This window comes from Eretmochelys imbricata, chromosome 2 (assembly GCF_965152235.1).
Source record: "Eretmochelys imbricata isolate rEreImb1 chromosome 2, rEreImb1.hap1, whole genome shotgun sequence".
In the NCBI taxonomy this organism is placed as follows: Eukaryota; Metazoa; Chordata; order Testudines; family Cheloniidae; genus Eretmochelys; species Eretmochelys imbricata.
The window spans coordinates 227,178,444-227,466,801 of record NC_135573.1 but is presented as its reverse complement, the minus strand read 5'-3'; the positions used below and the strand labels follow the sequence as shown (position 1 = coordinate 227,466,801).

Sequence of the window (288,358 nt, the reverse complement as noted above, 5' to 3'; positions counted from 1 at the left end):
ACACGCATTGCCCCTTTAAGTACGCTGACTCCACTCTAAGTACACTGCCTTTTTAAGTATATCAGCAAGTTGATACAGCAGCTGCTGCCAGCAAGCTCCCTCTGTTCTGAGCCCTGTCGTGTTGCCCCCCCGCACACTCCCCACTGCTCTGTGGAGATGGGGTACAGGAGCCGGGGGAGGGCGACATCCTGACATCAGCATCCGTCTTTCCCCCATCCCTGATGCACAGCAAGCAGGAGGCTCCCAGGAGAGGGCAGAAGCAACACAGGGCAGTGGGGGAGGGACACCTGAACTGCCCAGCACTTGATAGCCTGCTGGGTGGCTGCCACACAGGGAACTTAGGGGAGCTGATAGGGAGGCTGCCAGCCCACCCTGGTTCCAAGCCCCTACCAGCTAGCTCCAATGGGCTGCTCATCCTGCAAGCAGTAGACAAAGCAGGTGGTTTTCAAACAACGTCATAAGGGAGCATTGCACATGTTCTCTAATAGATCAGCAATGAAATGACGTTAACTGAGACAACATTAAGTGAGGAGTTACTGTATCTGAAACAGAGAGAAAGAGTCTCTGAGATTTTCTGAAAGCTCTTGTTCTGTCCAAATAGAAGGCCAAGGCTCTCCTCATGTCAAGCATATGGAGGATGGTTCCCTATTATCCTGATGAGGTTTGGGATAAAAGGTTGGAAATTGAATAAGCTGATTTATATGAAAAGCGGAAGTCACCTTAGGAGTGAATTTTGGATATGGTCTAAGAGTGACTTTGTTGGGGAACAGATTTCAGAGTAACAGCCGTGTTAGTCTGTATTCGCAAAAAGAAAAGGAGTACTTGTGGCACCTTAGAGACTAACCAATTTATTTGAGCATGAGCTTTCGTGAGCTACAGCTCACTTCCACGGTATGCATCCGATGAAGTGAGCTGTAGCTCACGAAAGCTCATGCTCAAATAAATTGGTTAGTCTCTAAGGTGCCACAAGTACTCCTTTTCTTTTTTGGGGGAAGAACACAATGAAGGGGGGATGTCATAAATATAAAGGGAAGGGTAAACCCCTTTGAAATCCCTCCTGGCCAGGGGAAAGCTCCTCTCACCTGTAAAGGGTTAAGAAGCTAAAGGTAACCTCGCTGGCACCTGACCAAAATGACCAATGAGGGGACAAGATACTTTCAAAAGCTGGGAGGAGGGAGAGAAACAAAGGGTCTGTGTCTGTCTGTATGCTGCTTTTGCCAGGGACAGAACAGGAATGGAGTCTTAGAACTTTTAGTAAGTAATCTAGCTAGGTATGTGTTAGATTATGATTTCTTTAAATGGCTGAGAAAAGAATTGTGCTGAATAGAATAACTATTTCTGTCTGTGTATCTTTTTTGTAACTTAAGGTTTTGCCTAGAGGGGTTCTCTATGTTTTTGAATCTAATTACTCTGTAAGATATCTACCATCCTGATTTTACAGGGGGGATTTCTTTATTTCTATTTACTTCTATTTTCTATTAAAAGTCTTCTTGTAAAAAACTGAATGCTTTTTCATTGTTCTCAGATCCAAGGGTTTGGGTCTGTGGTCACCTATGCAAATTGGTGAGGCTTTTTATCCAACATTTCCCAGGAAAGGGGGGGTGCAAGTGTTGGGAGGATTGTTCATTGTTCTTAAGATCCAAGGGTCTGGGTCTGTAGTCACCTAGGCAAATTGGTGAGGCTTTTTACCAAACCTTGTCCAGGAAGTGGGGTGCAGGGTTTTGGGAAGTATTTTGGGGGGAAGGACGCATCCAAACAGCTCTTCCCCAGTAACCAGTATTAGTTTGGTGGTGGTAGCGGCCATTCCAAGGACCACGGGTGGAATACTTTGTACCTTGGGGAAGTTTTGACCTAAGCTGGTAAAGATAAGCTTAGGAGGTTTTTCATGCAGGTCCCCACATCTGTACCCTAGAGTTCAGAGTGGGGGAGGAACCTTGACATGGTGGCATAGTGGTGGGATTAACCTGAAATCATTTTGAGATCCAGTTGAGATTTTTTGAACTAGAAATACAGATTTTAAAAAGGAATTTTTTTTTTCCTTTGGAAAGCAGTTGAAACTGAAAGCAGATTGTTTTTCTCTGCTTTGTGGCCAAGCAGAGACAAAAGGGGATTATCTTGTGAATTGCAGGTTTTCTTTGCCTGGAGGCAGGGTACTTAACTCCTGCAGGGAAATTCACAGTCTTCCAACCCAGAGGTTTTTTTTTTTTTTTTTCCTTCCTAAAAGTAAATAGGGGGTGTGTGCTCTACCCATTTGCCTGGAGACAAAAGTGGCAGGGGTGTTTTTTTTTGGATTTTGATTTTTTTGTTTTACAAGGAGCACAGGTTTGAAAGGGAATTTTTTTTTTTCTTTGGGCTGGGTAAGCAGGTTTCCAAGTAGCTGGAGGTTTTTTGCTTTAAGTTGGGCCCAGAGCAGAAACAAGGGAATTGTCTTTTTCTGTAGGCTGACAATCACTATCAGAGAATAGGTATTCTATTCCAGCACAGCAAAATTTTACAGCCAAGTTTTGTTTGTTTATTTCTAAACCTCGGGTGTAAAGTTAGTTAAAAACAGAGAGGTTAGAATGACCAAATCCTCAGCTCGACTACAGCTGGAATTAGCCAAATTTCAGGCTGAGGAAAGACAAAGGGAACATGAAAGACAGATAGAACTCATGCAGCTGAAGAAGGAACAAGAAAGGGAGGCAGCGAGAGAAGCAGAACAACACCAAGCGGCTGCTCACAGGAGAGCTATGGAAGCGAGGGACAAAGAACTGGAGGAGAAGGAAAAAGAGAGGAAGTATGTGGAGGAGATGGAGAAGATAAAGGCTCAGCAGAATATCCCAACAAACCCTAGTAATCCTTCTCCAAGTACCACTTCCCATCCCAGAAAGTTCCCCACCTACAAGGCAGGCGATGATACTGAGGCCTTCCTAGAAAACTTCGAAAGGGCCTGCCTTGGGTACAACATCTCTACTGACCAATACATGGTAGAGCTGAGGCCGCAGCTCAGTGGACCCTTAGCTGAGGTGGCAGCTGAAATGCCTAAAGAACACATGAACAAGTATGAACTGTTTAAATCCAAGGCGAGAGTCAGAATGGGGATAACACCCGAGCAGTCTCGTCGGAGGTTCAGAGCCCTAAGGTGGAAACCAGACATGTCATTTACCCGACATGCCTACCACATTGTGAAACATTGGGATGCCTGGATATCAGGAGCAAGTGTTGAATCTCCAGTAAATTTGCCCTTCCTAATGCAAATGGAACAATTCTTAGAGGGTGTTCCTGAGGAAATAGAAAGATACATCCTAGATGGGAAACCCAAAACTGTAATCGAGGCAGGAGAGATTGGAGCCAGATGGGTGGAGGTGGCAGAGAAGAAGAAAACTGGTCGCAGTTGGAGCGGAGACCAGAAGGGACCACCCCAGACCACACCCTATTACCGGGGGCCGCCCAAGGCCCCACCTACCTCCCAAAGAACCCTCCAGACCCCTTATCGTCCTGCCACCCCGTTCTCCAGCAACCCTCCTCGCCCCAGTGACCCGTCAGCTGGACGATGTTTTAAATGTAACGAGCTGGGGCATGTAAAGGCCAACTGCCCCAAGAACCCCAACAGATTACAGTTCATTGCACCGGAATCACACCAGAGGTCCACAGGCCCAGATACCTCCCAGATACCCTTGGAGCGGAGGGAATCTGTGAGTGTGGGCGGGAAGAAGGTCACCGCGTGGAGGGACACCGGAGCACAAGTGTCAGCTATCCATGCTTCCTTAGTGGACCCCAATTTAATCAACCCAGAGATCCAAGTGACGATTCAACCCTTCAAGTCCAACTCTTTCAATTTGCCTACAGCCAAGTTGCCTGTCCAGTACAAGGGCTGGTCAGGAATGTGGACTTTTGCAGTCTATGATGATTATCCCATCCCCATGCTGTTGGGGGAAGACTTGGCCAATCATGTGAAGCAGGCCAAGAGGGTGGGAATGGTCACCCGCAGCCAGGCTAAACAAGCCGTGAGGCCTAGCTCTGTTCCGGAAACTTCTATCAGGACCCAGTCAGAGGTGATGGACCCGGACCCCAGGCCAATGTCTGCAACAGCAGTAGTGGGTCCAGTCCCAGAGACCCAGACGGAACCAGTCCCAGAACCGGAACCAGCCGAACAACCAACACCAGACCCCGTGCCAGCACTGAATCCAGTACTTGCAACCTCAACACCAGAGGGCCCCACCGAACCTGAACTGGCAGCAGCCGATAACCCTACACAAGAGGCTCAGCCAGAGCCTGAATCCCAACCTAGTGCACCAGCGGAGAGCGGTTCACAGTCAACAGAAACAGCTCCATCCCCTATATCGCTTCCAGAGGGACCAAGCCTAGGTCCACAATCCAATGAGGAACTGATGTCCCCAGCATCAAGGGAACAGTTCCAGACCGAACAAGAAGCAGATGAAAGCCTCCAGAGAGCTTGGACGGTGGCACGGAGCAACCCACCGCCTCTCAGCTCTTCTAATCGATCCAGGTTTGTTGTAGAAAGAGGACTTTTATACAAGGAAACTCTTTCTGGTGGACACCAGGAAGACTGGCATCCTCAGAGACAGTTGGTAGTTCCAACTAAATACCGGGCCAAGCTCTTGAGCTTAGCCCACGATCACCCTAGTGGCCATGCTGGGGTGAACAGGACCAAAGACCGTTTGGGGGGGTCATTCCACTGGGAGGGAATGGGCAAGGATGTTTCTACCTATGTCCAGTCTTGTGAGGTGTGCCAAAGAGTGGGAAAACCCCAAGACCAGGTCAAAGCCCCTCTACAACCACTCCCCATCATTGAAGTTCCATTTCAGCGAGTAGCTGTGGATATTCTGGGTCCTTTTCCGAAAAAGACAGCCAGAGGAAAGCAGTACATACTGACTTTCATGGATTTTGCCACCCGATGGCCGGAAGCAGTAGCTCTAAGCAACACCAGGGCTAAAGGTGTATGCCAGGCACTAGCAGACATTTTTGCCAGGGTAGGTTGGCCCTCCAACATCCTCACAGATGCAGGGACTAATTTCCTGGCAGGAACTATGAAAAACCTTTGGGAAGCTCATGGGGTAAATCACTTGGTTGCCACTCCTTACCACCATCAAACAAATGGCATGGTGGAGAAGTTTAATGGAACTTTGGGGGCCATGATACGTAAATTCGTAAATGAGCACTCCAATGATTGGGACCTAGTGTTGCAGCAGTTGCTCTTTGCCTACAGAGCTGTACCACATCCCAGTTTAGGGTTTTCCCCATTTGAACTTGTATATGGCCGTGAGGTTAAGGGGCCATTGCAGTTGGTGAAGCAGCAATGGGAGGGATTTACACCTTCTCCAGGAACTAACATTCTGGACTTTGTAACCAACCTACAAAACACCCTCCGAACCTCTTTAGCCCTTGCTAAAGAAAACTTACAGGATGCTCAAAAAGAGCAAAAAGCCTGGTATGATAAACATGCCAGAGAGCGTTCCTTCAAAGTAGGAGACCAGGTCATGGTCTTAAGGGCGCTCCAGGCCCATAAAATGGAAGCATCGTGGGAAGGACCATTCATGGTCCAGGAGCGCCTGGGAGCTGTTAATTATCTCATAGCATTCCCCACCTCCAACCGAAAGCCTAAGGTGTACCATATTAATTCTCTAAAGCCCTTTTATTCCAGAGAATTAAAGGTTTGTCAGTTTACAGCCCAGGGAGAAGATGATGCTGAGTGGCCTGAAGGTGTCTACTATGAAGGGAAATGTGCTGGTGGTGTGGAAGAGGTGAACCTCTCCATGACCCTTGGGCGTATGCAGCGACAGCAGATCCAGGAGCTGTGCACTAGCTACGCGCCAACGTTCTCAGCCACCCCAGGACTGACTGAACGGGCATACCACTCCATTGACACAGGTAATGCTCACCCAATTAGGGTCCAACCTTACCGGGTGTCTCCTCAAGCTAAAACTGCTATAGAACGGGAGATCCAGGATATGTTACAGATGGGTGTAATCCGCCCCTCTGAAAGTGCATGGGCATCTCCAGTGGTTCTAGTTCCCAAACCAGATGGGGAAATACGTTTTTGCGTGGACTACCGTAAGCTAAATGCTGTAACTCGCCCAGACAACTATCCAATGCCACGCACAGATGAACTGTTAGAGAAACTGGGACGGGCCCAGTTCATCTCTACCTTGGACTTAACAAAGGGGTACTGGCAGGTACCGCTAGATGAATCTGCCAAGGAAAGGTCAGCCTTCATCACACATCTCGGGCTGTATGAATTTAATGTACTCCCTTTCGGGCTGCGAAATGCACCCGCCACTTTCCAAAGACTTGTAGATGGTCTCCTAGCGGGATTAGGAGAATATGCAGTCGCCTACCTTGACGACGTGGCCATATTTTCGGATTCCTGGGCAGACCACCTGGAACATCTACACAAAGTCCTTGAGCGCATAAGGGAGGCAGGACTAACTGTTAAGGCTAAGAAGTGTCAAATAGGCCTAAACAGAGTGACTTACCTTGGACACCAGGTGGGTCAAGGAACTATCAGCCCCCTACAGGCCAAAGTGGATGCTATCCAAAAGTGGCCTGTCCCAAAGTCAAAGAAACAGGTTCAATCCTTCTTAGGCTTGGCTGGTTATTACAGACGATTTGTACCGTACTACAGCCAAATCGCTGCCCCACTGACGGACCTAACCAAAAAGAAACAGCCAAATGCTGTTCAGTGGACCGGAAAGTGTCAGAAGGCCTTTAACAAGCTTAAAGCGACCCTCATGTCTGACCCTGTACTAAGGGCCCCAGACTTTGACAAACCGTTCCTAGTAACCACAGATGCATCCGAGCGTGGTGTGGGAGCAGTTTTAATGCAGAAAGGACCTGATCAAGAATTCCACCCTGTAGTGTTTCTCAGCAAAAAACTGTCTGAGAGGGAAAGCAACTGGTCAGTCACTGAAAAAGAATGTTATGCCATTGTCTACGCTCTGGAAAAGCTACGCCCATATGTTTGGGGACGGCGTTTCCACCTGCAAACCGACCATGCTGCACTGAAGTGGCTTCACACCGTCAAGGAAACTAACAAAAAACTTCTTCGGTGGAGTTTAGCTCTCCAAGATTTTGATTTCGACATCCAACACATCTCAGGAGCTTCTAACAAAGTGGCTGATGCACTCTCCCGTGAAAGTTTCCCAGAGTCAACTGGTTAAAATCGTCCTTGAGATGTGGAAAATATTGTTAGTCTTTATGTACTTGGTAGTATATTTAGAGATGCATGTGTCTTATTAACTCTGTTTTTCCTAGAGCTCCAGGAAGAAATCCCAGCCAGTGTTTCACCCTAGCTGAGATTTGGGGGGCGTGTCATAAATATAAAGGGAAGGGTAAACCCCTTTGAAATCCCTCCTGGCCAGGGGAAAGCTCCTCTCACCTGTAAAGGGTTAAGAAGCTAAAGGTAACCTCGCTGGCACCTGACCAAAATGACCAATGAGGGGACAAGATACTTTCAAAAGCTGGGAGGAGGGAGAGAAACAAAGGGTCTGTGTCTGTCTGTATGCTGCTTTTGCCAGGGACAGAACAGGAATGGAGTCTTAGAACTTTTAGTAAGTAATCTAGCTAGGTATGTGTTAGATTATGATTTCTTTAAATGGCTGAGAAAAGAATTGTGCTGAATAGAATAACTATTTCTGTCTGTGTATCTTTTTTGTAACTTAAGGTTTTGCCTAGAGGGGTTCTCTATGTTTTTGAATCTAATTACCCTGTAAGATATCTACCATCCTGATTTTACAGGGGGGATTTCTTTATTTCTATTTACTTCTATTTTCTATTAAAAGTCTTCTTGTAAAAAACTGAATGCTTTTTCATTGTTCTCAGATCCAAGGGTTTGGGTCTGTGGTCACCTATGCAAATTGGTGAGGCTTTTTATCCAACATTTCCCAGGAAAGGGGGGGTGCAAGTGTTGGGAGGATTGTTCATTGTTCTTAAGATCCAAGGGTCTGGGTCTGTAGTCACCTAGGCAAATTGGTGAGGCTTTTTACCAAACCTTGTCCAGGAAGTGGGGTGCAGGGTTTTGGGAAGTATTTTGGGGGGAAGGACGCGTCCAAACAGCTCTTCCCCAGTAACCAGTATTAGTTTGGTGGTGGTAGCAGCCATTCCAAGGACCACGGGTGGAATACTTTGTACCTTGGGGAAGTTTTGACCTAAGCTGGTAAAGATAAGCTTAGGAGGTTTTTCATGCAGGTCCCCACATCTGTACCCTAGAGTTCAGAGTGGGGGAGGAACCTTGACAGGGGACGTGCCAGCAGGGCCGCTATCTCCACCATTACCTCCGCAAGAAGGATAGGGATCAGGAACACCATCTTCACTGAAAGGTGAGTTAATGAACAAGTAGCCATAGGTTCAAATGGTGGTCTAGTCAGTCCTTTGAACACTAGGTTGAGATCCCATTGAGGAGTGAGAAGTCTGGGTTGGGGAAGGAGGATCGCTATGCCTTTCAAACTTCTCATCTGACCATGAAGAGGTAAGATTGAATATCCTTCTACTTCCTGGTGGAAGGTTGCAATTGCTGCTAGGTGAACCTTTAGCGAGCAGATAGAGAGACCCGATTTCTTGAGAATCAATAGGTAGTCCAGGACTACTGGTCGGGTGATGCTTTTGGGCCGATACCAGACTTGAAATCTTTTCCATTTTTGTAGGTAGGTAAGACGAGTAGCTCCTTTTCTACTGTGTAATAACACCTCCTGTACAAGATTTCTCTATGTGCTGGAACCACTAGGGAGCCAGGCTTTGAGTCGAAGAATCCACAGGTTAGGAAGGAGTGTGTGTCTCTTGTTCTGCGATAGCAGGTATGGAGTGATCAGAAGAGTAATCGGTGGACATAGTGTCAGTTGTGACAGGTTAGGGTGCCACATCTGCCTGGGCCAGGTGGGAACAAGGTGGGATGTTTGCTTTCTCTCTTTTCACTTTCAATAGGACTTTCAGTATTAGAGGGAATGGGGGGAAAGGTGTAAAGAAGACCCTTGTCCCATGGGAAGAGGAAAGCATCCCCCATGGAGCATTGTCCAATCCCCACTCTGGAGCAGTACTGAAGACAGTTTTTGTTCTTGTGACACTCCTTTTCTTTTTGCGAATACAGACTAACACGGCTGTTACTCTGAAACCAGTTTTTGTTCTGGTAAGTAACCATCAGGTCTACTGTCGGTGTCCCTCATTGCTGGAATATGTCATGTAGGACATCGAATTTATTTCCCATTCGTGGTAGAGTGGGAACTTTCAGCTGAGGTTGTCCACTGTTGTGTTGTGTACGCCCAGCAGGTAGGCTGCTGATATTATCACATTGTGGGAAATGTACCAGTTCTTCTTTACGTGCTTGTTCACATTGATTCCAATCAGGTGTGCACGCATCACGTGCATGGTCATCAGAAACTTTTTCCCTTAGCAGCTCCTGTCGGGATGGCTAGGGAGCCCCCTGGAGTGGTACCTTTATGGCGCTCAATATATGAACCTGCCGACTTGACCCCCCTTCAGTTCCTTCTTACCATCCACGGCAGCCTCTTGCTTGCTTCACAAGTGCTCCCTTAGCCTAGATACTTGTTCTTCTTGGTTTATTGTTTTGTAGTTGTAGTATTAGCGTAGTTATAGTTAGTTATTATAGAGGGTGTGAGCAGGATAGTTCCCATCTCCTCACCCCTTTCGGGGCTCTGGGGCATGCCACAAGCCCAAGGCTTTAAGGCTTGCAGCACATGCCACAAGCCTATGCCAAATAGCGACCCAACAACTCGTCTGAGGTGTCTGGGGAAAGTACATTGGTCCGAGCGCTGCAAGATCTGCAGGGCGTTTAAACCCAGGACCAACAAGGAGCGGGATTTCTGTTTGAGGCAGCTGCTCAGGGAATCCGCACTTTGCCCAGTGCCTGCGAACCACCATGGCTTGGGACTGAGTGCCTCAGTGCGGAGCACTCCACTGTCGGTTCACAATTCGGTGCTGAGGAAGGACTCTACTGCAGGAGACCCTTGGCACCAGCAATTCTCAGCACCTCAACAAGGCGCAGCGCCCTGGCAATGCTCCATTTCTCCAGTGCCTCACAAGTGCAAAAAGCCTGAGAGCGGATGCTCCCCTCACAGAGCTCCCAGACTGCCAGGGGAACCCATACAACGATCCAGCTCCAAGGCAGCAAGAGTCGGCGCTGTCGACTCCGGCACCACAGAAGGCACTGTCAAAGGCAGTGCCAGATGGAGGTATTGGAGCCACCCTCCAGCCCGGACGCTTTTGAGGCCGCAAGGGAGCTCCTAGAGATGACTGCAGCCCAGCCCCCGGTCATCAGGGACAAGTCTCCAGTTCCGGTGAGACCAGCACCATCCAGAGGCAAGCCCACAATGATGTGGTGCTCTCAGCTGCCGGACCAGCATCGTGCCCGGCACTGCTCCCGATCGTCACCACCACATCATTCCCCAGCATTGTGCTCAGCGGGAACATGCCTGGCACCGGCAGCGCCATGCTCCATCTCCCTGGCATTGAGCACACATCGGCACCAGAGCGCCGAAGCCTATAGCCGGCACTGGTCTCCTTCACCAAACGGTCGGCGCCGGTCATCAGCAAGATCGTTGCGGCACCAGTCCCCTGCTGCTTCTTTGAGGCACCGATGGCCAATCCATGGCACCTTGGCACTGTCATGGTCTTCGCCCTCAGGCTCTTTAGAGTCCGATAGAGACTCCTACTATTCAAGGTGCAGTCAGCACAGGTCAAGCAGGCACCAAAGGGATGTGCATGCAGCTTGGCAGCCACAGTAGCAACCCCCTGCGCAATGGCCTTTTTGGACCCCTGGGCTTACCATTAGGCCCAGGGTACCCCTTCTAAAGGATCTAGATTGGTGACCTTGGGATGCTTTCCTTCCCAGTCACCTACGGATAGACCTGCTCTGCAGGGAGCTGAAGTGGCCCTCTCTAGGCTGCCCCCACAGACTGAGGAGGTGGGCACGAAACCTGCCCAAGACCTGCCGGCACCTCACGAGACAAACTAATATTCAGGTGTCAGGGCCACATTCAGAGTGTAACCAAAAACAACAGAGTCCTTGTAGCACCTTAGAGACTAACAAATTTATTTGGGCATAAGCTTTTGTGGGCTAGAACCCACTTTATCGGATGCATGGAGTGAAAATACAGGAGCAGGTATAAATACATGAAAGGATGGGGGGTTGCTTTACTAAGTGTGAAGTCAGTCTAATGAGATAAATCAATTAACAGCAGGATACCAAGGGAGGAAAAATAACTTTTGAAGTGGTAAGAGAGTGGCCCATTACAGACAGTTGACAAGAAGGTGTGAGTAACAGTAGGGAGAAATTAGTATTGGGGAAATTAAGTTGAGGTTTTCTAATGACCCAACCACTCCCAGTCTCTATTCAGGCCGAATCTGATTGTACCCAGTTTGCAAATTAATTTCAATTCTGCAGCTTCAAGTTGGAGTCTGTTTTTGAAGTTTTGTTGTTGAAGAATTACCACTTTTAGGTCTGTTATTGAGTGACTGGAGAGATTAAAGTGTTCTTCTACTGGTTTTTGAATGTTATAATTCCTGATGTCAGCTTTGTGTGCATTTATTCTTTCACGTAGAGACTGTCCGGTTTGGCCAATGTACATGGCAAAGGGGCATTGCTGGCACAATGTGAGTTAGGAGCCTGACTGTGAGGTCCCCACCTCTCTGCGTCCCTCAGCCCATGCTGGCCATTCAGGCCCCATACATATTTCCAGAATGGCAGCTATTTCAACCAAGCCGTCAGTCTCTGTCTTTTGCTAAAGCCCTGATTATCAGCTTTTTTAGACCCGTGCCACAGAGGGCACACACCCATCTAACTATTTTCCTTTCCCTTCCCCATGTGTCTGTTGCAGGGCTGGTACACTCCGTCACCTTTTGAGGAAGGGGTGAAGGGGCATTATGGCCCCATGGCTGAGTTTGAATGACTGCCCCTAGTCTCGGGGTAGTATGACCTAATGTTTGGGGATCCGTCAAGATAGTCCTCCTATGCCGGACTACGTGGTCTAAAGGCCAGAGTCCATAATACTATCCTCTCTACCAGGGCGGCGTGGCCTAATGGCCAGAGTCTATAGAACAGCCCTCTTGGGGAGGGGCGGGGGGGCGGCCAGCCTGGGACTCCTGGGCGGGGGAGGGGTTGCAGCTGGGCCAGGGGACCCCTGGGGCTTTGGTGTAGCGTGAGAAACTGCTATCTGTAGGAATTTGCTACCTGTAGCAGTTACTCATATGTAGAAGATTGTGAAAAACTGCTATTTGATGAAACAAATTCCTACAGATAGTTTCTCACACTACACCAGCCGTGCGGGGAGGGGAGGGGTGGAGAAGAGGGGGACAAAGGGGTCTCAGGGCTCCAGCCACATGGGTGGGGGGCAAGGTGGTCCTCTGGCCATGGGAGGGTTGGGGAGGGGGTCTTGGGGCTCCGGCTGCAAGGGGCAAGTGGGTCTCAGGGCTCTGGCCGCGGGGGTTGTTGTGGCCTGATGGCCAGAGTCCATAAATCTGCCCTCTCGGTTAGGACTGCGTGGCCTACTAAACACATCAGGCTAAGCCCCAGTTCTATGACCAATTCCCCATTAAGTTCCCCTGGATTACTTCCTACTTGACTTGTGTCTCGGGGTTCCCACAGCCTCTCCTCCCTCTGCAGTGTTGGGTGCCTGGGGGTTGTAGGTAGTCATCGTCTGGCTGGTCTCCTCATCCTGAAGTGCTAGCAGTCCTTCCACAGGAACCTTGAGAACATCTCCATTCCCTTTGGCAGTTAGCCCTGAATGAGATGAGCTGCTCCCTTTCAGATCTATGTTCCAACAGGAGCATGCCCAGCAGAACCTCCTCAGCCCACAAAGTAAGATTAATCCCTCTTGAACCACTGTGCGGCTGGTACACCCTGTCACGTGGTCTTGCCCATGAACACCCCTCCCACCACCCCCCGAAACACACACTGCTTCTCAGCTCAAAATGGTACATCTACCCCACCACCTTCATGTGGCAGATTTGAAAAATAAAACATACATTTTGTGCAAAACACAAAAGTTTATTGAGAAAATGGTTACAGGAAAAGAAGTTTAGTTAGTATTCTGTTTACATGAAATAGACATGAAAATTGCATGGCCGGAAAGTTAGAGACTATACACTCCCCATTGTGGTAAAAGTGTCCTGTAATAATGCATTGTTACAGGAAAAGAGCTTTACCGTTGGGATTGCCAAGCTCCTAATGGCTTTTGGCAGGCTTACATAGAGAAAGACTGGGAAGAGCGAATGCTTCACAAAATCATTGCAGAACCCTATCTTTCCCCCCGCTACTGCTCTTTCACTATGTCTGTAGGGGAGATAAAGCAGAATCTAAAACTGAAAAATTGCTCAATTATGGTCATTCCTCCCAGTGTAGCATGCAACTCCCTTCAACTCTTGCAGCACTTCTGGGTGACCATCTTGATGAGTAGCTTCATAGCATATCTCACTGGTCTGCCTTTTGCCTTTTTGAATAAGGCCATTCTCTTCCTCCTAGTTCTTTGCCTCAATGTAATATCACTGAGAGTCAGGACAGCCTAAAGGGGATGTAGAGGGGATTACTACCCAGCTCGCCCCCAGATTCCCTCTGCTAACTCTTCCAACAATATTTAAACACTTCCAAAGCAAAGCCAGACTAGGAACACTCCACCCCCAGCCTCCAAAGTACCACAGCAAAGTCAAACATTATATACTGCATATACAAAAATCCCAGTGCATCCTTCCTCATGCACACACCACTTATCTCTGAGGTTTCTCCAAAACTGGGAAGAATCTTAGGAAGGCAAAGTCAGAAATGCTGGAATATGAACAATCACCACTTTGTAGGAATAGGGAAAAAAACCCAGCCACACCACCTGACCAGCCAGCCAGACCCTCAAGGACCAGGCCTGTTATCTATGGTTGAGCAGCTAGCTAACTTGAGGGGGAGAAGAGAGAAAATTCATGATGAAATGTTTGCGGATATCACTGCAGAGTCCCCAAACCCCTCAAAAATAGTGGGCAGGGGGAGGCTGTATTAGAGGACAGAGACAGAAACAGACAGGGAGCTCTCCAGAGCAATTGTGGGATTGGCCAAGGATAGCATGGCAGTTGCCAGCAACAGCATGGCACATACTAATCTAATTTAACCCTCACATCATGTTATCTAGTAGGCATCTAATTGAGTATAGTCTGCAAATTTTGCCACTGCACTGTTTACCCCTTCTTCCAGATCATTTATGAATATGTTGAACACCACTGGTCCCAGTACAGATCCCCACTATTTACCTTTCTCCACTGTGAAAACTGACCATTTATTCCTACCCTTTGTTTCCTATCTTTTAACCAGTTACTGATCCATGTGAGGACTTTCCCTCTTATCCCATGACTGCTTATTTTGTGTGGGAGAGGCCTGGCTTGACAAAGCCCTGGCTGGGTTGATGTAGTTGGGGTTGATCCTTCTTTGAACAGGGGGTTGAACTAGATGACCTCCTGAGGTCTCTTCCAAACCTAATCTTCTATGATTCTATGACTCTGTCAAGGACTTTCTGAAAGTCCAAGTACAGTATATCCACATGCTTGTTGACACCCTAAAGAATTCTAATAGATTGGTGAGGCATGATTTCCCTTTACAAAAGTTGTGTTGACTGTTTTCCAACATATTGTGTTCATCTCTGTGTCTGTAATTCAGTTCTCTACTATAATTTCAACCAATTTGCCTGATACCAAAGTTAGGCTTGCCAGGATCAACTCTGGAGCCTGTTTTAAAAAATCTGCATTACATCAGCAATCTTCCAGTCATCTGGTATAGAGGATGATTTAAGCAATAGGTTATATACCAGTTAGTAGCAGGCCAGATTAACCTTTTGTGGGCCTGATGCCAAACATTTGTGGGCCCCCATGGAGGCAATGTAGCATGGCACGGGGAAGTCAGTCCCCAGAGCAAGGGGCCAGCCAGGGGCAATGGGGCATGGCATGGGCAGCCCCACTATGCCCAGCCCAGTACGAGGGCACTATTTACAACCCGGCAGTTGCCAGACGCACAGTGGCCCGCCTGGCCCTGTGCTGCCAGCATACCCCTTCCCCTCGGGGGGTGGGCCCATGTTGCACCACACAGACCCCAACACTCCCCCGACTCCCTATGGCCAGAGCCCCCCGGACCCACTATGCCCAGCACCCACCCCAGACCCCTCCACAAATGCACACACACACCCCGCACCGTTGTCCTGCCCCACTGGCTGAGACCGACCAGGCTTCTGCACCAGTCCCAGGTGGCTCAGCTCCGGAAAGGCCCCACAGGTGGTGGGGAGCAGAGACTGCTCGGAGCCGGAGGTGCACTGGGGTCTGTCCAGGGGGCAGAGAGAAGCAGGGGGGTGGGGATGGGGACAGAGACAGAGAGGAGCCCTCAGCCAGCCGGCGGCCAGGCTGAGAGGAGCAAGTGGTGGACAGGGGAGCCAGCAGGGTCTCGGGGTGCAGTACAAGTGGAGTAGGCTAGGCCCCCTTCTGAGCATGGGCCCGGCTCCATGGCAATACTGGTGCCATTGTAAACCCAGCACTGGTTAGTAGTTCTAAACTTTTATGTCTAAATTCCTTCAGAACACTTGGGGGATTACCACCTGGTCCTGGTGACTTAGTCTTGATAAATTTACCCATTTGCACTAACACCTCCTTTATTGACACCTCAGTCTGAGACAGTTCTTCAAATTTGTCACCTAAAAAGACTGGCTCAAGCGTGGGGACCTCCCTCACATCCTCTGGAGTGGAGATCAATGCAAAGAATTCATTTAGCTTCTTCACAATGGTATTGTCTTCCTTGAGTGTTAGTCTGTATTCACAAAAAGAAAAGGAGTACTTGTGACACCTTAGAGACTAACCAATTTATTTGAGCATAAGCTTTCGTGAGCTACAGCTTGCATCCGATGAAGTGAGCTGTAGCTCACGAAAGCTTATGCTCAAATAAATTGGTTAGTCTCTAAGGTGCCACAAGTACTCCTTTTCTTCTTCCTTGAGTGTTCAGCAGCGCCACTGAGCGTTTGGCAGGCTTCCTGCTTCTGATATAGTTAAAAAATGTGCTATTTTTGTGTGTTCTGCAGTTGCTCTTCAAATTCTTTTTTTTGCCTGCTTAATTATACGTTTACACTTTACTTGCCACAGTTTATGCTCATTTCAATTTTCCTCAACAGGACTGACTTCCAATTTTGTAATGATTTGTTTTGTCTCTAATTGCCCTTTTCACTCTGTTGTTTATCCTTAGGGACATTGTTTTGGTCTTCTGTTTTTTGTTTTTAATTTGGCATATACATGGAGAAACTAAATTATATCTTAAGTTGCAAGATGCTACATGCTTGAATGAAGAAAAAAAGACTTTAATTAAACATCCTCAAGAGTTTAAAAACCATCTTAGTTCTTGCTTCAACTGTTGTGAACATACATAGAACTGACAAATATTCACATTGTACAGCAAAATCTCTAACAAGTACATTTTGCCAAAAAACAAACCTCTTGTCTCAAGCTACCAGTCTGAACTAGTCCCAATATTTTGTTTAAATAGCGTTAACTTTATAGTCAGGTAAATACACACACCGCCTTGTCAAAGCCAAGAAGAAGAAAGCCAGCAAGCAATTTAGGCCGGGTCCTTGGGAGGCTGCTAAACAGCCATTTTTTAAAGGCGCTGAGTCAGGAGGGAGACTCCCATCCTTCGTTTTTAATCCTACTGCAGCCCCAAAGCCAGGCAACCCCCCCCCACCCCCCGTACCGAGGGCGGGCGCACAGCCTGCCGTGCTGCCAGGGGCCACCATGGGTCAGGCCACGCGCAGAGTCCCCCTCTCAGCCCGGCGGACACGCTGCCCAGGGCGACGGGGACCAGCCAGCTGCGCGCCCAGGGGCTGGGATCCAGAGGGCGGAGCAGGGGCTTCACCTGCCCAAGGCGGGGCGCGGGGGTGGAAAGCGATTTCAGCCGCGCCGACGGAGGCGGGCACAGCCCGGCGCTGGGGGCAGCGAAGGAGGGGAACTCGCCTCCCCAGAGGGCGGGCACGAGACAGAGGCGGAGCGGGGAGGAGCCGCGGGGCTGGGGAGTCACCTGCAGACGGTGATCAGGTTCCTCCTCTCCACCGCCGCGTTGCGGGACTGGACGCTCTTCCTCCGGGCCGAGACGTTCAGCCCCCCCAGGCTGAGGGAAGCCATCGCCGCGGGCGGCAGGTGGAGCCACAGGGGCTGGCGCGGAGCCTTTGTTCCCGGCCTCCTGCTCTCCGGGCTGCCACCGCCGCCACCCCAGGGGAGGACGAGGCCCCCGTGTCTCCCCCTCCTGGTGCCGCTGTCTGAGCGGCAGGTGCTGCTGCGCATCCGGCCGGCACAGGCAGGGAGGGAGCCGGGGTCCCCCGCCCTCGGCAGCCGGAGCAACCGCGGCGCCTTTGAGTCGCAGCTGCCAGGACCGCAGAGCACCGGCTCCGCCAGCCAATCAAAAAGCGGGAGGGGGTGGAGCACAGGGCGGCAGATGCTTTAAAGGGCGCGTGCTCTTAAGAGAGCCAACTGTCAAGTGCCTGAAGATGCGGCTTGGGGCGCGTGGGGAATTAGGCGAGGAGGCGGGGCCGGGATGCCGCGGGGGCGGGGCGTCGGTAGGAGGGAGGTGTGGGCTATGAAGGTCACGTGCCAGCAGAGAGTAGGGTGGAGTGCCCCTGAGGCACTCTGACATGGTGTTCCTAGGACCCTGGTTGGTCCTGGGGAATTACCTGCCCAGACAAAGCTTGGTGGGCCAATATCCCTTGGAGTCATTTTGAATTTTAATGCTATCCTCCAAAGCACTTGCAACCGCTCCCAGCTTGGTATCATCTGCAAACTTTATAAGTGTACTCTCTATGCCATTATTTTAGTCATTGAAGATATTGAACAGACCCTGACTCAGAACTGATCCTTGTGGGACCCCACTTGATATGCCCTTCCTGCTTGACTGTGAACCATTGATAAGTACTCTCTGGGAATGGTTTTCCAACCAGGTATGCACCCACCTTATAGTAGCTCCATCTAGGTTGTATTTTCCTAGTTTGTTTATGAGAAGGTCATGCGTTCATGGAGTATCAAAGCCTTACGAAAGTCAAGATATACCACATCTACCACTTCCCCACTATTCACAAGGCTTGTTTCCCTGTCAAAGAAAGCTATTAGGTTGGCCTGACAGAATTTGTTCTTGACAAATCCATGCTGACCATTACTTATCACCTTATTATCTTCTAGGTGTTTGAAACTGATTGCTTAATTACTTGCTCCATTATCTTTCCAGGTACTGAAATTAAGCTGACTCGTCTAATTCCCCAGATTGTCCTTATTTCCTTTTTTTATATATCGGCATTATATTTGCCCTTTTACAGTCTTCAGGAATCTCTCCAGTCTTTCATTACTTTTCAAAGATGATCACTAATGGCTCAGATATTTCTTCTGTCAGCTTCTTGAGTATTCTAGGATTATTCATGGGGGGGGGAGAGGGATAGCTCAGTGGTTTGAGCGTTGGCCTGCTAAACCCAGGGTTGTGAGCCCAATCCTTGAGGGGGCCATTTAGGGATCTGGGGCAAAAAAATTGGGGATTGTGCCTGCTTTGAGCAGGGGGTTGGACTAGATGATCTCCTGAGGTCCCTTCCAACTCTGATAGTCTATGAGTCCAATCAGGTGGTTGCTACTTTAGATGTAGTAGTTGGCGACCAGTCCAGACTTTAGTTCATAGATGATTACTCAGAGAAAGCTATAGTCCTATGATACAAACAGGTTCACACACTCTTCTATACACCCATTACATCATATTAATCAATTCTGGTTTATTGGAAAATGTTATCCAAGTTTGTTGGGCTGCAGGTTTACTTTATCATGGAGTAGTTGAACATCATATACCATCTCTTTAGCTGATAGTTCAATGCTCATATTTGAACCCTTTCATCTCCATCATCTTAAAACAAATCTATGTGATCTAACTAGTTGAAGGAAAATCTGTGAGTTCAGTTTTTTCCATGTGGGAGTTCAACTGATCAGTACCTGGATTGTACATCCCTGAATAGTGTTGGATCTACTGATTAATCTATCTTGTAACTGGTAACGGATGCTGAAAATTATATCAAGATTACTCTTGCAATTCTTTATCAATGAAGTTGCCCTTAGAACATCTCTAGAATTCCATACAAAAATTAAAGGGAAAATGGAATTCAATCAGGAAATTTCTCTTCTATTATTCTCTCCTAAACTATCCTGCCCATTAGAGTTTATTCTCCATTCTCTTCATGTCACCAAACCATCAAGATTTATTTAAATGGATGGTTTCTTTTGAAAATAGGATGCCTTTTTATTTATATATAAGATAGAATAGGTGGCAAGGGCTTTTAAAGCTAGTATTTTGTCATCCATTTAAGCAGCTTACAGGGAATCATTTCCTAATTTTAAGATTTCCTTTTCAGGTATGTGGGCAGCTAACAACTTTTATCCACAAAGAAATGAGGCTTTGCTCTCCCACTGTTACAAAGTAAATGTGGACACAATAGTCCAATGGTTGGCAGCCCAGGAACACCAGATATTCAGTATGCTGGGGTATGTCATCTCTATACTGGGTCTGAAGGAGTTATTGAGGCTGATTGCATACACAGGTCTTCAAGTATCAGAGTAACAGCCGTGTAGTTTGGATCCCCTTTGTTTTGAGTCCTGCAGAAAAGTCAGCTGGGGAAGAGACTGTGATAGTGGCCTAGCTGCAGGTCATGGTAGGAAGTAGCCCAGGGAACAGACCTCATCTGCTTCATGCAGGGTCCTTCGGCTTGAACCCAGAGTAAAAGCTGGGCCTGGGTTCCCCTACCAGCTCACATGGGGTAGGGGCATAAAGACCCCAGAGCCAAGGACTGATGTTGGGACAAACCTCCCGCATGATACTGCCAGACCAGTGGCGTGCTGAACTCAGGTTTCCTCAGAAGGGGCAGCATAAACATAGATTGAGATGAGTAATTAGACATGGGTGAGTTCTCATTTATTGGGAGGCAGGATTAGGGAGGTAAATAGATTAGCAACTGAAAACAGAATGGCTGTGCTAAGTGAGATAGGTAAATGGGGCAGTAAGCTAAGAGACACAATATCTGTACTAGCTAAGATAAGGGGCGGGAACATCCAGGGAACTATTTACAATGAACGAGATAACTATGGACCAGAGAGGTTAGGAACATAAAGATGAGGTAAAGAGTAGATCATACATGGACAGTGCGTGGCCAGAGGATGCTGTACAGGTATTGATTCCTACAAAGTAACCAAACTATTCCAAACTCATGTGATGCAATATATAGTAAATTCAATGTGACATGTAAAGGTATATAAAGGAAGAAAGTTTCTGTGTAACTTTGGATCTGTGATGTACCCTGCAATCACTCCCAGCATTTGCGTCTGATCAACTCAGCGGAGCCTTGCTGCATGCCAAATAAAGATATCTGAGTGACAAAATCTGAAGTCGATCTGAATGTTTGGGAAGCGGTCTCAGAGGAAATCCCAACAGGTAGGACTAAAGATCTCCCAGACATAGGGCTGAGTTACAGGACGAAGCAGACCACCACAGAGCTATTCTTGGTACTTTATTCAGGGCTACCAATTCTTGGTATTTCTCTTTGTAAATCTTGGTATTACACTTCGGAAATGCTCTCTGAAGCCAGATTTAGGCACCAACACAGAAATGTTTTTAGGTGGATTGCCTCTGAGACAGGAGTTGGTTTGATAGAGTCCTAGAATTGGCAGATGTTCACTCTCAAGAAAACCAATATACAGGTAAAGAAAAATTATCCTTTTTCCAGGTAGCTAATTAAAGCACATGCAGAAGTAATATTACAAAAGGAATAAAGGCAAGAAGAGTGCAGAATCAGGGAAGAACAGAACAGAAAATGAAATATGAAAAACGGGAAGGCAAGAGAATAAGAACGTGAAAGAGTAACAGAAAAAGAATGAATGACTGAAAGATGATAAATTAGAGATGAAAGATAATAGATTACGGAAATATGGTAGAAGTATATTCAGTTGTGTTTTCTTTTTTAAACCAAAGAGAAGGGGGAAAGAGTTTGAACAATGCCTGTTGTCAGTTCACCTTTCATCTTTCTTTTCCTATCTCTTTCTAACTTCTCTTTTCCTGTGGTTTTTTTCAGCATCCCCTTTTTCTCTGGAAGTGAATAGGATGTGGCCGCTCTGTGCCTAGCGTGTAAGACATCTGGACTTTGTATCAATGACTTTAGATCATCTTATCATATATTAGAGTTTCTTTAAGCCTTTCCTCTTCTCCTGTTCTTGTTAAGTCTGTCTTGTTGTACATATTTGACTACAGCACTCAATCTTAGCCTAGACATCTCCAGATCAAATGACAGAAGATACATAACCTGAATTTTGAGAATCAGGCGATTTTGAAGTTGAAACTAGCTGTTATATATGAACCATATAAAACCAGTCAATTGAAGTGGGGGATAAAAAAGTTCAATCTAAGAGTTCTAAAAGTTTACAATTTCAAATTGCAGTTTGAAGTTGTTTGTTTAAAAGGAATGGAGAAGGAATATTTACACATTTTCAAGTACCATGACAAACTGGCTGAAGTATTTTCTTGCAGACAGCTCTTGAATACCATGCTTACATACCATGGGAGTGATTCAAATCCACACAGTAATGGAAAAGTAAAAATATGTTAGTTTTACTGAGTTGTCTGTGCTGCTGCAGTAAATATTTTTCTGTGAATTTCTAGTTAGTTTTATGGTTAGTTACCATGAGAATCTACAGGCAGGACCCCAATTTTGTGTTATGTTCCTATTCTGTTTTCCTTTAAAATGTTGTATCTTTCTAAAAGCTATTTTAGTAGTTCATCTTCAGTCATTGTTCCTTAACTTGATTAAAATCACACTAATAGAAAGTGTAAACTTAATATTTTTTTAGTGCAAAACCATGGTTTTGATTTTCTTAGTTGAATAAATTAACTTAAACTATTGAGCATATTCTGTTGTAATTAGTTAGATTATGAAAAGCCACCCGTATATTTTCCCTTTGTGGCATATGTCTTTAAATTGCCACATGGTGGCCCCATTTGACAGGCAATGTCTGAGCTAATCTCTATTTTTTTTAGTAACCTCTTTTTTTTTTTTTCCTTAACAGATGTTCAAGTTTAAATCTTAAAAATACACAGTTCTCGAGTTCCTATCAACCAGGAACAGCATATCCATATAACCTTTCAGTTATTTACTCAGATCATCTCTTTTTTCTGCCAAACAATTTGTAGTCCTAATGGGCAGAGGTGCCATGCACATTAAAGGCAATACTCACTATCACTAACTGCTCTCATAAATTTAGTACTATGTTAAGCAAACCTATTTTAAAATGCCCTGTAACTAATGTTTATGATAGAAATTAGGTTAAAGGCAGAGGTGAAAGTAAGCTGGTACAGTCCGGTACAGCGTACTGGCAAGAGCCAGTACACAGCCGACCGTACCAGCAGGGCTGCTGAGGGGGGCCAAAAGGAGCAGCTTCCCCATGGCCCAGCAATTTAAAATGTCCTGAGGCTCCCAGCAGTGGCCAGAGCCCTGGGGATCCCAGCCACCGCTACCCTTACCATGGGGCTCTGGCAGTGATTTAAAGGGCCTGGAGCACCCACCTGCCGCTACCGCAGCCAGAGCCCCGGGCCCTTTAAATCACCGCTGGAGCCTTGGGGTAGCACTAGCGGCGGCCAGGAGCCCCGGGCCCTTTAAATCGCTGCCGGCCCACTGGCGGGCTGTGCTGAAGGGCTGGGTGGGGGAATCAGCCCCCTGCCCCGCCCCTTCCACCCAAGGCCCTGCCCCTTCCGGTTGAGCCCTCTGCCCCCCACGCAGGACCTTGGCCACCCTGCACACCAAGAACTCCCTTAAGTTACTTTCACCCCTAGTTAAAGGCCATTAGTCTTATAATTTCTCTACCTAACTTATCATAAGCAAGTAAAAAGTTAAAGAAGTAAAAAAATTGTAGCTGCAGCCAAGACTCAAAAATTATTATTGCTTGTACACATTATTTACTGTAGACAAGATTTTTGGCAGGATGGTCAGGTTTAGGATGCTAACCTGGGACTTGAATGACTCCGGTTCAATTCCCTTGTTCCACTACGGACTTTCTATGTGACGCTGAGCAGGTCATATGGGTCCATATCCCCAAAAGTTTTTAAGTATCTAATTGCCATTGTAATCAGTGGGAGCTAGGTGCCTAAATACCTTTAAGGATCTGGGCCTTAGGGCTTGTCTTCACTACGGGGGTAAATCGACCTAAGTTACACTACTCCAGCTACTTGAACAACATAGCTGGAGTCAACGTAGCTTAGGTCGACTTCCCTGGTGTCTTCACTGTTCTGTGTCAACGGGAGACGCTCTCCGGTTGACTTCCCTTACTCTTGTTGAAGAGCTGGAGTACCGGGATCGACTGGAGAGCGCTCTGCCATCAATTTAGCGGGTCTTCACTAGACTCGCTAACCTGATTCTTGCTGCATTGATTACAGCAGAGTCAATCTCCCCATAGTGAAGACCAGCCCTCAGTTTCTTCATGCCTCAGTTCTGCATCTGTAAAATGGAGATAATAGCACTCCCCTACTTCACAGGGGAGTTATGAGGATATATATATTAAAGAATGTGAGGTGCTAAGATACTGCCATAATGGAGGCCATAAAAGTATCCAAGATTGATTTTAAAAAATGGGTGCCTAAAATTAGACTCCTAAATCCATATTTGGGTACCCAAATTAAAAAAAAATAGCTTCAAGGGAAGTTGTTGGACACTCAGTACATTTGTGGGGGGAAAAAGGCCACTTATTTTGGTACCTAAATAATATAGATTTAAGAGCCTAGAATCTCTTTTCTAGACTCACTAGAAAAAAAACGAGGAGTACTTGTGGCACCTTAGAAACTAACAAATTTATCTGGGCATAAGCTAAAACCCACTTCATCAAATGCATGCAGTGGAAAATACAGAAGGAAGATATATATACACACACAGAAAACATGAAAAAATGGGTGTTGCCATACTAACTGTAATGAGACTAATCAATTAAGGTAGGCTATTATCATCAGGAGAAAAAAAACTTTTGTAGTGATAATCAGGGTGGCCCCTTTCAAACAATTGACAAGAAGGTATGAGTAATGGTAGGGGAAAAATTAATATGGGGAAATAGCTTTTACTTTGTGTAATGACCCATCCACCTCCAATCTTTATTCAAGCCTAATTTAATGGTGTCCAGTTTGCAAATTAATTCCAATTCTGCAGACGTCAAGAATTATAACATTCAAAAACCAGTTGGAGACCACTTCAACCTTCCTGGTCACTCCATTTCAGACAGAAAAGTCGCAATTCTCCAACAAAAAAGACTCCAACGAGAAACTGCAGAATTGGTGCTCCAGGCAGTGCGGTAAGGGGGTACGGAGCATGGGGGGTCAGATAGAAGGCAGGGGAGTTCGGGGTGGTGGTCAGAGGGCAGGGTTGTGGATAGGGGTAGGGGTGGGAACAGGGGGTTGAATGGGGGCAGGGTTCCCTGGGAAAGAAGTTCAGATAACAATTTTACAGTTTACTTCTGAGTGATGCCAGGCCCAAGAAAATGAAAATATATCCTTATCTGTCATCTCTGATTATATAGAAAAAACCCCTAGCCTAGACTAGTAGTTACCCTCTAGTGAGTGCATGATCTATGAAGAGTTCGGGCACAGAAATTCCTTGCTCTTTTGCTATGAGTAGGAAAAGATGATGAAACCAAAGAAACAAAAAACCTCATCAAGAGAAATTTCGAGCTCTTCCTAGTCTGGACAGTGGGAATTTCAAATGCTGGCTCCAGAACAGATATATGGGTGAGCACTAAAAAGAAAGAGAGGTATCCAGACTGCAGTACATGGAACCCATCATCTAAACGTGGTGTCCAAAGAGGCCGTGCATTCAGCCTACAATGGAGATAAAATAAAGCACTGCTGTATCCTTGATTATTTGAGTCCATTCTAGTAAGGTGCTGGTTACCTTTTGGTCTGAAGGGGGAGATGTTTCTCACTGAAGCTGCAAAGAGTTACCTTCAGTGAGAAACATCTCCTGCTTCAGGCCAGAAGGTAACCTGCACCCTGTGCACAAAAGCCAGCGAACTGAGTGGGGAGCTGCCCAAACTAGCCAATAGGAAACAACAAGGACAGTGTGGCTTTAGCCACACCCCTCAAAGGGACTTTAGGTACATAAATCTGAGTTGGAGGGAGGTGCCTCATCTCTATTTGGGACTTACAGCTGTGAATCCTCTCCTGGAGTTTGGCACTTAATCTGTTCTTCACACACACACCCCCAAAACAAAACACACACACACCCACACCCACACACGGAAGTAGTGGTGGTGGTGGTGCCCCTGGTCCCCTTATAAACTTTAGCCCACTGGTTAGAGCCCTAACCCAGGATGTGGGAGACCCAGCTTCAAATCCCCCATCTGCCTGATTTAGAGCAGTGATTTGAGACTTTTCTGAAATTGCATTAGATTGTTGGCTCAAATTCAATTTGTGATCAACTATAACCCACGGATCCTTTTCAGCAATACTATTGCCTCGCCATTTATTCCCCGTTGTGCATATTTTTCCTTCCTAAGTGTAGTTTTTTGCATTCATCTTTATTGAATTTCATCTTGTTGATTTCAGACTAAGGGCATGTCTACACTTACCACCAGAGCAATTGATCCAGCAGTGAAGATATGATAAATCAACCGCTGAGCGCTCTCCCGTTGACTCCGGTACTCCACCGGAGTGAGAGGCACAGGCAGAGTTGATGTGGGAGCGTCAGCAGTTGACTTACCGCAGTGAAGACACTGCAGTAAGTAGATCTAAGTACGTAGACTTCAGCTACGTTATTCACGTAGCTGAAGTTGTGTAACTTCTATTGATTCCTCCCCCCCACCCCCCCACAGTGTATACCAGGCCTCATTCTCCAATTTATCAAGGTTATTTTTAAGTGCTTGTAGCCCCTCTCAGGCTAGTGTCATGTGCAAATTTTATAAGTATACTCTTCACTCCATCCAAGTCATTAATCAAACTGACAACTAGTACTGGACCCAGGATGAACCCCTGTGGGATCCCACTAGATACATCCTCACATTTTGACAGTAAACCATTGATAACTACTAGGGCTGTCAATTAATCGCAGTTAACTCAAACGATTAACTCAAAACAAATTAATTAAAAAAAATTATAATTAAGCACAGTTTTTATTGCACTGTTAATCAATGATAGAATAGCAACTGAAATTTTTTATAAATATTTTTGGATGTTTTTCTACATTTTCAAAATAGTGATTTCGATTACAACACAAAATACAAAAAGAGTACAGCGCTCACTTTATATTATTTTTTTACAAAGATTCGCACTGTGAAAAAAAAACAAAAGAAATAGTATTTTTCAATTCACCTCATACAGGCAGGGTAGTGCAATCTCTTTATTGTGAAAGTGCAACTTACAAATGTAGATTTTTTTTTTGTTACATAACCACACTCAGAAATAAAACAAATGTAAAACCTTAAAGCCTACAAGTTGACTCAGTCCTACTTCTTGTTCAGCGAATTGCTAAGACAAACAAGCCTGTTTACATTTATAGGAGATAAGACTGTCCACTTCTTATTTATAATGTCACCTGAAAGTGAGAACAGGCGTTCACCTGGTACTTTTGTAGCCGGCATTGCAAGGTATTTATGTGCCAGATATAAAATTTTTTATTAAAGCTAATGTTAAAAAACAGTATATAATACATAGGTTGGGAAAAGAGTGTCTATACATCTGGGTATAGTGCTTAGATTATCCACAAATATAAAGTTTGTTTTTAAAAGTCATATGATACATAGAGTACATAATCAGCAATAACTCACATTTAGGTGAATAGATGTAACAATACAGTTTAGATATTAGATCAGGGGCAGGCAAACTTTTTGGCCTGAGGGCCGCATTGGATTTCAGAAATTGTATGGAGGACCGGTTAGGGGAGGGGGTCGCGGCCCGGCCCCCATCTCCTATCCGCCCACCCCCCCATCTCCTGACCACCCCCAGACCCTGCCCCTAACTGACCCCCGCCACCCTATCCAACCCCTCCTCTCATTCCTGACTGCCCTTCTGGGACCCATGCCCCATCCAACCACCCCTTCTCCCTGTTCCCTGACTGCCCCCGGCACCCGTATCCCTGACTACCCCATCCAACCCCCCACCCCCTTCCTGACTGCCCCGTTTATTTCCTGATTGTATCAATATCACAAAGGTAAAGGCAGGTGTCAAGGCTGAATCCCACCTCTGTCACTGTGTGAAGGAAGTAGGGGCCTGCAAGGATTTTAAAAATTAATACTTGCTACTCCAGGGTTGTATTAACCTCCCGAGGTTACAGCTTTTCTCTGACCTTGGCTTGGTAAACGCTGCCACCACCCAAATGCAAAAACCCTTTGAACCCAGGAAGGAGCACTTAGGAATTCCTCCCTTTGGGGTACTCTCAAGCTCTTTCACCACCCCCCCAGGGAAGAACTAAGAAAGAAAACAAAGGAAATTAGCTGTGGCTATCAGCTAATCAACCAACATGCAAAAACCTTTTAGGACACCAAAAATCCAATCCTGTTCTTAAAAAAAATGAATTTTATAAAAACAAAAAGAAAGAAAATACTTCTGGAACTTAGGCATTTGCTAGATTTTAAAAGAGCAATTCCAAAAATTAAGCACCAAAAATAGCCTTCTAGGGTTTAAAGATTTAAACCCCAGATCTTCAGTTTAAAGATTACAAGCAAACAAAAGCATCTGGGATTAGCACAGAGGAAATCCACAAGCCAATGAGAAATAAAAAATAACCCTAATCACATCCTTTTAGATATTCCCTAATTTTACTTACACTTCTGAGACTCCAGATAAGTAGGTTCGAGTTTTGAATTGATAATCTGTAATCATACCTGACTTAAAGCTACTTACAGCATTACTGCCCTGTGTCCCTCCAGCCCAGAGAGAACAACAAACAAAAGGAAAAAGAAAAGGAGTACTTGTGGCACCTTAGAGACTAACCAATTTATTTGAGCATAAGCTTTCGTGAGCTATAGCTCACTTCATGCATCCGATGAAGTGAGCTGTAGCTCACGAAAGCTTATGCTCAAATAAATTGGATAGTCTCTAAGGTGCCACAAGTACTCCTTTTCTTTTTGCGAATACAGACTAACACGGCTGTTACTCTGAAACAAAAGGAAAGTTTCTTTCCCCATTTTAAAAAGTTCTAGCCTTCCCATTGGCTCTTTTGGTCAGGTGCCCACCTTTTTTTTTTTTCTTTACCTAGGGGACTTTTTAACCCTTTACAGGTAAAGCAAATAAAGAACAACTACCAAGACGGATTTTACAGCTAACTGGCTGGCTAGGTGTCCATCAAAGGGAGTTATCTCCCCCCTCCCCTTTATTTATCACAGCAGGGAGAAGGGGAAAAGAGGTTGAAAGGAATGGTTTGGGGAAAATGCATAAAAAGTTGGACAGATGAGATAGAAGGAAAGACAGAAACATTGTATGTTTGAAGGGGGTAACAAAAGGAGGGAGTGAAAGAAGCACTAGGATACACAGTGAACTGACAGAAAGGAGGAATAAAGAGAAGGAGAAGGAGGGACAGATAAAGGCGACAAGTATTTTAAAATAAATGTTACATAATAGCAAGCTTAAAGGTAAAATGTTCAATTAAATCAATCTATTTATCTGAAAAAGTAAAATGGGTTATGAGAAACTAAATGGGGATACACATACTGCAATTGCCTTAGGAAGGCAACATAGAATCATAGAATATCAGGGTTGGAAGGGACCCCTGAAGGTCATCTAGTCCAACCCCCTGCTCGAAGCAGGACCAATTCCCAGTTAAATCATCCCAGCCAGGGCTTTGTCAAGCCTGACCTTAAAAACCTCTAAGGAAGGAGATTCTACCACCTCCCTAGGTAACGCATTCCAGTGTTTCACCACCCTCTTAGTGGAAAAGTTTTTCCTAATATCCAATCTAAACCTCCCCCACTGCAACTTGAGACCATTACTCCTCGTTCTGTCATCTGCTACCATTGAGAACAGTCTAGAGCCATCCTCTTTGGAACCCCCTTTCAGGTAGTTGAAAGCAGCTATCAAATCCCCCCTCATTCTTCTCTTCTGCAGGCTAAACAATCCCAGCTCCCTCAGCCTCTCCTCATAAGTCATGTGTTCTAGACCCCTAATCATTTTTGTTGCCCTTCGCTGGACTCTCTCCAATTTATCCACATCCTTCTTGTAGTGTGGGGCCCAAAACTGGACACAGTACTCCAGATGAGGCCTCACCAATGTCGAATAGAGGGGAACGATCACGTCCCTCGATCTGCTTGCTATGCCCCTACTTAATACATCCCAAAATGCCATTGGCCTTCTTGGCAACAAGGGCACACTGCTGACTCGTATCCAGCTTCTCGTCCACTGTCACCCCTAGGTCCTTTTCCGCAGAACTGCTGCCTAGCCATTCGGTCCCTAGTCTGTAGCGGTGCATTGGATTTTTCCATCCTAAGTGCAGGACCCTGCACTTATCCTTATTGAACCGCATCAGATTTCTTTTGGCCCAATCCTCCAATTTGTCTAGGTCCTTCTTTATCCTATCCCTCCCCTCCAGCGTTATCTACCACTCCTCCCAGTTTAGTATCATCTGCAAATTTGCTGAGAGTGCAATCCACACCATCCTCCAGATCATTTATGAAGATATTGAACAAAACCGGCCCCAGGACCGACCCTTGGGGAACTCCACTTGATACCGGATGCCAACTAGACATGGAGCCATTGATCACTACCCGTTGAGCCTGACAATCTAGCCAGCTTTCTACCCACCTTATAGTGCATTCATCCAGCCCATACTTCCTTAACTTGCTGACAAGAATACTGTGGGAGACCGTGTCAAAAGCTTTGCTAAAGTCAAGAAACATACTGGGTCTGGCCCGGCTTAGTACTAAAGCTAAAAGATTTGTCTTCTTTGCAATAAAACACTGTACCCTGAAAAAAATCAGGCTTATTTTCATTACTAGTATTGACATAAATACTTCCTAGTCAAATGTATTAAACAAACAAATGTACATGGACGTGTTCTTATTATGTTTATACTGCATTGATATTTCACCATTTGATAATTTGGGTTGTAGTCATTTAACACAGCTAACCCATTTATGAAAAAATTGATAACTGAATATGGATTTTTGTACAGTTTCCATTCCATTTTGAAAGTACAAACTGTATTTTTTCCTTAGATCATTGTATCTGTTTGCTTCTTTTATGGCTCCAGTTCATAAGAGAAAATCCAAAATCTTAAAGCTAGTTGCAGTGAAAGAGGACGCTGGACCACACTTTCAAATGTAAATGACTGAAGTTAGGTACCTAAACCCCACAGTGCATAGGTGCTGGAGCATGTACATGTCCTACTGAAGTCAATGAGACGACTTGGTGCTTGATCAGGACAATTTTATTTAGGTGTCTAACTTCGATGCCACATTTCAAAATCTGGCCCAACATCATCATATTTCATGACAATGTGTATGTGTTAATTAATCATGATCTAAAATAAATTAATTAGCCTTTTATACTGATAGGATAGCTGTGGCCAACATTGTCTGGAAATCATGCCAGTGATAGATGCAAAAACGCTGTGTAAGAACTTGTTACAGGTTCTTCAGGACGTCATACAATTAATGACCATATCCCAGCTTTAGAGCTGACGGTGACATTTCCATATTGTTCATTATTGTATATAGCATTTGCTGAATGAAATGCTAGTCGCAAGGAGGGGTTAAATTCTATGTATAACCCTTAATGATAGTTCAGCATGGACATTTAACACAACTAATGCAAAACCTGTCCATTTGTTATGGGATTTACTGCAACAACAATGCAAATTTCTTTTAAGAATAATACATCCATTTGCTCTAACACTGCAAACTATGGCAAATGATCAGCGTTGAACTATGTACTATTACACTGTGCCTCAACACCACAAACGTATCAGACTACCAGGATTTTGGAAAATGAAGAATTTGTAATGGCTATTTTTAACAACTTCCTAGGGGTAGCTGATAGAGTATGTATGTTTATTTCAGTGGAGCACTTATTCTGCACCCGACAGTAACTGTTCCAGTGCTAATAGGATATGGTGTTTTTAAAATGGGCATTGGTAACAGTTTTTAATTTTCATTTGTGGAAGAACCAAGGTGAAATTAGAATAACAGGCTGTCTTCAAGTTATAAATAATTGTTATTAATAGCTATCTTCCATTTTCATCATTGGGATTATTTCAAATCACCGGTTTATGCATGAATAGGGAATTTCTCAGGTGAAGGGTGAGGAAGGTAAAATTTTAAAATATAGTTTTAAATTCAGTGATCTTTTTCCTCAAAATAAAGAGAGGAAGCTAGAATGTTACTTGCAAGTTTCTAAGGGATGACATACTTGTGATGAATTAACTACAAATATCATTTCTGCTCCACAGAAATAAAGTGCACTTTTAAAGCTGACACGAAGTATAAATTTTGATGAGATTCTCAGGATTTGAAGCTGTCTTTGTATTTTAAAGACGACTTTTGTTTGATGAACTTGGTCATTTCATCTTACAAATAAAGCCTATATCATGTTGGTTGATTGGTTTAAAGATATACTGCTTTATGCATAGTAACCAGACCTTCTAAAAGGGGAGATCTAGTGTACAGATGATTAAACTAACTCAGCAAATATTCTAAAATCACCACTGTTTACCCTTCTTAGAAGTGTGGGAGCTCCTGGAGACATCAGGGATTGTGTATTACTAGCAGTAGTAGTATAAAAGCACCTAGAGCCCGCAATTGTGATCAAAATCCCACTGTGCTAGGTGCCATACGATAGTGGGGCAGTAATGTAATGTAGATGCTTGCTACAGTGTCAGAAGGGGTTTTTCCCATTGCTATACTAAATCCACCACCTTAAGAGGCAGTAGCAACGTCGATGGAAGAATTCTTCTGTCAACCAAGATGTCTACACCAGGGTTTATGTCAGCTTAACAGTGGAGGAGTGAGGAACGAAGCTGGGAACCTCACAAGCCAAAACACATGGATAGAAATGGAATAGAGGCCATTTTGAAAAAGGTGGCTGCTTTGCTAACAGAACCTGTAAGCAGAACTTACCTGCTGGAGAGTATCTGCCTGAGGACGCTGACAAGAACCAGGACTCCCAGACAGGGTGAGATTGGATCAGGGGGATTGCATTCAGGACTGTGACTTCCATAGATCTGTAACTTCCTTGTGCTTTAATAATAAAGTGGTTGTGGTTAAGAATTCCTTTGCTAAGCCTGTGTTCATTGCTTTGCTGCCAGGTTGTCCCTGAAGGGTATAACTAGAAAACCAGAGCTGTGACAACTAAGAGGACTCTGGGGGAACCTGTCTAAACCACTGGTCTTGGGATAGCTAGGGCACTGGTTCTGGGGTTTAGGTGACCAGATTCTGGGGCATCCCTGCCCAAGGGTGACACATATCAGGTCTGCACCTGGCAGTGTACCTGAGAGATCACTGTTACTAGCTCTGGATCAGTCACTACTCAAACTCAGGGAGGCTTAGAAGCACATGGGATTTAGGGTTTGGATCCATTCACAACAAACTTGTATCCATCCAGATTAGAAGGAAACGGGGCCAGGTTGTGGTAACAGGTTAAGACAGTGACAGAACCAGTAACAGAACTCTTAGTGGCTGGAGCTGCAGGCCTAAGTGTTTAGATTATGAAATAATTGAGGACATTGATATATGTTTGGTTCAGTGTTTCTTGGCTTTCCAGGGTTTAACAGGACCTCTTCTCTTTGCAGGGTTTCCAGAAAACAAAAGGTACTAAGACTGGTTGGTAATACTGTCTTTTGCAAAATATTAAAACAATTGCACGATAACACTTCAGAAATATGTTTTTAATTTAATTTAATATGTTTTAAACTGCTTTTAATTCATGTTTCATGGTCCAGCTTGAACATTAACTAGAGAATAGTAGATGCCCCTTTCAGCCAAGAGTTGCTGATGTGTTCCTTGTTCAACGACCTTTCCATTCTGGATTACTGCTATCTTGTCAGCATTCTGCACGGTGGACAGGCGATGAGCTATTACAATACAGGTGCGACCTTGTCTTGCTTTATCCAGTGCTTCTTGGACAACCTGTTCAATTACCAAAGCAGAAGATACATTTTTAACTTATTTGGCAAGTAATGCAGAGAAACCCCTTCCAGCTGTTAGTAAGTGAGGTATCTGATCTGATATCTTTTAATTTAAATTGTAAATTACCAGTGAGAGAGATGAGGCTGAATGGCTCAAGGGAATAGTAATGGGATGAATGTCTAGCTTCCTGTTTTAAATCTAGCTTGTGTTCACAATGAGCAAGAGCTCTTACTATTGACAAATGGTTGGATACCTATTTGAACTAAGGTGGTGAACATCTCAGGAGAATTGCTAAAGGACCTGTGTCCACATCACCAAAATCACCACAGCTGGCAGCCTTGTTGGCAATCTCAGCAGAAAGATCAAGTATTGTACAGGCACAGAGCTGGTTCATTTTAGGCCAGTTTTAAGAAGTGGTGGAATGCTTGTATTGCTGCTGTTGTAAGGAAGTCATTCCAGTATTTCATGAGCACTAAGTTCACTTTAAAACTACAGAGAAACCTGTTTTTGAAGCAGTGGGCCACCTATCAGTACTGTCAACTTCAAGTTGTCAAAAATCAGGAGACAGGCCACAATTTCTCATTAAATAAATCTTGAGATTTTTGAAGAAATACTATTTGGGGTTGGTTTTATTTGTCTTCTGGTTTCTGCACATTTAGGATGCACTTGGGTCATGTTTTCAAGCTTTTCTCACAAACCAAGAAAATATTTAAATGACAGCTGAATTTCTCACACAATCACATGATTGCAGGAGCTGGGACTAAGATCAACAACAAATACCGAGAGATTTGCAATAAAGTTGTGAGCATTGGCAACACTGAATCAGTATTCTTGCAAATCTCATAACTTTATAGCAAGTCTTGTGATAAGTATTTTTCTTAAAGGCCCAGCTCCTGGAGAAAAGTGATCATGTGAGGATCTCAGCTTCCATTTTTATAAAGGAAGCAAGTCTCTGGCTGTCATGGTTGCAGGGGAAAGCTTGAAAATGCCACCCAAGTGCACCCTAAAAGCACAAAAAGAAGAAAGCAAACAAAAAGCCATGAGGTTCTTTCCTTTCAGAAATGACCACATGAGGAAGAATGGGGGAGGGAGAGGGGGAAAGCAAAGAGTATAGTAAAAAATAATTGACTAAACCAAGACTTAAAATTGGAGAATATGTTTCCCAGAAATATTTCTCAGAGCTGCCAAGTCTCCCAGATCACACAGGAGACTCCTGATTTCTGGTATCCTCCCCAAGATCCAGAGCAGCTGTTTGAACCTGCTGTCTCAACTCAGAGCTACTACTCTATGGTTCGAATCCTGGAGGACTCCAATCAAAGATGTTTTTTACAGTACTGCCTCCAACCAGCCTACTGCCATAGAGATATATCCTGTGTAGTGTGTCACTCTAGCTGTTCTTCTATGGGAGAGAAGACTTGGGGATGAAGCTCTAGGGCCCAGCTGAATGATTGGAGGAGAGTTGTGTGCTGATTAGAGTGTTGCTGTAGATGGGGTCTGTGTTCCAGAAGGCCTGCCCTAACTGGAGTGAGGGCCTAGACGTGCCAGCGTCCTTGGGGAGAGGGAGATTTAGCCAAGTGTGTTTATGGGGGAGAAAGAGGAAGAAGCAGGATCTAGCCTTTTAAATTCTTCTGACATCTGTAGGCAATAGAAGAGTAATTGAAGACAGTTTCATAGTAAGACATTTGGATCTGGGTAATCTAGATTTAGACAGTTGCTGTCATTTATACAAATGAGATAATGCCTCAATGTATATGCATCTCACTTGTAGAAAAGTTCCAGATTTCCAGACTTTGGACTTTTACAGGCATTTATGAAAATCAAAGTAGTAATTGCAATTTTTGCGTTAACAGCCATGGTTTTAGATTCCCCCTGTGTACACAAACAAGATACCTTTTCACTTTCTGTATCTAGAGCAGATGTGGCTTCATCCAGTAGCAGAATTTGAGGATGACGTACAAGAGCCCGAGCAATAGCAATACGCTGCTTCTGACCACCCGAGAGCTGAGTTCCTTTGTCTCCCACACAGGTATTATATTTCTAAATACAATAAATACAAGTTTAGAAGGTGCATCCCACCAGCAATTTAGCCTGGATTTGGACTTAAATCACAGAGTCCAATAGAGCATGTGCTTTCTACTCTTGGCCATTTTATTTCAGCAGTTCTTTGAAAGCAGATGACCACAATTATTGAAGGCCACAAACATCTGTCCATCTTAGGTACTTATATGACCTCCATTACCATACTACCTGAACATCCCAATCTTTAATGTATTTATCCTCAAAACACTCCTGTGAGGTAGGAAAGTGTATTATCCCAATTTTACAGAAGGGAACTGAGAGGCTCACACAGGAGTCTGTGGCAAGTCAAGAAATTGAACTACCCCTTTATTGTCTCCCAAGTCCCAGGCTAGCATCCTAACCACTGGACGATCTTTCCCCTCGTGATTTCACCTTGAAGGGAAAATCATAACTTAAAAAATATTACAGTTTTAATCTAAATTATGTACATATCTAATTGAGTGTCACATCTGACTTGTGGCATCCAAAAATGTTAGCTTTTAAAATATGCATGCTGTTTACTAATGAACTGGTCGGTGCTCCCTCAAAGTCTGCACTAGCTTTTATTTGTTACACTGTAAGGATTGCATATGATTTGTTGTATGATTCAGTTTGGCAATGTTCTCAGCCCCTAACTGAACCTTTAACAAAGATAAATTCTACAAAGTGTTTTAGATAACTAAGGGCTAACAAAACGTTTTAAACAATCTTTAATTAAAAGCACTTCTCTCTCTCAATCTCTCAAGGTTTCACATGCTTGTTTTCATAAGCCTAGTTCTCCACTGGCCCATGGAGTCTTCCCGAAAAAAATGTTGTAGAGAAGACTTGAATTTCTAATGTAACAAACAGGCATGGAAAAAACAAATCCTTTTAGATTCCCTATACATCCCAGAGAAGCATAAAAGGGCATAAAAGGGCATCCTTTTTATTTTTCTTTGTAAGTCACCTTTCTTTTTGAGTAAGAAACAAAAAAGGTTTAACTTACATTTGGCAGAGAGTCAATGAAGGAATGTATGTTGGCTGCTCTTGCTGCATTTACAATCTCTTCAGATGACACCTCTCTACTGTTATCTCCATATGCAATATTCTCAGCAACACTGCAGTCAAACAGGATTGGTTCTTGTGAGACAATACCAATGTGAGCTCTAAGCCATTGGATATTTAATGACTTTGCATTTTGGCCATCCAGCAGCTAAAAAGCAAGAATACTTAAATGTCAGAGATAGGGAAGCTTTGACTTACACGAAAAACGTTACATTAATTTTCCCATTCTGTATAGCTAATATCAACAATTCTTTGCAAAATACTTTATACAATGATTTTACTAGCTTCAGTTTATTTGTAAGGAAATCTCAAAGGAGGTAATTCAAGCCTCCAATCTCAGTTCCTTAGACTAGCTTTCTAACCTTGAGCCTTATTCCTTCTAACATTGTACATATTTATAAAAAATAAATAAAGTAATACACAAAGCAAACACTGCAGAATTGAGTAAAATTATTTGTCTACAAGGCAATGTTTTACTGGTATAAGTAAAGTTCTGAATTTAAACTGCTACAATTATACTGGTATAACTGGCAAGACTTTCCCATGTAGTCAAGCCCTTAGATTGTGAGTGCTTTCCAGTCTGAAGAAATTTCCCTTCAAACACAGGATTATAATCATCCTTGTAAGATGTAGACTTTGATACCTGGAAAGATACTGGAACAAATTATTTAACTATCAATTTGTAAGCACCTAGAGCAGCGGTGAGCAACCACGTAGCCCATCAGGGTAATCCGCTGGCGGGCTGCCAGACAGTTTGTTTACATTTGCACAGCCGCCCACAGCTCCCAGTGGCTGCAGTTCACAGCAGAGGCAGAATCAAAGGGGACCCTGCTACATGGTTGGAACCAGAAAGCGATTCATCTCCTGATCTCCATGTGGAAGTAACAACGGCATCTCCTCCTTCGGGCAATGCAATTCACTTTCACAAATTAGTGGACAGAATGGCATCCACTTTAAAATTACCTTAGGTGGCTTTGAAGGAGGCCACACATACAGTTTTTGACATTCTGGGTCTGCGTCTGCAGTTTTATTGCCCATGTAAAGGCAAAAATTCCTTTGTCTCTAATCCAGCACCATGCCAACTGATTTCAAAAAAGGCTGACAAGTTCTACCAAATTCCACCAGAGAGAGTCTCTTGTTATAGCAGCAATGTTTGAAGACCTGACCTAGGTTTTTGAACACTCTCTACTCCTTATGATAAAGGAGGAAAAAGTTGGACTATCTCGGGAAAAAATTGTTTTCTTCAGCTTCCTTCAACATGCAAGTGGCAAATTGTCAAGCAGTAATGGCCAGGTATTAGTTTCAACTGTGGGAGAACATGTCAATCTTCACCAAACATCTGAGATTCAGAAAACATTATCAACTTTCATCAAAGAGGATCAAAATGCGATCAGGAATGCCTTTAGGGCATCTTTGATGTATCTGACACAACTCTGAGATCTGTGACATTGGCAATAGCTCTACGTAGGCATTCATGGTTATGATAGTCTTCTCTTCCTATGGAAATGAGATCTACAGTATAGGACTTACCCTTGGAAGGGGGTGGACTATATAGTACAAAAACTGATGAGATATTGGAGAAGATAGAGCCTTGCTCCACAACTATATCTCTGGGACTACTGCCTCCTTGTAGAGGGAGAACACCTAAACCTGTGTTCAGATATCATAGGCAATGTTTCACCTTCTTCCTCTTCATTGTTCTTTAATCAAAGGAGACAACCATACTATCACAATAGCAGCAACTGCAGCAAGCATCCTCTCAAACACTGGAAAGGAAGAAATCCTACAAATCCCAGATAAGGACAAAGAATTCCTTGGCCACATCCTCCCTGCAAAATGTCAGGCCACAGGTTTGACATGATAATCAAGAGCTTTGAACCAATTTCAGAAAATCCTGTCTATCCGAATTTTATGATACATTGACAACTATCACATCAGACAGGTGATTTTTCAACACAGTAAAGGAAGGTTATACTGTCCAATTCAAAGCCCTTCCTCCATGCAAACTCCTGCCCCTTCCTTATCAGGGACTCTTCCCATGAGAGATTATTAAGAATGGAAATACAAGCTCTACTGCATGCAGGGGCTGTAGAAGTACCACCATTAATTCACAGATGCAAAGGGTTTTACTCCCATTTCTTTGTAATCCCAAAAAAGAATGGAGGTCTCTGACCAATTTTAGATCTCAGAGACCTAAAACAATACATCAGATTGTTTCAGTTCATAATGTAGTTATCTTTTGTGCCAATCATTCCCTCCCTGTCCACTCTGGATTGGTTCATAGATCTTGAACTCAAGGATACATATTTCCATATCCCCATAAGACAATCTCACTGCAAATATCTACTTTTATATTCTGGGTTCAGACCATTTCTAATACAAAGTCTTACTCTGGTCTCTCCAGGGTTTTTAGCAAATGCCTGGCTCCAGTAGCAGTGGATTTGAGAAGACAAGGGATTTTCTTCCTGAGTTAAATGATAGGTGGCTAAAGGCTCTGTCAGAAAAGGAATTAGTACAGCCATTCAGATAACCTGTTCTTTGTTCGAAACTTATAAACAAAGAGAAGTCTCTTCTGATTCCATCTTGAAGTACTCCCTTCATTGGGGCGATCCTTGACTCCATAAAGGAAAGGATGTTTTCTGGAACAGAGGTTTTTGAAACTAAACCACCACTATACTGAAACTACTTCTACAACCATCTCAGCTTTCTGGTGTTATAGGTCTTATGGCATTCACAACATACATGACTCCATAGGTCAGGCTCAGAATGAGGCCACTTCAGCAGTGGCTATGAAAACTTCAAACCTAGTGTGGACAGTGTGCTAAAAATACAAATTTTCCTTGGAATTATGAGACTCTCTCTAAAGTGGTGACTGAAACCACAAAATGTCAAAGGAGTATAGTTTAAACCACTTCCTCCTTTATTAATAGTCACCACAGATGCGTCTAAGACAGGCTGGGGTGGGAACGTCTCTTCAACCTTTTCAACTGAGATATATGGTATTTTTAGAGAATCCTTGTTACACATGAGCATCTTAAAACTCAGGGCCATCCATCTGGCTCTCAAAGCATTTCTTCTGCAGATACAGGATGCAGTAATTCAGGTGACTATGGATGACATGTCCACAGTATATTTGAACAAACAAGGAGGAACTTGATTGTCACCGCTAGGCAACAAGGCAATAAAGCTTCGGGACTGGTGCGTCCTATACAACATTTACCCAATTGCTTTGCATATTGTGGAAGAACAGCGAGATCATGGATAGTCTGGACAGGGACTCCTTGCAGATGCATGAATGGTCTGTAAAAGATGCAGTTTTTCCAAACTTTTTCAGGCTTTGGGGATTTCCAGACAGATTTGCTTGCCACCAGATTCAATACAAAATGTCCCTCTTTTTGCTCAAGAGAAGGCTTGGACAGTCTATCATTGATGGATGCATTTTTCTTACACTGGGGAATGGTGTTGATGTATGCATTTCTCCTATTGCCTCTAATCCTCAAAGTTTTTTTTAAAAAAAGATAATAAAACAAGATTTGGCCAGGATAATTTTAATTGCTCCAGCATGTCTGTGGCAACAATGATACATGGAGTGACTCCATTTATCCAATGGCAAATACAAGATGCTCCTGCTATCAACAGATTTACTGTCCAGAGTGGGGAGGATTTGTACCCAGATCATCGGTCATTACATCTAACAGCGTGGGCAATAGGACTTCAACAGATTCAGAAAGACCATGCTCTGTTGAGGTGCAGCAAGTTCGTATTAATGCTTGAAAAGCACCTACCAGGAGACGCTACAATTATAAATGGAAAAAATTTGTTATCTGGCAACCGATAGGGATGTTGACCCAGTCTCAGTTCCCATACAACTTGTTTCGGAATATTTGTACTTAAAAACCGGGGTGAGAGGAGGTTGTCTCTCTCCTCCATTAAAGTCCATTTAGCAGTAATAGCAGCATTCCATACTCATGCTAATGGAAAATCCATCTTCTTGCACAAGTTGGTGAAACTTTGTTTAAGAGGTGTATTGAATTTGTATCCCCCAGTATGGGAGTTGGCCCCCTCCATGGAATTTAAACTTAGTTTTAACACAACTTATGTCCCTCCCATTTAAGCCTCAAGCGAGCTGTTCTTTGATTCATCTTTCTAGACAGACCGCTTGTATGGTAGCCTTCACTTCTGCTAGAAGAATTAACGAGTTACATACATTGATGGCAGAACCCTGTTATACTACTTTTCAAAAAGATAAAGTGTTTTTTGAGCACACCCTAAATTCTTTCAGAGTGGTTTCCAAGTTTCATGTTAATCAAAGTATTAATTTACCTGTATTTTTTTCCCCCTAAATCTCATACAAGTAAAGGGGAATCTAGAGTACACTCCTTGGATAGGACTAGAACAGTCTTATATTACTTGGACAGAATGTATTTAACTCGTATGCTGGTACTTTTAAGGGTTGGACCATTTCAGCACATTGCCTGTCCAGATGGGTCAGACTGTGTATTCAAGTGTTATAATGGAGCTTCACTTTCTCCTCCTGTTCCACTTAGAGCCCATTCTACTAGAGCGGTTGCTACAACTGCAGCATTCACTAAACATATTCCTCTTATTGAGATATGCAAGGCTGGCATGTGGAATTCAGTTCATACTTTTACAAGACATTATGCTTTGGATGTGGTAACAAGGTCTGGTGCACAATTTGTCAGAGTGATGCTCCAACTGCTGTTTAATTAGGACTCCACTCCCTTCTTCCAGTTTACAGTACTGCTTGCCAAACTATCCCCAGAGCAGGAATATGCAGAGGGCACTTGAAGAGGAAATGAAGGTTATTTACTTGTAACCAGAGTTCAAGATAGATTCTGCATATTCACACTCCCCACCAACCTTCCCCACTTCTGTAGAGTCCTACTTTTAGGGTTAATCAATATTCTGCTTTAGTATTTGAAGGGAACTGAGGCAGCAACAGGTGCCACTCCCCTTTTCATAAGCATGCTCTCAGGACGCACTCAAACACTAAGGGCAAGGGAAAGGGGGTGGGGCGCCATAACTGGCACTGCTACTAGAAGGTTCCACTATCCTGGCTGCATCCAGTCAGAGCATCCCAAGAGTGGGAATATGCAGAGTCCATCTTGAAGAACTCTGGTCACAAGTAACGAACCTTTATTTGCTATGTCATAAAAATTGACATGAAAGTGCTTTTTAAATATTAATTATGTAGTGGGGAGGTTTTATATGCACTTTACACACATTTGAAACCTAGATTATTGTAAGCATTTAGGAAATATTCATTACGATGGTGTCTGGATGCGCTTTAAATTGCATAAATTTGGTATTTAACATTAAAAATAAGGAGCAAAGGTCCCATACTTCCCTGCTGCTCATAGTTTTAAGATACAGGAGGGAGGGGCATTTATATTAGTACACTATATAAGTATCTGCATCTAATACATTTTATGGGTTTATAATAATTAGCCATCATAGGGCCCAATCCAAATCCCATTGAATTCAGTGGAAGTCTTTCCACTGACTTCAGTATGTTCTGGATCAGGCCCATGTAGCAATTTTCATCCATGAATCATTTCCCTTAACTCAGAATGACAGGAGAAGTGTGGAAAATTTTGCATTCTTCCTACCTTCGCTATGGCTACACACAGAACCCTAAAAGTCCGCTAGTACCTCCACTTAATCTTCACAAAGAATACAAAAATATCAAAAGTACCTATTGCATTCTATTATAGTAACAAGAATGAGATAGGCAAGTTCTCATTTAACCAGGTTCTTGCAAGGAATCACTCACCATTTCTCCACCAAGAGGATCATAGAACCTCTCAAGCAACTGAACAACAGTGCTCTTTCCACAGCCGCTGCTGCCTACGAGCGCCAGGGTCTGTCCCTTTTCTACCTTAATATTCAAGCCTTGAAGCACTTGGACATCTGGTCGAGTTGGATAGTTAAATGTCACTTCTTTGAATACTATGTTGCCTTCGAATATATCCTATAATTGAAATGGTAACATCTGATCAATTTTTAGGAAAATTCTGATACATCGTAAAACAATATACAGAGAACTAGAACCATCCTGTTCCTACTGGTTTCCATGGGAGTTTTGCCATTCAACTTCAATACAGCCAGGATCTGGTCCTTATTGTGACGTTTCAAAAATTAACAGTGTAAAATTATTTTGAAGACAGAGATTCTGCTAGTTCTGCTTCACACCAGTTTTAATGTAAGCCCAAATTTTCAAAAATGATGCTAATTTTGGATCACCAGCTTCATCTAATGCTTTCTGTAAATCAGGCCCCTTTCAGAATCTCAAGGTAAGCACTGAACAATAGCCACTTCTGATATTCTTGGCCTGTGTATCAAAGCAATCCTACTTTAGAGTTTTTTGGTTTTTTTTCAAATTAAATTACAGTACAATTATCATTACCATATATGCACCCAAATGCTTACTGTCAAACTTATGATTCCTGGTAAGTGTTAACAGCATTTTCTTAGACCTTGTTGCTATTATTTTAAAAATTAGAAGTGTTAGTCAGATGGTAAATTCCTTGGAGCAAAGTCCTGCCATCTTTATTTGTGTGCAATACCACAATAAAAATAATATACTGAACTGCTATTGTCCTGTCTGCCTCTTTGAGTGATGCCCACCTAGATTCACCAACTTCTTAGCTCCTATAGCACACTAACATTTATTATTAGCGTCTTGTATATAAATTGAATCCCAAAACATTTTACAACGTTAATATAAAGCCTGATTATATTTTCATTGTCAGTGCATGGATATGCTCCTCCTGCATAGAGGAGAAATTGGCTGCCTCTGCAGCATTGTTCCCATTTTCACTGGCCCTTGCAGGGGGCTCTCCACAAAGAAATGCAAGGAAGGACCAGGCAGAAGCAGAATTTGTCCCACATAGTTTCTGGATGAAACACAAAGTTAATGGCCCCAAGGATCAGTTAATCTAAACACTTAACTTGTGAGTGGGGGAAGAAAACCTCAGTGTTGACATTAGTTAGTGTAGTAGGTGATATTGTCCATAATACAATGATCAACTTACAGGCTTCAGTCCTTCATCACTGTAACTGTCTATTAAGGGGGCTCTTTCAAACAGCGTGAACAAGTGTGCTGCTGACATCTTGGCTTTGGCATAGTCTGGAGTAAATGAACTGGTCTGTCCTAGTGCCATTGCACCAAATACAATAGCTGAAAATACCCTGCGAGAACAAGACAAGAGAGAAAATAAAATAATGAGGTTGTAGAGGAAGGGGTGTAAACTATTGGGAGGGGGATGGTTAGAGTAAAAAAAAAAAGTTGTTAAATATCATTGTAATGAATAGTCTTGTACCATGAGTAAATGTATCCACTTTTAATAAAGTGAGAAACAAGCTTCTGTTCCAAACTCAGTGTTTCCTTTATTTATTAATGCAATTGCTAATTTTTGGCAGGATCCCAAATTTTAGCAGCAGGGAGACAGGACTTAAGTGAGATTCTGAATATTGGGAAGAAGGCAAAAGGAGCATCTGCAGAAGCAGCTAAAACATGGATTGCTGCGTATGGGTGAGGGAGTACAATGGGGCTAAGCTAGAGTGATCCCTCCCCACCAGTGTGCTGCCCCTGGATCTAAAACTGTGCAGGGGAGAGATAGACACTCACTCACTCTCTGCAGGAAGGAACCAATCAGAGATTCCAGCCAGTAGGAGCAGCTGGAGTAGCTTTGACTGGACTTTCTCTGCTCTGATTGGCTGTCTGCTCCAACCCTTGTCCTCTCTCACAGTCTCTTCACCTCAACGTCACTCCGAACTTTCCCATTTTGCCCACTACTCCCCTACTCTGCCTCTCTCACGCTCTCTTCAATGCCCCCTCTTCCTTCACTTTAATTTCCATTTAACAAATTGCCTCCTAATTCACCCTTCCCCCTCCCAACCTGCAAAAAATTGTGGAATTCATATGACATTGCTGCCATTACAGTGTTCACATGCTTGTGTGCTCTACCTCTTCCCCCATCCTCTCTCATCTATTTAGACTAAGCTCTTTGTGGCAAGGACTGTCCGCTACTGTGTTCATACAGTGCCTAGAAGAATGGGGCCTCATTCTTGGTTGGCCCCTAGGCATTACCGTAATAAATATGATTAATAATTTAAAAATTGGTGCTATTTGGCATATCCAAGTATGTAAGAGGGATTAACTTTCAACAGTGGTTAGCCAATTATCCCAGCCACAAGGACAGTTGTACTGGGATGTTTTGGAAACATGTAATTGTAAATTATATCCAAATACTTCAGTGTAGTAACCACAAGAAGGCTATTCATTATCTTACTTAAAAAAGGTATCTATTTTTCTAGACTAGGGGTAGGTCTAGAAAGACAACATATTAATTGTAATCCACCTCCAGGGGTAAAATGCTGGTCCCACTGCCATCTTTGGCAAACTTCCCATTGGATTTCACCCAATAGATGTGGATTCAATTAAGGGCTCTACCACAGATCTCTTGGGTGACTGTTGGCAAGTGTGATGGGGCATCCACCCACACTGGCCTGTGAGGGGTTAATGGATCCCTAGGGAAGCTGTGTGAAAAGCAGCCAATAGGAGTAGAGCTATGAGGCACAGTCAATCAGGGCCTGGCAGGCCCATATAAGAAGAGCTGCAGAGTCAGTTGCTCCCTGGAGCTCAAGGAGGGAGGATTGGCTGCTGTGCAGGTGGAAGAAAGCTAGCACTCTTGACAAAGCAGTGCTTGGCAGGAACAGAGGAGTGTGAGAGAGCTCCTGGCTGACTGGCATATTGAAGCCCTGCAGTAAGGGTGAAGAAGATGCTGGGGTCATGGGGAAGTTTCCCAGGGAAATGTATTGAGAGGTTGGAAGGGTCACAGCTGGGCCGGGACCTGGAGTAATGGGCAGGCCCAGGTTCCTCCCTCCCCCTTGCCATTGAGAAAGTGGCTGGATTGCAGTACTGGCCCCCTGAAGGAGGGAGTGCAGAGTATGCCATGGCTGGAGGGCTGTGTCCTGAAGAGGATGCCATGGTTCTTAGAGTGACAAGAGTCCAGGAGGAGAAATGATGGCAGGCGAGACACCACTGGGAGTCGGTGTACCGACCTGTGGAGATGAACCGCAAGATTACCAGCAGGAGGCGCTAGCATGGTAAGTCCCACCCTGTCACACATGGTAGAAAATGTGGGCACATGGTTGCCTCTGAGGGGAGGGGACTGAGTGAAAGACTAAGATAATGTTGGACAGCCACCCCTGATACAAGGGAAGTGGGAAAGGCTATAGCAGAGACACTTGGGTCAAAAGGACAATGGAGCTGCATGTGTGGAGGCCTTTTTGGTGGAAGGCAGGTGTACCTTCCCAGGCTGGACTTCAGAGTTGCTGCTCCCACTAAAGGGGGGCGATAAGTAACCCAGGGGCATCCAGGCCCTAATGAGCCAGATCCTGGAGAACCAGCAACAGTGGAAGGCACAGAGACACTTGCAGGAATGCCTGAAAGAGCAGCGTTATTTGCTCAAGATCCTCCAGAGGGCCTGGGGCAAGAAGCGAGGCTCCAGGTCAGGAGGCTAGAAGCCTGAACAGAACAGTCTTACACTTGTGAACGGAGGGGACACTTTAAGAGAAATTGCCCCTATTGGGATGGGAGAGAGAAGCCTTATGCAGAGAGTGAGAAAGAGCAACAGTCCAGGAGAGTCCCACCTTTGAAGTGAACAGGGAGGGGATGGGCATGTTGGACCTGTGGGCAACAGAGGTACCTGCAGAGGGAGTGCCCAGACCTGAGTGGTAGGGTCAAGGCTAACCCAGGGGAAGGGCCTGAGCAATGGAAGGACCATGGGAGGCCTCTGACCAAAGGGAAGCAAAGAATTTCTTATTGGTGCCATGAGAGGGCCATATAAGAAGGTATTACCCCTTTAGGAGAAGGCAGGATAGAAAAGGGATGCCTGGGAACCAGGCGTGACACTGTATGGAATTTGCAGGAGACTTTAGGATATTATGAATGTATTATAATTGTAATATTGTAAAATTGCAATGGGTTATGCCAGATATACCATGTAAAGTATCTACAAAAATATTATAATTTGCCAGGTATGATAATCTCATTTGTGTTTGTATCACCCTTGTATTGTAAATTATATGTATGGTATGTCTGTAGTTCCAAACTTGTGCTGTGACACACCCAGGCAGATTGGCATTAGCACTGCTTTGCCTGCTTGACAGCCCATCAAGGGACATCAGCTATACAATTGACCTATTGACAGAAAGCAAGGGATACACCTTATGACTCAGCAAGGCATGCAGGGGCATACCTATGGACAGAACACTAAGGCTTCCAGGCCATGTGCTGGGCAGCTTGTGTTTGGACCAAAGGAAACCAAGCTGTATGGCAAGGACTATAAAAGGCAGCTGCATCTTCTCCATTTTGTCTTCAGTCCTCTTCTTGTCTTCATTCTTGCTTATTAGCTCTGGAGTAACCTTTCTACAAACGAAGCTCTGAACAAAGGACTGAATGACCCATCCAAGCTGTCCCATTCCAGAGGGACTTTCAAGCCAGCAAACTCACCAGTACTGCTAGGAACCTGATGGACTTTGAAGTTTCTGTATGTATGTGACTTTTACCATTTAACCTCTCTTCTTGTTCTTGCTTTTTTCAATAAACCTTTAGTTTTAGACACTAAAGGATTGGCTGGCAGCATGGTATTTTGGTAAGATCCAAACCCATAGTGACCTGGTAACAGCTAACCCTCTGGGGTCAGAAGAACATTTTGTATATGTGAGCAAAGTTGTTTAAATAACTTCTCACTGTACTGGACGTAGGTGCTGATTGGAAGCCAGAGAACTGGAATGCAATAAAGGGGGCTGTGCGATTTCTTTTTTTGCTTCTTGATAACCAGTGTGGGGGATCAGAAGCACAGTTGATGACAGGTTGGGCAGTTTGACTTCAGTGTTACCCACCAGTCTTGGGAATATCTGCTCTCCCTTTTGCAGCCAGTCCTGACCTTGGCATTTCCAGGGAGGGCTTCCCTAGGCACCCTAGGTCACACCAGGCTAGATCAGGTGGTGGTGGTGGTGATTGGGCAGGGAGCAATCTCCCATGCCCAGCAGGAGGTGCTAAGGAGAGGGTGGATAAGATGACTGGGACGGAGAGGACCCAGACAGACAAGGGAACCCACACTTAAGCAGGACAAGCTGTAGTAGGGACTTAGACCTTGGAAGAAGTTGTGCTGGGAGAGCGTGCAGAGCCAGGGCTAGGTGTTATGGGAGAAACTGAAAGCCACCGAACAGGCCTTGCGGATAGCACAAAACAAGGCAGAGGGAAAGTCAGAGACATCATGGAGCAGAATGGCAAGTTGCTCCTCCTGGTAGGAAATCTGAGGCAGGAGAGGCATGTCCTATGGACACAGCTGTGGGGAAAGCAAGGAAGGTAATTCTCCTGCCCAAGGCAGTTTGTCTTAAGGGGAAGGGTGTCTGATGGGGCATTCCCCCCCACACACACACACACAAACACTGACCTGTAAGGGGTTAATGGAGTGAGGGGCAGTCAATCAGGACCTGGCAGCCCATATAAGAAAAGCTGTAGGGCATAACAGGGTCAGTTGCTCCCTGGAGCTCAAGGAGAGAAAACTGACTGCTTTACAGGTGGAAGAAAGCTAGCACCCTGGACAGAGAAGTGAGAGAGAGCTCCTGGCTGACTGCTAAGACTGGCACGCAGAGGCCCTGAGATAAGGGTGAAGACGGTGCTGGGGAAGTAGCCCAGGGACATGTACTGAGTGGTTGGAGGGGACGCAGCACATGGCTGCCATCTACGGTGTCCCTGGGCCAGGACCTGGAGTAGTGGGCAGGCCTGGGTTCCCCCGCCCCTGACCACTGAGGAAGTGGCTGGACAGTTGGATTGCAGAACTGGCCCCTGGAAAGGGGAGGTGCAGAGTATGGCACAGTCAGAAGGCTGTGACCTGAAAAGGATGCTGTGGTCCTTGGAGCAATACGGGTCCAGGAGGAGAAGTGACAGCAGGTGAGACACCACTGAGAGTTGGTGTACTGACCTGTGGAGCTGATCCACAAGATGATCAGCAGGAGACACTAGCATGGTGAGTCCCACCCTGTCACACCAAGTCACTCAGACCCTGATCTTGCATGTAGGTGTGCACTGCAGCAACCAAGAGCAGGGGCACTTGCAGAATCTACACCATATGAGCTCTCAGTGCCCCACCTGTAAAATGGGGATACTGATAATACTTTCCTCACATGCCTTTTTTGTCTTTTCTATTTTTTGACTACAAACACTCTGATAGAGACTCTAGCTAGCCACGTATAGCATCTAGCATAATAGGGCTCCAATCTCATTTGGGGCCTGTAGGCACTTCACTGACATCAGAAAGGCTGACTACTGAAGCCAAAATTATAACATGTTAAGTATTAGCCATAATTTCAAAATACTCCCTGAACTATTTCTATTTAGTCCTTCCTTAAAAGCCAGTACACAACATTTGAGACAAGGCAAATTGAGAGCTATACCAATGTCTACCAGCATTCCATATATAATTAAATGAAGGGCCCAGTTGACATGTTTACTAGGAGCATTGCAACTTGGAAAGATAACACAAGTTATCGATCCTAATTCAAGATGAAGGCCAGTGCTGCAGGTCAGTATGTAGACTAACAATGGTCTATGTATTGTTCTTCTAGTCCTCCTGCTTTTACCTTCATAAGATTATCCCCCAATATATAAACACCTTCCCCTGTATGGACAAAAAGAAATTGCAAAAAGACACTTACAAAAACACACTTTTAAACTCCATGTATCCATTTCCCACTAGATAGGCACCAAACCGAAAACATCCAGCATAAGTAAAATACATAATTGCTTGTGTAAGGCCAAAACTAAATCCAAAGATATGTGCCTTCTTCACAGAATTTCTGTAACAAAGAATGAGTAGTGTTATAATATATACATAAATACTAAAAGTAAAATACAGTTATGTCTGAGAAGATGCTGAGAGCCCTTCACTTTCATTACTTTGGGATGAGGTCATTCCCCAACCTCCTGCAGGACTGGGCCCTAAAAAGAGAATTCTTGTATGTTTTAGGATCCCATCTACCTGCAAAAAAAAAAAAAAATCAAAAGATGAGGGTAGGGGAAGAAATCACGTTACCTGTGATCCCAAACACATCTGACAGGAGCAATTGTTGTCCTATCCTATAGAGTCTGAACGCTATTGTGTTAAAATTATTTTACAATTCATGGTATGATTACCAGTTTCAAGGCTTTTAATTAAACATATTTTTGAAATTGTACAACCTCGCAGCACACGAAGAAAATCATTAACAAGTCCTGATTCTGCAGAGAGCAAAACTAATCCTAGTAGAGCAATATACTGTTCTTTGTTTTGCCTTGAGCACCAACCAAACCTTTATGTCAAACGTAATATGATGCTTTATATCGCCTGTATTGTTAGGCTGATGAAATAACTTAACTGCTCAGTGATCTACTATTGAAATTACTATACAATTTTGGAACTTGCTCCTTCAGTCCTTACCAATGCAAAATTCCACTGGCTTTAATAAGAGTTTTGCCTACGAATACAATGTAGAAGTGCACAAACGCACACAAAAAACAGGACTCCTAATTGCAAGAATTGCTAAATGAAATGCTCAATTTCCAGAACATAGTTTCAAGAGAAGTAAAACTGATGAGGACATACCAGGTACTGCAACAGCAAACACCAATACCACCATAGAGAGTGTAAAAAGAAAAATCTCATTTAAAGTAAAGAACAGAAACAACTATGGTTACGATTGCTTGTGTTTGTTTGAAGCGAAATATATTGTATATTGTTAACTAGGTTTGACATAGGAGATTTTGTGATACACCAGCAGAGAATAAATTGTTTTAGTCTATTAGTGAAAATTTACATTCAATTCTAAAACAAAAAGTATGATTTTTTAAAAAAAATTATATCTATTACCTATATGGTCCTTGCAAATTTTGTCCATACATAAATTCAAATTTTCTTTCCTGGCTCAAAGTAACAACAGTTCGAATATTTTCAATGGCTTCAGTAGCAATCTGTAATAGAGAGCATATGCTCATTAACAGAAAAATAAGGTCACACTGCAATTTCTAATTCTGACCTGGTAAAAAGAGCTTGGGATAAATGCTATAAAAATCACAGAATTAAATTCTCGATAGTAACTAGTGAGTATGAGTGCTCTCTTCTACACAGCCTGATTTTCAGAAGGTAGATGCTCAGAATTTTCTGAAAAATCAACCTTGTTGAAAGAGTCCCAAATTGGATATCCAATATTACTACTCACTTTCAAAAAATTAGGGAAGCTTTTCAAAGGCACAAATGGCAGTTTGGCACCTAACTCCTATTGACTTTGTGCCTTTGAAAATCTTCTCTGGAGGCTAATAAATAAAACCGGGTGGGATTTTCGTAAGTGGCTAAAGGACTTAGGCACCCAACATCTATTGAAAGGGGACTTGGCTGATTAGTCCCCTAGACGCTTTTGAAAATCCCACCAGGAATCTATAGTTTATTAAGGGAAATTTAATATGAACACGACTTCTTGTATCAAAAGTCGAAATATAAGAATGGCCATACTGGGTCAGACCAAAGGTCCATCTATTCCTGTCTTCTGACAGTGGCCAATGCCAGATGCTTCAGAAGGAATGAACAGAACAGGTTATCATCAAGTGATTCATTCCCTGTTGCCCATTCCCAGCTTCTGGCAAACCGAGGCTAGGGACACCATCCCTACCCATCCTGGCTAATAGTCATTGATGGACCTATCCTCCATGAACTTATCTAGTTCTTTTTTGAACGCTGTTATAGTCTTGGCCTTCACAACATCCTCTGGCAAAGAGTTCCACAGGTTGACTGTGGGTTGTGTGAAGAAATACTTCCTTTTGTTTGTTTTAAACCTGCTGCCTACTAATTTCATTTGGGGACACTTAGTTCATGTGTTATGCGAAGGAGTAAATAACACTTCTTTATTTACTTTCTCCACACCAGTCATGATTTTATAGACCTCTATCATATCCCCCCCAAGTAGTCTTTTTCAAGCTGAAAAGTTCCAGTTTAATTAATCTCTCCTCATATGGAAGCTGTTCCATACTCCTAATAATTTTTGTTGCCCTTTTCTGTACTTTTTCCAATTCCAATATATGTTTTTTGAGATGGGATGACCACATCCCATCACATTCAGTGACAAATGCTTAGTAACCCACTGAAGACTTCAGGGCTCATATCATAGGCCTCCTACAGTAAACAAAAGATAACTGAAATGTGTGTATTTAACTTTCATCCTTCAGCTGGATAAGACAATGGACGATAAAAGCTACAGTTTAACTGGTACATTCCATCATTGGAGTCTTTTTCCCTAAACAAAAGCATAATTGCCTAGATCAACTAGACATAAGAATATGTAGTGACAAATAGTTTAACAGTAAGGGCTAGAAACTGAAAGTGTTACACAACAGGCTCATATCTAAAACAAAAATTTAGGCAGCCAAGTCCAATATCAGTATCCTATGCAAAGGGGCCTATTGGAAATTTGCACCTCTTTGAAGGGCTTCTCTGAGAAGTCACTCTAAAAAAATGCATTAATGGGGCTTTATCTTTCAAACACTCCCGGTCAAATTTGGTCAGCTTAGAAGTAAAAATATATATATTTTTTCTACCTGCCAACCCTGTAAACTCATCTTCAGTTCTGAGTTTTCTTTCTGGTTTATGCATTTGTAAGCAGGGTCTGAATGAGCTCTCCCCTGACATCTAGTGATGAGCTGGGGAAGAGGACTCTCGGAGCTGACCTTGTTTGCATGGACTTATCTACTCTGTGTAGGTGAGCAGCAGGATAAAGCTGCTTTGCCCAAATGACCACTTTTGGTGGGTGTTGGATTGCAAGTCACTTTGTTATTGGGTGCAGGGGTAATAAAGGCTTGTTATCCTTGTTGTGTGAATCAAAGGCAGCAGAACTGTACTTGGCATGCCCTGATTGCGGGGTTCATCCTCAACTGAACTGCACTTACTAAGCTGGGAGTGCCAAAATCTAGTAGATATGAGAGAGGGTGTGGTCAGATTTTTGTACATTGTGGTGTGGGCTCTGCTTAAGGGTCCTGGACACCATTTGACCCTCCCCTTCTCCATTGTGTAATGACAGAGCTGATTAAGACTCAATTTAGAGTCTTTTGTTGCAGATCAGTAGAGCTGAAATCACTGAAAACCAGGTCTAAGCATTAGACCTGCTATGGGGCAGTGTCTCCGAGTAGCTGCAATCACTGAGAGCTGAAATCACTGAAAGATGTGTTAGGTGGGACCTCAAAACATCTTGAGCCGAGTGGCCGGTGGAGTGGCATTACAAGTGGTGGCTCATTCGGGATATCAACTGGGAAGTCTCTGAAGCTCGGGACACACTTCCTCAGCTAGGGGAAAATATGTAACCCATGCCTGCTTGGTGTGGCACTTTGTGCCTCTCTGGTGGCAGCTAGATCAGCTACAGATTGATGAGCCTGCTACAGCCTTGGCTAAGATCGATGTGTCTTTTAGCTTATGCAGTGGCTGCCCTGTTCCCAAAGGAGTTTTGGCATGAAGTTACTCCCACCTCTTTCAACTTTTCCTTTCAAATATTTCTTTAAACCCTTTCTTCAATTTTTGTTTTCCTTTTCCACCCAGGAAAAGACAGAATGAAAAGAGGAACCGGTGGGCAGTATTAGTTACACTGTCACTATCATATATTCTTGCTTGGTGAAGATGTACATACAGTTTCACAGAGGTAAGATGGAAAAAAGGGGAGATATGTGGCAAGCTGAAGAGAGATGAAACTAAAAAAGCAAGAGGCTAGAAAAGAAAGGAAGCACAAAAAATAAAGAAAAGAAAGAAGAGGTATGTGCTCCTAAGAGCTTAACATATTCTGGGTGTTACCACAATGTAAATAATATCAATAGTAGATGTTTTCAGCTCCATATCTAGCAGATACATCAACATATAAAAAGGATAGAATACAACAATGCAGAGTTCAACTTCCCTAAGAATGAATATATTCTTGATCCATTACTAAGCCCTGTTAAACATGACTGTACAGTAGAATATAAAAAGAGATGAACTTCACTGGAACCCACCTTTCCTGCAGCTTCCAGTTCTTCTTTATCCTTTTTTGCATGTCCAGAAAATATTTTCATTTCAATGATTCCTGCTATGGCAATGACTGGCACAATGGCTAAAATCAAAAGGGTCAGCTGCCAGCCATAGACGAATGATATAACAATTCCAGTTCCAAGGTTAGCTATGTTTTGGGTAATTAAAGCCAGTCTGGCACCTGTAGCCTGGAACAACAAAACCCAAATAAAACAACTGTATTCCATAATTTTTTATAAAGCAACAACATAGAAATTAGACATGAAAAATACTTTTGAACTAGACCATCTCTATAAACCAGGATTATTCCCCAAAGTATTATCTAGGCTAGTTCTACATTTCTCCAAAGTTGGAGTTTCTGCATATCCTTTGGAAGATCACTCCACCGTCTAGATCGCCTTCTTCCATTGTCTTCTGCTGCTGATCCATTTCTTTCTCCAGTTTCCATGATCACTTCAGATTCTAAACTGTAATTTATAAACTCCGCTAAAAAGGCTGAACAGGGAGTTTATAAATCTCATATTTTTGCATTTACAACTATAACTTCAAATCTGCCAGGAACATGCAATTGCCTAACTGATGGAGAGGAAATTTGGACTAACCATTTTTTCCAATCACTTAAATCCCAATACAGCAAAACACTTAAACATATGCTTAACTTTTAAGCATGTGAGTAGTTCCACTGAAAACACTGACTACTAAAATCCTTAAAGTCAAGCACAACCTTAAATGTTTTGTTGGATTGGAGCCTTAGATGCTATGGTCATAGGTGCTACATACCCAAACACACAATGAGATTAGATAGATAACTTTAAACAGACTCATTGAATAAATAAATTCATGATTAATTGGATTCATAGGGGAGATAACAGCACAGAACAGTAATAAGACTATAAGCACTAATAGTTTACTAGAATATTATATTGTAAATATATATCATGTTATCTATCATTATAAAATACATTGGTGTGACACCCAAAACCTTTCAATAAATAATAAGTTTTCAGTTGTCACCAAATTAGGATTGCCATGAAGCAAATAAAAATCCATAGTGCAACATTACTATATGTCAACCCAAACTTGAAAAATGCCAAAACAAAGTATATTACATACTCCTTTCACTTGTGAGGCATCATTAGCAAGTCTTGTAGTTAATGCCCCAGTGCTGTTTTTAGGGTCATCAAACCAGCTGATGTCCTACAAAATGACATGAAAACATGTTTACTAGGATCTGAAAAACTATAGTTTACTTTCCATAAACTGCAAATAAAACAAATGAAAAATTTGGGCTGCAAAAAGATCATTAATTTCAATTTGGATTATAAGAGGAGTGTATGGAGTTTTCGTTCTTTGGATTTAATCAGTTTCTTAGCCCTGATTGTGTAATAAACGTGTCAGAGTGCAAATATTTTATAACTCAAGATGAGTAAATTAATTGAAGCTGTAAATGCCAGTAATTTACACTGACAATAGCATTGTGTTTTCTCATGCAAACTGCAATTTCAGCAGGTATCATCTATGTAAATGGATTGGGCATGATTTATTTTTGGTAATCAGGTCAACACAGAATATTAAGTTATGAAATTTGCCACCTTGATGAGTATAGTTTGAAATTGACAGTCTCACTGAATGTAAAGACTATTAAAAAGATTATTAACTCAGATTAATGTGGCATTTCTTCTCTGAAGTAGCTAAGACAAGTCTGTTAGGTGGTTTACCATATAATAAACTGCTGTGACATCTACAAAACACAAGATGAGTCTGCCCTGAAAAGTCTCTGAATTTTGAATGCTGCTGGCAAGTCTTTGTGGTGTCAGAACATCTGTAATAGGTCTATGCGGAGCTAGAAAATTAATTAGAACACCTGTACCAAAACTTGAAAACAGTACCCTACTACATTCTGCAGAAAGGGCTAATCAATCATATTCTTTTATATCTCTGAAGCAATATGGGTTAATGTGTTTAGGGTATTAATTAGGTAATGATTTTAAAGCACTTTGAAGGTGATCGCTCCTGAGTTAACTGGAAAAACATACTAATGCAAGATTAAGGTGATACTTAAACACCAGAAAAGTCAGAAAATGTAAAAGTTAAATTTTCATAGGAACATTTCATCCACATTACATATTAATTAATTGAAAACAAATTCCTGATCTTGAATCACTTGAAGCACGTGCATAACTGTAGTCATATGATTGCACTATTTGCAAGATGTGGTGCATTTGTGTAATGATTACAGTTGGAAGAAAATTTTCAGTCAAATAGTAAATTCACCAAAAACTACAGTTACAATACAGGTCGGTAACCAGGTTTTTTTAGGGTGATGGACACTATTCACTAATACAAGTCAAATTCATTGAATAGTTTCAGATGAATAAACAATGGGAGAGGAATGAAAATGTCAAAAACTATTTCATTTTGAAATGTCATTTTGAAACAATGTATGAAAGGTTTTGTTCAACCTGAATGAAAATTCAGTTTTGGCCAGAAAAATCATTATTCATTCAGCTCTAGTAATAATGTGTATGAGCTAAAATTACTGTGAGAAGCTTAACTTTTACATTTCCTGACTTTTTTGTTTAAAAGTATATAACCCTGTATAGAACAAACATTAGCTTTACATTGCTTTTGCTTTAAAAAAAATTAAATTAAATTTAAAAAAAGAGATAAAAATAAACTGCCTACGCAAGTTACAATTTAATACGGTTCCAGGTAGCCCTTGAAGTTCACTGCACATTCAGATGAGTGGGGTGCTGTGGAAAAAGCTTGCTGAAGTGACTGGGATGAGGAAGGGGTGAGCTTAAAGGGAAGCAACTATGAGAAAAAACAACAGATGAAGGTGGCAGCAACAGAAAAAAAAAAAAATATATAGGTCCAAATTTTGGCTGCCTTTGAGCAGATGCATTAGAATAGGGAGAGCTTACAGGGAATCCCTTACCTCCAGTACATCTGTGTTCAAAGCTGTCAGAAAGCTGCAGGCAGTGCCTTCTGAATACAAAGGGTGAAACTAGCAGAACCCAACACAATCAAAAAGGGCTGGCATGGCAGATAAAGGGCATAGGCAGGGTCCTTCTCCTTGCTGCTCATTGGCTAGGAACTGGAGGCTGGTACAGTGGGAGTGCATGCTTTCCGTTTTTAAAAAGTCCTGCTGCTCAGCATGCTATCACCAGTATCTCCAGATGGCATTAGGCCTCCTGCTATTCTATGAACTGATACAATGACTTCTGTAATATGGGAGTTCCATAGGATTTCTCCACTTATTGGGCCTAACTTTTAAGAAGGCCTTGACTCAGTCTCTACTTTTGTGAGTGCAGTCAGATGTGTACATTTTATCATCTGTGACAATAATTAATTGTGGATCCTAATATGTAGGTGCATTTATCTGGAGTTGCAAAACTTCATACTTAGAACAAGAGTCTGAATTTCAGAATCAGGCTCCTAGAGTGCACATTATGCTCTGAGTAGAGTGACCAAATGTCCCTATAAAATAGGGACAGTCCCAATATTTGGGGCTTTGTCTTATATAGGTGCCTACTACCCCACACTTCTTGTCCTGATTTTTCACAGTTACTATCTGGTCACCCTAGCTCTGAGTCATACCGTTAGGCCATGTCAACACTCAAAAGCTGCTCTGATTTAACTAAATAAGCCAGACCCCTTGTGCAGACACTCTTAAATTGGTTCAAAAGTGCCTCATATGACCTGAGCTAAAAATCAATGCAAGTCTTTCTTAAACTTATTTGAGTATCCACACAAGGGGATTGCACTTAATTATTTAAATCAGTTTCTAAAAATAATTTAAATAAATCAGTGCAATTGTTTGTGCAAACAAGGTCATAGGATGACTTGAAACTTTAAAGGTATTTTAAACACCTAAACACGGATATATAAAACTCTGGAAAGCTAAATACATATTAACCTTACCTGTCTAAGCATTGCTTTAAATGCCATGAATCGAAGCCTCATTGTAAGGATCTCTCCAGCTTTGCCAAACGTGAAACCCTTTGAGAAGAAACAGAGTGATTATTACATAATTACAACTATTTTGACGTTATCAGATAAGCACACGAATATCTGTATCTACATAGGCAAAAACACATTTTATAGATGACAATATTTTAGCTATAAACAATTAAAAAAACTTTTAAAAGACAGTTACTAATTGTGAAAGATAGCAGATTTAGAGCACAGGGATTGAACTTCATTTCTAAATTTAAGAAGTGCAAAGCAAAGGCACATTTTCCTACATTGCTCCACTAATGTGCTTGAAGGAGCAATTTTTTATCACAGCTTCATGGGTCAGTGACTTCAAGGTAAAAGGCTCAGGGTGAAATCGTGGTTCATTGAAGTCAATGGCAAAGTTCCCATCAACTTCAGTGGAGTCAGGATTTCACTCTCAGTGCTCCATTACAAGTCACTTAAGCCATCTAGCTCTAAAACATCAGTGCTTGGTAATCAGCTAAACTTATTTTTAGTCACAAGCATGAATCAGTGTAATGTCATAGGAAGGAGGTGATAAATGGGACCATGCGAATTAAAATGATGGGGACAGAGGTTATTGCCACTTTTTCTGTCATGATATTAACTATTGTCAGTAGTATTATTGTCATAATTTTGCTTATCACCACACTTTCTACAACTGCAGCCAAGAAACATCTCTACAAATCTACTGCAAATATTTGTTCTCAGAATCTACTGAAAACATTTCTACAGCTGAGAAATTTTATAGTATTTCAGTATAAAACCTGGACACAACTATATATCAGTTCCTCTATATGATATAAAGCAAAAATTACTATGGCACTTTTATAGTGAACAAATTAATTTTTCTAGTTTTAATTGTTGGAAACTATACAGTAATGAAGTAAAAAAATACCACAATTATGTAACTTTAATAAAAGAACTGGACACATTTAAATGTACATCTTAGCATGCATACTGTATAAACATCTTATGAAATAGATACATCTTTGTATTAATTTCTTCTCACTTGTTTGGGAGTGCCAGATCACAATACACTTCTACCATTCATACGTTTAATTTATAACATCATCCCCACATTTATAAAAATGATAACTAATGCAGGTCAAACATATATATATATATATATATACATACATACACATACACACACACACACAGAGTTAAATTTTCAAGACTCAGGCTCTATGCTGCATCCATATATAAAGACATTTTTATAAACAAAATGGGCAATTGCACCAACAGATACCTGCTTGTGCTTGCATATACCTGTTTTCTAAACATACACGTGCTAACATGTTCACATACTTTGTAGGTGAAACTTTAGTGTCATGTTTTGAAAATGTAGCCCATTCTCTATTTAAAAAAAAATCTTGATGAAGGGCCAAATTTCAAAATATCATCTCTTAATTTACACCCATATAATTTCTACCATGGTTGCAGTCAAATACTCCAGTCAGGACTGGGGACCTATCATGCTAGGCACTGTACAAATATCAAGGAAGAGGGAGTCCCCGTCCCAAAAAGTTTAGACTCTAAGGCCCTCCTCATGCAAGTTGTTCTTTTTGGGGAGACCCCTGAATCTCCACACAACCCCATTGACTTCAATTAGTGCTCAAGATGGGCAAAGAGGTTCACCTTTGCAATCCATACTAATGGATCAGGGACTAAAAGTAAACAATTTAGGAATGGTGAGAGTTTCAGGTGAGAAATATGTAGATTTTTTAGATACGTTTGTCATGGGATGCATCGACCCCAGGCAGGCTTGGCAACCAAGGGGTTAATGTAGGAACTGCCAGCTGATGCTGATTGGCAGCCTCAGAGCAGCTGGGAAAATAAAAGCTGCAAAGCAGAGGAACCAACAGGTCAGAGAATGAGGGTTCTATCACTAAGCTGGTGAGACGCTGCCCCAGAGTGACAATGACCCAGAGAAGGGATGACCAGAGCCACAGGCTGTAGAAGCCTAAAGAACCAAGGAGGTAGTAAGCTCAGGACACAGAGGAAGACTTGTGGCAGAATGAGGGCCCTGAACCGGAACCCAGTGGAGTGGGTGGGCAGGCGGGCGGGCCTGGATTCCCCTACCTATACCTTAAGGAGACTAAAGAGCCAAAGGAGTTTCAGGCTCCTTGAGGGTGAGGGCCAGATAATCCCTGCCAAACAAAGGGAAGCTCAGTGGGACAGAAATTAAGGTCCTTGCCTCCAGAACAGGACTATAAAGACTCAGATGAGAAAGGGAAACTGACCACCCCTCTGATCTGAGCAGACTCTTCACCGTGCCCTGTCTGTCCAAAGGGGGGCACTGACATGCTGGGGTGCCAGCTCACAACATTATATACATTTTAATAGAGAAAGTTCATTTCATCTGTGCAAGGCTGTGACAGGGTGCTGGCTAAGGAGCCCTGAGCCAGGCCTCTGTCACACCAGCTCCAATCAAGAAAGGGGAATTGGAGCTGGCTGAGTAAGCTCAGGCCTGATTGGCAAAGGGGGAACAGCCGCTGGCCTTCTTAGCAAGGGGCTATGTCAAGGTTCCTCCCCCACTCTGAACTCTAGGGTACAGATGTGGGGATCTGCATGAAAACCTCCTAAGCTTACTTTTACCAGCTTCGGTTAAAACTTCCCCAAGGTACAAATTAATTTTATCCTTTGTCCTTGGAATATCCACTGCCACCACCAAACTCTAACTGGGTTTACTGGGAAACGTAGTTTGGACATGTCTTTCCCCCCCAAAATCCTTCCAACACTTGCACCCCACTTCCTGGGAAAGGTTTGTTAAAAATCCTCACCAATTTGTATAGGTGACCACAGACCCAAACCCTTGGATTTGAGAACAATGAAAAAGCATTCAGTTTTCTTACAAGAAGACTTTTAATAGAAATAGAAGTAAATAGAAGTAAAGGAATTACCCCTCTAAAATCAGGATGGTAGATACCTTACAGGGTAATTAGATTCAAAACAGAGAATCCCTCTAGGCAAAACCTTAAGTTACAAAAAAGACACAGACAGAAATAGTCATTCTATTCAGCACAATTTTTTTCTCAGCCATTTAAAGAAATCATAATCTAACACATACCTAGCTAGATTACTTACTAAAGTTCTAAGACTCCATTCCTGGTCTATCCCCGGCAAAAGCAGCATATAGACAGACCCAGACCCTTTGTTTCTCTCTCTCCTCCCAGCTTTTGAAAGTATCTTGTCTCCCCATTGGTCATTTCGGTCAGGTGCCAGCGAGGTTACCTTTAGCTTCTTAACCCTTTACAGGTGAGAGGATTTTTCCTCCGGCCAGGAGGGATTTTAAAGGGCTTTACCCTTCCCTTTATATTTATGACAGGCTACATAAATGCTGGCAGGAAAGAAGCAAGGGGGAGAAGGAAAGGGAGGAGTTAGAGAGAGCACGCCTCTCTGCTCGCTGCACGAGTTATTAGTTCCTGGGGCTGTGACACTGAAGCTGTCTGTAGCTAGAAGGTTGTGGGAAAGTAAACTGTAAGAGCATGGCTGATTGCACCAATGCAGAGGTCTCTGGCTAGTTTGTGGGTGCAGCATGGGCAGAAGCCAGTGGGGCCCAACTGCACCCTCTTACAAAGGCCACCCCTCAACCTCTCCTTTCTTGCAGGTGCCACAGAAGAGTGGGACTTGAGGTTGGATTTGAAAAAAGGGAGTAGAGGCCCTGCAGATCCTTTTAGAAAAGGCACTCCATGTGTAAGTTTCAGCCTGGAAGAAGGTGCAATGGTGGATGTGTGGAAGTGGACAGGTGATTTGACAAAGCTGGTATCTGTAATTGAAGTCTGTGTTGCACCTTAATAAAGAGTTTTGTGCAAATCAGGTGTACACACACACCTGACTTGTACATGAACATGGCAGTGTCCAGACAGGTGGGAAAATGTGTGTGCGCACAATTTTGCATATGGAAGTTTAGAGACTATTTTTGAAAATGTGGCCAAAAGAGTTTAACTCATTACAATGAGGGAACCATCCTGTGGTGAAAAAAAGTATTACATTACAATATTGTTAGATTAACATCTGAGGAATTTACCTCTATATAGTCTTATACTAAGTGCACAATATAACCTCCACATGCACTTTAAGTCCACTTGGTACTAGAAGTGTACCATCAATTATTTTTCTCTTGTTATGTGATTCAAATACATTGAATGCTTAATATCTTTAGATCTAGTTTCTGAAATAATGTGAACAATTATATGAAGGGCAAAGTAATAAAGCCTACCTGCAGAAAAAAAGTAACAAAAGAAATGATCCCAATTGCTAAAAATAGCAGTGAATACAAGTTGCTCTTGTTTCTTATAACAGTCTTGTCTGGTTCTGCAAAAACCTATTAGAGAGAATTCAAAGTTCATTTTATTTAATTAAATTATGTAAAAATCTTCCCATATTACATTGCTGTATTTACACATACCCATAGAGTGCTTGAACTAGGGGTACTGGGTCAGCACCCCCTGACTTGAAGTAGTAATAACAACCAAATACATGGTTTCTGCTTTCAGCACCCCCCACTATAAAAAAAATGTTCCATGTACAATTAAATATGATTAAAGGGATAACAAGTACATTTGATGTTGGACCAAGATTTTTTTCTAGATGTTTGCAAATTTCATCTAATTCTTTAGATTTCTTCCAAATGAATTATTCATTGCTACTTTCCAAAATAACCACTCAATCAGCAACCTAATACAAAGGAGCAAGCCCTGCATTAACAAACAATAGGTGAAAGTGACATCTGCACAAGGTTTGTGCACCACTTAACTCATTCATATTCTTCTTGGTCACTGAGACCTTGATTCTTTATAGCTTAAAGGTGAAGCTGGTAGGGGAGAAATGTGGAAACTTATGAATACAATTTATTAAACTTGTGTGGACATGTGAATTTATTAAGATAATGTTCATAAGGATAAACATCTGTGTAATTTGAATTTTTTTTCAGTTATTCTATGTTAATGACAAAATAATTTTTAAAAATGGGCTTAAATGGTGCATAAACCTTGTTTGGACACTTTGCACAGTGATGAATTTTACCATATATGCATTTGTGGCTTAGACACAACTTCTTATTAAATAGATTTCTATGTTAAGTTTCCAGGCATTTATTAAACTCAACAGCAAATTAACAAAATGAGTTAAATTTTGAACAATACTTTAGCAGTATCCTTTCAAGCCCCACAGGTACCTTATTGAAAACTATGAACCTAGTTTTTAAATATAATTCTGTTTATGTAGCATGTATTTTTTGCATTTTTCTCATTTTAAAAAAAATTCTTTAGATGGATGTAAGCAGATGCTATATTGCTCAGAATTTCAACTGCTTCTACTACATATTCCTCATTTGAAATCATAATCCTTTGTGACAGTTATCGCTACAGCAGCAAGCTGATGTCAGCCAAGAGGAATACAATATCCAGTGAGGAATAAGAATTCATTCATCTGCTATTAGGATTAAAAATACAAAGAAATTTTAAAAAATCCCAGAAAATATAGAATATGTCAGCAGGATTGTTTTTTTTTTTTTTGTTTTGTTTCTTTTTAAAAAGGAGTTCCAGGAGGCATCACTGGCTTTAAAATTAGTTAAATAAGAAGTATAAATTATTTTCAGAAATAAAGAACATACCCCAAAAAAGGAAGCAAAACACCAGGATAGTTAGGATAGGCTAAACAAGTATAAGTTATTGCAAACGGGGTTGGTATTTGTGGTTTGGAATTCAGACATACAATGGATGAGAGCAGTGATTGTGAGGACGATGAGGGAAATTCATTCCAGAGCATATAGCCAGCACAAGCAGTTGACTACTCAGGCTTTACATGGATTAAGTGAATTTCACTGAAAGAAAGCAAATCCACACTCTCAGATAGTCATATTTGGAGGCCTATAACCCTTACGTGCATTAACACTTATCTGCTCTTGACTTTCATGAGCAGAATCTGGATAAATCAGTATACCGTGCTTGTATTATCATCAATCATCATCATGCATTTGCCTTGTCCCAAGACATTGGCCAATATTTAAAATGTTTGCCTTTAGTAAAACAATAGGCCTGTATGATCCCCAACAGTGTTGGGTTCTTGCCAGGCTTGCAGAGTAATGAAATTTAACACTTCCAGAAGTGTATCTTCTGGAAAAATACTTAGGTATTTCTAGCAATGGAAGTCTGAGGTCATCGTTAAATCTTCTTTATAAAGAACTATAGGGGGCCTGCCTGCATTTTGTTGTTGAGTCAGGTAATGTATCACTCTGGCCATTTTCTCACTTTTTTGTGCATCTATCTCAGCCAGAAATTCTCTCATATTTATTCAGAAAAGCTCCAGTTTGCCATGCTTTATTGCTCATGCCTGAGTTTTGATATAATTTAGAATACAGTTCTTTAAATCTCCTATCAGTGGCTTGCAAAAAAAGTCAAATGAGAAATTGAAAACTCTTAGTGGGTTTAGCTTATTGAAAAACAATAAAGAATTTTCTAAAATAATTAATGCTTGAGAAAAAGGTCCTTTAATTTATATTTCCTCAATTATTTCCCCTCCCCCTGATCACAAACTCTTTATAATGTTTCACTGACACAGACATAGGTTGGAAGAACAGGACTGAAATAGATCTGTCATCTTTCCTCAGGGATATTTCCTATTGCTGTCTTTATCAAAGACTGAAGGATGACACAGGTGCAGTACTCTTTTGCCAAAGGGCAGCTACCCATCAGATAACAGCTTACAGCAGTGGAATAGAAAATAAGACAAGTCACTTGATTTCTATTTCTGATATAGACATTGTTAAAGAGCCTGGTTTCTGACATCTTTATTTTCTGGTACTATAAACTTAAGAGGCCAGTGATTCAGTTACCCACTGTACAATTACTCCTTCTACCAAGAAGGGTTTCCCTTCTCCTCCTCCTCCTTATTTACATCATGCAGTTGTTTTTGTTTTCCTTTATTTCGGGACAACTGTTCTCTTTCTGGGCCAGATTATGGTTTAGCTCTATAGATGCACAAGTGGGAGAGATGGGGTAAGTGTGGGTCGTAGCTGAGCCCCATTGCACAGCAGGAGGGGAGCATATGCTGCATCTTTGCAGTGTGTATTCCCCAGGAGAAATTTTGGATGAGTCAACTAGAATTTCTCCTGAAGCATCCTCTGCACCAAGACATCTTCCCCCATCCCCTACTCCTGAGTTTCCCAACGCAGGTCTCTGTGTTAAGGCACAATCTAGATATTGGTGTGTAGACACCAAGTAAAAATTGCAAAATTTCTCAGTTTAGTGTAAAGAAACTTAAGTGTAGGTGGGAATCAAAGTCAAAGTTAAGAGTGGGTGATAGTTTATTGCATATTTTGTATGAACTTACCCCTATAATTTCTGAAAATATTATTGCAAATGCAGGTTGTAAAGCTCCATTGATAATTGCAGAAAAAGTTCCAACTACAAAGTAAGGCCATTCACTTTTGTTCAGCTTCATAACTTTCAGAAATGAAACTGGAGGCACATTTTCATCCTAGAATATATGAATCTCATTAGAACAATTATGTAACACATCGGGGATGGAGGAGGGGGAAAGAAGGCATGTGGATAGTCAATTACATACTCCCAGCTTCATCCCTGGGTACCCAAAACTATTTGCTTTTTAACAACACAACAACTCATGAATTATATGCAGTAATTCGGTCTGTTACTCAGTACACAATATTAATACCTGAAATAAGAAACAGAAAAAGATACTTCTTCTAATAACACTTGTATATTAATTCTGACAATCACATTTTGAAACTTATCTTGCAGGGCTTACACACAAAATTCCTATAGTCTTCAGCAAGATTGCACAGATAAAAGGTGCAGGGTTAGGACCACTTTGTTTTTGCCAATGCATTTGGTGGTATTTTGGTGGATCTGACTGGATTATTCATTATGAACAATTTGTTTTTATTATCCACAACTAGATCATCATTTTTACTAATGTTTGTTATGCAAACAAGTCAGCCTACAGATCACAAAGTGTTTGTAGCAAGTATGAATTCAATTATATGATATTCAGAATTTACTAGGTGAACTGTGTGAATGATTACATGATTTTGTTTCTGCTCCATGGACTATATGATATAACCTATATAGACTGCTTCATGTAATTCTGTTTCATAATTTAACCAATTTATTTTCATGAGCTATGGACCTAAATTCTTTCCATAAACTTTTACACAAACCAAAGCCGCAGTTTGTGTGTTTGTTTGTATGAATGTTCATGTTTAGTAAAGCCAAAGAGGTTATGAATATGACCAGATCAAAATGTGATTCAGAATTTACATACTTGTTCCAAATATTTTGCCCCCCACATTCACTCAGGTCTCTCGGTACTTCTGTATACTAACTTGTTAACAAGCATCCTTATTTGTTTTTATCACATCAGATTTTGATCCACTCTTTGTATGCCATGTTTGCACATTATATTAACATTTATTGTTACTTTCCCTTAAGCAAGAGCCTCCCTCTTCTCCTATCCCAGACTGAGTGAGCTCTCTGCAAACTTGGCATTTTCTTATGCATTAGGTGGGATAATCACTTCTATCTGAATATTACTGTCCCACTAAGGAAACAAAGGATACTAGATGCAGCATAATAAAAAAAATATTTCCAGCAAAGACACATACAGGTTGAACAATTTTCACATCAAGGCTATCATCCTGTATTTCTGACTTTTTGGTGCTTTTTCGAGTCAATCTCCTTCTCAAGCCATTTCCTATTGATTCTTTCAGTGCCACTTCGGTGGTGGTTCCAGCTTCTTCTGACTGAACTTCAGTTCCTATTGTCTGAAATGCAGTAAAATAGCATGCCAAGAAAATAATTTATTAATATAATCATTTGGAAGTTCAAGATATTAAACTCAAGAGTAGCCAAAACCACTGTTAACTAAATGGAATAATTATCAGATATGAATGATATCTGGTAGTCTAGTGGTTATAAAACAGATTGACTACTTCTGAAGATCTCCTCTGGGCTCATAGTCTGGTTCTGCCATTCTTACTCATGCTGAGTAGAATCTAACCCCTCAAGAATGCAATAAGACAATTTGTTGAATAAAGTGCTATTTATTGAGCTTGTTTCGTGTTTGCATTGAGTTCCATTACACTGTTCTCTTAGTCTTTGTCTATATTGAACTTCGTTGGCAAAACCTTTGTCATTCAGGTGTGTTAAAAACACACTTACACAGGCTGAATGACAGAAGTTTTACCGACGAAAAGCATCAGTGTGAACAGCACTTTGTTGGCGGGAAGTTTTTTGTTGGCAGGAGAGCTTTCTTCTGCTGACAAACAGCAGCTACACTGAGCATCTTTTAGCAGCACGGCTGTAGCGGCACAGCGATGTCACTAAAAGCGAGGTAGTGTAGACAAAGCCTGAGTATAAAGGAGGAGACTTTAAAATGGGTGTAAACCAACCAGTTACATTCATGTTAAGACCATTTCCATTGTCAGAGTGGCATAGACGAGCCTTAATGTAAATGAGAATCAGGCTCGCTGTGAGTAAAGTGGCAGAAGTGAGTTCTCAGTGGGGCATACTTCCAAATACTGTAGGGAAGCAAAAGCTCCGAACTAGTGCAGAACTCTGAAAATTCTGGACGTAAGAGATAAAGAGGATGATGAAGATGGACCAGATTTAAAACAAATTTCTAGAGCCAGATTCACACCAGAGGCATGGGTAAGTTCAATAGATGGCTAAGGATTCAGAGTATTGATCAGAGCTAGATCTCTACACAATTTGTCTTTACTTTTCCTCATTTAATTTTTGTTATCTCTAATCCAATATTCTTAGGACTTTTGGCCTCAAAATTCCTTTACTCATTTCCATTTATTTGGACTGATCGTGTGCATATTTTTTTGAGCTTTCCCAGTTCTGCAATTTAGTGTTCTTCTGTCTCAAGCAACACTTCCTATTCTTTCTGCTACAGTTTCATTGTTGACAAAATGTTGTGAGGTTGGGGCTCTGACAAAATCATATATGATAAAATCAGCAACACAGAACATGATGAAACTTAGAAGACAGTTCATAGGAAAACTACCTGCATGTTTACAAGTTTACAGTAAATTCCGTTTGTTTTCATCAGTTCATGATGGGTCCCTTGTTCTGTGATGACTCCATCTTCAAATGCAGCTATAAGATCTGCATTTCGGACTGTAGACAAGCGATGAGCTATTACAATGGTGGTGCGGCCTTCTCTAGCCTAGAAATGGCACAAAAGTAGATTTAATGACTACATGTACATATAGATTTTTCATCTTCAGTGTAGAGCCAGTTGAAATATTTTGACTGAAATTTTCCCATTGTAAATTGTGGCTTTGTCAAACTTCAATTTTCTGAATAGGTAAACTGAAACAAAAAGCAGTTTAAACATTTCAAAATGAATTATTTTGTTTCAAATGTAGATCAGAAACAATCTTGTTTCAATATTTCCAAATATTCCTTTTTGATCAAAAATATCTAAAATTTCTGTATCAACATTGCCAATTCAAAACATGTTTTGGAATTTTGATGTTTCAACTTTTTGTTCTAATTCAAAACAAAGTAATTTTGAAAGCTTGAGGTTTTCCAGGGAAAGGAAACCTGCATTTTCCTAAAGCTCTACTTCAAAGCACTTTACAAACATTAACTAATTGAATTCTAAAGCCCTTATTTTGCAACCCTTACTCAACCTAATGTGACAAAGTTCCTCCTCTACCTTGGTGGGTCTTGCGCTGACTGGTGGATTTGCTCGCCTTGGAGCTTCATGGCAGCCCTCAACTTGGCCGTTTTTCTGAACCCACAGTCCAGGTCGACTCCTCCTGTGTCTGACCAGGAGTTGGGACGTTTGGGGGGAACCCGGGCCCGCCCTCTACTCCGGGTTCCAGCCCGGGGCCCTGTGGAATGCAGCTGTCTAGAGTGCCTCCTAGAACAGCTGTGTGACAGCTACAACTCCCTGGGCTACTTCCCCATGGCCTCCTCCCAACACCTTCTTTATCCTCACCATAGGACCTTCCTCCTGGTGTCTGATAATGCTTGTACTCCTCAGTCCTCCAACAGTCCGCGTTCTCTCTCAGCTCCTAGCGCCTCTTGCTCCTCGCTCCTCACACACGCACCACAAACTGAAGTGAGCTCCTTTGTAAAACCCAGATGCCCTGATTAGCCTGCCTTAATTGATTCTAACAGCTTCTTGACTGGATGCAGGTGTTCTAATCAGCCTGTGTCTTAATTGTCTCCAGAAGGTTCCTGATTGGTCTGGAACCTTCCCTGTTACCTTACCGAGGGAAAAGGGACCTACTTAACCTGGGGCTAATATATCTGCCTTCTATTACTCTCCTGTAGCCATCTGGCCCAACCCTGTCACACTAAGTAAAAGCTACATCTGTGATGCTCTAAAATGTTCTCTATAAAGTTACTTCAATTACCCACCTGATTTTGGAGTTAGATTATTTGTGAGAATAAGACACCAAAATGCCTGAGTCAGCTAGTTTCAAAAACAGATGAGAAAAGGCTTTAAATGTCAATTTTAACATTAAATTCTGGAATAAACTGACAAGAATTTTATAGTCCAGCTAGAGGCTCCAAGCTATGTGTAATTCAGTTTTAAAATCTTCACTGAACACCAATATACTTCCAGTCTGACATTTAAGTTCCTTTCAGAAGAAAGTGGAGGTGACAGTAGTAACATGTTGTCTGTTCTGAGAAGAACAGCACCTACATCTGACAACTTAATATTGTTACATAATTTTAAGGATTGAAACAATCTGTCACTCCCAATCAAGGAATAGCTGGTTTTAGCAATGCTGGATGTGAAGAGAATACTGTTGCTCTGATGTTGAAATCCACTCCCAACCACAAATTAAGGATTGGAGGAGTATTTTATGAAAAAATAATATGATACTGATAGATACCTTGAAATTGTCAAGTTATCTAAGATGACTCCTGTAAATTAGAAGCAAACCCTAACAGAAAAAAATTAAGTTAGTGCCCTTAAGTATAAAAGGGCCAGATTGTCCCCTCTGCAAGAGCAAGCACTACAAACTGAGTAGATATTTGAGGGGGACTGGAAGGAGGAGTCCTCCTTCTCTAGACCTGAGTCTGGAGTTGAGCAGCAAGCTAGCTCAGGGGTCTGGAAACCTCAGCGGTTCCCAGTCCCAGGCAGTCTGCATGGCAGGTGTGCCCCAGAGTTCTAGGACCTGTAGGCTCCCAATTCCACAACAGTGAGACTAAAAGTCTGAAAGCCCAAAAGGGTTTCAGGCTCCCTGCTGTGGATCTGGAAGCCTAGACTCTGAGACCCCAAATACATTAGGTCTCAGAGCTTTTTGGACTGCCGAGCTCCCAACTCCATGGCAGGGAGCATGGAAGCCCTCACATGGGAGAACTGCCCGGGCAGGAGCCAAGGACCCTGGAAGCCCAGGCTTCTGGCACCAGAGCAGCCTGTACGGAATATCACCAAAAAAATTTACAATCAGACGTACTGATGGAAGGCCTTCTGTTAAGGTTTGTGGGGATCCAGATTCACAGTTTGGACAAGTAAATGCTCTCCAAACATGCCTCCATCAACCCAACCACTTCTAGGAGGAGTTACAAGCTGGAAGAGAGGTTCCTGATAGTGCACATTGGGAAAAGGCTTCAGGGAGCAGAGACAGTGTGAATATTGGGGAATTTGGATAAAATTCTAAATTTCAAAAGGGCTCAGTTTTGCCTCTAAGAATCATAGAATATCAGGGTTGGAAGGGACCTCAGGAGGTCATCTAGTCCAACCCCCTGCTCAAAGCAGGACCGATCCCCAATTAAATCATCCCAGCCAGGGCTTTGTCAAACCTGACCTTAAAAACTTCTAGGGAAGGAGATTCCACCACCTCCCTAGGTAACGCATTCCAGTGTTTCACCACCCTCCTAGTAAAAAAGTTTTTCCTAATATCCAACCTATATCTCCACCACTGCAACTTGAGACCATTACTCCTTGTTCTGTCATCTGCTACCCCTGAGAACAGTCTAGATCCATCCTCTTTGGAACCCCCTTTCAGGTAGTTGAAAGCAGCTATCAAATCCCCCCTCATTCTTCTCTTCCATAGACTAAACATCCCCAGTTCCCTCAGCCTCTCCTCATAACTCATGTGTTCCAGACCCCTAATCATTTTTGTTGCCCTTCGCTGGACTCTCTCCAATTTCTCCACATCCTTCTTGTAGTGCGGGGCCCAAAACTGGACACAGTACTCCAGATGAGGCCTCACCAGTGTCGAATAGAGGGGAACGATCATGTCCCTCCATCTGCTGGCAATGCCCCTACTTATACATCCCAAAATGCCATTGGCCTTCTTGGCAACAAGGGCACACTGTTGACTCAGATCCAGCTTCTCGTCCACTGTAACCCCTAGGTCCTTTTCTGCAGAACTGCTGCCGAGCCATTCGGTCCCTAGTCTGTAGCGGTGCATTGGATTCTTCCATCCTAAGTGCAGGACTCTGCACTTGTCCTTGTTGAACCTCATCGGATTTCTTTTGGCCCAATCCTCTAATTTGTCTAGGTCCCTCTGTATCCTATCCCTACCCTCCAGCATATCTACCTCTCCTCCCAGTTTAGTGTCATCTGCAAACTTGCTGATGGTGCAATCCACACCATCCTCCAGATCATTTATGAAGATATTGAACAAAACTGGCCCCAAGACCGACCCTGGGGCCACTCTACTTGATACCGGCTGCCAACTAGATATGGAGCCATTGATCACTACCCGTTGAGCCCAACAATCTAGCCAGCTTTCTATCCACCTTATAGTCCAAGGCACAGCCCTGCACTGGTGGGGTGGAGTAGAGCTACGTTGCTCCAGGAGCAGCACTGAGAGGTATCCTGACTCAGACACATGATGAAAATAAAGAGTATGATTATTGCTCCAGCAATTTAGGGGGTCACATAATTCTTATCATGTCAGCCACCCTTCAATCCAACTTAATCAAGTAGGACTGATGGGGATTCAATTTCTATTGTAGCTGATGGCATTTACTCCATGAACGCCTGGCTCACAGTGAATCTTTGAGAGGTAAATTATGACGCTCTCTCCCCCATGCCTCACACAACAGCAGTTCCTTCTCTGAAAAAACTTTCAGTATCTCAAAGAGGAGATGCAGATGTCTGGATAGACCAGGAGTCACACTGATATATGTTCCAGAAAAGTCATGTGATAGTATCCTGGATTGCATAATATTGCCAAGAAGCACATGGGCTGGCTCTACATATATCCGGTCCAAATCATCAGCTCGACAGATGTTTCCCAGCCTACCCCAGTCCCTGTGGCAGACACCAGAAATGATGTTCCATCAGCCTCTACCTGGTCTTTCTGAAGTATTTACTGTACATACAGTTATGCTTACCCACAAGGTAATATGCATACTCACATAATGAGAACAGGAAAGGATGGGGAAAGAAAACTCAAGGATGTGCTTGCTACTGGTTGAGTAATAAGTTGTACTATATTGTAAACATGGGCACATGCACAGTACAAACAAAGAATACAGGATAGGCAAAGATCTGTGTAGCCAGCTGCCTTAAACAATTAGGGTAAAATTTTCAAAAATGCCTAAGCGATTAAGTAAATGTAACCCTTAGTGAAGCCATTTAGCTAAATATATTGCTGGTGAGTTGGAATTTCAAATTCTGTTTTTAAATGTATTTATTTTAAAAGCATTTCAATTTACCCTCTAATCAATGACAAATATAAAGTATATATATATAAATTAAAATGTACCTCAGAAAATTTAGCTCATACCTGCTCACAGAAAATTTGAAAAGTTTAAAGATTAGTCCTAAGTTCATAGTTTTAAAGCTATACAGACCTTGTCCAGTGCTGTTTGCACAACTGATTCACTTTCAGTGTCCAAAGCTGAAGTTGCCTCATCGAGCAGAAGAATCTTGGGATTGCGAACCAGAGCTCGTGCAATAGCTATTCTCTGTTTCTGACCTCCACTCAGTTGTGCCCCTCTTTCTCCAACTATGGTTTCAAACTTCTGCAAAGGTATTAAGATAGGTTTCCAGATCCCTCAATGATACTTTTATTTTAACATGCAATACCAATAAAAGACAGTGTAAAGATAGAGATGTGCTCAATCTGCAATGCCCACAAAATCCTTCCCTTTTACCAAAGCACAACCAAGAAGACTGTATCATAAGCAAGTCATATGATTTTATCTTCCTATTTTGTGTGTTTCCAGGATTCTGATATTTTCAGTCTAAACCAGGGGTTCTCAAACTTCCTTGTACCGCGACCCCCTTCTGAGAACAAAAATTACCATGTGACCTCAGGAGTGGGGACCAAAGCCTGAGCCTGCCCAAGAGAGAGAAAGCTGAAGCCCAAGGGCTTCAGCCCCAGATAAGGGTCCTTGAACCTGAGCCCTGCCACCCAGGGCTGAAGCTCTCTGGCTTTGGCTTCGACCCTGGGTAGTGGGGCTCGGGCTTCGGCCCTGAGTCCCAGCAAGTCTAAGACAGCCCTTGGTGACCCCATTAAAACAGGGTTGCAACCCAGTTTGGGGTCCTGACCCACAGTTTGAGAACTGCTGGTCTAAACCATCTCTGCAAAGTACTAATCAAACGATGACTTACAGAGTTAAAATTACTTTGTTTCTATCATCTTTCAAGGTAGCTGTGAAAGAGCCCTGGCAAGGTTTGAAGTGGCAATTATGAATTTAGCTCACTCTTACTTCTGAGTTATGGAAACTCCTCTTAAGGAGCTACTTGGTATTAGAAGGTTGAAGAGAGAACAATTTGACAGCAGAGCTGTCTTGCTTACATCAGGCAGTTTCATGATAAAGTCATAGGCATTGGCTTCCTTGACAGCTTTTTCAATCTCTTCCATAGTGACATCTTCACGGCCATAGCGGATGTTTTCTGCAATAGTAGTAGCGAATAGCACAGGCTCCTGATTCACCACACCAATAATCTCCCTCAGATATCTTAAATTTAGGGTCTTAATATCATGCCCATCAATAGTAATCTAAATGTAAAGAAAATTAAAACATGAATGTAAGTGTCCTGATCAAGGATACAAACTCCACCAAGATTATCTATATTATTTAGGAAGACATTTGTATTTTGCCATCTAAAACATCAGCAGTCAGGCCACTGCTAAACATTACAGTAATTTGATATATAAAGATCCAGCTCAGTTCAGGTGTCTTACCATGCCCTTCTCTGGATCATAAAATCTCTGGATCAGTTGAACAGTTGTACTTTTCCCACAGCCACTGCTACCAACCAAGGCTACTGTCTGGCCACAATTAACCTTCAGATTCAAGCCTTTCAACACCTACATAAGAAAATAATAAACAAAAACATAATGGGCCAATTTCTGCTCTTCCTTACACCATATGAATCTGGAGAAAATTTAGGGACTTCTGTGGAATTTCTCCAATTTTCTCCAAATTTCCATGGAATTTCTCCAAAGTTCTCCAAACTTGGTTCAATATCAGTACACTGCACAATATAGTTGCTATTTACACCATAGCTCACTTTACATTTTCTACTGAAACATTGCCATATATACGTACTACATTCTTTCTTTATGTAGTAGCATCCTCATTTATTAGCCACACCCTTTTTATGAGCATTTACCATGCAACCTGGAGGGTGAACTAATTGCAGTAAAACCCATATATTGTGAATTCAGACACAGCAAAACATGTTTATTTTATTGTGATGCAAAAGCCTCTTTACTTGCCTTGAATTCCCTTCAGTTGTACTCATTCATATTGGAATTTTTACACTTGTATATACTGGCAAAATTGATAGCCATAATTTACCACTGATAGTGAATTATGATGATGAAAGTTGGTAGTGTAGATGTGGCCAAAGTCTTGACTAACACTAAGGAAATTTTGCAATAATTTCTTATTACTAATATTGCTCTACTTGCAATAGCAATGTTGGGAGCCATTATGTAGCTGGGATGCGAGCATCTTATGTACAAAGTTGATTAAACCTGTTCTGAACATGTTTAGATAATACAGTGCTTAAAATGCCAGCATTTCTTCTACAGTAGGGCTCCCAACTTTGCTGTCACCTGTGATCTGAACAGGAGTTCACAATGGTGGCAAATCTTTGAAAATGTCCCAAATGTAGATAAAGCTTTAGTGCATGCCAACACTAGGGGACTTTACAGAAAAATACTCTCCAATGATGCTTTTTTTTTTTTTTTTAGGATTCCCTAATGAAGACATGACCTTTGAGTGGAGTTTCTTCACTTTAGTAAAGTTTCACTTCACTATAAACAGGTTCTCTTATACTAATCCCTTTTGAATGCAGCATTTCACAGCTAAAGTTGGTATGAAGTGCTGCATTCTATGGGGATTTAATCTTTCATGCCTCCTCTGCTCAGAGAGGCAGAGCAGGGAAGATGCCGTTAAACTCTGTGGTGGAAGAGGAAAAGAAAAATCCCTTCCCAGGCTTCCAGTTTTGTAGTACTGCCCTACTCCTGACTGGAAATAGAATCATGGTCTACAGAGAAGGGCCCTTGTAGCTGTCAGCACTACCTACCCAACTTCAGGGTATGAAGAGAGCTCTTGGAAACCTATGGTGAGATGGAGAGATGGGGATCTGCCACTTTGTTTTTCAGTGTAACATGAAAATGCCCATTTTAGTACTTTTTTGGGGTGGGAAATAGAAGCTAACAACACTTAATTATAAGAGCTCCACTGTAATGCCATCGGAAGGAAGAAGTAATTAAATTTAAGAGAAACTGCCATTACCTAATGAAGATATATTGTATTTAAACAAATTTTAACAGACTTGTACCATGGATACTTGTGGAGTTCATTATATCATCATTCTTAATGGTCTAAAATAAATATTTTTTCTTGATATAAATACATTAACATATGGGATTGGGCTTATAATAGCAACAGATTCTTTAACTTTTGTGCAAAGCCACTCTGGGTCTGTTTTCACTACAAAAACTAAATGATTTCTTAACTTAAGTTAGCTAACCCGAGGTAAAATCCTAGTGAAGACAAGGCAGTTTGTGGTTTTCACACAAGTTAGCAGTACAAGTTAAAGAGGGAGGCTTTTGCTAACTCCACCTTTTGAAAATAAAAGTTTATAGTGATGTTTTCCTGTCACTAAATGATAAAGTTCTCTTTAATTTGGAATGCATGTCAGCTTCACTTCCAGTACCTTTACATCTTGCCTAGATGGATAATTGAAGTAAACATTGTGGAATTCCAAATTTCCTTGAATATGGTCCGGTTTGTAGCCAGTCTCTGAAAAACTGTCAATTTGAGGTTCCTAGGTAGAACAAAATACCAAACAGAAATGAAAAGGAAGAAAAGAGTAAATCTGATCATGTTTCCTAATGACATTCTCATTACATTATGCCAGCTGCTAAAAGTCTTAGAATGGAACATAATTATATAGTGATATTAAGTGAAATTTAATGGTGGCATGGGTGAAATCAACAATTACACTGGCAGGTGAGGCTTTCAACCCATGTCACCAGTATTACCTGTTTTGTCTCTTCATTACTCTGCTCCTTAGCTACATATGCAATGGGGGGGGGGGGAGTACATTGAAGAAAGAAAAAAAAATGAATAAAAACTTTTGTTTGAATTTAGTAGACAGCATTGGAGATTGAGTTCTTCTATTTATCCACAGGACAGCTGCAGCATAGCTGGCAGCAATGTAACCTTTATCATACTGCCTCACCCTGACCTGGATGGATCACTTCTAGGAATCTAAGGCCTTGTCTACACAGCCACTTTAAAGTACTGAAACTCTCTCACTCAGGGGTGTGAAAAAACACACCCCTGAGTGATGCAAGTTTCAGTGCTGTAAAGTGGCAGTGTAGACATATGCCTCTTCATGCTTCGGCCATTGTTCCAGAGGATATGCTTCCATGCTGATGAAGCTTGTTAAAAAAATAATGCGTTAACTAAATTTTGACTGAACTCCTTGGAGGAGAATAGTATGTCTCCTGCTCTGTTTTACTCACATTTTGCCATGTATTTCATATTATAGCAGTTTCAGATGATGACCCAGCACATGTTGTTCGTTTTAAGAACACTTTCACTGCAGATTTGATAAACCGCAAAGAAGGTACCAATGTGAGATTTCTACACATAGCCACAGCACTTAACCAAAGGTTTAAGAATATGAAGTTCCTTCCAAATTCTGAGAGGACGAGGTGCAGAGCATGCTTTCAGAAGTCTTAAAAGAGCAAAAAACTCTGATGCGGAAACTACAGAACCCATACCACCGAAAAAGAAAATCAACCTTCTGTTGGTGGCATCTGACTCAGATGATGAAAATGAACAGGTGTCGGTCCACACTCCTTTGGATTGTTATCAAGCAGAATCAGTCATCAGCATGGACGCATGTCCTCTGGAATGGTGGTTGAAGATGAAGGGACATATGAATCTTTAGTGCATCTGGCACATAAATATCTTGCAATGCTAGCTACAATAGTGCCATGCAAACACCTGTTCTCACTTCCTGGTGACATTGTAAACAAGAAGCAGGCAGCATTATGTTTTGCAAACGTAAACCAACTTGTTTGTCTGAACGATTGGCTGAACAAGAAGGAGGACTGATTGGACTGAAGGCTCTAAAGTTTTACATTGTTTTGTTTTTGAATGTAGGGTTTTTTGTACATAATTCTACATTTGTAAGTTCAACTTTCATGATTAAGAGACTGCACTACTGTACTTGTATTAGGTGAATTGAAAAATACTATTTCTTTTGTTTTTTTACAGTTCAAATATTTGTAATCAAAAATAAATATAGTGAGCACAGTACACTTTGTATTCTGTGTTGTAATTGAAATCAATATATTTGACAATGTAAAAAAATCCAAAAATATTTTTTTAAAATGGCATTTATTATTGTTTAATAGCGTGATTATTTTTTTCATCTCTTGGCAGCCCTATTCAAATACAGTTTATCTTTTTTAAGATCCAGTTCTGCAAGCTCTCAGTCCACGGAACCTCCATTGGCTTTTAAATGAAGTCCGTGGGAGTTCCACGTTTTGAAGGCTTGCAGAATCTAGCCCTTAGGCCTTGTCTACTGTACTTTTTTGAGAAAACACTCACAGTAGCACCATCACTGGTGCAGCTCCACTGACTGACAATAGCAGCAGTGCTAGTGTAGACTGGGGAAGCAGAGTTTTTAATCACCATTACTTCTAATCCTATCCCAAGCAGGTCTGGAATCTTTGGTTGTAAAAAGATCAGCAAGCATGTAAACCCCACCTACATTAGTGCTCCAACCATTGCTACCACCAGTGCAGCAAGAATTGGAAATTTTAGATAAAACAGGTTAGTGTAGACAGAGCAACTGACTGATAAATACACCTCCCATAGTGTCATTGCTTACATACACACATACCTATTTATAAGAAAACAATACGCTGTTTTACATTTTGGACATTAAAGGTAGATATTAAACAGTCAAATCACTGGAAATAAACCAGGGATTAACTCAGACCTTTAAATGATGAATAGCTAAAGATATATAATCTCACAAAAAACTAAGCTTAGACTCGCAAGAGCCATTATTGTTTTTCTCCCTCTTGTTTAGACTCTCAGTAAAAAAATATTTGATCATGCAAGTTTCACAAGGATTTTGGGGGGTTGATCTTCAGTTCAGCTTTAATCTGGCATCTTTTTTGACCCTGCAGTGTTGCAAGTAGAGATAACTGCAGGCACAAGTTTGCACCTACAATTTTATTCATGAGTGTACATGATGTCATTTAAATATCTAAATACCTCATTGCCACACCATGTCAGATAGACATTTAAATGGCATCAAGTTGCACTCAGTTTTTTGTGCCTGCTAATCACAGACCCAGAAAGAGAGCTCTGACTTAAAAAATCTGACTCCCTGTGTATTCAAATGATAGTCATAGTAAAGATACTTACATTGTCTATAATATTAAAGATTGCATAGGCAGCTCCCCTTGCATTAGCAAATGCCTCCATACCTGGTGCGGTCTGTCCAACACTAAATGCTCCAATTAATATAGCAAAAAAGACCTAAAGAAAAAAATTACAAGAATGCTACCAGGTTATCCAGTCATAAAACTGTAATGGGATAACTACATTTATTCATGACTATCTACTAATATTGGTCCAAAATCTTTCATGTTTGTTATACAAGTTCAGCATGTCTAGATTCAAAGAAGGAAAGAAAGGAAGGGCAGCTACTGAGGCAAAAGATAAAGGATGAGAGGAAGAAAAGGGACTCTAAGATGGGAATCATGTTCCTTCATGAGATGACCCCAAGATGGATATTGCTTAGACTCAGGTGCTGATGCTTGGGACAAGTCAGAGGTGGTGTCAAGGTTCCTCCCCCACTCTGAACTCTAGGGTACAGATGTGGGGACCTGCATGAAAAACCTCCTAAGCTTATCTTTACCAGCTTAGGTCAAAACTTCCCCAAGGTACAAAATATTCCACCCGTCGTCCTTGGATTGGCCGCTACCACCACCAAACTAATACTGGTTACTGGGGAAGAGCTGTTTGGACGCGTCTTTCCCCCCAAAATACTTCCCAAAACCTTGCACCCCACTTCCTGGACAAGGTTTGGTAAAAAGCCTCACCAATTTGCCTAGGTGACTACAGACCCAGACCCTTGGATCTTAAGAACAATGAACAATCCTCCCAACACTTGCACCCACTCTTTCCTGGGAATGTTGGATAAAAAGCCTCACCAATTTGCGTAGGTGACCACAGACCCAAACCCTTGGATCTGAGAACAATGAAAAAGCATTCAGTTTTCTTACAAGAAGACTTTTAATAAAAATAGAAGTAAATAGAAATAAAGAAATCCCCCCTGTAAAATCAGGATGGTAGATACCTTACAGGGTAATTAGATTCAAAACAGAGAACCCCTCTAGGCAAAACCCTAAGTTACAAAAAAGATACACAGACAGAAATAGTTATTCTATTCAGCACAGTTCTTTTCTCAGCCATTTAAAGAAATCATAATCTAACACGTACCTAGTTAGATTACTTACTAAAAGTTCTAAGACTCCATTCCTGGTCTATCCCCGGCCAAGACAGAATATAGACAGACCCACAGACCCTTTGTTTCTCTCCCTCCTCCCAGCTTTTGAAAGTATCTTGTCTCCTCATTGGTCATTTTGGTCAGGTGCCAGCGAGGTTACCTTTAGCTTCTTAACCCTTTACAGGTGAGAGGAGCTTTCCCCTGGCCAGGAGGGATTTCAAAGGGGTTTACCCTTCCCTTTATATTTATGACAGGTGGTTTGAGGAGTTGGATTAACCCCCCTACAGACATAAGTAAACAAATCTACATAGAACAAAACAGGACAACCAACCTTTAGGGACTGAGTCTTTTTACTGCTAAAAATATTTTAGATGTTAACTGGCTTTTTGACCAAAAAACATACATTTTCATGGAAAATTTTCATTTTTGTCAAAATTTTCCCATTTTTGACAAAAGGATAGAAATTGAAACTTTTCACCAAAAATGCTTTTCAGTTTCAATTGCTTCCTCACTCCTTCTCCCAAACTGAAAGAAAGATCATGGGACGTTTTGAAAAAAAACTGGCTGTTATATTTAAAAAAAAGTTTTATCCTCATATCTGATCAAATAGATTCCCCCTACCTTCTTCGGAACATAGAGAGGAAGTCCTTCTGATAGTCTCTTTCTTTAGAAATGGTTTTCTCTTTAGGACACTCCACTTTGTAAGACCCCACTCCTTTGCTGCTCAAGCTTATGGTTTTATGGTAAGAGTTTTAGTAATGTGTGGGCTGGTTTTATGGCTGTGTGCATGCTGGTTGTGTTGTTGTGAGGGGCAGGTGGCTCTCTGGGCAGATAGCTCTCTGGCCACATAGCTCTAAGAAAGAGTAAACAGATGACCCAGGTGAGTGCTTGAGTTGTGCTGGGAGACTTGTATTGATTTGTGTGACAGTTGTGCCTGAGGAATTTTGTATTTTGTTGTATGGGTGGCATACTAACCTATGAAGAACTGTGGTACTGGGGCTGAATATTCCATCATTTGTACAGTCTTCTTCTGATCACTCATTACAACCAATAAAATTGTTGCATGCAAATTAGCTGTAGAGTAAGGGTGATGATTGGTTGAGTATAGCATATTTATCCCCATCGACTTCAACAGGGTTGCATGCGGTGTAACTCAGTGCAGGCTTATTCTGTTAAAACCTAAACAAGTTCCCAAAATTTTGTTTGGTTTTTTTAATTAAAATTGTTCATCTACTGAGGTACACTCACCGTAAGGACTTTTCCAATACTATAATCATCAGATAGCACCAAAGTGGTTCCATACCAAAATGCCAATGCATATGATGCATATATCAGTAAGAAAGCAATACCCATAGAAATGTTGGCTGTAATAGCCTTCTTGATTCCAATGTTTTTGGCATCTTCTAAATTCTTATGATACCTGCAAGAAAAATCGCATGTTGGAAATTTAAAAAAAAGTTAGCATATCACATTTCTTTATTTCACTGTGCCTATCAATAATTTTCCAGGTGCAGACAACATTTTAACAAGCAAACAATCAGATAGATCAAAAAATTACATTAGTTAATGTAATGACCACTCCTGCTTCTGTGACTAGGCCTGCTGACTAATAGCTCCAATTGTAAGAAAAAAAAGATAGATTAGAGAGAAGGGATGTCCATTAATTTCACTATAAGATACACTAGTCTCTTCTCTCTACCTTAGCTAAACTGTGTTCAGTTTCCTGAAAACCAGCCCTTCTTTCCTAGATTAAAAAAAGGAAAATAATAAATTGTCTCTTAAACAAATAGTCAAAAGGACATATTCAGAGTTGGCAGTGCTGTTCCCTATTAGAAACCTGAGATAAATCTGACGGTTGGGTGAAATCCTTATATGTACATAAATATCTATGAGTCCCAAATAAGTGGGAATAGAATGGGAAGCCTTCAAGGGCTTGCATTCATCTTGTTCAGGAAAGACAAGTACTGTAATTAACACAGACTGGAAGTATTGCAGACTGGGAAAACAATTGTCTCAAAAATAACTGCCAGGCTATTTTTAATAAAATATATAATAATTTATTCCCCATATTTTTTTATTTTAAATGTCTTTAATCATCCTAAAAGCACGAAATAGAAATAGTACAGCAGAGGACCTCCAGACATCCTCCCTGCAGTTGCCCTTTTGTCTCCCCACAATTTTCCACAGATTTGTTAGATTTACTTGTTAACCACAGATCTGACAGAGGACCAAGAGATTCAGAGCCTCAAATATAGGTGGCACCATTTTTCGGAGCTGAGTCATAATTTTTAAAATTTATCTATGTGCTTAAATGGTCCTGTCACCACAATACCTGTTCACCTCACGAACATTAAAAATGTATAATCATGCACCCCTGTAGGATATTATAGGGTGCAATGGGATGTGATTGCTGTGCAGCAACCTCTGCTGGCTGAGTGTGCTGCTGGTGGTGCTCCCTGCCTCAGTTGCCTTCCCCATGGTGAGTCTCTTCAGCTTTCCACATACAGGTCAGTGCTGGAGATGTGGCTTGGACCTCTGGCCATGTCATAAACAATCCTTTCTAGGGTAACAAAAGTCCAGCTAAGGAGTCCCAACAAACAAAACAGTTCTTCTACCCTTCAGGGGCTTTTCTTCAGCTGCTCTCAGCCCCTTTCAGGGCTACCTGTGAGTCTTTCCCACACTCCACTATAGAGCACTCTGCTCCCAGGTGGCTTCCCCTGGAGTACTGTTCTCAACCCCTTCCTGGGCTCGGTTTTCTCCCTCCCTGCCTGCCTATAGTTCCACACCCCAGGACTGATCTCTCTCAGGCCTTTTCAGAGGTCCAGGTGTCCATTAACCTGTTACCTGATCCCTTAGTCCTGTCCCCTCAGACTCAGAAGCAGCTAATAATTATGGCCCCGTGAGGGGTGCTGGCCTATCGCCCTTTAAAGGGACCAGTCACCCTATGACAGATGGAACTGAGATACAAGCAAATTAAGTGACTTGATTCAGGGCACACAGTGCCATGTACCAGAGGCTGGAAGAAGAAATTTTGTGGATGAGTAAGAGGAGAGCACTGACAAGGTGCATTCACATACTATGGTGATGTGCACCCTAAGAAAGGTGTTGAGATGAGCTGCAGCCCCTCTCACCTTCAGCAACGAGTCAGAGAAGAGTTCCTGCCAAGTTTTGTGGCTCTGATGGTCATCTTTAGATAAAAGGTCAGGACAAATGACAAGAATGCTGTTTCATAATACAATAAGAATAAATGAACCTAACTTAATGGAACTACCAAGGTGTATACATGCCATGGCTTATTGAGTAACCACATAATCTTATTAGTGTTACCCTTGTCTTTTCTTTCCCCATCCCCCTTTTTTGTCTGTTTATAGGTCTATTTTGTCTGTCACTTATTGTGTGATATTGAAGTTAGATTGTACACCCTTTGGGGTACTGATCATGTCTTTGTTTTGAGAGGATCTGGAAAAAATAAACTATACAGCTTACAATAAAACCTGTAAAAGAGAACATCCTTATTAAGCAACTTCCTGTCTTAATTACCCCAAAATACACTGAGTACAATAGTGCTCTACCTTTATTTGAAGATCCCTTTCACCAAGGAACCAGTTTTGTCAGCCCCCTGGTGTAGACCGACTTTCAGCAGTGAAGATACAAGAAAAATTCAAAACATCTAAAGACAGAGTTTTAAAACTAAAACGAATGAAAACATTTTTCTGACCTTTTGATTTCTTTTTTCTGTCCTCCAAAAGCTATCACAGTCCGAATTGCTGCCAGAACTTCTTCTGCAACAGCTCCTGCTTTTGCATATGCAGTTAGTTCTTTGTCAGTGAATGCAGAGAGTATCTGTACAAAAGGAAAATGTTTTAACCCTATTGTTCAAAGAAAAATTGAATCAGCTTGAGCATATTATGACTTTTCTCCTCTTTCCAAAAAATGTATTATAATGCCATTTTCCAGAAAATAAGTCTTTTGCTTAAATATCATAGAATAGGCCAGACCACTTATTATAGGAATACATCAATTATATAAAAATTAAATTTTAGTGTTAGCCTCTATCAAAAACTGAAACCTAGATTTTCTGCTTTCATTCAGTGCACAAGTGTATGTGTGGGTGGCCCTTAGTGAACTGGTTATGGCTCCCTGTTTGATTCTCAGGGCAGATCTGCACCACTCTGATCCCAGATAGGTTAGAGCAGCCAGTAGGACTGGATTAGATCCATCTGGACTGGATTAGATGACCTATCAAGGTCCCTCTAGTCCTACATATATATGATTCTATGCTCCCCACACACTTGCTAGGTAGCAGGAAAAGCCACAGCAGAACCCTACTTATACTTTGATAATTTTATTTTCCATATGTATTCAAAGATTGGAATTTTCACAAGCCAAAGGATCAAGGCACTCAACTCGCATTGAAATTCAATGGTAGAGGCCTAACTTGCTTAGGCCACTTTGAAAATCCCAGCAAAAAGCAATAACAAATCTGGAATAAATGTCTATTTCTGAGACTAAGGTTTGGTCTAAAAGTTTTTGTACCAGTATAACCATTTTGGTTAGGTGTGTGAGTTTTTAGCTATATAGTTACACTGATACAACCCCTACTGTGTACACAGTTATATGGTTGTAAGGGTGCCTTATAGTAGTATGGCTTCTTCCATTTCCCATATGGGAATAAGCTATACCAATATAACCAACTTTACATCAGAAAAATTGTGTCCACAGTAGGGCACTTTATCTGTATCACTTAGTGATATGTTGTATCACTTTAACTGTGCCAGTTGTCAAGGTTCCTTCCTCACGCTGAACTCTAGGGTACAGATGTGGGGCCCTGAACGAAAGACCCCCGAAGCTTTTTCTTACCAGCTTAGGTTAAAAACTTCCCCAAGGTACAAACTTTGCCTTGTCCTTGAACCCTATGCTGCCACCACCAAGCGTGTTAAACAAAGAACAGGGAAAGAGCCCACTTGGAGACGTCTTCCCCCAAAATATCCCCCCAAGCCCTACACCCCCTTTCCTGGGGAAGGCTGGATAGAAATCCTTACCAATTTGTACAGGTGAACACAGACCCAAACCCTTGGATCTTAAGAACAAAGAAAAAGCAATCAGGTTCTTAAAAGAAGAATTTTAATTAAAGGAAAGGTAAATGAATCAACTCTGTAAAATCAGGATGGTAAATACCTTACAGGGTAATCAGATTAAAAACAGAGAATCCCTCTAAGCAAAACCTTAAATTACAAAAAAGACACAAAAACAGGAATATACATTCCATTCAGCACAGCATTATTTACCAGCCATTAAACAAAAGGAAATCTAACGCATTTCTAGCTAGCTTACTTACGAACTTAACAGAGTTTGAGACTGCATTCCTGATCTGTTCCCGGCAAAAGCATCCCAGACAGACTGACCCTTTGTTTCCTCCCCCAGCCCCTCCAGCTTTGAAAGTACCTTGTCTCCTCATTGGTCATTTTGGTCAGGTGCCAGCGAGGTTATCTTAGCTTCTTAACCCTTTACAGGTAAAAGGGTTTTTCCTCTGGCCAGGAGGGATTTTATAGCACTGTATACAGAAAGGTGGTTACCCTTCCCTTTATTTTTATGACACCTCTATAGGTATAGTTCTATAATTCAACTTGTGTTTAGACAAGCCTAAAGCTATGATTTGTAACTGCCCTAAGGAATTAAAATGTTCTATGACGACTCTTAGTGAGGAAATTAAGAGGCTCACTCACCTGAAACAGGACATGTTAGTGTACTTTTACATCTCAGTGAAAATTCACAGCTTTCACCCACCTTTGCCCAGAGAGCAGCTGAGAGTCCCAGGACAGGACTGACTGCCAGTATTACAAGGGTTAATTTCCATCCTTTTATGAAACCAACTATAAATCCTGCGAGAAATGTAGCTATTGCCTGAAAGAGCATTCCAATTTTGTCACCAATTCCTTCATTAATTTTGGAGACATCACTAAAAAACAAAATTACATCCAAAGAGTTGAGGAAAGTGTGGAAAACACAAAAGCTTTTCTGTTGATGCAGTACACTTTGTCAATTCTGTCACATTTTCTAAAAGCTCTAGACTGCAGATTAATTTAGATATAACACACTTTGTATCCACACCTAACATAGGTTAAGAACGTTTCATCCAACAGAAACATACATGGGAGGCGGCCAGGGAAGAAAACCCTGTAGACTCAGAATGATTTTCTTAAACTTTACATGCAAATCTTGGAGGATTCACTTGAAGCACATGGACAACTGTGTGGAGGCGCACGCTGGCTGTAGGGTCCCTAAATTCCTCTTTCCAATATTTGTCAACAGCTGCCCCCAGGACAGCTCTCCTGAGGAGAAAATATAATGCAACCTTGGAAAACTGGACATTCCCCAGGGAAAATGTAATGTAACCTTTTCCAAATGACCTCCAACAGGGTTAAAGGTCATCCCTAGACTTTGTCCATGCTGGACCCGATCTATCCATTCCGTATCATCTCCTAAATGCATATATTGGACTCATTTGAAAGTTCTCCAGTGAGTCCCAGGAAAGACAGGGCAGTTCCTTTCATGTGAGCAGAAGAAAGTGATTGGGAGTTGAGGTTGCCTGACCTTTTGCCAGAATTATTCAACATCTTGTTAGCTTGGGCCCCCAATGTGCATGAAAACTGAACTATTATTTTTCCTTCTTGGTAATGATCCCTCAGGATAGGATTTAGTTGCCCTGGCAACATGAGGTGCTGGCATGGATGCTGCTGTGACATCCCTGATCTTTGGTAGAGTAAAGGAGTCCAGTCTGCAGGGCTCTCCATGTTGTACATTTCAACACGTAGATATGAAATTCACTAGATTCTCACAGAAGGATTTTGAAGACATTTTAATATAGTTCATGTTTAATAAGGTAAAGAAACATGGTTGTAAAGGGAATATCACAACTGATAGTTAAAAATATACTTACTCTATAAGTCGAGTGTTGAGTTCCCCAACATCATTCACATCAAACCACCCAATTTCCTGTCGCATTATTGAGTGGAAAAATTGTTGTCTGATTTTCTTAATTTGCCGTCCAGCTGCCAGTGTCCAAAATGCAACTTGTATGTAGGCTGCAAATAGAACACCAGCTCCTATTCCAGAATAATAGTATGCATATCTGAAAGGAACAAAATTGCAGAGATCCTTTAAATTGGATTTTTTTTCACCCCAAATAAGTCTTTTAGGTATAGATTTTAACTTCAGTACTTTACATACACAAATAAACCAATATGGAATATTATTTGGACACTATCTGCATTTTTTCCTCTCTTCAGTGTTGGGAATATTTTTCTGTAGATACTTTTAGAACCATATTTCATATCTGTCCACTTAAATGTGTGACCTCCACAAGTTACCTAAAAACCTGTACTTTTTTTTAATCTAAGAATGGATAGCTCAGAGGCCACTGACATATGGGTAGAAAACCTACTTGGAATATACTTTACTGTGGAAGTACTGTACTGCTAATAATGAAGAAAGGTAAAGGGTGGAATTTGAAAATCCCATTCTGAATTTAATGAAGCAGCCAGGATAACATAATTGAAATTATTATTTCATGTTTGACTGTCATCAACCTTTACTAGTTATACACAATTTCATTTACTCAGTGAAAGAATTTTGAAATAATTTAGTTTTAAAATTAGTATGTATTCCTGAAGTAAAAAAAAACAAACAAAAAAGCACTCCTCTATAAAGCTAATTCGGTTAAATCACAATGATCCTCATCACATATAGGACCAAAAAATAAAAAAAGGTATTAAATAAACCTTTGTTGCAGGTAGATGCCAATAAATTCCTGAAGTGGAATTCCATTTTATTACGATAATTTAAAGTTCAGCAAATTCCTCTAGCTCATATGTATATTCATAACATGTATTTTAATTTTATTCAATACTATATTCCATGTGCCATAGCCATACAATAGGAAATTACATCTAAACTTACTTTGTGTGAGGCACATGCCAAATTTCATTACTAGACTAGTACATTTATATAAAGATGAATAATTACAAAATAAAGATAAAAGCCATTTGGATCGTCCCACACCTATAGATTATGTGTACTGTTTCTTTAAAGCTGTAGCTGGAATTGGAAGCCAGACAGGAGGGGGATTGGGAAGGTTGTAAGCAAAAGCTCTGCAGTGAAGTACAAAAAGAGAGTAGCTTTGGTGATAATTCTGTTTTCTATATTCTAATAAATGTCCCACTTCAGAAGAAAGTGACTGATTTTTTCCCATTGTTACATGACAACTCAATTTTACTTTGAGATTTCATAATATATGAAGTTAATCATATCTAAACTGAACTATAAAAAGAGGTTAATGGCTAACTTAAAGCTGAATGATTAGCTAAATGTTGACCTTAAATCACCTTAAACACTGTAAAATTATAATGAATCAGCATGCAGTGTTGTTGTAGTTGGGTTGGTCACAGAATATTAAGACCTGAAGAGGAGGAGTTCTGTAATCTCAAAAGTTTATTGCTCTCACCAACAGAAGTTGGTCCAATAAAAGATATTACCTCATTCACCTTGTCTCTCTATAAAGAATCTTTAAAATTCAACAGCAAGTATTACAGGATTTGTTTTATGACAATCTATAACAAAGGGACTTCAATTTTGTGTGAAATTCATTATTGATCAAATTTATTCTGGTAGAATCATTGGTGAAAGTTAACTGAACATTGCACTGTGAATTAATTATTCATCAACAAATGTTCTGGATGAAAGCTGGATTTTAGGTATAACTATTATCTGAGTAAGAAACAATATGTGCATTTTTAGAACCCAATTCCTGAATTTATCCATGTAATTTTTATGTTAATAATTCCCATTCTTGTAAATTGTTTTTAATGTATAATAGGGACTAGAATTTAACATAATAATCTCTGATAAATTGCTTTCAAGGGCAAGCCCAGGAATGCTGGTTATATAGTACATGGGTGAGGTTTGTGAAAGACAACAAAAGTAGGCAGGGCCACAATCTTCAGGGGAAAGGTTGACACCTGTAAAGGAGGGAGAAAAGAGAAGTTGTGGTTTTTGAAAGGGCAACAGGAAATGGAAAGGGGAAAAAGAAGGAGAATCCGAAAAGGGCAGGGGAGTAGAAAAAAGAAAATGAGAGATGGATGAAAAAGAGAGAAGGAATAAAAGATCATAGAAATATAGGAATTGCTAGACTGACTCAAACCTGTGGTCCACTTATTTCCACATCCTATCTCTGACAGTAGGCAGTACCTGATGCTTCAGAGGAAGATGCAAGAACCATATAATGGACAATTATGGAATAAACTGTGCATAGGGAAATATAATCTTACTACCCATTATTTAGTAGTTTTTTATGAAGTATAAGATTCCTATACGACTTCCTATGTAAATCCTGAACTATAGGATTTTCACACACTACTTCATTTTTATCCTAAATTAACTGTAAATTGTCATAACCTGCCCCTTCCTGGGCACACACCTTGTTCAACATTGTGCTCTCTGGGTCGCTACTATAACCCTTTTATCACTCTAATCTTCCACTCAGGACACTTGTCTGTAAATATTGGGCAATCCTGGCTTCTTCTCCTAACTATTTGGAGGGCTCTTCAAATCTCTTCAAACCCACCAACTGAGTATGCCTCCAACTTCTGGGTTAAAAAAAAACCAAACCCGCTAAACTTTTATTTAACCAAATTAAACATAACATAAACCAAACAATTGCTTTCAGTAACCAGTCTACTTCTTACTCCACTAGGGACACTCATCCTATAAAAGCCCAGCAGCACTTCCCTTCCTGATGACAGTCTAGCTCCCCAACTCCCTCGGTAATCCTGCTCCCTCTTTCCTCAGTAGCCAAATTTCCTTCAAATTCAGCCTCCCAAAATTCCAAGACCAAGACCAAAACGAACATATGACACTGGTTGCACAGAGATGCAGAAGCTCTTGGACTCCTGCAAGGAAACTCAATCCAGAACATATGTTTGTTTTGGTCTTGGTCCCACAACATACCCAATCATTCAATTCCACTTAACACTGATACTATAACAACATCTCATATCAAACAATTTCAAGTTAACACAGTTCCTTCTCCATACATGTGCACAGGGTAATTTAATCCTATCACTCATTATTTAGTGGTTTCCTATGTCTCGAAGCATAGGATTTTCAATCCTAACTTTAGTTTTATTTATCTGATCTGTAAAGGTGGATAGCCTCACTAGCCATGCAAACAGCTAATCCTATGTTGAATCCTACTAAGATCTTGGCCCCAGGGATCTCTCTTGGCAATGAGTTCCAAGTGGCAAATAAAGCATTTCCTTTTATCAGTTTTAAATTTGGTGCCTTTTAATTTCATTGGATGCTCCCTAGTTCTTGCATTATAAGAAAAGGTAAATAAGAGTGCCTGATTTACCTTCTCTATGCCATTCATTATTTTGTATATCTGTATCATGTCCATACTTAATCTTCTCTCTCAAATAAATAGTCCCAGTCTTTTCAGGCTTTCACAGATATAAGTTCTTTCATGCCTATAATAATTTTTGTTAACCCTCAAAATGGAAATGAAATAAAAGCACCACCAAGCATAACTTTATATACAGCAAAAAAATTTCTATTTACTTCTCTATGCTTATGTAGCCTATGTTTTAGGAGCTGTTCCCAGGATATGATTTATTATAATTACAAAAAATGCACTGGTGATTCTTTTGGTTCATAATCTTCTAGAGTAAAAGAAGGGGGGAAATGACTTGCCCAGAGAACTTTTAAAGAACTTTGGGTGAGTGGGCAACAAAATGGCTGATTAAATTCAATGTTGATAAATGCAAAGTAATGCACATTGGAAAACATAATCCCAACTATACACATAAAATGATGGGATCTAAATTAGCTGTTACCACTCAAGACAGACATCTTGGAGTCATTGTAGATAGTTCTCTGAAAAACAGCCACTCAATGTGCAGCAGCAGTCAAAAAAGCAGAATGTTAGGAATCATTAAGAAAGGGATAGATAATAAGACAGAAAATATCATATTGCCTCTATATAAATCCATGGTACACTCACATCTTGAATACAGCATGCAGATGTAGTCACCCCATCTCAAAAAAAAAAAAAAAAAAAAAAAAAGATATATTGAAATTGGAAAAGGTTCAGAAAGTGGCAACAAAAATGATTAGGGGTATGGAACAGCATTTGTATGAGGAGAGATTAATAAAAGTGGGATTTTTCAGCTTGGAAAAGAGATGACTAAGGGGAGATATGATAGAAGTCTATAAAATCAAGACTGGTGTGGAGAAAGAAAGTGTTATTTACTCCTTCTCATAACACAAGCACTAGGGGTCACCAAATGAAATTAATAGGCAGTAGGTTTAAAATAAACTAAAGGAAGTATATCTTCACACAATGCATAGTCAACCTGTGGAACTCTTTGCCAGATGATGTTATGAAGGCCAAGATTATAACAGGGTTCAAAAAAGAACTAGATAAGTTAATGGAGGATAGGTCCATCAATGGGTATAGCCAGGATGGGTAGCACTGGTGTCCCTAGCCTCTTTGCCAAAAGCTGGGAATGGGCGACAGGGGATGGATCACTTGGTGATTACCTGTTCTGTTCATTCCCTCTGGGGGCACCTGGCATTGGCCACTCTTGGAAGACAGGATACTGGGCTAAATGCACCTTTGGTCTGACCCAGTATGGCCGTTTTTATATTCTTAGAACTATGATTGGCCCTGACCTATGTTTTTTGGTTCTCTGAGCTACAGGGATAGCCTGTACAATGATAACTTCTTTGCTAAAGCTTTATCCAGACTTCATTGAAGTCAGTAGGTGTCTCTGTTGACTCCAGTGGGCTTTGGATCAGGACCCCAGATGGTTTTAAAGAAATAAAGAGAAGTATAATGGTTAACTAGTGAGAACATTTTTAGGTTCGTTCATGAGAGTTAGCCCTTAGTGGCTGTTATCACTGTAAAAAAAGAATAGTTTCAGAGAATCCTTTCTACTGATAAATTAGCTCCATAAAGTAGCAATAATTATCTAGGTACTACAGTGATTAGTACTCTATAAATATCTAAATTAGATATCGTAGGTAAATATTCCACATTATGGATGCTATCTATTGAAAAGAAGTTTTCTACTCTGCAGCGTTGACTATATTAAATACTTCTAGTATTGACATCACCTTTGCAATCCCATAGCATGTCTGTAACACACTTGCATACTCATTTGACAGGCCTTATCTTATCTTGGTTTTTATCTGGTATTTTATGAGTTTATAAATACAAAGTGTATATAAAATATGTCTTTCACTGGGACAACGTCATTGGAATGGGATCAGAGGGCACACACGGAGTCCTTGGCATCAGGTTAGCAGAGCTATCAACTTCAACTATCTCGGTCATTGTCAAAAGACTAGCTAAATCAATGAACCAGTGCATGGCAGCCATGAACACATTCCAGTATAACAGCACTCATTTCAGCTCCGTTAATCCTCCCAATATGGGGGGGGGAGGGGGAGGGTGACTTGCAGGATGTTCCTGAAGTAGAAGGGGATGAGAGGGTGCCGGGACGGGGAGGAGTGGGAATGCAGGAATGCAAGGAGCTCTGGGTGTGCACAGTATACTAGGACAGCACAAGTAACAAAGAGTGTAACCCTCTAGCTGTATGTAACACTTTGACTGACATGTATCTAACTCACCAGCTAATTGTTTGTTTCATATGTTTAAATATAAAATTACCTTTAGGGAAGTAATGGTTTGACTAGAGACCTCTACCACTGCCTAAAAGAAAGGCAACCCTGAAGATAATTAACAATTCCTAATTACCTGGACATTTGTTCCTCCAGTTTCTCATAAGGATTAAAAGAAATATTCCCTTAAAAGAAAAACATAAGAAATTGTTGTTAAACACATAAAAATATACTAAAGCATGTTTTAATAACTTTGCTGTATAAACTCCTAATCCTTCAAGGTGCTGAGCAAATAGTGAGAAGTGCAAAGTACTGTCGGCCTCCATTGACTTCAATGGGAATTGAAGGTGTACAACAAGTTGTACAATTAGGTTTTCAGGCCAAAAGTGCAGGCTTGTACCTATAATGCAACAGTGGCAATTACAACATAAAGCTAAATTCTGCTGTCACTTACTCCAGAGTTACACAAGTCTAACTTAGATCAGAATTTTGTCTATAATATTCATTCTGGAATGTACACCGACTATTAGTCTTATTAATATAGATCAAGTACCACCTTTAAACCATCTTATTTATATAGATCAAGTACCACCTTTAAATCACTTTACAAATGTAGGTCCACATGTTGCCATTAGATTTATGAGTGTAGAACCTTCAGTGTATGTGAGAGCATAGTGATGGTAGTTAAAGCCATTGTCTGATTTGTTAGGTGACAATAATAATTAGTTGAATAAAAACTAATTAAGGATATGAAAGAAGTGTAGTTGCTAAAGCTCACTGGTGAGAAGCAAGTGATCTGAACCATTCTCTTGGCTTCATCACTGATTTGCTTGGTGACCTTAGCTGAACATGACTTTGCCTCACTTTCCCCATTTCCAATAGGGGGATAATATTATTTCCAACTCCTTCCTGTAAGAGTGTTGTATAAGCCTTTATTAATTAACATATGTAAAGCACTTTGAGATGCTTAGTGCAACGAAAAGCAAAAAATATTACAATTATGATATAAATTAGTACTATTGCAGCCTTTATTATAATTATTAAATAAGCATTGCCAATGTGCTTACTTTGTTTAATTTATATCTTCATCATGAATTGTGCATGCATACTTTACAGCATAAGATTCCAAATAAAAAAAAGACTGTTACAAGACTTGTTTTCCACAATAATTATTTAAAAGATGAAAAGCATCTGTTGAGGAAGAGATATAATGGTTTGAAGTTCTGACATATACACAAGAAATGTAAATCTTTTAATGTTTTCCCCAGTAACATGAAGCATTTCCTTTCTTTTTTGAGATATTGTATACGTATTTTGCCTGTTCTCTTTTCCATATACCTCATCTTGCAATTTCACATTCATCCACCTTTTTCTTCCCTCAACTCCACATTCAGTGTCACAGGACATTTCCATTTCTGTGACATTTCAAAAGTACCACCAGCTCTGTAGAAATCAGTATAATAGTTAATGTGTGCTTTTAATATTTTAGGAAGACATGGAAACAAGGGACAAAATTAACCTCTGGCATATCTCCTCCGTAATAAAAGGGCCACAGATTAATTTGGTTCAGCCATTAGGAGCAAGCTGACTCCATTGGATTCATTACCCAGACGATAAACTGCCATTCCTTCCTGTTTTTATTGTAATGCAGACAATTATTCTCTCCATACAAGCCGTATTCTAATGTCACCAATTAAAAATGAGGACAGTTCTTACCTGAAGATAGATTTCGTGGAATAACAAAACTATCTGTCATATCTCCAAAGATTATCATCATGACTGGGAGAGCTGCTCCATGAAGGATTGCAAGGGTAGAGCCTAGCACCATTAGTAATTTATCCAGCCAATCAGCGTACCGAAACTGAAAAGGGGAACACCTTCATGTGAAAATGGAAACACTTTCATAGCTGAAAACTTCTCTAATTTCATGCATTAAAAAGGTCTAACACAACATTAGGGATGCACAGTTAAGATAACAAAAAGTCAGAAAAGCTTAAGGCTTGTATACGCACATCTTTTATATCAACCCACTCTGATTAGAATTTAACTTGACAAAAATAATTTAAAGTTATAGCAATAAGCCATACTGATACAAGCATCTTTATATTTAGGGCCCTACCATATTCAGTCCATTTTGGTCAATTTCACGATCATAGGATTTTAAAAACCATAAATTTCATGATTTCAGCTATTTAAATCTGAAATTTCACAGTGTTGTAATTGTAGGGGTCCTGACCCAACAAGAAACTGTCTGTGTGTGTTGGGGGGGGGAGGTTTGCAAGGTTATTGTAGGTGGGGTTGTGGTACTGTTACTCTTACTAGTGGGATTTTGTGTAGCTAGAATAATACTGAATAATATTAAGTATTATTTACTGCACAAAATATTTCCTATTTAGAATAGCATGGTTCTTGATACAGAGACAATTTTGTCCTTAAACTCCCACTGAAATAAACAGAAGTTAGACCTGGAGGACAAAATTTGGCCGGCATTTTGCAATATAAAAGAAAAACATTCTCTCTAGGTATCTGAGCTCTGAGTGTAATTTAGCTACCTTGTTAAAAATAATTAAAAATTATACTGAATAGAGGAGCTGACAAGAATCCACAAAAATCAGCAAATCCTGAGTGAAGGGTATAAGAGTCCTTTTATCTAAAAGCCAAAAATTAGAGATAATCTTACTTCATCTTTCATTTTTAATTTAATCACAAAATGCCTAGATATTGCAACTCATACAAAGTAGAGGGGAGATAATAGAAAAGTTTGTAGTTGCTTGAGGATGCTCATAAGCAATAACTCTGTGGACTTTCCTATGAATCTCTATTATTGTTCATGGATGCCAACATTTGTTACCCTATTAGAGTCTAAACAGTAGTAATTAACATACCACATGCACAAAGCATATCTAATATACCTAAGCACAAAAGAATGAGTTAAAAGCAAAGATTTCATCCTGGCTGGAGACACCAGTATAAAAATCTCTGTCATTAAGGGGTTGTCTACACTTATGCCAGGTGTATACTAGAAAAAGTTTGCTGGTATAACTATACTGGCAAACCCTCCTATTGTACACACAGCTTATATTGTCAAAGTGGTGCTTTTGTTGGTATCGTTTATACTAGTTTTCCAAATGAAATAAGCTATAGCAGCAAAGGTATTTTAATGCCAGTATAACTGCATCTACCAGTACAACTTTTACTGATCTAGAAATATCACAAAAATCACACCCCTAACTGACATTACCATACCAGTAAAAGTCTGTAGTGTAGGCCTGTCCTCAAAGGTTTTGCCACTTTAACTATACTGGTATAGTTACAGCAACAAAACAAAAAAACCAAAAAAACAAAAAAAACAACCCCATAGTATAAACACAGTTATACTGGTATTAAAACACTTACACTGATATAGCTTATTCTAGTTCAGATACCAAAATAAGCTATTCTAGTATAAGGCACCTTTATACTGGTAAAACTGCATCTACACTAATGTTTTTACTAATATAATTTTGTTGGTAAAGTATAATACCCCTAATTGACATAGTAATGCAGGTAAAACTTTTCAGGCCAGGTCTACACTACAAACTTTTGTCAGCATAGCTATGTTGGTCAGTGTCATAGGTGCCAGAACTAGGGGTGCTGCCGCATCCCCTGGCTTGAAGTGATTTCCATTATATACAGGGTTTACAGTTTGGTTCAATAGCTCTCAGCACCCCCACTATACAAATTGTTCCAGTACCCTTGGTCAGGGTGTGAAGAGGTGTGGTCCCTGACTAACACTGTTCTGCCAGCAAAATCCCCTAGGTAGATGCAGTTATACCGGTAAAATTGCACTTTTTCCAGTACAGCTTACTTTACTTGTGGGGGAGGGATGTGTGGGGAATAAGCTATACAGGCAAAAGCACAGTTTGGCAGATATAAACTGCGTCCACACAGGTATACCAGAAACGTAGATCAGGCCTTATCAGTAAGACTTGAGACATTAAAAACATTGTTTAAAGTATATTATTAAACTTGAATATATACGTAGCATATATCTTACCATTGTTAATGGGCTGACCACATTAGGTTTCTTTGGCTGCTTCTTGTCCTCATTGCTGAATTTGAATGATTGTTTTAATGCATTGTAAAAGAGAAAATATTTAACTGCAACTCTAACATTTAAAGTTGTAATACAGTTAAATCTAAACAAAATTAAACAAGAATGTAAGAGACATAAGAACATAACATGAAGTTGATTTGCAGATTATTCTTAGTTTATTTCTGTAAACATTGTCTGCAAGGTGTTTAAGAAACTGAGGCCAACTATATTAAAGAACATTAACATGGTACTTCTCCAAAAGTTCATTTGAAAGGAAATTAACATTTTTGGTCAATCTGCTAGATTTTCGAAACTCACTATAGTAGCTCTTGGTAATCTTTTGAAATAGATTGGCTAGTCTATGTATCTTGATTTCTTACTGAATCCCTACTTTTGGCAAACATGTAGATTATGGTCTCTCCAAGCTCACCCAAAGGTGAGAGTATTGTAGAGATCAAAAAAGAGTTTAGGACCCAGTCTGCAAACTGGGCCATACAGAAGAATCTTTATGCCTATGTGGAGCCCCATTCACTTCAGTATAACTCTGTTGGTGTAAGGGTCCTCCTGCATAGATTAGCTTGCAGGATTTGAGGCCTGGTTTCCAAGAAAGCAAGGTGTTGAGTAGAATCTGTTACCAAGGAAAGGAGAAGACTATAGCAGGAAAAAATTAAAAGTTGGAGGGGCAAAGCATAACCCATTGTGATGGTCCCATATTTAGTACAACCTAATGGAAAAGTATACTGACACAAACACAGAAAAAACATTCACAGTTTGCAGGGAAGTTTCCCTCTCACGGTCTCTTCCAGCACTAGACCTCTATGATTCTAACTTATCTGGAGTTATTTCACTTTTTACATTATTGCAACACAATCTGGTGTCCAAGGGGTATTATAAAGTCATTCACTCCAGAAACACCAGCTGTAGCTACTTCATGCAATAAAGTGAGAAATCCACACTTAGTCCCAATCATGCAATCAAATCTGTGCAAGCTGTACTGACACAGTGGCAAAACACCAAAAGCGGCCACAGCTTTGTCTACAGTAGCACTCCCACTGGTGCATCATAGCACTATCAGGAAATATTTTTTCTAAAACTCCTTAGTGTCGATAAGGTTATTACAATATTATGACTGTATCATGTCATCATTATAACCCTGAGTCTCAGTAGCAAGGTCCATATCCAAAATAAACAGTTGCAGCCTTCTGGCCAGATGTAAATAAAAGAAAGATGATCATACTTCTGCAAGTGCTGTTAGCTGCATTGCACACCACGCAGTAACTATAGCCTATGAACTCCACCCAACAGGTGGTAGGCACATTCCTCAATTAAAGCCTCACCATATCTTCCCTCTAATAAATACTTCTAAAAATTAGAAAAATGTATATAGCCATTGAGCACTGAGACCTAGGTAATATCTAGTTGAAAATATGACAAATAGTTCCAGCATTTTACAGCTTTGTATTAGTTTGTCTTTTCCCGAGGGCTGGTCTAAACTAAAAAGTTAGGTTGGCTTAGCTACATCACTCAGGGTTATGAGAAGTTTCACATCCTGTACAATATAATTAAGCTGACCTAAGCCCCTATACACCAGTAGGTAGACAGAAGAATTCTTCCATTGACCTAGCCTTCTCCTCTTGGAGTGGTAGATTTACTATATTACTGTTGCTGTAGTAAGTGTCTAAGTTGCATCACGTTCCAATACAGATTAAACTGAAGATGTTAGTAGATGTTGCCTTCTTTGCAACAGTAAACAGAATATAAAGTAATCTATTGTTGTATGCAGTGTAGTTGTAGCCGTGTAGGCCCCAGATATTAGAAAGAAGGTGGATGAGGTACCTTTCCCACACCTGAAGAAGGGCTCTCTGTGGCTCGAAAGCTTCTCTCCCACCAGCAGAAGTTGGTCCAATAAAAGATATTACTCTCATCCACCTTGTCTCTATAAGATCATCCATTAAGGACAAAATTGGTGGTGGTGGGGGGTGTCGAATTTTAGCTGACAATGTTTTCACAATAAACTAGTATCCTCATACCTTGTGGTTACCATAAAATCAGAATTGTGACAGTTTCTCTCAGTGTTATTGACTTGTTAGAATGTATCACTCAGTAAGTACTAATGCTAATGAATGATTGGATACCCATTTTCAGAACTCAAGGAGAGCAACAAAGTACTATAAACTTTTAGGGGCCATCTTCATCCAATGTAGTCAGGAAATGTGCTTCCTTAGTGTGAAATAGGAGGAAGATGAATTCCAGTGATATGATTCTCTTTGTATAGTCAGTGATCCATTCTGGAATCCTCCACCAAAGAAGCCAAGGAAAGGCCCATACCTCTAGAGATTTTGCTGAAAAAAAATCCCCACACTTTGCAGCTAAAGCCTCTTAGACTCTTTTAGATGTTATGACAGCAAAGGCAGAAAGTCAAAGTATTTCATGGATTTTGCGGGAGAGCTATAGGCTCAGTGATGCCCAGGAAGCTCCAGATGAAAGATCAAATATTGCTGATTTTTTCCCCTCTAACATTGGCAGTGCTGATCCTTTGTGTTTGCAAAGTAACAGTTGCACATACCCATATCAGGCTCACCTGCGACAAAGCACTTCTTTCCAGCTTGTGCCCTGAAACCTCCCGATTCTCAGAATCTCCCTTCAGGCTGTACTCAACCCTCCACTTCTAACATATTTATGAGGATTCATGTCTTCTGGTGATCGTGTTACATGGCATGGGAAGCCATGAGTTGAGGCACTGTGCAATTTTCTAAATAGGGAGAGGGACAGAACTCACAGAATCCATTCCTGCCACAGTTCACTACTATACGAGGTAGATGGATGAAGTAGTAGGAATGGTGTTCAGGGTATATAAAACTGTCCTTGACCCTTGGGTACATCTACATTACCAGTGTGGGTTTATTCATTGCTGTAGTAAATCTATGCCCTTGAAAGGCAGTAGCTAGTTTGAGAGAAGAATTCTTCTGTCAACCTAGCAGTGTCTACGCTGAGGCTTACGTTGCTTAACTGTTTCTCTCAGGGGTGTGAATTTTTCACATCTTTTAGCAACATAGCTAGGTCGACCTAAGTTTAAGGAGTAGACCAGGCCTTAGTCACCCCTACTAAAAAAACATAATTCCTACTTAACTTTCAGGCACATGTGCTTCAGCTGCCCATTATCTATTCCAGCTTCAGTTCTAGCACTATTTTAGATATGCCTTTTAATGAAGTATAGTGGATGCAACTGCCACTCCCCTCTCTACAGGAAAGAACTTTCTGTCTCTATCCCATTGCCCCAGTGAAAGGTTCAGTCAGTGTTGCTGGCCAAAGTCTGCTAGTTAGACTTTCTTTGACCTGATGAATTCAATAGGAGCCAAATAATCTGGCAGACATTTTATTTATATTTGAAAAATAATAGATTTCAAAAGAATTTTGTACATGGAAAAAGTATGTAATTTATGTAAAATGTATTTCAAGGTAAAATCTGATCCTAAATATTTAAAAATGCTAACGATATTTTAAAATAGACTAAAATATTTACCATTTGCTTTTGGATTCACAGTCCTGGTCTGGTACAGCAGCATTACCAGCTCTTCCATTCACATCAGACGTTCTTTCGTTTTCAGTCCCCATTTTAATCTCTTTAGGAAATGAAGCATCACAGAAAAATGTAGTTATGAGTCAGTACATAACTGAGAGTATACAGCTATTAAGCTGAGGACAAATATGTTGATGACATTTTATTTGAAACTGGCAGCATATTCTGCCTTCAGTTTTTAAGCTTCTTTTCTCTTCAGAACCCATGTTAATCTATTTAGGAAATGTAGCATCTCAGAAAATTTAATTATAAGATAGCATTTAACTGAGAGAACATACAGCTATTAAGTTCAGGATAAATGAATGACATTTTCATTTGTCATTTTGTTTAAAACCAGGATCATATTCGGTCTTCAGTTTTTCAGAAGAACTCCTCATGGAAATCAATATATTTGCTTATGTGTATATACACATGCATTTGTATCTGCATGATCCTTCTGAGTCTATCATTTTATGTAATTTATCATAGTTATAAAACAAACAGCAATACAATGTGTTTATTTAAAGGAGCCTGCAGTTACTTTGGATTTTTTCTTTTACATATCATTGAATTTTGTTAAATATCTCTGGTATAAAAATAAATGTACTGACTTACCGTGAGAATTGTTCATAGTTACCCTTTCTTCTCCTTTGCTGGAAGGCTATAAAGCAATTGACGGGTCTACTGTGGTTAGGGACATGTGATAGGGCTGGACTTTACTCATCCTCTATTAAACTGTAATGAAAAAGCTTTCAATAGCTGATGTTTGCCAGCTTTTGCCACTCCCTTTGGACCTTGCCTAGCCCATGAGGTTAATGTGTGTGTGCTCTTCACTCCGCCCTCCCAAAGGAGGAGGTTTAACAAAGTCTTGACTGAACTACTGGGTTACTGTCACTCATGTAAACAGCTCTGAAAAGTCCCCTAATATCCCAACCCAAGGAAAATCCTTGCTATTTACTGAGGACTTTATAAGCCTGTTAATTCTCAGGATTGCTTCCCCACCGTATTAGGGATCGTGCAGAATAGCACTGCTCCAAGAGATGTTCCAGGAGAAATTCCTCCTTAGTGGGAGTGAACCCACTATAACAGCCCAAATCATGGTAGGTAGGAGAGACAGTGCCCTACCTCATCCCTGCCCCCATTAGGGTGTTATACACCAGAACGAACAGTTCTTTTGCACCAAGGAGCGTATCCTCCCTTGCCCAAGTACTTACACAACAGCAGAGCATGGTTTGGTCCAAATGAGGAAGTCTAGCAGAGATACTTTGGGACACTGGATCACACAGCTAAATCACATAATCTAGTTTAATTCAGGATATAGTCTCCTCCAATTTGCTCATCCTGAAGCCTAGTATGAATAATCTGGATAATCATAACATTCTGGTGGCTTTCATTTCAGGGTTTGATTTGTTACTTCAACAGCTGAGAAAGAAAACAAAAGGAAATTAGCTGTTGCTACCAGCTAATCAAACATGCACAAACCTCTTAGGACAGGGGTCTCCAAACTTTATGAGATGAGGGCCATATTAGATTTTTGAAGGGGCTTCACGGGCCGAAGTGACTGAAAAAATTAAATATATGCAAAATCGTTAAAAAAAGAAATATTTTAGGACTAGTGAGAAGTATGGTACTGATATTTTTCTGACAAAATTGCATTTAGCTGTGGTTCAAAGTTAGTGTTCCCTATCATCAAAACTGATTGTATATGTTCATCAGATGAGGTCAATCTGTAGTTGGATTTCACATATTTCATCATCAAAAAATGTTTTTTCACACACATAAGTAATGCCAAACACTGACATTAATCTACGGACAAAGTTTTTTACATGAGCATATTGATCACTTAGCAGGCATTTATAGAACTCTACCAGATTTCCTTCCTTATATTTGTCCTTCAACAAGTCATTGGATTGCAGGTCAATCACTTCTATTTGAAGTTCAGGTGGCAGTTTTTCGAGATGTCAATCAAATGGGTTTTGGAAGATCCGTATTCCTCCTGCATTCACATGAAGGTCAGAGAAATGCTCCTGGAATTGTAGTTTCAGATCAGAAATGATTTCTTGTGCAAACCTAGTTGGGAATCGTGATTCAGTTTCTTGGTTGAACTTTTCACAACATGTAAAATGAGCAAAGCAGTCCCTCATCAGTTGGAACTCTAAAAGAACTAGTTTTTGCCTGAATGCTTTCACCTGGGTGTACATGTCACAGGTAAGCCCATTTTCCCCTTGTAGTCTAAGATTGAAATCATTCATGTGTTTGGTAAAGTCTTTGAAAAAAAGCTAATTTCCAAAGTCATTCATTGTTTGTGAGTAAAGTTAGAGGTCTTTTTTTTTTTTTATTTAAGAACATTTCAATTTCAGTTCTTAGCTCGAAAAATCACAACAAAACCTTTCACAGCTAAGCCATCAAACTGAAGTGTGGTAGGGCAAATAGTGATATGCTGATTCTATTTCCACCAGAAATCCTTGGAACTGAAGATGGTTAAGTCCATGTGAGCGAATGAAATTCACGGTTGAAACTATGGGTTCCATAACACATGACAAATCCAAATATTTCCCACACAATGCTTGCTGATGAAGAATGCAATGAAGAATCATAGGCTTGGGACAGCCTGCACTTTCACAAGCTTTGTAAATTTGTCCAACCAAACCTTTTTTTGAACCACACACATTTCTACCTCCATCGGCTGTAACACAGTTCAGTTGTTCCCATTGCAGGTTGTATTGAGAAAGTGACTTTTCAACTTCCTTGAAAAACCTCTTCACCTGTGGTTGTTCCCCACTATGCACAGAAGCTAGTTCTTCTGTAACTTCAAAATTACTGCGGACCCTGCGAATAAACAACAGCAGCTGCGAAGTATCGGAAATATCGGTTGACTTGTCAAGTGTGAGGGAAAACCACTCACTTCTTAGCCTTTTCATTCAGCTGGAAAATTATTTACTGCCAATGTCTCGATTCTGTGAGCAACTGTGTTTGCTGAAAGACTAATGGTCTTACATAAATCTACTTTTTCTGGGCATATTTCTTCGGCTGCTTGAATCACACATATTTTAACTAGCTCACCATCAGTAAATAGTTTTCCTCGTTTTGCTAATAGGTGTGCCACTCAGAAGCTGGCTCTTATTGCAGCTTTGTTCTCGGTTTTCTTCTTCTTAAATATAAATTGTTGTGATAAGCCATGTTTCATGGATTCTAATTTATCTGTAGCTTTCCCGTAAATTGAGAGTAGTTCGACAAGTGCTTGGTTTCATAATGTCTACGAATGTTGTATTTTTAGCACTGCAATAGTTTTGTTACATATTAAACACAATGCTTTACTACCTGATTCGACAACGAAATAGCCCACATTCCATTGTTCTTTAAACACACGACATTCAGAATCAACCTTTCTCTTCTGTCCTTTTCCCGACATAATTGCCCCAATAGCAACGCACTTAAACACAACAAATATAAGTTTGTCACTAGTCTGACACACGCTAAGACAAAAACCGAGGGAAACGACTCACACATCTGCTTCCTTCCTGCTAGTAAACTACCCAGTGTGTGCTCATCGGCTCTGCGATCCTCGCAGGAATGCAGTGATGTCATGAAGTTCTGCCACAGCTCTGGGGTTTCTGCTACTGGCCCCTGGCTAACCAGAGTTCTGCCACTGGCCTTACACAGCGCCCGCTGCCAGCCTGGGTGAAGGAACCCAGGCTGGCAGCGGGCTGAGACCCCATCAGGCAGGAACCCACAGTGGGAACCCCAGAGCAGCAGCAGGCAGGCTGAGCTGCTCAGCCCGCCGCTGCTCTGGGATTCCTGCCATGGGGTCCTGCCAGCCGGTGTCCCATCGCCCAATGCAGTGTTGGTTGTGGGGACCGGACAAATCGAAGCCACGGGTTGTAGTTTGGAGACCCCTGTCTTAGGACACCAAAAATCCAATCCTGTTCTTAAAAAAGGTAAATTTTTTTAAAACAAAAAAAGGAAGGAAAATACATCTGGAACTCAGGCTTTTGCTATATTTTAAAAGAGCAATTCCAAAAAATTAAGCACCCAAAATAACTTTCTCGGGAGGTCATCTCAAAGGTTACAAGCAAACAAAAGCATCTGGGGTTAGCACAGTGGAGTCCACGAGCCTTAAAAAAAACAAACAGAAATAAACCTAATTGTGTCTTTCTAAATATTCCTAATTTACTTACATATTTGGGTTGTTAAAAGTAGTTCTAGATATGATCTGATGATTTTCATATCTGGTTCAAACTTTACAAAGCATTCCTGTTGCCCATCTCTTCAGCCCAGAAAAAACAGACAAAGGGAAAGTTTCTCTCCCAATTTTAAAATTTCTAGCCTTCCCATTGGCTCTTTTGGTCAGGTGCCCACTTTTTTTCCTTTACCTTGGGGACTTTTTAACCTTTTACAGGTAAAGCAAGTAGAAAACAGCTACCAAGAGGGATTTTACAGCTAACTGGCTGGGTGGGTGTCCATTAAAGGGAGCTATTCCCCCCCCCCACACACACACTTTATTTATCGCAAGCCCAAAAACCTGAAACCCTCAACTCAACAAAACGTAAAGCCATTTTTAAAAAAAACAAGCCCAATTCTGCTTATTATATGCTGGCTTTTTATACCTGCCACCCATTCTCCCAAGCCTCTTTAGCCATCATCAGGCCCAAACAAGATCTCTAGTTTTTTCCAGGGTCACACTGTGTACACAGGCTCCTGCTTGGCTCCCTTGCCTCTCCCTTACTCTCTGTTCTTAGCTGTCCTCAGTTTCTATGTGATCTCTCTTCCCATTCTCATATTTCTACACAAAACATTACTCAGCCAAAAAGCTCCTGAGCAGGTTTACACACACCTGTTATCTTTTGGACTTATGTTTACAGATATATTGATTGAAGAATAAGTTCACACCTCCCTCAATGGGGTTTAAACTCAACCATAACAACGTTTCAACAGTATTTATCCTCACAACAGCTCTGAGAGATATAGATATGCTATTATTCCCATTTTGCAGATGGGGAACTGAGGTACAAAGAGGCTGTGACTTTCCCAAAGTCACACAGGAAGCCTGTGATGGAGCAGGGAGTCGAACTGAGCTCTCCCAATACCCTCGTTACTAATACCCAATACCTAACCACGGGGTCACCCTTCCTCTGCTGTGAAATAACTGTGTTCAGTAAAGGTGTTCTGGACTAATAAGCACATACTAGAAGTAGGAATTGCCTTCATCAGTTGCTAGCCCAATTCTCTCAAGCTTTTTGTACTCTCTGTCATGCTGCTCCTGATGCTCCCTGTTAAAATTCACAAAAATCCATGACATTATCCTTCTTAGAATTCACCTGTGCCATGATAACTACAAATTATGTGACAAAGGATAGACAGTTGGTGTGCTCTGCCTGCTTTTTATTGTACTAAACATGATCATTTCCCTTTCATAGAGTTTAGGCCAGAAAGTACCATTAGATCATCTAGTCTGACCAGTACATCCCAGGCCATTACAGTTCACCCAGTTACCCCTATAGTAAGCCCAATGACTACTGAACTCTGCCACAGACAGAGAAGAGACCAAAGTACCACCCATGACTTGCAATAGCAGAGAATTGGATAGGTGAGAAATGCCTAAATGATCCTAACAAGCGAACCACACCCCATGCTACAGAACAAAGTGAACCCCTCCCTTCCCAACCCCAAACATGGCAATCAGTATGACCTTGTGTGTGAGAGAAAAACAAACTATCAAGACATCTAGAAAGAGCACCGATCCTTCCTGTCCCTGTCCCCTTTGCAGCTGTGGCCAATTTCCGATCTTTCAGAGGAAAGGATGAACAGAGTACTTCAAGCCAATTGTGCATGAGGAGGAAAAAAATCCTTCCTGATCCCTACAGGTAACTAACTGAAGACCTGAAGGATGAGAACTGATTATATCATTATCTTAATGCAGAACTGCAAGTGTTATGAGCAGGCTGAGGGCAATGCAGGCAATCCTCTTCTTCCTGTGGTATTTGTAGGAAGGGGATGAACAGCAGGACTCAGATTCCAAGGCCAGAAGGGATCACTATGACCATCTGCTCCCGCTCACTCCCCATACACACAGGCCATAGAATTTCTCCCAGAGGCTTGATTAAAGCAGTGGTTCTCAACAAGGGGTACATGTACCCTGGGGGTACATCAACTCATCTAGATATTTGTCTAGTTTTACAACAGCTACATAAAAACCACTAACAAAGTCTGTAGAAACTACAATTTCATATGGACAAAATGAGAAAGTAAGCAATTTTTCAATAATAGTGTGTTGTGACACTTATATTTTTATATCTATTTTGTAAGCAAGTGGTTTAAGTGAGGTGAAACTTGAGGTACACAAGACAAATCAGATTCCCTAAAGGGGTAAAGGAGTCTGGAAAAGTTGAGAACCACTGGATTAAAGCATATCTTTTAAAAAGCTACCAAGATATCACTGTTCCCTTTTCTCCTTCCCTAATCTCGTGTTTGTAGCCATATGTTATTTTGGTAATATACTAAAACTGTAACCTCTTTGGAGGAGGACGACTGTCTGTTATCACATGTGTGTAGAGAGCCTAGCACAATAAAGACCCAATCCCTGATTAGGGCCCCTAGGCATTACCTCATTAAAAATAATATTAAATAACACAAATAATTATGGAAATAAATTGGAATTCTTAGATACTAATATTATTATTTATATCCAGTAGTGCAGTGAATCTGCATAGTTCTAAGGAATGGGTAAAATTTGCCAAACATTAAGCAAGAATCCTTGTTGTGGAAAGAGTTATACCAGTATCCTACATGATTTTCCAGGTGACAACTATTCTTTTGTTTATATTGGCAAGCAATGGGACACTTTTATTCAAGATTTATCAGCTATAAAGTATTACAGAGGTTTCAAAATTAATCCTAAAAACTCATTCCAGGCTGAAAATTAACGTACACATATTAAGCCCACAGAAAGTTTTCTTCAGCAAAATGTATCAATGTAATGTGAGTGAGTTTTTAAAAATATGTTATGGTTCCACTGGATTTATGTAAGCAATTACATAAATCTTAACCTGCCAGGTGACTATGAATGCATGTGACCTTTAAACAAGTGAATTTACATGCACCTGGGAGAAGGGGAAGGGAAATGAGAACAAATGAACTGATATGATCCGTCCTCTGTGTAGGAGATAAATTCACTTACAAACTTGTCGTTAGATTCTTATAAGGCGGCAAATTATTTAGAAGACATGATATCATGTTATTGGTCCTCAGGTACATCTCTGTGTTTAAAGTGTAAAAAACCCAAATCTTTAAAATATTTTGAAATATAAAGCCTCTGACCAGAGTGAAAATTAATTTAGACCAATCATTTTTTCTTAAAACAAACAAATTAAAAACCAATATATAACTACAATCCTACAGAAAGTCATAGTTTTGGATTGTATATAGGCCCCATTCTAGCCTGAAGTCAGTGGGAGTACTTACATACTTAAAATGATGTGCGTAAGTTTTTGCTGCATAGGATCTTTAAAGCTAGATCCAAATCCCACTGAAGTAAATGAGAGACTTTCCATTGACTTCAATGGGAATAGGATCAGACCTTAAGATTGGGATGGCTTCTACACATTCAGCTCATTTCTAAAAGATGAATCTTATGATTTACAGTTGCCTTAAAATTCCTAGAATTAATTTGTTCATACATGGAAAATATGGATTTGCTTCAAATTTTAGATAATCTGCTTAATCCAGACTGTCTGGATTAAAAGAGTTTAAAGTTTCTCACAGCATTCCATTATTTTGTTGTAATACTTTCTCATTCCTTTAATAATAATAATACTAAATTAGTGAAATACAATAAAACTATCAGAATATCAATTAGAATAGCAGTTTCTACTAACTGCTTTGAATAGCATAGCCCAAAAGAAAACTGAAGACCAAAACTCCATTCTAAATACATTTGATTGAGCCTAGTAGTGGAGACTGAACCATTTAAACTTAGGTATTTGATATAGAACTTTGGCACAACAGGACATTTTATGTTGTAGCTCTGCAGAAGGCTAAGAATGAGTTATTTTCTTTCACCACAGTAGATTTGCTTCAAGTTTTAGATAGTCTGGATTAAGCAGACTGTCTCTTCATCTTCTCTACTAGAGTTTCAGATGGTAATACTCACTGGAAATATTGAGAGACTTCTGTCTCACAGCTTCTGCTTTGGATCCATGTCCTTCCTAGCTGGTGAAGGCCAGTGAGGAAGTACTGGGTCCTTTGCTGGAGGACATTGTCAAAGCCTCTCAGAGCAGGAGGGCTGACTATTGCTTTGAAGTAAGAATTATTGCTGCCTTTGCCTCCTGACTCAGACCCTGAAACCTAATTTGGACTGTGACCCTTGGTATTGACCCTGGCTTGGAACCTGACTATGCACTCCTCTGCTACTCACAGCCTCAGGTTTGACCCTGCTCTGACCCTTAGTCCTGACTGCCCTTGTTGGGATCCTGACAATCTAAAGGGAATTCTCAGCTGGCCAGAATATGTCCACTTTGTGCTGTCTGAATACAATACTATATACTTAATATCAACCACAAGATATCAGCCTGATCCAGGAATCACTGGGTGAAATTTTATGCCCTATGTAATGTAGAAAGTCAAATTAGATGGTATTAATGGTCCATACCAGCCTTAAAAATCTTAGCTTCCAGCCTATGAAGGGTGAACAAGAGTAAAAAGTTGAAAAATTGTCATTAAATATGACTCTTAATAAACATTTCTTCAAAAAAAAAAAAAGGAACTATTTTTGCATAGTCACTATTCAGAGTAGGACTGTACTTTAAATTAGATTCTTAATACTGTTGTAATGTAGGAATTAAAAAAAAGTTTAATTGTAAGTGCACTTCTCTTATTTTTAGTAGAGTTTCCTTAAATGTTCATCCAATAAGTACTAAAAAGTTCTGTCATCCTAGAATATATGGGGACACACTTAAGTGATTTACATCTTTCTAGGATTTAAAACAGGAAAACCAGCAGGTACTGTTCATAGAAATGTAGTATGTACCATGTTTGTAGGCATTTCTCTAAAACTCTGAAAAGATCTCTCAAACATTTATTATTTTTATGGTAACTTTTTCATAAAATGTATATTAGAAAAACACTAATGAAAGTGATTTTTTAAAGTACAAATTGGAAGCTATTCTCATTAAATCAGAAGAAAGAATAAATTTTATTTTCAGAGAACAAACTAAAATCTGTTTTTTTCTGGAGAAATTACGTCAGGTTACATAGTGATGTTTATCTTTTTGTGCAGTGTTTCTGTAGTTAATTAAAAAATGAACTTCTATGAACTCAATTCATTTTGTAAGAAGTTTATGACGGTACTAAAATAATATGGTACATACATCAAACTTTGACCTTGAATAAAAATATTCAGACTGTCTTCTCTCTTTACCACATATGGTATAACAGTAATTCTCTGACTAACATTTATAGTTTACAAAAGAAGTCCAATTGTGTATAAAAGTCAGCTGCTCAGCTTCCACCAATAACACTAAGTTTCAAACTTAGATTTCTTTTATTATAGCTTACAAGGCACTGACTCATTTGATATCCTAGGGGAATTCTTATTCCACTTAAGTAGTTAGGGTCTGACCTAAATCTGATGGCAATCAACAGGAGGCTTTACAATGATTTTGATGGGCATTGGATTTTAGGTCCTTATTCACTTGTGTGGAAATCTATTTTCCTAGCTACCTAATCTTATTATAAATCAAGGTGTTATTGTAATCCACACACTTTCTGGCACTAAGTGGCACTAAGATCACGAAGGCAGAGAGATAAAAATGAGTCTGCTCTATAGCCTTAGCTAACAGCAAGTTGGCTTTTAGTTCATGTGGTAGAGGCTCATGCACTAAGCTCCAGAGGTCTCTGGTTCAATCCCACCCACCGACCTCAAGTGTTAGATTATCACAATTGCCAACATCAACTCATTATCAGAACTATTTTGCAAAAAAGAAATCTGATGGACTGGAACTTAACTTGCAAGCAAATAAATCTTAAATAAAAAGATTTGTTTCAAAATTATACAAATGTTTTTAAGTACAAAAATAGGAGTTTCAGGTACTCTTTTTCCCTCACACACTATACATAAATATACAAATAATGTTTGTGATGGAATTAGCTCATAACTGATCTTGTTTGTCCTGTTGGCTAAAAGAACAGAAAATCATATTGCATCTACTTACCTTTATAATTAAATGACTAAACTATGCATTCTCAGGCTACAGTTTAAAAAGTTAATTTCACAGTTTACTATTTAATGAAAAGGTTATGATGGAATACCAATAATGAAAATGGTACTGCTTTCTGCACAACCAAGAACCATGAACACAACTATGAAACCAAGAGAAAAACTATTTTTCCAGTGGGATGAAATAAAATATTACTTTTCCTTGTAATTAGGTCTGTCAATTAATCACAGTTAATGTATGCAATTAACACAAAATAAATTGACAAGATTAAAAAAATAGTTGTGATTAATTGTGGTTTTAATTGCACTGTTAAGGTATAATAGAATACCAATTTAAACTTATAAATATTTTGGATGTTTTTCTACATTTTCAAATATACTGATTTTGATTACAACACAGAATACAAAGCGTACTGTGCTCACTTTACATTTTTATTGCAAATATTTGCATTATAAAAAAAAGAGTATTTTTCAATTCACCTCATACTACTAGTGCAGTGCAATATGTTCATCATGAAAGTGCAGCTTAAAAATGTAGATTTTAACATATCTACACTCAAAAACAAAACAATGTAAAACTTTAGTGCCCCTACAAGTCAAAGCATGAAGGGGCATACAAATGTTTAGCATATCTGGCACATAAATACCTTGCAATGCCAGCTACAACCGTGCCAGGTGAACACCTGTTTTCACTTTCAGGTGACATTGTAAATAAGATGTGAACAGCATTATGTCCTGTAAATGTAAACAAATTTGTTTGTCTTAGCAATTGGCTGAACAAGAAGTAGGACTGAGTGTTCTTGTCTGAGGTGAATTGAAAAATACTATCTGTCTCATATTAAATAGCAAAACAGAAATAATTATGGGGTTAGGGTTAAATGTTAAGCTTGATAATGGCATCAGCTCCACCTATAACAGGATTGCATTTCCATCATTTGTCTCCGAGACACTATGTGCTTTGCACGTTTTTTCAAAATGCTTCCTTCTGTTTTAGGTTCTGTAAAAGATCCCAGATGAACAATGTAAGCCTTATGGGATGGAAAAGGTCATGTCTACATGTGTAAAATGCCATGGTAAAATGTACATTTATAATGCTATTCAAATAATAATCAAATTAAAAATAAATAATAGTGTAGGACACCTCTATGATATTCAGTGCTATGTCTCCCTACAGCACACTTGGTCTTAATTGACTAATAGGGATTCTGCTAATTTTGTATTCCATTCTTTCCAGGAGCTCTTGTTAAAGCCCTTCAGCACCACTCCTTGATTTTCTTTCTAACTTTTTAGCTGTGATATAATACTTTCTGCAGACACTTACTGCTTTAATTAATACTAAATCTGAGTCCTAATAAACAGTATTTCTCAAGTTTCTGTAAAACCACGGCCAGATTTTTTCTTTCAACAACATTCTCAAAGGTGTATGAGTTTAAAGCTCCAGTGCTTGTCCCACTACCAAGAGAACAAAACAAAATCTTAAGATTCTGTGAACTTTCCCCTGACTTTGCAGCCATTAAACCAGAAATACCCATTTTAACTTTAATTTTTCAGCAAGGTTAACTAAGAAGCTTACCTTCATGGAAGAATTCCACTTCCTCCCCTCCCCCCCGTTTTCTTTGAGGTCTATCCAAATCTGATGCTACGTTGAATTCAGGAGGTCGTACCTGAATATCATTTGACTTACATAAAAAGTAAAGGTGGGTGGGGTAAATCTTTTATTGGACCAACTTCTACTTGTGAAAGAGACAAGCTTTTGAGCTCCAAAGTTCATCTTCACCTCTTTGGAAGCTTGTCTCTTTCACCAACAGGAGTTGGTCCCCTACAAAATATTACCACCTTATCTCTCATATCCTAGGACCAACATAACTACATCAACACTGCAAACAAAATATTTCAAAAGACACATACAGTATATTAAGTATTCTGTCAGGGAAATGTCATAGCACACATCTATGAAGAAATGAAAAAGAGAGGTTACGAAAAGAAAATAATGACAGGTTTCAGAGTAACAGCCGTGTTAGTATGTATTTGCAAAAAGAAAAGGAGTACTTGTGGCACCTTAGAGACTAACCAATTTATTTGAGCATAAGCTTTCGTGAGCTACAGCTCACTTCATCGGATGCATACTGTGGAAAGTGCTACAGCTCACTTCATCGGATGCATACTGTGGAAAGTGTAAAAGATCTTTTACACTTTCCACAGTATGCATCCGATGAAGTGAGCTGTAGCTCACGAAAGCTTATGCTCAAATAAATTGGTTAGTCTCTAAGGTGCCACAAGTACTCCTTTTCTTTTTAAAAGAAAATAGAGATCAGCTTGGGCATTGCCTGGTTAAATGAGGCCACCATGTGGCAATTTAAAGACATGGCCACAGAGGGGAAATGTATTGATGGTTTTCTGTAAGATAACTAATTACAACAACAGATATGATTGATAGTTCAATAAATTAAATTATTAGAATAAAAATAAAGCCAAGAGGAATCATCGGACATTTACCATCTCAAATCAACAAACTACATCCTACTAAGCAAGAAGTCCGACCAGCCCAGTTCCAGAGGAGTCTACCCTCTCACTGGAACAGTTTGGGTGATGGATTTGCCTTACAAACTGGGGTTGGTCATCTCTCTCAGTCTGGATCTCCTGACTCCATTTCTAATAATGGTTATGGGGTTATTTTTCTTCATGTTTTGTGATTTGAGGGTGGGGGGTAGTTGTCTCGTTGCCTTACTTATAGTAAATTTAACAACATACTGGTAATGCATTCAGTTTAAATTGCAGATGGTAAACATTAGGTGACATACCATGCAATGAGGGCAACATTTAAATTCTTATGGGCCTTTACACTGGATTTTAGATTTATTTGTCTATAATAGGTAGTGGAGCTGTTTCTTCTTATTTCCCACCCCTCATTTTTCTAGGAGACCCTCAGAGATATATCTTTCCTGTAGGACTCTTACATATGCTGCACAGTTGTATGTATATTTTAGCCTGGAAACCTTACTTAAAATGTATACAAGGTGTTCCCTTCCCCCCACCCCCACTCACTTTTTGCAGGTAAAGGGCTGGAAACAAGTCATTTATTCTGCTTCCAGCTTAGGGTAGGAGGGAAGTGTAGATTTAGGCTGCCTCTCTCTCTAACCTGATCTTTTGTCCAATTCTGCCTCAAGATTGTTGCTTTCTCACATCTTTGTCTTTTCTTACAATCCCCTGTTCTACCTCCTCTCAATTCTCTTATCCACTTAGTACTTAACTTATTGCTATTCATCTTCTTGTCTCCCTCTTCTCCACTGAAACTCCTTATGGACTCCCCTAGATATTCATTATCCTGTCTGTGCACCCTAACTATATCTGTGGATTTCAGTGGGTGCGAAAATGAGATATTTGTTTGGATGCTTCCCCATGAGTTCCTATTGTTAACTTATATGTGTTTCTTGGAATGTAAAAGAAATTGATAACCTTACAAAGTTCCCCCCTTTTTTATATCTCACTTAAGAAAGCTCATCTTCTATTTCTCCAGAAAACTTACCTCATTGAGTCTGAGGCTTTAAAAAGGCTGCATTGTCGAAGTTGTTTTTAGTAATTACTTGGCCAACTCTAAGGGTGTGTCAATTCTGTTCAGTAAAAGACTGAACACACAAATTCTGTCAACTACAAAAGACACTGAGGATAGACTCCTAATTGTTAAAAATTATCTCCAATATTACATATACTCTGTAAATCTCTGTGCCGCCAACAAAGATGATTCCCTCTTGTTTCAATCAATTATTTTCAAGATTAATTGAAAATCTAATAATAGTGGGGGGACTGCAATGAAATGCTAGACCTGCTTTTGTATAGATTGAGCAGACAACAGCCATCCCAATCCTTTGCTAGGCAGAGCTTTATTGTCAAGATCGAAGAATTGTACTTGAAGGACAAGGAAAGTGTGGGCCCCTTAATAAATGAGGGAGGCATCCTAGTGACAGAGGATGTGGAAAAAGCTAATGTACTCAATGCTTTTTTTGCCTCTGTCTTCACAAACAAGGTCAGCTCCCAGACTACTGCACTGGGCAGCACAGCATGGGGAGGAGGTGGCTAGCCCTCTGTGAAGGAAGAAGCGGTTCGGGACTATTTAGAAAAACTGGACGTGCACAAGTTCATGGGGCCGGACGCGTTGCATCCGAGAATGCTAAAGGAATTGGGGGATGTGGTTGCAGAGCCATTGGCCATTATCTTTGAAAACTCATGGCGATCGGGGGAAGTCCCGGAAGATTGGAAAAAGGCTAATGTAGAGCCCATCTTTAAAAAAGGGAAGAAGGATGATCCTGGGAACTACAGGCCGGTCAGCCTCACCTCAGTCCCCGGAAAAATCATGGAGCATGTCCTCAAGGAATCAATTCTGAAGCACTTAGAGGAGAGGAAAGTGATCAGGAACAGTCAGCATGGATTCACCAAGGGAAAGTCATGCCTGACTAATCTAATTGCCTTCTATGATGAGATAACTGGTTCTGTGGATGAAGGGAAAGCAGTGGACATGTTATTCCTCGACTTTAGCAAAGCTTTTGACACGGTCTCCCACAGTATTCTTGTCAGCAAGTTAAAGAAATATGGGCTGGATGAATGCACTATAAGGTGGGTAGAAAGTTGGCTAGATTGTCGGGCTCAACGGGTAGTGATCAATGGTTCCATGTCTAGTTGGCAGCTGGTATCTAGCGGAGTGCCCCAAGGGTCGGTCCTGGGGCCGGTTTTGTTCAATATCTTCATTAATGATCTGGAGGATGGTGTGGATTGCATCCTCAGCAAGTTTGCAGATGACACTAAACTGGGAGGAGTGGTAGATACGCTGGAGGGTAGGGATAGGATACAGAGGGACCTAGACAAATTGGAGGATTGGGCCAAAAGAAATCTGATGCGGTTCAACAAGGACAAGTGCAGAGTCCTGCACTTAGGACGGAAGAATCCCATGCACCGCTACAGACTAGGGACCGAATGGCTCAGCAGCAGTTCTGCAGAGAAGGACCTAGGGGTGACAGTGGACGAGAAACTGGATATGAGTCAACAATGTGCCCTTGTTGCCAAGAAGGCCAATGGCATTTTGGGGTGTATAAGTAGGGGCATTGCCAGCAGATCAAGGGACGTCATCGTTCCCCTCTATTCGACATTGGTGAGGCCTCAGCTGGAGTACTGTGTCCAGTTTTGGGCCCCACACTACAAGAAGGATGCGGAGAAATTGGAGAGAGTCCAGCGAAGGGCAACAAAAATGATTAGGGGACTGGAACACATGAGTTATGAGGAAAGGCTGAGGGAACTGGGATTGTTTAGTCTACGGAAGAGAAGAATGAGGGGGGGATTTGATAGCTGCTTTTAACTACCTGAAAGGTGGATCCAAAGACAATGGATCTAGACTATTCTCAGTGATAGCAGATGACAGGACAAGGAGTAATGGTCTCAAGTTGCAGTGAGAGAGGTTTAGGTTGGATATTAGGAAAAACTTTTTCACTAGGAGGGTGGTGAAACACTGGAATGCATTCCCTAGGGAGGTGGTGGAATCCCCTTCCTTAGAAGTTTTTATGGTCAGGCTTGACAAAGCCCTGGCTGGGATGATTTAGTTGGGATTGGTCCTGCTCTGGGCAGGGGGTTGGCCTCCAGAGGTCCCTTCCAACTCTGTTATTCTATGATTCTATGACATATGGAGGCTGCAAGATTTAAGGGTAGAAACTATACCTTTTTCTCACCCTCACCACATACTCATGAATTTATTATTTTCTGGTAATGGGTGGTTTGGTGATCTGTTATTAATAACAAAATAAAAGCAATTATGATTTCTGATCACACAGTAGATCACAGCTCTCATCTCCTGAAAAACTAGGGACTACCAGAAGGAGGTTAAACTTCTCTTTACTATTAGACACACAATCTAAGAAGTTTGTGGAGGAAGAAATAAAATTTTTCTTTGGTCCCCTGAGCAATCTTGTGGGCCACTTTCAAAGCATAATTAATAGCAAGATAATATCCTACTCCTTCCATAAAAAGAGAGCCAGGCAGGCTCAGATGGAGAATTTAATGGAAAGGTTCAAGGAGGTAGATTTTAGCTATGCTGATTCCCCCTGTTCAAATAAACTCTGAGAGATGACCAATCTCAGATATGAAATTAATAAAATTATGCAGGCTGAATTTGCTTTATTTAGACTAAAACTCATATACTGGGAATCTGGCAATAATGCTGTGAAATTATTAGCACATAGACATCACTAAAAACTAAAATCCCCTTAATTGGTTCTACCCAGGGCCAGATACTCACTGATTATAAAACTACTAATGAACAGTTCTCCAAAATTTTACCAGTGCTTGTATTTAGAGAAAGACCCTCCCCCCCGATGATCAATTACTTGAGAAATACACTCAAAATCAGCAACTGCCCCAATTAATAGAAGAACAACAAATGTGGGTTTATTACTCATTAATTACGTCTGAAATTATGGTTGTCCTAGGTGACATGAAATCAGGTATTGATCCAGGCATAGAAAGATTTCCAGGTGAATTTTATGCCCAATTCAAAGACACTCCGGCTCCCAGACTGGCTGAATTATATACTGAAACTTTTGGTAGAGGCACTTTGCCCTCTTAATGAATGAAGCCTTAGTCATGCTTAAGACTGCCAAAGATGTTCAAGAATGTGCTAGCTATTGACCAATATCCTTAATCAACTATTGCATTAACATATGGTCTAAAATTCTAGGTAGCCAATTAGAAAAAATAACAGGAACCAGAATACACCTGGACTATGAGGGCTTACTACAAAAGAGACATGGGATGGACAACACTTGTCAATTTATCAATGTGCTGTCCTATTTTCAGCCTCCTAAAAACTGATTGTTGTTCTGTTGCTGGATATGGAAAAAGCCTTTGATGGAGTTAATTGGAGACATATGTTCCTCATTCTACAAAAATTTGGATTTGGTCCCCCTTTCATTCCCTAAATTAGATTTTTGTATTCCAATATTAGCTCCCATGTTGTACCTAAAAACTACATTTCCCTTCCTTCCTATCTCCACCGTGGTACGAGACAGGGCTGTCCCATGTCCCCACTTGTGTTTGATTTGGCATTAGAGCTGCTGGCATCCAAATTAGAGTGCATCAATGGATATAAGGTATAAAAATAGGGTCCCAAGACAGAAAAATATGCTTATATGCAGATATACTTTTATTCAACACCTATCACCCACACCTACAAACTACTGAATTGTTTAGGAAAATCTCAGGATACAAAATAGATTGGCACAAGTCAGAGGTTCTTTGCCTCTAGAGGGATCATAATGTTGCCCTCTTAGATAATACTTTTCTCTGGCAGCATGCAGAAATCAAGTACTTGGAAGTCCTCTTTCCAAAGAATAGAAAAGATATGGTCATAATTAATTTCAATCCTTTTATCTCACAGAGTTTTGGATTTACATAGATATTAGGGGGCCCTCCCCATCCTTTTGGGGAAGAGTTAATATATAAGAAACTAATGTCTTCCTAAGACTTCTATTTGTTCTTAGCTCCTTGCTAGTTTATATTCACTCTTCTGTTCCCTACACCCACTCCCAGAATTAACAACATTTTAGAGAACTTTTTGTGGTGTGTGGGCAACAAGCCCAGGTTATCCTTTGAAAAAATGTAGCTGCTTATTAAGTCAAGAGGCTTTGGTCTGCTCAGCATTAGGCTTTATTAGATATCTTCAATCTTGAGCTAAATGACACAATAACTGATTCACTGATCCCCAGGCTCCCCAGCCTGGCTGTACATAGAGGAAGAAATTGTAGCCCCACTATTACTAGAATCAGTCCTAAACTCAGTCTTCTATCATTTCCCTAGAAAGATCTGTTACAATTTTGGCTGCTAGAAAAGCCTAGTATCTGGTTTCTTCTAAGTATAAATATCATCCCTCAGTACGCTCACAAACTTCAATTTGGGGTAACTCCAACATTTTAAGTGCTCATAGATCCCTTCTGTGGCCTAACTGGACTAAAAAAGGAACTTCAAGCATGAAACATATAATTAAAAATTTACCTTCATACCCTTTCCAAAGGGCTAGCAATACCTTCAGCTTAAAAATGCTCTACAACACCAGTTTGGGCTAGGTGCCTTTTCAGTCCTGGATACCCCCCTATATATAATTGTGTTCTTGCATATGTAGCAGGGCAGTTACCCTGCTCCGGTGGAAAAAGCTAGGCTGATTGGGGAATCAGCCCAATCAGGCCACAGCTGGCCCTATAAAAGTGCTGTGAGCCAGAAGCTAAGTCAGTCTCACTCTAGCCCTGGAGTAGTCTGAGTCCTTGATAAAGGCCTAAGGAGGTACTGGGGCTCCTGGTCTAATCCCCTTGGCAATAATGAGTGGCTATTACACTGTAGTCTGTCCCAGAGAAAGGGAGCTGGCAGTTGCAACTGGGGCAGATGGCAGATGACTGGCAGTTGCAACTGGGGCAAGGTGAGCAAAGAGGGTTAGAGGCCCCCTGGGGAGGGGAGATCCAGTGTGTGGGGGTACTGCTGGGGCAGAATCCCAAGATAAGAGAGCACTGGAGTCTGGGAGGGATACTGGGCCTGAGGCAGGTGAGACACCACCCAGAAGAGGGCACTCCAGAAGACTGGAAAAGAACTACTTCCCAAGATGATCAGTAGGTGGTGCTGTGCTGGTGAATGATCTGCTACAGCATATAAAGCATGTCATGTAAGGTATCGGGGGAAAGGTTATGATCTGCTGAAAGTCATTTTTTATATCTAAACATGTATATGATTAATGCATATGAAGTTATGAGAATGTTGTATGGTTATCACTAAAATATGCTGTGGGTTTAGGAGGTGCCTAGATACTAGCTCTCCAGAGACAATGATAAGGGAGGTAACCAACACCCAGATGGGTGCTGAACAGACATAATGAGCCATTGTCCAGCAAGGGAGTTACAATGCAATGACTCACCTGCATAAGGCTACAACAGGGGTATTGATCAACCTTGCCTGGGAACATAGGCACTGACTCCATGGGTGCTCCAGGGCTGGAGTACCCCCACAGGGAAAAATTGGTGGCTGCTCTGCACCCACCGGCAGCTCCCTGACCTGCCCCAGCTTGCCTCCACCTCCTCCCCTGAGTATGCTGCTGTGTCCTGCTTCTCGTCCCTCCCTCCCAGCACTTGTGCCACAAAACAGCAGTTTTCTGTGGCAAGCACTGGGAGGGGGGAGGAGGAACATGGTGTGCTCGGAGAAGAGGTGGGACTGGAGATTTGAGGAAGGGCCCAATAGGGACAGGGCGGGGGTGGATTTGTGGTGGAGTCAGGGGCGGGGAGCTGCAAGCACTCACTGGCACCAAGGAAAGTTGGTACCTGTGTCTGGGAACTCAGCAATGCCCACCAGACATGTCTGGATTTGTGTTTTCCAAGCACATGGGATTGAGGGTATAAAACAGAACAAAGGGGCCACATGCTGTGCCTTTCTTCTGCCCCCACCAGTGCTGCAAGCAACAAAGACACTCAGAAGACTGAAGACTCCAACAGAGGAGACTGACCCAGGTTTAAGGGACAAACCTGTATATTAAGGACTGCAATATCTAGTGGGGTGAGAAACTGCTTAATCTAGATATTACCCAGTCTAATAAGGTTGCAAGTTTAGACTGCATGCTTATGTTGTTTTCTTTTGGTAACCACTCTGACTTTTTGCTTATCTCTTAATTAATTAAAATCTGTCTTTTGTAGTCAAACTTCTTTTAATATTTATCTTTACCAGTGAGTTTGCCTGAAGTGTGTGGTAAATCTACTCGGGTAAATCTACTCATCTTGAGCAGTGCAAGACACCATATTCCTGAGGTACAGTGCTGGGAGCTGGGGAAATTCGGCTGGTGCATTTCTCTGATTCATGAATGGCTCTGGGAGCATTCATGTAATCTAGCTGGGTGAGGGGCTCCACATGCAGTTGTGCTGAGTGATAAGAGCGCCTGGAGGAGCTTGCTGCTTGTCACTAGCAAAGCATTGTGAGAAACAGCCCAGGCTGGAGAGTTAAGGGGGCACCGTGGTCTCATAGGCTATCCCATCACACTAGGCTATTGGTCAGCCTGTATCCCAGCTATCAGGCAAATTGACAACTACTAGTGACAATGTTAAAAGGGAATGGGAACAAGAGCTCTCAATCTCCCTTTCCAACATTCAGTGGAATCAGATTTGTTCCAATAGACCACATTGGTCACTAGATTTGGGATTAAGATTGATCCAGAAGAAAATCCTTTAGAGGATGTTCTGGACTCCTTCTAGACTTTTCAGGTCTGAAATGCTGGTGTTGCAATGCAGCAGGTGCTCACTTATACCACACGCTATGGGATTGTCCTGTGATCCATCTTTTCTGGGCAGAGCTAAATATTCAGTCCAATTTCTTTCTCTCTGCCAAGGTGAAACTGCAGGCTGGCGATGTCATCCCTGGCCTAACCAATCCATGCTGGAAACTGGAATCTTTGGAAAACTCTGATCATAACCAAATGTCTAATTCCACAATGGTGGAAGTCCCAAATGTGCCCAACTATCAAAAATGGCATTCTGATTGGTAAGACTAGTGGCAATGGAACTAACTATGTCTTGTATAAGAGAAGTTTATAGAAATATGGTCCCCCAACCATATTGAAAGTATCAGAAAAATCAAATTGTTCATTGGATAAGCCTTTTATTTTGGGAGGGTGGGGGCAATGGGTTTTGTGGTGATCCCTGATACCCTAGTCCCCTCCCACTCCCCTTTCCCCCTCTCCTCTCAGTCCCGTCATCGGTCTCCTATTTTGCTTTCAGGCTTTTCTTTGGTCCTTTTCTCACTCAACATTCTTGTTTCTTACATTTCTCCTTTCTCTCTCTCTCTCTCTCTCTCTCTCCTGAAAAGGAATAACTTTGGTGCTAGTTTATGAGCTTACTTTACAAAGAACCCCAAACTGGGACTGAATAACTACCATTATTACATAATTGTACAGGCAAATCTCTTTAACCTGTCAAAGACTGTTTTTGTTCTTACTTCATTGTTAAGAGCAAAGAGTATGGTCTTGTCTGATATTGAATCTTTACCCCAGGTTCAATACCTTTTGTTCTTTGTTGTTGTCTGTTAAGGATAAAACATGCACATATACTTCTCCAATCCTTTTTAAGCAAGCAATTTACAACTGCAATTTGCAGTTTGAAACTTTTAGCACTTTCAGACTGAATTTTGTATTCTCCCTTCACTAGAGCAATTTTATATGGTTCATATTTAACAGCTAGTTTGAACTTCAAATTACTGGACCGATTCTCAAAAGTCAGGTTAGGCAGAAGCTATGTATCTTCTTTCATTCGCTCTGGAGATCCTTAGATTCTGAGTCCTGTAGTCAAATGTGTATGGGAACAGAGTTAACAGGAATGCGGGAAGGAAGGGAGAAGAGAGACTTAAATTCTAATATGAGATGAACCAAAGTCACTAGTGCAAAGCCCAGAAGTCTTGCAGACTAGGCACTGAGGGACCACATCCCATTCACTACCAAAGAAAAATAAAGGTGGGATGACAACAGGCATTGTCCAGATTCATTTGCCCTTCCCTCTTTTCTTAAAGAGAACACAATTGTATTGGGGGGGAGTATACAAATCCCACACTGGAGAGAGGGGTTACAGAACAGCACTGGGCTCAGGCAACCCTGCCTAAAGATACCTGCAAAGCCTGCACAAGCTGGTGGCAGGGCTTGAAAAGGGTGAGCAGAGCAGTCCATAGGCTGGCAGTGGAAGGGAGCAAATGGCTGATCTGAGGGGGAAAGTACTGCCCGGGAGCTCATTGCCTGGGACCTGACAACACAAACAATGCAAACCCCCAAGGAGAAGCAGGGGACAGTGTTTGAGCCAAACTTTATTGGAGTGGTTTGGGGGAGCAGTGCCTTATTTCTAAGGCACTGGGTATAGCTGCCCACCATTGGGTCCTGGACTGGAACCTGGTAGAGCAGATGGGCCTGGTTTCCCTTCTCCCCTCTGAGGACAATACAACCACAAGAACCCCCTCCTCTGCTTATTTTCACCAGGCAGGGGGTTAGGATGCAGGAGGGGGTGAGGGCTCTAGCTGGGGGTGTGGGCTCTGGTGTGGGGCTGGGGATGAGGGATTTGGAGTGCAAGAGGATGCTCTGGGCTGGGACCAAGGGGTTCAGGAGGTTCGGGATCAGGGCTGGGCAAGGGGTTTGGGGTGACAGGGGCGCAGGCTTCAGGCAGCGCTTACCTGAAGCAGCGGCATGTCTCCCTCTGGCTCCTATGTGGAGGTGCAGACAGGCAGCTCTGCATGCTGCCCCATCTGCAGCTGCCACCCCCCGCAGCTCCCATTGGCTGTGGTTCCTGAACAATGGGAGCTACGGCGCGGCGCCTGCAGACAGAAGTGCACAGAGCTTATTCCCTGGCTAATGAAGCCATTCACAGGCTACTTGGATAGAAAGTACTGTTTCACTATCGCCTCACCAGTGGCAAAATGACACTGGAGTGTGCATTTTGACCCTTTCAAAGAGAGGTGGTGCTGTCTTGTGGCTAAATTACAGGCTGCAGAATGGTACTTGCCTAGGATTACAGCTTCATCTTGTATCCTACACAGTATTTGTGAGTCTTAATGCATGGGAGGCTAAGGTGCAGAGAATTGCTAAGCAATATGAGCAGCCAACAAGACATCTACTACCAGGACAATCATAGAATATCAGTGTTGGAAGGGACCTCAGGAGATCATCTAGTCCAACCTCCAGCTCGAAGCTGGACCAATCCCTAAATGGCCCCCTCAAGGACTGAACTCACAACCCTGGTTTAGCAGGCAAATGCTCAAACCACTGAGCTATCCCTTCCCCCTTTCAGGGATTCAGTTTGCTCTTTTTTGTGTTAGCTACACATTAGCTACATGTTTTCAGGTATACCAAGTTGTCATCTGGTGGGAGCAGAGTTTGGGGAGGGATGTAAGGCCTGAAGCTTGCTTCTGCAGTAAAAGCAGCAGCCAGATTGAGAGACAGCAGCCATGAGCTAAATTGCAGAGTTATATCCTCACATTCCATCTATTGCATCAAAACAATATCAGGCTGTTAACAAGGTACTCCTGCCCTAATAGTACCCACTACCCACCATCACCAAATAAAGAAACAGATCTTAACATGTCTAAAAAAACTTTGTTTGATAGCATTCTGTCTGGCAGGAAACCACTTCTGACAGTTGTGATTGTGAAATGTAAACTTCTATTTTGTCTTTATGGTCCCTGTCTTGATGGTAGATAAACTTCTCTTGTTTATCTGTACAGTCTCTGATTCTTTAATTGTTTCCATCTGTTGCATAACTAATTTAGTAAGATTTAAATCCACTTATGTGGTGGGGTATGATTAAAGAATTGTTTTGTAATGGGTTAGGATTGGTGACAAATACTTTCTAGTACTTTAGTCTTAAACGATCTAAGATATAGCTAAGTAGGATCCAAATTTTAACTATATAAACTAGGGTCCAAAAGGATGTTCTTTGAAACCTAACTCCAGGACACAGCCCAAGATAAGAGCTGCTAGACCTCAACACTCTGCCACCGTACTGTGCAGAAGCTGGAGCCCCAGATGCTCTAATCTGGACTGGCCATCAAGAAAAGTTTCACTCCCTTATTGGGAGTGGTGAGCATTGTATGCTTAGCATTTGTATTCTGTTTTGGTAACTCTTAATAGAGGTTAAGTATATTACTGTGTAAGGCTCTGTCACAGGTAAAAGGACCCGCATACCCACAAAAGATTACACCCTGACAACTAGGAATTGAGAAAGGGTGGAGATACCTAAATTAACCGGGTTACCCCTTGAGCCCCTGGAGGGCAAAGGTGGGGTACCCTAGAGCAGTGGCTCTCAATCTTTCCAACTACTGTACCCTTGTCTTGTGTACCCCCCAGTTTCACCCCATTTAAACTACTTGCTTACAAAATCAGACATAAAAATGCAAGTGTCACAGCACACTATTACTGAAAATTGCTTATTCTCATTTTTACCATATAATTTAAAACAAATATTGAATATAAATATTCTACTTCAGTCTTTGTATGTATATAGAGCAGTATGAAATTTTAGTTTGCACTGACTTCACTAGTGCTTTTTTATGTAGCCTAGTCTAAAACTACACATATCTAGATATACCCCCTGGAAGACCTTTTTGTACCCTCAGGGGTACATGTACCCCTGGTTGAGAACCACTGCCCTAGAGTGCATGGATAACAGGGAAGGATGTGATTTCTGAGCATTGAAGTGATACTATGGGTGGTAGAAGTGGCATGTTGTAGTATTTATTTTGTTATACATAAATATGTAGCTGTCAGTAAATTGACTGGACCCATTATACTTATGAGAGCCTTGGTAGAACATGCTATAATGCAAACATTAGCCATAGGCTCTGTCAGTGGAAAAATTGAAAATCTATAGACTTCAGTTAACACCTAGAAATGTTATCAATCCTGTTTCCAGATAGACTAAAGAACATACTATAAAGCATTCTAAATAAGCATCTAGAAAGCTTCCCTCTGAACTAGTGGAGCTGGGTCTCCTTGTACTTTATGAGCAGGCATGTGGGAAATACTAAACAGAAAGAAAAGGAGTACTTGTGGCACCTTAGAGACTAACCAATTTATTTGAGCATGAGCTTTCGTGAGCTATAGCTATAGCTCACGAAAGCTCATGCTCAAATAAATTGGTTAGTCTCTAAGGTGCCACAAGTACTCCTTTTCTTTTTGCGAATACAGACTAACACGGCTGTTACTCTGAAAACTAAACAGAAAGTAACTCTAGCTCCCAACAGAGCGAATCATGATATAATTTGCAGCATCAGCGACAAGGTGGATTAGCCAGTAGATATCAAATATAGATAGATCAGTCGCTACGAACTGAACTCCCACTGGGTAAAGCTGAGCTCATAAGTTTTCCTTCAGTTAATTAGGATATAGGGTTTGTTTTTGTTTGGGGAAGATGATGGGGATGAGAGGATTTGATTGTGTTGAGCCCTGTAAACATTGAACTATTGGTTAAAGAAAGGGTATATCATGTTCAATTAGTCCAATAAAAAGTATCCAATAAACCAATCAGTTAAAGAACTCATGAAGCAATGTGGTTTGTGTAAACCTGCTTGTATCACAGTCCAAAAGCTTTCTTTAAGAAACCATGGGAATAGGAAACCTCATGTAAAAACAGCATGCAATTGGTATTCTCACCTGCCACAAACCTATACGGGAGGGAGATATTCTGTACAGCAGGGAGAAGGGAAATACTGTACCTCTGAGGAATCATCAGTGAACACCAGTCTTGGTTTGATTGGACCAGTCACTGAAAACCACCTCCAAAGTGGCAACCACACGATTGGACTCTAAGGGATATTGGCTCACTAAGCTTGGTCTGAGCAGGTACTTACACAGGACCAGACAGGGCCCTAGGCACACCATGACAAAGAGTCCAAGGGTTCTGTCCCTGAGGCCCTGCCTCTAGGTCACAGCTCTACCTGACAGGGAGTGGGCCACATGGGAAGCAAAGAGATGCGTGGGGCTGTGCAGTGAATAGGAAAGGTAAGGGAAACCTTAGGGTGACTAGACAGGAAATGTGAAAAATTGGGACAGGGGCTGGGCGGTAATAGGTGCCTATATAAGAGACAGCCCCAAATATCAGGACTGTCCCTATAAAAACCAGGTCATCTGGTCACCCTAGATCCCCACAACAGAGAGAGCAGTGCATTTGAGGCAGGAGTGCACGTTTCCAGGGCCAGTTTGGTCTTCCCAAGGAGGGACTAGAGGTGGGGGAGGTCCAGATTGGGACAGTGTGCCCTGGCATATCCTCTGCCTCAGCAGCAGCTGGGCAATTAAACCACGACCAGCAAGGGCAGCTCCTGAGGGCCAGTGAGGAATTTCATATTTCACACCTGGGATGTGCATGTGGGTCTTTGCCTACAGCTTCCCTCCCCCATTAGCCTACACCCCGCCTCTCCACCCTACTCTCTGCTAGCAGATGCCCCTCATAGCCCACACCTCCCTCCTACCGACGCCCCCGCGGTGTCCCGGCCCCGCCTCCTCGCCTAATTCGCCACGCGCCCCAAGCCGCATCTTCGCGCACTTGACAGTTGGCTCTCTTAAGAGCACGCGCCCCTTTAAAGCATCTGCCGCCCTGTGCCCCGCCCCCTCCCGCTTTTTGATTGGCTGGCGGAGCCGGTGCTCTGCGGTCCTGGCAGCTGCGACTCAAAGGCGCCGCGGTTGCTCCGGCTGCCGAGGGCGGGGGACCCCGGCTCCCTCCCTGCCTGTGCCGGCCGGATGCGCAGCAGCACCTGCCGCTCAGACAGCGGCACCAGGAGGGGGAGACACGGGGGCCTCGTCCTCCCCTGGGGTGGCGGCGGTGGCAGCCCGGAGAGCAGGAGGCCGGGAACAAAGGCTCCGCGCCAGCCCCTGTGGCTCCACCTGCCGCCCGCGGCGATGGCTTCCCTCAGCCTGGGGGGGCTGAACGTCTCGGCCCGGAGGAAGAGCGTCCAGTCCCGCAACGCGGCGGTGGAGAGGAGGAACCTGATCACCGTCTGCAGGTGACTCCCCAGCCCCGCGGCTCCTCCCCGCTCCGCCTCTGTCTCGTGCCCGCCCTCTGGGGAGGCGAGTTCCCCTCCTTCGCTGCCCCCAGCGCCGGGCTGTGCCCGCCTCCGTCGGCGCGGCTGAAATCGCTTTCCACCCCCGCGCCCCGCCTTGGGCAGGTGAATCCCCTGCTCCGCCCTCTGGATCCCAGCCCCTGGGCGCGCAGCTGGCTGGTCCCCGTCGCCCTGGGCAGCGTGTCCGCCGGGCTGAGAGGGGGACTCTGCGCGTGGCCTGACCCATGGTGGCCCCTGGCGCCCCTGGTGGCCCCTGTGCGCCCGCCCTCGGTACGGGGGGGGGTGGGCGGTTGCCTGGCTTTGGGGCTGCAGTAGGATTAAAAACGAAGGATGGGAGTCTCCCTCCTGACTCAGCGCCTTTAAAAAATGGCTGTTTAGCAGCCTCCCAAGGACCCGGCCTAAATTGCTTGCTGGCTTTCTTCTTCTTGGCTTTGACAAGGCGGTGTGTGTATTTACCTGACTATAAAGTTAACGCTATTTAAACAAAATATTGGGACTAGTTCAGACTGGTAGCTTGAGACAAGAGGTTTGTTTTTTGGCAAAATGTACTTGTTAGAGATTTTGCTGTACAATGTGAATATTTGTCAGTTCTATGTATGTTCACAACAGTTGAAGCAAGAACCAAGATGGTTTCTAAACTTTTAAGGATGTTTAATTCAAGTCTTGTCTTCATTTAGGCTTTCATCATGTGGTATCTTATATGTTGTGACAGTTTTCAGAGTAGCAGCCGTGTTAGTCTGTATCCACAAAAAGAAAAGGAGTACTTGTGGCACCTTAGAGACTAACAAATTTATTAGAGCATAAGCTTTCATGAACTACAGCTCACTTCATCAGATGCATTCAGGGGAAAATATGGTGGGGAGATTTTATATACACAGAGAACATGAAACAATGGGTGTTATCATACAGACTGTAACAAGGGTGACAGGAAAGGTGAACTATTACCAGCAGGAGAGCGGGGGGAGAGCCTTTTGTAGTGATGATCAAGATTGGCCATTTCCAGCACTTTACAAGAAGAGTAGGAGAGGAAATAAACAAGGAGAAATAGTTTTACTTTGTGTAATGACCCATCCACTCCCAGTCTTTATTCAAGCCTAAGTTAATTGTATCCAGTTTGCAAATTAATTCCAATTCAGCAGTCTCTTCTTGGAGTCTGTTTTTGAAGTTTTTTTGTTGAAGAATTGCCACTATTAGGTCTGTAAATGCCCCTCTGCCATGTACACTGGCCAAACTGGACAGTCTCTACGTAAAAGAATAAATGGACACAAATCAGACATAAAGAATTGTAGCATTCAAAAACCAGTCAGAGAACACTTCAGTCTCTCTGATCACTCGATTACAGACCTAAAAGTGGCAATTCTTCAACAAAAAAACTTCAAAAACAGACTCCAACGAGAGACTGCTGAATTGAAATTAATTTGCAAACTGGATACAATTAACTTAGGCATGAATAAAGACTGGGAGTGGATGTGTCATTACACAAAGTAAAACTATTTCTCCTTGTTTATTTCCTCTCCTACTCTTCTTGTAAAGTGCTGGAAATGGCCAACCTTGATTATCACTACAAAAGGCTTCACCCCCCCTCGCCCCTCGCCCCTCGCCCACTGGTAATAGCTCACCTTTCCTCGTCACTCTTGTTACAGTCTGTATGATAACACCCATTGTTTCATGTTCTCTGTGTATATAAAATCTCCCCACTATACTTTCCACTGTATGCATCCGATGAAGTGAGCTGTAGCTCATGGAAGCTTATGCTCAGATAAATTTGTTAGTCTCTAAGTTGCCACAAGTACTCCTTTTCTTTATATGTTGTGAGATACAGTTGAATTTCTCCATGCAAAATAATACTTTTAACTAACGGTTCTAATTTTTATACCCACTACATCTATAAAACTTAAAGTGAAGGTTGAAGCTCTCTTATTCACCATGTTGTACATGTAGTACAAATATAAAGTTACCTCCTTTTTAAAGATAATTGCAATAGATGATTACAGGAATGGGTGCATTAAAGACAGTGTTTGAGTCTGGATTTAAGTTTAATGCCAACATCTACCATTAAAGTATGCATTTTTAATATTTTTAAACTCTTCGGTGGAAGCATAGACTTGACATGATTTTGTATGACTCAAAAATACATATTATTTCACGCACTTCAACAGCTCTTCTGGTGCTGTCATAGTCTTGTAAATGTGTAGCTTATTTTTTCCACACGTGAATTATTACCTATTAAATCATAGGAAACCTTGAGTAAAAGTACAAAAATACTTTTGAATGTGAATTCCTAGCCTAATTCCAATATAATGTAGAGCCAACAAATAGATTCATTTGAATATTGACTAAAATGCCCTGTAATGACTTTTAATTCATTGAAAATAAGTATATTTAAAAATACTGAACAGATATTTAACTGTAATATCTTTATAATATACAAATATTTTTCTCTATCTATATTATAACTTTTACAAATTGAAGCTTTCACACCGGGATTGACAAGTGACACTTACTAGATAACATGATATGAGGCTTGTATCCTTACTAGTGTGGTCCAGTGGTAACTTCCTTAGGAAAAGCTAATTTGTTTCTTGGCGCCTTCCCCTTCCTATCAGGGTATAGTCCTTAGATCCTGCTTGTGGAATTCCTTCTTTCATACTGGCTGTAGCTTAGTAGATGGGTTATAGACTTGAACCAACCCACATCATCCTAGCTACTGAAAGGGAAGAGGAACTGTTCTATCCCTCAGATCCCAGCATCCAGGCTTCAGGGAGGGCTCCACTACTGTACTCCTCCAGTAGCCTGTCTTTTTTGTGCTTCCCTCTAGTGCTGCTTGGAAAAGCTAGATGCAATAACTGAATAAAGTGGGTAAGAAACTAGTCAGTTTTGTGGTTGCCCATCGGGTCTCAAATGGTAGAAATGAAATTCTCCCATCTTGTCAATTCCACTTGGCTGTTGGGTGCTGACATTGCTTGCCTGCTCATAAACTTAGGATTGAAGTTCACTGGTTACTATTGGAACCATAAATGCTAGAAAAACTTTTTTTAAAAAAAATCAAAGATTACATTCTGTCGTATGTGATGGCTTAGACCTCATCTCTCCTATTATGATGGAAAATATCCTACTCTCCACTGGAGAATGGTTTTCTTTAGCTCTGATATTTAATGTATCTGTGAGACAGTCAAAAGTGACCCTAATTTTGAGAAAAATCTTAGAAAACTGAGGCAATATAAATTGTCAGCAACAGCAGCATATGTCAATGAGTGATTCCTACCTTCCTATAGACACTCTCTAAAATAACAAAATGTTTACAGCTAGAATAACATTCTGCTGTCTTTCTCACCAAGCCTAAAAATTAACATTTTCCACAAGCTTTAAATCTTGGGGGAGAGGAGTGTGTGTTCACTTTTAAAGCTGGTATATGGTCTTGATTGTTTCTATCCTTTTGAGCTTTTTAAAAGAAAAAGGCAAGGAGTAGTTTTATGGAAATAATCAAAACCCATCTGCAATTATTAAGCCTTTCTGATATTATAGAGTATTCTTTAGTAGGCGTACACTAAAAACTACAAAGCAGCAAATCAGGCAGCTGATTGTAATATGTTTAGGACCATCAGAAATACTGTTGGTATAAATGGTGCCATTAATGTACCTTGAGATGATTGAATCAAATGTGGAAAGTACCCCTTTTTTTACTACTTCAGCTCAGAAACTGCAAGGAAGAAATTCTTCTGCATTGTCATCTGCAGCCTTCTCTTATGATTACCAGAGAAGAGTTCTTCAAATTATCATTCTGCAAAATCTTTAGTATTTCTTCAGTAGCTTTTTTTAAAGTGTCATCTGCATTATTTGGATTTTTACTTGCCCCTTTTACTGCCAATTTTTTTATGCTTGTTCTTCATTAACTAAATGACACAGAATATAGAGGGATTATATGGTCATTTAGAGACTTTTAAAATCTGATTTTAATATTGTAGATATTTATGACACCTGCAGGCTCACAGTCAGATAAGACAGTACTGTCATATTATTTTCATATAAGAAAATAACTGTTGACCCTCACATTTTTGTGTAGGCCCATGAAAACAATTCCTTCCCCAAACAGGCTGACTCCTCTGTACCATGATCACAATAGGGTGCATAGGGTCCGTCTGAGAATTTTCAGATGGAGGAGTCTTTAGGTTTCTCCAGCCTCCTGCTGTAAAAGTTAGCCCCGCTACTTGTAGTGGCATATGTGTATAGTTCTGAACATTTAAAGTTTTCCAAGGGACAGTTTGTTTCAGATACATTGAAAAGATTGGTGGGGAGACAACTTAAATATTAAAAACCATCATAATGTTAAGTGTGTTTAAAATTTGGAGATCTGTTAATCACCTCAATGCTTTGCTGGTAATATTGTCTCTGTGTGTGTTGAGATTTCACAGCCTTGACTCTCAGCTGGAAGCATTAAGTTCTTTTGACAAAAATTATCAACTTTCCCTTATAAGGTAGAGATTGTCTTCTGTTTTTTATCTTCCATTTATAGATTTGAGATAAGAACACAAGTGATATTCAGAGGTGAAGAGTCTTACAGGATTATACTGGGGTCTCTCTCCCTATCCCGGACACATTACTCAAACTCTCTGGAGGGGGCCTTCAAAAATTAGGCTCCTGTTTGCTTGCTTAGATTATTCTAAAGCAGTGGTTCCCAAACTTGTTCCGCCGCTTGTGCAGGGAAAGCCCCTGGCGGGCCGGGGCCGGTTTCTTTACCTGCCGCGTCCGCAGGTTCGGCTGATTGCGGCTGCCAGTGGCTGCGGTTTGCTGCTCCAGGCCCATGGGAGCTGCTGGAAGTGGTGGCCAGTACATCCCTTGGCCCTTGCCGCTTCTAGCAGCTCCCATTGGCCTGGAGCCGCGAACCACAGCAGGTAAACAAACCGGCCCGGCCCGCCAGGGGCTTTCCCTGCACAAGTGGTGGAACAAGTTTGGGAACCACTGTTCTAAAGGTATCTGACTCAATGTAGATGTTTTGATTCAGTCAGTATACATAGTGTGGCCATATACTTCCTCTTGTTAGAGGTTCCACAAAGAAAAGCATTAAGGTTTGGGATATCTGTATAGATTCCTCTTTTGAATGTGAAGGGCATGTGTCAAAGTTGATCAGCTTTTGGACACATGGTGCATTGAGACCCTGAAATGGTATCTGCTGAGGATTCCAAGTATATTACAGTGAGTTGCTTGGAGTGCTTTGAGGATGTTTGTCTTAAAGCAGATACCTAGCTGGCATCCAAAGTGCAGCCTTACATCTCTGCTCTCTGGAGAGAGGTTTCAATGCAGACAGGAACATCAGCAATGAACTACCCTTGGATCCAAGGTCCACATGTCAACACAGAACCACCTTTCATTGAAAGATACTTCAAGACCATGGAGTTCAAGGTAAGTGGCATTGGCGTAGAGCCTCAACTATAAGCAATAAGGTGCATGAATTCCAATTTCTTGTGAAAATGTTGTTTCGAGATACCGTTGCATTTCCACACATTGGTGCAAGTAGCTTTGATGCTTCAGAGCTCAAGACAGTGACTCTTGAGCAGAATTGCATCACAAAGCTGAAACTCCATGTACAGGAGTTGATGTAACAGTGCTTCCGCATAGACAGAATTAATGCTATTGCATGTAAGGCAAATGACAGTGGGGATGTACTGCTCCATGGTGCTTGTGTTTCCAAGGTGAGATCCGTTCTATTATTAAATAGAATAGAGACACAAGTGGCTGAAGTAATGAGACCTGGAGAAGAGCTCTGTAGCTCGAAATCTTCTCTCTTACACGAACAGAAGTTGGTCCTCCACCTTGTCTCTCTAATACCTGGGTCTGACATGGCTACAACAACACTGCATATGTTAAATAGAATAATCATTGTTTGTCATGCCTCCTTGCTAGGTACCATCAATTTTAGCTGCTTCAATCCTGATAGTGAAGGCACTGAACTTTTGCTATGTTATCTTCGCTCAGAGCTGCCTCACAAAGCTGGACACCCCCCAATACTCGGAAGCCTTGAAGTGAGGATCATAACTCAAACCCTGTTTGTTTGTCCAGTATAGACAGAGTTGTCCCATGAAAAATTAAGCCATCTGTGCTTTTCAGCCTGAGATAAGTAGCTTTGATGCAGAACTTCCTCAGTTTGCTGTAAGTAGCTTTGATGCAGGACTTCCTCAGTTTGCTGTTAGTAGCCAAGGCATTACTCTATTTTCATTTGTACTATGTGCATCAGAAATATTGAAACTTGGTAACATTGATCCTGAATTGTCCTGTAATACTTCATGGTAAATCATGTTTCATGGGTTACAGAATCTCAACATGTCACCTCTCCATATAAAGTCAAAATACTGATGTAACAGGAACGTGGCAGTGTTTTGTGTGGCTTCAGATCACTTAAGAACAGAGGAAAATTTCTACAGTGTGTATGTACTAGTTCACCCGACTTTTTATTCTGGTTGTTTATCACCTTTCAAAAGGCCTGAAAGTGAAGAATAATAATGTAGCAGCAAAAACATCACAATTAGAAACACATATAGCGGCTTCCTTCCATGTTCTTAAAATAATCTCTAAACTTAGAATCTTCTCTTGTTGAGGCATTATTAACTTAAGCCTCTTGGCCTGGATATATCCCAAATAAGGTTCCTGAGCCCTGCTGCAGTTGAGTTAAGAAATTTGGGAAAAATTCCTTCTCCTGCTGCAAGGATAGAAGAGGTTGCAAGGAAAAGATGGCGATAATCTTCCAGGTCTCCGTCTGACTTAAACATGTTAATAAGGACTCAGAAGGTCTTCTGCAGGTTGGAAAATGCAGGCACATCTACATCTATTTATTGCTGGCCCCGTCCATGATTACTCTGAAGGAAGAGAATGATGTCCTCAACGGTTGAAATCCTAGGATACTAGAAGAGCTGTACAGAAGCACTGGTGTTTGGGAACATTCTCTTGCTTAAAGGACATTGTGTGCAGCTAGGGACTGTTGCAGTGGTGGTATAGCTATGCCATGTTTGGAATACTTTTCTCCCTTAATACTGACCTTTTTCTGTGAGATTACAGCCATTTGAATTGTCTGCTGATTGGCTAGTGGTATAAACTACTAAGAACGCTCTCATCCTCACAGAGGAACCTGGAGAAGAGAGATTTAGGCTTAGCTTTCCTGCAGATTCTAGCTATTGATGGTGATCTGTTGCAATTAGTCTGGGGGCATGGGTTATCTGTGTTGCTCATGAAATCCAGTGGAAGCGTGGCACATGCATACGCACACACGTTATTGTGGGAGCTGGTCCTCTGCTCAGTTAGGCTGATTGTATGAGCGAGATGACTGGTGTCTTGCTGAGGAAATCCAATGGAATACAAGGTGAAAGGAAGAATTTTAAATAGGCATCTCTTCCTTTTTTTTTCCCAGCAGAAATGTAGATTTCAATAACTAGGATCCTCAGGTTGCCCTTGAAGGGAGGGTCAACAGACTCTGACTTCTGAAAACTGTTTATTTGCCTAAGAAAATTCTCAAACTCTAAAGTCCTCTTTTGGAGAATACTGAGTCTAAAGCAGATACCATGGATGGATATAGACTAAACTGGAGTCAGATGGTCAGATTCTCACCCTCACCCTGGTCCCTGTAGGGTGAGTTAAGGGATTGAGGTGGCATAAAGCATCTCTAGAAACTTCTGATGAGACTGTGGGAATTTTCTCCCAGCAAGGGAACTGAGGAGGAACCTGGTCTGACTTCTGAGAATCCCTTCACAAACCCTGGTCTACTGGGGGTGCCAGGGGTGAGGAGGAAGATGTGAGGGACTTGTTCAAGCATGTGAAAAGGATCGAGATTCTGAGCAACGATGCTCCAGGCCTAAGTCAAGCAGTGAGATGGATGTCTACAAAACACATTTCACCAGCCTACTCTGACTATCCCAAATGTTGCTGAAAAGTTTCTCCAATTATTTGGAGAACATTTGAGAGGGCTATAAATATTAATGAGAGAAATGACCAGGGCCAGATGTTTTATTTAATGGAATTTTTTAAATTGCCTTGGGGCAGTGTAGAATTTATAATTCATAATTTCCTTTTCAGTTTGGTAAATTAGTATTGTATTTGCTTGTGTTCTGGTGGTGTCTACAGTCCCCAACAAATGTTATTGGCTCTATTGTGCTAGGCATGGGTACAGTTTCTTTCCTGAGAAGAACAGATTGGAAAAAGGATGTCTCTGTTAAATATTTGACATCCCCGCCCTTTGAACTGATCTGTAAGAATTCACAATCAATGTGTTTGAGACTCCCGAAAGGTCCTTCAGCAAAACTAGGAAAACCAGACTTAATACTCCAGATCAATGTTCAGACAAACATAGCACAAGATGGGGTGTGTATTCGTGCCTGCTACAGACCACAAAATCACACTAGGGAACAGAATGACTCCAGCTTAAGTGACTAACTATACTATGTAGGGGAAAAAAGCTGCATGATTATGGGACTTCACTTTGAGTGACACTTGATGGAGGTCTCATGTTGCAAGTACTAAAACATCCTTGGAATTTCTAAGCATTAGAGATGAGTTTCCTAACTCTCAAAGTGTTACAGCCAACAAGAGGGAATTAGATCCTTTCTTAACAGCTAAAGAAAAACTGATCACAGAATGAAAAATTAAAGGTTGCTTAGGTACATGTGGTCATGACTTGATCACATTTATAATGAGCAAGCACAATCGAGTCCGGATCAGTAATATACTTGGTGCTGTATTAGGGCCAGTTTCACAAAGCTGAAAACAATTTAAGCCAAATCAGCTGGGAGGAAGAACTTAATCAGAAAAATGTGAATTATAATTGGTAATCATTTTAAGAACACCTTATTAGATGGCCAAAAAGCCAGAATCAAGGAAGAAGGCTGTGTTGGTTTAAAAACTGACCTGGTTTGGAGGGGAAGTGAACACAGCTATAAAAAATAAATACATTTACATAAAAACAAATGAAAGAGGAAGTTGATAGTAATGAAGTTAGGAATTGTAGAAAACTGATAAGGGAAGAAAAGGGGGACAATGCGAAATCTATGGCCAGCAGTGTTAAGGAAAATAAGGAGGAGGTGTGTTTTTTTTTTTTTTTTTAATATATTAGGAACAAAAGGAATCCTGGTAATGGTCCATTACTAGATGGAAATGGTAGAATTATCAATGAAAAGGCAGAAGTGTTGAATAAACATTCATGTCCTGTCTCTGGGGGAAAAAAACAGATTATACAGTCTCATCATATGGGGTTGATAACACTTTTTCCTTCCACTGTATCTTTGGATGATGATAAACAGAAGCTACTGAAGTTAGACATTTTTAAAGCAGCAGGTCCAGATAATTTGCATCCATGAGTTTTAAAAGAGCTGGCTGAGGAGCTCGCTAGATCATTAATGTTGATTTTCAATAAGTCTTGGTGCACTGGGGAAGTTCCAGGAGACTGGACAAAAGGTAATGTTGTGTCAGTTTTTAAAAAGGATAAACAGGATGATCCAGGTAATTATAGGCCTGTCAGCCTGAAATCAATCCTGGGCAAGATAATGGAACAGCTGATGTGGGACTTGATTAATAAAGATTTAAAAGAGGGTAATTAATGCAAATTGACGTGGGTTTATTGAAAATAGATCCTATCAAACTTATAATGGTATCAAGTTTGGGTGATAAATGTAATAGTGTTGATGTAATAGACTTCTGTTAGGTGCCTGACTTGGTACCATATGATATTTTGATAGTTATATTCTAGTTTTTTTTTAACGTGGCACACAGTAAATAGATTAAAAATTGGCTAACTGATAGGTCTCAAAATATAATTGTAAATGGGGAATCGTGATCAAGTGGGTGCCTCTTCCAGTGGAGTCCATCAATAATCAGTTCTTTACCCTATGCTATTTAACATTTTTATCCATGACTTAGAAAAAAACATTAAATCATTGCTGATTATGTTTGAAGATGACACACAAATTGGGGGAGTAGTGAATAAAGAAGCGGACAAGTCATTGATTCAGAGCGATCTGCATCATTTGGTAAACTGGGCGCAAGCAAACACTATGCATTTTAATATGGTTTAATGTAAATGTTAGGGCTGTCGATTAATCGCAGTTAACTCACGTGATTAACTAAAAAAAATAATTGCAATTAATCGCAGTTTTAATCGCACTGTTAAACTGTAGAATACCAATTGAAATTTATTAAATATTTTGGATGTTTTTCTACATTTTCATATGTATTCTGTGTTGTAATTGAAATCAAAGTGTATATTTTTTATTACAAATATTTGCACTGTAAAAATAATAAACAAAAGAAATAGTATTTTTCAATTCACATCATACAAGTACTGTAATGTAATTGTCATGAAAGTGAAACTTACAAATGTAGATTTTTTTTGTTACATAACTGCATTCAAAAACAAAACTGTTTAAAACATCAGTGCCTACAAGTCCACTCAGTTCTACTTCTTGTTCAGCCAAGCGCTAAGACAAATAAGTTTGTTTACGTGTACAGGAGATAATGCTGCCCTCTTATTTATAATCTCACTAGAAAGTGAGAACAATAATTTGCATGGCACTTTTGTAGCTGGCATTGCAAGGTAGGTACTTAGGTGCCAAATATGCAAAACATTCGTATGTCCTTTCATGCTTCGGCAACCATTCCAGACGATATGCTTCCATGCTGATGATGCTTGTTAAAAAAATAATGCATTAATTTAAATTTGTGACTGAACTCCTTGGGGGAGAATTGTATGTCCCCTGCTCTGTTTTACCTGCATCCTGCTATATATTTCATGTTATAGCAGTCTCGGATGATCACCCAGCACATGTTGTTCATTTTAAGAACACTTTCATTGCAGATTTGACCAAACACAAAAAAGGTTCCAATGTGAGATTTCTAAAGATAGCTACAGCACTCGACCCAATGTTTAACAATCTGAAGTGCCTTCCAAAATCTGAGAGGGATGAGGTGTAGAGCATGCTTTCAGAAGTCTTAAAAGAGCAACACTCCACTGGGAAAATTACAGAACCGAACCACCAAACAAGAAAATCAACTTTCTGCTGGTGGCATCTGACTCTGATGTTGGAAGATGAACAAGCGTCGGTCCTCCCCGGCTTTGGATTGTTATCGAGCAGAGTCAGTCATCATCATGGACACGTGTCCCCTGGAATGGTGGTTGAAGCATGAAGAGACATATGAATCTTTATTGCATCTGGCACGTAAATATCTTGCGACTCCGGCTACAACAGTGCTATGAGAATGAGTTCTCACTTTCAGGTGACATTGTAAACAGGAAGCGGGCAGCATTATCTCCTGCAAATGTAAACAAACTTATTTGTCTTAGTGCTTGGCTGAACAAGAAGTTGGACTTGCAGGCTCTAAAAGTTTACATTGTTTTATTTTTGAATGCAGGTTTTTTTTTTTTTTTTTTTTACATAATTCTACATTTGTAAGTTCAACTTTCATGATAAAGAGATTGCGCTACAGTACTTGTATTTTTCAAAATACTGTTTTGTTTTTTTACAATGCAAATGCTTGTAATCAAAAATAAATATAAAGTGAGCACTGTACACTTTGTATTCTGTGTTGTACTTGAAATCAGTATATTTGGAAACATAGAAAACATCCAAAAATATTTAAATAAATGGTATTCAATTATTGTTTCACAGTGCAATTAATAGCAATTTTTTAAAATTGCTTGACAGCCCTAGTAAATGTATACAGCAATGAACAAAGAATGTAGGCCATGCTTACATCATGGGGGTATTTATCTTGGAAGGCCATTAGTCTGAAAAAGATTTGGGGGTTATGGTAGATAATGAGCTGAGTTCTCAGTGTGATGCTGCGGCCAAAAAAGTTAATGCGATTGGATGCATAAATGGGAGAATCTCAAGTAGGAGCAGAGATGTTATTCTACCACTGCATTGGCACTAATACAACTGCTGCTGGAATATTGTGTCCAGTTGTGGTGTCTCCAATTTATCAATATCATTCTTGAATTGTGGAGTGTTCAAAGGAGCCATGAGAATGACTGAAGGATTAGAAGTAGACTCAGAGCTCTATCTATTTATCTTAACAAAGAAAAGGTTAATGGGCAAATTGATTACAATTTATAGGTATCTACATGGGAAATGAATGTGTAATAATAGATTCTTCAGTCTAGCAAAGAAATGTATAACCTGATCCATTGGTTGGATGTTGAATCTAGACATAAATTTACACCTTATTTCCATTTTCAGTTTAACAATGAAGATAATTAACTATTGGGATAATTTACCAGGGGTTGTTGTGTATTCTCCCTTACTGACCACTTTTAAATCATAATTTGATTTTTTTTTCTAAAATATTTGCTCTGAGGCTATTTTGGTTAAGTTCTATGTCCTGTGTTATACAAGAGGCCAGACTAGTTGATCACACTGGTCCCTTCTGGCCTTGGAATCTGAATCTATGAAAGCTTTAGCAGCGATGATTTACAATACAATTTTATGAAAGCTAGAAGTGATGATTTACAATATTTTCTAGGTTACTTCTTGTATTTTAGGTAAATGAGAACCATACATGTTATAACTTGAATATCTTGATCACTTTCCTATTTTAATAAAATACATTGTGCCATCTGGTATAGAGGAACAGAACGATCTATAAAATTGATATCCTATTCTTCTCTTCTAGGTTCTCTGTGAAGACTCTGATTGATCGTTCCTGTTTTGAGACCATTGATGATTCCTCTCCTGAATTTAATAATTTTGCAGCCATTTTGGAACAGATTTTAAGTCATCGTCTGAAAGGTACATTAATAATTCTCTATTTTCCAGTTGTTATACCCTCTTTTTTTTTTTTTAAACTAAAACAATGGAGTGTGCACTATGCTCAGTGAATTTATGCTCAAAGTTTAAATGGAAACCAAGTGTTGTAAGTTTTGCTGATGTAAAACTGCGGTATAGTTATGTTTCTATCAATGTCAGGTTGCTAGTAATCACATCATGTCACTTGCTCTAGAACCCATCTTCGGAGTGTCAGAGAAGATATGGCAGCTAGTTCATGCAGCCAGATCAGGAGAACTAATACTAGAAGTTTTTCTGTGACCTGTGTGTGCAAAAGGATTTTCAGTTTGTTTTGAATGTTTATGTCCATCAGTACAATCCAAGTCTTGAATGTCCCTGGCTAGTCTCATGCCTAATGAACATCCCAAAAGTTATCCTACAGAGCTGCAATTTCCATGTGGGAAATCCCTTTTCTAAATAGATATTGAATAGTTCAAAGTTTCATTATTTGCTTTCCATGTAGTGGTCATGTGATTGTGACTGCGTGTATAAACCCACATTGGCACAGGAGGGTTTCAGGTGCAGTTCTGGGCCCAGGAGATTCTGCTTCTCTGCACCTGCAGTCTTCTCTAGCTGGAGGAGAAGCTTTTAAAAGGGAGCCAGACAGCTCAGAATAGGAAAACAGGAAATCTATCCTGAGAACTCCTGAGCAAGGGCACAAAGAAGTCCTTATTGCAAGGGAAGGGCTAGTAAGCAGCAGGAGAAGCTCCAGGGTGGAGACCCAGGTGAGAGGTAAAACTTTCTTTTTTGGGCTCAGGGTTGAGTCCTGTGCCGGGAGCTTGACTATAGTCAGGCTCCTATCAGGGACTGTTACTTGCCTGAAACCGTGGATAGAGGGAGAGTGTGACAGACCCTGAACGGGGTGCAGCCCAGGAACTTGGATCAGGGTGCAGCTGGGGCTAGTGTGCAAGAAATGAGGCTACTAGCTGAGCTGAACTGGGCTGAAAATTCAGTTGTTTTATTATTTTCCATTGGACTTTAAGGGAAATACTTTGAGGCCTTGAGAGAAGAAAGTAGTAGGAAGTGGCCCAGGAAGGCAGCCCCAAAGTACTCCAGAGTGTTTGCTATTATTGCCTCTTGTAGGGCCTTGGGTTGGCATCTGGTGGAGGCAGAGGGCCTGGGCTCTCCTACCAACCACCCTTTGTGTGGAAGGGGCATAAACCTCTCTCTTCCCTCCTCTCACACCCGTCCTTGGAGAAAGAAGAAGATAGAGACACTGTAAGCACTCCTGCAGTTGTGTATAACAAGGATGTATTGAATAAATGTAAAAGGACCTGTGGAAGTATTGAGTCTTCATGCTACAAAGAGACAAACCATATTTTTGCAGAAGCGAAATAAGTGTTTACGCTATCTGAAGGACAGTAGAACCTTTCTATAGATACAGAAAGGGTTTCTGGTTCTCATAAAATGAATCATGACTATGAGTCACGCTTAGAGTTGCCAGGCATCTGGTTTTTGATCGGAACGCCCAGTCAAAAAGGGACCCTGGTGTCTGACCGGGCCACTAAAAGTCTGGTTGGTGGTGAAGTGGGGCTAAGGCAGGCTCTTTGGCTCTGCGCAGCTCCCAGAAATGGCTGACATGTCCCCCTCCTAGGTGCAGGGGCGGCCATGAAGGCTCCATGCGTTCCCCTTGCCCTGAGCACTGGGTACCTGTGGGAGAGGGCAGCACTCAGAGCTGCCTGGCTCTACATCCACCTAAGAGCCGCAGGGACATACTGTCGCTTATGGGAGCTGCCTGAGATAAGTGCTGCCCAGAGCCTGCACTCCCTCCCTCCCAACACCCTGCCCCAGCCCTGAGCCCCCTCCCGCATCTAAACTTCCTCCCAGAGCCCACACTCTGAATCCCCTCCTGCACCCTAACCCCCTGTCCCAGCCCAGGGAAAGTGAGTGAGGGTGGGGGAGAGCGAGCGACGGAGGGAGGGTGGGGATGGAGTGAGCGGGGGTAGGGCCTTGGAGAAGAGGTGGGGTGGGGCCTTGGGGCAGGCAGGGCAAGAATGTTTTGGTTTTGTGCGATTAGAAAGTTGGCAACCCTAGTCAAGCCATCTGTGCAATGGTGACTTTTTGAGACAAACTGCTTCCTAGTAGGAATTGGAATTACTAGTTTGTGCTATGTACAGGTTAAGTTCATGTTGTCAAAGCGTAAACAGTGCTTTTCAATGAATATTATTAGAAAAAATGTTGGTCTGAGTAATGAGATGCCTGAAAGTGCAATTCTACGCTGAGAAAGAACATTAAAATGTCATTTTATGTGTTTCTCAGCTATTTCTCAATGATTTATAAACTGAGCATATTTGATATGTAAAACAACACTTTTTTACACCTTCCAACTCTGTAAGCACTAAACAGTTCTTGGTCATTCCCTGTGGGCGAGGAGGGTGACCCTGTCTGGGGAGCCCCATTTTACCTGACGTTTTTTATAGTAAAATGGTCATTGTGGGGGTTAACTGCATTACGCAGAATATTGGGGGATGGAGCCATGCTATACCCCTCCCTCCTTCCTGTGTTGTCAGTGAGAGTACCCCTTCTCACGCCCTCCACCAAACACTTGGTTGTGGTGCAGCTGAATAAAGCAGCAAGTTCCCAGCCTGCAGTCCTGTGAGTGATGGTATTTTTGTTGCACTGAGCAGTCCCGTTACAAACCCTCGAGTACAGCAGTCCTTGCATTGGCTATTTCTGGGTAGAGTAGATGGAGTCTCTGGCTGACTTGTCTCCGCAGTTTTCCCAGAAGACCAAGTTGTGGTGGTGAAATAACATTTTCAATTACTTTAATTTACTTAATATTTCAAAATATTTTATTGGTGACTGCAACTTCAAAAATTGTGTTCTTGTTCAGTGATGGTTTTTAAACATTGTGAACTGTATAAGAATTGGATTTCTAGGTGGTCAAGATACAGTGATAGAAATTCTACATGTATACAGCACATCCAGGTGAAATGATAATACTATGAAGCAGTGAATTTCATATTCCATCTAATTCATAAATGTACTAAGTCAATAAGAAGATGCTTATTTACCTTTCCTTGTGAGGTTATCTTGCTGTCACTGCATCAGTCAGTCATGGCTTTTATAATTGGGTGGCTCTGCACTAAAAATGAAGATGCCTGTTCTAGTGATAAAGAACGTTTAATTGCACTTTTCATTTTGAAGGTATAATTTTTAGTCTGATTGAAGTAAATGAGGGAAATTAGCAGTTGTCTTATAAGTGGACAGGTTCTTGCTTCCACCAGTTTGTTTTCTTAAGCACACCAAGGTAAACGCTCCCAGAGGATTCCTGGTGGTTCTATGGAACATGAAGGCACAGTTCCCTTTTGCTCCTGAGCCATCCTGCAAAATCTGGCTCCACCTGGCCCTCTTTACCACCCATCTACTCCCACACCTCCTAACTGCCATCAGACACAACTAAGCTGTTTGCGAGCTTCAGGGTAGCAAAAGATTGAAAAAGGACGAGACTGTCTCCCTCCCCCTTGGACAAAATGGCTGCCGAGGAGGAGAGTGGAGCTGTTATGGCCCTATTTAAAAGGATTGGAGATGACACAATTGAAATTAAATCCACCATGTTGACAATACAAGCTCCAATTGCATCTATTGATTCTTCAAATAGATCAAATAAGAGGTATGCAGACTCAGATTTAGCAGAATGTTATCAATTCCCTGAAAGCAATGAAGTCCTAAAAAGTGATCATAGTGTACTAATTTGAGAATGGTGAGGTTCGTAGAAGGGGCTCCTTGCAGAGATACCGGATTTACCGGAGGATTATGCCTTTGATATAGAAAGGGCACAGAAACTTTACCTCTAAACTTGCCCTTGATGCTAAAACAAAATCCATTATTATTCATTTCCTTTTTACTTTTCCAATTTACTTTTAAAGAGTTAGTTATGCAGAAACCTAGGGAGGAGAAAACTCCGGTGGGGTGCTTCTAATTCTAAGATTATGATTTTTCAGGACCTTGCTAAAGATGTGGAATGCAGGACTGCCTTTAATAATGCAAGGAACATGACTAGGTGAAAAGGCCTTAAAAATACTATGACGTTTCCAGTCTTGTTCCATGTAAAGTACAGAGAAGAAACTCATGTTTTTCAAAAGCCTCAAGAGGCAGAAAACTTCCTTAAAGGTCTCCTTGTCCTATATGCTGTCCATTATATGTTCCTGTTTTTTAAAAAAATAGATTTGAGATTCCCCAATCAATTCCTAACAACAGTATGAAATAACGGCCTGCGGATTAAACTCTTCTCCCTATTCTCCCCTTTCATTTTTGCTGTTAGAATTTTGAAATTTGCCTTAGTACAAATTTGCCTTAGTATCTCCTTAGCTTTCTGTGTGGCCAAGATGAAACTCTGTTGCTCTTCTGTGGGATAATTCACTAGGCAGTACAATCCAATTCAAATCTGTTTATCCTTTGAGTTCTTTCTGGGTGGTAAAATAATCTGCTTCAACTGTTCACCAAAGGGGGTTGCTGCCTTAGAAGGACTCTGGGGTCTTTGGTCTTAGCCTGCACTTCTTTTGGAAGCTGTGGGAAAGTGCGGTGCCCTCTGGAAGTAAAATCGGGCACCGACTCTGTGAGAACTCCACTGCCTCAAGATTGAATGCTACCTAAATCCTGGAATGGAAAGCACTTCTAGGCTCTGACATTGTTTTTTCACTGGTACTAGGACCACATACTTGTTCTCTGGCCAACTATGTGGTGTGGCTGCATTAGCTGAAGGAACAGATCCTCTGGTATGGATTTATTCCCTGGCAGTGCTTTTGGAAAGACTTAAGATATTGCTGAATTGATACCCCGTAGTCATAATGTAGAGTACATTTGAAGTCTTTCTGTGCATAAGTCTGACTGCTTTGTTCTGCATGGCCTTTAAATGTATCCACTTTACCTTTTCCTACTCCCCTTCACTTTTTTTCTTTCCTTTTTAAGAGGAAGTAGAGGAGGGGACTACGGGCCAGTGTTGACAGGATATTGGAGGTTAACAAAGTATTTATGCTGCACACTCCAAATGGACTTATGAATTAGGGTTATTATATCTTATGATGTTAATATATTTGCTGGATCCAGTTCTTGTTCTGGTATGACTATAAGGGTTGTAGATGGTCTTTGGAAGGGTTGAGTGCATGGTCTGGTACATTTATCCACTGAACCCTTTCAGTTAATGGATTCCCTGCGTATACTCTGCCCCTCCTCTTTCCAGCAATGAGGAGGAGGAAGAGGAGGCAGGGATGTACATCCCTCACCATTCCTCACCCAAACCTGGACCCTTGCAGCACCTGGATGGAAGAGGCTAGATGGATGGAAGAGGCTGGCAAGCTCCACAATGAGTGCCTCATCCCACCAAACTGGGCATACTGGGACCCATGGGCATTACACAGGGACCAGAACATCAGGCCCCCTCAACCCACCCAGGTCCAGAACAACACAATCACCTTTGCCACCTGCTCCAGCTTCCTCAGAAACGCTGGAGGAGGAAGTAGGAGAACCTGAAGATGAGCCTGAGGGCGATACCCTCCCACCTACCAATATCTCCTTTTGTCACCAGATGAAACAATAATGCTGCTCCCCACCCCCATATCTGGAGGTGACTTCAAATCCTTTCAAGATCTGTTTAAATGGGTAGCTGACTCCCTTGACACTGGAGACACGGAGCTACCAGAGACGCAGCATAAACTGACTGACAGATATACTCAAGCTTCTCCATCAGCTAAGGTTGCACTACCCATTAATGCAGCAATTATGGACCCTGCAGAAATTGTCTGGCAGACACCAGCCACAGCTTCGCCCTCTTGTAAGAGATCTGAGAACAAGTACTATGCACTGGCTAAGGGGGCTGAGTTTTTGTTCACCCACCCTACCCCAAACTCATTGGTGGTAGAAGTGGTTAATCAAAGGGGGAAACAACATCAGCTAAGAACCACCCCTTATGATAAGGACTGGAAAAGGCTAGAACTTTTCAGAAGGAAAGTCTACTCGTCGGCTACCCTCCAATTCCACATAGCCAACTACTCAGCCTTACTAGGCAAATACACGCACAACATGTTTTCTCACATGTCAACTTTTATTGAACATCTTCGAGAAGACAAAAAGGAGCAATACAAGAAAACCAACATTTTCACCAACATTGCAGAAGTTTCCCTCATTGCCAGAACGGCCCTTCAGACTTCTCTCAATTCTGCTAACACAGTGGTATGATCCATTGCTATGTCCATAGTCCTGATTAGGGCTTCCAGGCTCTATCTTTCTCGGTTTCCCAGGGAAGTTCAAGCAACCATAGAGAACCTACTTTTTGAAGGCCAAAAATTGTTTGCAGAGAGCATGGACGTTTCGTTGCACACCTTGAAGGACTTCCGAGCAACATTAAAGGCACTTGGAATCTATTTCCCTGCAAACAAAAAGAAACTGGGTCGATTCTATAATCAGCGATTCTGGGCTGCCCCATACATCCAAACTCAAAGACACTACGACCAGCGCAACAAACAGAGGCAGACAAAACCACGACAAACACAAGATCAGTCGTCTATGTCTCAACCATCCACTCCGAGGCAAATGTTTTGAAGTGTTGGTCGAGGACAAGAAAACGCCACATTCTCCAATCCCAGAGTTCCATCCAATCTTCAGCCCATTTGGGGACAGTCTATCACCATTCTACCCAGTCTGGAAAACCATCACCATGGACAAATGGGTTCTGGAAATTATCCAGAAGGGCTTTATCTCTTTTTCATCTACCCACTCCCCTTCCCCATCCCTCTTCAGGGAGCACTCTCGCGTGCACCTGCTAGAGTAGGAAGTAAATCATCTGGAACTTGTACCAGCTCAACATCATGGCAGAGGGTTTTATTCACATTACTTTTTCACTCAGAAGAAAACAGGTGGATGGAGTCCCATTCTTGACTTGCAAAAACTAAACAAGTTCATGAGAACACAGCCTTTCAAAATGGTGACTCTAGCAACTATAATTCTGGCATTGGAGAAAGGAGATTAGCGCTCTGCCCTTGACCTATAAGACGCTGACTTTCATGTTACCATTCACCTGGTGCACAGGTGTTTCCTGCGATTCATTCTAGGGAACTTGTTTTACCAGTACAGAGTGCTCCCCTTCGGCCTGTCCACCACCCTAAGGGTGTTTTTTCCGAAGTTCTTGCCGTCGCATTAGCACACCTTTGCAGACAGGGTGTGATAATCTTTCCCTACTTAGACAACTACCTTCTGAAAGCACCAATACACCAGGCAGCAATCTACGCCACTACAACCCTGTTTATGAACCTAGGGTTACAAATCATCCTTCAGAAATCCTCTCTGACGCCCACCCAACAGTTGGACTTTATAGGGGCATACCTCGACTGCCTCACAGCAACAGCACGAATACCCCAACAATGCTTTCTTACCTTAACAAATATAATTACAACAGTAAGAGAGATCCCACAAACATACCCCAGAACATGCCAACTACTCCTGGGGCACAGGGTGGCAACGACATTTGTCGTGAAACATGCCAGGCTCCATATGAGATGCCTACAGGCCTGGCTCTACACTATCTATATTCCACACATGCACTCACTTAACAGACTTCTTACAATGCCCAGCAGGGTGAAAGACATGCTCACATGGTGGACACAACATACAAACGTTTGCTCCAGTGTCCCCTTCCAACAAAAACCTCCAACTGTAACAGTCACCACAGACGCCTCTCTGGTGGGATGGGGGGAACATTTGTGTGACAATACCATCCAAGGTTGCTGGTCCCCAGAGGAGTCCAATTTCTACATAAATCTACTGGAGCTAAGTGCAGTCCGAAACACCTGACAGCACTTTCTCCCTCTGATCCACAACAGGACTGTCCAGATTCTCATGGACAACTTGGCAACTATGTTTTATGTAAATCGTCAAGGAGGGGCCTGATCTTATCCCTTCTGTGCAGAAGCAGTCCTCTGGCAGTAGTGCATCTCCAACAACATAGCATCCTACCTGCCTGGTTGCCAGGATGCGACAGCAGACCAACTAAGCAGGAACTTTTCACAAACCCACAAGTGGGAGATGGATTCCGGAATAATAAAAACTATATTAGACAATGGGGATTTCCCTAAATAGATCTCTTTGCAATGGCCCACAATGCCAAGTGCCCGCAATACTGCTCCCTGGTCGGACTGGAGCATGACTCTGGGAGATGCCTTCCTTGTGATATGGGAGGCCCCGTTGCTGTATGCCTTTCCCCCCTCTATTGATCTGTGTCCTTCACAAGATCAAGCAAGACAAATCCAGGGTCATCTTTATTGCACCAACATAGCTCAGACCACCATGGTTTTGATACCTGAAGCAGACAGCTGTGAGACCACCATGAACCCTTCCCTTTGTGCCTCCTCTGCTGATGCAGAATGCCTCCGTCACCCCAGCATTTCAGTACTCCATCTCAAGGCCTGGCTAATCCATAGATGACAGGACTACAGAGAGAATGTTCTAAGGAAGTACAAGATATACTACTGAACAGTCAGCAGCTGACCACAGAAATGACATACTCGCGCAAGTGGAAATGATTCTATACTTGATGCTACGACAAGCAGATTTTTCCACAGTTGGCCCGACTACCCATAATTCTTGACTACATATTGACACTAACAAAATCGGGCCTATCTACTAGGTTGCTCAGAGCACGTCTAGCAGCCATCACCTCCTTCCACTCTAAGGTGGACGGAGTAACTATCTTAACTCACCCACTGACTGAATGCTTCCTTAAGGACCTAGAGAACACTTATCCCACATTATGGGACCCGACCCCCATGTGGGATCTCAATCTTATTCTCCATGGCCTCATTGGCAAACCCTTTGAACCACTAGCAACCTGCTCATTGTTGCACCTATCCATGAAGGTCACCTTCCTAGCAGCTATCACATCTGCAAGAAGGGTGGGCCTCCCTTCACATGCTGGACGTCCGCGGAGCGCTAGCGTTCTATACAGAAAGAACAAAAACATTTAGAAAATCCTCCAGACTGTTTTTGTATCCACAATAGAATGTTCCCAGGGTCAAATCATGTCCAAGCTGAGACTATCTAAATGGATATCTATAGCTTTGTTAACTTAATTGGATACATGCAATCTGCACATGCTCCACCAGAGTGCTTAATTGGATACATGCACTTTGCACATGCTCCACCAGAGTGCTATCCACATCTGTAGCCTTTCTCAATAATGTACCCATCACAGACATTTGTAAAGCAGCTACCTGGGCATTCACCCCTACTTTTACCAAACACATTAGAACAACAATCAGCTGCAGATGCGCAGTTTGGACTCCTGGCGCGCTCCACAGTACATTAATAAACTCCAAAGCCCCTCCCCTCCACTGGGGGGCACTGCTCTACAGTCACTAAAGTGGAGCACCCACAGGGACACTCCTCAAAGAAGAAGAGAAGATTACTCACCTTGTGCAGTAACTGAGGTTCTTTGAGATGGTTGTCCCTGTGGGTGCTCCACTACCCCCATCCTTCCCTCTACTTTGGCGTTTCATGTCAATCCTCTGGGGTAGAGAAGAAACTGGGGGATGGTTGGCTGCGCATGCAGGGTAACCACTTGGAGCAGCATGGCCAACCGGGGCACTGCTGCTACAAATCTGACACCTAAAGTGGAGCACCCACAGGGACAACCTTCTTAAAGAACCTCAGTTACTGCCCAAGGTGAGTAACCTTCTCTTACTGCCCCTTATACCTTCAGTTGGAAGCATGAGGAGAGCTACGGCACATGTGCAGACCAACGGACACTGCTTTGAACAATTTCCAGACTCTGGCACGAGGCACGTATGCGTACCAATATGTGGAATACAGATAGGGACCACACATCTCGAAGAACCTCCATTTACAATAAGAAACCGCCACTTCTGTAGAGCCGTGCTTATAACCAAATGACTTATATTGCTTAGATGGAAGAACAGACTGCCTCCAGGTATAAAAGCTTGGCTTAGCAACTTGGTTGACCTAGTGAGTAACATTTTGGAGAAGGACCTCCGACAAACTTGAAAAGATTTGGTCTAACTCTTTAGAAACCTTTGATTAATTCCTAGCAGATGGAAATTGGAAACCAAGACATCGCTCTTCTTTCCTTTCCCTCTCTTCCCATTCCTTTTTGTTGTTCTTTTGTCTTTCTCTGTTCTCCCCTTATTTTTTGGGGGGGAAAACATTTCAATTAAAAATATATAATTTTTTAAAAAACAAAATTAACCACTGTGCGAAATATCTTTGCTTCCATTTTACAATATTATGGCAGAGTAATTACCTTTTCTTTAAAGTTTGCCTAATCCAGTATAGCACCTCTGCCTATAAACTGATGCCAGTGTTTTTGCTATTGGTGCTTGGGGGTTGCATGTGTTGAGCAAAACGGAAACGTGAGTGGTCTGGTTTTAGATTCTCAAATTTCTCTAACTTGGGTGCCTAAATTTAAATTTGCTTTCTCTCTTGTATACAGTAATTAAGATCTTATCCTTGTAAACTTGAAATATGCTGTCAGAATGGATAAAGATTTCAACTTTTGTGGGATCTCCTGTTTCCTGTGCAAGAAATGATCTTGTCAACGTGAGTTTGTTTAAATGTAATTTATTGGGTAAAACTGAGAATAAAGCACATTTGACTTTGGTTTTGAGAAAAGAGTAAAACCTCTTAGGTGTGTTGTCATTTAGGATCTTCTAGTCAAAGTGTGGTAAAACAATCTGAATATTTTAGTGCAGTTTTCCAAATGATTGTCCATGGAGTACTTGACAATGGCCTTCAGATGGCTGGCTGGCCACATGGTGATCTCCTCTTTTTCCAGGTGTTAAATCATATGAAAGACAAATGGCAAAGTAATATTAGGAAAATATTTCAAGTAAGTATTTGCTAGAGTTGCCATAGAGAGGTTTTGTGAATGCTGTGATAAATGAAAGGTGGGGGTAGCTCCCTTTTATGGACACCCAGCCAGCCAGTTAGCTATAAAATCCCTCTTAGTAGTTGTTCTCTACTTGTTTTACCTATAAAGGGTTAAAAAGTCTCCTTGCATAGGTTCAAGGAAGGGAGTGGGCACCTGACCAAAAGAGCCAATGGGAAGGCTAGAACTTTTTAAAATTGGAAAAAAACTTCCTCTTTGCCTGTTGCTCTCCCGGAGAGAAGGGACAGAGCAGCTATGCTGTAAGAAGCTTTGGGCCAGGTATGAAAAATCATCAGAATCCTACCTAGAAATACTCACTTGAAACCCCCAGATATGTAAGTAGATCAGGAAATGTCTAGGATGACGCAGTTTGGTTTATCTCTTTTTATTTCTTTATGGCTTTTGGACTCCTCTGTTCTAACCCCAAATGCTTTTGTTTTGCTTGTAACCTTTAAGCTGGACCTCAAGAAGGTTATTCTTGATGCTTAATTCTTGTAAGTGGGGTTTTTAAATCTAGCAATAGCCCGAGTTTTCAAATGTATTTTTTTCTTTTTTGGTTTTAATAAAATTTACCGTTTTTAAGAACAGGATTGGATTTTGTGTCCTAAGAGGTTTGTGCACATGTTTAACTAGCTGGTGGCAACAGCTGATTTCCTTTGTTTTCTTTCTCCGCTCTTCCATGGAGGGGGTTGAAAGGGCTTGAGGGTACCCTACAGGAAGGAATTCCCAAGTGTGCCTTTCTGGATTCTCAAAGGGGTTTTTGCACTTGGGTGATAGCAGCATCTACCTATCCAAGATCAGAGAAAAGCTGTAACCTTGGGAGTTTAATACAAGCCTGGAGTGGCCAGTATTAATTTTTAGAATCCTTACGGGCCCCCATCCTCTGCACTCAAAGTGCTAGAGTGGGGAATCAGTCTTGACGAATGCAAATGGCAATGGAGATGGTCATCACAAAAAAGAAGAGGTGAATGATGAGAATTTATATATTAAGATATGGTCCACACCATGAAAAAGTTGCTACTAGGGCTGTCAAGCGATTAATTGCACTGTTAAACAGTAATAGAATATCATTTATTTAAATATTTTTGGATGTTTTCTACATTTTCAAATATATTGATTTCAATTACAACACAGAATACAAAGCGCGCAGTGCTCACTTTATATATTTTTGTTTACAAATATTTACACTGTAAAAAACAAATGACATAGTATATTTTAATTCACCTAATAGAAGTACTGTAGTACAATCTCTTTATAATGAAAATTGAACTTACAAATGTAGAATTATGTACAAAAAACAACTGCATTGAAAAATAAAACAATGTAAAACTTTAGAACCTACAAGTCCAGTCAGTGCTACTTCAGCCAGTCACTCAGACAAACAAGTTTGCAGGAGATACTGCAGCCCACTTATTGTTTACAATGTTGCCTGAAAGTGAGAACAGGCGTTCTCACGGCACTGTCGTAGCCGGCATTGCAAGATCTTTACATGCTAGATTCGCGAAGATTCATATGTCTCTTCATGCTTCAACCACCATTCCAGAATACATGCATCTTTGCTGATGACGAGTTCTGCTCAATAACAATCCAAAGCCTAGAGGACCGACGCCTGTTCATTTTCATCATCTGAGTCAGATGCCAACAGCAGAAGGTTGATTTTCTTTTTTGGTGGTTCGGGTTCTGTAGTTTCCCCATTGGAGTGTTGCTCTTTTAAGATTTCTGAAAGTATGCTGCACACTTCGTCCCTCTCAGATTTTGGAAGGCACTTCAGATTCTTAAAAGTTGGGTCGAGTATTGTAGCTATCTTGAGAAATCTCACATTGGAACCTTCTTTGTGTTTTGTCAAATCTGCAGTGAAAGTGTTCTTAAAATGAAGAACGTGCAGGGTGATAATCTGAGACTGCTATAACATAAAATATATGGCAGAATGTGGATAAAACAGAGCAGGAGACCTACAATTCTCCCCCAGGGAATTCAGTCACAAATGTAATTAATGCATTATTTTTTTAACGAGCATCATCAGTGTAGAAGCATGTCCTCTGGAGTGGTGGCCAAAGCATGAAAGGGCACGTGAATGTTTAGTGTATCTGGCAAGTAAATACCTTGCAATGCCGGCTACAAAAGTGCCATGCGAACGCCTGTTCTCACTTTCAGGTGACATTGTAAATAAGAAGCAGCCAGCAGTATCTCCTGTAAATGTAAACTAACTTGTTAGTCTTAGAAATTGGCTGAACAAGAAGTAGGACTGACTAGACTTGTAGGCTCTAAAGTTTTACATTGTTTTGTTTTTGAATGCAGTTATGTAACAAAAAAATTCTACATTTGTAAGTTACACTTTCATTATAGAGATTGCACTACAGTACTTGTATAAGGTGAATTGAAAAATACTGTGTCCTTTTTACAGTACAAATATTTGTAATGAAAAATATAAAGTGAGCACTGTACACTTTGTATTCTGTGTTGTAATAGAAATCAAATGTAGAAAAACATCCAGAAATATTTAAAAAAATTAATCGCAATTAATCCCACTGTTAAACAATAGAATACCGATAGGAATTTATTAATCACAGCTATTTTTTTTGAGTTAACTGCTATTGACAGCCCTAGTTGCTACCTACTGTTTTAGAGATTGGGTTCAATGTTTTTTTCTTTGTAGTAGGTATTTAACAAGGGCACAATTGAATTAGAAATGTGCATATTATTCCAGACCTTTGTTTTACATTCTTGGGGCATGAATTGTCTTATGGTTTTGTGTTTGTACAGCAATGGACCCCTGACTAGGGGTTCTACGTGTTGTTAGTACAAACAATTATCCTCCTCCTTCCCTTCTGATGTTTAATGCTATGCTCCTTGAACTTGAACCATGGAGCCTTGTTGATTCTGGCATATTTAGTGTTGGTGCTGTTGGCACTAGGTGCCTTCTTTCAAATCGCCTAGAACTATGTGAAGCTATAAAAATGGAACTATGTTGTGCAATACCATTCTGCTGTACAATTGTCTACAGAGTAACGTCATAAGACTTTCCAAAAACTCGGTGTAATCTTGGAATGTTTTAAAAATGCACTGATCAGATCTTCAGCATATTATTGGTATGGATCATCCCTCCATGGGATTACGTTATTTCTGCTTTGTAGAGAGCTCCAACTGGGTGTTCAGATTGTTGGGGCCAAATTTATACCCTATTGCATTACTGAACACTTGGGTCCCAATGTTATAAGGAAATATAGTTTCAACCTTCACTTATCTCACTTTACAGACTTGAGGTTAGAACCTGTATACCCACCTTTGGTGCTTTTTCATTTTCTTAACAACCAACACCGAAAATCCTAATCTGTGCAAGTACATATTGAAGCTCTGTTAGTGATAGTATAGTTTTATTAGTGAGTGATTAGTTTTTAGATTTAGTTCCTTGTTGGTGCATGGTCTCCATGGCTGTCTTTAGTTTTGTGTGTAAGTTTCTTGATCCTGTTCTACAGTCAATTATTATTCTCATTGTGATCAACATAACTGATCCCAGCAAGTCTGGATTCAAATGGTGCACATCATGGAGGGGAAAGATGCCCATCACCAACTAATATTTCCAGTGCCTGAGTGAAGGCCTTACTCCTTGAACATACTGCCCCATTCTAAAGAGCCTAGTTATTTAAAAGCCAAAGTCCTGATGTCCTTGAAGACTGATTATGAAAAATCCTCAAGACTGAAAAATGGAGAAGAAATGAAGGTGAGTCAAGCTCAGCCCCAACTACTTCCTCATCATAGAGGAAGAGGCACATCTGTTCCTCTAGACCTTTTCTGCAGTTCAGCAAGAAATTGAAGGTCTGGGGCTGAGTTTTGCCAAAGAGATTTGTCTGCATTAAAGTAATTGATATCAGTGGAAACCCCTTTGACATTGAAAGAAGTGGTCACTGTTTACTTTGGTTCTAGCCATCTTGTTGGCTTCTTCAGCACTGTAGCATTCAGTATCTAATGCTGTTAAAGAGGAGTTTGAGAACTTTTCTGTACATCTGTAACAGGGCATGCTCCGTCCCTGTCCTCTGATGCCCCAGAAACCTCTCAGACAGTAAGTGGAAACTTTGTGTGAATGATTTATGTTCCCATCATCAACATCAATACAGTCTCATGCAGCAAAGTATTTAGAGTGCTGGTTGCCCTTTCACCCTTTCCTACAGGTCAAGGGAGGAACAGAGGTCTGCTTTCCTTGAGATCTCGGAGCATACTAGACTCAGCTAGCCCACGTCCTCCCTCCTCACTTCCTTCCTGTGTCATCTTTTATACACCTCAGCTAATGGCTACTTTTCATTAGCCCTTCCAGCCTGATAGATGATTATCCCTAGTCACTTTTCTCCACGAGAACTGCTGTCTAAGTGATCAGAGTGCTAGCTCACCTGTTTGCTTTGAGCACTCTGTCACAATGCCTTAGTTGGGAATCTTCTATATGTGTGGTATCAGAAAAATGGAGGTTGCCTTGCCACTGAGGCTTTGGGCCTGAATGTTCTCTCTGCCTTGTTTCCCTGTGTAAGGGCCTTTTGCAGCCTTGTTGTGAGTCTTTGGCCTATGAGGCTGTGATATGGCTTTCTAAGACTGATACAGATGACTTATCTAGCTATGGTTTTCCTATGACATTTTTCCTTGTGCTGCTTTCTCTCTAAAATACCCTATGTTGGGGCACTTCTTCCTTATTGAGCATGGCATGGGTAGATTTAGGGATGCCTTGGGGCTGGATCCAGTTTTCTAGAAGATTTGGCTGCTACTTCACCCCTTGGATCAGTTTCTAGTCAACCATCAGCTTTAGGCGAACATCCATTACCTGTGTTTCATGCATGTTTTAGAGTAGACTCTTCTGCTGAGTATATGGAGAAGGGTGACCAGTCTTCCAGTTAGGGTGCTGGACTGGGAGTTGGGAGATCTTAGTTTATTCCAAGTTCCATAAACAGCTATGGGGTTGAATGGAGATCATAACGCATAAGATAAGGGTATTTTTATATATACAATTTTGCAATTTACCTTTTAATACTCTATAAATTACTTAAATAATTTATACTTTTTTCCTAAATTTTATGTGAAGAACATTGTGTATAGGCTGACATTTGAGTAGCATAATTACTATCTGCTGTCATGCTGTCAGAGGAAGAGAGATTTCACGCAGTTGGGTAGAAATATAATTGTCAAAGTGACAAAGAATGTTGGAGTAATTACCCACTTGACAATGCAGGGAACTCTTTGTATAACTTTTTCTAATTTCAGTGATTTACTGAACAAAAATTCTCATCAAATATCCTTTTGAACAATGACTTGATGTATAAGTATATATGGCGTGTGTGTCTTTATACACGTACATCATGAAATTTCACACTAGAGGGCCTTTCTTTCTTCCTCTGAGCTCTGAGAGAATTTTGGACTCCTTTTTATTCCCCCTTTCTCTTTTTCTAATTTGTCACCTTTCAGTATTTAGCAGAGCTTTGGAGATGTGGGTCTGGAGAGGGTTGCTTTATTGAGTCCAAGAAAGCAAAGTATCTGAAGACTCTTGGAATCCTAGAAGATTAGGGTTGGAAGAGACCTCAGCAGGTTGTTTAGTCCAACCTCCTGCTCAAAATAGGAACAACCTCAAACAAATCATCCCAGCCAGGGCTTTGTCAAGCCGGGCCTTAATATCCTCTAAGGATGGAGATTCCACTACTTCCCTAGGTAACCCATTCCAGTGCTTCACCACTCTCCTAGTGAAATAGTTTTTCCTAATAGCTGACCTCCCCCACTGCAACTTCAGTCCATTGCTCCTTGTTCTGTCATCTGCCACCACTGAGAACGTCCTAGCTCTGTCCTCTGGAAACCCCCTTCAGGGTTGAAGGCTTCTATCAAATCCCCCCCTCCCTCTGCTCTTCTGCAGACTAAATAAGCCCAGTTCCCTCAGCCTCTCCTCATAAGTCATGTGCCCCAGCTCCCTAATAATTTTCATTGCCCTCTGCTGGACTCTCTCCAGTTTGTCCACATCTTTTCTGCAGTGAGAGGTCCAAAACTGGACGCAGTACTCCAGATGTGGCCTCACCAGTGCCAAGTAGAGGGGAATAATCACTTTCCTTGATCTGCTGGCAGTGCTCCTACTAATGAAGCCCAACATGCCATTAGCCGCCTTGGCAACAAAGGTACACTGTTGACTCCTGTCCAGCTTATCATCCACTATAATCCCAGGTCCTTTCCTGCAGAACTGCTGCTTAGCCAGTCAGTCCCCAGCCTGTGGCAGTGCATGGGATTCTTCCTTCCTAAGTTCAGGACTCTGCACTTGTCCTTGTTGAACCTCATCAGATTTCTTTTGTCCCAATCCTCCAATCTGTCTAGGTCACTCTTGACCCTGTATCTACCTCTCCCCCAGTTTAGTTTCATCTGCAAACTTGCTGAGGGTGCAGTCCATCCCATCATCCAGATCATTAATGAAGATTTTGAAAGTTACCGGCTCCAGGACTGATCCCTGGGGTATTCCACTTGATATCGGCTGCCAACTAGACATCGAGACATTGATCACTGTCCATTGAGCCGGACAATCTAGCCAGCTTTCTATCCACCTTATAGTCCATTCATCCAATCCATACTTTTTTAACTTGCTGGCAAAAATAGTATGGGAGACTCTATCACAAGGTTTGCTAAAATCAAGGTATATCACGCCCACCGCTTTTCCCCATATCCACAGAGCCAGTTATCTCCTCATAGAAGGCAATCAGGTTGGTCAACCATTCTAAGAACTCAAGAGCCTCTTGATTTTTGGAGTCGATCATACCACAAGCCTTGGCAGTCTTCTAGCCAGATTGGAGCATATATGGAATTCCTGAAAGAGCACAGGTGACTCGTACTTCCTGATACTGGTGGGGCGCCCAGCCTGGGCCCACTGCACTCACCCCTCCCCACCAGAGTTACATTCAGCTGCTCTCCCTGGCAGCCGGATCTGGGTGAGCAGTGGGAGGGAGACATTTCTCACGGCGGTTGAAGATGGCTGCTCCGGGTCGCTGCTCTGTGCAGCCAGTACCAGGTTTACGATGGCATTGTGGTGCTGGGCCCACACTCAGGAGGAGACCCAGTACTTCCCTGCTTCCCCTCACCTGTGCTCTGCCCCAAGGCCCCACCCGCACTTGCTCCTCTTTGCTCCCTGCCCCCAAATGAGTGGTGGGGGGAAGCGACCAAGCGTGGGCAGAGCAGGGAGTGGGGCCATGATCCTGCCACCGGAGCCCACAAAAGATTAATCCAGCCCTGTGTGCAGTACAGCAGCTGCCTGAGGGAGAGCCCATCTGGGGCAGCAGCCCACTCCCCTCCTGAGCCTAGCTGCCAGGGACAGGGGCTGAGCTAGCTAGAGCCCTCTTTCCCCCTTTCCCGGCTTGTTTGGTCCCTGTCCCCAGTAGCTGGGCCCAGGTTGGGACACTGCCCTAGCCAGGCTCTTTCAGGTAGCCGCCACACTGCATGGAGGAGTGACCTGGAACAGCATGCATGAGAAGCAGCTGGGCCCATCCCTTCTGCTTCCTGCCTGGGCCCAGCTGCCAGGGACAGGGGGCGAGTATGCCAGAGGGCAGGTGCAGCAGAAGAAGGGATCACCTCTCCCTGCCTCCCTCCCGCAACAGGCCAAGCAGAAATCTGGGGCGGGAGGGGCAGTACGCATCACCACAGCAAAAGAGCATTCTTCTAAATAAAAGATAAAAATCCTCAAACCCCAAATTGTTTGCCTCTTTTTTTTCACTTTTGTAACTACCACTGTGATTATAGCTGTTTACAAACAAAAAGCTAATAAGGAATATGACTTAAAAAGTAAAAGATTGCCCAAGTTTTCAATGCTCAGTAAATAGTGTCATAACAGAATAAGTCAAAAACTTGCACTTAACAGAATTAGGCTTGGAAGGATTAGACTTTTATTGGTAAGTGTCAATAATGTTAGATTTCACCATATATATGCAAACTGACAAAAAAAATTCCATCATAATAAAAATGTATAGATAAAGTAAGAAAAATGCTGCTTGAGGATTTACTAGAGTCTAATTTAAGGGTATTTGTATTGTATATTTTGACATAGGATATTGGCAATTTGTGTGTTAAGAGTTGTACAGCTTTAACTTTTTGAATCTCAACACCTATTATCATTAAGCAATTGTCTGACCCTCTCCCCCCCCCATAATTTCCTGCAGTTTTAAAATGTAAACTGAAAAAAATGCTTAAGCATATATATAGAAGCTATCAAAATTATATATAAAAAGATTGCTAAGTTTTCACGTGATGTATTGCAGAATAGGAAATTGCTAATGGTGCAGTAAAAGTTTATTATATTCTAGAGATCACTGTACATGGTTGTTTTACTTTAAAACTTGAGAGAAATAAAATCAAGATTTGACTTGTCATAAAACATTTTATTATCTCTTTGGAGGAAATATGTTATGAAATATAGGGCTTGAAAGAGTGCATCTTATTGATGGAAATGACTAATATTCTTTGAATGCCATACCTTTTGTGTGGATGAAAAAAGTAGTCTGTCGTGATTATAATGGGTGATATAAGTGTTCCATTGCAGGCAGAATGTTGCTGGGCTGATACCTGTTGTTGTGCTTTGTATTCAGAGAAAAATATGGGGCATTTTTAGTAGTCCCCTATAACTTTGTGGTTTAGAACTAGAATGAAAAGTAACTTTTCATAAAGAATGGTTAAATTTTAAAATGTCATACTGTCACTTTTGTTAATGGAGAAAGTATGGGGGGTTTTTGGTTTTTTCTCCCAGTCTTAAGCAGCATGCTTCCTCATACTTTTTTTAATAGCTTAATTGCCAGTTTGTGACCCCTGGGTAAAGCCCTAGTAAACAGGTTTGCATAGGGGCTCTGAAGGGATCAAATGGTGGAGACTTCCATCCTTATTCTTTCTCTGAATGCCAGTTCAGGAATGTGACTCCACTATTTTAGTCACATGGGGTTCTTTCCATGTCTTAGGGGATGTCATCATGATTAAAGACAAACAAAATAATCACACTTATGAACTGATTATTTTCTTTAAAGAAAAAACCAAAATACGAACAACAATGTTTTGTACTTACAATCTCTTTTGCATATCTCTGTGGAGAGCTTTCAGCAGATTACTCCTTTGACAGCGTTGGCTCTCCTTTTGGGGGAGGGGTGGGGTGGAAACTCATCTCGAGGTAAGTTAAGACCAAAGTATATTCTTTCCAAAGTCAGTATTGAGTAGGGTGACCAGATAGCAAGTGTGAAAAATCAGGACGGGAGTGGAGTGGTGCCTATATAAGAGACAGCCCCAAATATTGGGACATCTGATCACCCTAGTAGTGAGTCTTGTCTCAGTATATCCTAAATTCTTTTAGTTATCTATAGATGGGGACAGGATTTTTTTTTTTTTTTAAAGGCTGGTGAATCCTATTTGGTTTAAAAACTGTTTATAAATGGGGAGAGGTAAGTAATCATAACTACATCCTGTGAAACACAAGAGTTTTTAACTCCGTTACCTAAAAGAAGCTATTCAAGGTAAGGTCTTGAGAGAAACAAATCAATGACTATTAAGGATCTTAAGTTCCAATTAAATCCCACTATTTCTGTTTACCAAGATTAACCCATGAATCCTCTCAGGCAATATATTATCTAAACAATCTGGTGTTTAACAAGAGAAGCTGTTAATACTTTAAATTATAATAGTATTTCAATATCCCATTGAAATTATTACAGGAACGATTTAAATGTAATCTTGGCTGAGCTTTTGCAAACTCCCCCTCACCAATGATGATGTATTCCAGAGGTAGTGCTGGGCTGTAATGGAGCTTCCTTTTGATGCTGTGTTATGACTACGTTTTTTTTTTTTTAAGCTGCCGTGTTGCTGCTGCTGTTGCATTTAGAGATGAGACTGAGGGCTGGTCTACACTACTGCTTAAACAACGAGGAGTTGTTGTGGCACCTTAGAGACTAATAAATTTATTTGGGCATAAGTTTTCGTGGGCTATAACCCACTTCATCAGATGCATGGAGTGAGAAATACAGTAGGCAGGTATAAATATACAGCACATGAAAAGATGGGAGTTGCCTTACCAAGTTGGGGAGCCAGTGCTAACTAGGCCAATTCAATCAGGGTGAATGTGGCCCATTCCCAACAGTTGACAAGAAGGTGTGAGTATCAACAGAGGGAAAACTACTTTTCGTGGTGACCCAGCAATTCCCAGTCTGTATTCCGGCCTAATTTGATGGTGTCAAGTTTGCAAATTAATTCCAGCTCAGGAGTTTCTTGTTGAAGTGTGTTTTTTTTTTTCAAGTTTTTTTTTTTGGTTTAAGAATGGCCACTTTTCAGTCTGTTGCTGAGTGTCCAGGAAGAGTAAAGTGCTCTCCTATTGGTTTTTGAGTGTTACAATTCTTGATGTCAACAATTTCCCCTCCACCATCAACCTCAGCCTGGACCAGTCCACACAAGAGATCCACTTCCTGAACACTACAGTGTAAATAAGCGATAGTCATATAAACACCACCCTATACCGGAAACCTGACCGCTGTACTTACCTACATGCCTCCACCTTTGATCCAAGACACATCACACGATCCGTTGTCTACAGCCAAGCTCCACGATACAACCACATTTGCTCCAATCCCTCAGACAGAGACACACACCAACAGGATCTCTATCAAGCGTTCTTAAAATTGCAATACCCACCTGGGAAATGAAGAAACAGACAGCCAGAAGGGTACCCAGAAGTCACCTACTACAGAACAGGCCTAGCAAAGAAAGTAACAGAACGCCACTAGCCATCGCCTTCAGCCCCGAACTAAAACCTCTCCAGCGCATCAAGGATCTACAACCTATCCTGGAGGACGATCCCTCACTCACAGACCTTGGGAGACCGGCCAATCCTCGCTTACAGACAGGCCCCCGCCCCCAACCTGAAGCAAATACTCACCAGCAACTACACCCCACACAACAGAAACCAATCCCTGCAACAAACCCTGTTGCCAGGTCTGTCTGCCTATCTATTCAAGGGACACCATCATAGGACCTAGCCACATCTGCCACACCATCAGGGGCTCGTTCACCTGCACGTCTACCAATGTGATATATGCCATCATGTGCCAGCAATGCCCCTCAGCCTTGTACATTGGCCAAACCAAATAGTCTCTACGCAAAAGAATAAATGGACACAAATCAGACATCAAGAATTGTAACATTCAAAAACCAGTAGGAAAACACTTAACTCTCACTGGTCACTCAATAACAGACCTAAAAGTGGCAATTCGTCAATTAACAGCAGGATACCAAGGGAGGAAAAATAACTTGTGTAGTGGTAATGAGAGTGGCCCATTTCAAACAGTTGACAAGAAGGTATGAGTAACAGTAGGGGGAAATTAGTGTGGGGGAAATTAGGTTTAGGTTTTGTAATGACCCAACCACTCCCAGTCTTTATTCAGGCCTAATGTGATGGTGTCCAGTTTGCAAATTAATTCCAGTTGTGCAGTTTCATGTTGGAGTCTGTTTTTGTTGTTGAAGAATTGCCACTTTTAGGTCTGTTATTGAGTGAGAGGGCGGCAGAGGGCCGTTGCTGGCACATGGTGGCATACATCACATTGGTAGATGTGCATGTGAACGAGCCCCTGATGGTGTGGCTGATGTGGTTAGGTCTTATGATGGTGTCCCTTGAAAAGATATATGGACAGAGTTGGCACCGGGGTTTGTTGCAGGGTTTGGTTCCTGGGTTAGTGTTTTTGTTGTGTGGGGTGTAGTTGCTGGTGAGTATTTGCTTTAGGTTGGGGGGCTGTCTGTAAGCGAGGACTGGCCTGTCTCCCAAGGTATGGTACAGCAGCATTATCATTTATGCCAGCATAGATCATGATCCCCACTCCTGAAATGCTTTTGGGGGACCATCCTGGTGAACGTATCACTACTATCTTTCTGGTCTGTCCTTGGACTTATTAAAAAAGGCTATCTTCTGCTTCCTAGTCATACAAATCAGTGTAACATCCTCCAAAGTAATCACTGCCTAAAGAGGCTTAAAGGCAGTCACTATATAGCTCTTATTTCACTGCCACCATTCCCCAGTCCATTGCTTGTCATTTGCCTGACACCCACTGCCCCTGGATACTGGACCTTGTAAAGCAACAGCACATGCTGCCTGTCTAAAATCGGGACAATCACCCAACTCTGAAAATATCCCATAATTACAACAAGGTTCATCATAATAGGTTCCTAGACACGGGGGCGGGGGGGAGTGAAAAACGACCCATGATGACAGGTCTTCCAAGACAGGGAAGAAGCTCTGGGGGTTGTGTTCCAAAAGAGTGGGGAAAATTTATCGTTGCTGTCATGGAAACTGAACTTTATAAGAATGAGAGCTATTTGCTAAAATTCATATCTTTCACAGCTCCTGCATCTGAAATTCCAAGACCTTTCAGGACAGGCCCCTTATCTACATCTGGGCAGTTTGCCAATCTCCATGGAATAAAATGCAGGACAAGGGAAGAAATGTTTACAGATCTTCTCATCGCCTCTCAGAAAAGATCTGAAAGCACTGAGTACTGGAAGGATCTTTCACTGTAGGAAAAGGATAGGCAGCTGAGCAGAGACACGTGCCAACAGAACCTCACAATGACCCATAAGATCATTGACCTTTACCGGGACACTGTTGAAATGGACTCATATTCAGATACAGAATGGTCTGCTGGAGAGAGTGCTGATATGCGTGCCTACCCAGTACAGCAAGCTCAAGTAGGACAACATCCCAGTTATGCACTAAAACGTTGGCCAACACTAGTTACTGGAACAACAGCACTTCTCTGGACATGCTTGTAACCAGAAGCCATTCCCTTCCCAAAAGCTACACCTTCCCAGGACACACACAAGAATCGCCATACTGGGTCAGACCAGTGGTTCATCTAGCCCAGTATCCTGTTTTCAGACGGGGCCAGTGCCTGATGCTTCAGAGGGAATGAATAGAACAGGGCAATTTATCAAATGATCTATCCCTGTGTCCTCCAGTCCCAGGTTCTGATAGTCAGGGGGTTGCATCCCTGACCATGTGGGCTAATAACCACTGATGGACCTTATGACCCAGTGTGCCTAGGGCTGCCCTCACTGGAAATGCTGAGGTCCAGACAGGCTGCAAAAGGGAGAGCAGATATTCCCTAGACTGGTGGGTAACACTGAAATTAATCTCCCCAACCAGTCACAAACTGTGCTTCTGATCCCCACACTGGTTATCAAGAAGCAAAAAAGGTTGCGGGAGGGTGGGAAGAGAAATCACACTGCCCCCTTACTGCATTCCAGTTTTCTAGCTCCCAATAACACCTAGGTCCAGTACAGTGAGAAATTACTTAAACTCTGTTCACATATACAAAATGTTCTTCTGACCCCAAAGGGTCAACCATGTTACCAGGTCCATATATGTTTGGATCTTACCCAAAATACCATTCTGTCAGCCAATCCTTTAGTGCCTAAAACTAAAGGTTTATTATAAAGAAAAAACAAGAAGAGAGATGTTAAATAGCAAAGCAATCACATACGTACAAAGACTTAGAAGTCCATATATCAGGTTCTTAGCAGTATTGGTAAATATGCTGGCTTGAAAGTCCCTCTGGAACACATCCACAGCTTGGATGGGTCATTCAGTCCTTTGTTCAGAGCTTCTTTTGTAGAAAAGTTACTCCAGAGGCAAGAAGCAGGACCGAAGACAAAATGGAGAAGATGCAGCTGTCTTTTGTAGTCTTTTGCCATACAGCTTGTATTTCCAAACCCAATCTGCACAGTCCATGACCTGGAAGCCTTAGGGTTCTGTCCATAGGTATGCCCCTGCATGCCTTGCTGAGTCATAAGGTGTAGCCCTTGCTTTTTCTCAATGGGTCAGTTGTATCGCTGATATCTCTTGATGAGTCATCAGGCAGGCTATGCAATGCTGAAGCCAATCTATTGGGGGTGTCAGCCAGATGTACAGCACAAGTTTGGAACTACAGACATATGTATAACTTTACAATACAAAGGTGATACAAACCCATAAACAAGATTATCATACTTGGCAAATTATAACATGCTGTATAAGGTGTGTAAGGCAAAAATATCTGGCACAACTCATTACAATATTGGTATTCATAATATCCTAAAGTGTCCCCCAGCTTCTATACAGCATCGCAGACCTATCCTCCGTGGACTTATCCAATACTTTTTTTGAACCCACTTATACTTTTGGTTGTCACAACATCCCCTGGCAAGCTCCACATGCTGACCATGCATTGTGTGAAGATGTACTTCCTTCTGTTTGTTTTAAACCTGTTCCCTATTAATTTCCTTGGGTGACCCATAGTTCTTATGTGATGGGGTAAATAACACTTTTTCTCCACACCTTTCATAATTTTATAGACCTCTATCATGTCCCCCGCCTTTAGTAGTCTCTTCATATGGAAGCTGTTCCATACCCCTAATCATTTTTGTTGACCTTCTCTGTATCTTTTTCCAATACTAATAATCTTTTTTGAGATGGGGCAACTAGAACTGCATGCAGTATTCAAGGTGTGGGCATCCCAGGGACTTTTATAGCTGCATTAAGACATTTTCTGTCTTATCTATCCCTTTCCTCATGGTTCCCAACATTCTCTTAGATTTTTCAGCACCCACTCGCCACACTCCTTCCTGTCCAGGGATTGGAGCGGCCGGGGCCCTGGCACCCCGCTACTCCGGCCCACTGTGAAGCAACATGCGCTGCTGCTGCTGTGTGCCTTTGCTTGCTAGCCCCCAGGAGCAGCATGTGATGCAACGCCCCTTTCTCCCAGCCTCCCTCTCTGCACCATCCCTTCTCTTCGAGACCCCGCCCCCACCCTGCACTTTACCCCTCAGTCCCCACCCTCACACTGCCTCTTCCCTGCAAGACCTTGCCCCCACCCCGGTTGCTAGCCCTTGTGAGATGGCTTGCTGCTGCCAGTGCAAACACAGATACAGGTAAAAGATGGCTAGTGGATCCCGGTTCAGATTGTGGGTTGATCATTTTTGTATCCGCGCAGGGCTCTACCCATCCTTTCTGTACAAGATCCTCCTTTTCTAAAAGGCTCCTCCATTTCTAATAAACCTAGATCCCTCCTCTGAACACCATTGTCTCATCCACACATTGAGACCTTGAAGTTCTTCCTATCTAATGGGCCCTTTATGTGGAACTGGAAGCATTTCAGAGAATGCTACCATGGAGGTCCTGGACTTTAATCTCTTATCTAGCAGTCTAAAATTGGACCCCAGGACCTGTCTCCTACCTTTTCCCTGTGTCAGTACTATCTACTTGTACCATGACTACCAGCTCCTCCCCAGCACTGCACATAAGTCTGTCTGGATGTCTCGAGAGGGCCACAAACTTCAAACCCAGCAGGCAGTTAACCGTGTGGTTCTCCTGGTCATCACCAACACAACCATCTATATTTCTAATAATCGACTCCCCCGCTACTATTACCGGTCTCTTCCTAATAACAGGGGTCACTTGCCCTGGAGGGGTATCCTAAGTGTGAGAGGATACCATGACATCATCTGGAAGGAGGGTCCCAACTATGGGATCATTTCTCTCCACTCCAGCTTGATGATCTCATTCTCTGAGATTTTTATCCTCCTCAGCAGCACAGAGGTTCTTAGATGGTGGGAGGGACGGCTTTACTGTGTCCTGGAAAGTCTTGTCTGTGTACCTCTCTGTCTCCTTTAGCTCCTCCAATTCAGCTCCTGTGGTCTGAAGAGCTTGTACTCCATCTCTGAGGGCCATGATCTGCTTGCATTGAGTGCACACACATGCCACCAGCCCGCAAGGCAGGTAATCATATGTGCTGCATTCAGTGTAATAAAGTAGATAGCCCCCACTCTGTCGATCGACTTCTGCCTGCATTATTTTACTATTGAAGGGGTTTATTTTTGTTCGGTGTTTGTGTGAAGTTTGTTGTTGTGTGTGTTTAGTTTTTGTGGGTGATGGTGGTGGGAGAGTTATTGGCCTAACAGTTTAGAGAATTTTCATTAGGTGGGTCTGGCTCCCATGCTCTCCTGTTTGCTGCTTCTGTTCTCTAGCTTCTCTGGTTGCTTATGAGCTGGCTTTTAAAATCCCTGTTCTCCCCAAGTTAGCCTTGCCCCCTTGTCAAGGGATCCTAAAGGGATTAGGGTTTAAAGGATAGTAGTAGTAGGCTAATTAGGAAGCTCTCAGCCTTGCCTACCAGGCTGCTAGGCTCAGCACACAATGCCCCAAACAGACCATGCTATAAACTTCAACCAAGCAGGCGCACAGCAAGCAAGCAAGTTCACAACTACAAACCAATTAACAGACAACACACTCACCCTAAGGGTTACGTAGTTATTTCTCCTTCACCTAGAGAACTCCGTGGCAAGACTCCCCTGTTTGCTGCTCCTGTTTGTTAGCTGAGCACAGGGCACCAAGAACAGCAAGTTTTAGGAGGCCTATTTTGAACCCTTCAGCCCACCCCAAGCCATTCCCCCATGGCATTCCAAAAGCCCAGTGGCCAGCCATCAATGCCATGCAGCACTCCTCACCCACCACAGGGTCCTGTGGCCAGCCCGCAAGGCAAAGTGACAAAGAAGACAGCACATCTACACGTGACTGTGAACATTGCTTCTGCAATGTGTATGTGCACTTGGCGATTGGACTCTTAATTAAGATTGTGCTCCGCTCTTCTTGAGCTTCTGTTGTTTTTTATGTTAGCAAAATTGCACACTTCTATTGACTTAGTTTTAATTTGCACTATTTCTGAAATAATCTTTTTGTTCAAAGGTGACTACAGTTTCATGAAAGCACTTCCCATACATAAAGTATGTTAAAAGAAAAGGAGTACTAGTGGCACCTTAGAGACTAACCAATTTATTTGAGCATAAGCTTTCGTGAGCTACAGCTCACTTCATCGGATGCATTTAGTGGAAAATACAGTGAGGAGATTTATGTACACACAGAACATGAAAAAATGGGTGTTATACACACTGTAAGGAGAGTGATCACTGCTGGTAATAGCTCATCCACACTTTGCTATACTAATCGTCTTTGAGGATGTTGCAGGATGGGCCAAATAGCCATAAATTATATGTAAATTGTTTGGGTTTTTTTGCAGATGCAGAGACCATGACAGTAATGTCAGTTAGTAATTCTAGGGCATCAAAATAATTTGTATTTGTCAATTGTAAGTAAAAGACGTAACTTCTCTATTTGAAAAGTGAAGCCTAAAGTGCAGCTTTTTGATTGTGAAAGCTTGCTTGATCAGTTTCAATTGTCTTGGTAATTTATTTAAACTGTAATACAGAAAAAAGTCACAATAACTGTTCAGCATTTCCTAAACACATGAAAGTTAGGTTACAAACACTTGGTAACTAATAACCTGCATTCCTGTTATAATTCTGGATTTTCATTTAAATTATGTTAGAGAACACCAAACAGGCCCCCCACCCCCAAAAATAGAATTTTTAAATTGCTCGGACTTTCACACATGAAAATCATACAGTTTTGCTAATCCATTGTCCTGAACCTGGCTGGGTACTTTGGGTAGAGCTTGGTTCTGATTGTCCTGATGTTGTATTGACTGGTTGGTAAATATTTTATTTGCTCACAAAGTCTTTTATTTAGTTATTTTTTTAAATGGGGAAAATTGGAGAATGGAAGTAAACTTTGACAGTCAGGAAAAAAAATCTAAAAATAACGATAGGGAATCTTTTGACATTTTGGAAGGTATTTTAGACACAATTCTAGCAAATCCTAAAGGAAGGGAGAATGAGCAAATGAAACAGGCTGGCTAAGATTATTTTTCATAGGCAAAGTTTTTTTCCCTAAGCTCTGTTCTGGTATGGTGGAATGAAGCCCATCTGGATTCTTTTATAATCTCCCACAAACTTCTTGACTGCCATAATCTATCGGCCTGGATTAAAAATAGATTCTTTCCACTTTCATTGGGTAGCTATTTCAGTCTGTCATGAGCCAGTGAAATCTCCTGGAATCCACTGTGCATCTTGTATTTATACATTTCCTCTTTTTGTGGAAACAGTTAGCTTCTTTGGGGATAAAAATCCTCACTGGTTCTTTTAAATAATGGAAGAAACTGAAAATCTGAAAGTTTCTGCTGCATTGGAAATCCTTATGATTGCTATACCGCTGAATGGAAGGAATGAGATACTATACTTGGTTCTCCCTATTTATTTATTTATTTATTTATTTATTTTTAATAAGTCTTTCTTCAGATTTTCAACTTCCTGTATGAATTCATGTGGCAAGGTCAGGAGGTGAAGTGGCAAGTCAAATAGCAAATGCGCTCTGGAAATCAGGCTTGAATTTTCTAGACCTGGGCAGATCCTCAGCTGATGTAAATGGTCAGTTGCATTTGTAGGTATGATGGTTTCATTTTGCCACCTGATTTCACTCACTCTGGCATTTTAGGCATATGAGGTGGGAAGAACACGTAAGACTGATATTTGTGGTTTTAACTTTTTAAAGAGATTATATTTTAAAAGAAAAAGAGAAGCAAAGATCTTTTATTTCTTGAGTTTTAATTTCTAGGTTTTTTATTTTTATCTAGATTTGAGCTTTGTATGGAGAAACTGCATATCTATCCTTATGATTAGTAATCAGATGGCACATTACACATAGTTTAAAAAAAAATTCTTTGCATGCAAAGCGTGTGGTATTGTGTGTGTCACACTAAGGCTGTAGAGCAAACAGCCAGTTGGCATTTTGCTCATGCGGTAGAGGCTCATGCACTAAGCTCCAGAGATGCCGACTTCGATCCTGCCCGCCCGCTGACGACCAGGGTCTGTCAGTGTTACACAAGCACTATTCGGTCTTGGAAGAAATGCTGTGTGTGTTTGTTTTGGGGGAGCTATTGCAAACAGCAGGAGAGTTTGCCCTTTGCCTTAATCAGACTAATCAATTGGACGAACCATGCAAGGGTGTTTTTTTGGCTCAGATTTCTGAAAGAGGGAATTTGCTACATGCTGTTTTATCACTAGTATTCAAGGACTGGTGTGTTTATATACTGCAAGTAAAACAAGTTGCAATAAGAAAATACTTAGACTTCACATCAGTGATTGCTCCTCCAATGGAAAACCAACTGTCAGGGCCCCAAAATCTGCTACTGGTTGGCATAGGACTGGGGTTCCCAAGTTTTTGCCAGCACGACCCCATTTTAATGAAGACTTTCCTGCTGGGACCTCAGACACATACAAGTTGCCATTTTGAAGAGCAACATGGCATCCTTTGCACAGCGTGACCTTGCACGCACTGTACGTGAGAGATCACGCTGCATAGAGGATGCCATTTTTCTCTACAAAATGGCTTCCTACACACAGTGTAGGACCCTGTACATATGGTGCATGTGAGGTTATGCTGTTATGCTGCTTGATGCCTGTATCCTCCAGGCATCATGATCTCTCACTCACTGTATGTGCAAGGTCATGGTGTACATAGCAAAATGGTGTCCTTTGCATAGTACGGATCATTGCAATCCCATCTGGTGATGGGGGTCACTACCCACAGTTTGGGAACTGCTGGCATAGGAGCAATGGTTTTCTAGAACAAATGGGAATAAATTTAAAATTGCTGTAAAGCATAGCTTTACTGTACAGGTTCTTGCTCTGTCTTTGCTTCTTTTTATTCATGAAGTGTATATGGCCCTGTCTAGTAAAAAACCAATGTTGCTACCTGCACTTGAATTTTTAGCTCTTTTTGGACCCTGCCTTTGAGTTTGTGAAGTACACTGGGACCCTACTTACAGTTTAGAGGTCTGGGTGCTATTGCAATATGATAGTTTTTAAAAAAAAAAAAAGACAAAACTAAATCTTTATCTATGCACTGGTTTCAAAGCAAGGTAAGCTGCACCAGTGCAAGTTACTTTTTGTGCAAGTGCAACACATCTACACTAGGGGGTTGTATTGGTGCAGTTCTCTGGTGCAGCTGTACCAGTGCACTAACAGTGGTAACAGAGCTTGAGATGTATCTAAAATGTTGGGTATGTGTCCTCGTTTCTAACAATCCATATTCTTTACCTATATTTTTGTGTCTTCTGCCTTCTGATTAAGGTCAGATCACCTGGTTTGGCTATGAAAGCCCTCGTAGCTTCTGGGACTATATCCGAGTAGCTTGCCGTAAGGTTTCACACAATTGCATCTGCAGCATTGAGAATATGGAGAATGTCAGTTCTTCTAGAGCAAAGGTAAGAAATAAAATGTCAAGGTGGCTGCAAATTACTATTTATTGTATGTACATGTTAATCTTTATTTTTGTTCCCAACAGGAAAATATATCTGGCTAAGTTTATCCTGTAAAATCCTTCAAAGTTTTGGTTTTGTTTTGTAACTATCTAGTTATTTGGGAAGTTTTACAAATCCTTGCCATGTAAATAGCAGAAACAGAATGATAATCATTACAATCGTGAGCTTTTCTTTTTTGTTTAGAGAAAAATAATGTAGGAATATAAATCTCATCAAATCTTTCTATTTAACAGAGTGTTTATCATATAACAGGTTGAGCCTGTTCACACCATCCAAAACATATTGTTTCTGGTGGTTTTTATTGAGTGAAACTACTGACTCTACTCATATTTATCAAATCAGGCATGTCTATCAAATATTAATATTTTTTAGAAAAAGACATGTGCTGTTTTTTTCCTGCAGGTTAATGTACTTTTGTCTGATTCCTGAATATATGGTACCCAAATATCAAAGTATCTTTGTCCTCTTTTTAATTTTTCAATAACATCCTCCCATTTATTTTGGAACCGTTCTTCTCAATCTGGGCTATTTTTCTTTTAAAAGTGAAAGGCTATCAGTTATCTAGTGGCTACTAGCAGATGAGAGATTAATTCTTCATTTCTTTGTGACAGTTTCCTCTAGGAAGCCCCAGGAGGATTACCAGAGGTATTAAATACACAATAATAATTTTTGGGAAGTTTGGTTATGAAGTGAATCCCAATATTCTCTGGACTTGTCCACTCTGTGCATAAAAATCTCTTCTTTTCAATTTTTATATATAAATAAAATAATTTTTAACCTGATTGGCATACGATTGAAACAATATCTTAAAGAAATTTTCTGTTATCATGCTACACGCTGAGGTTGCAGGTCCTGTTTCGCAGATCAAAACACATTTCTTTGGGGGTAATTTGTCTGTACAAATCCTTCTTCCTCTGTGTCATATGGGGACATTTCTTTGTTGGGAAAGTTGTCTGCAAAGTTTGATAATGTTTTCTTCCCAATTGACCAGAAGCCAACATTTCTATTAAAGTCAATTTCTGTATAAAAACCACTTTTCTAGAAAGTGGAGAAAATATCTAACTTGAAAGTTCCTTAGGAGAGTGGGCCACTGTGTTATCTCTCTGCCACAGCAAGAGTGAGCTTTGTTGGAGATTAGACACTGTGTGTCAGCTCCCAGCCACCCCAGGGTGTCTTCTGAACCAGCAAACTTCTTGAGACTCTACCAGTCTTAGCCTTGCGGGTAACAATCAATGAACTCCAGCCCCCAAGCACCTCAGAGTTGTCTCTCTACAATGTACAGACCCTATCACTTTGCATTCACTGAAGATATTTGCTGCTGTTTTAAAGAGTTAGGGCATTACAGCTTAGTAACTTAATTGCAGTAATGAACCCTTCCCTTCAAGCACAACTGACTTGGTTTGAAGGAAAAATAGAACAAGTTTCTTAACAAAAGGATATAGGATAAGTCAGGGGTAGGCACCTATGGCACGCATGCCAAAGGTGGCACGTGAGCTGATTTTCAGTGGCACTCACACTGCTCGGGTCCTGGCCACTGGTCCGGGGGGCTCTGCATTTTAATTTAATTTGAAATGATGCTTCTTAAACATTTAAAAAACCTTATTTACTTTACATACAATAATAGTTTAGTTATATATTATAGACTTATAGAAAGAGACCTTCTAAAAATGTTAATGTATTACTGGCACGCGAAACCTTAAATTTGAGTGAACAAATGAAGACTCGGCACACCACTTCTGAAAAGTTGCCGACCCCTGCAGCATAGGGTGGTGTTTATGTGACCATCACTTATTTGCACTGTAGTGTCCAGGAAGTGGACCTCTTGTGTGGACTGGTCTAGGCTGAGATTGATGGTGGGGTGGAAATTGTTGAAATCCAGGTGGAATTCAAGGGCCTTCTTCCTGTGGGTCCATATGATGAAGATGTCATCAATGTAGCATAAGTAGAGGAAGGGTGCTAGGGGACTGAGGAAGCGTTGTTGTTCTTCAAGTAGTGTCCCTATGGGTGCTCTACTTTAGGTGTCTGTGTGCCCCTGCACCTCTAATGGGAGATTTTTGGCAGCAGTGTCCCGTTGAGCCCGTGCATGTGCTCTCCCTCCCTCATGGTCTGCCTGGAGGCTATTTAGCACTCATTCCATGGGCGAACCCCCCTCACTTCCTTCTCTACTGCCTTTGGCCTCTGACCAGTTGTCCCTTCCTTATTTGTGTCATTAGCATAAGTAGTAGTTGTTTTGTTACCTTTGTTCTCCCTAAAAGTATTCAGGCTAGTTTTGTTTTATTTTATTTTATTCCTTTGGTTTAAAAAGAAAAGAGAAAAAGGAAAAGAACTTCTTTCCTTCCCTGTCTGGGGGCATTCTCCCCCCCCCCCCCCCCCCGGCATCTAGTAGACTCATAATTATTTTCTTTTTCAATTACCAAAAAAAAAAAGAAAAGAAAAGAAAGATGCTGTTCTTTTACATATTCCTCCCTGCTAGAGGATGACAACCCCCTGCCCAGGGGCTTGCCTGGCTCTCTCTGCTCCAAGCGGTGCCTCTCCTGCCAGGAGTCAGTTCCTGTAATGGCCAGACACTCGCTGTGCCTGGGAGACCCTCGCTGTGCCTGGGAGACCCTCACAGAAGTGCTTTACCTGCCACACTGAAAACTGCAGGCTCACAGGAGCTGGGAGCAGAAGTAAAAATTCCTCCCTATAAACACTTCAGTCTGCAGGGGACTCTGGTGGATCATCCCCGGATCATCCCCGGAGCCTTCATTTCAAAAGGGGTCGAGTGGTGAAGAGGGGGAGAGAGAGAGAGGGGGGAAAAAAGCCACCAGCAGACTCCCCCTGGAAAGGCTCTTCCAAGCAACTGACCAGCCAGAGGGGTGTTCCCCAGTTTGGCCATCTCGGTATCGACCCCCGAGTAGCTGGCCAGCCAATGGGACTCCCCAGAGAGGCCACCTTCGTAGGACAAAAAGAAAAGGAGTTCTTGTGGCACCTTAGAGACTAACCAATTTATTTGAGCATAAGCTTTCGTGAGCTACAGCTCACTTCATACATCCGATGAATGTATAAGGTGCCACAAGTCCTCCTTTTTCTTTTTGCAAATACAGACTAACAGGGCTGTTACCCTGAAACTTGGTAGGACAATACCAGCAGAGGAACCTCCTGCTGTGAGCTCAGCTGCTGCTCCAGTTAGGCACCGGGGCTTCCTGCTGTGAGCTCAGCTGCAGCACTGTTCCACAGGGAAGCTCTGGAAGCTGAAACCTGAGAAGGGGCTTCCTGCTGTGAGCTCTGCCCTGCTCTGAGCTCTGCTCTCTGCACGGACAAGGGGCTTCTGTAAGCTCTGTGCTGCTCTGAGCTCTACTCTGGGCAACAGTTACTGTTCCATCTCTAAAAGAGCGACACAGAGAAGTCCTGCTGTCAGCTCTGCTTCGGCACCCACACACCAGAGGCTTCCACCTTCCTGCTCTGAGGCAATGGTACCATCCCCTAAGGAGAGGGGACAGTTACCGTACCATCTCTAAAAAAGGGGCATAGAGAAACCCTTTTGGTGCCAGATGCAACAAAACTCCCATCTAGGAAGTGTTCTGCACCTTCCCAACCATTGATACTAACTACAGACACTCCTCTGGGGTTCTGGATGAGCCCATGGTAACACAGGTGCTTTGATACTCTGGAGGCCTGTGGCCTCAGTACCCAGGGAGAGACAATTACCATACCGACTTTAAAAAGTGTCACCAACAAACTTTTTGTACTGGGCAAAACTTTCATTTAGGGAGTGCTCTGCCCAACTATCGGTACTGACAATGTACCACGGACCCTTCTCTGAGGTACCAAATGAACCCATGATACCACATGAGCTCTGACACCCTGGAGACCTGATGATTGGGGAAGAACCACAATCCCCATTACTTGGTACCAGGACCCCGGTATCTGAGCACATCCCGGCACCCAGAATTGCTCTTAGCACTGGGCTGTATACTGCCAATACCCCAGTCAGCGGCACCCTTACCCACTGACGAATATGACGCTGGCCAGGAGGAGATCATTCCCTCCCACCACACTACAAGGGTCATCCCCAATTCCATCACGCCAACTGCCTGTGCCTGGCTTCCTGCCTCTCCCTCCCAAGGCCATATTGTAACTCTTTGGGTATATACACACATGGCTCCACCGTCTCCGGTGTCTCTCAGGGAGAGTCCACCAGATGGTTTGCTACAACCTGGCACCTGAACCAGGGCAGGAAAGCACCTGAGCCAGGACAGGAGAAAGCTTTTTCAGAACAGGAAAGAAGGGGGAAGGAAAAAAAAAAACCTGAAGAGGAAGCTACCTCTTCAGCACACTTCTCATCTCTCCTAGATGAGACTGTGCTGCCCACACCTCATCACTAGGTGAAGATTTAAGAACTTTCTGAATCTTACCAAGAGGGTGGCAGACGAACTGCAGATTCCTTTACAGGAGGTGGCAGATACACATCACAAGTTGGTGGAAATTCTGCATACTACCTTCTCATCTAGAACTATCCTCCCAATTAATGAGCTGATTCTAGATCCTACCAAAACCATCTGGCAGAGCCAGCTTCCATCACACCAACCAGCAACAATGTAAACAAAAAGAACCCTACATCTCTACCCAAAGAGGCAGACTTTGTTTTCAACATCCGCAACCCAACTCCATCATAGTGGATGTGGTTAATGCATGAAGCAAGCAACATAATGCCAAGTCAACTCCATATGATCAGGCTTCTCAAGATGGCGTATTCATCAACAACATTACTGTTTAGAGTCATAAATTACCAAACTGTCATGGCCAAAACAATTGTGTTAATCTTGGGAAACCCAGGATGTTTCTGAAACATTACTGGAAACACAAAAAGAACAGATTCAGACCATTCTTAGAGAAGGTCAGTTAATAGCCAGACCGGTCCTAGAGACACCACTGGATGTAGCTGTTACAGCTGCCCGCCCAATCTCCATGACAGTGGTACTGAGGTGGGTTGTGGTTTTTTTGTTTGTTTGTTTGTTCGCTACACCTCTCCAGATTGCCCAAAGAGCTACAGACTTCCAATTTGAAGGGCCAGACTCTTTGCGGAGAAAACAGATTTTTCTCTCCACATCCTGAAGGATTCTCAGACTGCACTACGCTCCTTAGGAATCTACACTGTGGAACAGAAGAGAAGATATACCTTTCAACCACACCACAGATCACAATCTTCTCAATACTCACCATCTCTGTGCTGTTATGAGCCACAGTGTAAGAGGCCCACGTCTCAAATGTGAGAACAGTCTGCACCCCAGTCCATGACCTCTCAAACTGCCTCTTATAAGCACTTTGATGAGCTGGTCGGGGGCCTGACCAATGAAATCTTACATCAGCTGCCATCTATACAGCTGTCACGCCACTCAGAAGTCACCTTACCTTACTTCTCAGCAGTTAGGACCAGCTCTAGAGGAAAGACTGATTTCTAGCCCTGAACCTACAGGGTGCCTACTTCCATATCTCAATACAGCCATCGTACAGGAGATTTCCTACTGCTTCCCTTTGGGGCAGGATCATTATAGGTACAGACTGCTTCACACCGGGTATTCTCCAAGATTCACTTCATTGTAGTGGCATACAAACCCTGGTACAGTGACTGGACTTTATCAGCACCAATCTGATGCAGTACAAGTGAGAGTGCTCCTCTCACTACCCACGTTCATCACCCTGGGACACACATCTCCCTAATATGCTGGGGAGCTCACCTACACAACAACAAAGTTCAGGACAAATGGCCTTCCACAGAAATGACCTTCCATATCACTCTTTTGGGGCTAAGGGCTGTCAGGAGTGCCTGTGCACAAACTCTGCCTTTCATCAAAAACAACACACAAAGGTTATGATGGACTTAATGTGGCCTGTATGTTTTGTATAAACTGCCAAGGAGCTGCCGGATCTCCTTCCCTCTGCAAGGCAGCATTCAGACTTTGGAACTGATGCACCCATCATAATGTGCTCATCTCAGCTATCTGTCTACAAGGGATATAGAACAGGATAACCAACAGTCTCAGTTGGAATTTTCTCATGACAGTGAGTGTATGCTGAATTCAGAGGTGCTTCAGGATATAGCCACCCTTTGGGGAACCCGGCCTATGGATCTCTTCGCTACTTATCAGAACAAGAAAGGTCCTTGTTAGTGCTCCAGGGCCGGCTTGGGGAAACATTCACTGGCAGTTGCCCTCATCTTCCCAGCGGACAGGGCCCACTTGTATGTCTTTTCCCAGTTTCCTACCCTATCCAAGATTCTATTGAAAATTCAACAAAACAAAGCGAGTGTTACTGTGATTGCCTCTCTTGACTCTGACAATTCTGGCTCCCTTACCTGACGCAGATGGCAATATGCCCTCCTGTTCCTCTGATGTCAGCCCATTCCTCCCCCGCTCTTTCAAAACAATGGCTGACCCTTCACCCCAACCCATGGGTCCTCCGCCTCCAGGCTTGGATCTTTCTTTGTTCCAAGGCTTAGAAGCAGAATGCTCTGACAAGCTGATACACATGTTGCAACACAACCACAAGTTGATCATTCCACATACCTATCTACAAAATGGAAACAACTCCAAGTTTGTACCTTTCCAAAGGGACAGACCGGACCTCATCTTTCCTCCCTTTGATTTTGCACTACATTTTAAACTCTCACTCAGTTCTCTTAAGGTACATCTCATGGTGAAAATGGCTTCCCACTTGGAGTTTGCTCAACCACTAATGCGTAGATTCTTTAAGGGCATTGGGGCTCTCTTCTCCCATGTGACACCACCTGCTCCAGCCTGGGACTTTAATCTGTTCTGGGATTGGACTAGACCTCCCTCTGAGTCCAGGGCAACTTGTTCTCTCTTACACCTGTCCATGACGACAGCATTTCTAATTGCTAAGCACATAGGAGAAATAGCGGCCCTGATGGCACACCCATCATTCATAGCCTTTATCTTTAAAAAAAACAAAAACAAAACAAACACCTCTAAGGTCATATCCCAAGTTTCTCCCTACTTTTTCTGCACTTTCCATATGCATCAACAGATCCATCTCCCTGTTTTTTCCCAAAACCACATTGTGACAACTGGGAGACAGTTGTGCATATGCTAGGTATTAGAAGGACATGAGCATCCTACTTGGACAGGACTAAGGACTTCCAGAAATCCCCTAAACTCTTCCTTTCATCCACAGAAAGATTCAAAAGCTGTGAAATCTCCTTAAAGACTATCCAAAAAGAGTCTCTAGTTGCATTAACCACTTAGCAAGGGTGCAACTTGCTCCCGTCCATACGCACTCCATAAGATCGGTTCCTACCTCAATCACATTCCATAGGGATACCTCTATCTCCCCAATCTATAGAGCAATGTTTGGGGCCTCTGTCCATACTTTCGCAGAACATGCGATCACTGAAGATTTGGCCGCTGACACCATCTTTGATTCCACGGTACTCTCTGTAGTAAAAGACTCTGCGCCGAAGTCCCAGCCTCCAGTGGTGGGTACCTCTCCGGAGTCACCTAAAGTGGAGCACCCATAGGGACACTACTTGAAGAAGAAGAAGAAGTTACTCACCTTGTGCAGCAACAATGGTTCTTCGAGATGTGTGTCCCAATCGGTGTTCCACAACCCGCCCTCCTCCCCTCTACTTCGGAGTTCTCTTTTGGGCTCTGTGGTAGAGAAGGAAGTGGGTGGGGTTCGCCTGTGCAGTGCTATATAGCCTCGAGGCAGCCCACGAGGGAGGGAGAGCACATGGGTGGGCTCAATGGGACACTGCTACCAAAAATTTCCGATTAGAGGTGCAGGGGCACACAGACACCTAAAGTGGAGCACCCATAGGGATACACATCTCGAAGAACCATCGTTACTGTACAAGATGAGTAACTTCCTTTTCTAAGTCAGCCATTAAAATGTTGGCATATTGTGGGACCATGCAGGTATCCAGAGCAGTACCATTAACTGGAAGGTGTAAGTTGTCCCCAAGTCTGAAATGATTGTGGGTGAGGACAAAGTCACAAAACACAGCCACCAGATGTGCCCTGGCTTCATCAGGGCTACTGTTCCTGATAGCTTGTAGTCCATCCTCATGTGGAATATTGGTGTAAAGAGCTTCTACATCCTGAAAACACCATCTTGGCCACCATGGAAGATCTCCAATGCATTGTAGTTTCCTCAAGAAGTCAGTGGTGTCTTGAAGATAGCTAGGAGTGCTGGTAGCGTACGGTCTGAGGACAGAGTCCAAATAGCCAGATAATCCTGCTGTAAGAGTGCCAATGTCTGGGCTTCCAGGATTTCCAGGTTTATGGATCTTGGGTAGCAGACAGAATACCCTTGGTCAGGGCTCTAGGGGTGTGTCTGTGTAGATTTGTTCCCGTGCTGTAGCAGGGAGTTTCTTGAGCAGATGCTGTAGTTTTTTTGGTACCCCGCAGTGGGATTGGAGGATAGTGGCCTGGAGAATGTGGTGTTGGAGAGTTGTCTGACAGCCTCCTGTTCATAATCCGACCTGTTCTTGATGACTACAGCACCTCCTTTGTCAGCCCTTTTGATTATAACGTCAGAGTTGTTTCTGAGGCTGTGGATGTCATTGTGTTCTGTGCAGCTGAGGTTATGGGCCAAGTGATGCTGTTTGTTCACGATTTCAGCCTGTGCATGTCTGTGGAAGCACTCTGTGTAGAAGTCCAGTCTGTCATTTTGACCATCACTCCTACCCAGAGTGTTAAATCAAGCAGGACCATGTGCCGATAGTGCCGGTGTGGCCTCACCAGCATTGGTTTTCCTCTTTGCTGAGCCTCTCAGCCGAGGTTCCTTTGACGCTTTCATCGGACCCAGACCTGATATCTCAGGACCGTGGTCACCTCTTCAGTCCCAACCAGGAGGCTCTTCAGTTAACAGCCTGGATGTTCCATGGTTAACACCTCAGAAGGAGAGCTGTTTAAAGGAGGTACAAGATGTCCTCTTGAATAGTAGTAAACCTTCTATTGGGTATACTTACCAGGCTAAATGGCAGAGATTCTCCATCTGATCCCATTAAAAAGGCTCTGTTAAAATACATGCTAGACTGTTAAATGGTGCTCCACTCACTGCTAGTTGGTTGCCTTCTCCCGGCTATTCTGGGTATTAGTTCATCAGGACAATGCCCCTTCCTGTAGTTGCACGCTATCACTCCGTTGCTCTCTCTGGTCTGCTGCCCCTCTCTCATTCCAGGAACTGCAGCGTTCTCTTCATGACTCAGCCCTCCAGCCAGGTCACTCAGTGCCCGCCCTCCCCCACCTCTGGGGTATAGTTCTTCAAAGGCACAGTGACCCAGGCAGTCTTCCAGTTCATTGTCCCACCAGTGCTCCTTCCCAGGGGGTAGGTGAACCCGGTCTCACCCTCTATTCCAGGTTCCAGCCCACGGACCCTCAAACCAGTAGTTCTGGGCTTTGCTCTCTCAGTCCTCACTGCTCCTGCCCTGGACTGCTTCCTACTCTTCTGATATACTCTCTGAGTATATCAGCTCCAACTTCCTGTTCCCAGGGTGTGACTGCAGCTTTTCTCAGCAGTCGCCCCTGTGTGTTGCCCGCTTCCTTGTTTTATAGGCGCTATCGCTTTGTGCCCAGCTGAACCTGCCTGCAATCAATCTCCTACTCCCTGGCTCTCCTTCCAGGGGCGGCCTATGGACTTAATAGGCCTATCTGGCCACCTTAAGCCCTTTCAGTCCACCCCATCACATGGACTATTTGTTATACCTGAAACAGCTAGGGCTTGCCATTAGTTCCATCAGGGTCCAACTAGCAGCTATTTCAGCTTTCTACCCTTAATGCATCTTCCCTTTCAATCCCTGGCTACCTGTTCATTTCTCCATCTCTCAGTGAAAGTAGCCACCTCAGTGGCAATCACCTCAGCTAAGGTGCCACAAGTACTCCTTTTCTTTTTGCGAATACAGTCTAACACGGCTGTTACTCTGAAACCTGTCAGCCAGGAGAGTGGATGAATTAGAAGCTCTAGTGTCTGACCCTCTGTATTCAGTCCTCTACAAGGATGAGGTAAACTTACCCTCTCATCTAAAATTTCTCACCAAAGTGGTCTCTCACTTCCACATCAATCAGACATTATATTTATTAACTTCTTTCCCTAAGTCTCATGCTCATAAGGATAAGAAGAGATGCCACACATTAGATTTTAGGAGAGGGTTAGCATTTTACTTGGAGAGAACTAAACCATTTAGATCCTCCCAATTGTCTGTGGCAGTTGCAGACAGAAGGGCCTTCTGGTCTCTTCTTAGTTTTTAATTTTGTCATGGATCTCCTTTTGTATACATTTGTGCTATGACATGGCCAATGTAACTCCACCAAGTAGGGTAATGGCTCATTCAGCCACGTCACGTGCAGTGTCTGCAGCCTTTCTAGCCTGTGTGCCTATATTCTGGTTATTTGCAGAGCTGTAACTTGTTCTGCAGTACATGCAAGATGGCATAATGAGAGGCAAATATAATAATATAGTGATGATGTCAGATTTGGGCTGCTTGTCTTTCCATTATTATTCTGGTAGACTCTAATCCAACCTCGAGATTGAACTGCCTGTGAGTTACTTGAAGTAGAATGACATGTGAAATCACCTGTTCTATAATTATTTTTCTGCAAGATGTGTTGTATGTTGATTCCGTAACCCACCCTTCTTTCCCTCTCTTATCAGATAGACTCTGATTAAAAAAAGAACTGAGGGGGGTTGGAGATGGCTCTGCCCTTATACTATCACGCAGCAGCACAAGGCAGCAGAGAGGGCATGCACTGCCCCAATGGGTACCACTGAGGAAAAAATCTCCGACACCAGTGCACTTGGCATGCACGCACCTGAAGTGGAATGGACATGTGCAACACATCTTGCAAAACAACAGTTACAGAACATGTTAGTAAACGTTTTCCCCCTGTGGAATACAAATAGTGGAGATTTAGCGCTGTTGACTTGCATAGCTGCTTTTGGGCTGGCATAAAAAGCACTAATCCGTTTAAGAAGTAGGGGCCAATATCCATATTGGACTAGATATTAAATATGTAGTTCCTCTCTAGACTAACAAAAAGCTTTCTATACACCAAGTGATAAAATAAATGTGTGGTTTTTTCATTTGGCACTACGAGTTATTCCAAGGATATATGGATATTATATCCATTATATTACCATTTGTCTATCTTTAATTAATGCAGTTTGGTCTGGGTTTATATGAACGGAGAACATGGGCTGCAGTTGGTTAGCTAGTATTTTTGCTAAAACCTTTATAACGATTCAGCAATGAAATGGACCTAATAAGAGTTGCATATATAATTTTAAAAAATTATCAAATCTACCAGCAATTAATTTAGTTTGGAAATAACTTGACCTGATTGTTTTAATTAGGCAACAGTTATGATTACCCCTAACAGATTGTTTGAAATTATTTCCTATCTTTTGAATTAGGATCAACTATCATATAAAAATTTCTTCTTTATTGTAGAAAGCATGCCCAGGTTTTACTACTGTTTCAGTCAATAGTCTGCTAAAGCGTGTGTGTGTGTGCGCGTGTGTGTGTGTATACACACATAAGTCCTTACTCTTTTAATACAATTTTTAAACTCTTGATATGGATGTGTGAAACCAGTGATAGTTGGTGTCTGCTATAATTGCTGTCTTTGGCCTGGATCAGAGGTGGGCAAACTGCGGCCCGCGGGACCGTCCTGCCATATCTGGCCTGTGGGACTGTCCTTGAGCTCCTCGCCGGGGAGGCTAGCCCCCAGCCCCTCCCCTACTGTCCCCCCTGCCAGGCAGTCTCCGCTCGCTGTGCCGTCAAAGCCGCATGATGTAGTGTAGGAATGTGTTACTTACGGAACACCAGGACTGGCAGCCGTAAGTAGCACGTTCCGATGAGGAGCAATTTAATACAGTTACACCTGTGTAGGGAAGGCTGTGCCTCCCGAAACAGCCTGGCTTCCACCCCTTATCCACCCCTTCCTACTCCCTGACTGCCCCCCTCAGAATTCCCGACCCATCCAACCCTCCATGCTCCTTGTCCCCTGTCTGCCCCCTCCCCGGACCCTCGCCCCTAACCACCGCCCTGGGACTCCATCCCCTATCCAACCCCCACCCGCTCCCTATCCCCTGACTGCCCGGACCCCTATCCACACCCCCGCCCCCAACAGGCCCCACGGGACTCCCACGCCTATGCAACTGCCCCCTGTTCCCAGGACCTGCCTGCCCCTTATCCAACGCTCCCGCTCCCCACCCCCTTACCATGCCGCTCAGAGCACCAGGACTGGCAGTCGTAAGTAGTACACCGTAAGTATCACATTCATGCAGGGAGCAATTTAATACACTACACCTGTCCCGCCATAGTTTCGGAACCCCGATGTGGCCCTCAGGCCAAAAAGTTTGCTCACCCCTGGCCTAGATGATCACAATGGTCCCTTCTGGCATTAGAATCTATGACTTGTGTGACGAGCCTTTGTATATAATCTAAAGTAGCTGGTGTCTCATTTATGAATATTTGGTTTGGAGCATGCCACCTGTTTACTGGCGTTTGATTTGGGTATATTTGACTGGTACCAGTGAAAAAATTTAAATTAGAAAACATTGTAGACTGCACTGCCAACTATTTAAGAACACAAAGTTTAGCTTTTAAAATTATGTACAGACAAACACCATTTTATAATATAATTCTGTGTAAAATTACTGATTAATAAACAGATTTCAGTGATTGCAAAAATGCAGTTTACAAGGAGTTCCAAAGTAAAGGTATGTTGCAAAACTTATTTACAGAAATAGGTATGGAAAGTTGCCAGAGCTTTGACATCTGTTTTCATTAAATTAAAAATATTTTGTACAACTCTGAGTGAAAGTTAGCCACTCCTATATTCTTGAAGGAAAGATTGCTACTTCAGAATTCTTATTTGAATACCCTTTTAAAATGTGAGAAATATGTTTTGTAGTTTTATTTTCTTATTCCTGTAGTCAAGTATACATTAAATACCAAATTTATATTTTTAGTAGCAAATTGCGTAGTGGCTTTCCCCATCCAGCTGTAGTGGTCTGATTGCTTTCCATAGGTTTAAGAATGCTTTTTAGTATGTGATCTAAATATTTGATATTGTTTCTTCTTCCTTTCAGGGCAGAGCGTGGATCAGAGTTGCACTTATGGAAAAACATTTGTCAGAATATATTTCTGCAGCTCTAAGAGACTTCAAAACAACCAGGTCTTAAAGTCCTTATATTTGCTTAATGCTAAATTTCAAAATGTTGCTTTGGCAAAAGACCCGGGTTCGGGAATGAACTTGGTACTTGATCTATATAAGAATAGAAGTAAATAGCAGAAATGGTGTGTTTAGTTTGTGTGAGGGGTATCCGTTGCTGCCCTTGCAGACTGATCTAGAGGCCTATATTTGTATGTTAGCATTGGCATAGTTGGAAACTCGTATATTCCTCTCTGATGATAAGTTTGGATTTTTTTTTTTAAATGGAGTTTTTGTAGAGGATCAGTGAGATAGGAAACTAAACTTTGGAAGAGGGGTTGGTGCTTGTTGCCTACATAAAGGTAGAAGATTAAACATTGGTCTGAGGTCTTCTTCTCAAGATAGAGGAAGTGCCATTAGATTAAAAAGACTTCAGAAACACAGTGGAAGAAGTATTGAATTTGTCCCAGTTTTATTATGGAAAATTTCCCCAGGCATAACTTAGGGGGGGAAAAGGAAGAGACTTCCGGTGAAGTACTTTAGAAAGGACAGAGGAAAAGGTTAGAATTAATGCACACGAGTGCTGGTTACAGCTGTGAAGTACTGCTGTAAAATGTAATAACTTTGGTTATATTTGATAATATACCAACTATATAGTTTTATTGCCTTAATAAAAGAGAAGGCAATAGTGGCTAGGAAATCTAATATGAGCTTGTAGTATGATAGATATGGTATCAAAATATGTTGCTGCTGTTTTGGGTTGCTCTTGCAGGGGCTTCATGTCATAGAGCAGAGGGGTCTCTGTATATAGAGCTGAGACTGCCCCTATAATAATGCGAGTATCAGGCCTCACGATATCAGAGAGACTTAAATAGACTGGAGAATATTCAAAGAACAGCAACAAAATTGAGTAAGGGAAAATAATTTCACTTGCCATATATTGTTGTTCTTAGACTTTTTGTCCATGGATCTCAAAGTGCTTTACAAATCTTAAATTGCACCAGCGTGAGGTAGATATTATTCCCATTTTACAGATGAATGAACTGAGCCTTCTAGTCACATGCTCTTTGCTTGAAATTATGAGCACTTATCCAGGAATACTTACACCTTGAAGTGTGTGAGAAATTCTGAAAGCACTTAAGCATGTCTTTTTTAATAAAACTTTGTTTTATTAATCTTTTCTTCTGAAGAATTTTGTTACAAAAAAAGTCCTCTTAAGCGGTCGCTTCTTGTTCATGTCCAGTAATTTAACTTGGTAGGTAATAGATAACAATTATTATGATTAGCTGGCTGTCTCACTAATTCAGCTTTTATAAAACAAACCTTTTTCACCATTCATTTGGAATGCGAGGAAGTTCCCAATAACCTTGAAATGTATACAGAGTCTGTGTTTCAGTAGACCTTTTAAAATTAAATTAATGGTTGTTATACATTCAACTTATGAAATTACTTTTAGTAGTATTGAACTTTTGGCACTGGAAGTTTAGATTTCCAGTGACTTGGCACTAAAGCAAAACATTTGGTGTTCCTGATCCACAAGCAGCAGAGGACTAAACCAGTGATTTCCTGTGTGTTGCTATAGAGTTAACTGAATTGTCATATAAATTTGTGTATAATTATATCAATATCAGTTGAATTATCCAGAATTATTAGTGAGAGATTTATTTCCTTAAATTTTTTTTAATAGAGATGACCAAAATTTTCAAACATGAGTGCCTAAAGTTAGGCACCTAAATAAATGGCCTGACTTTAAGGGTGCTGAACATCTGCTGGTGCTATTAACTTCAGTTGGAGATGGATGTGGTTAGCCCCTTTTGAAAATCAGGCCATTTATTTAAGTGCTAAAATGTGGATTTTGGAGTCTTACCTTAGGCCCCAGTCTTTCAATGATCTTTCACGCACGATGTGAAAGTCTTTCCCTCAGGCAGGGAAAGGCTTCAGCAGTGGGGAGGCAGTGGGACGCTACGCTGCTAAAAATAGGAGTGCAGACTGCTAATATAGTCAACTGCTGAAAGTTAAATCTGGATAGTGGGTCTTAAATTTGACTTTAAGTACAATTAAGAAATATAGATGAAAAAGGCTTTCTACAGTGGCATCAATTGTCATTCTTTCAGTAGGCATGACACACATTCTCAGTCACAAGTAAAACTCCAATTGTGTGTCCCTCTCTCTTTTTGGGGGGCAGGGGATTGTTTTTTGGCTTATCCTTTTCTACAGTTATTTCTCAAGGGCATTAGACTCATAATACATTAATTAACATATATCTAGTTATTTTGTTTGGCACTGTCTGGATTTTATACATTTTAAAATAGTTTTATTATTATGGAGCACTTCCCTGCTCCCCCCCCCCCCCTTGAGTTTATTGCTTTATAGTGATCTCTTCCTTTGCTTTACCAGAAGTGAAATATGAATGCCATCTGGGCATCCAGTGGCTGTTTTCATATATTTGGATTTAAAAAATTTTTAAAAATTTAATAACTTGAATAGTCAATGTGATAGCTGAATTATTATTTAGAACGGAGATTGGTGCTCATTTCTGGGGGCGGGTTTGTTTGATTTGTGTGTGGGTGGCTGGGTGGGTGGGTGGGGTGAAAACCATTTTGTTTCTTGCAGGAGATTTTATGAAGATGGAGCAATTGTCCTGGGAGAGGAAGCAAATATGCTTGCTGGCATGCTGTTGGGACTCAATGCTATTGACTTCAGGTATTCAGTCTGTCTGTCAGGATATATACTAAACTATATATCCTAACTTTTTTTTTTAAATCATTTGTAGATTCTGGAACCTTAAACCAGTTTTCAGTGTAGTGAAAGATGTCTCTTTTATATACTGTGCCTAGCACAATGGGGCCCTAGTTTGATTGGAGCCTGCATATGCTGCTATAATACAAATAAGTAATATCCTTCATGAAAGAGAATATCAACTGTGTGCTCCAACATGGATTTTGGCTTGTGTATGCATGGTTCTTCATTTCTTTCCTCTTCTGTCTCAGTATATTAAGGTAACCAAAACACACACTTTTGTGTGTCCTAGTCTAAACTTCAACTTATGATCATGGCTTCAGTTGCTGATATTTTGATGCATTAAGAGAGACCACTTTTGTATCACATCCATTATTCTTCAGTTCTTTTCCTTCTGTACTGACTAAAAATGTTGTTCACATAACAAAGTGTTCCTTCATTAACACCAGTATGTTTTTAATTTTTGACATCTGTCAAATTTGTCAGTTGCATGAGTACTTTGGTAATTGCAGCTCAAATTTCAGAGAAAACACTGATTTAAGTGACTAAAAGGATTCTTTTTAATGTTATACTATTTTAAGTTTGTCCGTTATAGCATACTGTAGTTGATCTTAAAACAAATATTTGCTTTAAATGTTCAGAAATGTGTCAAAGTGCTTCAGCTACTGTACACTATAGCAGGATCTGCAGTGGAGTGTAGTTAAGGTGGTGGCACTAACGGTTCCATTCTAGCTTCCTGTTTATCTTCGAGTGTCCTCTGCATATTCCCATTCTTGGGTTGTGCCAGCTGGTGCAGCCTAGGCAGTAGAACCTGTTCTAAGCACTACCTGTTAGTGCTCACACACCCTCTAAAATGTTATGAAGGCAAGGCTATAATGTGGCATCTGTTCCCCAGTTCCTTTCAACTGCAGCATTAGACGAAAGTGAACCTCTCCATATCTCTTGGATCTGGAGCTTTTCTCATCTATAGTGCCATTAGGTAGGTAGGTATTTTACAGTTAATGTTAGATACTTAATCTCAGACACTCTGTTTCCTTCCCCAGACCTAAAGCAGAGTTCTGTGGCTCAAAAGGTTGTTCCTTCCACCAACAGAAGTTGGTTCAATAAAAGTTGTTACCTCATCTATCTTGTCTTTCTCATACTTAATACTGTTAGTAGAGTTAGAATTTTTAATCTCTCTGTTTTAACTATAATAGTGGAGCCAAAAATTAGAGGAGCAGTCTTCAAAAGATGCGCTGTGTGTCCAGAAGTATTTCTAGCATCAGACGTTAATGTGAGGCACCTTACATGTCTTGGTGAAAGGCACACTCCACCCAGAAGCTCCATCTGCTGTACATTTACTCCAAGAATGCGTCCAGATCAGACAGAATGGACCTCGGGAACTCTTACTACTACTTCAAATAGTGTCTCTATGGGTATTCCACTTTAAATGCGTTCGGACCCCCTGCACCTCAGATTGGAGATTTTAGGTAGCAGTGTCTGTCCATGGTATGCCTGGCTTTCCCGGGTTTAACTGTTGCCTCTCCTGCCATGAAGTAATCCTGGTCCATAACAGAAATTTCTGCTGCTTTTGCTGTCTTGGGGAGTCACATGTGCCTCAGAAGTGTACTTTCTGCTTAAATTAAAATCAAGAGCGAGAAAGAACCATGAGCTAAAACTCCAGCTGCTAATGATGGAAAGTTCAGTCCGACCAGCCTTCTCCACCACCACGTATAGTGGTCCCCAATGAGGCCCATTCCATTGATTTCCTCTGCTCAGTATTCCCCTGCAGCTTTGAAGAGGAAATCTTTGGATTGCCTCAAAAACCGTAAAAAAAGTGGGCTTCAAGTCCACTGGATAGAGAATCTATCACAGATATGATCCCTGACAAGGTCTACCTCCTTGGCACTCACCATTGTCTGACTTTGTGCCTACAAGGCTGCAGGCTCCTCAGGTACCGGTACCTCCAGCAAGCCTAGGGACTCTGAGAGTTCAGGCTCCAGAAGATTGGAACCATTGCATGAATGGAGTGATAGAAAGAAAACAAGCTCCTCTAAATCAGTACTGTCACAGGCCTCTACAGCCCCAGTATTGAGTTCTTCGGCTCTGCAGAAGACCGGCTCAACAACTACGTGTCATTCAATCTCATCAGTTCAAGGCGCTCCATTCCACTATCAGAGAGTGAGCTAGCCTGAAGCCTCTGCAGAACCAGCTTACCACTGAGAGACATGACATATCCAATTGATATGGACATCCTTGGTTGCGCCACCCATCCCTTTTGCACTACCTCAGTGGCCTTACTGGGACTCCTGGGTAGCCTATAGACACCAATTCTTGAGGGCCCATAGTGTTTCTCATAGGGATAGGAGAAGACAATCTTCTCTGTCTAGACCTCATGATCTGCAAGAGGAGAGCTTTGAGGAACAGGGAGTGAGACTAGAGATTACTTCTGCAACCAATATCTCTTCATCTTCTCCTAATAAAGCCGTTATGCCTCCTTTAAAAATTCCGCTGGAAGAGGTTAAAGAGTCACAACACAAGCTGCTCGATATCCTGTACATGCCCACATTGCACTTCCCATTAATGAGGCCTTGCTGGACCCAGCAAAAATTATATGGTAGACACCAGCCACAAAACCTCCCACATGCAAGAGAGCAGACAAAAAATACTATGTTCTCTCTGAAGACTTGGACTTTTTATTTTCACACTCGTCACTGAACTCCCTTGTTGACGCTGTACATGAATGTGGCAGACAGCACCAAGCTAAATCGACATCCTGTCACAAGGACTTGAAACATCTTGTGTTATCTGGACTAAAAACATATTCGTCGGTGACCCTACAATTTAGGATCGCCAATTACCAAGCTCTTATGGCAAAGTACAGTCATGTCAATTATTTTCAGCCTGAACGCTTCCATTGAACGTCTTCCAGCTGATCAGAGGGAACAGTTTCAGGCAATCATTGCTGAAGGTCAACTTCTCGCAAGGATACCTTTGCAGGCCTCTCTAGGCACCGCTGACATAGCAGTGGTCATGCAAGGGGCTTCTTGGCTTCACTTTTCTGGCTTTCTAAGGGAAGTCCAATCTACTGTGGAAGACCTTGCATTTGAGGGATCAAAGATATTTGCAGAGAAAATGGTTGAATCCCTTCACACTAAAAGATTCTAGAGCCACTTTGCACTCACTGGTAATTTACATGCCTGCACACACAAAGAAGTTGTAGTAAATCCAAGACAGCACAGAGACCCTAACCTACTCAATTTCCTCCTCCCCAAGGCATTATGAACCCCAGTGAAAAAGACAAAGTTGACAAAAGAGGAGACGAGCTGCTCCACAAACATTACAGCCTTCTATGTCTAACCACCAATTTTGATGTTGATTGAGGCCCTGCTTTACTACCTCCATTTTTATTTGCTGCAGCAACCCAAACATCTCTCCTGCTTCAGCAACCACCTTGCTCTTTTTTTGTCAAAACTTGGGAACATATAACTATGGACAGGTGGGTGTTGGAATCATCTCCATAGGATATTCAATCTATTTTACCTCCTTTCCCCCTGTCTACCTCCCCGCTCCGTCCCTCTTCTTTCTCATGAGCTCCTTTTATGTCAGGAAACCAACTTTCTCCTGAAGCTAGTGCTATAAAACCTGTTCCCACTGAACACAAAGGGAAGGGATTCTACTCCAAGTATTTCCTAATATTGAAAAAGACTGGCAGTTGGAGACCCATTCTAGATCTCAGATCATTCAGAACATTTGTAAAGGTATAACACTTCAAAAAGGTTACTTTCTCAGCAATAATTCCATCTTTGGACCAACCGGACTGGTTTTCTGCTTTTCCACCTTCAAGATGGTTACTTTCATATTGCAATCCACCCATCTCACAGAAGGTTTCTACAATTCACTCTTGGATAAAATCACTTTCAGTACAAAGTACTCCCATTCAGACTATCATCCACACCCAAAGTGTTCTCAAAAGTCCTTTCTGTGGTAGCGGAGCACCTTTGCAAACAAGGAATTATGATATTCCATATTTAAACGATTGCCTGCTCAAAGCATGCTCCTTCAGTGACTCTGAGGGCCACACAAAAGACCATGGAATTATTCCTCTAGCTGGGACTCCAATTAAATGTCCAAAAGTCCACATTCATTCCAGTACAACCTCTCGAATTCACAGGAGCCTATCTAGATGTGGTGGCAACCAAAGCTTTCCTTCCCTCTCAAAGTCTTGCAATCCAGGCCAGTCCTCAGACTTCAGCCAGAAACTGTCTCCAGCTACTGGGACACTTGGCAGCGAAACTCTACATGTGCTGCCTTAAAGGGTGGCTCAGAACTGTATACATGCCAAGCAAGCACAGCTTAAACAAGCCTCTCTTGATGCCCTTGACAGTCAAAAAATCCCTTGACTGCTGGAAAGGCCCTCACAATGTCACTCAACCACCCCAACCATTAATATTGACAATAGATGTATCCCTATTGTGATAGGGAGCCCATCGGGCAATGGTCAAGGCAAGTGATCCCCACTTGAATTCACGCTACATATCCGCTTGCTAGAACTCAGAGCAGTCAAGAATGCCTGTACACATTTCCTACCACTGATCAGAGGCAAGCACATAAAGTTCATGATAGTCAACTGTGATGGGTGGATCACAGAAACCTCCTTGGGGCTACCAACTGATGTGCCAAGACTACTTCGGCCCCTGCTTTCCCTGCCCTCCCAGCTTGGCACTTCAGCCTGGTTTGAGCCAGACCCACTAGCCTGCTGCAAACCCAGACCCAAGTCTGACCATGTCCCCTAACAGCTGTAGGCTTAAACTCAAAGCAGCTTAAGAAGTGTTCCTGTGGGTTTAACACTAGGATGTTAACACTAAGATGCTGAACTCCCAATGGGGTCCAAACCCTAAATAAATCTGTTTTACCTTGTATAAAGCTTATACAGGGTAAACTCATGAATTGTTCCCCCTCTGTAACACTGATAGAGAGAGATGCACAGCTGTTTGCCCCTCTTCCCCCGGTATTAATACATACTCTGGGTTAATTAATAAGTAAAAAGTGATTTTATTAAATGCAGAAAGTAGGATTTAAGTGGTTCCAAATAGTAACAGACAGAACAAAGTGAATTACCAAGCAAAATAAAATAGAACACGCAAGTCTATGTCTAAGAAAACTGAATACAGATAAAAACCTCACCCTTAGAGGAATTCCAGTAAGCTTCCTATTACAGACTAGTTTCCTTCTAGTCTGGGTCCAGCAAATACTCACACCCCCTGTAGTTACTGTCCTTTGTTCCAGGTTCTTTCAGGTATCCTTGGGGGTGGAGAGACTCTCTTTAGCCAACTGAAGACAAAATGGAGGAGTCTCCCATTGGCTTAAATAGACTTTCTCTTTTAGGTGGAGACCCCCTCCTGTCTCCTGTGCAAAGTCCAGCTCCCAGATGGAGTTTTGGAGTCACCTGTGCAAGTCACATGTCCATGCATGACTCCATTTTTACAGGCAGCAGCCATTGCTCACCTGCTACCTTGAATGTCCTCATGTAGACTTCTTATGTGAACCTTCCAAGATCCATTGTGCATTAAGTGCTTCTTGATTGGGCACTTAACTTGCAAATTCCTTTGTAAAGAAGCTGACCAAATGCCTTACTAAAGTTATTTAAAATCTAACAAGTATACAGCCAATATTCATAACTTTGAATACAACAATGACACATGCATACTAATAGGATGAATATATTCAGTGGATCATAACCTTTACATAGATATGTTACATGACATATGTAGCATAACATATTCCAGTTATGCTTATGAACATATATATGACCTATTTCCATCAAAGCCTTATAGTGGGCACCATCACAACATCATCTCATGTATATTTTACATGAACTGCCAGGGAGGATTAAGATCATCTTCCCTTTGTGCCGAAGCACTGAAACTCTGGAATTGGTGCTGTGATGGGGTGTACTCTGGCCCTCAGAGGATAAATTAGGCCTAAATAACTGCCTAGATTGCACCTGGAAGAGGAGCCAGAGAGCAGGGATTGATTAATTAGACACTAGGCTCAGCTGGGAAGGGGCAGGCAGAGCCTATGTACACCAGGAAGCTGACAACAGAAGGTGACTGCAGGAAAGCAGGCTGCTATCAGCCCTGGGAGGAGGGAGGTGTGTTGGGACTATAGAAAGTAGTCCACAGTTGCTTCCTGGAAAGAGGGAGTTTGGAGGCTGGAAAACCCAAAGAGGAAGGAAGCCAGGAAGGTAGGAGAAGGCTCAGGAATAGCAGAAAGGAATAACAGTGCAGGCTTTGGCTGCTAACCAGAGGGCCACTGAGGTGGAACCTGGAGTAGAGGGTGGGCTCAAGGTCCTTTACCAGCCACTTGGGATGTGGCAAATACCAGGCAGAGGACAGTGGATTGCCTTGGATTATTTGATCTGGGAAAAACTTTGTTACATACCCTGGAAGGGGGAGCCATGTAGTGACCTGGCCGGAGGCCTGAGTCATGAAGAGGAGGCTGTAGTTCCTGGAGTGAGAGCAGTCTGTAGGATGAGAGGACACTGGGACAGACCTGGCCAGAGCTAATCCCCAGGACAGCCAGCAGGAGGTGCCACTAGCAGTGCATGGATCCTGTGACAGGTGCATTTGCCACCACATCAGCAGCTTACCTCCCAGGCATACAAAACACACTGTCAGCAGGCATTTCTCCCAGCATCACAAATGGGAAATAAACCCCTCCATTTTCCAAAGCATACATCAGGGGTGGGCAAACTATGGCCCACGGGCCTAAGCTGGCCCATGAGCTGCACCACGTGGCTCGGCCCTGCTCCAGCTGGAGTGCTGGGTCGGGGCCGCACCATGCAGCTCAGCTCCACTCCGGTGCTCCGGCCAGGGCGCTGGGTCAGGGGCTGCACCATGTGGTTCCCAGAAGCCATGCCATGGCCCTGCTCCAGCACCTATGTGATCCAATGGGCGCTGCAGGGGCAGTGCCTGCGGATGGGGCAGTGTACAGAGCTGCCTTGCTGTGCCTCTCTGCATAGGAACCGGAGAAGGGACATCCGCTGCTTCCGGGAGCCGCTTGAGGTAAGCGGAGCCTGCATCCCCTGAGCCTCTCCCCATGCCCCAACCCCCTGCCCCAGCCCTGATCCCCCTCCCGCTCTCCAAACCCCTCGATCCCAGCCCAGAGCACCCTCCTGCACCCCAAACCTCTCATCCCCAGCTTCACCCCAGAGCCCGCACCCCCTCCCACACCGCAACTCCCAATTTTGTGAGCATTCATGGCCTGCCATACAATTTCTATTCCCTGATGTGGCCCTGATGTTGCAAAAAAAGATTTGCCCACCCCTGGCATATATCTATGTTGGGGAGTCCCAAAGATACTACTTCGCCACAGCTAGAAAAAGGAAGTGCTCCCAGTTCTGCTCCAGCGCCAGTGTGCATCATCACTCTCTTGACAATGGCTTTCTTTTACAATGGAGCACGTGTTTATTGTATGCCTTTCCACCAATTCCTCTAATAGCCAAAGTCCTGATAAAATAAAGAGCCAGAGTTATACTTATAGCTCCCATGTGGCCAAGACAAATATGGTTTCCATGCCTTACCAACTGACGATTTGCCAACCAATCACTCTCCAGCCTGTTCTTCATCTTCTCTCTCAGGGTGCTGTTGAGGTCCATCACCCCAATCTACAGGCTCTGTGGCTCAAGGCATGACTCCTTGATGGTTTGAAAGCTTGGAAATGACCTGCTCTGAGGATGTAAAGGTGGTGCTGTTACATAGCAGGAAACAAACTATTCATCGCACATATATTCAAAAGTGGAAGAGAGTCCAACTCTGCTCTGACTTGAGACAATTATTCCTATATCCTCTCTGCTACTGCTTGTGCTAGATTCCATCCTAGAACCAAAAATGTCAGGATTATCTCTAACCTCATAAAGATGCTTCTTGCAGCCATCACCACCTTTTACCAGTTATCAGTTATAGACAGTTATTCTGTTTTCACTCATCCTACAACAAGAAGGTTTCTCAAGGGTAACCTCTTCCCACAAGTCAGATGTCCTACACTGGCATGGGACCTCAACCTTGTCTTCAGTTGCCTTCGAATCCATGGCCACCTGCACTCTTCTACACCTCCCTATGAAAACTGCATTCCTAGTAGCCTTTATGTCTGCTCAGAGCCTTTATGTCTGCTCTTATGGTGAACCCCCCCATTTACAGTCTTTTTCAAAGACAAGGTTACACTATGACCACACCCCAAGTTCCTACTGAAAATATCTTCAGAGTTCCATATAAACCATCTTATCCACCTCCCAGTTTTCTTTCCACTCCTACACACACTCGAGGTCAGGAGAGCACTAGCCTTCTATTTAGATTGGGAGATTTCCTGAAGGGCTTAGTCCTAACTATTTCTCTCCGTTGCAGACAGATCAAAGGATCCTCAATCTCTAAACAAAGACTCTCTAGATGGATATCAGACTGCATTACCTATTGCTTTCACAAAAAGAAAAGGAGTACTTGTGGCACCTTAGAGACTAACCAATTTATTTGAGCATAAGCTTTCGTGAGCTACAGCTCACTTCATCGGATGCATACTGTGGAAAGTTTAGAAGATCTTATTATATACACACAAAGCATGAAAAAAAACCTCCTCCCACCCCACTCTCCTGCTGGTAATAGCTTATCTAAAGTGATCACTCTCCTTGCATTGTGTATGATAATCAAGGTGGGCCATTTCCAGCACAAATCCAGAGTTTAACAAGAACGTCTGGGGGGGGAGGGGGAAAACAAGGGGAAATAGGCTACCTTGCATAATGACTAAGCCACTCCCAGTCTCTATTACCAGTCTGCTATTAGTTAATTGGTTAGTCTCTAAGGTGCCACAAGTACTCCTTTTCTTTTTGCGAATACAGACTAACACGGCTGTTACTCTGAAACCTATTGCTTTCATGCTCTCAATCTTCAACCTCCTAGAGTATGAACTCACTCCATGATGACAGGTTTCAGAGAAGTAGTTCTGTTAGTCTGTATTGGTAAAAACGACGAGGAGTCCTTGTGGCACCTTAGAGACTAACAAATTTATTTGGGCATAAGCTTTCGTGAGCTATAACCCACTCCACGAAAGCTTATGCCCAAATAAATTTGTTAGTCTCTAAAGTGCCACAAGGACTCCTCATGGAGTGAAAACAACGAGATCTCTCTCCACTTCCATAGCCTTCCTCAGAAACATTACGGTCACAGAAATATGCAAAGCAGCAAATTGGACATCTGCTCATACATTTGCTAAACATTATCCACTCATCCACAACTCAGCGTCTAATGCCATATTTGGCTGTCTTATCCTCCGTTCTAGACTCGACCTCTCCCTTAGGGGTATTGTTGTAGAGTCACCTAAAGTGGAGCACCCATAAGAACACTGTTCGACGAAGAAAAGATTACTTACCTTATGCAGTAACTGTGGTTCTTTGAGGTGAGTGTCCCTATGGGTGCTCCACTATCCGTCGTCCTACCCTCTGCTTCGGAGTTCTTACCATTGAGCTCTGCGGTAGAGAAGGAACTGAGGACAGTTGGCCTGCGCAGAGCTATCTAGTCCTGATATAGGGCATGAGACTAGGAGAGTACATGTGCTGACCAAATAGATACTGCTACCTATAATCTCCGATCTGAGGTGCAGGGGGCGTGAACACACCCAAAGTGGAGCACCCATAGGGGGACACATCTCAAAGAAACACAGTTTAGTACACGAGGTGAGTAACCTTTTCTTGTGGAAGCAATAACAGCAAAGTCTATCATATCTGGCGCATTCAAGAGCATGTGCTATGAGTGAAGAGACCTGTGTCATCTCAGTTTGGCACCTACTAAGACTAAGGTGCTTATGAAGAAATCGGCACCAGATGTAACTCCAAGACCAGCAGTGCTAATGGCACTCAGGACATTGGATCTGATTAAATTAAAAACTCTTAAGCTTCTGTCAGTACTGGCTTCATACGCTCCAAAGTCAAGGCCATGTGAAAGGCCACCAGATGCATTGGTTGCAGCTCTGAGGAAGATGGATAGGAAAAGAGCATCCAGTGTTGGCAGGGCTGGATCCCAGAAGAGTGATTCATTGGGTCCGTCAGACCTGGATCCATCCACGTCTGTTCCCAGACTGTTTTGTGAATTGGTGGATAGGATTGGTGGTACCTCTAAAACTGCCTTCTGTGACAATTAAAGAATTCTCCCATCCAGTTTTTGACATTTTGGGAGCCCCTTTACAGTCCAGAATTTCTTTACCCATATTAGATGGGCTGTTGTCATGGCCAAATCTGTTTGGTCTACTCCAGCTTCTTGTTAGCCCATTTTTTAAAAAGCTGCTAAATTTTATACCACCTGTCCTATGAGGAGGAGTTCTTATTTTCACTACATGCAGCCCAGCCCTAACTTGTTAGTAGTAGCAGTGGCTATCGACAGATAGCACATTCCATGTTGTTTGTCAAGGAGGGTAAACATTGGATACTTTAGGACAAAAGGTTTTTTCTTCATCTTTTCTGAGTATTGTGTCCTGTTATCAGTTTCACCTACAAGAAAAGATGGCCACCTTTATTCAAGTGCTATCAGAAGATCAGCATAAACTGGTGAATGATATTTTAACTGGTGGACAGAACATAATGAAACATGCTCTTAGAGCAGAGGTCCACAATCTGTGGGGTGTGCTTCCCTAAGAGGGTGCAGAGGAACATTTGGGGGGGGACACAGCCCAGGCACAGGTGTGGGAACTAGAGTTTCGGGGGTGTAGGGTTTACGTGGGGGTCTCAGCTGCTGGCCCCATGCCAGGGGTCCTGGCTGTAGCCCCAGCCTCAAACCCCTTACCCCTGTCTGGGTCCCCCCCTCCCAGAGACACGGCCCTGCTCCCAGTCCCAACTCGGGGGTGAGTCTGGATGGGGTAAGGGGGTTGGCTTTCAGCACCCCCTCTATTAAAGTTGCAGCGCCACTGACCCGGCACCCCAGCTGTAGGCCCCCTTACCCCTGTTCGTATTCCCCCACTCCTGGAGCCATGGCCCTGCTCCCATCTCTGGGGGGGGGGGGGCGCACACAGTGGTAAGGGGGGACGCGAGGTAAAAAGTTTGGGGACCACTGACTTTAGAATATCATTTGATGCTTCATACTCCTTGACCAAAGCGACAGCATCTGTTATTAGCTGAAGAAAAGTGAGCTGTAGCTCACAAAAGCTTATGCTCAAATAAATTGGTTAGTCTCTACGGTGCCACAAGTACTCCTTTTCTTATGGCGGGTTAAGATCATCTACTCTTCCCAGTGAAACAGGTTCAGAATAGAGGACTTTCCCTTTAAAGGGGAGAATCTATTTAGCAATCAAACAGATGAACCACTGGAGAAGCTAAAAGAATACATGGTCTGCTGCCTAGTTTAAGTTAATTCCTTAATTCTGCTGAGAGAAGAACATCTGCCCCTACATTGAGATACCATAGCTGATCTTCTCTTCCGTCATCATCTTCTTACTATTACACTTTCAGTAGCAACAAAGAGGCAACTATCACAGTTTTTCAGCTTTGTCTGAGTGTCTTTGCTCCAGACACTGGACAAACCAGTTTGAGGTGTACCATAAATTAGATTTCTGTATTGTTTTTAGCTAGACTTGCCTGTATAATGTAGGGATCGGCAACCTTTGGCATGCGGCCCGTCATGAAAATCCGCTGGCAGGCCAGGACTGTTTGTTTACCTGCAGCGTCCGCAGGTTTGGCCAATCGCAGCTCCCACTGGCTGCGGTTTGTCGTTCTAGGCCAATGGGGGCTACGGGAAGCGGTGGCCAGCACATTCCTTGGCCCACGCCGCTTTTGCAGCCCCCATTTAAAGGTTTAAGACTTCTGGAAAAGCTCACTTTGACACTTTCTTCAGAACAGTTTTTTTTATTTGATCAGAAAGGAATTTTTTTAACAAAATTAAGCTTCTAAATTGACTGCAGGAACTGTCTCCCTCTGAGGAGCAAATTTTAGAAAGTGTATATTTTGGTATTTGATGCGGGAGGGAGAGGAAGAATGAAAAAATTGTATTTGAGCCTCTTGGAAACCTTGTGAAACTATCATTATTGTAATTAAACCTTAATTTTCTTTTAGAACCATGTTTAATCTTACCTCTAATCTATGTTGTGATCTTTATATCTGAGTTTTAGAAAGTTTTATGGATATAGAGGGACATTTCTGAATGTTGGTTTCTAAAATGTTCATCTGTTCCTGCTACTCATCACTTGAAGTAAAAAAAAATAAACAAAAAAACTAATTGCAGTAATTGGTTGTGATGTTATAAATCACTCTTTGTTTCTGAATAAGCAGAAGGAGTAGGTAAACTCTTTGCAAACTTATTCTTCCAAATATCTGTAGTAATCAATTTCTCAACCCTTTCTTCTCCTGTGAAGCTTTCCTCTTCTTCTTCTGCCTGGTTTCTAGTACCTTCATGCTATTCCCCCTCCCTCCATCTGCACCCTCATAGTAAAATATAAAGAATTTAAAAAGCAGAATTAATAAGGTGTATGCCAGTTGCTCTGATCACTTCCCTTATATGTACATCCTTTTCTCCATCCCTTTATCTTGTCTTTTAGGCCTCGAACTAGCAACCACTTACACGAATGCTTGCTTTTATGCATATGAGTAGTTCCATTACAATCAGATCAAGTATCATAGAATCATAGAATATCAGGGTTGGAAGGGACCTCAGGAGGTCATCTAGTCCAACCCCCTACTCAAAGCAGGACCAGTCCCCAACTAAATCATCCCAGCTAGGGATTTGTCAAACCTGACCTTAAAAACCTCAAAAGAAGGAGATTCCACCACCTCCCTAGGTAACGCATTCCAGTGCTTCACCACCCTCCTAGTGAAAAAGTTTTTCCTAATATCCAACCTAAACCTCCCCCACTGCAACTTGAGACCATTACTCCTCATTCTGTCACCTGCTACCACTGAGAACAGTCTAGATCCATCCTCTTTGGAATCCCCTTTCAGGCAGTTGAAAGCAGCTATCAGATCCCTCCTCATTCTTCTCTTCTGCAGACTAAATAATCCCAGTTCCCTCAGTCTCTCATAAGTGATGTGTTCCATTCCCCTAATCATTTTTGTTGCCCTCCGCTGGACGCTTTCTAATTTTTCCACATCCTTCTTGTAGTGTGGGGCCCGAAACTGGACACAGTACTCCGGATGAGGCCTCACCAGTGTCGAATAGAGGGGAATGATCACGTCCCTCGATCTGCTGGCAATGCCCCTACTTTTACAGCACAAAATGCCATTGGCCTTCTTGGCAACAAGGGCAAACTGTTGACTCTTATCCGGCTTCTCGTCCACTGTAACCCCTAGGACCTTTTCTGCAGAACTGCTGCCTAACCATTCAGTCCCTATTTTGTAGCAGTGCATGGGATTCTTCCATCCTAAGTGCAGGACTCTGCACTTGTCCTTGTTGAACCTCATCAGATTTTTTTTGACCCAATCCTCTAATTTGTCTAGGTCCCCCTGTATCCTATCCCTACCCTCCAGTGTATCTACCTCTCCTCCCAGTTTAGTGTCCTCTGCAAACTCGCTGACAGTCCATGCCATCCTCCAGATCATTAATGAAGATATTGAACAAAACCGGCCCCAGGACCAACCCTTGAGGCACTCTGCTTGATACCGGCTGCCAGCTAGACATGGAGCCATTGATCACTACCCATTGAGCCCGACGATCTAGCCAGCTTTCTATCCACCAACTCCTTTAGCACTCTCAGATGCAGCACATCCGGCCCCATGGACTTGTGCTCGACCAGCTTTTCTAAATAGTCCCGAACCACTTTTTTCTCCATGTATCTGTGTAAACATTTGTGAAATCAGGACTTAAGGGGGGGCAAACCCATTAGGGAGGTGATTGTTCCTATATGATTGGAAAGAGCTGAGCATTCTTTGGGAATTTGTGGTCTCAATAGTTTTAATATGCAGAAAATGCAGCAATATATAAACAGAATTGTATCTAAAGGAATGTCTTTCTCCAACTTTCCATGCACAATTGGCAGCTCTTTCAAACCTTTGAGAAAAGACAAACTAAGACATACTCCCCTTTCCCCCTGAACAATGTATTGAGTTGTCTGTCTTAATACACAAAATGTGGATATGTATAAAAATTACATCATTCTAAAACAGAGGCAATGACTTTTCACTTTTTAAATAAATTAGTTGGTAATTTAACGTTAACAATCTTTAACAATCTAGACTCAGGATATGTGATGGTATTTCAGTAATGGAAAACTGCACCCCACAATTTTTTTTTAAATAATACTTTGATTTTGTTGGTAAAGAAGATCAGATTATATCCTATTAAGATTGAACTGTGTCACTGCCATTTCATTTTCTGGTGTAACCTAGTTACTGATTCTCTGTATTATGTCAGTTTCTGCCTGAAGGGAGAGGGATTGGATGGCAACTTTCCAGCTGTAATAGATTACACACCCTATCTGAAGTTCACCCAAAGGTACTTTTTCATCCTGAAAACCTTTTCTTATTTTTCAGCTTCACTTGGTAGTTGGATATTTTGCCTTTTACTTATCTTTTTGAAGTTTATTTGGCTTCCAATATGTTGTGACATTCTGCACTTGGTGATCAGCATGGGATGATGAGCTTTTTATTGCTGTAATACTGTGTGACTTATGAGCTGTGAGCAGTCATGCTGAAATTTTCATCTATACTCAGGTGTTTAATACTTGTGCTAAATTTAAAGAGAAATTACTTTTATCACTGAAGCTTAGACTTTAATTAGAGCCAATATCGGACGGTAGAGCAGCTGTAATCAATGCTTTTTTTCTGTAGGAAGACATGCCAATTACATTTTTCCTTCCTGTGTGTACCTTTTTTCTTCATAGTCTGTGTTTTTAATGGCACTGTTCATATAAAGATGATAAAAATCACATCTGCACCTATATCTTGTTGACTTCGGTTGCATTTTGTAAAGTCTGTCTATATGTGGTATTAGTTATTTAGCCCTTCAGGAATATCCTGTGGTTACTTGTATGATACCTGGGTTTCTTCAACCAATTTTTAACTATATGGTTTAGCATAATGGTCCTTTTTGACAAAGATCATTGAGTTAATACCTGTATCTGACTGAGAACAGTGAGGCCATCAGTAGCCCCACTCAGCACCTCAAAAGAGCATGGAAATACTGCTATAGATTTTGTTGCTAGACTTAACTGTTTTGAAAAATGGGTGGGAATTAAGATGTCCTCCCATGAAATATTTGATGTACTGTCTCTAAGACACATGGCTGAAAAATTAAATTTCTAATTGTTCTCTAGAGATGAAGATCTCATTGAAGATTTTTTTAATTGCCTAATTGCAAAGTTCAATTTAAGTTAAACGACACAACTATTTTTGACCCAAATCAGTAATAGAATGTTCACACTTGAGAAATACTCACACAAATCTTAAAGAAAACCCTGTCTGTTCAGGGTCACCACTGTACTGATATAGTCTAATAAGCTTTAATGGGCACCCATGTTTGTCAGAGCAGGGCAGATTCCCTGACTTGTCTTAAAATCAAAACAAATTACACCCCATAGGTACTAGGGCAGTGATTCAAACACTTTTATGTTGATCCTTGATAATGAGGCCTAAAAGATCCATAGGTAATGAGTGTTTATAATAGCATGCCTTCAAGAAATATACCAAAAGTGAACTGTTTTAAATTGCATATATGAAGAGAATCATGTAAATACTATGATTTATAGTATTTACAATGCTAAATACTTCTAGAAAAAACATGAAAAATAAGTGAATTATGGAGAACTCTTACCACTGAAAACTAGCTAAAAGTTCTTGATACAGGAGAAAACTTAGTGATAAAGAAAAAGGTAAAGGGATAAGCTAAAATTCTTACCTTTCTGAGTTAATGGCCGCCTCCCCAATTTAGCATAGCAAGATCTTCCTTTTTGTGTTGTCCTACACAGCTGATGACTTCGCAGACACTTTTGGTGGTTGTGAAATAACTTTGTGTTTGCTGAGCATTTAATGACTATCTTGTAAATGCTATTTGTAATGTTTAACCTATAGCTATTCCATTACTGATTGATCAATTTATTTATTTATTAAAGAAGGCTTCGCATTTCATGTTTTAAGAGTAGCAGTGCTTCAGTTTCAAGGCAGGTTTTGTATCAGTTAACTGTTTTCATTTGGTTTATAAATTTGGTCCTTCAGTTCTGATAGCATCAGCAGTGATGAAGAAGAGCTAAGGACTCTGGGAAGTAGCGGCAGTGAAAGCAGTACTCCAGAAAATATTGGACCTCCTTTCATCATGGATGAAAACAGTTGGTACAACAAATGCAAAAGGGTAGAACAGAAGTATCGACTCACCTTGGAGCAGAAGGTAAAAAAAATCAGTTTGTGGAGGGATGAGGGTGACGGAACTAATGTGTATTTTTATGTCAAATATTATTGTCACTGACAAGACATAGGATCCTGTAAACAGTTTTTTTTTCTATTCATATATTTTTGTGAAAACATAACAAATATAGCTATTATTGTGGATAAGGTTAAATATCCTTGAAGTTGGTGGGTTAGATTGCCACACTTTATTTAAGATGGCTGTAAGATACAGTTATACTCATTTTTATAGTAGCTCCCAACCTAAAACAAGCATATGTGAGTCCACCCAGGAATTTGAACTTATGTAAGTGGAGGGTTTGGGTGGGGAGTGTGGAGAGAGAAGCAGAACCACACAGGAACAGGTATAGAAGACACATGCAGTCTGGACAAGCTGGTTAAAAGAGGCTTGGGGCTGTAAGCAACGAAATTATCTCTTGAGTCTTGGCTCCTCTGTGTTCAAGGAAAACAGGGCTTTGTATATTCCTTGTAAATAAACAAGATTGCATCAAAGGTACCTATTGAAGCACTGGGGATGGGCAGGTGTGGGCCTACCCATTACTAAAGGCCTCCCCCCTCAGCTTAAGGGGAAGAGCTATTGGACCCAGGCATCAATTAATTTTGGGGGATGACAAATGAAAAAATAGGGATGGAAGTGAAGGTCACAAGGATAAAATCAGGGATCCAGAAGGGACCACTGAGCAGAGAACCCCGGACAGCACCCACTTGTCCTTGAAGGTGCCAGGGAAGCAGTGGACACAGCTCAGAGGAACTCTGCCTGGAGATGTGACTTCAGGAGGGTTTGGAAATAGGCCTTTCAGTTGCAGAGCGCTTCCCTGTCCAACTTCCTCCTCCTGGTATCAGAGGTTCCTGATTTCATCACCAGTTTCTCCTTCTAACTGGAGCAACCTGCAAGATCCTGAATTTTTCGCTAGCTGCTCAAGCCAAACAGGGTAACGCTACTTTGTGTTCTTTGGCTTCCATATATTTAAGTACTGATGTGTGCCCTGTCACTATTGAATCTAATAGTTTACATCAAGGTCTCTTAATATCTAGACAGAATAAATAATAATACTTAGCACTTATATAGCCCCTTTTAATTAGAGGATTTCATATTACTTTAAAATAGTCCCTATGAGACCCCAGTGTGGTACAATAAGTAGGAATTTACTATATGCACTTTATTGGTGGATAAACTGAGGCACTGTTAACTCAATTGTCCAAGGTATCACAGTGAATTGATGGCAGATCTGAAAATCTAATGCAGAATTCCTGGTTCCCAGTTTCCATCTCTAGCTAGTAGACTGCATATAAGCTATTGGTTATAACTGGTATAGCTGCATGTCTTGGGACTGGCCTAGCTATCTGAGAGTTGCCGGTTTCACAATCCTTTGTCCTCTTCATCAGATGGCTACATTCTACCAGAACATTAAAGTGTTGACTAGTCGGGGAGGTTTGTGAGTGTTGGAGATAGTCTAGGACCAGCTTTTGTGAAAGTTCTATGGAACTTACTTCTGCAAGAAATAAGAATGACTATCAAACAAATCACTTAGAGAGAGAAATTTAAAACTCTTTGACTTCACTTTGCCTCAGATGCACAACACACACACTCTCACAAACATAAACAACAAAAAAATATATAAACTAATCAAGCTATTTCTCCTTCAAACTAGAGAGGGTTAGAGTGTGGAAGGGAAGCGGGGGCAAAATATTTGGAGTTACTCGAATACTATGAAGAAGGCCATAAAAGTACCAGAATTAGGTAGCTTTTCAAAAACAAGACTTAATGCCAAAGGTTTGAAGCATATTCAGGTGGTTTGCTAGTATAGTGTATGTCCAACCCATTTTACAGCATAATATTTCAGCACTATTTCTGACACAGAATGCTACCCTCAAGAACTGGGCAGTAACACACTGGAAAAAAGAAATGAGACAAAAAGTGTGTGAGGGGGGGTGAGCGTAAGTGTTCTTGGCTTTAAAAAAAAAAAAAAAGGAGAGGGTGTTTGACGTAACAAAACCCAGAAAAGAGAGGAGAGTGAAATAGTGAGACAGACAGATGGAAATAAAATTAAAGCTGATGGGAGAAACAAAGAAAAATTAAGAAGGAGTGAAGGAATGCATAAAGGGAGTGTAACAGGGTTCGCTTACCACTCTGATGCCTCCTCAGCCTGTCTTGGGAATTAACTCTGCAATTGAGTGCGCCTCCTTTGGGTAGTGTATTGCCACTGTGACTCCCGCTCTTGGCTCACGTCTCTCCGAGGACCGTGGCGCCCTCTTCAGTGACACAGCCCTCCAGCCATGCCACACACTGTGCTCCCCCTTTCCAGGGGACCCGCAGTCTGCTGTTCAGCCATGTCCTGCCAGTGGCAAACTGCAGTCCACAGTCTAGCCACCTCCCATGTGGCTCCGGCACCCTCTTTACCCTTGTATCAGGGCCTCAGTCTGCAACCCCCAGCAGCCAGCCAGGAGCTGTCTGGCTTCCTTGGCCCCTGTTCGCAGCACTGCTGTGTCCAGGGTGCTGGCAGTTCTCTTGGCCCTTCAGGGACACAGTCCTTCCTCCCTGAGCTCCCAGCAGAGAACTGCCTTGCAGCTCATTTTTTATATGGGCCTACTTGGACCTGATTGGCTACTCCTCCCAGCCCTCCTCTGATTGTCTGCCTTTGGCGCAGCCTTACTAGGGCTGCTTTTAACCCCTTTTTGCCAGTGAGGGGCAGCTGCCCCATTACAGGGAGACCTACTATGTTAGAAAAAATTCTGCTTAATGGCTTCGTTTAATAGAAGATTTAATGCAAAAATTGTAAATAAAACCCTAGAAAAGTAAAGTATGGGAAATAACAAAATTTATAGGGGTGCGTGGTGTGCAGATAGTCTGGGGAAGGAAAACCATAGGGCTATACCTGCTCCACTAAGCACTCCCTTAGTGGAAGGAGAGGGATAAAGGTGGATGTTCATATTGCTAATGATAGAGTCCCAGCCTAGCAGCTGGGACTCAACATTCTACTCCAGTGCAGTCCCTTGCCCCTGCTTTCAAAAGGAAGTAGAATCATGGGTTGAAACAGGGCAAGCTATATAGAATAAAAAGATGAAGTGAAATTGTTTGGCTATGTCTTCGCTATTTCCCACCATTGCTAACACCAGTCCAACTCTACCACTCCTAGCAATACCACCACCATTAGGATAGCTAGAGCTCCTGTAAGCTCCACAATGTTTAACACCATGATACCTAGCACTGATCAGAGCAGTTCTAAGGGTGCATCTACACTGCAGCTCGGAGGTATAATTTCCAGCTCTACACGTTCTAGTTCTGATTGAGTTAGCACGCTAAAAATAGCATTGTGACTGTGGCACGAATGGCAACTCTGGCTAGCTGCCTGGGTGTACTCTTGTCCAAGGTCTGAGATCCTAGGTCTGTACTTGGGTGGCTAGCCTGTGCCGCTGTGGCAATGCTGCTATTTTTAGCAAGTTAGCTTGATCAGAACTAGCGCATATATGTCTACCCAAGTGGGAATTACACATCCCAGCTGCAGTGTAGACGTACCCTAAAGTATCACATAGCCTGGCATGAGGAATATGTCTACACTTTGAGCTGGAGGTGTAATTTGCAGCTTGAGGAGACATACCTGCACTAGATCTGATTGAGTGAGTGTGCCAAAAACAGAGTGCAGCAGTGGTGAGAAGGACTAGCTGCCCCAAGTGTGTGCCTAGCATCTTGAATGTGTATGTACTTGGGGAGGGGGTGGAGTTGGGGAAGGTACTTTGGGGAAGGGGTTGGAATGGGGGGGCAGGGGTGGTGCCTCATGGAAGGGGTGGAGTGGGGGCGGGATGGGGATGGGGGCAGAAGGGGGTCGAGCACCCACGGGAAAGAGGGGAAGTCAGCGCCTATGACACTAGCTCAATCTTAGCTAGCACAGGTACATCTCCTCGAGGAGGAATTTACAGATATACCCTAACACAGTACTTTCGTTTATACTAGTGGCTCATCTTTACTACCACTGTTAGTTACAATAGTGGGGAATTATTTTTTTTTGACCAAAAAAATTGCTCTCCCAGCAACATAGAAGTGCCAGTGTGGACAGTACTTGCAGTGCAACTTATGTTGCTCAGCATTGGGGGGGTTTTTTCCACGCCCCTGAGTGACATAAGTTATACCAACAAAAGTAGTAGTGTAGACATAGCCAATGAGTATCAGGGTTGTCTTCAGAGGAGCTGGAAGTATAATTTCCAGCTTAGGTAGACGTACCTTTGTTAGCTCCAATGGAGGTAGTGCACTAAAAATAGAAGTGTGGCTGTGGCAGCGTGAGTTGAAGGATGGGCTCGCTACCCTGAGTATAATCCTGTCTGAAACCCTAAGTATGTACTCGAGGTTGCTACATGTCTATTTTTAGTGAGCTAACTCAATCAGAGCCAGTGAAGGTGTGTCTGTTTGTTTGACCTGGAAATTACACCGCCAGCTCCACTGTGGACATACCCTCATAGAGAAACTAGGCACAGTGTGCATTCATTCTCTCTGCTTTTTGACTTTTTTTCTTTTGTAAAATTGTGTGGTGGTGGCGTTCCAAAATGTTTGGCATACCAATTTCTAACTGTAACATTTTTACATCTTTAGATCTTTCAGGTTTTTAGCTATTCATCTACATTATATCAAAAATATTGTTTGCTTTTTTAACATAAATATAGAATTATTAGTCTCTCAGTGTTGCTGGGTAGTCTGTTCTGTTTGCTGTCTCAGATTACCTTGGCTACCTTATTTCTTCTTAAATTTTGATAACCAGAACTAGACACCACACTTTTAAATCATGTCTACGGCGTCCGTATCGCCTTTGTTTTGTAATTAATTCCTCTGTTTATACATCCAGTTATGTTTGCATGTAAGCTGCAAAAATAAAAAAAAAAAAAAGCACAGCACTCCTGCTTTTCTTACATGCTGTTCTTCAGGTATTTCCTTGCTAGCTTCCTCTAGTTCTATTTAATTGAGAAAGTAAACATTATTGTCTACACTTAGAAAGCCTTATTCTATGCACATTTCTAAGCTCTTCTTTGAGTGATGTCTTCATGGGTGCTGCACTGTAGGTGTGCAGCACTCCCTATGCCTGGGATTGGATATCTTTATCATCAGTGCCTGTCGGACAGCACATGTGTACCTTTCCATTCTCATGCTGTGAGTGGGACTTGTATATATAGTTGTGTGCGGTCCAACTGCATCCCTCTTCCCCCTCCCCCCCGCCAGTTCCTTCTCTACCACCTTTTGGTCTGGGACGGCTCTGCTGTGGATTCCTGCTTCTCTTTTTTTCCTCATTAGAATAGTGGCTTACTTGTCAGTTGTAGTGTAGTTTAGTTCTTCTTCTTCTTTCCTCTAGCAAAAGAGTTTTTTTTGTTTTTGCTTTACCTTTATTTTTAGACTAGTCTAACAATAGACTAGTTTTCGTTTCCTTGCTTCCCACCCTTCCTGACCAGGAAGCTTTTTTTCCTCACCCTTATGCCTGGGTCTCCCAGGCTTAAGAGGTGTTTTTCTTGTTGGGATGCCTTCCCAGTAGCAGATGGCCACCCACAGTGTTTTTGGTGTCTGGGAGAGGGATGCATCCCACAAAAGTGTTCTCACTGTCATGACTTGACTGCCAGGGGCTGAAAAGACCAGAACATTCGGTTATGACTCCTCCTCATGGAGAAATCACTACGTCCAGCATCTGACCCAGGCCCGGACTCTCCCCCATGTGGAGGTCATCCGCCGATCCTTATGCTCTGCCAGGTCATCTGCCAATCCTTATTTCCCACGTTCCTCTAAGAGGAAGTTGTCTCTTTCTCACTCTGATGAGAAGAAATGGGCTCCTTCCTCACACTTTGAGGCACAGCCTGCCAGAACACCTTCCCATGTAAGGTCAGTCACTTCAACATCATCTGATAGGGGACATAGCTCCAGGGCCCATCTGAGTACCTCCAGGATGGGCATGAAACAATGGTCTTAGGACCCGTAACTGGGCAGATCTACAGCCCTTGGCGCCATCTCTCAGTTCTGGAGACTGAGGCAGACTGACTTTGAGAGCTACGGCACCAACAAAACCGCTGGCACTGGTGTCCTTTTTGGCACTGCCAAAGCAGTAGGCACCGCTGAAGCCTTCAGTACAGAGCAAATTCTTGGCATCACCGAAACTGCTGGAACTGTCCAAGTCTTCAGCTCCACCTGTTGGCTGTTCAAGAGAATGCATCTCTTCCTCGCATCAAGTCATGCGCTGGTACCGATGCTGCTCCTACCTCTTCTCCAGAAATTCAGATACCCTAAAGACCTGCTTGTATCTGACATGACTGAGTCACCTCTGCTCACACGCAACCTCCCCCCACTTCCACCCTTCTCTCTGGACTCATAACATTCCTCCCCCTCCCCACCGAGGATGGCACCTCTTCCCCAGTGATGAGGAAGAGTGCTCCATTGTGCTCTCTTATTCGAGACAGGCTCTAATGACTTCAGCTACACATCCTCATTATTCGCAGTCTATATCTAGACCACAATCCTGGTATGGACCACTGGATGCAACCACATGTTCCACTCCCTCCACATGGGTACCCATGTGGGCCATGTACATGGCACAGTTCGGGAAGCCTTCCATGGAGCAAAGCCGGAGACCTACACCTTTCCCTTCTCCATCGGTCTCTCACCCACCAGAGACCGAACCTCCCCCGGTACTGGGTGAGGCAGAAGAACAGGAGGAGGAAGCTCCACCAACACTAAATTTCTCTTCTTCGTCTTCCCCTGATAGCGTCGTCATGCTCCCATCTCCTGCTGCTGATGACTGCAGGCACTTTCAAGAATTATTGCATGGGATTGCTGACTCCCTCCAGATTTCTTTGGAGGAAGTGAAAATCATCAGCATAAATTGCTCGATATCCTGCACCCATCTTCTTCCTCCAATATTTCCCTATCAACGAGGCTTTTCTCAATCCCACGAAAGTGCTCTGGCGGACCGCAGTGTCCATCGTTCAGACCTGCAAATGGGCAGACAAAAATGTGGAATTTTTTTTCTCTCATCCCACCCCAAATTCTATAGTAGTTAATGCAGTGCAAGAGAGAGGATGACCATATGAATCTTGATCTTCCCATCGGGATAGAGACTAGAAACGCTTAGCTTTATGCGGACACGACTTATTCATCTGCCACATTCCAATTTTGAATATCTAATTAGGAGGCTCTTATGCTCAAGTACAACTACCTCAACTACTCCAAAATAGAGGAATTCTGCCATAACCTTCCTGAGACGTAGAAAGAACAATTCCAGGCACTTATATCTGAGGGACACCTCCTGGCCCATATAACCCAACAAGCCTCATTGGACTCTGCGGATACAGTTGCCTGCTCCATTGCAACTGCTGTATTCATGAGGCATGTGTCTTGGCTGCACCTCTCAGGCTTTTCTAAGGAGTTATTTCAAGGAATACCTGTTGAGGTTACAGGGACAAACCATCCCGATGTGTCGAAAGAATAGTAAGTATGGCAGGCGACCAGCTTGGCTTAACGGTGAAATCCTAGCAGATCTTCAGCATAAAAAAGCTTACAAGAAGTGGAAGGTTGGACATATGACCAGCGAAGAGTATAAAAATATTGCTCGGGCATGTAGGAATGAAATTAGGAGGGCCAAATAGCACCTGGAGCTGCAGCTAGCAAGAGATGTTAAGAGTAACAAGAAGGGTTTCTTCAGGTATGTTGGCAACAAGAAGAAAGCCAAGGAAAATGTGGGCCCCTTAATGATTGAGGGAGGCAACCTAGTGACGGAGGATGTGGAAAAAGCTAATGTACTCAATGCTTTTTTTGCCTCTGTCTTCACGAACAAGGTCAGCTCCCAGACTGCTGTGCTGGGCATCACAACATGGGGAATAGATGGCCAGCCCTCTGTGGAGAAAGAGGTGGTTAGGGACTATTTAGAAAAACTGGACGTGCACAAGTCCATGGGGCCGGATGAGTTGCATCCGAGAGTGCTAAAGGAACTGGCGGCTGTGATTACAGAGCCATTGGCCATTATCTTTGAAAACTCGTGGTGAACGGGAGAAGTCCCGGATGACTGGAAAAAGGCTAATGTAGTGCCAATCTTTAAAAAAGGGAAGAAGGAGGATCCTGGGAACTACAGGCCAGTAAGCCTCACTTCAGTCCCCGGAAAAATCTTGGAGCAGGTCCTCAAAGAATCCATCCTGAAGCACTTAGAGGAGAGGAAAGTGATCAGGAACAGTCAGCATGGATTCACCAAGGGAAGGTCATGCCTGTCTAATCTAATCGCCTTCTATGATGAGATTACTGGTTCTGTGGATGAAGGCAAAGCAGTGAATGTATTGTATCTTGACTTTAGCAAAGCTTTTGACACAGTCTCCCACAGTAGTCTTGTCAGCAAGTTAAGGAAGTATGGGCTGGATGAATGCACTATAAGGTGGGTAGAAAGTTGGCTAGATTGTTGGGCTCAACGGGTAGTGATCAATGGCTCCATGTCTAGTTGGAAGCCGGTGTCAAGTGGAGTGCCCCAGGGGTCGGTCCTGGGGCCGGTTTTGTTCAATATCTTCATAAATGATCTGGAGGATGGTGTGGATTGCACTCTCAGCAAATTTGCGGATGATACTAAACTGGGAGGAGTGGTAGATACGCTGGAGGGCAGGGATAGGATACAGAGGGACCTAGACAAATTGGAGGATTGGGCCAAAAGAAATCTGATGAGGTTCAATAAGGATAAGTGCAGAGTCCTGCACTTAGGACGGAAGAACCCAATGCACAGCTACAGACTAGGGACCGAATGGCTAGGCGTTCTGCGGAAAAGGACCTAGGGGTGACAGTGGACGAGAAGCTGGATATGAGCCAGCAGTGTGCCCTTGTTGCCAAGAAGGCCAATGGCATTTTGGGATGTATAAGTAGGGGCATAGCGAGCAGATCGAGGGACGTGATCGTCCCCCTCTATTCGACATTGGTGAGGCCTCATCTGGAGTACTGTGTCCAGTTTTGGGCCCCACACTACAAGAAGGATGTGGATAAATTGGAGAGAGTCCAGCGAAGGGCAACAAAAATGATTAGGGGTCTGGAACACATGAGTTATGAGGAGAGGCTGAGGGAGCTGGGATTGTTTAGTCTGCAGAAGAGAAGAATGAGGGGGGATTTGATAGCTGCTTTCAACTACCTGAGAGGTAGTTCCAGAGAGGATGGTTCTAGACTATTCTCAGTGGTGGAAGAGGACAGGACAAGGAGTAATGGTCTCAAGTTGCAGTTGGGGAGGTTTAGGTTGGATATTAGGAAAAACTTTTTCACTAGGAGGGTGGTGAAACACTGGAATGCGTTGCCTAGGGAGGTGGTGGAATCTCCTTCCTTAGAAGTTAAGGTCAGGCTTGACAAAGCCCTGGCTGGGATGATTTAATTGGGTATGGGTCCTGCTTTTGAGCAGGGGGTTGGACTAGATGACCTCCTGAGGTCCCTTCCAACCCTGATATTCTATGATTCTATGGTACAAACCACAGTTGAAGACTTACCCTGTGAAGGTCCCAAACTATTTGTGGAATGTATGGATGATTCCCTACAGTCCCTTAAAGACTCCTGAGTTAGCGTCTGCTTCCTCTGCATTTACACACCAGCACCAAAGAGACTCCCACTGCTGACCACCGCAGTACACTCCTCTGTGGCACTGTGACTCTCAGTGCCGACAAAAGCCCCGTACAAAACGTAGGCCACTCTTCAAGGAGCTACCTCTCATGAGCCTCCAGCCAAGCAAGAATTTTGAAGGTGTGGTCAAGGCCCCAAGAAGCCTCCCCCTGTTCCAGTCATACCAACCATCTTAGACATCCCACCAGTTTGGCGACCAATTAGCTCCATTCTTTCCGTCATGGAGACTAATTACGTTGGACAAGTGGGTTCTAGAGATCATCAGGGAAGGATACTCTATCCCTTTCTTATCTATCCTGCTCCGCCACACTCCTTTCCTGTCCTTCAGGGACCCCTCTCATGAACCCATTCTACAAGAAGAAATATCATCATCTTCTGCAGCTGGGAGCCATAGAACCAGTTCCTTCCCAGCATAGAGGAAAGGGTTACTATTCCCATTATTTTCTGATTCAGAAGAAATCCGGTGTCTGGTGGCTGATGCTGGACCTTCGAAACCTATACAAATTGGTCAAACTGTAATGCTTCAAGATGGTTACCCTCTCTACCATTATCCTCGCACTGGAACAGGGGCATTGGTTCTTGGTTCTTTACTGCCAAGATGCGTATTTCCATATCGCAATAAAACCCTGCCATATCGCAATAAAACCGGAGATACCGACCATTGTCAGTATAAGGTACTGTCTCTTGGATTGTCAGTGGCCCCTTATGTATTTTCCAAAGTCCTTGCAGTAGTCAATGCCTACCTAAGGAAACAGGGCATCATAATCTTTCCATACTTAGACAACTGTCTCCTCAAGCCCCCATCCAAAGCCAAAACCCTTTGCACCATACAGATCCCGATGGACCCCTCATGAATCTAGGCCTCCGTGTGAACTTGGAGAAGTCTACTTTAATACTGATACAACACCTGGAGTTCATCGGTGCACAACTAGATGCCATACAAGCCAGAGCTTTCTTTCTACCTCCCAGATTCTCATCTACAGTGGATCTTGTATTCAAGGTACAAGCCTGTCCCCAGATCTCTGCCAGAACTTGTCTCCAGCTACTAGGACACATGGCAGTCACCACGTTCATGGTAAAGCACTCATGGTTACACATGCAATGTATTCAGGTGTGGCTCTGTACAGTATATGTCCCTCACAGTCTCAGCCTCCACAAGCTGTTATCCATTCTGAGGATGGTCAAGGACTCATTATTCTGGTGGACACAGCCCAAGAACATCTGTGTTGGGGGTTCCTTTCTTTCAGCTGGTGCTGAGCATGATTCTAACAACTGATGCCTCCTTAATCAATTGGGCAGCACTGATTCACACTCCGACAGTATAGGGCAGATGGTCTTTAATCGAATCCACCTTACATGTCAACCTCCTACAGCTATGGACGGTTTGCAATACCTGCCGACATTTCCTCCCACTGATTGCACATCGCACCATCAGAGCTATGACTGACCATATCACCTGCTCAGAGGCACTGAAATTATGGAGCTGGTGTATCCAACATGACATCACCATCTCAGCTGCATACTTCTCTGGACACCAGAACACCACTGCAGACTCATTGAGCAGGAGATTCTCCCACGATCATGAGTGGGAACTAGATATGTGAATCCTTTAGCTTATCTTAAACCACTGGGGATTCCCCAACATAGATCTTTTTGCCACACCACAAGATGCCTGATGCCCTCGATTCTGCTCGAGAGTGGGACTGGGAGACTGATTTTAGGGAGACGCATTCCTCATCACATGGGATGCACTAGTGCCTTCCCTCCCTTCTCCCTTCTGTTTTGAGTACTCCACAAGGTTCAGAGGGACTGAACCCATATCATCCTTATAGTTCGAACATGGCCAGGACAGATCTGGTATACTTACCTCCTTCGCATGATGGTATGCCGACCAATGTCTCTCCATCCAATTCCACTACTCCTTTCATAGGATGGGGTTGTATCCTCCATCCCAATCCATAGATTCTCCACCTCAAAACCTGGTTCCTCTGTGGTTCTGGGATTCGGAAATAACCTGCTCAGACACAGTTAAACTGATACGCTTGAATAGCAGGCACAACACGACTAGATGTGCTAATCTTCACAAATGGACTAGGGTCCAATGCTGGTGCGCCTCCCATAAGGTTGATGCAATAAGTGCTCCACTGTCTCTTAGCCTGGACTATATTTTACACCTTAAACAATCAGGGTTATCCACCAGCTCTATTCACGTGCATTTGGCAACCATCACCACTTTTCACTGCCATCTTCACACACCCACTCACAAAACGTTTCTGGAAGGGTTTCCAAAATCTTTATCTTCACGCATGAGATCCGACCTGGCCTCATCCTATGCTTTCTTGCTAGACCGCTGTTTGAACCGATGGCAACTTGTTCCTACGTTCACTTATCAATGAAAATGGCCTTTCTTGTCACTATCACCTCTGCCTGATGGGTCAGTGAAATTGGGGTCCTTATGGCATATCCCCCATACACACTTTTTTATAAAGACAAAGTTTTATGTTCCATCCACTTCCCAAATTTTTGCCTATGGTTCCATCATCTTTCCATTTTAATCAACCTACCCACCTTCCTTGCTTCTTTCTGAATCGTCAGAGCAACCAACAGGAGGCAGCACTGCACACCTTGGACATCAGGCGAGCATTAGTCTATGTGGACAGAACTAAACATTTTAGAAAATCACCACATTTTGTTCCTTTCAACAGCAAAAAGATCCAAAGTCTCAGCCATCTCTAAACAACACAGGTCCAACTGAATCTCGCAGTGTATACATCTGTCTTAACTACACAATTGGCAACCTCCTTCTGCAATTAGAGCACATTCCACCCGCTCGCTTTCCACCTCCAATGTTTTCTCAATAATGTCCTCACCGATGACCTTTGCAAAATGGCAGACACTGGCCCATCACTGTCATGGATTTCCCCTGTGGTGCCACCTGGAACTAGGGTACCACTGAGCCCTCTGACTCACCAGCCTGATCTGCCTCTCACACTGTGCTGCAGTGACAAGCTGCAGATCCACTCCCGGTTTTACACTTCCACCAGCATTCACTCAGGCAGGGACACACCCAACTGCAGTTACATGCAGGCTGACCAGCCACTGCATAAACCAACAATAGAGAGGCTACAGCCAAAATAACTGCCAGCTTCCCAGCCTAGCACCCCAGAGCTGTACCATCCTGCCCTGGTCAAAACCCTGATCAGTATGAATTTGTCTAGTTTGCCTCCCCCTCAATGTGGAAAGGAAATGCAACAGCTTTTGCCCTTAAGCTAAGCTTTCCAAGCACTTCATTCAAACTCACTGGTTTAGATAAAGCAGAAACAAGTTTATTAACTACAAAAGATAGATTTTAAGTGATTATAAGGGATAGCAAACAGATGAAGCAGGTTACCTAGCAAATAAACAAAAATGCGAGCTAAGCTTAATATACTAGATAGATTGGATATGAATTAGCAGTTTGTCCCCCTGGCTGATGATACAAGCAGGTTTGCAGATTCTTAAGATACAAGCTGCAGTTTCTTTGCAACTTGGGATCCCCAGGTTTCAATACACAGGCTAGAAATCCCTTTAGCCTGAGTTCAGCACTTCCCCCAGTTCAGTCTTTGTAACTTAGGTGTTTCCAGAAGTTCCCTTGGGTGGGGAGTGAAAAACAACCAGTAATGTCACTCCCTGCCTCACATAGCTTTAGCATATGGTGGAAATCCTTTGTTCCAAACTCCATTCCCAGACCAGCCTGTGGAAAAACACAGGCCCCCAAAATGGAGTCCAGAGTCATGTTGCCCCTGCAGACTCATAGCAGCCATTGCTTACAGGCTGGCCGAAACATCCACAGGAAGGCTCACCAGGTGGGGGATAAGCTTCTCCTATGCCTGTTGTTTCCCTAATGGCCCATTACCCTGAATGGGTCCTTCACAACCAGCTATTTAGATTAGAAGCATTTTACCTAGTGGGCGTCACCCAGGTGCGACTACATGTGAAATAGATACATAGTCAATATTCATAATGTCAGATACAAAAATGATGGATGCGTACAAATAGGATAATCATATCCAGCAAATCATAACTTTTCCAATGACTCCTTAATGCCCTGTCTCGTACAAAATGTCTCATAATTATTGCATAATCATATCTTAACATCACTATGAAGAATATGGGATGCAGTGTCTCAATCACTACGCCATATCTCGTGATGTCACAGCAGACACTCTCCTGGGACTTACTGTTCTATTATCTTCAGTAAATGCTCCTCCGAAGCACCAGCCTTCCAATTAGGGGGCACCGCTTTCGGGTCATCTATAGTGGAGCACCCATACGGACATCAGTCAAAGAAGAGAAGTTTGCTCACCCTGTGCAGTAACTGAGGTTCTTCGAGATGTGTCCCCCTATGGGTGCTCCACTACCCAGCCTCCTCTCTGGTTCGGAGCTGCCACATGAGCTCTGCGGCAGAGAACGAACTGTGGGGGCGGTCGGACCGCACAGTGCTAGATATATGTCCTGCTTATGGCGCGAGAGGGGGAAGGTGCGCATGCGTGGTCTGACGTGCATTGCTGATGAAGATCTCTGATTCCAGGCACAGGGGGCGCTACTGCACCTACAGTAGAGCACTCATAGGGACACAGATCTCAAAGAACCTCAGTTACTTCACAGGGTGAGTAACCTTCTCTTCTTGTGTTTTCCTGCCCTATACCTTTTATTTGTATATTGAGTGTTCATTACAAGTGATAAATATTACCTTCTGTATTGCTGGTTCCATGCTTAATTTAGTACTATGAAGCTTTTCTTTCATTTCAACTTTTTTTGTAGAAGTTGAATTGCAAATATTTTCTGTCCGATCCCATCGACTTACTGTGTAGCTTGACTCTGATTCTTTTATATACCTTCAGTGTCTCTGGCAACTGTTACTTAAGTAATAGAGTTGTAATCAATTTCTGGTGAGGGTGGTTTTTTTTGTTTTTCTTTTTCAGCATTCATCCATCAGTCATAGTTCCTTGATCATTTATCTAATTTATCTCTTCCTCCATTTGCTGCTTCCACTTCATGGAACATGGATCGATTGTTCAAACAAGCCTTAATAACCCATAAGATGCTCTTATATTGTGTCAGGGACCACTATGCTCCAATTAAGTTACGTTCATGTCTCCTCACTGTAATGTAATAAAGTAAAAAATAAACAGGAAAACTCTGTCCTATGCAGCAAAATATGAACATATTAATTTGTAACTTTTGTTCTTCTTTGAGTAGTGTCCCTACGAGTGCTCCACTTTAGGTATGTTTGCGCCCCCTGTACCTTTGATTGGAGATTTATCATAGCAATATCCATAGGACCCATACATGCATGTTACTCAGTCTCATGCTCTGTGCCATTATTATATAGCACTGTGTGGACAAACTGCCCTCAATTCCTGCTCAACCACCTCAGCCTGAGACTGAGCCTTTGCAGTTGTCTGCATGGAGGTTTACCTCAACTGTGTCCCCTTAACTCTTTTAGTAGTTGGTTTATTATAGTTGTTCTTAATAGTAATCAGTAGTTTAGTTCAGCTGTAGTAGTTGAATTTTTTTTTTTAAATATATGGATAGTTTCTCTCTCCTGGGAGTTTTACTTTACTGGGAGGATATAATATACCCAGTTCTCCCAGTTCCCGTTGCTGGGAGGCAATCCTGGTGAGTGACAGACACTACCGGTGCATCAATTGTCTCGGGGAATCTCATAATTCCCAAAAGTGCAACTTCTATCTGGCATTAAAATCTAGAGCCAGAAAACCAGGGAGATCACACTTCGACTTCTTATTGCTGCTTCTCGCCTCTGACCCAGGCCAGAGGTCCCCACCCCACACTCACTTCACTGGTCTCCGAGTAAGTCTTCTGCCTCCACTGTCTCTGAGCCCCACTCCTCCAGGGCATCTAAGAGGAAGACTCAAGATTGCTCCCATAAGATTCCTAAAGACCATCTCCCAAGTTCTCCAGGAAGGGATTCAACCTTGAAGAAGTCTCCAGTAACTCCAGCCACTTTGGCACCCATTGCTCTCTGACCTAGTACCTATGAGGCTGCTGGTTTCTTTGGTACCGAGGGCACTGTTAGACCTAAAGACCTAATGACTTGTGACAGAGATAGACAGCCATCATCACCCTCCCTCTCTAGGAGACCAGAACTGCAGGAAGAAATCTTTGATAAACAGAAAGCTAGCACTGATGAAGACGTCTCTCCACTGGCCAACATTATTTCTTCATCCTCAGATGAAATAGTTATGCCACCTCCTCCATCCCTGATTTTAAACAGTGTCAGGCACTGGTCAAGAGAACTGTGGACTTTTCGCAGATACCTCTTAAGGAGGTTAAAGAACAACACTGTAAGTTGCTTGACATCCTCCATACATCTGCCCGCATTGCCTTGCCTGTTAATAAGGCCTTACTGGACCCTGCAAAGGTTACCTGGCACACCCTAGCCACAATTCCACCTACATGCAAAAGAGCAGATAAGAAATATTATGTTCTGTCTAAAAGGTCTCAGAATTTTTACTTCTCGTTCCTCTTCTAACTTTTTGGTGGTCAATGCAGAAGGCAGCAGCACCACGCTAAATCTACGCCCTATGACAAGGATCATAAGTGCCTTGACCAGTTTGTTAGAAAATTGTGTTCATGAGCTACTTTACAATTCAGAATTGCCAACTACCAGGCATTAATGGCGCAATACAGTCTTACAAATTATACCAAGTTGAACTCTTTTATTCAGCACCTACCTGCTGAAATTATTGTGGAAGGCCATCTGCTCACCAGAATGTATTTGTAGGCCTCCCTTGACACTGCTGATACTGTCACCTGTTCGATCACTACAGAAGTAGTTATGAGATGGACCTCCTGGCTCCAGCTCTCAGGATTTCCAAAGGAGGTCCAAATTATGATTGAAGACCTACCCTTTGATTGTTCACTGACAGCATGAATGAATCTCTGCGCCTGTTAAAGGACTCCAGGATACTTTTGTATTCTCTCGGGATCTATACACCTGCCAACAAGAGGGAGTTTAATAAGTCCCAGATGGCGCAAAGATCCCATCCCGCCCAATTCTTGAGCTCCCAGAGATCGTACAAACCTCAACATAAGAGACAGATTCCAGTCAAGAAAACCACTTGCTTCTCAACCTTTGAACTCACAGCCTTCCATCTCCAAGCACAAATTTTGGGAGGTTGGTCAAGGTCCTGAGTTACCATTCCCATTCTTACCATCTGCATCGATTCATCTGCTTTCCTCCCTTCAATGACCGCCTTTACCACTTCCAGCATGTATGGACAAGTAAGTTTTGAAGATCATCTCTACGGGGCATTCCATCCACTTTACTTGTCTTCCACCTGTCAACCTTCTTCCCCATCCTTCCCCCCCCAGCCCTCTTCCCCATCCATCTTCAGCCACTCCTCTCACGAGAACCTGCCATGACAAGAAATAGACACTCTCATATACTTTTGGGAGCTATATAACCCGTTCCCATGCAGCACAGAGGGAAGGGGTTTTACTCCAAATATTTCCTGGTTCAAAAAAAAGTGGTTGAAGACCCATCCTAGATTTAAGGCTGTTAAAGACCTTTGTGAAGGCGCACAAATTAAAAATAGTGACACTTGCAGCAATAATTCTATCACTGGACTTAGGGGATTTGTTCTCAGCCCTCAACCTTCAGGATACACATTTCCATATAGCAATCCACCCATCTCACAAATGATTTCTATGTTTTACTGTCAGTCTGGACCATTTTCAATACAGGGTGCTCCCTTTCAGCCTATCATCTGCCTTAAAGGTCTTTTTGGAGGTCATGTCAGTAGTAATGGCACACCTCCACAGAAAAGGAATTTTAGCATTTCCTTAACTAGAAAATTGGCTTCTGAAAGGTGGCTCCCTGGATGTAACTTCACAGGCGACTTGTGAGGCCATAGACCTCTTCCTCAAATTGGGTCTACAGTTGAACTTTCAAAAATCCATCTTGGATTAATTCTAAACAATTAGAATTAATAGGAGTTTATCTCAATTCAGTAGCAGCAAGAGCCCACCTCTCAATGCACAGATTCATGGCCCTATCCAACACAGTCAGCACAATCCAGATTCTCCCTCAAACCCTGGCCAAGAACTGTCTTCAACTGTTGGGACGCATGTCAGCTGGTACTTTCATTATAGACCATGCAAGACTCAGAATGCAGTGCCTTCAAGGGTGGCTCATGATTGTTTATTTATCCAACAAAGTCTAACTATATTACTTTCCCCACCCACCTGTGTCAAGGAATCTTAGTTGGTGGAAAAACCCTCACATTTGTACAGGAGTCACTATCGCCCGCCCTTCCCCAATTATCACAACGGATGCATCCCTGCTGGGTTGGGAAGCACATTTGGACATTCACATGGCCCAGGCCAGGTGGACACCTCAAGAAACCACTCTGCACATCAGCCTCCTGGAACTCAGGGCAGTCACATATGCCTGTTTCCAGTTTCTACCACTAATCAGGGCAAACACATAAAGGGACACATGAGGGACAACATGTCATGCATGTGCTATATCAGCTGCTAGGGCAGGGCAAGATTCTGTTCCCTTGGCACAGAGGCTGTCAAGCTTTGGAACTGGTGCATATGCAATCAGGTCATCATCACAGCAGCTTACCTTCCAGGAGTTCAGAATGGGACCGCAGAGAAACTTAGCAGGCACTTCTTTCAAGACCATGAGTGGGAAATAGATCCCATCATACTGCACCACATATTCCAGCAGTGATGCACCTCTCAAATAGATCTGTTCACCATGGCAATAAACAAGAAAAACACCTAGTTCTGCTTCAGAGGTGATCACTGATCCTTGGGGGTTGCCTTTCACCTTTGATTGTCGGCTCTATTGTGTTCCCCACCCCCTCCCCAAACTCCTCTAATATCCAAAGTTCTACTCAAATGAAAAAGGCCAGAGTTATTCTAACAGTTCTGACTGGGCCCAGACAAACATAGTTCCCTTGCTTGATACAGATGGCCATTTACTCATTGATCACTCTCCAGGCCTCTGCTCTCATAGGAAGGTGGGAAGATCCTTCACTCCAATCTCAGATTTATTTGTCTCAAAGCGTGGTTGCTCAGTGGTTAACGGGATTAGAAACAACCTGCTCAGAGGAAGTAAAAAGAGTGCTATTACACAGCAGAAAATGATCTACACACTACTCTTACTTACAAAAATGGATTTGCCTGCTGGTGTGACCTCAAACACATTCCACCAACAACCGTATCTGTGCCAGATGTACTGAACTGCACCTTAGAACTAAAAACTTGGAGTTCTTGCTTAGCTCCATTAGAATCCACCTAGCAACCATCATGGCTTTCTATTCTCCAGTAGATGGTTATTCCGTAATTGTCTACCCAACAACAATGAGGTTCCTCAGGGGGCACAAAAATCTCTTTCCACTAGTCCTCCTCTAGTTTGGGACCTCAGTCTGGTTCTTAAATGCCTTCCAAGATCACCATTTGAACTGATGGCTTCCTGCTCACTCCGCCATTTTTTTCAGATAGGCATCATATTCGCTTGACAAGTTGGGGAAGTAAAGGCCTTTATGGCATACCCACCTTTCACAGTATTTTTCAAGGACAAGGTCAACAGTATGACCACATCCCAAGCTTTTACAAAAAATATCTTCTGAGTTCCATATTAACCAATCCATTCATCTTCTGGTCCTCCACCCTCAACCTCACCTAAGCAAAGAAGAGGTGCAGTTATACATTTGATGTTAGGAGAGCCCTGGCCTTCTATCTTGATAGGTCTAAACCTTTCAGAAAGACTCCCAAATTATTTGTCTTGATTGCAGACAGATCAAAAAGGTCTGGTCTCTAAACAAAGACTTTCCAACTGGCTGACTGCATAATATTCAAACACACACACTCATTCTAAGCCTCTACAGCCTTTCACAATAATGTTCCCATCATTGAAATATGTAGAGCCATGACTTAGACCTCTATAAATGTTTGCTGAGAATTATGCAATAACTCATGACCTAAGCTGAGCAGCTGCCTATTTAGCACTGTGCAGGCGCTCAGGAAACCAAACTGGGGACCTCCAGCAGATGGGGGAGGGGCGTCCCTCCCCCAGCACCCAACCTGCCGCGGCCGGGGCATCCCTCCCCCGGCTCCATCTCTGCTGCGGTCCGGACCTGCTGGGGTGGACTGGCCCAGCCCCAACCAGGCCCAGGCTACCAGAATGGCCCAGGGCAGCCCTCCCCTGGCCCAGACCTGCTGGGGTGGGGGAGGAGCGCCTATCCTGAAGCCCCAGCCCCAGAGCTCTGGGGCGGGGAGGGGCGCCTCCCTACACAGCCCAGGTTCTACTGCAGGGAGAGAGAGCTGGGGGGAGTTCTCTCTCCCCGCTGTAGCCCTGGAGTACTCTTCTGTACCCTGGCCCTCTCTCAGAGCCTGCACCCGCAGCCAGAGTGCTCACCCCCTGCACCCAACCTTCTGCCCCAGTCCTGAGCCCCCTCCCACACTCCAAACCCCAACCATGGCCCAGCCCCCTCCCCAACCCCACCACATGAATTTGTTATGTGTCACACATCACCTCCATAGTGGTGCACATAACTAAATTCATTCCGCACATGGGTGGGAAAAATTAGAGGGAACACTGCTCAGGACTCTGCTTCCGATGCTGTGTTTGGCTTAGCTATATTTTCTTTGATATTGGACTCAATGATGTTGAAGCCCCCTCCTCCTCAGAGGAAACCTCTCATTAGTCATCTAGACTTGAGTACCCATAGGGACGCTACTTGAAGAAAAAGAAATGGTTACTCACTCTGTGCAGGTTACTCACTCTGTGCAGTAACTGGTTCTTTGAGATTTGTCTTCCTTTGGATGATTCATTAACTACCTTCCTTCCCCTCTGCTTTGGAGTTCTCTGCTGTGGAGCTTTGCAGTACAGAAGGAACTGAGGTTGGTTCACCCGTGCGGTGCTATATAACAGCACGGAGCACAAAATTGAGTAATACACATGCGTGGGCTTAATGGACACTGCTATGTGAAATCTCCGATCAAAGGTGTAGGGGATGCCAGCGCACCTGGAGTGGAGCACCCATAGGGGGACACATGTCAAAGAACCACAGTTACTGCATACAGTGAGTAACCATTTCTTATTCACTAAAGGTTTTTGTTTGTTTCTGCATTTTCAGGGTTATCTTGAAGAGCTAGTACGCCTCAGAGAAACCCAGCTGGCTGAATCTGTCTCACAAAACAAACTACTGCTACAGAGGATTGAAGATATGGATCTAGCCCATAAAATGGAGAAGGAACAGCTGGAGTACATAATTGTAGAGCTGCAGGACCAGCTGTAAGTTAGACTGTGATGGAGAAACTTGGCTAGAGTAGTAACATAATCTCTCTGGATTCCTGTATTTTCCTGTATGATTTATATGAATTTCTGGTCCCATGGAAACAAGTAAGACTTAATCTTGAAGAAATTGAAGTAGTTCTCCTTTCTATAAATGTAGAACAATTTTTCATCAGCTGACAAATTTTATATTCAAAGACAGCTGCGCTGCAATAGTATATAGAATACTAAAATTGTAAAAAATTTAAAAAAGCAACTACTTAAAGATCTAAGACAGCTTAATTGAAAATAGTTATTCCTATTTCATCATGCATTTTTTAAATTAAAATTGCTATACTGCATTTTATCACTAGTATGTTTAAGTTCTGTAATGCAAAACATTTTGAGGGAGGCAAAACATTATTTTGGCTGTAGTAAGATTTTCATTTATTGGGGGAAAACGGTATTTCTACTTCACAAATACACCTTCAGAGACTCCTGCTTTACTATTCTATTCTGTTTGTATGGTGGGCTGAAACACTAGAAGCAATTCTGCTAGAGCTGAGGGCTTCATTATTTGACACACCCTGGGCTTCTCACCCATACTTTTATGTCTGGTAAAAGGGCTGGAGTAACATAAAGGGGCTTTAATTCATCTATCTTAAGTACTTATGTGGCTCCCATTACTATAGCATCTGAAAGCCTCACAGTTTTTAATGTATTTATCCTCACATCATCCCTGTGAAGTACAGAAGTACTATCATCCCCATTTTAGAGATGTGGAAATGAGACACAGAGAATAAATGACTTACTAAGGTCACATGGGAAGTCTCTTGTGGAGCAAAAACTAAACCTGGGTCTCCAAATTCCAGTCTAGGGCCCTAACCACTGAACCATCCTTCTCTGGGTCTGGTAACCTGCCTCCAGCGATGGGATAATTCCCCCAGGGAAGGGAAATAAGGACAACAGCCTCAAGATCTCTTCTGAAGATATTTTGTGAGCTCTGATGTAGGGGTATGCTGGGATATAGCTGGGTGATGGGCAGGGCAACAGCACATAGCACCGTGGAGATTCTGGGCAGTGTCCCCAGCTCAGTCATAAGTTACACCAGTGTCCACTCTGGCCCCTGGAGTAGCCTAGAATCTGGGAGATTTCAAGCATGGCTTAAAGGCACCTTAGGCTTCTCCTGGGCTGTGCCTCTTAGAGGTGCAGCCCTGAATCTCACTCTGTATGCTTTTAAAGGTGTATAGTTAATTAAAAAAAAATGTTTTTCTTCTACCTTTTATTAGATCAGGGAACTGCTGATGTTTGTAACTTGTGTATCCCCGCTGAGTTTCACAGAATAATTTGTGTTTCATTTGTGATGATTTAAAGGTTCCTAGAGGGTTTTCCCCACCTTCATTTTCTCTGATCCAGACTAGAGAAAGTCTGGCTGCAAGCTTTGTGAGAAGTGCCTGTAGTAAAATTCTAGTACTGACCCACAGTTTAGAAGTTGTGGCTAATAACTGGTCTTTCATCTCCTAGAGGAAAACTTTCAAAAGTGGCTCCTGATTTTGAGGATGCTAACTTTGGTCTAGTTTGATATTTGCAGGTACTAAACATCTGTTATTCCAACTGATTTTCCACTGGAGTTATGGGTGCTCAGGAGTATTAGCTAGTTTAGATTCTGGAGTACGATGATGTGGTGCTTTTTAAGACAAAAAAAATCCTGCCTTATATGGCCATTTGAGATGCCATTGTTGGGGCTCTGAGCTAAGTCTCCTTTCATAAATGTGAGGCAGCTACTTAGAGATCCACGTACAATTTTACACAAATTAATGTTGTGAATGCAGCAAATCTGTCAGATCTACTGTCCCAAAAATAAAAGGAGTACTTGTGGCACCTTAGAGACTAACAATTTTAGTTACTCAGCCCAGAGAGTTAGAGGAAGGGCAGAAGAAATGACTTGGAGGAGGAACCTGAGGGTGAAAACTAGCAGCAACTGGTATTCTTTAAACATATTTCCTCCATATTTGCCCATCCTTGATCTTTGCTTCATACTTAAACAGAAACTGAGTTGGTAGGGCACCTAGGCAGCCTTGTTACCTTAGTTTGCCTACATTAAAGCATTAATTTGGCCAGTTGCTATTAACATTTTGAAATGGTCGAACCTGTGTTTATAGAACTCCAAGTACAGACAGGTATTTTAGTTTTATGTCCTTCCTCATCTCCCCCCATACTCACTATTAGCATATTAAAGTAGTGAAATGTGTGCTGCAGTTTCTTTTCCTAATTGCCATAAACAAGCTTGGGATGGTAATACTTCCCTAATTCATATAGGTGTTGAGGCAGAACCTATTAAAGTTTGTAAAGCACCTTCAGATCTCTGATTTAAGGCCCTTTGCTATATTAATGAAAAGTGCTACTATATTATTAAAATAGTCTGTTTTCCTTTTAATGAAACTGTTCTGCTCTAATGGTTTTGCTGAAGTAGTGAATTTCACTGCTTTAGCTTATTACCATTTTATTACAGCTGAAAATAAGGCTAAATACGTTTTAGGTTGCCTTTGATCTTGGTCTTTTAGACAGTTTTGTGCTCCAATTTGAAACATTTGACTTTCCATTTCCTTGCCTTTATTCAAGAATATTTTTAAAAGGTATTTTGGAAGTGTGTGCTAAATCTGAAATTGTCCATGGAGGATACAAAAGGATCAGCTGTAAAAGATAAAGATGTAGTGCTATGAGTGGGGAAGGTTGCTTATTTTAAGAACAGTGCACTACACAGTGGACTTATGGACTCCATATATCCCAGCTATAGTCTGCAGAAGCATTGGCAACACCTTGCGGTCAAATGTTTCAAAAGATGCTGATGGATCTAAATAAATGTGTACGAATGCTTAAACTTTATCATTCAGTGTATTGCCAGAGTTGTCTGTCTTGCTTTTTCAGTCTTACCAAAAAGGAAGGTTAGAGACCAGTTGATAAAGGTGATATTTGCAGAGTCAAGAGTTTCTTGAAGAAAGATAAATAATGCCTATTGTAAAAAAGCCGAAACCTTTGCTTCCTAGAAGGGGGAACTAAAAATCTCTTCCAATGACTAACTCTCCACCTCCCCATTTGATTTTACCACCTATCAAGAACATCTTGAGGGTCCAGGCTAGAAAGAATAGCACATGTTTTAAAGTGTTAATTCCTGTTTGTAGAAGAATCTGTGGACAGTGAGTAGTTAGAAATACAGATTCCTAGCACTATAATAATTAAAATAACATTGTAAAAATCCTATTCCTCACTTCCCTCTGTGTGCATGATTTGTAATTATCTGTCTGCAGTATACAGATTTTTGTTTCACTTCTTTTTATGGATGGATCCTGATCCTCTGCTGTGGTCTTCCATGAGATTGAAGGTAATGGTGCAGTATGGGTGGCATTCCTAATTGTGTCCTCCAGGTCCACTGCTCTGTATATACAAGTTAAGGGTATAATTTGACCCTTTTAATTTTTTTTGGTAGAACACATTTTAATCAAAATAAGAAAAGCATAAAAATACAAGAAGTCCTAGATGAAAAATAACTGAATCCCCCTGCACTATAACCTATGAGTTGCTAACAGCTCAATTATTAATTAAGAGGGCAGGATTCCATTATGGACACTAAAAATTCATCCTCTCCTTCCTTAAAATGTTTTTCATTCTCTTGAAGGAAAAGGCAGTTAAACTATCATACTCCTGTTCAGTGTTTTAGGAATGAGCAGGGAAATTAAAAAAGGAACCATAAACACTACTCTATATTACGAACATCTCCATATGAGGACAGCAAAACCAAAATATTATAATCCTAGGGTGGTATTCTTGATCATGCTGGAAAGTACAAAGGATTTTGAATGTCCATTATCAGGAGCTTTTTATGTTGCAACTTATTCTAGCAAGAACTTGTTTTGCATCAGTTTTTGAAGACTTTGTTTTTTCTGTACCTTTGGGGGAGACATCTGTCTTCATCTTGTCCAAAAGATTGGTAACAGAACCATTGTCAAGAAATATATGGTTATTCTGGTACTGAGTCAACGCCCTGTTTAATTCTTGTACCATACTCTTTCACCCCCACATCACTGTTAAGTCTGGGTTACCATGGCCTTCGTAATTTTATCTTTTTAGGAATGCTAAATTCTCTGGAGCAATAGGTAAAGAGTCTTTTTAATATGGAAATAGCACTTCTTACTGTCCATTTTTTAAAGGGATTCTTGCAAGATTCTCAAAGGAAATTCGTTCCTTAAACAGTTTCAGTATAATAAACTCAGTTTGCCTAGCTAACTACTTAATTACTTTATTTCCTTACTCCACACAAATTGGCGGATACAGTTCAGTATTTGATCTTGCTGCTAAATTCATTTCCTACTATGGCAAAATTCAGAATACTAATCGTCCTTTCTCTAAATCCCTTTTGGGAGACAGGTTGTGTAAACTCAGATTACATTAGGAACATTTTCCTTTTTTCAGACACATTCTTTTCAGATTGGCAATGTCTATTTTAAATCCTTTGTACTGATTTCTGGTCTTCCCTCAGTTCCTTATGTTTTTATTTAGTATGCTGAGTTACTTGCCTTGATTTTTCTGAATGTCGCTTTTTCAATGTGTAAATGTAGATTCAATTTCTCCTTTTAAGGTGTTTTTTCTTTATTGTGTTGGCTGCCTGATTAATGAGAATTTTGAAAGTGCTTCCTATAGATCAGTTTATATATAGATTGCCATAACAAGGTGACAGTATATACAAATTTCCTCTTCCTTCACAAGTTGTCTTTCAGCTTCCACTTCAGTCAGTCATTTTCATGGTAGTATTTTTTTCTCCTCTTTCTTCCAGAGGTGAGAATATTTTACATAAACAGAATAGCAAGAAGGCTATTATATCTCACTCAGAAGTTAACATTTGATAAACTGTCCTAGTTATACAATATGTATCCTGCTTCTAGAATTTTTAGATTATAAGTGTACTAGACTTAACCATAATCTATAAGCAAGGCCTTTCAAAATGGATAATCAAAAACATCTGCCTTTTGAATGCCTCAGAGCACATTTGGCTGGGGGTAAAAAAGTCACTTCAATCACTCATGAAAGGTACATTCCCACAAAGGACAAGTGTTGTGCGGATTCCTAGATTTTCCTCCTTTGTCAGTATTTACTGACAATCTGGACTCTGACAAAACAGTTATTCATTTTGGCAAGGCAGTTTTTTAGAATCTCTTTGCCTACAAAATATTGATATTTTGATCCTTAAACTCTCCTGCTTGGGAATGGTCTTTTAATTTCTATGAAGGGAGGACCTAAAAATTCTATTACATAGAAATTACATTACATTATTACATAGAGGGGATGGGACTGTATGCCTCAGAAGATTAGTAATAGAGTAAGTGTAGACCAGTTGTTCAAATTTAGCCTGAGTTGTTAATGCTGCAAAGTCACTAGCATTTTAATCCTGTAATGTGATCTTCATTAATATTGTAACCATTTTACTCCTTAATGTACGCTTATGGGGAAAAAGGTTTAACATGGATAAGTTTTATACTATTAATCTGTAATTTTAGGATTTGTACGGTAAGATGTTAGTTAACAATGTTTTTCTTTATACTGCACTAATTTTACTTTCAGTAGATACAGTATGTTGCCTCTTGTATTGAAAATTATCAGTAAACATACATCAACTATTAATAGTTCTATTTATACTTTTTTTGTAAATGAACTACACTTTTTCTGTTATTTTTGCATATACACTATTTACACTGAATATGCTACTTATGTTTAACTTAGATGGGGGGAAAAATCATGAGTATTGTTTTTGAGAAATAGTGATACAATATAGTTATTAACTAAGCCCATGCCAGGTGCCATAGTTAGAATCATACACTTTAAGGTCAAAAGGGACCATCGTGATCCTCTAGTCTAGTCTGACCTCTTGCACACTGCAGGCCACAGAAACTCACCCATCCACTTCTGAAATAGACCCCTAACTTCTGGCTGAGTTACTGAAGTCCTCAAATCATGACTTAAAGTCCTTTCCCTCTAATGTGTTTATAGAGAGCAATCCTATCTCCCCTTAGCCTTCTTTTGCTTAGGCTAAACAAGCCAAGCTCTTTGAGTCTCCTATTATAAGGTAGGTTTTCCGTTCCTTGGTTCATCCTAGTAGCCCTTCTCTGCATATGTTCGAGTTTGAATTCATCTTTCTTAAACATGGGAGACCAGAACTGCACACAGTATTCCAGATGAGGTCTCAGCCGTGCCTTGTATAATGGTACTAACATTTCCCTGTCTCTATTGAAAATACCTCACCTTACACATCCTAGGACTGCACTAGCCTTTTTCATGGCTGTATCCTATTGATGGCTCATAAACCTCCTGTGATCAACTAAAACCACCCCGATCTTTCTCCTCCTTTGTTGCTTCTAACTGATAAATCTGCAGTTTATAGCAAAAATTCTTGTTGTTAGTCCATAAATGCATGACTTTCCACTATTAAATTTAATCCCATTTCTATTATTCCAGTTTACAAGGTCATCCAGATGTTCTTGTATGATCATAGAATATCAGGGTTGGAAGGGACCTCAGGAGGTCATCTAGTCCAACCCCCTGCTCAAAGCAGGACCAATCCCCAACTAAATCATCTCAGCCAGGGCTTTGTCAAGCCTGACCTTAAAAATATCTAAGGAAGGAGATTCCACCACCTCCCTAGGTAATGCATTCCAGTGCTTCACCACCCTCCTAGTGAAAAAGTTTTTTTCCTAATATCCAACCTAAACCTCCCCCACTGCAACTTGAGACCATTACTCCTTGTTCTGTCATCAGCTACCAATGAGAACAGTCTAGATCCATCCTCTTTGGAACCCCCTTTCAGGTAGTGGAAAGCAGCTATCAAATCCCCCCTCATTCTTCTCTTCCGTAGACTAAACAATCCCAGTTCCCTCAGCCTCTCCACATAAGTCATGTGTTCCAGTCCCCTAATCATTTTTGTTGCCCTCTGCTGGACTCTTTCTTTTTCCAATTTTTCCACATCCTTCTTGTATTGTGGGGCCCAAAACTGGACACAGTACTCCAGATGAGGCCTCACCAATGTCGAATAGAGGGGAACGATCATGTCCCTCGATCTGCTGGCAGTGCCCCTACTTATACATCCCAAAATGCTATTGGCCTTCTTGGCAACAAGGGCACACAGTTAACTCATATCCGGCTTCTCAGCCACTGTATCCCCTAGGACCTTTTCTGCAGAACTGCTGCCGAGCCATTCGGTCCCTGTGCATGGGATTCTTCCGTCCTAAGTGCAGGACTCTGCACTTGTCCTTGTTGAACCTCATCAGATTTCTTTTGGCCCAATCCTCTAATTTGTCTAGGTCCCTCTGTATCCTATCCCTACCCTCCAGCGTATCTACCTCTCCTCCCAGTTTAGTGTCCTCTGAGAACTTGCTGAGGGTGCAATCCACACATCCTCCAGATCATTTATGAAGATATTGAACAAAACCGGCCCCAGGACCAACCCTTGGGGCACTCCACTTGATACCGGCTGCCAGCTAGACATGGAGCCATTGATCACTACCCGTTGAGCCCGACAATCTAGCCAACTTTCTATCCACCTTATAGTCCATTCATCCAGCCCATATTTCTTTAACTTGCTGGCAAGAATACTGTGGGAGACCGTGTCAAAAGCTTTGCTAAAGTCAAGGAACAACATGTCCACTGCTTTCCCCTCATCCACAGAGCCAGTTATCTCGTCATAGAAGGCAATTAGATTAATCAGGCATGACTTGCCCTTGGTGAATCCATGCTGACAGTTCCTGATCACTTTCCTCTCCTCTAAGTGCTTCAGAATTGATTCCTTGAGGACCTGCTCCATGATTTTTCCAGGGACTGAGGTGAGGCTGACCTGCCTGTAGTTCCCAGGATCCTCCTCCTTCCCTTTTTTAAAGATGGGCACTACATTAGCCTTTTTCCAGTCGTCCGGGACTTCCCCCCAATCGCCATGAGTTTTCAAAGATAATGGCCAATGGCTCTGCAATCACATCCGCCAACTCCTTTTGCACTCCCGGATGCAGCGCATCCAGCCCCATGGACTTGTGCTCATCCAGCTTTTCTAAATAGTCCCGAACCACTTCTTTCTCCACAGAGGGCTGGTCACCTATTCTCCATGCTGTGCTGCCCAGCACAGTCCTCCTCCATATTGGCTATACCTCCCAACTATGTGTCATCTGCAAATCTTATTAGTATGCACACATTTTTTGTGTCAAGGTCAGTAATAAAAATGTCAAATAAGATAGGTCCCAGGACCGATCCCTGAGGAACTCCACTAGTAACCTCGCTCCAGCCTGACAGTTCACCTTTCAGTATGACCTGCTGTAGTCTTCCCTTTAAACTGTTCTTTATCCACCTTTGAATTCTCATGTTAATCCCCCTCTTCTTTAATTTAACTAATAATTTTCTATGTGGAACTGTATCAACTGCCTTACTGAAATCTAGGGGGATTAGACCTACTGTTTTCGTCTGTCTACAAAAAAAATTCTACAAATACATGAGAAGCAAGAGAAAGACCAACGACAGGGTAAACCCGTTACTCAATGGCGGGGGGAGGTGGGGGGGACAATAACAGAAAATGTGGAAATGGCAGAAGTGCTAAAAGACTATTTTGTTTTGGTTTTCACCAAAAAGGTTGTTAGTGATTGGATATTTAACATAGTGAATGTCAATGAAAATGAGGTCAGATCAGAGGCTAAAATAGGGAAAGAACAAGTGAAGACATCTAACTTGTGTAAGTAAGTTTTAAAGTCACCAGGACCTGATGAAATACATCCTAGTATCCTCAAAGAGCTGATTGAGGAGATATCTGAGCCATTAGAGATTATCTTCAAAAAAGTCATGGAAGACAGGAGAGATTCCGGAGGACTGGAAAAGGGAAAACAGTGCCAATCTATAAAAAGGGAATAAGGACAATTCGGGGAATTACAGAGCAGTCACATTAACTTCGGTACCCGGAAAGATTATGGAGCAAATAATTAAGCAATTTGCAAAAACGTAGAAGATAATATGGTGATAAGTAAGGCTGTGATTTTTGTCACGGGGGTCGTGGAAGTGACGGAATCCGTGACTTCCAAAGACCTCCATGACTTCAGCCCTGGCAGCTGGGAGCTGCAGGGTCCCGCCACCTCCTGCAGTGGCAGGGAGCTGTGAGGTACCCCTGCTGCCAGAGGCAGTGGGCCCCCAAGATCCCAGCCACCATGGGCAGTGGGGGTACCCTGCAGCTTCCAGCTGCGGCAGGCGGGGTGTGCAAGGTGCATTTGATTGATTTAAATCTTGATTTAAATCACTAGTCACGAAGACTTAATTTAATCATGGATTTCTACATAAAAATGCATTCTTGTTAGTTGTTATAACCTTAATACATATTCTTTACAACTTAGAGATAGATGTAGGTTTCATTTTTAGAAAGTACACACTATACATTTTTAAAGTGATTTATTTTGAAAACTTTTCAGATTAGTTTTATAGCTATATCAGAAAATCAATGATTGTTTGGTTATTTCATTTAACAAAGATAATTGAAGCAGATATTTATGAAGTCATTGGGAGGTGAACTATCTCCAATTCAACAGGTTAATCATTAATATTTGGAGGATTTTCTTGCCATGCTTTATTAGGAGGAGAACATCACCAGGCAGACATTTAAATTGTTCTATTTAACTAAAACAATAACATTAAGTATTCTGGATTTTTTTCCTTCAACAGCAAAGAGAATATTTTAACAAAACGAGCATATGAATTTTTGAATTTAGTTAAACATTAAAGTTTTTTAAAATCAGGTTTGTTTTTGTTAAAATTGTTTTTAACTAAAATAGTTAAATGAAATATATTAAAAAAAAATTAAATCGACTGTGTCAGCCAAGTCAACATGAGAAACTTAAAATATTGGCTTCCGCAGCTAACTCAGTCATCTTCACCTTCATTTTCCTGTTTGTTCATAATCTGGAAAAGAAAAACAAGCTTTCCTGCTTTTTCAGGTCTCAAACAATTTCGACTGCTGTTAAGTGAGATTATCTCTTCAACAGTCTCTGAATCCCAGTGCTTAAGTGACTTCCACCAGTTCACTGGTGTGACTTTCTTTAAAACATCATCAGCAAACATATATTTCTTGAATGGGTCACTCTTAGCTCTGAAGTTTATTATAGTTGGCATTATGGAGGGATAACTGCTGGATGTCCATGTCATAGCCAACTCTTCTTCTTCAGCAGTTAAGGTTTGAGTATTGAGAATATTTGCAAGAAAATGAGCTGGAGATAGTGCTTGACCCCCCTCTTTTCTCCCCCCCTTTTTTTAATGCTTGTAATTTAACTCTGTCATAGCATATTTCTCTTTTAAGATCTCGCTCAGTTCCTTCCAAATGTCAACAGCATCAGCAATAAAACAGCTATTTCCCTGCATTTTGTTCAAGGCTACAGAAATAGGCTTCAGGGTACTCTGCCTGTGTTCAACATTTCTCTTAAGCCCCATGTTGAGAACTTTAGCTGTGACAGTGCCATCTATTTTTTCACAATTTTGTTCACAAACGGTCATCAGATTAGGCCAGTTCTTGATATAGTGCTCGAAACAGTCCACTACTGAGTTCCATCGCACGTCTTGTGGGAGAGTTAGCTTGGTTCCTCCCACTTTTTTCAGAGCAGCTGCTGCAAAGTGGCTGTTATGGAAGTATTTTGCAATTTCAACAACATTAGCCTTTATTTCTGGAACACTGAACTTTTTGGCTAGGAGGTGCATCAAATGAGCACTGCAACCGTATATTATTAGCTTGGGACTCTCTTCTAAATAATTTCTTCTCATCTTGGATACATTTGTGACATTGTCTGTGACCAAGCTGTGTACTAGACATTTGAATTTTTTTCAGTTTGTTACAGCTTTTACTGCTGCTACTTGTAAGTATTCTGCAGTGATGTATCAATTTGTTTCTGTAAGGAAGACATTCCCTTCATTCCCACACATTGTCACACAAGCACATGCAACAGGATCATTGTGGACATTGCTCCACCCATCAAGACTCAGGTTGACAATTTTACCCGCTAGACCTTTTGCACACTGCTCAATTTCTCTTTCATACACTTTATGCAGCAGTTTGCCAGGGACATCTGCTCTGTTGGGTGGACTGTATCCTGGTCTTAATGACTGAATCATGTTGATGAAGTGTGGGTTCTCAGTCATATGGAAAGGAGAGTTTGTTGTATAAACAAACTGGGCAATTTTTTCATCAGTTACCTCTTTTTGTAATCTGCTGGTTCTTATCATAAACTTATCTGTGGTTGTTTCTGGATGATGGAGGGGTTTTTTTCTTTTTGCTTTTTTTCTTGTGGCTGTGTGATATACATGATGTGACTGAAACGCTATCATTGGCAGATAACTCTGAAACTATAGAAAATGTTGGTGATCTTGAAGGTGGAAAGTCTTCAGAATCCTGTATGTTGAGGATGGATTCTCCTAAACAAAATAAGTCAATGCAGTTATTTAATTATTATTACCATACTGCTCATTCAGTATTACTCATTGCATTCACTGACACTCAGTACTAAAGGTGAAATTGTAAAACGAAGATCTGCCTATTTATTTTTTATCATAACTGCATCTAAAATGATAGTACCATAGAGCAGCGTTTCCCAAACTTGGGATGCCGCTTGTTCAGGGAAAGCCCCTGGCGGGCCGGGCCAGTTTGTTTACCTGCCGCGTCCTCAGGTTCGGCCGATCACAGCTCCCACTGGTTCGCTATGCCCGGCCATTGGGCTGTGGGAAGCGGCAGCTAGTACGTCCCTTGGCGTAGATAATGGCATAGAGAATACACCTAAAGAATCCTCCTAAAGATGCTTATTTGCTAAAGAATCCTCTTAAAGATTCTTATTTGCTTTTGTCTGGCTCTTGATGTGTTCCTTCCTTTTTTTGTCCATCTTCTAGGTATGAGAGGGGAAAAAGTTACACACCTTGAATATTAGGAAGGCATTACACACATTTATGAAAAGGATGCTAGAAATGAAGAGTTCATGTCTCTTATTCATCCTGTATCAGAGTTCTGAAAGAGCTTTGAAATCTAAGGCTTCTCTAGCCAGGTAGGTGAGTGAATCAGGGAGCCTCACTGAGCTACATGCAAAGAGCCCATGATCATCAAGGCTTGCTGACCAAGGCAATTGCTACCTGGTTTTCTGAGTGGAAGAGGCAACTTCTGTTGCAAGATGTAAGGCTACCACTTAGACATCGGTCTGTGCTTTCTTGTGTCACTACAAAATTTGTGTGCAGGCTTTTGCAGATTTCTACTTGGACAAGGTTATCCATGTGGAAGGCCCGTTCTAACGTTGGGTAATGCTGCAGAAGCTCCCACTATTGTGACTGGTATCTTTGGAAGATAGAGAATTAATTTCTGAAAACCACAAAGTTCACCCAGTTTTTGTTTCACTGGATACCAGTAGATTCTGTTGCTCCCAAGAGAAACATGTCTAAATGACAAAAACACATTAACAAAATTCAAAGGTATTGGAATCCCTCATGAAAGGAAAGGTTATGCTTTTTCTGATTTCTTCATAAATATTTTTAAAAGAGAAGGAATAAATTATGGGTAAGAAACTCCTACTTCATGTGCCTGAACTGAAAAAGAGGGAATATTTTTTCCCATTCTAGTGGAAGGCAAACTATTACTTGCAAGAAAAACAAATTAAGATCTCTTGTAGCTTGCTAAAAACAGTTGTTAAAACTCCTTACTCTTCAAATGAAGGAAGAAGAACTGACAGTTGAGGATTAGATTTAGAAGCTTCCATAACCCTCCAAAATCTCTAGACCACATGACTCACTCTTCCAATGGTTTTAAATAGGTTGTGATTGCTAGTGAGCTCCTATATCTCAAGGTTTTAGTCTTAGAACCTAATCAAAGGCAAAGCACGTTATGTCGACTAGCCTCCTTTCAACAGGGACTACAGTTGGTGCTTTGGCTGAGGGCTTGAGGAGATATCTGTGTCCACCACCACCAGGGCAAGGTACTGAGTGTGTCAAAGACTTGATATGCTATGGTAAAGCAGATATATTTTTGTCTCACTGGATGTTTTTATATTAATTGTGAAAGAAAATTTCTCTCTTAGAACTAGACGAGAAATTAGGAATTTGAAGCCCAAAGCAGCTGGTATCTCTGCCAAAATAGCTGGTGCAAAATACTGCAGGGGAGCTGTAGCCAAGAAGATCAGAAGCCCCATGGAATTGATGACAATGGACTCTGCTTGGAAGAGGAGAAATAAATCTTTAAAATTTTCTACGAAACACTGGAGGGAAGGACTAGAAAGAGAGCTTAAGAGTCCAGGCTGTGATGCAGCCGGTATGGTATTTTTGCAGCTACATGTGCAGATTCCTTTACAAGCTGTAACCAGTAAGAAAGTGTGGAGCACAAGAAGCTGCCTTCTTTTTTTATTGCAGAGGCTGACATTAGATGCTTCATTGTGAGCTAATTGTTTTGGCACTCCATGTCTGTGCATAGGGCTTTTACCCAAGATTAATGGTCTATTGCAACATCTAAATCTTCAGGTAAGTAATTTATTTTCAGATCCGCTAATGTAATTTCTCAAAGTCCAATAATATACCAGTCCAGAGAGCCCACTCTGTATTTGTTACCATACTAAAAGTTTGAGAGTTCCCTCTTTATTTCTAGAGATGTTTTACGGATTTTAATTATCCTGAGGTTTTGCTATTATTTTCTATTTTGCTTTTCATGTTTCCTTTACAGTGCACGCTTGTCCTAGATAAAGTTGTTAAGATTGTTCTTTCTTCAAGTGGAATTATTTTTTGAGATTTTATTTTCACTTTTACTCTTCGCTACTTACGTAGTTCTTGAACTGGAGAACTAGTATAGCTCCCTTTTTTAGAGGTTAAAGTCTCAGTTTGGTTTATTTCATGTCTCTGTCTGCTGGTAGGAGATCATATTACCCACTAGACTGGCATTTTCTGGCTTTGGAGAAATAAAACTTGCAGGTAAGAAATTCTTTTTTTTACATAGGTATAATTGGAAAGTTTAAATTTACTTAAAAATGAAAGCGTTTGGGTAAATATTGTCTCATTCAAACCCCCATTGACATGAATTGTGCTTTTTTATATTTATTTTGTCTGAATTTGAGATTAGTTAATACTTTAACTCCCATAGTGATTCCCAAATTTAATATGTTTATGGTACATACATTAGCTGAGAATCCTACCTGCAAAAGCACAAAATAGCTACCTATCTCTTGTCTGCCTGCACCCAGAAACTTCAAATAAGTAACACAGCTCAATCTACTATTACAGTTTTTTTATTCTTTTGTTATTAGAGCTTCTCAGATTACCTGATCATTATTCACTGTGTTATCTAGTTATATGAGTCATCTTGTTTAGGCATGGCAAGGCTGCCTGTTAATTTGACTTATCAAATATGGTCAAATATTCCAGTAACAATGCCCTGATGTAGACGATAACGCCAAAAATTAAATTATAATAGGTAGCCATCTGGTAGCCTTCTTAAATGTCTTGATCACATACTTTTTAATAAATGCTAATGCCCCTGTTGGGGGAAAGGTGAACTAACTGAAAACTGATCATCTTAATTGGCTGGAATCTTCTGCACATTATGATCAATGTAGTTAAACTGACCTAATTTTCTAGTGTAGACCAGGCCTATATCTTTATTTGTATACTAGGCCATCAATGCACATGCACTTTACAAAGCACATTCAACTAGTTAAAAGACACTGTCCCTGTCCCAAATAGCTTGCAATCTAAATGACTAGACAAATATACAGAAATTAACTCAGAACTGAGTTGGGGAGGGAGAGAAGGGGTCACACTCATTCGATTTCATCCCTAACAAGGAGAACAGAGGCAGTGCCATTAAGCTGCTTGAAGAGTTGGCCTGCTGCTTACCTAGCACAAGTGCATTTAAAAATGACTTTTTTTTCCTTTATAGTTGCGATGTGTATGTTTTATTTCTGTCCTTTTTGTAATTTTTCAGTCGTGGATAATATTCACATTGAAATGCCAACTTAAACTTGCTAAAGAATGTAATGAGGGTATTTTTATTTTAGCCAACTAGAGATCATAAAGTCTTATTCTCTGTTACTACTGTTCTACTATTCTAATCAGTGCTTTAAAATATTTGACCATTTCTGACCTGATTTGACATATTTGACAATGTTTGATGAGTATTTCACCAGTCAGTTGACCAATTACTTTTGGACCATTCAAATACTCAACTCTGATCTTGTTACCTGTTTTGTATGTGTATATGTAGTAGCAACTCTATATAAAGGATTCCATATTTTCTTTGAATGTAATCTTCCCTAATATTCAGTAAACAGACCTATTAAAAAGATATGTTTGATGCCCGGAAAGGTTACTCTGATCCAAATAAAAAGGGAATTTGTAATAATTGCAGTCTGATGAAGATCTTTAGCAGTAAAAATATTACCAGCTTTTAGTCTGATTACCTGATTTCATTTAAGTAAATGCAGCACAGAGTCTAGCAAACCTAATTAGAGTAGGAGCATTAATAGAACACTAATTTTGTAATCTGAGTTTTGGGTAAACTATAATTGTTAAGCATAATATTATTAAGGATATTTTAATTATTTTTAATGTATACAATAACATAATACAACATCGTGAATTATATACTGGAAGGGCTTCAGAAAAGCCTTATATAGTAGTAGCAGCCTATGTTTTTGTGAAATGTACACCTCAGTGTAACATTAAAAAGAATGTTTTGTATTCTCTCTCAGCACACACTAGTCCTATGCTGTTGTTATCCTGCATTTTGGTGTACAGGTTTTCCTCAGCTATCTGAAAAAATAAATACACTAAGTTAATCAGTGTTGGGTAAAACAGCTGATAAATATTCAGGTGGGGAGGTGATTGTATAGAGACATCTGTTCCTGAGATACAGGGCCTGTAAATGCTTAAAGCCCTAGGAATCCATAGTGTTTTCACCTGAAGTCTTCACTAATCCAATTTCTCCCTAGTTCTTAAATAAACAACTTAAGGTTTGAAAGTCTGAACTATGTAGAAGAGTTGCTATGAATAGTTGTTTAAACCTAATGCTGATACTAATGGCCATTGTTAAACTCCCTTGGATAGTGATAAGAAATTGCCTGGTAATTTCACTAACAGAGCAGATGTCTCTGCAGTTGCAGCAGATGCTTAGCAACAGTTGGGAGTATGTTAGCACTGATTTAGAAAATGCATCATCCAGTATTTCCACTATAATAAGCAATGATCCATTAATAAGACAGAAAACATGATTGTTATTTTAAAGCAGGGAGAGATTGCTTTAAAATGGTATATGGAACGGAGATGTACTGTAAGGTTATGGCAGTGGTTCTCCACTTATTTATCATTGTGGGCCACATCCACAGTGTGTTAGCTGGGCCGCATGAGCCGGGTGGCAGGGCAGAAGCACCCATGCAGCTGCCCCAGACCCCAGAGCTCACGGAGCTGGCTGGGAGCCCTGGATCCCTGACTCCGCAGGGCTGGCCGGGAGTTCTGACCCCACTGTGTGGGGCAGCCCAGGCCCCGCGCCACCCCACCCCACCGGGCAGCTGGGAACCCAGACACAGCCACATGGGCTGGCCGGCCTTTAGCCAGACCCAGCTGTTTGCTTATTGGGCCGCTGGTTGAGAACTGCTGTTTTAGGGATTTTTTTATACATCTGGCCTGAGTCATATTTTTTTTAGTCATGTACTTTATTTTTTCATGCTTTTCTCTGATCTTTCTCACTCCCTGTTCTCCCTAAAAAGTTACTAAATGCAGTAGCATTTTGAATCCATTCAGATTTTTAAAATTCTTTGATGAATGTATGAGTTGTTTGACGAGATATTTTTTAAAAATAATCTAGCACCAATAATGGCTAGATGAAACCTTCTGAATCCTCAAATTACATGTGAAGGGTGCTCTGAAATATATGTAAATTCTATTTTTGCACGTGTATCTTTTACACACATACACATTTGTTCTGTCACACATGCACTATGGGAAGTGAATGCCATGAAATGTGATGAGGGCATTTTAGCACATCTGGACATTCGATATCTTAAATAAACTTCTGCAAAATGTATTCCATCCCCATGATTATTGATGTCCCTTTCCTTTGACAAGACCTAGACCATATCCTTGTGCATATGCTGCACTTAACATCCATTAGCGCTAAATTATCAGTCTGTAAGATGCAGCACATTTCCCTCTCTTCCTCTTCCTCTTCAGTATTCAGTGGTGCTATAACATTTTCTGTATTTTAAATGGCACAGGCTATAAAAATATTATATAATCTGATAGAACCATTCATATTTGTTAGGATGTGGGATGGCTCTCAGGCCAGAGAGAAACACTGGGAATGGGGAAAAGGCAATAATCATACTACTAAATATCAGAACATGCTAACATTTTGAGTTTTCTTTTTCTTTTGGGGGGGGGGTCGAGTTTGAGCCATCTACCACTTAACACCAAAATATATTCGTTTTTAATTTTATCATTTTCATACCTCTTTATACAAAAAATACTACTGCCACGTGATACTGCTTCTGGAGGCAAGGCCCTTTGATCAGAACTTTTCTTTAAGTGAAGGCATGAACTGAAAGCTAAACTGGGGCACTTTGCAAGTTGATCCAACTAGATGGGAGTGGTGCTCTCACATCATCAAAGTTCAGAACCAGGGAGGAAATGCATGTACACTGTAGCATTATGCATTGTGACCCAGTTCGAGCCCTTTATTCAGTTAAGTCATTCTGATGTGGTTTGAAAGAGATTATGTTTATGATTTTTCTATTTTATGATGTCTGAAGTTATTTTTCTTTGGTTATATAACACATGAGAAACTACATGTCCTTTGTAAATAAGCTGTAAATAAACATCTGATGGTTTTCAAAAACAGTAGAAAAGTTCTATTATTTTGTCTTGTCCTTGAAAGATTTTGTTGTTTTATATTATACTTTGCAATCATAGTTATGAATGCAAACTTTCTGATGGGAGGAGAATGTAACCCTACAGCTATGGTTGGTTTTACTTCTGATTTCTTCTTCTGAAGGGCTTGAATTAAAGCTTCTGTAATCTGTTATAGTTTTGTCAACATATTTGGCTAAATGCCAACATATTGTTCTTACATTTTATTTGCAGATAAAGCTGTATAGCTGTCATCTGGGACATGTTATTCTTGGAAGGGTACCTAGGTTTGTGCTATATAAAATATGTTGTTGCATTACTACTTTTTCACTTGTGCCTGTACCAAGCTCAAGACAATAGGATTTGGGACAAAATAAAACAGGAAACTTTTTTACTTCCTCAACTCCCCTCTAAAAACATGTTTATGTATTGAACAATGAGAATGTAGTTATACTGTGTAAAGCTTTAAAACACACAACTGAAATATCCAATTTACTTTACAATACTACAAATAAAGTAGGTGTAATTATTACTATTCTCTTTTAATGGCAAATTCCTAATTTTATTACATGCCTTTACCTAGACTTGACCCTTCATGAGGTCTCTTGTTTTAGTTACATTAGTTTGCTAAAACTTGAAGGTTGATTTTCAAAGAGGTAAAGAAACACTTCCATTTTTAAATTGTCTTGGAAGAAATTTTATAGTTGGAGTTAAGGAGGCACTAATAAATTAGCAATAATGTTTTATAATTTCCATCCATAATTTTTTATAAAATTGTAACTGAAGTTAACACTGTGCCATGGATTTTAAAGTTCTAGCCACCACTGCCCTCAGATTCTTACAGCTCTATTTTTTGTGTGTCTCAAAAGAACTGTTTTCTACAGTGTCTTGCACAAATAACTTTATCTGCGAATTGTCCTTGCCTAACCAATTATTATTATTTTTTTATTTTTTTGTTTCTCCTTTTGCTATGTGAACTTTTCATTAGAATGCTAAATTATCAAAAAATCTTTGGTGTATAAATGGTAACTATCTTGTTAAATATTTTCACAATAATATTCTTCCAATTGTTAAAGTGTTACAATAAGAATACAGAGTGGTTTACAATCTTCGGCGTACTCACTCTAATGACAAAAATTGCACTTTTGAAGCACTGATGACAGCAGAAAGCTCAAATGTTTAAATATAACTTTTCTCAAAAGTAATGTTCAGGTTCACATCATAATTGCTCCCAGAGTACTATCCTGAGTAAAATGAGTATAGCTGCCTTCTAAGAGTGGTGTAGAGTCTGGAATTCATGCTGTTTGGTGCCCCTTTCCATCTTTAAAGTAGAGGAGTGCTCAACAACATTTTGATATTGAATTTGTATATCTATCTCCAGTACACTTACATAATTCTCAGTGTGTTTGGAAAATTAAAATGTTTGTTTCCATATTTTTTTGCCATCCTTCATGCCTCTTTCCCTGCTCCCCCAGTTCAGGTCAATGTAACCCATCTCTCCCCTTTCCTAAAGTAGGAACTCCAGATTTTTTGGTGTGGTCACTCCTTCAGCCATTCTTGGGTAATGAAGAGCAATGAACTCTTCATTACCCAAGAATATTGTGCAGTTTTGGTGCTGTAATTGACTTTCAAAATCAGTTTATCTTGTAAACTGATACTACATACTTATGTAATCCCCTTTAACGTCTGGGAAGCAAGTACCATATTTACATGACTTTCCATAGAGTCCCTGCTACGATGGAGCCCTATGATGCTGTATAAGGGGACTGTTAAAGAATAAATCAAGCTCCTTCAGCAATACTAGTGATATGTTACAAGCACGGAGAGCACTGCCAGTACTTTATTTTGACATTGTTATTTCACTACTCCTGGGATTATTGGAGAGCTGCTGTATGTACTCTGAGTGCTGTGTGTGATTTTTGAGTCCCATCTTGCAATGGAAAATGTCTTCCTCTACTAACTATATGGTAGCTCAAAATATATTAATTTTACTCTTAGATTTGCAAAGAATACTTCAAGAGAAATCTATTTTCAGCTGATTTTACAATTGCCGTTTATAGCTAATATCTGAAAACAGGAATCCAAGCAATGTGGATACGACTCAGTATTTTCTCCAACACTGATCAGTACTAACTTGTTTCAGTTACAGTACTTGTAAGTAAAACAACGATTAAAAATGTGAATCTAAATATAAAGGAAATCAAGTCAGATGTTTGTTTGGTTCTTGTTTCAAAAGGGAAAGCATGTTCAGTGAGAGGAAAATCTGTCTACATACTACTGTAGGCACATGTCTATTCTTGAGCACTGGGGAGTGGCAAAGTGGAATCCTGTCAACAGTATCTGTAGATTTTTACTTAATTTCCTTTGGGGAGATACCAAGTTTGGTTAGGCAGAGTTTCAAAATTTATTTTTCTAAATTGTTATAAACTTACTCCTTTCTCTGTGGAATGTTTTGGGTATCCAGGGTGAAGACTTGCAGAAAACACCTTGAGTAGCAGAAACCTAGGTTACACACTAGTAACTGGAATTCTACTATTATCATCTTCACATAGATTCAGATTTTGCCCTTCTTGTTATTCAGCTACCTATTTCTCCAAAGAGCTAACATTGGCACTGAGAGCTGTATGGTAGTAGCACATGGTTATAGGGCAGTTTAACGCTCCGCAACACAATTGCCTGAGCTCATATACATGACATTTTAAATTTCAACAGATTTGGGTTGTCTGAGTGGTGGTCACTACAAACTCCAGAAAGAGAGGGAATATGTGAAGGAGATGATGCAGTAGAAGAATTCATAGTATTGGAAAGTAACCAAATTGTAGCTGTGTCCAGCTATGTGAAATTCCCCATTTTTGCCTTGTGAACTTTCATGGTGGGGAAAAGGCTCCTAAAAATTTTCCCCACTGTGGAACTTCATCATTTTTTCTGTTAAAAAAAATGGCAACATCTTATGCACAACTTTCCTGCCTCCTAATGATGGGGGAAGACCACACCCAAAGAGAAAAAAAAAATCTGGGGATGACAGTAACCTGCCCTTCTACTTTAACCTTTTGGAGGCCTCTGATTCCTTATATGGTATTGGAGCACCTCTACAAGATTCTGGTCTCAATGTTTTGATTGTCCGGAAGATAAAACTGCATTGCAAAAACAAAACACCTCTGTAAAGAAAAGTCCACCCAATACATTACTTGCTAACGCACATAAATACAAATGTAATTTAACTCATGAGAGAATATCATCAAACTATTGGTAATGCGGTTCAGTATTTCAGACAAAGCACTGGCATTCAGGAGGATCTTGTGTTCCAATTATTGAACATCTGACTGTGTTCGACACTGACTTCTCACAACAGACGTGAGAAATATGGTGTGAAGCAGCATTTAAGGTTTCCTGGATAAATTAACAGATGACCTTTTTATTAACCTTCTGCTTTGCTCTCCTATAAGAATTGCTTGCTGTTTCCATTATACTGTTTGGAAAAAAGGTGGTCTTGTACTTAAGACACAGCCTGGCAATCTAAAGACCTGGGTCTTGCTCCTGTCTCTGTTAAAGACTACCTGTGTGATCTTGAGCAAGTGATTTAATACCTTGCTTCCTCCATTTCCTTATCCTTCAAATGAGAACCATTGTCCACTCCACAGGAGTAAAATGAAGCTAAACTAATTCAGGCTTGTAAAATGCTCAGTAGCACTTTCTATATGAGTGGCTTAGATATGCAAATTATTACTAGTAATTATTATAAGGTATTTACAACTAGTCTTTGTTAGTACTTTTGGACTGACATATGGTATGCACACTGTCATCCTATAGCTAAATTTGCCTAAACAGTTCTGTCCCACAAAAAAGGTTTTCTGATTAGATTCTTTATTTTGTACAAAAGAACCTTTAAGAAATCACATAATTTTTAAATGCAGATATTATTTATGCAACTGATCCTCTATCTATCCTGCAGAATAATAGGTCTGCTGCTGATCAGCAATGCAGTCAAAAATGTATCTTTAAGATGCAATTGTTTTTTTTTTTTCAGAAGGTAAAGTGTAATTTCAGCTTTTTGTTTTTCTGTTCCTACACACTGATTTCTCTTAGGAAAAGAGAATTTATGAAAATTACCTTTTATTAGTTGTATCAGAATAGTGTTCAAGCAGACTATCATTCAAGAGGGAAAATCAACCTGCATAGGATTCTTTGTTATATGCTTCCTTACTGTGACTTGAAACATTACATTTAATGGAATAAGGTTCACTGTCTTTATGTTAACAGAACTGTGCTAAAGAATAATGATTTGAGATCAAGACAAGAGTTAACTACCCACCTCACCAATCAGTGGCCTTCCCTGGGAGCTCTGGATGTCAATGCGGTTGCCTTGGATACTCTACTCTATAGAAAGCACAGTCAACAATGGGATGAGTAAGTTAAATATTTTTTGTTCACTCTTATTGGGACACACAGTACTCAGAATCATACTAATATTTCCCTTGTTTTCCTGACATGTCATCTGCTAATATACCCCCTAATACTAACAGTGTTCTTAGGGCCTGGCTACCTGCGTATGATGCAGAAAAATGAAGGGGTTAGGATGCAGTTTAAATATTTAGCAGTTTGGAACTAAGACACTATGTACAATTGTACCACATGTACAGTTGTGGTACCGGATGAGGATCTGAGCATTGAATAAAAACACGAAGAGGGAATTCACAGAGCAATTTTAGAATTTCATGTCAGAACTGACATACAGCAGGTTGGTGTTGTTAATGAATATCTGTTTGGTTATGGACTAGCATATAATACTGCAAATTGATGTTTGATATAGTTTTTAAACAATCACTTAATTCAGCTTGCTTAACTTTGGATGACTGATATGACACAATAAAACAAGAATAATGAAGTATGAGCATTCAGATATTTTTTTAATGTGGCATCTTCCAGAAAGTGCAAATTATTGCAATCAAATCAAGATGAAAAACATCAACATAAACTCCATTATCTGCTTACTCACAGCAAGCAGATAATGGAGTTTATGTTGATGTTTTTCATCGTGATTTTTTGAAATTTTGAAATCTTTAATCATTACAATTATGTTTATCTATGATAATTTACAGGACCTGTTGTCTTGAGTCAGCAAAGCACTTGATCACATGTTTAATTTTAAGTTTGTGTCTGTTCCATTGAGGTGAATGCTATGGAATGGGAAACAGGTGCCCACTGAAAGTTAAGCATATGCTTAAGTGCTTTGCTGAATTGGGGCCACAAATTGTATGACATTGCTGTATTCTTTCCTATTCTAGAATAAGCCACTTCATTGCAGGTTATCCCAAATTTTAGAGAGCATATCCTTAAATGACAAGTTTCAGAGTGGTAGCCGTGTTAGTTTGTATCAGCAAAAATGACGAGGAGTCCTTGTGGCACCTTAGAGACTAACAAATTTATTTGGGCATAAACTTTTGTGGGCTAAAACCCACTTCATCAGATGCATGGAGTGAACAATACAGTAAGTAGAATATATATTATAGCACATGAAAAGATGGGAGTTGACACCCACTTGGTAAGGCAACTCCCATCTTTTCATGTGCTATAATATATATTCTTACTGTATTTTTCACTTCACGCATCTGATGAAGTGGGTTTTAGCCAACGAAAGCTTATGATCAAATACATTTGTTAATCTCTAAGGTGCCACAAGGACTCCTAACCCTTAAATGAATACTTCAAAATTTGATCTACATCACTTTATATATCAGGTGCAAAGTACATACAACTATTTCATTTAAAACAAATACTTCAATATATTTTCTAAAATGAAAATAGTGCCAGCAGACCAGTATTTGAGCAGCCCCACATAAATGAATCTTTTTGCATGTGTGAGTGGGGGGAAACGGGAGAATTAAGTTTTCAGTTCTAAGCTTTCAAGGGTAGTGGAGAAATTAGTATTCAAAATGATCAATTTGTTTTATTGATCTGAGGTTTTTATTAATTGCATCTTCATGTTGCTGTTTGATCTTCAATTGCAGTAGATTAGGGGTCATTCAATCAACTAAAAATTTTAACCACAAAGATAACAATATTGCTTTTAAATTTTAAATAGAAATCCAATTAGAATTTATGATATCATCAGTTCAATCCTTGAGGGGGCCATTTAGGGATCTGGGGCAAAAATTGGGGATTGGTCCTGCTTTGAGCAGGGGGCTGGACTAGATGACCCCTGAGGTCCCTTCCAACCCTGATATTCTATGATTCTATGATATATAACAAAACTGGTAAATAGGGAAAGCTTTGTTGCCGAGAGTAAATTCTAATAAGGTATAATGGTAATAGAATCTCATGATGGCTATGAATGCCGTGTCGCATGAGATTTCTTTAGTTTTTATGTTGTATTGAATTTGAGAAGTCATTTTAGAAAATGAGTAACAAAAATCCTCTTGCTGCTTTTCTCCTTTCCCTTTTTATATGATGTTGCTACACCTCATTGTCTCCATAAGTACAGTTGCTCTAGCTCTTTCTCCCTTTAACAAATTCTTTCCAAGAAAATTGGTTTAAAGACTTTAACATCATCCTGTGGGTGGATTATACATCTGCTTCACACTGCAATATTTTTCCTATTAGCTTTTTATTAAATATAATATAAACATAATGAAATATACATAAACTTCTTGCAATACATTTTAACCATTTACTATACTTTCAACATTTACTTACATATATATAATATGAATGGTTAAAATATAAATCAGTTTTTGTATTACACAACTTACAAAGAAATGTTACTTATAAAAATCCAACTAGTTAAATAATAATTATTAAAATAAGATAAAGAATAGAAGCAAAATTCAGAGGGGGGGATAGAGAGAGAGGGAAGGAAGTGAGTAGAGGGAGAGATGAGGGAGGCCCATGTATTTAATGGGATCATTCTGATACTTCCAGGAAAGCATCTCTTTTCTTGGGTATTTCTATTATGGTATACAATTCTTTCCATAGTGGCCAAGCTTACAATGTCTATGCTCCAGTCTTCAACTGTTGGTTACTTTTTGAATTTCCATTTCTGTAGTACTAGTCTTTTAGCAGTTGTTGTGGAATCTTCAGCATTGGAGATTTTTTTAAGAACAAGTTAGATAATAACCTTTTTTTCTTCCTCCTCCTCCTATAAGTAATAGGAAGTAAATGAAAATAAAGTGAGGTACCTTGATTGTTTTTGTAGTTTGTTGTTTTTCCACAGAACACTTGAAAATTGCTGAGGGTCTCGGCTCACCACTTAATGTTATCTTTCCAAATATTTTGTGTACTATTAGCAAACGATTGTAAAGCGCTTTATTAAAAAAACGGTAAAAAAATGTTGGGATGCAGGGTCTGGCCAAGAGTTAGGTTGCGGGAGGAGGCTCGGGGCTGGGGATGCAGGGTCTGGGAGGGAGTTAGGGTGCAGGAGCAGACTGGGGATTCAGGTGCAGGGTCTGGCCAGGAGTTAGGGTGCAGGGGGAGGGCTTAGGGCTGGGTTAGGGGTGTGGAGCACTTACTTGGGACAGCTCCCATTTGGTGCAAGGGGTGCAGGTTGGGATGTGGGGGGGGATGCAGGAGTCAGGGAGGGCAGGGGGCTGGGTGTGGGTCAGGGGGGTGCAGGAATCATGGCTGGGAGAGTGTGGGGGGTTCAGGAGTCAGGGAGGGCAGGGGTCTGGGGGTGTGTGAGGGGGATGCAGGAGTCATGGCTGGGGGTGTGTGAGAGGGGGTTGCAGGAGTCAGGGCATGGGGCTGGGCATGTGGGTTGGGCTCATGGGGGTGCTCCCAGCCCTCTGCCCTGAGCGGCTCACAGGAGGGGACTTGGGGGGTAGGTGTAGGGGGAATACGGGGGCCCTGCCCTGCCTCTACCCCCTTCCCCTGCCTCTTCTCTGCCTTCTCCACCTCCCTCCTGGAGCGACCTGAGTGCTGGCAAACAGTCGGGGAAAGAGGATTTTGGCTGCTGGTGGGTGCGGAGTCTGCAACAGGAGCTCCAGGAGCCTTCAGGACCAAGCTTTTACCTCCACAGCTGCCTGGCCCTGGGGCCCCCTGTTGTTGGGGGGCCCCGTGTCAGGGCACCCTGTGTTTTAGTGTAAATCTGCCTCTGCAGATGATAATTGGCCTAGTTCTTCCTCCCACTTCTTTCTTAGAGAATCCATGTTTAGTTCAAATTTTCTGACCAGTTGTGCATATAGTGTTGCCTTTGGTCTTGGGAATCTGAGTAATATTTGGAGAAATGAAAGCTGTTCAGGTGGGTCAGGGTAGTAAAAGCATCAGGGTCAAACAGATGGGATATAGCATGTTTAAGCTGGATATGTTACTACTCCTTCTTAGTCTCTAGATTGAATCTTTCTTTTAATATTGTAAAAGGGAGGAAATTATCGTTTTCAATCAGTTGACTGATGGTCAAAATACCTTTCCTAATCCAGTCTGGCCAAGTGATGGGTTGCCTTCTATACAAAATTTTGAGTTGCCCCAGATACAGACATTGGTATGTAGAAGAGGGTGATTTTGAAATTTAGTAAACATAGTACACCAAGTATTTCTGGCTCCCACAATAGTCAGTAATTGTTCTTTAGGGAATCAGTAGTAATCCAAGCGCAGTGCATGGGAAAGGGGTAAAAAAGCAACCAATTCGGCTTCCAGCTGGAGCAAGTCCAGGGCCCTACAGCACAAGGGAATGAGCTATTGTGCTGCTTGGCTAAGAATTATTGCCTGATGGTGAACTTTAAAGTTGGGAAATCTAACCCCCCTTGTTTTGATAGGGAGCTGTAATCTTTTTAAGGAGATTCTGGGTTTGTTACCAGCACCCCACAAGCATGTTGATTTTGGTAAAATAAAAGGGAGAAATATGGAGGGAGGGAATTGACAATGAAAAGGACCCTGGGAAGAGCATTAATTTTTGTTTCCCCAAAGGGAGATGGGTAGTGCCTGCCATCTATTTAAATTGTTTGCTAATTAACTGGGGCTAATTAATGGGGCTAGGGTAATCTTGACTATGTTTTTAATTTCCTTGGGGAACAGGATGCCAAGATATCTGAGGTTTGTCTGTTGCCATCTAATGTGGGGCAGAATAAAAAGTAAAACCCTTCATTGGAGGGTTCTGCAACTGCCATGCATTTTTTTAATCCCAATTTGTCCATATAGTCTCTTATAACGTTTCCAGAATGCGATTGTATATGCTTGGGCCAACCTGACTTGTCTTTTTTTTTTTAAAGGACCAACACATTATTAAAATCTCCTGCTATGATGACTGAGCCTAATGGGATATTAATTAATTTGGTGAAAAAATTAAAAACTTGGATTATCTTTACTAGGTCTATATGTATTTATTAGAGTGTATATACAGAGTCAAAGATCTTAGCCTTCACTAGCAAAAATCTACCTTCCTCATCTTTATTTACATCTAGAATGTGTAAATTGAGTCTCTTGTGAAATAATATTGCTCCAATTTTGGCTGAGGAGGAGAAATTGTTAAAACACTTCTTTCCCCATCCATTACCTTCTAAATTTCTCTGCCTCCAGGTCATTATGGTGGGTTTCCTGTAGGAAGAGGGTAAGGTAGACCAGGAAATGTAAAAGACAGTATAATGTGAGAAAACGGTAGAAAAAGAAATGAAGTGATCAAACTGACCAAAGATCACTTAAAATACATAACTCTTATCCAAATGGAAATAGAACCTAAGTCAAGGAGGCTTACAAGGTGATGACCTGATCACTTACTCCCCCCATTTCCCCAAAACACCCAGGTGGTGGTATAGCTGGATTCCCTTTAGCATGATAAACAAGAAATAGTTTCATAACAAGGGGGGGCATGGTTTCTTCAGTATTCATAACAACATTAAAAAAAAAGTGGTGGTGGTGGAGGAAGCCAGTATCTAAATTTAAGATCAAGACTGTAATAGAAATACAATAAAGTTATGCAAATTGTTTGATAGAATAAAGTTATTTAATTGGATCAGGGTTGCAGATAAGAGTTTATTAGAAGAACAGTTCTTCCTAAATTTTGTCACCTAGAGCCTTGTCCATGCTGGATTATAGTCTGAATGCTATTGCCCAATAGCTATATCAGCAATATAAATCAACACAACACTTCTTATAACTCATTTAACAAAAATAAAAACTAAAAAAACCACCTTGGACTAATACTATTGGAAAAAACTGACCGATTAATACTAACACATTCTGAGTAATTTGGTGAATCATAACCTGTGATATAAAAATTATTCTTGGATAGGATTTTAGGAAATCAGATTTCTTCATATTTGGGGAATTGAAAAGATTAATCATTAAACTGAAATCTTCATTACATTGTTTAGATGTGGTATCTCTTATAAGTGTACATTTAAGGCAAATGGATGAATATTTTCAGATTTACTATAAACCCAGAATCTAGGCAATTAGATGGGGGAAATTAAGTAAAATCATCAATGGGGAAGGGAAGAATTAAAAAAAAAGGATTGGTTGGAAAAGGTACTGGGAGAGAGTGGCTCAGACAGAACAAAATTCTACTACTTTGTTGAACCTTGCCAATCCGCTGATGTGAAGAGTCCCAGGTCCAGTGAAGCAATTTGCTTGGAGTTAGGAAACTCAAAGGTGGGTGCTCTCCTGGATTCATGAGGGCTGGGGTGGGGAAGGTACAGTCAAATCAGGAGTACTGATATTGTAACACTCCTGAGTGCTTAGTACCAGCAGCCAGAACCCATAAGTGTTTCTTGAGTCTGGATGGATGTTGAGGAGGGTCCAAACTCGAGCAGAATTGAGATCCTTCTCCCCATCCACCACCCTCTGTTTCATATTGCTATAAAAAAAACCTGCCAGGCTTAGTCTGAGGTGCTGTCACTGCTAAGGGAGGAATTTAGGTGGCAAGATCTTGGAGAGTGATATCCATAGGCTCCAGAGCAGTATACTTACCTTTAAAATAGGTATGATTATATGTGTAATTATATCCATGGTTGAACCTACCCTTGAGTATTTTGCCAAACCTGTTATGGAGTCATAGAAATGTAGGGCTGGAATGGACTTTGAGCGGTCATCTAGTCCATCTCCCCTCACTGAGGCATGACCAGGTATACCTGTTGGGTATTTGTCTAACCAATTCTTAAAGACCTCCAACGATAGTGATTCCATAATCTGCCTTGATAACTTTATAGTTAGTTTTTTCTGATATCTAACCTAAATCTCCCTTGCTGTAGATTAAGCCCATTATTTCTTGTCAGACCTTCAACGAACATGGAGAACAGTTGGTTGCTGTCCTCTTTTTGTAAAAGCCCCAAATGTATTTGAAGACTGTTATCTGGTCCACCACAGTCTTTTTTTCTCAAGACTGAAGATACCTATTTTCTTTAACCTTTCCACATAGGTCAGGTTTTCTAAACCTTTTATTTGTTGTTCTCCTCAGGACTCTGTCCAATTTGTCCACATCTTTCTTAAAGCGTGACACCCAAACTTGTCCACAGTACACCAGCGAGGCTATTGTTTATCATCCTGTTATCCTCTAGGTGCTTACAGACTGATTGTTTAATTTTTCCAGGTATCAAAGGTAGGCTGACTAGTCTATAATTCCCTGGATCCTCTTTGTTTCCTCTTTTAATGATAGGTTCTGTGTATGACCTTCTCAGAGACCAACCCGTCCTCCTTGAGATCTCGAAGATAATCACTAGTGATTCCAAAATTGCTTCAGCTAATTCCTTCCGTATTCTAGGGGGAATTTCATCAGGCCCTGCTGGCTTGAATACATCTAGCTTATCTAAATATTCTTTAACCTGTTCTTTTGCTATTTTGGCTTGTGTTCCTTCCACCTTGTTGTTGTTGTTAATGGTGTTAAGTATCTGGTCATAACTGATTTTTTTAGTGAAGAATGAAGCAAAATAGGTATTATACACCTCAGCCTTCATGGTGGTGTTCCTTATTAGCATTTTTCCCCCACTAAGTAGTGGACCTCTATTTTCCTTTGTCCTTCTCTTGCTCCTAATGTACTTGTAGAACCTCTTCTTACTACCATATGTCCCTTGCTAGGTGTAATTTGTTTTGTGTCTTAGCCTTCCTTATGTTATCCTTATTATGTTTCCACTATTCTTTTATACTCATCTTTAGCAATTTGTCTGTATTTTCACTTTTTGTAGGATTCCTTTTTGATTTTCAGGTCATTAAAGAGCTCTTGGTGCAGCCATATTGTCCTATTACTATTCTTCCTATCTTTCCTTCACAGTGGAATAGTTTTCTGCTGTGTTTTTAATATTGTCTCTCTGAGAAACTGCCAGCTGCCTTGAGCTCCTTTTTCCCTTAGGCTTTCTTCTCATGGGTCCCTACCTACCAGGTCTCTGAGTTTGTTAATCTATTAGTTTTTTGAAGCCCACTGTGCTTATTCTGCTGCTTTCCTTCTTTTCCTTAGAATTCTGTAATCTATCATTTCATGATCACTTTCAGCAAATTGCCTTCAACCTTCAGATTCACAAGCTATTCCTCCCTGTTAGTTAGAATCAAGTTTAAGATGGCTACCATTGGTTATTTCCTCCATCTGAAACAAGAAATTGTCCCCAACACATTTTGGAACTTAATGGACATTTTGTGTTTTGCTATGTTACTTATCCAACAGATATTTGGGTACTTAAAGTTCCCCATTACTACCAGGATTTTGTATTTTGGATATACTGCATACTTATTTGCATCTTTTATTAGTGTTTAGCTGTATAGTTTAGTAACTTATAGTTGGAATGTTTGTTCTCTTTTTTTTGTCTTTTCTTCTTGGCAAGTGGCTGCATCCATTCCCCTCAGAGGGAAACACATTTGCAAATTTTATTAGCTTCATATTGGCAGTGAAATAGGGAGTTTAAATTTCTCACACATTTAAGTTATTTGTACTATTATGAACCTTATTCAGAGTAAAAAAATGGAAATTTTTGTAACTCTAAAGAGGTGGTGTTTAAGTCTAGAAATGTCTTAACTAGGGTTAACTTTCCGGTGAGAAATTAAATAGATACACTGAAGAACACAAAGTTTGTGTACATAAACTGTAAGGGTATGGTCACACTAACTTAATTTTGCATTTGGCTTTTCCTATGTACTAAAGAGCTACTTATAATATACTTTCATATAGTTCAATTTATCTTCAGATGCTTTTGCTAATATTGTGTCATTTAAACAAGGGGGAAAAGAAAGTACATCGTATTATATTTGATAACCCTAACAGAGTTGTTAGTAATGAATTTTCATTCTTCTAGGCTTCGATCTTTTGTAGTAAGAATTCTAATTTTTTTCATTTACTATAGTATTCTTTTTTTTCTTATGGATTCACCAAATTCAGCTTTTCATGGTAGAAAAACTGAAATAGAGACAATATTGAAGGAAGGCAAGATTAGCTGGTCACTGGGTTTTTTTTGTTGTTGTTGTTTTTTAAAGACTGATTAAACACACTAAAATTTCAATAGAATGTCATTTAAATTTTCTTTGAAAGTTAGGAAAAATGATACTTGTTTTACAGGAAAAGTTATCAAAGTCTGGACCAACTCTCTGCGGAAGTTAGTCTTTCTCAGACATCTCTGGACCCAGGTAATTCACAAGATGGAGATGGAAAGCAAGATGGATTAAATTTACTAAGTGAAGGTAAAATACTGCCTAAAAGTTACTTTGTTCAGGTCCTTGTTAATACTTTTTAATAAATACTTTCAAGTACTCTTCAATTTCAGCAATCAAGGCATCTTGCTTTTCTTCTAGGGAACAAACTTTCAACCTGATATGTGCAAGGAAATAAAATGTACCTTTTCAAAGTTAATGTGTGTGACTCGACTGTTTTTCCCAAGCACCTTATTGAAAATATGTTTGCATGTATCAAGTCCCAATGATATGAGTAGTACATTATTTTGTGCTGTGTTTAAGGCAAGGCTTTATATTGACTTCAAATATTATTGTTACATTTCCCCCTTCACCATCTGGGATCTGGTGTCAGTTTTCTGCTACAATTAACCTAAGGTTCCATGAGTCCAGTCATTGGGCTTTGCAGCTCCCTTTCAATGTTATTCTCCCACACTTTTTACTTTGTCTTTCCTACTGTCCAGTCTAATTTTATCGGGCATTCAGATGCTGCTTTTGTCTGTGATGCTGTAGGCTGCCATATGTTTTCCATTAAAATTAAGGGATAGCGAAATAAGATAGGCAACAGACAAAATCAGTGGCTAGCACTACACATCTATATCTTCAGTTTTCTTTCGGTTACCCTCTTGTGGCCAACTGTGAATAAGCAGGAAGGTGCAACAAGACATTTGAGACTCTAAATGTTTAATATGAGTTACTATAAAGAATTCCTCCCAATCCCTCAAACTTTAGTCATGTGCAGCCTGGGAAATAAAAATTCTTTTTTTTAAAAACATATCTTTAAAGGCTATGATCAAGTTATTTTTTCCCAGTTAAAAAACTGTCATCATGAACAGTGCCTTAAAATCTAAATCTGTTTTAAGACCCATTGCGCGCACTAGTTCACTTAAAGTAATTGCTAGTTCAGTGTTATGGTTAACATTGAGAAGATACACCCTGCGCTTGGTCCCTCTGTAATAGCAGTGTTGTTTCTTTTATTTTTGCCACATTTGACACCATTTTACGACTTCAAGTACTAGCTCATGTCCTTTCCACTGTAGGTGTGTGCATGTCTCGTGCACAGCTGTCAGAGAATTTTTTCCCTGAGCGGTACCTGTTTGGATTGTCCAACTGTCTTCTGTTGCCATATACCACTGCATGTTGGTATTCAAGGGCAAAGCCTCTCCGACTCCCCTCATTTACTCGTTACCGCAAGTGGTGGTGGTTGGAGTGATTGCAGACTTGTTGTGACAGGTGCTCCCCTCACTCCTTTGTGTACATATCCTGTTATTGTTAGTTAATTAGTTTAGTGGTAGTTTGTTTAGCTAGCTTTTAGGGCTAGGTTTTCGTTTTAGGTCCCTTGACCACTTTTAATCTTTTGGTACCAAAACAATGCCCTGCTCACTGAGGTTTAAGTTCTGCCAGACTTGCGCTAAACCTGTGCTGGTCAGCGATCCACACCCGGGCCAGATTATAATGTTTGGGAGAATCCCACATTCATTACATTTGTAAGGAATTCAAGCCCTGCTCAAAGAAAGACAGAGGTGAGGCTCGAGTGCTTACTTATTGAGGCAGCACTTCGCTGTCCATCAGAATCATCTTATAGGAAAAGCTTCCTAAGTACATCAACAGAGCACCCCACCAGAGATGTCTGTGGCACCTCCGTCCCATTTGCTGATACTGAAGAAAATGCTTATGCCTTCCTCAGGCTCAGTGGGTCAATACCAAAGCCACGCAGAGGCAGAGACTCTGCAAAATGTTCAGGAGGAAGGCTCTCCCTGGGGCAGTCATTGCTTAGGAAGAGGGGACTGCTGCCTCCAGAACCTGTGCCAAGTCGAGGCCATCCATGAACTTCGTGGAGCCCTCAGACAGTGCTGATCACTACCACTCCAGAGGCGTATGCAGCTGCAAGGGACTGAGGTAGATTCTTGGTACTGGTATCACCAGTATTACAAGAGGACTACAGCCAGTATTGATGCCTGCAGGTTTTACCTCACCATGTCAAGAAACTGCAGAACTGTTACTGCCCAAGCTTCCGCAAAAGCCAGTGCAATAGACAGGCAAGCCTGTGGTGTTATCCCCAGTACCACCCATCTCTGGGCTTCGACTACCTCTCACCAGCTCCAACTGGTTCTACCTCTCTGTTTCTGGAAGTCTCAGATTCTTCATCTTCGGTCTTGAAGATGAGGTTGTCTGTATGACATCCAAGACAAGGAACATACCCTCCATCACAGTCTTTGGGACCACAGGCCATGCAGCAACTCAACACTGAAATCCTTCTAACGGACGGTGCCCTGGGCAAGGATGGGGCCTTGGTCCATATCAGTGGCTCTTTTGGACACCCTGCCATGTCCCCCCTCCAGCTAGGACCTTTCCCCAATCATCTTGGTATCCTTGAGAGCGCTTCGGGGGCATTGGAACTGAGGACATCATACACCAGTACTCAGTGCTAAGATGGGTACCAATCAGCCAGAGATCACTGAGGCAGCTTCTCCTCTGCAAGACATAAATCACCTTAGAGCCACCTCTTAGTCCTCTTCACCAGATGAGGCGATTGAGCTGACAAATGATTCACCACCACAAGAGGACACCAGAGCTCAAGATCTTTTGTGAAGGGTGGTTTCTGTCTTTGATATTCAGGCAGAGGAGGTGTGTGCAGGCTCTCACTAGCTGGTGAACTAGTATCGATGTATCCAATATTGATGGTTCTGCCAACTAACAAAGTCATTATAGAGCTTGTTAAGGCGCTTTGGCAGACACCTTCAGTGACACAGAATCATAGAATATAAGGGTTGGAAGGGACCTCAGGAGGTCAACTAGTCCAACCCCCTGCTCAAAGAAGGACCAATCCCAAACTAAATCATGCCATATAACCCAGGTTACAATTGGGACTGTTTGAACTGCTGTGCCCCCTTAATTCTCCAGTTCAGGGTGGGTTTTGCAGTGGTTTGCTGATGAACAAACCACCCCTGCCAGGCTCTGTTCACTCATAGCCCTTAGCATGCAGTCACATCCAGCTGAGTTGCATGAATGCTCTCCCACCCACTGATGCACTACACACAAGACAACACTTGCCAGCTTTCTAGTCCGAGCCTTGTACCCCGAAATGTGTCTTGTACTGTGCAGTCCATTCACTGTACAGTATAAGCTCATATAACTCCGTTATTCCAACAAAGGGTAATAATTATCACCACCTTTGTTGTTCTAAGCAGTCTCCCACACACTTTAATCCAAACTCACTGCTTAAGATAAAACAGTAAAATGTTTATTAACTATAGAAAGAAGGATTTTAAGTTATCACAAGTAACAAGGCATAAAGGTCAAAATTGATTACAAAAGCAATAAAAAACAAACACAAGTCCTATTTCTAAACTTTACCAAGCTAATTCAGATTTGAAGTAAACAGATTTGGGACAACAAGCATCAGTGCTAAAAGGGAAAGATTCAAAGAGACTGGATCTGTTTGGTCGGAAACTTTGTTCCACAGGAAGTCTGCAACTCACGATTGCAAACCAATAGGCGCTCCTGAGTCACTATGACTTCACTCTCTGGAAAAAATATTTTAAAATTTAAAGGCTATTCACCAAAGGACGGTAGGCAGGAGTTTGCAGTAACGGTAGATGAGGGTAAACTGGTTGCCAGGACTGCTCTCCAGTACAGTTGAGATAGCGCATGCAGGGCTGCTCAACCATGGCATCAGCTATTACTATGAGAAGATGTTCACGGTTGCAATCATCTGGGATACCCCCAGAGGTCCAGCAGACCATCCAGAACCTCTCTTTCGAAGGTGTCTCATTATTTTCAGAGAAAATGGATGACCGGCTCTATAGCCTGAAAGATTCATGGGCCACATTAAAATTTCTTGGAATCTATACTCCAGCGATGAAAAGGAAACAATTTCATCCAGAGCAGCCATAAGGGCACCAAGTTTTTGCTCCCTGGTCCCACGATGCACCAAGGAGAAAGGGCAGGGGTTACAGAAGGCATCTTTCACTGCCCTCTTCTTCAGCATCAGCTAGCTCATCCCATCTAGCCGCTTTGTCCAAACAGGCATTTTAATGGGTTGGTTGAGGGCAGGGTACTAGTTACCATAGTTCCATGTGTTTCCCAATCACTTATCCCACTTCCTAAGCAATTGGACCCACATAACATTAGATTGGTTCATCTTAAGCAGGGTGGAAAAATCACATCTGCAAAAATTAAGAGTCCATGTGTTTGTGTACCTGGATGACTGGTTGATTAGAGGTCAGTCTGAGGCTCATGTGTTATCCAGTGTATCCACCGTCCTGTCCCCGTTTGATACACTGGGACTTCTGCTGAATCAGGACAAATCAATCCTAAAACTAGTACAGAGAACAGAGTTCACTGGGGTGCTCTTGGACTCCACAAAGGCCAAGGCCTTTCTGCCACAATTCAGGTTTGAAACATTACTGCTGAGGCTGAAACATACCCATTCACTATGGCACACAGCTGCCTCAGTCTCCTGGGTCACATGGCAGCATGGTCCTACGTAGTTCAGCATTCCAGGCTGCATCTTGGAAAGTTGCAGGCATGCCTAGCTTCAGGGTGTGCCCTGAATCATCGTAATTTGGGCAAGGTGGTTCCAGGGCCAGTGTCGGTGTTGTCATTGTTGGTTTGGTGGTTGGACCCTCTGAAAGTGTGTGTGGTCCCCTGTCTCTCTGCTACCAACCTCACTCTAGTCCCAGATGCATCATCCCTGGGTTGGGGAGCTCATATGAGGTCCCTGCAGACTCAGCATCTCTGGTCATCTCAAGATCAAAAGACTTATATAAAAGTCAGAGAGCTAAGATCAGTACATGTAGCTTGCTCAGCCTTCGTCCTCCTGATAGTGGGAAGTAATTCAATTTTAAAACACAACTCTGCAGTTATGTTTTACGTAAGCAGACGGAAAGCAGCACAATCCATTCAAGTGTGCCAAGAGGCAGTTCGCCTTTGGGACTTTCGCATAACCAACTTGATTCATTTCAGGGCTCCTTACCTTCCAGGAATACAAAACATGTTAGCTGATTAGCTGAGCAGATCCTTTCTTGAGTGGTCATTATGCCCAGATGTGGCTAGATCCATCTTCCAGCTCTGGGCGAATTCCCCAAGTTGACTTATTTGCAACAAAGACTAGAAGAAAATGCCATCAATGTTGTTCCAGGGGAGCTCTCAGCTGGTAGCTCACTGACAGACGCTTTTCTCCTATTCTGGAAGGATTCCCTATTATACACCTTCCCTTCAATTCCTTTGCTACCCAGGGTCATGTCCAAAGTGAAACAAGACCATGCTCATCTCATCCCTCTAGCACTGAAATGGCCTTGTTAACACTTGTACTCAACTCTACTAATCTTGCTAATTGAGCCTCAATTGTCTGTCCTGTTGGACCCAAACGTGATTTCCCAGGACCAGGGTCACTTGCTCTATTCCAGTCTCTGTTCCCTCCATCTGACAGCCTGGATGCTTAATAGATAACACCCTTTGAAAGATCCTTTTCAAAGGACATTCACAAAGTGCTTCTGAATTGCAGAAAACCCTCAACTGGGAGCACTTACCCGGCTAAGTAGAAATGCTTCTCCATTTGGTCCTGTCAGAAAGCTGCATCTCCAGAGCGGACTGTCTTCTATATCTAAAACAGATAGTTTTATAGTTTTTATAGAAATAGTTTGGCTATTAGTTCTATAAGGTTCCATCTGGCAGCTATTTTGGCCTTCCACAACTTGTTGATCCCTTTTTTCCAATCCCATCATCATCAGATTCCTAAAGGGCTTGGTCAGATTAAATCCACACATGCAAGATCCTGGGATCTGAATTTGGTCCTAATAAAATTGACAGGACTGCCCTCTAAATCCATTGCAACTTGCGCTCTGCTTACCTCTATGTGAATGTAGCATCTCTAGCAGCCACCACCTTGGCCAGAAGAGTGGAAGAGTTGAAAGCCCTAGTGTCATAGCCTCCATATACAATTTTTAATAGGTTTAAGGTTTATCTTCATCCTCACCCAAAATTTCTCACTATGGTGATCTCTAATTTTCATGTTAATCGAGTAACCTATCGGCTGACTTTCTGAAACCTCATGCCCAGAGCGATAAGGAGAAACTTTATTTGTTGAATGTGAGAGAGGCTCTAACTTTCTAACTGGAACACACCAAATTATTTAGGACCTCTACTCAGTTGTTCGTTGTGATTGCGGACAGAACTAAGATGCTCGGAGGATTTCATTCTGGATCTCTTTATACATTCTTTTGTTACCTGCTGGCTAATATAGCCCCCCCCCCCCAGCTAGGGTATTGACACATTCTACTAGAGCACAGGCAATATCAGTGGCTTACTTGGTGCAAGTACCTATCACTGACATTTGTAAACTGGAGATTGGTCGTCTGTCCTTACCTTTGCTTCCTCAGCCCAGGGATAATGACAGTTTTGGATAGGTGGTCTTACAAGCACTGTTCAGGTTGACCTTGAGCCCACCTCTATGATTGTCTATCTGTGAGTTCCCTACAGTGGAATGGACCTATGCAAGCACTCGAAGAAAAAATGGTTATCTGCCTTTCTGTAACAGTTGTTCTTCGAGTGGGTTGCGCATGTCCATTCCACGACCCGCCAGTCTTCCCCTATCAGAGTCTATCCAGCATGAAGAAACTGAGGGGAGTCAGGGGTGGCTCTGCCTCCTTATTCCAGCACATAGTGGCGCATGACAATAGAGGTTTCTCAGACCACCCCGATGGGTATGGCTGAGGGAAAAAATTCTCCAACAACTCTGTACGAGGCATGAGCACACACCTACAGTGGAATAGAAGAACATTTAGAAGAACAAGAGTTACAGAAAAGTAGGTAACTTGAGTTTTTATGTATTTTAGGGTTGTATCTGTATTTGTATCTGTGAGATACTGAGATCTCTCACATCTCGTGGAAGTCAGGGCCTTAGATGGTTCAGATTTTGCTATAATCTGTTGTAAGATGAATTTTTTTAATGCAGTGCTGCACTTATCATAGACTCGTCGAAATGTAGGCCTGGAAGGAACCTCCAGAAATCAAGTTCAGACACCTGCACTGAGGCAGAACCAAGTAAACTTGGTTGACTATCCCTGACAGGTGTTTTTCTAACTTGTTCTTAAAAACCTCTAGTGATGGGGATTTCACAACCTTCCTTGGAAGCCTATTGCAGAGTTTAATTACCTATGTAGTTAGAAGATCTTTTTCTAATATCTAACCTTAATCTCCCTCGCTGCAGATTAAGCCCATTACTACTTGTCCTACTTTCAGTGAACACGGAGAACAACTGATCCCCATCCTTTTTCTAACATCCTTAATCTATTCGAAGACTGTTATCAGTCCCCCTCCCTCCCATGGTCTCTCTTTCTCAAGATCAAACATGCCCAGTTTTTTAACTTTTCCTCAAAGGACAGGTTTCCTAAACCTTTTATAATTTGACACTCTCTCCAATTTGTCCATGTTTTCCTAAAGTGTGATGCCCAGAATTGGACATGGGTACTCTGAACCCTTGCCAGTGCCAAGTAGAGCAGGACAGTGCCCCCCTATGTCTTACATGCATGTGGCAGAGTGCTGGGAACCAACAGCTTGAGTCAGTACTCTGATCAGTTAAACACCAATTAACTCCCCCCAGGGTGGACCTGACTGTACCTAATTAATCCTTCCTAGCTCATTCTAATCTGCTAAAGAGTTAGTTAGCCCATTAATGCAAAGGGTAGAAGGCGGCACTGGAAGGAAATGCTGGAGGGAGAGGCAGGCTAGCGGAGCCAGAACCAAGAAGGTGCAGACAGCTTTTCCTTCTCCTCTTCTTGGGAGAAGGGTGAGGAGAAACTGATGTTATAAGTGCTGTGGTATATGGATCAGTAACGTGGTGAAAAGAGTAAGGAAATAAACTACACAGCAGTGTTTAACACATGAAAGTCTCTGAATAGTCTGCACAGACAGAGCAGAAGATAGGCGTGCCACTCCACCCTGTCACAATACAATATATATTCTTATGGTAACATTTGAAAATGTGGTTTTCTGAATTGCAGATTTTTAATATAAAGTACTGTTGAAAGGGGTTGTTAAGTCCATTGTGAGAGTGATATTTTAGCTTCTCGGTTGTCAGACCCAATTGCTGATCCCAAAGAGTGCTGTTGTATGCTCAACATAATTTCTACCACCCCCCTCCCCCACCCAAGAGTGCTCTGGCACCTAATAACAACCAACTCCACTGTGACACTCTTGCTGCTTCTGCCAGGTGACATGAATATCTATCTCCCAGCTCAACTATAAATGCTAATCACCTTTATCTCATCTCTGAGATGTTCCTAGTTGCCAGTTATCCAGCTGGAAATTTAGGTAACTTTCCTGATAATAGTAATGTTATGTTCCAAAATCCCTTTTCACCACATCCAAAGTTTTAGAATTCATATGGTGGATGCATACTGCTAAACTGAAGTAGTTAAATTATTTTTCCCAGCTTTTCCATATATTTTCTCAGAATATTAAGTTTAAAAAAAACCCTATTTTTTTCCCTAGGGATAGAGTGAGTGTAGATCTTTAAGGGTGTTCACTTTAGTTCATTCCATAAGCACTGTATTTGGTCACTCAGTTCTTTTTTTAAAATGTTCAGCAGATGTAAGACTTAAATTATTCAAAGATCCATTGGAAGATGCTGAAAGAGAGTGGATTATTTTACTATACTGTTTTTTCCCCCAAAGGTAGGGCTTTCCTTTAAATGAGAATCCAGAGGCACAGTGTTCAGAAATGCCTACTTTACAGATGCAAAGTTCCTTGAACTTTTGGTGGACTGGGTTGCAAATACAATATAGTGCGTGAGATGTCTTAGTCATCTGTTCAAACCCAGTTCAGGTTGGTGGCAACCAAAAGCTGTTATCTGATCCCTGTTTGGTGACTTGTGGAAATAAGGTGATCTCACTGGGTAAGTCTCTGCCTGTCACAAAACGCACTACCATAATTGGCACTAATTAGCTCCACTGTTGGCAGGGAGGACATGGGTTAAATTAACATGCCTCATCTCTGGAGGTCTGGTCCCTCCAGGTTGCATGTTTGTGAGGTAATATGGGAAGTTTGCACTGACACTGCCAGTGTAAATCTGATCTCTTTTATGAGGAATTATCAAGAGGGATGAAAAACAAAACATGCTTATCTTCAGTAATAGCATTTACTGATTCCAATGGTTTTTTTTTCCAACAAAGATTAAAAGCAATAAATCTCTGGTCATAGCATAATTCTGGTAATTTACTGCTGATGTTTGGTTGAAGCCTTAATGGAAAATTTTCTTACTGATTAATTTCCTTTCTGTTAGCAGTGTCCTCCACAATTCCGGACATCTGGGCTGCTCTTGTCTCACTGCTCATGGAGGTGGATCAGAATTTTGGTGTCGCGTGGTCTGGCCACACCCTCTCTGCTCCTTCTTGCTGCCAGATGAGTTATTCCCAATCTGTTAAATTTGCGTAACATCCATGAACAAATATTCCAGAGATAACAAAATAGCTACATACATTAGACCAAGAAAGATGGTCGTACGGTAACAATTCCACTTAATATCTGACTCAACTCATGAGTTATCCAGGGTGGGTAGAACTGTAGGAGTCACTGCTAGCAGAAAGGAAATTATCAGTAAGAAATTTTACATTCTGGAGTTCAGTGTCTCCCACAATTCTGGGCATCTGGGAAGTAGCGAGCACTGAACAGGTATAGGGAGGGTTCTGAAACAAAAGTTTGGTAGGAAAGAAGTCCTCCGTCCCCTTTTTGTGAGCGTGCTCAAAAGTTTCTGTTATTTCTGCTGACTGCACACAGCACCTCCCTGCCAAAGGAAGCCTCTGCAGAAGACAAATTCCACCTAATAGTACTTAATGAAGGTGTTAGCTGTAGACCAACTGGCTGTTTTGTAAATTTCCAAAGTGAACACACTTGCTCATTCCAGCTAGGAGGTTGGTAAGGATCTTGTGAAGTGTGCTTGATCCATTCTGGGACAGAAGCCTCTGATGATTTTGTAGGCTTCCACAATACATAATCTAATCCACTGAGCAACAGAGGACTTGAAATCTGAGTCCTTGGTATTTTGGGTGGGAGGGCATGAATAAGGAGACCAATCTTCTTGCAGATTCTTGTATGCTTGAATTAGATTTTCAACACTCCTCTGACCTCTAAGGTGTCTCACACCTTTTCAGTTGGATGTTGTACTTTTGGACAGAATGAAGGAAACACAAGTTCTTTGGAAGTATGGAAGGAGAAATTTACCTTAATAAGAAAGGATTCTGGTGTTCTGAGTGCCACTTTTGCCTTGTGGAACACGCAGTAAGGCTCCTGTATAGATAAGGCTGCCAGCTCCGACACCCGGCTCGCAGATGTGACAGCTACTAAGAAAATGGATAAATTTTTATTAATTTTTTTACTTAATGGATAAATAAGAGGTCAACACTGAAGTCAGAGGCTCAGAGGAATGACTTGTCAAAGCCCTCAAAAATAGTGAAAGACCCCATTTGGAGAAGAGTGGCATGTCAGTCTGGCTAACCAGACTGCTCAAAGCAATCTGCTACCTGTGGATTGTCTTCCAGGGAGCCTGAGAAGTATTTTGGTCTCTGCCTTGGTACAATTCACAAGTTGGCTGCTTGGACTAAAGGATCTGGAAGGCAGATGGGCGTGCCTTTGCAGACATTGTTGTGGGCTGACTACTATTGTAAAGAGTTGAACACCTGTGCTGGAACCTATACTTTATCTTCCTTGCATTCCGTAGTGTGATCCCACACTGCTAATATGAAAGCTTGAAGACTTCTGGTGTATGATTGTGCCCATAGAGATCCATATGCCTGACACCACAAGTCCTAGCAGTTGGCGGCATAGTGCTGTAATAGGTGTCCTGTGGCTCTGGAACAAGAAAATAAATTCCTGGGTGGACCCAGAGAACTTTTCTTGGCATAGAAGCTGGGTGCCTGGAGAAGATTTCACATTCAAGATGTGACCTTCTGTGCTGTGATGGAGCTTTGATCAGAATGTCATCCAGGAAGGGGTACAGGTGAGTTTCCTGTGACCTGAGTCTGGCCATTATCACAATCAACATCTTTGTAAAAACCCTGGGGGCTGAGGAGAGGCCAAACAGGAGTGTTAGGTATTTCCAACATTTCCTGCTGTTTGCAAACTACAGAAGTCTATGGGGGCAGAGTCTGATGGAAATATGTGTTGTCTGGGTCAACTGAAGTCAAGAAGTCCCTTCTGGGACAGGTATGATACTGTAGAGGCCAGGATCTCCATCCAAAACTTTTTCTTTATCCACTGTTGCTTTTGAGATCGAGAATGGCTCTGATACTCACCATTTGCTGCTGTATAATAAAGAAGACGGAGTAGAACCTGGAGAACCTTTCTTCTGAGGGAACCCACTCTATCGTTCCCATATTCAAAAGATGATATTTTGTTCTGGATCAGACTGTGCTTTACAGGGCCATTGGAGCTGGGTGATTGGATGAAGACTGGATGGTTGGAGCCTGCAAGGGGGTCTCTCTCGCTCACTATATCCCTGACCCATTTGTCTATGGTCAGTAAAAACCATTCTTCTAAGAAATGGGAAATTCTACCCCTGAGCTTCCGCGCTGGGTGGAACCTATGCAATCTTTGTCATAAAGTGGATTTGGGAGGGTTGGGGGCTGAAGTCCCACAGGAATTTCTCCTGGTACTTCGATTCTAGTTTTTCCCTCAGTGAATTTGTTGTCCCTTTGCTGGTAAATGATAAACCTGGTACCTCTGTGAGGATGAGAAGCAAAAGGAGTGCTTCTGTCCGAAGGCTGGTCTATTTTCTATTCTGTGGACCCTTAGTGGGGACAGGAGAGACTGTTTAGATTTTGCCATCTTGTCAGCCACTATCTTATCCAGTTTTTCTCCAAAAATGAGGGAGCCTGTAAACCTGGCTGAGCACAGGACCTGCTTAGAGTAAGTATCCATCTTCGAGGGTTGAAGCCATGGGCGGTGCCTGGTTACTGAACTGGAAGCCATGGCTTGGGCTGAAAACCTCATTGTATCCATTGAGGTGTCAGCTACAAAGGCTGTTTCTGGGAAGACTCTTGAAAGTGGAGCCAAAGTCAGGGTCATCTCAAAGCCCTAAGGGCAAATGTTCTAGCCAGGAAAGAGATGCTCCTGCAAAGCAGGAAGCTGCCAGGAATACTCGGAAGGTGGAGGAGGAATCTGGAAGGAAGAAGTAGAAGAGGCATGGTCAGACTATGTGGCACCAAAATGCTGATCTGCCTCTGTGAGCTGTAGAGAGAGGAGAACTGTCTAGACATCTAGAATTGTGGGAGATGCTTGGCACAGTAGCATGTTTCCCTAAAAACTGGTGACTACATTTGTGCATGTGTGCTATGTTGTACTGAGGATGAACATTCTATAAAAGGATACATATACTGACCTTCTTTCTTCCCTCAGTGTTAACCCTGCTCAGGTAAACCTAGTATTAAGAATTTCACTGTAATAGTGATTAACGTAATTCTGTTTTAACAGGGAAAGAAGACACTCCATCACTGCTTGGTCTTTGTGGCTCTCTGACTTCTGTAGCAAGTTATAAATCTCTTACAAGTCTGAAATCAAGTGAATATCTTGCAAGTCCTACAGCAGAGATGACAAGTCCAGGTCTAACTCCATCTTGAGCAGATATACATAACAAGGAAGAGCTTTTGTGTTGTATGCATTCAAACATAATTTGACTTGCTGTGAAGACTCTTAAAGGTTCAAGCAAGCTAAAGAATATGCTGCTTTATTTTGTCCTTTTTTTTGTAATGATCTATTTAAAGAAAAGTCACAAAACTTACATCCATTGTCTGTCATGCTTTTCTTTAAAAGGATTTTTCCCGGACTTACCCTTTGAGATCTTAAATTGTTTAAGAATCCCAGTCAGGTACAGAATGTATGTATGATTTAGTAACAAATGATTACCTTCTAGAATGAAATATGTGAACATCAGTCTTCTGCTAAACTGTTGTGATCTATGTTCCTCAGGCTCTTAACTAGAGCACTTCCTTGCACTGCTCTGCATATTTGTCAACACTTGCAGAAGAGACAGGGAATAAGTCTTGGCAGACTAGTAAAGGAATATCTGAATTCCAGTTTACATTATATTACAAAACACTGCTTGTTTAAGTATTTTTTAACCTGCATATGTTCTATTATGTAGAATCTTAAATAACTTATTTAACCTGTTAGATGTTTTGAAATACTGACAGGTAAGTGTTAAATGTGCATTCCCATTATCATTATGCCACTTAGAGAGTTGATTTTTATGTTCAGATAAGGCCATATTAAGAAACAGTATACATTCCTAGGTTTTGATGATGGGACAGAGTAACAAATCTTATAAATCGGGATTACTTCCAACTTTTAAGAAGGGATGAGAAGGCGAGTCACCAGGTGATTGTGGGACCCAAATGAGGAAGAACTTTGCAGGTAGAAGGTGCATCTTAGTTAGTTGCTTTTTGTTACTGACTTATGTTAATGTAAAGGTGGGGGAAACATGGTTATGTTATCACCTTAGAGCTTTGGGAAACCCCACCCCCCATGTCCATTGTGAAGGATCTCAGGAGTAAAAAAGGATTAGAATGAAATGTTGACAATTTAAATGACGAATATTCTCCCATGAAAGAGTTTTGGATAGGTATTTTTCTTGATTATTCTGTGCAGTAATACTTAAACAGAAGTTAATCCTTTAAAATTCTAAGCCTCTAATTAAGCTACTGATATGAATTACCTGAAAACATTTTTAAATTAAGCTAAACTTTACATCTTCCCAGTTTAACTCACCTTTAAAGTTTGCAAATTAATTTTTGAATTGCAAACTGTAGTCTTACATCTTTGTAAGATGTAATGAGTCCTTTATCTATGGATTTTGCTACTAAGGTAATGCTTATCAGTATCTTTTAAAAAAATATTAAATGCATGTAAGTGTGTTGTATTTATTAATCAAGAGGAAAAGGCTTTGTTGTGCCAAAGAAGTTTCAAATATTGTTTACATGAGTGGCTTCAATATTAATAGGGTTATCTAATTAGAGCATACTTTCAGATAGATTTTTGTTTACAGTCAGATACTATATGCTATACTCTTTGCTTTAGTTATATTTGCCAGAGAAATGTGCCTCTTGTAATTTTACCCTGGGCACTACTAGTTTTTCAAAGGGTGGGATAAAGAAAAATAGGCAATCTAATCATTCTTGTAAACAAAAGAATGCAGGAAAGTTGCCTTGATAAACATGTGAAATGACACATTGTCAGAACTGACTAATCCATTTTAATGATCTCTGAAATAAAATGAAAACAGTAGTGCTCCTTTCCTAAGGTCTACCAGAATGCCTATTACTGCATAAAGTAATTTCCTGGTTCTTGCACTACGAACCTGCTCTCATGGCAGTTTAGTAGCTTAATTGAACAGTATTCATTAAATATTAATTTCAAAACTAGAGATGCATTTTTAATACAAAGACATGAGGGAAGCAGGAGTCCATAAAGGTAACATTACTGATTTGTGTACAGTAACTTGAGCAACCTGTGCTGTTTTAAACATTTCTTCCAATCCATCACAGTTCTTTGGCTATAATCATGATTTTTATTCATGTCCGCAGATAGCTCTGTTGGAGGAGCTGCTATAAAATTCATCTGTCATGTAATTTAAGTTTTATGTAATCTTTCACACTAGTATTAGTTTGTAAATGTCAATGTTTGTGCATGAGGAAGCTGGTTGTATATGTGTCCGTTCTAAATGCTGTCCATTTTCCAGAAATAGTTGAACAAAAATAAATGCCAAAATTTGTGTATTTTGTTGCCTTGCTATATTATAACTGTTGCATGTAAATTAAACATTTTGTACCATTGCCACTACTAGCTCTTGTCTCTGTACTCTTCTAATCAAGTGTAAAGTAAGATCACTTACACACTAGTATCATGTGAGCATAAAACAATTTAATTGTGTTCTAATAGTCCAGAGGTGACCAGCCTGAGCCTGAGAAGGAGCCAGAATTTATCAATGTACGTTGCCAAAGAGCCACAGTAATATGTCAGCAGTCCCCCATCAGCTCCCCAGTCCCAGTGCCTCCTGCCCTGCACCTCCCGATCAGCTGTTTCGTGGCATGCAGGAGGCTCGGGAGTGAGGGCATGGAAGGCTCAAGGGAGGGCACAGGAGGGTGGAGTGAGGGCAGGGCTGTGGCAGAGCCAGGGGTTGAGCAACAGGGGGCACCCCCGGCACATTGGAAAGTTGGCACCTGTAGCTCCAGCCCCAGAGTCGGTGCCTTTATAAGGAGCTGCATATTAACTTCTGAGGAGCTGCATGTGGCTCCAAAGCCACAGGTTGGCCACCCCTGTAATAATCCTAAAGAAGTGAAAATTAACACTAGACTTTCAGAAGATCTTAAATTAAGTAATATCAAAGAATATGCATTTCCTTTTAGCATGAGTGATATGGAGACTATAAATTAATCCCAAACATTTAAATTGTGCTTTGACTTGGAATCTGTGCCAGCAAAAACAAAACAAAACCCAAAAAACAGTATAATCACCTTTTTTAAAAAAATAGCTATTCTAAACTATAGAATAGCTATCTTTAACACTCGCCTCAAGGTGCTGGTTCTATTCCCAATTTTTATCTACTAAATATTCCCTGTTTTCATCCGTTAAATTGCAATGCAGTTAACAGTACACCAGGATTTTCTATTTACATAATTGCTGTAGTTGGCACAAGGACCTTAAACAGTCATGAATGGGAGAGGAGGAAATCCATGAAATCTTTTAATATGTGATCCGCGTTATGAAAGTTTGAACTCCTGGTTTAGATTCAAAACATAAGGTTAAGCTCAAGTTTCTTCCTTTACCAATTGAACATATGATTTTCTGACAAAGTCTCCTTAATAAAGTACTTCATACAGGCAAAATTAATCATTTGAAGTAAAGAAAGGAACACCTAAGCTTACATTTGAAATGAGAAAATGATGGTTCAGTGGGCTTCAAAGAAGGGATAGGTATTGCCATAAGGTATCATTGAGGCCAAGAGTTTGACAGGATTTAAAAACGCATTAGGTAACAATAGGCTTGTCTACACTACCCTGCAGTTTGGATTAGAGAGATGTGAACAGCACTGGAGGGGTCAAAGTGCTATGCTCTAACTTCCTTGTGCAGATGCACATTAAAATATTCTTGCTTTGCATTAACATAATCCTCTTCAGACAGGCTTACATTAATGCAAAATAGGAACCATTTCATTCGCACCTGCTGCATCCACACGGGGAAGTTGCAGCGCAGCATATTGACAGGCATTACTGTCAATATCTCTGTAGTCCAAACAGCAGGGCAGTGTAGACATAGCCTGAAGTTTACATCCACAGTCCAATTAGTTAGGATAAAAAAAGGGTGTTAAACATTTGCTTTAGGACATAAATTAACCACTAACTAAGACAAACTTTTCTTAGGGGCAGCTTATTTTGCAGATATCCACTATGGCATTTCTTGCACCTTCCTCTGAAGTACATGTTGTGCCACAATACGCCATAGCCTGGGATCGATATTAAGACGGGGTGGGCAAACTTTTTGGCCTGAGAACTGTTTCAGAAATTGTATGGAGGGCAGGTTAGGGGAGGCTGTGCCTCTGCTCCTCCTCGCTTCTCGCCCCCTGACAGGGCCCCCCTGGGACTCCTGCCCCATCCAAACCCCCCCACCCCGTTCCCTGACCATCCCCAGAACCCCTGCCCCTGACTGGCCCCCACTGCCCCATCCAACCCTGCTCCTTCCTGACTGCCCCCCTGGGACCCGTGCACCCAATTCAACCCCCCCTGTTCCCTGCCCTCTGAAGGCCCTGACCCCTATCCACACCCCTGACCACCACACTGAACTCCCCTGGCCTCTATCCAACCCCACCCCCCGCTCCCTGCCCCCTTACCATGCAGCAGAGAGCACCGGGTCAGGCCATGGCTCTGCAAGTGTGCTGCCCAGCCACCCAGAGCGTTGTGCCTGCAGCACGGGAGGGGGACAGCAGGGGAGGGGCTGTGGCTAGCCTCCTGGGCCAGGAAGGGTCCCATGGGCCAGATGTGGCCCACAGGCCATAGTTTGCCCACCTCTGGTTTAAGAGCTTTCAAAGCTAAGATACTCCAGAGGAAGTCATAAAACTTTCATGCGGTATTTATGCACTCCATTATAAATAAGATTGAGCACAGCTGGTGAAGCCATCTACATTCTGACACATGAGGGCTGAAAACCATTGCACTCTAACTGCAAATTCTACTCCTTCCCAGTCTAAATCTTTTTTTAGGTTTCTAAGAAATTCACCTTGATCAAGTGGCATTACATAACTGAATTATACACATCACAAAAAGCACTCTTCTTTCTGTGTTAAATGTGTCTTCTAGTTTGATCTTTTATGCTTTCATTGTTCAGAGCAGGGATTCTCTTTTCTGTATTTGTAGAACACAAGCATGTCACTGGTTGCCACTATAATAAATATTTAACAAGTGGATTCCTAACCTTTTTGCTAAAAATCCTTTGGCATTGTAATAGTTGGACAGAGGGCCCTCAGCTCCCCTCTTCTGTGCACTGGCACAATTGTCATACTTATCTTTGTCCATTTTGTATTCTATTTTTGTTTTAAGCTCCTATTCACCTGAGGGCAACATCCTGCCTGGGTTGAGAGCATCCAGAGTTAATTCTGTGGGGCGGGGTTGCCTGTTCTTTCACCCAAGAAGAGAATAATGGCCAGGGCTGGCCCACAACATTTTGGCACCTGAGGCGGGGAGCTCAAATGATCCCCCCGTGCCCCCTTCGGCCAAAACTTTGAAAGGTCTCAATTCTGCTTTCTTCCTGTTCTCCTCCTCTCATGGTACTGCTCTGCTACCTACCCCAATAAAGGAGAACTAACAAAATGCCTTGTTCAAAAATTTTAAGTAACACATTTGCTGTTCAGGCATTTGGAAGTTAACTTTTCTTGTCTGCATAGTAAACACTGGCATTTTTATCTGTTTGAATAATCAAAGTGGTGCTTTCCGTGCCTTCTTGGTTGCAAAGATTTAAACTGCTTCCTTAAGGTCCACAATCTGGGCCAGCTCATGCTCTGAGAGGTTGCAAGGCGACTAGCCTCTCTTGTGTCGTACAGCGAACATGTGTTTTTATTAACTTCAGCTTGAAGAAGCTGTGTTCTCTACTGGCAACTGTTTCAGGAAGTGTTAGCAGTATGCACAGAGCAACAAAAGCATTTGGAAAGAGGGTGGTCATCTTATTTGTGCACATATATTCCAGAACAGCCTTTGGAGTTGATCCTGCTGAAATGTATCTTGAAAGGGCTTTCAGTTCATCGCCTAAATCACTCGCATCAATATCACGCATGTCATCATGTGTCAACGCTGTCTCTAGTGCCCTGCATTGCTAGTGTAGGTAGTCTTCGTGCATGTCATCAGTGTCAACACTGTCTCTAGTGCCCTGCATTGCTATAGCGAGGAGTTTTGGAATATCATACAACACCCCAAACATACTGCTGTGTTCCTTGAGCTGCATGAAACATTTTTCAACTGACTGTATTGTACAATCTAGCACCTGGTTAAAGAATTCAACTTTGAATTGTTGTTTGGGGTCTCTTATGGGATTATCCCGTGCCTCCTAATCAAAATGTCGTACCCGCATGGCCCCACAGTATGCCAACATTTTTATGGCTGATTTAGAACAACGCTTCCTCAGCTCTCGTCCCTTAAAGCCCCTACTCTATTTGCGCTATATTGATGACATCTTCATCATCTGGACCCATGGAAAAGAAGCCCTTGAGGAATTCCACCATGATTTCAACAATTTCCATCCCACCACCAACCTCAGCCTGGTCCAGTCCACACAAGAGATCCACTTCCTGGACACTACAGTGCTAATAAACAATGGTCACATAAACACCACCCTATACCGGAAACCTACTGACCGCTATTCCTACCTGCATGCCTCCAGCTTTCACCCTGACCACACCACACGATCCATCGTCTACAGCCAAGCTCTGCGATACAACCGCATTTGCTCCAACCCCTCAGACAGAGACAAACACCTACAAGATCTCTGTCAAGCTTTCTTACAACTACAATACCCACCTGCGGAAGTAAAGAAACAGATTGATAGAGCCAGAAGAGTTCCCAGAAGTTACCTACTACAGGACAGGCCTAACAAAGAAAATAACAGAACGCCACTAGCCGTCACCTTCAGCCCCCAACTAAAACCCCTCCAACGCATTATTAAGGATCTACAACCTATCCTAAAGGATGACCCAACACTCTCACAAATCTTGGGAGACAGGCCAGTCCTTGCCTACAGACAGCCCCGCAACCTGAAGCAAATACTCACCAACAACCACATACCACACAACAGAACCACTAACCCAGGAACTTATCCTTGCAACAAAGCCCGTTGCCAATTATGCCCACATATCTATTCAGGGGACACCATCACAGGGCCTAATAACATCAGCCACACTATCAGAGGCACGTTCACCTGCACATCCACCAATGTGATTTATGCCATCATGTGCCAGCAATGCCCCTCTGCCATGTACATTGGTCAAACTGGACAGTCTCTACGTAAAAGAATAAATGGACACAAATCAGATGTCAAGAATTATAACATTCATAAACCAGTCGGAGAACACTTCAATCTCTCTGGTCACGCAATCACAGACATGAAGGTCGCTATCTTAAAACAAAAAAACTTCAAATCCAGACTCCAGCGAGAAACTGCTGAATTGGAATTCATTTGCAAATTGGATACTATTAATTTAGGCTTAAATAGAGACTGGGAGTGGCTAAGTCATTATGCAAGGTAGCCTATTTCCTCTTGTTTTTTCCTATTCCCCCCCCCCCCGATGTTCTGGTTTAACTTGGATTTAAACTTGGAGAGTGGTCAGTTTGGACGAGCTATTACCAGCAGGAGAGTGAGTTTGTGTGTGTATGGGGGTGGGTTTTTGGAGGGGGGTGAGGGAGTGAGAGAACCTGGATTTGTGCAGGAAATGGCCTAACTTCATTATCATGCACATTGTGTAAAGAGTTGTCACTTTGGATGGGCTATCACCAGCAGGAGAGTGAATTTGTGTGGGGGGTGGAGGGTGAGAAAACCTGGATTTGTGCTGGAAATGGCCTAACCTGAAGATTACTTTAGATAAGCTATTACCAGCAGGACAGTGGGGTGGGAGGAGGTATTGTTTCATATTCTCTGTGTATATATAAAGTCTGCTGCAGTTTCCACGGTATGCATCTGATGAAGTGAGCTGTAGCTCACGAAAGCTCATGCTCAAATAAATTGGTTAGTCTCTAAGGTGCCACAAGTACTCCTTTTCTTTTTGCGAATACAGACTAACACGGCTGTTACTCTGAAACCTGTCATCTTTGGTGACTCTTGTATTCTTGAATGGGTGGGAAAATAGCTTCAGTGTAAAGTTCCTCTGCTAACTTCTGTGCACTCTCTTCAGAATGTTTTGAAATCCCTCATCTGACTGGTAAGACTGTAGGTATGATGTCTAGTTGTTCCATTGCTCCAGATATATCAAGTTCAACACCTTGGAGTCTCTTGTTTACAACATTTATTTCAAACAGTATGTCATGCCACAACACTAAGCCACACAGAAATTTGAAGTTATGTATGTTTCTGGTGATTCCATTTCTCTCTGCCACTGTTCTCCCACAAACAGTTCCTGTCATAGCATTATCCTCCATAATGGCAACTGTGGCATCATCTATCTTCCCAATTTGGTGTTTGATAGGCTTTATCGCCTCCACTCAACTTTCCCATCATGTGGCACTGAGTGGTTTGTGTCAGAGAGGATGTTCCCAGATGTTGCTTCAAAATTTGCCATCAGTGAGTTGATGCAGAGAAAAAAAATACATAGATGCTTTGAATTACATTAAAAAATTCAGCAGTCTCACCAGAAGCTGATGCTGCATCACTTACCATCAAGTTCAATGAATGAGAACTGCATGGGACAAAAAAAGCTCGAGGGTTTAACTCTCGGATCCGTGTCTGCACTCCTCTGTTCTTTCCTCATGTTGGCACCATTATCATAGCCCTGACCTCTCATGTCAGCTATCACAATTCCCGTATCTTCCAGCTTTTTAAGAAGCACATTTGTCATACCAGCTCCTATAGTATCCTCAACGTCAATAAATTCTAGAAAATGCTCTCTGACAGTCACCATTGTAGGGACATTTTCACTAGGTTACGTTGTTGTTACAAAGCGCACCATTAAAGTCATTTGTATAGCTGATGTCAGGTATGCAGTCCAGAATAACAGAGTAATATCTTGCTGATTTCAGATCTGCCACAATCTTCTGTTTGACTTTTGTTGCCAGTAACGTATGATCTCATTTTGAATTGTTTTTCCAAGGTAGTGGTGTGTGTACATTTCTGGGGTGGTGACTCTTCTTAGATGCTTCTGGAGTACAGCATCAACTCAGCCATCAGCTCCACAATTTTAAGGAAGTTTCCATTGTTTGGCACATACAGCTGCTCTGAAGTGCCACGCAGTGCTAGGTTTTGGGTAGCAAGCATTCTCACAATGGCTATGACCCTTTTCAGAACATTTTGCCAGTAAAGAGAGACTGATGCAATCTTCTCTTGATGCTGATTATCTATGGTGGCCTTTAATCTTAGCCTCATCTCAAGCTCTTTCCACCTGTGGAATGCTCTCTGGTAATTTGCTGCCTTCTCATGGCATGCCAGATTTCTAGCCAGATTTTTCCAGTCCTTTGTTCCTTTAGAATCCAATGTGGCTGGAAGCTTAGAGTGGAAGAGTTTGCAACAAAAACAGTATGTAGCATTCTGAGTTTTTGAGTACATAAGCCATGGCCTCTCCACTTTGTCACCATTGGGGATTTCATACAGTAATGTATTGGATGGAAACTTCTATTTTCATTGTCTGTTGGAGGACATGAAGTTTTTCACTTGCTGTGGCCCATGCAGCACAAGGAAGTCCCTCAGGCTACTGCTCAAGTGGGTCCACAGTCCTGGATCATCTAGACTTAAGGAACTAAACTCAGCAGCAGCTGTTTCTTGCGCCTCCACCACACTCTTTTGTGATCTACACTTTTCTTCAGGAATGTGCATGGTTACATCCATTTGAGATGGAGATATGGATGCTGCAGTAGCTGCCAGGTCACCTGCACTCTGACTAACTGGAAGATCAGGCATCTCCTCACCACTCACATCCTCACTGGGGCCGGAAGGCTCACCGTGAACATTTGTGTCTATGTATCTCAGGTGAGCTCCTTCCTGCTTAGATAGAAAAGCTTCATTTGCTTTCTTTTTTTTTCTGAATGCTGCCCCAGAGGGGTGTTTTCTTCTTTCACTCATGATTGCTGTTCTGTGCCAGCTATAGTGGCTCTCAACACTCAATTGAAGAGGACAAATAAGCAGGCTGATAGCAGGTCCTGAGTGAGGGAAGATATCAGCATCTTAAGGGCCTAACTGGCTCCTACTACTTCAGTTGACTGCCTGTTCTCCTCAAGTGGGTTCAGGGAAGCAGCAGGAAACAGGTAGCTGCCTGAGAAGCTGGTGTTAATCAGTCCTGGGGGTGCTAGAGAGGTACATAAGAGGCTCCTCCTCCTCTCCCTGTAGCTCCTGCTGCTTTCTGTTATTCCCTCTCACCTTTTCTCCTGCCTCCCTGTTATGTCTCTTGTGCCCTCCTTCCTCCAGCACAGCACTCCCCCATCTCTGTGCAGCTAGAGCAGAGAGAATACGTATGTACCAGCAGCAGAGACAATTTGCTACTCTCTGGGTCCTAGGGGTGCCCCCCCCAAGTCTGGCACCTGAGGCAGCTGCCTCAGTTCGCCTAGTGGTAAGGCGAACCCTGGTAATGGCAGAAGACAGGTGATAAACACCCTTGATGACTCAGGTCTTTGATCTTTTGAGGCACTAGTCATTGTGACTCCATTTCCCTCCATACCTCCTGTATAGACTGTGACCTCAACAATAAGTGTTATTGGAAAAACTATGCATCTGTCACAGTGAAGTAAATGGCTGTTTTATTTATGATCATGCCTCTGGTTTTAAATTCATTACTAAAACCAACTATAGCAGGAGAACAGAATAGGTCATACTGGTGGGGGAGTGGCACTATCTGTGAAAGAAAATGTAGAGACAAATGAAGTAAAAATCTTAAATGAACCAAACTGTACCACAGAATCTCTGTGGATAGTAATTCCATGCTTGAATAAGAATACATCAGTAGGGATATACTACCAACCACCTGAACAGGATGGTGACAGTGACCATAAAATGCTCAGGGAGATTAGAGAGGCTATAAAAATAAAAAAACTCAGTAATAATGGGGGATTTCAGCTACTGCCTCACGATGGAATGCAGAGAAAGTTTCTTGACACCTTAAATGACTGTTTCTTGGAACAGCTAATCTGGAACCTGCAAAAGGAGAGGCAATTCTTGCTTTAGTCCTAAATGGAGCACAGGATCTGGTCCAAGAGGTGAATATAGTTGAACCGCTTGGTAATAATGGCCATAACCTGATAAAATTTAACATCCCTGTGGGGAGGGAGGAATACTAAAGTAACCCACCATGATAGCATTTAATTTAAAAAGGGGGAACACCACAAAAATGAGGAAGTGAGTTAAACAGAATTTAAAAGTAGTGCCAATCCCTACAAGCTGCATGGAAACTTTTTTAAGACACCATAATAGAGACTCAATTTAGATGTATACCCCCAAATTAAAAAAAACATAGCAAGAGGACCAAAAAAGTGCCACTATGGCTACAAAACAAAGTAAAAGTAGTAGTTAGAGGCAAAAAGGTATCCTTTAAAAAGTGGAAGTTAAATCCTGTTGAGGAAAATAGAAAGGAGCATAAACCCTGGCAAGTGAAGTATAAAAATATAATAAGGCAGGCCAAAAAAGAATTTGAAGAACAGCTAGTCAAAGACTCAAAATGTAACAGCAAACAAAATTAAGTACATCAGAAGTAGGAACCCTCTTAAACAACCAGGGGGGCCACTGCACGATTGAGATGCTTGCTGAGCATTAAAGGAAGATAAGGCCCTTACAGAGAAACTAAATGAATTCTTTGTATTTGTCTTCACAGTTGAGGATGTGAGGGAGATTCCTAAACTTGAGTCATTCTTTTTAGATGACAGATCTCAAGAACTGTCCCCGATTGAGGTGTCATTAGAGGAGGTTTTGGCACAAATTGATAAATTGAACAGTAATAAGTCACCAAGATCAAATGGTATTCACTCAAGAGTTCTGAAGGAATTCAAATGTGAAATTGCAGCACTACTAACTCTGGTATGTAAATCATACATATCTGCTATCATTTAAATCAACTTCTGGTCCAGATGACTGGAGGATAGCAAATGTGATGCCAATTTTTAAAAAAGGCTCCAGAGGTGATCCTGACAATTACAGACTGGTAAACCTAACTTCAGTAACAGGCAAATTGGTTGAAACTATAGTAAAGAACAGTTATCAGACACAGATGAACATGATTTGTTGGGAAAGAATCAACAAGGTATTGTAAAGGAAAATCATGCCTCACCAATCTACTAGAATTCTTTGAAGTGGTCAACAAGCATGTGGAGAAGGGTGATATAGTGTACTTAGATTTTCAGAAAGCCTTTGACAAGGTTCCTCTTAAGCTGTCGTGATAAAATGGAAAGTCCTCTCATGGATCAGTAACTGGTCAAAAGGTAGGAAAGAAATGCTGGTCAGCTCTCAGAATGCAGAGAGGTAAACAGTGGTTTCCCTGAGGGGTCTGTACTGGGACCAGTAATATTCAACATATTCATAAATGATCTGGAAAAATGGGGAAACAGTGACATGGCAAAATTTGCAGAGGATATAAAACTACTCAAGATAAGTCCCAGGCAGACTGCAAAGAGATACAAAAGGATCTCTCAAAACTGGGTGACTGGGCAACAAAATGGCAGATGAAATTCAATGTTGATAAATGCACACTGGAAGTAAAGTAACGCACATTGGAAAACATAATCCCAACTATACATATACCATGATGGACTCTAAATTAGCTGTTACCACTCAAGAAAGAGTCTTGGAATCATTGTGGATAGGGTCTCTCAAAATATCCACTCAATGTGCAGTGACAGTCAAAAAAGCTAACAATGTTGGGAATCATTAGGAAAGGGATTAATAATAAGACAGAAAATATCATACTGCCTCTGTATAAATCCATGGTATGCCCACCTCTTGAATACTGTGTGCAGATGTGGTCGCCCCATCTCCAAAAAGATAAACTGGAATTGGAAAAGGTACAGAAACAGGTGCCAAAGATGATTAGGGGTATGGAACAGCTTCCATAGGAGGAGAGATTAAAAAGACAGGGACTTTTCAGCTTGGAAGAGAGATGACTAAGGGAGGATATGATAGAGGTCTATACAATCATGACTGATGTGGAGACAGTAAATAAGGAAGTGTTATTTACTCCTCATATAACAGAAGAACTAGGGGTCACCAAATGAAATGAATAGGCAGCAGGTTTAAAACAAAAGGAAGTATTTTTTCACACAACACTCAGTCAGGCTGTGGAACTCTTTGCCTGAGGACGTTGTGAAGGCCAAGACTATAACAGGGTTCAAAAAAGAATTAGATAACCATTAATGGACCTATCATCCTTGAACTTATTAGCCAGGGTACGCAGGAATGCAAAACCATGCTCTGAAGCGTCCCTGGCCTCTGTTTGCCAGAAGCTGGAAATGGGTGACAAGAGATGGATCACTTGAGGATTATCTTTTCTGTTCATTCCCTCTGAAGCACCTGGTGCTGGCCACTGGCAGAAGACAGGATAGTGGGCTAGCTGAACCATTGGTCTGATCCAGTATGGCCGTTCTTATGGAACTATCTCAGCAACTGTCATTCATTTTTCAGTGTATTCAGCCTACTCTGTTCGCTGGCTCAGCTATAGTGTTCGTGTTTTCTGTATTTGAAATTTACCATCTTTCCTTTTACAAGTTTAAGTAAAGCAGGTGGGATAGTTTAAAGTCTGCTTTTAGAAGCTGCCTTACATGAAGTGTAAGGTGTCAGACAGAACAGAGCTGAGGTTTCAAAACACAACCAATTAAAAAAAATCACAAAACATTATATTAAACCACGATCAAATTAATGAAATATTCATGAATAAGAGTTTAAACTTTCTACTATCAGAAACAATTAATTATCCATCTGTACACAGGATCACAAAATGAGAAAACGTTTGATTTTATTAAACATTAACATTATCCCATCCATGGCTAGTATATGAACTCATTTCCATGCTGATTAAACCATGTATTACAGGCTATCTCCATTTTGAAAATAGTGAACGTTTCACATTTTTTATTGGGATGTATGTATTTTTCATAAAGTGCAATTTCTTTTTATATTATTAAAGTGTAAATTATCCTGAGAAAGAATGCTTCATGGATCACTTGAATGAGAACTCATTGTCCTGCCCCCTCACACTATTCTTTATTCTGCATCTTTTTTTCAGCTTCAGAAATGCAGGTAGCTTTTTAACCTGCAGGACTCTTAATCCTCATCTTTGATGGCTAGCAAAATATGAGTACAAGACTGTGTTTTTCCGCAAGGAAAAAAAAAAAAGCCCTCTTTCCTTGGCCACATAACATGTAGTGGGCACTATCTTAGTTTACTGAACTCTGTGAGCAGGACAGGCAACACTTAGTCACTATGAAGTAGGTGTTCTAATAGTGTGCACAAAAATGTAGCAAAACAAAGCCTACAATGTGATCAGTGGGGACAAACAGCAGCGCAGAATTAATGAACGGATAAAAACCTGAAGAGCCACAAATGAACTGGTGATTTCTAGCTTACTGCTTCAGGGCTGTAGAAAGGTCACCTGTGTACTTACTCTAGTTTTGGGTGATAAAGATGAACCCCTGACAAAGTTTAGCCCCTCTCCCTCTCACCCCCAAGAAACCTTAAATGCCAATACTTAAAGAACTAGGTTGTGGTCCTCAGATGCTATGGAAGTGAAGTTAGTTTGTGAAAGCTTTCATCATACCTCTTGCATGCACCCAAAAGGAATCCAAGACGTCTTAATATTTAAAATTCCTTAGCAAATAGCCACTGTACTTCAAAAATAGGATTGAACACAACTAGTCAGTCATAGGTAGCACATTTTACCCTCCTGCAGGCTCCCTCCTACCTTGCCTGTACACCACAGAGCTTCCCTCTGGAGTTTTTGGGTGTGCAAAAATCCAGCATCAGGCTCTTAATGGGAAATCTGATTTCCAATTTTTAGAAATAAACCAGCTAATTAGCTTAATACATGGCTCTGCAGTGGAATCCAAATATTAAATTATTTCGCTTTGAAATTCCAACTTAAATGGCAACAGAATCAAAGTGAAAAACATGCAGAGGGTTACATGGCAAACAACTTAATTCTGATTATTCATTTAACTAAAGATTGTGTAATGTAAAGTTTCTAATCCATTCAGGACGAGTAAAAGTTACAGGCTTCCTAATGTGAAAGTAGAATGAATTATATTGAAATTATAATTCATTAAAGAAATGCTACTTGAAGGGTGTGTTGAAATATAGTTGTCAGGAAGAGAAACATTAAGGAGTGTGAGAAAATGGGTCCTCAAACTAATTAACTTAGAGCTCCTACTGAGCTAGGAGATTGGTAAATGTTAGCGCAAATAAGATATGTATGTATATTTGTCAGTTTCTGCTTTCTTTTGTCTCTTATGTTAAATTGGCTTTGGCTTAGCTGTATAAATAGGTTATCTTGGGCCTCAGAGAGGGGCTCACATCTGGGTGCATTAGCAAGGCGCTTTGCTAATAAACAGAGTGGTCTGACAAATTATGTGAGTCCTGAATCTGACTTTGACAATTTGGAGGTTCCACCGAGATGGCAACCGTCTTCACTGGGGCCGTGTGACTCCTGACTGTTCTTAGGACGGCCGTGGCAAGCCGGCACCTGGGCATTTGGCCCGAGCGGTCCTCCTCCAGAATGGAAGGGTGCATGACCACAGTGAAGTCTATGCCATTGAACCTATTGGTTCCCACTCTGTTCTGGTAGGGATCCCAGGATCTGACATCAGGAATCTGGTCAGGTAATTATTTCTGTTTTGTCTGGACTGAGGACTGTCTTGTCTCTGTGTCTATCCGTCCTCCCTGTGGTGTGTTTGAGTCTGGGCACCGTCTCCGTCTGGGGATCGGCTGACTAAAGGGTTCCTGTTCTGAATGAGTGAAATCTGAATGAGTGAAATCTGCACAATCGCAGCCGCACCGCGCCTTTGGTAAAACCCTTGGTGTGAAAGCAAGGGCGATTGAGGCAGTAACCTGTGGGCTCCTTTTGTGTGTTGCACCGGGCATCGCTCTGATGAACGCGACTTTCCTTCTTGTGTGATTGTTGTGTAAAGTCCTCCTGTATGGGTAACCAGACGTCTAAGTCGGGACAGTTCCCTAAAGAAACGCCAGCTCAGTTTATGTATTTTAGGAAGAGTCCGGACTCCTGTAAATTTCTGGAAAAATGGTCTAGGCTAAGGGGGTCAGGTAGAGTGACTACTACCAGCACTACGCTTCTGTCCCCAGAAGCCTTTACAGCTATTCTGAGGGAAAATGGGCCCTTTTCCCACAGAAATGATCTATAAGGGACTGCTGCAGGTAGCAGGCAGAGAGAGAATCTGATAAAAATTGTTTGACTATTGGGTAATGTAATCAAAATCACTAAAGGATGTAAGGGTGTTCTATTGGAACTTAACTGCCTCAAATGTATAAAGGGAATGTAAGATGTAAAAAAAAAAAAAAAAAAACCAGAGCAGTGTGGAAGGGATGTTAAGGGAAAGAAAAAGTGTATGTATCTGTCTGTGTGTGTGTAAATATGTAAAGTTCTAAGGACCAGTTGGTTTTGGTTTTGTTTTAAATAATGCTACTAAAAATCCATTTGATTCTTTAATTCAAAGTTGCAAAACTGACAGACCTTTTTGCTAGACACAGGTAATTAGTGTTGTTTGGCTTTGGGATTTGGCATTTAACCCTTAAAAGGTAACTCAATGCTTTACAAAATTTAAAATGTTTTTAAGTTGTGGCTGCAGCAGGGCAGTCAAAATCAGGAGAATAGAAAAAAAAATTCTGGATTCTTTTTGTTTGTTTGTTTTTTGTTTGTTTTTGTAACAAAATAGCAGATGAGAGTTGTAGTAAAAAAAAATTAAAAAAAAGACAGTGCCCTTCTGAAGCAACGGCGGGGTGAAGTGCACAAAACAAAAAGAAGCAGTGTTAGAAACACTGAGTCTTAAAATGGCTCTGAGTGATCAGACTGTCACTTTGATAAAGCTACATGAAAACTCTGTAAGCAAAACAAGAAATAGTTACACCTTATGTAAAAATGGATCTGGATAATGTTATAGAAGTTAAACTATGGAAGGAATGTGCATTTGCCCCAGAACATGTGCAGGGTATATTGTAGAAGGGGCAAAAGAAATGCAAACATACCATGCTACTTAATTAAAATGCTGTTAGGGCTCCAAAGGGAGCCACAATAGGTTGGGTTTTCTTTTTCGGATTGCTGTGCGTTTTGGAAGCAGAAGTTAAAAGTAATCAAAACTCTGGTGAAAGTTGATTGTGTCCCTTTTAAGATAGAGTCTCTGAGCTGCTGATGGCTTTAAATCCAAAAGCAGGAAGTGTCTGTGAAAATGCAAATTACCTAAATGATAAAGGAAGGAAAGAACTAGCAGCACAAAGGAGCTGCAGATAAAGGACATACCTGGTCAGCAAATTTTCTAAATAAAAGGCATGGGATAACAAGATAATTTTAATAAATTTAATGATAAGTATCCCTCTAATATAGTGTGTATGATTTTTGGAAAAACCCTTTAAGGTCATATGGTAATGATGCTTCTCAGTTATTACCTATAAATAAAAAACTTAAAGCTTAACACAGCAGGAAAAACATTATAAACTTGGTCTGCTTTATAAGAAAAAAACTCAGGGATTTAATGACTAAACAGTGGGATAATTTCCCCATAACCCTTAAAAGATAAAAGCCATTGAAACCTGGCCTGCCTATAGAACAAAAACAGGAAAATGTGGGGGCAATTTCTCTGTTTTTCCTGCAATTAGCAAGGAAATTTGTAAAAGAAAGTGGTATTATTATTAAGTAATAATCTGTCCCCACCAGGGGGGTGGAAATTGTTTCTTTTGTTTTTAGACTCTACAAGCAAGCTGGCGCCAGCGGAAGAATAACTCAGAATACCATGGATCTATGTTTTGTGTTGTTTGTCTGTGGTGTTTGTCTTGTTGCTAGCATTGTTGTGTTTTAATGAACAGAACACCGCATGACATGGGTGGGGGATGGCTTCAAAAGGCTGACCTTGGGGGAAGCGGGGGAAGATGTGTATGGCAATGCAAAAGGCTAACTCAGGAGAATCCCAAAATTCAGTGGCCACTGTTAGGATCTTGGGACAAAGACCGAGTAGACGTCTTAAAAGACAAACTCGGCCAACCTACAACTAAATTGGCAAAAGGAGAGGTTGATTGTTTCATGCAGTGGTGGGAAGAGGCAAATCATATGTGGACAGAATCAAAACTTGCCTCTCTCAAAGACTCTGGCTTCTATCCCACCAGATGCAACTCATTTTACTGTTGTTGATTTGTGCTCCGCTTTCTTTACTCTCCAGGTTCACCCTGACTCCCAGTTCCTGTTTGCCTTTTCTTACAAGGGGCAACAGTACACATGGACCACACTGCCCCAGGGGTATACTGAAAGCCCATCATATTTTTCCCAAGCATTAGCCCGAGACCTTGCTGACCTTGTTTTCCTGTACAGGTCCACACTAGTCCAATATGTAGATGATCTACGCCTCTGTTCCCCTTCATTGTCTGCCTCTGAAACTGACTCTTTAGTGCTCCTTACTGCCCTAGCAAATAAGGGTCACAAAGCTTCTTGCTCTAACCTACAACTCTGTCAAGCTTCTGTCACATACCTCAGCTTTCTCCTCTCCCAGGGTTCCTGTGCACTTTCTCTATGTTGAAAGTCTCTCTTTGGTCTCTTTCTCTCTTTGGTCTCTGCTGTAACTAAGACAGGATGGTGGGCCCCCCATTTTAGCTCTTTTGCAGCCCTCCACTGTGCAGCCTGTACCATTTGCCAAAGCCATAATATTGGTAAACCTGTAAAAGTGGCCCAGGGGTTCCGGGGCCTGCCTCAAGCACTGTTCTTGCATTGGCAACTTGATTTTGTACAAATGTCTAAGTGTCAACAATATGAATTTATATTGGTTATGGTATGTTTATTCTCTGGTTGGATTGAAGCCCTTCCTTGTCGCAAGGCTGACTCACTGTCTGTTGCCAAATGTCTGTTAAATCATATTATGCCTGCCAAGGGAATTCCTGCTGTTCTGTCCAGTGATCGGGGTACACATTTTACTGGACAACTTGTTCAACACCTGGACCGTATATTGTGTATCAAACACCTGTTGCACTGTCCCTACCACCCACAGAGTGCAGGTGCAGTTGAAAGACGAAATGGTGTACTTAAGAATAAGCTTGCTAAAATTTGTGACTCTACAGGATTAAGCTGGCCAGTAGCCTTACCATTAGCCCTTACGGACATGAGATCCACTCCATCCCAAAGGCATAAATTAAGTCCCTTTGAAATTGTTATGGGGCGCCCTATGTGAGCTATGACTACCATTACTCCCGTTCCAGATTTGAACTTGACTCACAGTGTGCTCCTTCAGTATTGCAAGGGACTAATGCAAGCTGTAAGTCACTTCCATTCACAGGTTCGAGTCGCCTGGCCCACGGAACCCACCTCCGATGCTTGCCACAACCTCGAGCCAGGTGATTGGGTCTACGTACAGCACCATCATCGAAAGCACGCCTTGGAGCCCCGGTGGAAGGGTCCTCATCAGGTACTGCTTACTACACAGACGGCTGTTAGACTATCTGGCATTGCAGCATGCATACATGCTTTACAGTGTAAGAAGGCATCATCCCCAGAGAACCAATCATCACCTCAGGACAACGCAGAGTCAATTTTGACTCCAGAAGAAGACGTAGAGGAACAGTCTGTAATACCTTACAATCTACGCTCTCGTAAGGGTTACCAGAAGCAGACGACAAACAAACAAACAAAAAAAAGCAGTAGCGAGCCTAGTGCCTACTGCCTGGTGGGCGTAAAACCGTGACTGCGGTTCCCTCAGTTGAGGTTGTCAGAACCAGAAGAGCCTTGCCTCCAACATGCGCCTCTGCCTGTTCCTCGGCTGCTGGTATCTTACGGTCTGGGGAGACCACGATGACAATTCTTTTATCCAGCAGCAGGTGTGGATAGCTCAGACCCTTAATATTTCTAATCGCTGGGTCTGCGCAGCCACATCTCAGCCCACTCTCAAACTGGTGTTCCTGTCCTGGCTATCCCACTCAAGTCCCCAGACCTCACTGGAGGGCCTCGTCCGTTTAACAAAATATGGAACAGCAATGACACTTGGGAAGCGGTGGGAATAAATGCAACTAAATGGATAAGTGTGGTGGAGGGAAAAGGTCATTGGTGTTGGGTGTGTAATGGGACAGGGCGGGATCTGGGGAAAAGCCGTTGCCTTCAGCATATTGTGGCCAATGGTGTATGGGATTATTCAAACAAAACTAAAAAGTGGCGGGCCGGGTATGGAGATATGAATTTTTTTTCTTAACCTGGGATCATGAACCTTCCCTTGAGAACGCCTCCGCAATTTCAGGCGAAAAAGAAGGGACTTAACAGATGCCCAACGGCACGTAAATAACATAAGCCCCTTAACCTGGGAAGAGGCCATTGGCAGTTCCTTAATACCATTAGAGGGAGTAATACACCATACAAAAAGGCTCCTAAGGTTACAAGCAGTAGTTGAAATAATGGCAAATGAAACCGGAGAAAGTTTAAGAGCCCTATCCAAAGAAACAGGAGCAATCCAACAGATGGCCCTCCAAAACCATTAGACATAGTGCTGGCAGCAAAAGGAGGGACTTGTGCTCTCATTGGAAAAGACTGCTGTGTGTATATACCAGACAACACCAATGAGGTAACAGATCGTGCTAGCCACTTAGAACAAATCGCATATCTTCCCCACGAAGAGCCAAGTTCTTCATGGAAGTGGCTAAGTAACCTTTTCAATGTCTCTGGCATAGGAAACTGGTTGTTTCAGGGAGCCCTAACTCTCCTGTTTGGAATCCTAATAATTTTTGTATGTTTTCAGTTACTTTCCTGTTGTATCCAAAATTGTGTCAGGCATGCTACACAGATAGCTGCCCCAAACCAGAGTGCTAATTTGATGATTTTAAATATCACTGATGAACAAAGAGATAAAGAACGCTTGATATGTGGAACCCAGTAATTGTTGGTCATTGCGTAGCTTGACCAAAAGGAGGGATTGTGAAAGTAGAATGAATTATATTGAAATTATAATTCATTAAAGAAATGCTACTTGAAGGGTTTGTTGAAATATAGTTGTCAGGAAGAGAAATATTAAGGAGTGTGAGACAATGGGTCCTCAAACTAATTAACTTAGCGCTCCTACTGAGCTAGGAGATTGGTAAA

General features: G+C 41.7%; 2 protein-coding genes across 5 annotated transcripts; one reads left to right on the top strand and one right to left on the bottom strand.

Annotated features, from left to right (window-relative positions):
• Nucleotides 1-32,907: 32,907 nt before the first annotated feature.
• On the bottom strand, nucleotides 32,908-100,202 carry ABCB1 (ATP binding cassette subfamily B member 1). The gene is made up of 28 exons (XM_077809428.1): nucleotides 100,187-100,202; nucleotides 99,536-99,635; nucleotides 95,974-96,028; nucleotides 93,654-93,798; nucleotides 92,074-92,122; nucleotides 86,200-86,391; nucleotides 85,047-85,218; nucleotides 82,978-83,102; nucleotides 80,508-80,679; nucleotides 78,173-78,286; nucleotides 75,435-75,545; nucleotides 73,447-73,572; nucleotides 73,057-73,260; nucleotides 72,107-72,277; nucleotides 67,338-67,499; nucleotides 65,932-66,090; nucleotides 64,638-64,784; nucleotides 61,525-61,629; nucleotides 57,246-57,323; nucleotides 54,435-54,518; nucleotides 53,306-53,509; nucleotides 50,151-50,251; nucleotides 48,961-49,101; nucleotides 43,263-43,419; nucleotides 42,002-42,199; nucleotides 36,149-36,355; nucleotides 34,996-35,142; nucleotides 32,908-33,105 (listed from the first exon to the last, which is right to left on the bottom strand). Exons 1-28 carry the CDS (start codon nucleotides 100,200-100,202, stop codon nucleotides 32,908-32,910), a joined length of 3,840 nt encoding a protein of 1,279 aa, XP_077665554.1.
• Nucleotides 100,203-126,210: 26,008 nt separating this feature from the next.
• Nucleotides 126,211-267,491, top strand: RUNDC3B (RUN domain containing 3B). 4 transcript variants are annotated; one of them, XM_077809425.1, is made up of 11 exons: nucleotides 126,211-126,317; nucleotides 139,020-139,135; nucleotides 170,061-170,194; nucleotides 183,347-183,432; nucleotides 186,025-186,111; nucleotides 200,508-200,588; nucleotides 202,307-202,475; nucleotides 223,247-223,404; nucleotides 245,560-245,706; nucleotides 254,765-254,886; nucleotides 267,346-267,491. In XM_077809425.1, exons 1-11 carry the CDS (start codon nucleotides 126,214-126,216, stop codon nucleotides 267,489-267,491), a joined length of 1,350 nt encoding a protein of 449 aa, XP_077665551.1. In that variant the 5' UTR covers nucleotides 126,211-126,213. The 4 variants fall into 4 exon arrangements, with proteins under 4 accessions (XP_077665551.1, XP_077665552.1, XP_077665550.1 ...); XM_077809426.1 differs by having other exon boundaries at nucleotides 186,022-186,111; nucleotides 254,771-254,886; XM_077809424.1 differs by having other exon boundaries at nucleotides 186,022-186,111.
• The last annotated feature ends 20,867 nt before the right edge of the window (nucleotides 267,492-288,358 follow it).

Excerpts from the sequence above, each read along its gene's own strand:
- ABCB1 (XM_077809428.1), bottom strand. Across the intron at positions 73,573-75,434 it reads CATCTAGGCAAGATGTAAAG|GTGTTGAAAGGCTTGAATCT; the intron begins GTACTGGAAGTG and ends TTTCTTATGTAG. Across the intron at positions 64,785-65,931 it reads ATGTGAAAATTGTTCAACCT|GATGAAAATGTGCCTCCAGT; the intron begins GTATGTGTCTTT and ends CATATATTCTAG.
- RUNDC3B (XM_077809424.1), top strand. The coding sequence starts at position 126,214 with ATGGCTTCCCTCAGCCTGGGGGGGCTGAACGTCTCGGCCCGGAGGAAG. Across the intron at positions 170,195-183,346 it reads TCAGTTCTTCTAGAGCAAAG|GGCAGAGCGTGGATCAGAGT; the intron begins GTAAGAAATAAA and ends TCTTCCTTTCAG. Across the intron at positions 254,887-267,345 it reads ATTAAATTTACTAAGTGAAG|GGAAAGAAGACACTCCATCA; the intron begins GTAAAATACTGC and ends CTGTTTTAACAG.